A 231624-nucleotide genomic window follows, 5' to 3' on the forward strand; every position below is an offset into this window, starting at 1 on the left:
GGAAGTTGTCAGTCACTGACTGGACAGCCCACAGGACTGAAAATCCCAAAAAGAGCAGAAATTTAAATAATTAAAACACAAGTTATACTGATTTTTTTCTCGAAAAACTGTATCTCTATCTGGTCATCTCCCCCTGCTCTATAACTTTGTGCCTGCAGATTAGACGGCATTTTCAGGGAACCTGTCATATGAAGAGTGTTAGAAAGGTGTCTGACTGCAGTAATGAAAATGCGACTCCTGGGAAAAATGAACTATCAGTCATACAGTACACGCGTGCCCGGAGCATTTACAGCCACTCCTCATGCAGCTGTAAGCACGCCCCGGCACTGACTGACAGCTCACTCTGAACTGAGGCACTGCACAGCTGGCTGTCAGTCAGTGCATGGGTATGCTTACTGCTGCCGCTCTCAGTGCTGTGAGCAGAGACTGTAGCACTGCTAGCACACCTGTATGACTGAAAACTGGCAGCTCCTGGGAGGAATAAAGTTAATTTTCTCCCAGAAGCCACACTTTCAGTACAGCAGCTGGGCACCTTTCAATGCCAGCAACCTGAAGAATAACACTATATATGTGACGCGCTCCCTGGGCCGTGGGGTACTCGGTAGCCGGGCCGGTCGATGCTGGGGGATGTCACGGTGGCGGTGACCCGGTCCGTGACCCAGGGCGGTCAATTAAAGGGGAAATAAAGTAAAAGGGGAATGAAGTTTTTAGAGTTAATGTTTGTGACGCCACCTGTGGTATGCAGCTATATGGGGCCTCCGCTGTGGTGCAGATCCTCTGGAGCTGGTGGTGATGCAGCAGAGTTGGTTCAGCTCTCCACAGGCAGAGCTTAGCTCCAGGGCAGGAAATAGTGATGTTATGAGGTAGATGTTGCTGGTGCTGTGTAGTGCAGGGCTGGTGATGGCGCAGCAATAATTCTAGGACACAGTGGGGTGCAGTCTTCAAGGTTTTACTCACAGTTATTCAAGACTCCAGGTTACCAGCGCCAGTGTGTAACCTCCCACGTCATCCTGTGTTCACCAAGGAAGGGGTTCAGCAATCTCTCAAGTATCTCAGGAGTACTTAAACGGGAGCCCGTTCTATGTGCCTTCCTCAGTCGTCTCTCACCCCTCCTGCCCTGCACCTCACAATCAGTGTCCCAATCCAGTAGCCTCGGATCTTGTCGGGCGACTTGCAGTCCCCTGAATCCTATGCGGCCACCTTTTCGGCGATATAATTGTGGTTTTGGGCAGCTGCACCTTGAAAGTACAGTAGCCTCCGTTTTTCTAGCTGAGAATTGTAGTTCTCCACTAGTTAGGGGCCAGTCACCTCTGCCGCCTGATCCCTCCACGCCCATGTAGATTCGGGTGCATGGGTGGCTTCCTGCACTTCCTGTGCCCCTGGGATCCCTACTGTTCCTCTTGGAGCCTTCCCTCTGCTCCCGTCCTCTCTCAGTCTGTTCTCCTGGGTCTCCCTTACTAGGCCCCCTCTTTCCTCCTCTCCTCCTGAGCAGAGCTCCTAAAGAGCTCCAGCTCCCAACTCTCTCTCTCTTCTAACTCTCTCTTCAGACTGGACACTCTCTCTCAAGATGGCTCCCCTTTTTATACACCTACTGAAGTGCTCCCCTAAACTACATCCTCCACCCACACCCACTACCGGGTGCCACCCTCCAGCTACGGAACAGGGACTGTGCTCTCTCTTAGGAGCAATCTCGCCCTTCCCTCTGAAGTGGAGTGTAATGGATGCAAGTGTGTGGGTCCCGGGCAGTACTCCATCCTTAACTGAGAGTGAGATACCACACCTCTGGGTGAGATGCAGTACCTCTGTGGTGACTGAACCCGCAGGGGTACCACATACCCCCTGGTAAAACACAGCATGTCCGCGGGCTGGAACAAAGTAAAAACAAGATATTTTAGACATACAAAATTTTAGAATGCATTCACTTAAAAGAATAATACACAACTTTTTCTTCCCTTTATGGGAGGCTCTTTTCTTAAACGTTACAGGTTTCTTTATCAGCTTACAAAACATTATAAAACTTTTTCCAATTAAATTCTCTTCACATCAATAAAACATTTTCACATAAAACAATTTTCAACTCAATACAGTGGGATCCATAACCGGAAGTCCGTCTCACTGAAGAAGGTGCAATTTGAGGGACCCGTCCGAAAACCCTCAACGTAGGCCCTGGGCGTGGCTACAGGGCATAGTTGATCCACTTGTTGGACCACGTCTTCGGCCACGCCAAACGGGTTTTTGTTCTGCGGTCTGTATAAAACCAACAAGAAGCACCTTAAGAAGTGCAAACTATACACAGTTTAAAAGTTTTTGGCTGCTCACTGTCCTCAGCCTGACAGTTTTTATACCCTACCTGGGTACACACAAAACAGACTGCTAAAACAAACAAAACTTCTTAAACACACAGCATTTCTGCTTTACCCTTCCGGGTAACTATATACAGTTCAAATTCTCCTCCTATGGAAGTAGTCAGTAGTGGGGCTCCCTCCAGAGGAACATTGGCCCACCACTAGATGGCCCAGCTGGGTCATCTTCTTCAGATGGCAAGGGTACACCACCCTGTGAACATGGAGAGCGTACCAGCCCTGCTCTCCTCTGTGCCTGGTGTAGGTGACCGTGTCACCAGGGTATAGATCCCGAGCCGGATGTCCCTGCTGTAAATGGGACTCTACGTCCCGCCGTTTCACAAAGAGGTCCGTGCCAAGTTGGGGGTCCCGGAAAAAGCCCCATTCTCCATCTAGGTCGAACTTGACCACGATTCCTTCTACTCGTGGACTGGGGGTGGCCGGCTTTGCGGGCCCTGGTTTTCTCCTCCATATTGCGGGCCTCTATCCTCTCCCAGCATACCCGCCGGTTCCGCCACTCCGCCTCTAGCTGGAGGAGTTCCCGCCGGCAGTGTTCCTCTCTGCGCGTGGCCTCCTTTTGGGTCTGCCTTGGGAATCCCATCAAGTCACCCGCCGGGTTATCCCATCTATATTGCTCTCCTTCATCTCTATGGGCAACCAAGGGTGCGGGAGCGGGCAGCAAAGGGAGGCTTTAGTCCTCAATCTTCGCGGACCAGTCCCAGTCCCCACGTCCGTACACCCATTCAGGTGTGGGGGAAGGTGGCTCCTGCAGGAGGCCCAGGAGCAGGTCGGTGTTGGAAGCGCCCGGGGAAGGAGGTTCCTCTAGGGGGACCAAGGAGTAGATCAGCGCCACCGGCGCCCGGGACAGGGATGCTGCTCCTACCTGCTCCCGCGGTTGCTCCAGCACTATCCATCACCTCCTGGTCCAGGAGGGGCTCTGCCGGGGCTGGGGCGCAGCCGATGGAACTCGGCGCGGACTGCTGCCGGGTCACCAACTTCTCCAGCAACTTGCTTTTCCAGATCGCGACGGCAGCCTGCTGGGCCTCCTCCATCCGCTGGTCCAGCTCCTGTACCTCATCACGGAGGAATCCTGTGTCCTCCAGGGACAGTTTAGCTATGACTCCCTCCAGGTTGAGGGATACTGCTCCAGGTGACAGGCCACGGGCTGGAGTTTGAGGCTGGTCTCTCCCTCCATCGTGCCTGCCGAGTGCGGTCTGCGTGCACTGCTGGAGGCCCCGCCCTGTCTCCAAGGTCTCTCTTCTCCTCTCCCCTTTCAGGTGCGGTCCATGGCTGCTTGCTGTCGGCCACACCTGGGGGCGGCTTCCCCTGACTGATGGACAGGTCCAGGTATATGGCCACAGGCGCATGGGGCGGGTTTTTTTTTTTCGCCATTCTGGGACCCGGCCCATGATGGGAGGTTTCTTGTCGCACCATGCACATAATGGCGCCCGTTCTTCTGGGGTGGGCGTCACATTCAGTATACAACACAGTCTCTAGGCGCACAATACCCCGTTATAACGGGTTGGTTCATATCCTGTTTGTGACTCGCCCCCTGGGCCGTGGTGTTCTCGGTAGCTGGGCCGGTCGATGCTGGGGGATGTCACGGTGGCGGTGACCCGGTCCTTGACCCAGGGCAGTCAATTAAAGGGGAAATAAAGTAAAAGGAGAATGAAGTTTTTAGAGTTAATGTTCGTGACGCCACCTGTAGTATGAAACTATATGGGGCCGCCGCTGCGGTGCAGATCCTCTGGAGCTGGTGGTGACGCAGCAGAGTTGGTTCAGCTCTCCACAGGCAGAGCTTAGCTCCAGGGCAGGAAATAGTGATGTTATGAGGTAGATGTTGCTGGTGCTGTGTAGTGCAGGGCTGTTGATGGCGCAGCAATAATTCTAGGACACAGTGGGGTGCAGTCTTCAAGATTTTACTCACAGTTGTTCAAGACTCCAGGTTACCAGCGCCAGTGTGTAACCTCCCACGTCATCCTGTGTTCACCAAGGAAGGGGTTCATCAATCTCTCAAGTATCTCAGGAGTACTTAAACGGGACCTGGTTCTATGTGCCTTCCTCGGTCGTCTTCGTGCGCTGGCTCTCACCCCTCCTGCCCTGCGCCTCACAATCAGTGTCCCAATCCAGTAGCCTCGGATCTTGTCGGGCGACCTGCAGTCCCCTGAATCCTATATGGTCACCTTTTCGGCGATATAATTGTGGTTTTGGGCAGCTGCACCTTGAAAGTACAGTAGCCTCCGGTTTTCTAGCTGAGCCTTGTAGTTCTCCACTAGTTAGGGGCCGGTCCCCTCTGCGGCCTGATCACTCCACGTCCATGTAGATTCGGGTGCACTTCCTGTGCCCCTGGGTTCCCCTCTGTTCCTCTTGGAGCCTTCCCTCTGCTCCCATCCTCTCTCAGTCTGTTCTCCTGGGCCTCTCTTACTAGGCCCACTCTTTCCTCCTCTCCTCCTGAGCAGAGCTCTTATAGAGCTCCTGCTCCCAACTCTCTCTCTCCCTTCTGACTCTCTCCTCAGACTGAACACTCTCTCTCAAGATGGCTCCCCTTTTTATACACCTACTGAAGTGCTCCCCTAAGCTACTTCCTCCACCCACACCCACTACATGGTTCCACCCTCCAGCTAGGGTCCAGGGACTGTGCTCTCCCTTAGGAGCAATCCCGCCCTTCCCTCTGAAGTGGCGTGTAATCGATGCAAGTGTGGGGGTCCCGGGCAGTACTCCATCCTTACCTGAGAGTGAGATACCACAATTCTGGGTGAGATGCAGCACCTCTGTGGCGACTGAACCCGCAAGGGTGCCACATATGCAAGTTAATAGCATTAGTGGATGCGACAGGTTCCCTTTAAGTCGCTTAAGGGGGTCATATGATGTTGCTGTTTTATGTAGTGTCTTGAGTGCATTAGGATTAGGTTTTGGGTTGATAGGGTGTTGGACATGGCTTCAGCTGAGGAACGGAAAATGAAAGTAACCCATTACTAACCAAATGTTCTCTTCACATGATTGAAATGGTCTGTTGCGTGAAGATATAAATTAAATATTTCAAAATCAGAATTGCCGTAGCACTGTAAGCAGGAATTATTCTAATTTACTTAGTGGGATCCTTGCAGGTCTTCCTTTGGCACCTAATAACTGAAACATCATACAGAATGCCAAACATAAACCTATTGTACTTACATTACATCTACAGGAGTGGGTGAGTAATTTAGTAAATATATAACTTATTTTACACATCTTAAGAGTTACAATCTATAGTCTAAATCCGGGATTCATCAAAGTGTTTGTTTACGCCAGAGAACTGGAACAAAACATTTTGAAAAATTGCAAAATATTTGCACAATGTGAAGTTGCACCAAAATGTTGTGACGTTTGGCGTTTTCATGCCAATTACAGGCAGTTCCACCAAAATGGGTAGTACTGGGGAGGAGAGGAGTCTATGCCCGCCAGTCAAATTCATGAAAATTGGTGCCGTTTCATACGCCAGAAATATTAAACCAGTCTCTGACTGGAGTAACATTTCTGGTGAGGAGAATAGAGGTGCATCCTATTCCTGTGCACCCCTCATTAAGAACAGCGTTCGAAACTCCCCTCTTAATGAATTCACAATCCTGCAAACTTCAGAGCTGAAATCTCCCATCATTGTGGATTCCGTATATAGTTTACTCTGGGATCTGGATCCTGGAAAGTGTCTTATATTGTAAAGGAATTGCATTGTGATGAAAAAAAAACAATATTATTAAGGGACAAGGAAACAAAATCACAGCTTTTAAGCTACACATCTGGCATGAAATAAGCAATATGCCAAATTATTTTAGAATATGAAGAATAATCTAATCAAACTTTTTCGAGACATTTGCAAATGGCTTGAAATCTCCTTCTATCATAATCCTAAGAGACTGCTGGATGGAAAAGCCTTTAGCTGGCATAGAAAAGCTATTTGATTAAGTGCTCACAGCTTAATTAAATATTAAAAATGACTGCTTTAATGGCTGTAATAAAGATTATTTAGAAAAAAACAACTATATGTTCCTTGAAATATATTATTTAACCAGCTTATTCAAAGATCATATTAGGACATAGGGTTTCAACCCAAAAGTTACATTTTAATATCAAAGTAAATAATTAGCGTTTACAATGGACCCAAAATTCTAGGCTGCCTTTATACATGGGCACAACTGGCATGTCCATATTTATGGCCAAATCAGGTCCGCGTATCAATGTTTCCATCCAGTATGCATCTGCACCAATTTAGGAAACCATTACAAGCTCTAATATACCATTTTTTAAAAATATATAGGGTGCCTGATTGATATCACTAAAGCATGATGCCATGTCCAGCATGCATGGACCTCAATGGACATCTACAATCCACCGAGAGGGATTACATCCATCTATCTCAGATTAATAATTGGGACTTTCAGCAGTTACATTGCCATGATTAATTTATAACAGGATGAGAAATAATGGTGTTATCTACGACGATCCCTCAGGATCCTTGACACTATAGATGTCCCGGCTACCACATACACACGAATGCTCAGCTTGGATGAGTGTACAAGTGTTCTCTATGGCAATAGTGAGGTAATTTGTTGCCAGACGTCTCGGTCAGAGTCTCACCTTCCAGGAGAATAAGAGGATGGGGAGTTTCAATTCAAATTGCCCGATCCTTCTCTACCAGACATAATCAGTCTGGGGGCCCCATACCCACCAGCTGATCCTACCGACAAGGGTGGACTTGGCCCAATTTAATCTAATGCATATGAAGACTTTAAGGCTCTGTAAATTCTAAAGAATGATCCAATAGTAGGAGCTGAAGTAAGGTCATACCTGTCAATGATTTAGCTGGAATAGAAGATTTATCTTCCATTTGGTATAATTGAGACAACTTTATAAAAAGAGAAATCCCAATGAAAAATGGCCAAGTCAAGTAACCTTGAACAATTTTGACTTTCTGCATTTCTAAAAATCCATCAGTGTTATTGTAGACAATGGTAATTTTTCTCTAAAGAGACTTTCTGTTCAATGTTTTAAAGTTTAATTCAGCAGTAAGAAGAGACCGTCTAGACTCGAAACCAAATTTCTTCGCATTTATTGATGGGGAAGCTGTTACATTCCTTATCGCTATCTGTTGCAGTGGTAACAGCTGAAATATGAAGGGTAATATGCTGTTCTTATAAACCTTATCATGCTTCCTTTCAAATTCAGATGATATTTTCATCATCCAAAATTCACCAGAACTTTTCTGCCTCATTACCTATTACTTGCCAAGGAATATTAAAGAGATTTTCTGGGAGTATGGTATATTGACGGGCTATTCTTAGGATTGACCAATAATATATGATTGGTGAGGGTCTGACCTCGAGGTATCCCACCAGTCAGCAAAATGAAGAGAATGATGCACTTCAGTCCATATAGGCATAATAGTAAGCTAAGCTTCATTTCAAAGGGTTATCACCTTTCAAAAAAACTTTTTTTTAACCCTAGGCTCAGCTACCGGTAAAAAACAAAATGTGCTTTACTTATCGTCCCTGGATCTAGCGTTGTGTCTCCACCACTGTTCCGATCTATGTTGTTTGGATCCAGCGGTGGCACAATATCAATATCATTGCAGCCGAACCCTGAGTTCAGGAACACGGCTGATGTAGACAGTATAAGCAGCTGAGCATAGTGATTGGCTGCAGTGCCAAACAACAGGAACAGGGGCAGCAGCAGGGACACTGTGATGGACATAGGGAGAGTAAGTAAAGTTCAGTCTGTTTGTTTTTCTACAGGTAACTGAGCCTATAGGAAAACATTTTTTGAAAGAGGTCACCCCCTTAAGTAAACGGACCCATCCTGCAGTTCCAGTCCATGCTTGGACAAGCTGCTGTGCTTTAATCTGCTGATCTATATGGTCATAAGGGTCAAACCACTTCTGATCACACATTAATGATATATCCAGATCATAAGCAATCAATGCATACTCCCTGCATGTCCTTTCAATGCATACTCCCTGCATGTTTTCCTTTTTATCTTGCAGCATGGATTATACAATAATATGATGCGGAATCAGTCCACCAGGACACCCAAATGGATATCTATTCCACAAATTCTGCCAAGGAACTGGAATAATGATCAATCACAATACAAAGAACATCAATTATTTAACAATATTACACATTTTTTCAGAACAATGAAAATTGTATTTAATTTCCAACATTGTGTACTCATTTTTCCCATTCGTCATCATTCAGTACTGATGGGCTGCACAGTTCTGATCCCCGGAGTCACTCCACAGGCTTAAAATGGCAATAACACAGAAGAGGAGAGAGCTTCTGGATTATTTTAGTTTGTTAAGTCCTCTTCCCATGAGACAAGCAAATACTGTCATCACCATCTTTGGTTTTACTTCTACTAAGTCGTCAGGCAGGGCATATATTCTGGCTCCGATCTTCCTGGCTATGGAAATGGCATACCTTTAAACAAAAGAGAAACAATGTTACTTTTTTCCTTGTAGAGTTAAAAACATTTGTCATGACGAGCACAGAACGACCCAAGTAGTGTGGACATGCTTTATACTTTAATACTAAACTGGTGGCACAATGGATTTATTCTAATAAATAAGTTGTGACTAGTGTTGAGCATTCCGATACTGAAATATTGGGTATCGGCCGATATTCGCGGTATCGGAATTCCGATACTTAATTCCGATACTTTTGCAATATCGTATACCGGAATCGGAAGTTCCCATAATGCAATGAGCCATTTTCATTTTATTCAGCCAATGAGGATCCTAAGAAGTGTGGGCACATCCTGTTAGGCATGTAGGCATCTTAACTAATGGCATGGCTGTGATTGGCTGCTGAAATGATGTCATGATGCACTATAAAAGCCGCCGCCGCCCTTTTGAGCTCACTCTGCTGTGAATTCAGTTAGGGATAGGACGCTGTTGTTCTGAGGGACAGTTTTAGCTACCGATTTGGTCTATTCTGCTTTACCCAAGCTACTTTATAAATCGCTGTGCCTTGCAGAGCTAGTGCACAGTTCTCTGAGCTGTTCACCGCTGTCTGCAAGGTCTGGTGTGTGAGTGCAGCTCATGCTGTAGTGTGTGCTTCAGCCACGTCTGGTTGTAGTGCACTCAGTGTGTGTCACTGCCTCATACATTGTCCTTTTTTGCCAATTCATAATTTTTCCTGATATCTCCTATTAGTGTGGTGGTTCCATCCGTATTCAGCTAAATTGGTTCCAAACACACTATATAGGAGTAGATAGAGAAATTTTTTTGGACCTGCAGCGCTAGTGCACAGTGCTCTGCATCTGTACTGTTCACCGCTGTCTGCAAGGTCTGGTGTGTGAGTGCAGCTCACCCTGTAGTGTGTGCTTCAACCACGTCTGGTTGTAGTACACTCAGTGTGTGTCACTGCCTCATACATTGTCCTTTTTTGCCAATTCATAATTTTTCCTGATTTCTCCTATTAGTGTGGTGGTTCCATCCGCATTCAGCTAAATTGGTTCCAAACACACTATATAGGAGTAGTTAGAGGAGCCTTTCTGCAGCATTGGGCCCTGCAGCCCCAGCCAGATTAGTATTAGCCTATTTTTTGTAGCCTCATCTATTGCATTGTAGGTTACCTTCCTACATTGTAATAGCTACAAAAAGTTTGTGATACTATCGTTATTACATCTTTAGGCACATCCAGTGTCTTTTTGTGACAAAAAAACCTAAATAAAGTTCACCAAACACTCCACTTTACAGTTGTGTAGGCCACATTAGCTCATATTAAAGTCTAGTCCACACTTTATAAAATTAGTGTTTCTTATACCTGTTAGCAGCTGTTCAGGAATAAGCACACTAAGCCCTTAGTACTTTTCTGCCTATCTTTATCAGTCTACCAAGATGAAGAAGGCAGGGAGTAAGGCATGTGGTCGTGGGCGTGGGCGTGGGCGTGGAGTTTCTGCAGGGAGAGGACGTGAGGATTCTGTGCCTGCAGGGAGGGGACGTGGGGATTCTGTGCCTGCTGCGGGCACCAGTGACTCAGCATCCCCCAGTTTTACCAGGGAACAGTCCTTTATGCGCAGCTTTGTAGGAGCTAGCCGTACCCCACTGCTGCGGGAGGACCAAATTGAAGCCGTTGTCGGATGGATGGCAGCTAACGCATCGACTTCAATTAGTTCCAGATCCTCTCAGGTCCTGAGCACTGAAGAGCACCCATCTGTCTCTTCACCACCTGCCAAATTGCCCAGGCAGTCAGAGAGCCCTGGACAGGAGCCATCTCTACTTCTGTTCTCTGAATCTCTTGGCTTGGAAAGAGGGGGCCAGCCAAGCAGAATTCGAGAATTTGAAGAAGAGGTAGTATGCATTGATGCGCAACCATTTTGTCTCTCTGAATCTGAAGAGGCGGGTGGGCCAGTGCCTATGGTCAGCAGCACACCTCAGTACGCATCTGATGATGAGACTCAGGTGCCACTTTCTGGTGCGTACTGTGCTGTCGAGACTACCCAGGAGAAGCAGTTGTTTGAAGAGGGTGGTGTAGATGATGAGGTCCTTGACCCATCATGGCGTGAGGGACAAGAAGGTGGTGGGAGCAGCTCTGAGGAAGAGATTCCCCGAACAGCCCAAAAAGGAGGGAGAGGGAGGGAGCAGACTTGATTGCCTGTAGCCTCCACTTCGGCACCCATTAGGACCATGGCTCTTCCAAAATCCAAAGCGGGCGCTCCCAAGACTTGCAGTGCCTGGTCCTTTTTTGACACAGTTGCAGATGACATTTGCTTTGTCAAATGCAAGCTGTGTAATCAGAAGGTGAAAAGAGGGAAAAGTGTCAGCAACCTCAATACCACAAATATGTGGAAACATGTGCGGACCAAGCACGTGGTGGAGTTACAAAAACACACTGAAGACCTAGGCCAACCTACAACGCCGCCTACCACCTCTTCAGCTCGTGTTGTAGCCTCTTCCTCCAGCTCACACACAGCTGGTTCGGCTTCCTCACAGGATCGCCATGGAAGAACCTCTGGCACTGTTGTACAGAGACACAGTGTAATTCCACCCACAGCACCACTTTCCCAGTCATCCTCACACTCCCAGGCCAGTCTACAGCCATCGTTAGCACAGGCATGGGAGAAAAGGCGCCCATACTCGGCAAACCACCCCCGAGCACAGGCTCTGAATGCTGGCATTGCTAAACTACTGGCCCTTGAAATGCTATCATTCAGGCTGGTGGAGACTGACACATTCCGTAACTTTATGGCATTGGCAGTCCCACAATACAACGTGCCCAGCTGCTTTTATTTCAGCAGGCAAGCTGTCCCTGTCCTGCAACATCATGTGGAGGGAAAAATTAAACATGCGCTACAAAACGCCGTCAGTAGCAAGGTCCACCTGACCACCGATGCGTGGACCAGTAAGCATGGACAGGGACGATACCTTTCCCTCACTGCCCATTGGGTAAATGTTGTGGAGCCGGGTACAGATCTTGAGAGTGGCGCTGTACGTGTTCTGCCAACTCCAAGGATTGCAGGAATCCAGTCTGTACACATTGACTCCTCCTCATACTCCAGTTCCTCTGAATCAGCGCTGCAGGAGCCGTCACGGTCTACCTCCACATCGACCCGTGAACGGTTACCTGTTATGATGACTGATATGAGCACAGCCGTGGCCAAACGTCAACAGGCCGTATTAAAATTAATTTCTTTGGGGAATCGAAGCCACACAGCGCAGGAGCTCTGGAATGCCATCAAGCAGCAGAGCGACGTGTGGTTTGTGCCAGCAAATCTCCAGCCAGGCATGGTAGTGTGTGACAATGGCCGAAATCTGGTGGCAGCTCTGGGCCTAGGCAACCTCACTCACATCCCATGTCTGGCACATGTGCTCAACTTGGTCGTGCAGAGTTTTTTGAGGGACTATCCGGATCTTGATGCACTGCTTCACAAGGTCCGCATAGAGTGCGCTCACTTGCGGCGTTCCAGCAATGCAAGATCACGCATTGCAGCTCTGCAGCGCCGATTACGTCTTCCGGAACATCGCATCATATGTGACCTACCCACCAGGTGGAATTCATATGTTGGAGAGGTTGTGTGAGCAGCAGGCAGCAGTAATGGAGTACCAGCTGCAGCAGGTGCAAACAAGTCGCAGTGCGCGCCGTTCACACTTCACCACCACTGAGTGGGCCTCTATGAAGGACATTTGCCACGTTTTGCGTGACTTCGATTATTCCATGCAGATGGCGAGTGCAGATGATGCACTAGTCAGCATGACTATCCCCCTTATCTGCCTGCTTGAAAAAACACTGCAAGCACTAAGGGACGAGGTTTTGGAAGAGGTGGAGGATGAGGAGTCACAAATGCCATCTGCTTCTCTACAGTCTGCGCAACGTGGTTCCTCACAAAGGCCTAGGCAGGGGACACTTTGTGAGGAGGATGAGGAGGAGTCAATGGATGAGGAAGACATCTGTCCAGAGGAGGGAGGTACACAATGCTCTAGTAGTCAGTATCTAGAGCGAGGGTGGGGTGATGCAGAGCAGGCAGAAATCACGCCTCAAGCAGGGGACAGCGTTTCTTGGCCAGTTGGTAGTCTGCAGAACATGGTTGATTTCATGCTGCAGTGCCTGAGAAACGACCGCCGCATCGCCCACATTCTCAACACGGCTGATTATTGGGTGTCAACCCTCCTAGATCCTCGCTACCGGGACAACTTACAAAGCCTCATAACACCGTTGAACCGGGAGCGTAAAATGCGGGAGTACCAAGACGCACTGGTGCATTCCATCATGTTCTCCATTCCAACCGAGAGCAGTGCTGCTAGTGCTTTACAAAGCAGCTCAGTGCGTCGAGGCAGTGGAGGAAGCTCTGCACAAAGAGGGAGCAGAAGCAGCGCCTCAGCACAAGGCAAGACCAGTATGGCCGAAATGTGGCAAAGTTTTGTGTCCCCGCCGCCACAAATGTCTACACCATCACAGACGGCTCCAGTTAGCAGGATGCAACGTTTCCGTCAGATGGTGACAGACTACATGTCTTGCCCTCTTAGTGTACTCCCAGACAGCTCTTCTCCCTTCAAGTTTTGGGTCTGTAAGCTAGATACATGGCCAGAGCTAAGTCAGTATGCATTGGAGGTGCTAGCTTGCCCTGCTGCTAGTGTATTATCGGAACGCGTCTTTAGTGCCGCAGGTGGTGTACTAACAGACCGTCGCATGCGACTATCCTCCGATAACGTTGACCGGCTTACTTTTCTCAAAATGAACAAGGCCTGGATCTCTCATGAATTTGCCAGTCCTCTTCCAGAATAAATAATTGGTTGGCAACAGTATCCAGGTCTCCTGTTGTGTTCATGTTTCTACCACCTGAACTGTAATCCCTGAGCTCCAACACCGCCAGTTGGCGCTCGGAAGTGCCGTCTGCACAGTCAACACTTGCTGCTGTGTTATTGGGGTTCAGTAACGTCAGCTGTTCCCCTGCTGTGCGGACGGCAATTTCTCCTGCTCTGTCCACATTCTCACTACTACAGATTTTAAAGTTGCTCCAATTACACCTCTGGCTCCTCTGTTTTCAGTATTATCCCTGAGCTCCAACACCGCCAGTTGGCGCTCGGAAGTGCCGTCTGCACAGTCAACACTTGCTGCCGTGTTATTGGGGTTCAGTAACGTCAGCTGTTCCCCTGCTGTGCGGACGGCAATTTCTCCTGCTCTGTCCACATTCTCACTACTACAGATTTTAAAGTTGCTCCAATTACACCTCTGGCTCCTCTGTTTTCAGTATTATCCCTGAGCTCCAACACCGCCAGTTGGCGCTCGGAAGTGCCGTCTGCACAGTCAACACTTGCTGCCGTGTTATTGGGGTTCAGTAACGTCAGCTGTTCCCCTGCTCTGCGGACGGCAATTTCTCCTGCTCTGTCCACATTCTCACTACTACAGATTTTAAAGTTGCTCCAATTACACCTCTGGCTCCTCTGTTTTCAGTATTATCCCTGAGCTCCAACACCGCCAGTTGGCGCTTGGAAGTGCCGTCTGCACAGTCAACACTTGCTGCCGTGTTATTGGGGTTCAGTAACGTCAGCTGTTCCCCTGCTGTGCGGACGGCAATTTCTCCTGCTCTGTCCACATTCTCACTACTACAGATTTTAAAGTTGCTCCAATTACACCTCTGGCTCCTCTGTTTTCAGTATTATCCCTGAGCTCCAACATCGCCAGTTGGCGCTCGGAAGTGCCATCTGCACAGTCAACACTTGCTGCCGTGTTATTGGGGTTCAGTAACGTCAGCTGTTCCCCTGCTGTGCGGACGGCAATTTCTCCTGCTCTGTCCACATTCTCACTACTACAGATTTTAAAGTTGCTCCAATTACACCTCTGGCTCCTCTGTTTTCAATATTATCCCTGAGCTCCAACACCGTCAGTTGGCGCTCGGAAGTGCCGTCTGCACAGTCAACACTTGCTGCCGTGTTATTGGGGCTCAGTAACGTCAGCTGTTCCCCTGCTGTGCGGACGGCAATTTCTCCTGCTCTGTCCACATTCTCACTACTACAGATTTTAAAGTTGCTCCAATTACACCTCTGGCTCCTCTGTTTTCAGTATTATCCCTGAGCTCCAACACCGCCAGTTGGCGCTCGGAAGTGCCATCTGCACAGTCAACACTTGCTGCCGTGTTATTGGGGTTCAGTAACGTCAGCTGATCCCCAGCTGTGTGTCCGGCAAATTCTCCTGCTTTGTCCACATCCACTGTACTACTGATTTAAAACCTCCTCCAAATACACCTCTGGCTCCTCTGTTTTTAGTATTTACCCTGGGCTCCAATACCGCTAGTTGCTGCTCAGAAGTGCCGTCTGCACAGTCAACGCTTGCTCCAGTGTTATTGGGGTTCAGTAACGTCAGCTGATCCCCAGCTGTGTGTCCGGCAAATTCTCCTGCTTTGTCCACATCCACTGTACTACCGATTTAAAACCTCCTCCAAATACACCTCTGGCTCCTCTGTTTTTAGTATTTACCCTGGGCTCCAATACCGCTTGTTGCTGCTCAGAAGTGCCATCTGAACAGTCAACGCTTGCTCCAGTGTTATTGGGGTTCAGTAACGTCAGCTGATCCCCAGCTGTGTGTCCGGCAAATTCTCCTGCTTTGTCCACATCCACTGTACTACTGATTTAAAACCTCCTCCAAATACACCTCTGGCTCCACTTTGTTTTTAGTATGTACCCTGGGTTCCAGTACCGTCAGCTGGTTCTCGGCAGTGTCTTTGGCACGGGTACTCCCTCCTGCCCAGCCTGGTTCCAGAACGCCAGCTGTTTCCGGGTAGTGTCAACGTCACTTTGCCTCCAATGCGTTGTCCTGTCGTGTTGCGTTCGGGTTAGCCGACTCTATGGTGCCTGCAGTTTAGGTGACTCCTATGTGGGCTGCGGGATCTGGCAATGAAGGCTGGTTCCATAGTGCCAATAGGACAAGCACCCCCTGTAGGACTGTGGGTTTTGGTAACTGTGGCCGGCTCGCGGCCTTGAAACTTTTTTTTACATGGGTACCTTCTACTACCCATCCGGGTTCCAGTACCGTCAGCTGGTTCTCAGCAGTGCCTTTGGATTAGGTGCCTCCTTCTCGGTATCCAAGTTCCACCAACGTCTGCTGGTCCTTGGTAGTGCTTTCTGGCACAGGTACCTCCTGCTTAGTAACCGAGTTCCAGTACCGTCAGCTGGTCCTCGGCAGTTCCATTGGCTCTTGTACCTTCTGCTACCCATCCGGGTTCCAGTACCGTCAGCTGGTCCTCGGTAGTTCCATTTGCTCTTGTACCTTCTACTACCCATCCGGGTTCCAGTACCGTCAGCTGGTTCTCGGCAGTGTCTTTGGCACGGGTACTCCCTCCTGCCCAGCCTGGTTCCAGCACGCCAGCTGTTTCCGGGTAGTGTCAACGTCACTTTGCCTCCAATGCGTTGTCCTGTCGTGTTGCGGTCGGGTTAGCCGACTCTATGGTGCCTGCAGTTTAGGTGACTCCTATGTGGGCTGCGGGATCTGGCAATGAAGGCTGGTTCCATAGCGCCAATAGGACAAGCACCCCCATTAGGACTGTGGGTTTTGGTAACTGCGGCCGGCTCGCGGCCTTGAAACTTTTTTTTACATGGGTACCTTCTACTACCCATCCGGGTTCCAGTACCGTCAGCTGGTTCTCGGCAGTGCCTTTGGATTAGGTGCCTCCTTCTCGGTATCCAAGTTCCACCAACGTCTGCTGGTCCTTGGTAGTGCTTTCTGGCACAGGTACCTCCTGCTTAGTAACCGAGTTCCAGTACCGTCAGCTGGTCCTCGGCAGTTCCATTGGCTCTTGTACCTTCTGCTACCCATCCGGGTTCCAGTACCGTCAGCTGGTCCTCGGTATTTCCATTTGCTCTTGTACCTTCTACTACCCATCCGGGTTCCAGTACCGTCAGCTGGTTCTCGGCAGTGTCTTTGGCACGGGTACTCCCTCCTGCCCAGCCTGGTTCCAGCACGCCAGCTGTTTCCGGGTAGTGTCAACGTCACTTTGCCTCCAATGCGTTGTCCTGTCGTGTTGCGGTCGGGTTAGCCGACTCTATGGTGCCTGCAGTTTAGGTGACTCCTATGTGGGCTGTGGGATCTGGCAATGAAGGCTGGTTCCATAGTGCCAATAGGACAAGCACCCCCTGTAGGACTGTGGGTTTTGGTAACTGCGGCCGGCTCGCGGCCTTGAAACTTTTTTTTACATGGGTACCTTTTACTACCCATCCGGGTTCCAGTACCGTCAGCTGGTTCTCAGCAGTGCCTTTGGATTAGGTGCCTCCTTCTCGGTATCCAAGTTCCACCAACGTCTGCTGGTCCTTGGTAGTGCTTTCTGGCACAGGTACCTCCTGCTTAGTAACCGACTTCCAGTACCGTCAGCTGGTCCTCGGCAGTTCCATTGTCTCCTATACCTTCTGCTACCCATCCGGGTTCCAGTACCGTCAGCTGGTCCTCGGTAGTTCCTCAGCCTTCTTGTACCTTCTGCTACATTTCCAAGTTCAAGCTTTTTGAAATGGTTCTTGGTAATCACTCTGGATCTCCCTGATGAGGACCCTGAAGACCAACCCGAAGAAGACGAGGACCCCGAAGACGACGACCCTGAAGACGAGGACCCTGAAGACCACCCCGAAGAAGACGAGGACCCTGAAGACCACCCCGAAGAAGACGAGGACCCTGAAGACCACCCCGAAGAAGACGAGGACCCCGAAGACGAGGACCCAGAAGACCAACCCGAAGAAGACGAGGACCCCGAAGACGAGGACCCCCGAAGATGACGACCCTGAAGACCACCCCGAAGAAGACCAAGAAGATGACACTGAAGAAGTTGACCAAGAGGACAAAGAAGAGAAGACAAGCACCAAGATACAGAAGAACAAGAGACAGAAAACCAAGAAGCAGAAATACAAGAAGCTGCAGAACAAAAAGCAGAAGAACATTAAGCATAAGACTAAAAATCAGAGCAAAAGATAATATCTAAATTATAAGCAGAAGATGACTAAGCAGTGTATGGGGGTGAGTCCGTTCCTCCTCGTGGTGCCCCTGGAAAAGACCTGCTGCTGCAGGCCAAACTGAAAGCGGACAAATCCTGTTGTAAATCTTTTGTGACGGGCAGAAAGAAAGGTGTAATGTCCAACCTTTTATAGATAACAACTACAGGAATGCCTGTCACGAAGAAGAATATGAAGAAGATGAAGAAGTAGAATATGAAGAATGTAAAAAAAAAAGAATAATACGAAGAAGGTGAAGAAGAAGAAGATGAAGAAGGTGAAGAAGAAGTGGATGAAAAAGATGCTGAGGATGATGAAGGAGAAAGTGTGGGAGAAGTAAAAAAGAAGGTGAAGAGCATGGAAGTAGTGAAACATAAATATCTGACAAAATATAAAAATACTTAACATAGTCAATATTTCCGTAACTCAGAACGTCTTAAAAAAAATATTAATTCCTGCTATTCCATTTGATTGGGCTAAACCTCTATGCCTTTATTGTCTCCCCCACCTCCCCCAATACATTCTACATTATTCTTAATTGTTTTCCTTCATGTAGAATTAACCTACAAGGAAAGAAAGGGTTTATTTTCATTCCGATATTTCTGTCCCATTGACTAGCATTGGTTTCCGGTATCGGAATCGGCGATATCCGATACTTTTTCGGTATCGGTCCAATCCAATCCGATCCGATATTTCCCGATATCGGAAGGTATCGCTCAACACTAGTTGTGACATGACTAACTTGTAGATAATTGGTCCATATAGAAAACATGGTCAAGACTAGTGATGAGCGAGCACTAAAATGCTCGGGTGCTTGAAGCTCGGGTCGAGCACATTGGAATACTCGGGTGCTCGATCCGAGCAACGAGCCCAATGTAAGTCTATGGGAAACGCGAGCATTTTTCTGGCGGTCCCCCCCGGCGGTCTGCAGAAGGTCAAAAATTGCCCAAATCGATGGGAACAGTGCTCAATTAAACATCAGGCAGGCAGAATATATAGGCAGACAGGCAGGCAGGGTATATAGGAGGGTGCATGTGTGACACTCACAGCCCTCCCTGGGAGATGGGGAACTCGGAGCCGGGTCAGATGTTGGGGGGGCAGTCGTGGCCTGGACCCGCTCCGTGCCCAGGGCCGTCACATAAAAGTAATGGGCTTACAGGGTTGAGTGGTTCTTATCAACTACGCCACCTGTGGTACCTTGTGAAGGCCACCAGCGCTGCTGCAGTCCTCTGAGGCGGGATGTTGTGGCAGCCGACGTTGATACTACTCCCCACAGGCGGAGCAGGGCCTCAGGGCAGAGAAGAGGATGAAGGGGGTTGTAGTGTAGGAGGTCTGGTGCTGCGCGGTGCGGTGCCGAAATAAAGAGTCCAGAGGCCATAGGGGTCGACTTCCAGAGTTTTTACTCACGGTGTAGCATGCAGCTGCAAGGCTTCTCCCTTCTCCTCACGGAGTTCTGCGGTCACCAGTAACGGGGGTCCGACAACCTCCGAGTAATTCAAGTGCTTAATCAGGACCCCGCACCAGAGTGTTCCTAAACTTCAGACCGAGTCCTCTCCTGTCTGTGTGTGCAGATAGGCCGGGTCTCCGTCTGGACTACAATCAGAAAAAGGGTACGGGTGGCGACTCCGCTCCTTCGGTTACCCGGTGGGATCCTCTGGGCCTGCCGGGCTTCCCTGACTAGGACGTACAGTAGCAAAGTCAGGTGTCGGGTGCCGGTACCCCTCTTGCAGCCGGAATCCCTCTGACTAGGCCAAAATAGAGAGGACAGGTGGCGTATACCGCTCCGTCTGCATCCCCCTGGGATCCTTTTGTGATGGAGCTACACTCCTCAGCTTCAGGCCTTCTTGGGTATGGACCTTGACCGGGTTGAGACATACGTTAACTCCAACCTGCCCCTCGACTCAAGGCCAGAGTACGAGGGCCGTGTCTCCATCCAGGTTCACCCAGAAGCCACGTTCAGGGATGGAGATCACAATCAAAGGACCCAGTGCCCAAGATGGCTGTGTATTAAATATAAAATATTAAGTGCAAACTAAATGTGCGTCCTCCACCCTCACCCTCTACATGGTTCCCCCTATCTTTTGGTTCCCCAGTCTCCCATTTTCCCGGGAGGGGCAGCACGCTAGTGCCTATTAGCCCCCCTCTGGTGGGAGAAGTGTGGTGTTGGATGTGGAGGTGGGGTCCTGAACATTGCACCGTTCTTACCTCGAAGGAGGGATACCACACCCCATTGAAGAGGTGCAGCATCCCTGTGGCGGTCGAACCCTCAGGGGCGCCACACATGAAAAACATAGCAGGGCACTCAGAACACACTAGTGCCCTCCGATTTTCATGCACCCGTCTCTTTAAAAAAGCCGGCCGGCAATTCATCAGCGGCATACACCGGTACCGGACAATTTAGAACAGAAAGAATAGAGCATCACACATAGATTAGATAGATAGAAACATGTCAGTCACATATATAATAAGTACAGTGACAGTGTTGGTTACTGTACTTGTCATTCAGTGCTAAAATAAAGGATTTATTTAAAAAAAATTGGCGTGGGGTTCCCCGTAATTTTAGTCTCTAGCGGACGTTAAGCAGATGGCTGGGGCAGATGTTTGAAGACTGGGAAGGGGGTAATACCCACGGAGCTTCCCAGGCTACTAATATCAGCCCCCAGCTGAATACCTAGCCTTTACTAGCTATTAAAATGGATGACCCAAAAAAAAAATGACGTGGGGTCCCCCCTATTTTAATAGCTAGCAAAGGCTAGGCAGACAGCTGGGGGCTGATATTAATAGCCCAGGAAGGGTGCCATGAATATTGGCCCCCTCCCAGGCTAGAAACACCAGCCGTCAGCCACCCCAGAAATGGCGCATCCATAGGATGTGCCAATTCTGGCACTTAGCCTCGCTCTTCCCACTGCCCTGTAGCGGTGGCAGTGGGGTAATAGGGCTGGGGTTTGTCAGCTTATAATGCCAGCTGACGTCAAGCCCAGGTTAGTAATGGAGAGGCGTCTATAAGACACCCCCATTACTAACCCCATAGTGAAAGTTAAAAAAAACACCAACACCCAGAATAAAATCCTTTAATTGAAATAAAGACACAATACTTTAATGTTCTAAATTAAACTCTACTTACCGTATCGCCCATTCCAGCTGAAGCCAACGATCTCCTGCAATAAAAGTAAAATAATTAACCAACCTCATCCTTACCTTTCCATGGTTCCCAGGACAGCTTCAGCTCTGCTACATTGACATGACAGGCTGGATCGCAGCAGAACGCTGCCATCCAGCTTGCCATGCCGCAGACACTGAGAAGGTCCTCAGTGAAGCTCCTCAGTGTCTGGCTGTGACGGCATCCAGATGAGCCGAGTTCATGTCCAATGAACTCAGCTCATCTCATGCACGTTACTGACAGAGTGGGAGAATTCTCCTGCTCAAGCAATGCCGGCAAATGATGTCACCGCTTGAGCAGGAGAATTCTCCCACGCTGGGATGGCATTGAGATGGCAGGCTGGATGGTAGCAGAACGCTGCCATCCAGCTTGTCATCCTTCAGAGACATTGTCAGCGCTCCGCAGTGTCTCTGAAGGATGGCATGCTGGATGGCAGCATTCTGCTACCATCCAGCCTGCCATCTCAATGCCATCCCAGCGTGGGAGAATTCTCCTGCTCAAGCGGTGACATCATTTGCCGGCACCGCATGCGCAGAAGAATTCTCCCACGCTGTCAGTGACGTGCATGAGGTGAGCTGAGTTCATTGGACATGAACTCGGCTCATCTGGATGCCGTCACAGCCAGACACTGAGAAGCTTCACCGAGGAGCTTCTCAGTGTCTGCGGCATGGCAAGCTGGATGGCAGCGTTCTGCTGCGATCCAGCATGTCATGTCAATGTAGCAGTGCTGGAGCCGTCCTGGGAACCATGGAAAGGTAAGGATGAGGTTGGTTAATTATTTTACTTTTATTGCAGGAGATCGTTGGCTTCAGCTGGATGGGCGATACGGTAAGTAGAGATTAATTTAGAACATTAAAGAATTGAGTCTTTATTTCAATTAAAGGATTTTATTCTGAGTGTTAGTGTTTTTTTTATCTTTCACTATGGGGTTAGTAATGGGGGTGTCTTATAGACGCCTCTCCACTACTAATCTGGGCTTGATGTCAGCTGGCATTATAAGCTGACATCAACCCCAGCCCTATTACCCCACTGCCACCGCTACAGGGCAGTGGGAAGAGCGAGGCTAAGTGCCAGAATTGGCACATCCTATGGATGCGCCATTTCTGGGGTGGCTGACGGCTGGTGTTTCTAGCCTGGGAGGGGGCCAATATTCATGGCACCCTTCCTGGGCTATTAATATCAGCCCCCAGCTTTCTGCCTAGCCTTTGCTAGCTATTAAAATAGGGGGGACCCCACATCATTTTTTTTTTTTGGGTCCCCCATTTTAATAGCTAGTAAAGGCTAGGTATTCAGCTGGGGGCTGATATTAGTAGCCTGGGAAGCTCCGTGGGTATTACCCCCTTCCCAGGCTTCAAACATCTGCCTCAGCCGTCTGCTTAACCTCCGCTAGAGACTAAAATTACGGGGAACCCATCGCCAATTTTTTTTTTAATAAATCCTTTATTTTAACACTAAATGACAAGTACAGTAACCAACACTGTCACTGTACTTATTATATATGTGACTGACATGTTTCTATCTATCTAATCTATGTGTGATGCTCTATTCTTTCTGTTCTAAATTGTCGGGTACCGATGTATGCCGCTGATGAATTGCAGGCTTTTCATGTTTCATGTTTCCCTGTGAGCACTGTTCCCATCGATTTGGGCAATCACTGTAATGCCACAACCACCATGGCTGTGGCATTACAGTGAGTGGCAGACAATCCCTGCATGATTGGTGCTCTAAATCGCACCAAACATGCAGGACGGGGACCCGAGCTCCCGCCTGAGCATCGCACAAGTACTCGGCGAGCTCCGAGCATCTCGAGTACTGAGATGCTCAGGCGAGTACTGAGCAGTGGCGAGCATGCTCGCTCATCACTAGTCAAGACCTATTTCATGTAAAATCCCTGCAAAATACAATAAGGCACTGCTTCTGCATGGAGGAAGAAGGCTTCAATCTCCAGAGGAGACAAGACATCTTTACCATAGACACTATTAGGCCCCGTTCACACATTCAGTATTTGGTCAGTATTACATCAGTATTTGTAAGCCAAAACCAGGAGTGGGTGATAAATACAGAAGTGGTGACGTGTTTCTATTGTACTTTTCCTGTGATTGTTCCACTCCTGGTTTTGGTTTACAAATACTGATGTAATACTGACTGAATACTGAATGCGTGAACGTGGCGTTAATCTGTGTGTTACAATCAACCTTAGGAACTGGTCAGAGCGGGAACTGTCAGTGGCTTATATGCTTTCTATTCTGAAGAAAATAATGAATGCATAAGTACAGGTAAAACATTCTTGTTCTGAATGTGGATCCAGTCAATCGGGATCAGGAGGGAATAATTTGTTCTATTAAGGCACATTGGTTCATGATCACAGTGTGATTAGTATAATCGGACCGATTCTCTCAGATGCGAGAAAATATGGTGGTGTGACCCTAGCCTAACTATGATTTTATAGTAACCTGTAAAAAGCAGTTTTAACTGGAAAACCATACAGCTATTAACAGTCAATATTAATGGCTGTATGGTTTTGATAGTTAAACTGCTGTTAATGGGAATCGGTCACCAGGTTTTCCTGTCCCATCTGAGAGCAGCATAATGTAGGGACAGAGACCCTGAGTCCAGCAAAGATCTTTGAACAAATTATTAAACAACATGTATGTAAGTACATGGATAAGAATGAAGTGATTAACCAGAGTCAGCATGGGTTTGTAACTAACAAGTCATGTCAGACTAACTTAATTTCCTTCTATGACAGAATCACTGACTGGGTGGATCAGGGAAATGCTGTAGATATAGTATATCTTGACTTCAGCAAAGCATTTGACAAAGTATCTCACACCATCCTTATTGAAAAAATTACCAAGTATGCAATGGACCAGGCAACTGTTAGGTGGATTAATAACTGGCTTAGTGATCGGACTCAAAGGGTGGTTGTAAATGGCTTCACATCCAGCTGGATGAATGTCTCAAGTGGGGTACCACAGGGCTCCGTCCTGGGACCTGTATTGTTCAACATCTTTATCAATGATTTAGATGAAGGAATTGAGGGTAAACTGATTAAATTTGCTGATGACACAAAGCTAGGAGGGATAGCTAATACTAGAGAAGAGAGAGAGAGGATTCAAAAAGACCTAAATAAACTGGAGCAGTGGGCAGCAACCAACAGAATGGTTTTTAACAGGGAAAAATGCAAAGTACTACATCTGGGAAATAAAAATGAAAAAAGCATATACAGAATGGGAGGAATAGAGCTAAGCAACAGTACATGTGAAAAAGACTTAGGTATACTAATAGTCATAGACTGAACATGAGTCAACAGTGTGATGCAGCAGCAAAAAAGGCAAATACAATTCTGGGATGTATTAACAGAAGCATACAGTCTAGATCACGTGAAGTCATTATCGGTCTTTACTCCTCTTTGGTCAGACCTCATCTGGAATACTGTGTACAGTTTTGGGCACCACATTTTAAAAAAGACATAGACAAACTGGAGCAAGTTCAGAGAAGAGCGACCAGAATGGTGACTGGTCTGCAAACCATGTCCTATGAGGAACGGTTGCAGGATTTGGGAATGTTTAGCTTGCAAAAAAGAAGACTGAGAGGAGACTTAATAGCTGTCTACAAATATATCAAGGGCTGTCACATTGTAGAAGGATCATCTTTATTCTCATTTGCACAAGGAAAGACTAGAAGCAATGGGATGAAACTAAATGGGAGGAGACACAGATTAGATATTAGAAAAAACTTTTTGACAGTTAGGGTGATTAATGAGTGGAACAGGCTGCCACGAGAGGTGGTGAGTTCCCCTTCAATGGACGTCTTCAAACAGAGGCTGGACAGACATCTGTCTGAGATGATTTAGTGAATCCTGCTTTGAGCAGGGGGTTGGACCAGATGACCCAGGAGGTCCCTTCCAACTCTACCATTCTATGATTCTTTGATTCTATGAATTTGACACTTACTGGGCTGTTTGCTGTCATTTTCATACAATCGCTGTTTTATCTGCTGCAGATCTAGCAGTGCATTGAATGCTGAGCTCTTTATAATCCACCCACACCGCTGATTGGCAGCTTCCTGCCCATAATAATAATAATAATAATAATAATTATCTTTCTATTTATATAGCGCCAACATATTCTGCAGCGCTTTACAATTCAGACAATTTACAGACATTATCGGCACTGTCCCTATTGGGGCTCACAATCTACATTCCCTATCAGTATGTCTTTGGAGAACCCAGAGAAAACCCACGCAAACACGGGGAGAACATACAAACTCCTTGCAGATGTTGTCCTTGGTGGGATTTGAATCCGGGACCTCAGCGCTGCAAGGCTACAGTGCTAAGCACTAAACCGCTGGGCCGCCCATGTACAGTGTACACAGAAAGCCCGTGACCATGGTTTGCAGTCACATGTTGATATTAATTTTTACAGTGTCCTTACAATCAATTTTAAGTTAACTTCCATGGAATATTAAAAAATGTATTATGTATTTGATTTTTTTAGCTTGACATTCAGCCTCCTTTCAAGAATTGACCAAATTGGTCTAAAGCTGCTTAAATAAATTACATTTATATTACATTATATACACATTAGTGTCGCTGGATCTATTTGACAAACTTAAAGACTAACCATCGTTTTTTTCATAAATCAATAGTACACATGAAAATAATCTAATAATATATCTTATCAAATAAATCTGCTTTCTCCTCCTGATCTGATCTTTCATTATTAATTCACTGGTAAAATCGGTCTTCAGTGAATACAGACTTTCCCTTTACTAAGATAGAGGATGACAATTGGTGCTCATAAAGCTCTATGGAGAGAGTAGGGGGGGAGCTCTAGACAGACACAGATATTCTGCTGCAAGTTCTCCTGAAACGACAGGTACACTTTAAGGTCTGTACAAATTGGTGTCATTATCATGGCTTTTAGGTTTACAAGAACCATTATCGATAATTTAGAAAATGCGCATCTATTATGGTCCCGTTTGTTATGAACACTAGTGAATTTCATAAACTAAGGCGGTCCATCAGATTTCATATTTCTTCTGGATGGAATAATGCATTATGCTACTTTATTCTGGCTGCCAAAGAGTAATAGACTGAATTTCAAATTAAGTGTGAACAGAGCTGCATCAACTTATGCTCAGATACGGGAGATTCATTTGCCTTTATATCTGCACATGCATCGGTAAATTATATAAAGACTGCCCTCTTACATCATATTGCCACAAGGACTGCCACTCTTTGATATTTACATATCACATCCATGGGTAACAGACCGCCTTTAAGTGAAAATCTGGGGTAAGGACATTGATAGTTTTGTGTGATACAATTTATCAGTTAACAGTATTTTAAGAAATTTAAAGTACCCGTCGTTTTAATTTTTATTTCAGAAATCAATAGTACACATGAAAATAAGCAACTTTGTAATATATCTTATCAAATAAATGTTCTTCTTTCTCCTGCAGGACAGATCATTCATTTTCAAAATTCTCAATTCCAGGGAAAAATCTGTTTTCAATGAAGACAGATTATTACATTATTAAAATAGGTGCTGGCAGTTGCTACTGATAAGATTCCATGTAGGAGGGATGTGGAGGAGGGAGGAGCTCTGCCCTTAGCCCCTCCTCCTTTTCCCCCCTTTCCTCTCCATTGAATCAGTAGGGACTATCATCTCCTATTTCTATAATATAAAAATCTGTCTCTTCTGAAAACAGTTTTTTCCCGGGAATTGAGGATTTTGAAAATGACTGATCAGTCCTGGCGCTTTAATGGTTGCATTCTAAAAGGAGTTTTCACTGATGGCACAAAGCCTTTAAATTATTTTTAACTGTACACTTACTTTTCTAATCCCATGCTAGTTATGGTCTTTTTAGTTAGCCTGCCCTACGTATGCCGTCAGATCACATAATCTTAGCTGCCAAGAATGAAGCAAAGTCAGCACCCTATGAGGTCAGAGAGGACCAGAAGGAGGAGCACAATGGGAGCATTTCAGTTTATTTTAAGGTTTTAGTTGTGTTTAAACTAAAGGTGCATTTACATTGCACGATTATTGGGCAGTGTAAGTAAGCTGCCGATCACCCGGTGAACAAGTCCAAAAGATCAATGTTCTCGCAAGCACATCATCCTATGAAAGCAGCCTATGTATACTGGAAGATGTAATATTGATCATTCACTGTGTGTCTGAAGCGCAGTCTTTCTGTTTACACAGGATATTAAATGACTGCCGACCAGCAAACATGTTGCCGATTGGCGGTCTTTTAATGACACAGATCAGCAGTGAATGTTCAGATGGCAGTCAGTGTACGTCCTTACATTTTACACTTCCCTGGTGATCTCTTTTCAGAGTGTTACCCAACCAAGCCAAGGAGCAGCAAATAAAACATTACAACCACTCACTTTGCGTTGCTCATTTTGTCTGCATCTGAAAGATTTTCTCTTTTCACCATATTTGGATTGACAGCTTTAGGAGCGATGGCATCAATTAAGTCGAGCACAGGCAAGCTTGTACTAATGGACCGATCCTGAAAAGTTAACATGGCATTAACTATTAACATGTTTTATAGTCTTGTCAGGGCGGAAAGTGTCTTTAATGGATTTGTGGAAGTGTTACGTTACAGTTATTTACCTAACTCTGCAAAATCACTGCTCAGGATTTTCCATTTCAGTTCTTCAATTAATCAAACAATCAAATGCGTCATTGTTATGTAACAGCATGAAACCATACATGATGCAATGCAGGACAAGTCAGTGAGAGCTAAAGAGGAGTCATATGGTACAGTAACACAGAAGGGACATATGGACCAAATGCGACCATAGACCAACATATAAACTGAAGCTCAAAGGAGTAAAATGAAGCTCCTGAGCCCCAATAAAAAAATCTGTACTAATGCCCCCTAAATAACAACTACCAGCAGGGGGAAAGTGGGCATTGGAAGCCCTGAGGCATCAGGACCTGGGTGTGAATGCAACCTCTTTACCCCCTTCTGAAGCTCCTTTAACATAGACAATATAGATAAGAAGTCAACATTTTTAAGAATATTTCATTTTTGCTGTGCAGTGAAAATAAGTGTCGCTAACTGAAAAAGTCACAAAACTGCTGGTGATGGATTCATACTTATAAATTAATAATGATTAACTCACAAAATTATTGCAGAATGCTAAATAATACCTAAATATGCAATGCAAAGATTTTGTTAATCATACTAAATGAGATGGTCACATATTAATGTACATGAGTAATAATTAGTAAAAAGTGCACAAGAAATAATTAGGATAAAAGAAAAGCCATATTAAGCTCTTGACCAAATGGCTTAATGGTAAAGCTTCAGCCTCATAAAGTGCAGCTTCTGGGTTCAAATCCTAGGAGCTGAAGAAAATTTTCACTAAGAAAAGCCTGCAAGGGCAGGGTCCTCTTCCTTATGTACCAATCTATCATTGTTAGCTCATTTACTGTAAGTGATATCTCTATTTTGTATGTAACCCCTTCTTATGTACAGCACTATGGAATCAATGGTGCTATATAAATACATAATAATAATAAAAAATCTCTGTCAACAGCTGTTTGGTGGTTGAAAGTATAGAGAAAATTAAAGGTGGCCACACACAATAAAAAATGACACCAAAACCACACAGCTCAGCGAAGACTAGTGTACATGGGCATGTGGAGTCGGATGGAATAGCCGTCCAGACAATTATCTAAGATATGTGGAGCACCTAAAGGGCCCCATACACAATTGAGAGCCTTAGGCCGAAAAGTGGTTCTACCAATTGTTCAGTCGTCAGTTATCTCTCCTGACTCCTCCATACACATGAACGATCACTCTCCTGAATGCTCCTGTGTTCTCTATTAGAGAGTCTCTGCCATGCTCTAGCAGCGGTTTATCTCACCGAGAGCACTGGGATCGGCAGTCTGAAATTGATGAAAAACGGGGGAGAGTTATGAGACCCCATATACAATAGAATGTTGGCCCAAGGGGTTCGGCTGATGTTAGTCTAATATGTATGGACACCTTAAAGGGACTTTGTAAGCACATAATGACTGTTCAAACCAAGTACAAGCGCTCAGTGCATCATGGTGTGGCTAAACATTTAAGTGCTCCTTCCCACCTGCTTGTCTTCCCTCTATCTCCACCCTCCTCTTCTTTGATTGACAGCTCTGGCTTTATAGAGTCAGAGGAGGGAGGAGATAGATGGAAAACAAGCAAGTGGGAAGATGTATATAAATGATTGGCGCTGCCATGATGCACTGAGCACCAGTATTTGGTTTCAACAGTCATTCTGTGCGGACAGAGTCCCTTTAAAGCTATCTATATAACATAGGATATTTATCTGCAGACCATTTGCAGATTCAGAAAAATTTGTAGAGTTCTGCAAATATATACTCTGAAATCCAGCATGCCCATATCCGGTTTTCCTCCTTGACATCATTTGTCAGAGAAATGGAGTCCAGTGACCACTGTACACACCAGATAGTCGGCCGATTCAAATCAACTGGCTTGGAAAACATTTACCTGATACCTGAAACTTATTTAATCTGAAGATAACAATCAAATGGTGGACATACACCTAGATAAATATCATCTAAACACTCATTCAGCCAATAGCTATTCCTCTTATGTCCCCATACACTGTCAAGCTGAACATGTATGTGTTCACAATGGCACGTGGGGAACATGCATCTGCCACTGGGTGAGAGTAGGGACACCCTATACCAAAGTGATCAGGGTAGACTGGTTGCAGTGATCAGCACTGCCAACTCTTATCTACACTAGTTGTTGCACTATACAGGATATGGCAGGCCATCATGGATGAGGATTAGTTACACCACGGATGTGCGTTTTGGTTTTGTAGCAGTTTCAGTACAGTTTTCCCCAGTGACTTTAATTGAGAAAAATGGAATTACAGTTTTCCGTTAACATTTTCCTAAAGTTGCTTCTTTAATGGCTACAATATGTACAATACTGGGCACGTCCAATCTCTGCACCTTTCAGATCATCTGGAATACTATGCCTAGGACATGGCTCACACGGCACAAAGGTTAAAGTACCGCACAAGAGATTAATCGAAAGTTTGCACAGGTGGAATCTTTTACATTTCATGAACTACCCATCACCGGGAAACTAAGGGTTTCCTTTACTGAAATTAAAAACATTCATTACCTTGAAGCTGCTGATGAATGTGGTCTTGCCTGCTTCCTGCAGTGTTTCATTTACCCACTGTATAATAGTCCTGTCATTAATCTTCTCACCTTCTCCAAGATCGGACAGCACATTTAATGTATACCTAGTAGAGGGTTAGTGAAAGAAATTAGTACGGCAGGCTCATCATTCAGTTCTCTCATTGTGACAGTATACAAAAGAAAACTCAATGTGTTCAGTTTCTCCAATGAGACCGTTTACATTTGCATCAAGGTTTCCATTTCAGATGCTTAAAGGGGCTGTCCAGCAATTGGACAACCCACTGTGAATCTAAATGTTTGGCCCCAATTAAATAAAAAAACTCATACTCACCTCCTGTGCTGTTGCCGTTCCCGCAGTGTCGGCACTCGCTCTCCCCAGGGCTCTTGTGCTGTTGTTGTGACACGTGACCCCGGCGCCCAATCAGTTATGGAGTCACTGTCCTTGCCTTCAGACAAATGAAACAGGAAGAGGAAGTCCCGGCTGATCTCTGACTTCCTCTTCATTCAATTCGACAGGAGGCGGGGGCAGTGACGGCTCCTCTGATTGGGTGCCGAGCTCACATGTCACAACAACAGCACGAGAGCCCTGGGGAGAGTGAGCGCCGACACTGCGGGAATGACACCAGAGGAGAGTATAAGCTTTTTTCATTTTATCGAGTACAAGCGTGGGGGATGACAAGTAGTTGTCCAAGTAGTGGAGAACTTCTTTAATTTTACATTGGATTTTTTAGATTTCTGTGTTTTATTACTTAGTTGAATAGTTTAGCAGATTATGAAAGAAATGGAGGCATCAAATATCCCTATGAAGTCAACTGAGAGATGAACTGAACACACTCTTCATTTTTCTGTAGAGACAGCTCTGGAATAATTTAGAGAAATATTTTGTAGAAAGAAAGGAATATTTCCCTATGGCACATTAGCTGGATGATTCCTTTATATCTTATAGTCTTTTTCTAAATGCATCTACCAGGATACCAGGTAATGATCTACTTAGATTTTGTATTGCTCTATATGAAAAAAATGTTTAAAATTGAAGGTACTTATAACACAAATTGGCCAATTCATGAGATCCCACCAGCCCCAACAAGGTGTACCCCTTTGTATATCATTATTATTGAATTCACAGAATACCACATGTTTGGTGAGGATTAACTAATTAATCATGATCATCGCCCACCTGTTATCCCAGCCGGGACATGATATTTTATGGAGAGCACACTCCATAGTAAATATATAACCTACAAGCACCAATCGGAGTCGTACGCTTAATAAAATAACAATAGCTTTATTAGATATACATAAATACATTTATCACAAAGATGATTAAAAGAATAAATAGAGGTGTAATTGGAGAGACTCAGTATATAGTCTCTGCAAGGTGGAAAGTACCACACATAATGTAGCAGTCATCCAATTAAATTCATGTTCTCATGTATACAAACATGTTATCGATATAACCCCACATAGAATCAGTCCCTGCCATCAGCATAGGGTACAAGTGAAGAGCTATGTAACTGTGTGGTTATACAACTTTTTTCATGCTATGGATTGTATTGATGTGACTTACCCATTCTGCTTGTGGCAATCCCACCCAGAAGACACCCTTGTACGCACGTTTCGCGTTGGCTTTATCAGCAAGGAGGTACTCACACCACTATGCTGTGCTGCTTCTTATAGTGGAGTTCTCCTTATAACATAAATTGGCCAATTCATGAGATCCCACCAGCCCCAACAAGGTGTACCCCTTTGATTGGAACCTAAGCTAAAAAGCCTCTCCCAGCCTTCAGAGGGGTACGCTTTGTTGGGGCTGGGGGCTCTCATGAATTGGCCAATTTGGGCACTAAGTACCTTAATTTTAAACATATTTTCTATAGCAGTAATGCAGCTCCAATTTCATATATTCAATGTTTGCATATTATGGCATTTCAGAGTGCAGCTGTATTTTGGTTAGGTTTATAACCTTCAGAGGTTTGCTTATGAAATCAAAAGAACCTATAACTTAACAAGAATGCCCAACATGTGGGATGAAATTGGATAGATAGATAGATATGAGATACTGTAGATAGATAGAGTTTTTCGTTTTTACTCTACAGTTCCATGCTGCATACTCTTTATGCAACATTTTTCAGGCTACAATGCCCTTATGCCCCCTAGTGGTGTGTTCTGTTTGATTCATCTTTTTTTATTCTAATTTCGTCATTACAGACTGAAACTAAACATATGTAGTATAATGAGAGTTCATAGCCATGACATCTCTTTACAAATGTATATTTATTCTTGCTGCATATTTGCATATTTTCCCTATATTCTCCATTTCTCACCCAGTGTGTTACATGCTGATGGTTATTCTGTTTAGGATACACACCATGGAACTGTGGCGTTGGAACATATTCTATATTTTGGTTAATATATGTACGGTACTTGTTTTCTTCTACAAAATATCCACCTAAATGGCTAGTTTACCCTTTGTTAATATCTACAGCAGCTGCTTTTTGACAACATATATTCATAATTGGTCCAAATGGCAAAAAGTCAAGAATAAAATGTTTCTTACTCAATTTACTTTTCATTGAAAATACCACACATATTAATACATTTTACTTAAAGGAAACTTGTCATGTAAAAAAACACTATTAACCTGCAGATATTGGGTTAAACTGCAGATTAATAGTGTTCTGAAGCAGCCAGGCACCCTCACTGAGAGCCCTTAACTTTATTCCTCCAGGTAGCCTCAGGCTTTCAGTCATAGAGCTGCCAGTAGCGCGGCTCAGCCACCACTCAGTGCATAGTGAGTGGCAGCTGTAACCACATCCCAGAAATGACTGACAGCCGGCTTTAATATTGTGCCAGCTGTCAGTTACTGTCAGGGCGTGATTACAGCAATCGTTCACCATGCACTGCCAGCCGCACCCCTATGACTGAAAGCCCAAGGCTGTCGGTGGGAATAAAATTAATTTCCTCCCGACAGCGGGGCTCTCAGTGTGACGGCTGGACAGCTGTAGAATGTTATTAACCTGCAGATTAACCTCACATCTGCAGATTAATAGCGTTTTTTGTACATGACAGGTTCCCTTTAATAGTTAATTTAACAATGTTATACGTATGTTGTGAGTAAAATTGCATGACCTATAAGATAAGGTTCAAGTTAGAGTCAAGCAAAAAGATTCACAGGACCCTGGTCCATCAGGCAAGTATGTACATATGTAGTCTGTGACCTATCTGATGGCATCACCAATGCCTCTTTTGACTACTAGCTCCAGCGTGACATCGTCATTGTGGTTTCTTGCATGCATGACGTCACTCCTCTGCATGCTAATCAGAATAAGTGTTGGGTATGCCGCCAGGTAGGAGGAGGTGTGTAGAGCCCAACATACTAAGAACATGGATGCTGGTCCAGGGTCCTACAAATCCTTTTGCTCAATTCAAGCTGGTGCTGAATGTAGCTTCCATTCAAAAATTTTGGGTATATACTTACCTCCTCATTAGCTGCCAGACTAGGGCCAGTGTGAGTGTGCGGTTTCCTTCATGTAGGTCATTGCCACATATACCAACTAAAGAGAACTTTGCTTTGTGCTTTCCCAAGTCTACGGCATAGTTACAATTCTCAATCTAGAAAAATGAATACATACATAAGTAGTTGGGAATGAAACGAAAATAATCTAAACATTTTGGGAGGTGTAAACTTACTATTTTATAAACAAGACAATAGTAAAACTTGGAACTTCTGGACCCCAATGAAAAATCTGTAACATGGCCTCTTTACCTTTCAAGTGCCACTTATAATAATATGTTTTCATAAGTGGCAGAGGCCCTAAGTCATCAAGGACCTCTGTCCCCCCTATAGCTATGCCCCTGGTATTACACTGTACTTGAAAGTACAGAAATGTTTTCTGCTTACACAGAGCACAAAAGTGTCAACCAATCTTTCCCAAAAATTTACTGTAGACAATAATATACTTGTAACAGGAAGTTCCTGCAATATTATAATATTAAACCACGTTACAGGAGTCCTAATAACACATAACTATTTTGTTGTCTAAATGGTGCAATCAATTATCTACCTAAGAGATAGCTTGCTACATATACGCCCCGACACAATAGCACTCTAGTAGCAACGCACCAGAGTAGAGATGAGACATATCAAACACTTCCCTCCCACCCCGACATCTAAAAAGAAAATAAGTTGCACTTCTAAAGGCCGGCCATGTACGCCAGACAGCGATCACCAAACTATTACACAATAACAAAAAATGAGACATCCACACACCTTCTTCATATGTCCACCAAGAGCTGAAAATGGCCGTTTATTTACAAGACGCCATTCGACCGGGACTCGTATTCGTTCATATAGCTGGAAGATCACCAGAGCATCACTGAAATCACTAAAATAAAGGAAAAAGAAAGTCTGGACAAGTTCACTTACATTAAGGATAGACCTATAACCACTCCACTGTCAAGACGTGAAATAACAAAGACACTATAATACTCGCCCAGGTAAAAGAAAAGCATTCATTACCTGTACATATGGTTTACATAAGGGCTCACACCAAGTGAATTCATCCAGTTTCGGAATGTCCTTTCTTCATTGGTTTCCCCTGTGTTCATGAATGATAAATAACAATGTATAACATATTATTAGGAATTCATAAGCCCTACCACCATGCACTCCAATCGGGCAGAGTGTCACCAGTGTTTCTACACAGCTTCTATTACATATAGCTTGGAATTATTAAGGGGGCTATACAGGACTATTTTAGTTTTTCCTAATACACCTAAGAACTGACAGGCAGGTAATTGTTAACTACCTACCTGTTCTGCCCGGCACCGGCTCAGAGCCATCTTGGACCACTCCTGCTGGCGGTTCTGCGGCTTCATATGACCTAACGACAACAGAGAAGCTCTTCCTTTTCCAGGCTTCTCTGTTGACAGGGCGTGACTGCCAACTATTATCCTATATTATATAGGAGCCGATTTATAAAGTGGTTACGCCAGAATTCTGACCTAAAACCCCTTAATAAGTTACAATATTTTTGCATAACTCGGAAGTTGCGTAAAAATATTGTAACATTTGATGTTTAGACGCCTGTCTCGGCTAGCTAGGCCAATATGGGTGCAGTATGGGCAGCACAAGGTGTGGCTATGCTGATCATCAAATTCATGAAAAGTTACTAGTGTGTGCAATGCTAGTCTTATTAGCCCCCAAAACTTAGGGCTTTCCAGCACACATCAGCTCTGCAGCCAATTGCTGAGCTCAGTGTCTCCAGCCATCTACATTGGCAGAACCAATTAGTGTGAGGTAGAAGCAGCGGTGGGAAGCCTGTGCTGGACCTGGGAATGGTGAGTACTATCTGATTTTGTTATTTTACAGGAGCTCTATCGTTTGGGGAACAGTTTTTTAAAAGTAAAAAAAGAACATTTAAAATTTACACAACTTGTAAACATTAGAGCTTATACCCTATGTAACATTAAAGTGGGAGTTTTAGAAGGATACGGTCTAGATTCTTTTAAGCACAGATTTTATTTTGCGTAATATTTAGATTTGTAAAATGTTGATCCTCAGGCACTCAATCGTCATGCTTTAGGCACATATAATAAGTGTGATGTCATCGCAGGAGGCCAAACTACAGACACCAGCAGGGTGCTCGAGAAGCATAGGAGCAGCAGAGATTAGTAAGGTGATTAAAGAAGCACACTCATCATAGTTTTTATCCTCTTAATATATTGTAGTCATCATATTATATAGCACTGTGTACTTACAATTGCTCATTTTGCCCTTCAACCCAGTTAATTCTTCTCTTTTCAATTAGGTCTATGACATCACATGATTAAAACCAGACTAGCTGAATAATTCTATGTAGAAACAGGATGTCTCTTCCATGAGTCATCATTAGAGTTACAATTCTACATCACTGCAAAGTCTCTAGGTACAAGGGCAAAATGAGCTTTTGTAAGTACACATTGCTATATAATATGATGACTGCAATGTATTATGAGGCTAAAACCTCGGATGGGAGGAGTGCTTCTTTAATACTCAGTTTGTTGTTTAATTCATCTCTAAACTTTCAGTAAAAAATTGAAAGATCTTGGCAAGCCCCTTTTATGTTGTGGAATGATTTTTCTCATTTATGCCTAATGCTAGTCAGCAGACAACAAATAAGCAAGCACCTTACGTGAAGCTCAGAAAAGGCATGCAGAGTATAGGTCTAAAGTCAACAAAAGCCAATAACAATAACCAATTCACAAACAATAGCACATAAAGCTGGCCATACACATGCAATAGCTGATAGATAAATGCTTATTCAGGTGACAGACGTCTGGGGGGTACAGATGACTTTAATTCTAATGTGTAGGCCTTAAGAGTTCAAAGTGATGCCCAACTCTGCTGCGTCTGATGAACTTGTAAGCAAATATATAAAAAACTCTCCTAGGAATAGTGAAAACACCGAAATAAGGTATAAGCACATCCCACTGTGAAAGCTAGCTTCTCTTGTGCACTCATATTTTTGGTTTTCTGGACCAGATCAGTTGTACGATGAACACCAATGGTGCCAGGTAGACCCCATTGACCACAATGAAGTTCTTCAGATTTCCTCATGGTGTCCATAATTTTATGGGAAAAAAAGTGCTGTATGCGGAACAGTTTCTCCAGCTTATTTGATAATTTTATGATAGAGGCTCTGAGATTTTGCAAAGCAAGTCTTTGATGAAGATATGACCTTAGCCTAACAATGGAATTATCTTGTGAACAAAATATTATAAATAATATTAAACAGGAAAATGTATGTATTTTCTAACAATAATTACCGTATATACTCGAGTATAAGCCGACTTTTTCAGCACACTTTTTATGCTAAAAAAGCCCCCCTCGGCTTATACTCTGGTATATACTTTATATATGCTTATATATGCAGTATATACTGGTGGGGAGGGGTGTTGCAGCGGCAGAGGAGCAGGCACAGTCATGTGGCCACTGCTAAAGAAAATTAATATTCACTCTTCTCCACGCCCATGGGAGTGGAGACGGGTTAATATTAATTTTGTTTAATAGCGCAGTGTGAGTCGCAGCCGCCGCTTCCTGATGCGACTCAGCGATCCTCTGTGCCCACTATTAGAGAGGAAGGAAGTGTGGCTGCGACTCACACTGCGCTAGTAAGGAGAATGACTTTTCACTCCTCTCCACACCCATAGTCCCGGCGTAGAGAGGAGTGAATATCCCAGCACCTCACCTCGGCGTCTGAGGGCGCATGGCAGTGACGTCATGCGCTGCTCAGATACGGAGATGAGATGCTAGCAGAACAGGACGCAGCGCTGGAGCAGTGGTGAGGAAGGTGAGTAGAAGGGTCTATTTTTTTTCATGTGTGCAGTGATGGGGGGCCATGTATACAAGTATTGGGGATGAGGGGGCCATGTATACCAGGATTGGGGATGATGGGCCATGCATACCAGGATTGGGATGAGGAGTGCCATGCATACCAGGATTGAGGATGAGGGGGCCATGCATACCAGGATTGGGGATGAGGGGGCCATGCATACCAGGATTGGGGTGAGGGGACATGCATACCAGGATTGGGGATGAGGGGGCCATGCATACCAGGATTAGGGATGAGGGGTGCCATGCATACCAGGATTGGGATGAGGGGGCCATGCATACCAGGATTATGGATGAGGGGGCCATTTATACCAGGATTGGGATGAGGGGACAATACATACCAGAATTGGGGATGAGGTGGGCCATGCATACCAGGATTAGGGATGAGGGGTGCCATGCATACCAGGATTGGGATGAGGAGTGCCATGCATTCCAGGATTGGGATGAAGGGTGCCATGCATACCAGGATTGGGATGAGGGGGCCATGCATACCAGGATTGGGAATAAGGGGGCCATGCATACCAGGATTGGAGATGAGAGGTGCCATGCATACCAGGATTGGGGATGAGGGGGCTATTCTTACCAGGATGGGGCAATTTACCAGTAGCTGCTGCATTTCCTACTACTTATACTTGAGTCAATGAGTTTTACCAGTTTTTGTGGTAAAATTAGGTGCCTTGGCTTATATTCGGGTCGGCTTATACTCGAGTATATACAGTACGGTATGTTCCAAATAAAAACAAAGGCTCAGAAACAATATCAACCTGTCTAATATCCCAGAAGCTGTATAGTACAACCACTGAATGTGCCTCTATACAGGAAAGGATGTATAAGTCACATATCTAATTTCAACATTGTGACTGATATCGTGAAGTGATCTAAATAGTTGATCAGCTATAAACATTAAAATCTATCTCCACTTACATATTCCCACTATATGGACCCTGACAGGAACACAAATTTCAGATTCCTAGGCCCTTGTGAGTATAATCTGAAGTGGGAACTGGGAAATTGGGATGTGCTCCGGTTTAAAGAAGCACTCGCATCAAATTTGTTATCCTCTTAATATATTGCAGTCATCATATTATATAGCACTGTGTACTTACAATTGCTCATTTTGCCCTTCTACCCAGCTAATTCTTCTCTTTCCCATTAGATCCATCACATGATTAAAAACTGAATAGCTGAATCCTTCTAAGCTCTATGTAGAAACAGGAGATCAATTTTCCCAGTACCAGTCATGAGTCGCTGCAAAAGTCCCTGGCAGGGGGGAGGAGGGAGCAGCTGGGTCAGGAGTTGAAGAGGGGGATGACTCATGCAGGGTCAAGAGACTTCCTGTTTCTACATAGAGCAGAGAAAAGAGAAGAATTAACTGGGTAGAAGGACAAAATGAGCAATAGTAAGTACACAGTGCTATATAATATGATGATTGCAATATATTAAGTGGATACAAACTCTTATCGGAGTGCTTTTTTAATGTGAAATTATATGTTTAGGTGGAGTTAAGTTTTATTCTTCAAACCAAATCTTTCATGCAAAGGGTACAAGTTACAGCAACGTCACTCTACGTCACTGACTGAAATCTGAATATACCGTACCTATTACATATGTAAGCGTGAAATCTAGGGTTCACGGATTAAATGGAAGAACATTAGAATGATTAAAGACACTTAAAAATGCTGTACATCCTCAGTCTTAAACCAAAATAATCCTGTCAATGTAAGGTGTCATAATTTGGAACAAATCCTGAATATTGGACCTATTAAAATCTGTTGTGGCAGGCTCCATCACATGCTGTATTACAGGGGTATTCTTCCTTTTTGCTTGCTTATAATTGCTTATATAGCACTAACATTTTCCGCAGCGCATTATATATATTGTCATCATTCTTGGTCCCCATTGGATTTCACAATATACAGTAAATTCCCTATCAATATGTTTGTTTGGAGACATAAAGACTCCTTGCAGATGTTGTTCTTGGTGGGTATTGAATCCAGGACCCCAGCCCTGCAATGCAACAGTGCTAACCACTTTGCCATGATGCTGCCCAGAATCATTTCTTAGAAGCAGTACTAGATGGAGGTACAACACACCAATATGAGTGCTTAAGAGCCTATAGAATAGCTACACGTATAAGTGTCCATTTTGACCCTTTTGTAGTGCAAGTGTATATCTCACACATCAAAATTAGGATGTCTGTCTGATGAGCAGGCTTCACAATTTTATTATTTACTAGAGTAGATGTCACCAGGGGTCAGATTTTGCTCTTATTTTATTCCCATTGCTCCCAAGTATGCCATTTTTTTTCTTTAAATCCACTATATAATTTCAGAGATATTAGACTTTTTATTTTGTGCTATTTTTTATGGTCTTTACCAAGGGGGCAGAGCTCAGTTATGAAGACCAGCCCAAAGACACGCCTCAGAGAATCCTGTGAGCCACTCTCCTGTGGAAAAGACCATAACAATTAGCACTAAATATAAAGACCCATGCCTCTGGTACTGTACGGCAGATTTAAAAAAAAATTAAAAAGGGGATGTGACGACACAGCATTTAATTTTAATTAACCAGACGTCTATTTTCAGCAGGCCAGGAGACATAGGCTATTGTCTGAATGTTGACTATTGAATTTATGTGTCCCATGGATACGTTCGGGGAAGCGAAAATTGGGACCCAACAGTTGCCTGGTTCCATGGACACGTTTGGAGAAGCCAGGTTGGGACCATCCGGTCACCTGGCCATGCACCTCAATAGACTGTCAGCTTCCTAAGTTTGTCGTTATCTCCTCTCTGTGGGTGCCCATCAAAAGCGAGGTGCCACTGGTGGGGGAAGTCGGGCATGGAAGCCCAAAAGTTGCAGCTGGTCTAATCCCGGCGAGTCAGCAGAAGAGTGAAACTCTGTAACTTGCACCATCTTGGGTATTTGTTGGGACTGTTCTATATATTATTGTCTGTTGGTGGTTCAATAAAGTATTGCCACACGGTTTTACCCTCACCCTGGGTTGTCTGAGTAGTGTTATGCCCACAGGAATGGAGAGCGGGGGTTCAGTGGGACGAGGCCTGATCCATGAGGTCTCGGGCCAGCGGACGAGAGCACCCACTGACCTCAGGGGAGCAGCGGGAATCAGATAAGAGCAAAAACTGGTCACTTCTGACCTAATAACAGTCCTCCTTTAAGATACCGTATACCACATTAAGTCTAATGATTCTATCAATTAACAATGCAATCTTTAGAGCAGCTCAAAAGCCATGACAAGGCCTACTATTGTGTCAGCTAATGGCAGAACTGGCATATGGTCTATAAATGGCACATCAGGCTAAATATATTTGCCACTATGTGTACACCAATAATTTGTACAAGAAAAAAAATCTGCTACATTTTATCACTTCTTCTAGTCACCCTCTTATTAAAAAAAAGCCAATAAAGAGGCAAAAAGTGTCAAAATCCCATAACAAATTTGGGATATACTATGTGCTCCATTTTTTATGCTAAACTGTAATTATGGTGCTTTTTTGCTTCGTAAATATAATTGTTTATTGTTTTTCACTGTTTCCCCAACTTCTCCATTGTACAAGCCTGACCCTTCCCAGATTATAGCCCCTAGCTCTAAATAGTGATGCAATATAACATACAACCCCAGAGCTTGTATAATAATACTGCTATGAGTTTGTGTCATTTATCTTACCTTCTATCTGATTCAGGAAATCAAAGCCTTCGACTTTGTTCAGAGCTGGGTACATGTTAAACAGATTTGCAACAAACGCCAAGTTCAGTTTAGGGTTTCCAGAAACGACATCTGATGGTGACACAAACTGTTTGCAGCCCAGCTTGTCTGCTTGGTTAAGCATGTAATTAGCCCTTTTCAGATCATTAGGCTCCTACCAAAGCAAGACAAATTTTATCATGTCCCATAGAGTATCCACATACCAGGCGGAATGAAAAGTGCCTGCTGCACTTCTGCTGATTGCAATGTTCTAGACATCCAGCAAACCTGCTCATGAGTTTGTATACGATTGTTCTGTACCACACAACCAGGGAAACACCATTATCAAGGGAATTTTATATATATTATTTTGTATACAGTCGCTCGCGAAAGTATTCACGCGCCTTGGAATTTTTCATGTTCTGCTACCTCACAGCCTGGAATGTCACTGTTGTTTTGAAGGTTTGCATCAGTTCATGTAAAGAACATGCCTACAACTGTGAACATTTGGTTTTCTTTTTATTGTGAAGCAAACAACAAATAGGACAAAATAACTGAAAATGTCAGTGTGCATAACTATTCACCCCCCTAAAGTCAGTACTTTGTAGAGCCTCCTTTTTGCGGCAATTATAGTGACGCGCCCCTGGGCCTGTGTCGCGCTGCGCTGCGCATGCGGGAGCTTACCCGGAGCCGGATCTGTGGAGGGTTGTAGTCTCGTGGCGGTGACCCGGTCCGTGCCCAGGGAGTCAAACTAGACGGCAGTCCATTAGTAGTAAATGGTTGATGACTACGCCACCCGTTGAGTGCAGCCAGGGGGCTGCTGCTGCAGGGCAGACCGCTGAGGCCGATGGTGGGATTGTGCAGCGTGATAGTATAACCCCCAACGGGAGGGGTATGGCCTCAGGGCAGCCGACGTGGATGATGGGGGTAGCAGGAACCACTCAGAGACGGTACGGTGTAGTTCAGGGTCTTTACTGGTAACAACAAAAGACCCTACCGGAGTACTTGCTAGCGGATGGGGCCTGGTCAGTCCTTGAGCAGATGGGATCTCCCCTGGCCAGGCGTAGTTGTAGGCCTCCCAAAATGACTGTACTCTTCTGGCTACCTTGCTAGGAGCTGATGTAAGTAGCCCACGTCCCTGAGTGTACCGTGTGGTGCTCACCCGTATGGCCGGTGACTCGGGGCCTTCTAATGGCTTCCGCTCCACGATGGCGGTGCTGGTCCCACGCGTGTGACCGTGCCTTCGGGCTTCTGGGCCAGAGGACCTGAAATCCCCTGCCTGACGGATTCTGCTGCTGGGCAGGAATTAGTCCCCACAGCCTCGGACTCCGGGTCCGGTAAAAAGTCTTCTTAGTCAGGGCGAACTCTGCAGCTGCCAGCCCCTGACTCCTTGTAACTGCTGTTTCTTCCTATGCTGTCTCTACTTCTTCTCTTCTTCTACTCACTCACCCTGCCTCAGCCCCAGGTTTATATAGGGGAAGTTCTTCCCCTCCCAAGACTGGGCAGGAGGTGTGGCATGCACAGGATCCCTGACTAAAGGACCTCCCACCTGCTCTCAGACATAACATTACGTTACTGTGGCAACCAGACCCCTGGGGTGTCACATTCCCCCCTAGTAAAATTTAGTACTCCGGGACTAAACACATTTAGAAAACATAACAAGGCAAAACATTAATAATACAATAAGAAAACACATAAAGATGGTTACGGCGTGTCCGCAACCGGGTGCAGTCTCTGAAGAAAGCAAGGTGTCCATTTCACCAACACAGGGAGACGTAACCAGGTAGGGGTCTGTTCTACCCCGAGTCCTTGACAGTCTTTAGTCCATCCTGGGTTACGATCCAACTATATACAAGGATTCCCGGTAAATCCACCAAGGATTCCTAAAAACAACTAGAAATACAAAATTACACACAAGCAACTATAGACAGGTAAACATTATAAAGTAGCTTAAACATTTAGATCCTCCAACGTGCGGGTAACTGGCCTCTAGTGGCCCTAGTGGACCTACGGAGCTGACTGTCTGGCCCTGAACTACAGGGTGTAGGAGCTGTCAAGGGTAAACTGGGCAGCTGTCTACCGGCTCTTTGTCTCACTAGGGGTACGGCAGGCTCACTATAAGCAGAGGGTTGATTCTCCTGTTCTACTTGTGTGGAGTCTTCTGCCTCCTGGACCGGCTGTTCTTCCAGCTCTACCCGTTGCTCCGTAGGTTCTTGGGATGATGGTTGGAGGAAGGTGAGTACGGGTACCACAACTGCACCATTGACTTGAGTCCAAGACCGAGGGAAGTCCCCGAGCACGGTACTAACCATATCTTCCCTTTCTCCCACGGGTCGATGGTCTTCTTGTTCCTCTTCAGGGTTCCTCAGTTGTTCGGGACACTTCTTCAGGTGGTCCCGGGATACAATGGCTGTGGTTTCCCCTCCGTCTTTACTGATGGTACAGACCTTCGGGTTCTCGTGGCTTGAGGGCAGTACGGTGTACGGGTCCTTCTCCCACTGGTCATCCAACTTGTGGAGCCGTCTTTTCCTCTTCAAGACCTGCTCTCCGGGTACCAGGGGAACAGCGGGAGCATACTGGTTGTAAGTCTTCTCTTGTCTTTCCCTAGCCTGACAGAGACTTCGCTCCACGCTCTCCTGTACTCTCCGGTACTGCTGCTGCCTCTCTGTGTCCCAGTCTGTTTCTGGTGAAGTGTCCTCAGGTGTCAGGACTCCCATTTCCAGGTCAACAGGTAACTTACCAGGTCTCGCCCTCATTAGGTAAGCCGGGGTACAGTTGGTGGAACCTACCGGGATGTGGTTGTATAGGTCCACCAGATCGGGCAACTTCTCAGGCCACAGACTGCGTTCTTCCAGGGGCAATGTTTTTAGAAGATCCATTACCACCTGGTTCATTTTTTCACAAAGTCCATTAGTTTGCGGATGGTAGGGTGTCGTCCTTATCTTCCGGCAGCCATACAGATTGCAGAATTCCTGGAAGACCTCCGCTTCAAAGGCAGGTCCCTGGTCCGTCAGCACTTGGTCCGGGTACCCGTGTGGACGGCAGAAGTGCTGCTGGAAGGCCCTAGCTGCTGTTTGAGCCGTTAAGTCCTTGACGGGGACGACAACCAAGAACCGGGAGTAATGATCCACGATGGTTAACGCGTAGACGTAGCCACTTCTGCTTGGGGTCAGTTTTACATGATCCAAGGCTACCAGTTCCAACGGTTGCCGGGTGACGATGGACTGCAGGGGAGTCTTCTGGCTGGCCCGGTCCTTCCTTCTCAGATTGCACGGGCCACAGTCTCTGCACCACTTCTCGATGGTTCCCCTCATGCCTACCCAGTGGAACCGCTCGCGCAGCAGGAACTCCAGCTTTTTCCACCCGAAGTGTCCAGCTCCGTCGTGGTATGCCTCCATCACCATGGCTGCGTCTCTTCGGGGCACCACTACTTGCCAGAGTAGTTCATGCGTCCGGGAGTTGACCATTCTGCGGCACAACTTCCCCTTGTAAAGGAATAGTCGACTCTTCTCCGCCCATAGTTGTTTGGCTTCCTCCGGAGCGTCTGGTTCAAGGCGAGCCTCCGGCCGAGTCAGCATCTCCTTCACCAGTCGGACGGCAGGGTCGCTGTCTTGCGTTTCCGCCCAGTTGTAGTGGGGTAAGGGGTTCAACGTAGCAGCCTGCTTACCCCTTACCCGGTGGGAATACTGGATAGTCCCATGACGGTGGAACGCAGGGAGTTCAACTTCTTCCAGTCCCTCCGGATCTTCTCCTTCGTCCGGCAGGTTGGGCATCCTGGACAGGGCGTCCGCGTTAGTATTGGAGCGTCCTGCCCGGTATTTGATTGTGAACTCGTAGTTGGACAGACGGGCCATCCACCTCTGCTCCAGGGCACCGAGTCTTGCCGTGTCCAGGTGTGTCAACGGGTTGTTATCCGTGTATACGGTGAACCGGGAAGAAGCGAGGTAATGCCTAAAGCGCTCGGTGACTGCCCATACCACGGCCAGGAACTCTAGCTTAAATGAGCTGTAATTTTCGGGGTTCCTTTCGGTGGGTCGCAGTTTTCGGCTGGCATAGGAGATTACTCGTTCTCTCCCCTGCTGAATCTGGGACAGTACGGCTCCTAGCCCGATGTTACTGGCGTCGGTGTAGAGGATGAAGGGCTGGCTATAGTCCGGGTACGCCAAGATTTCATCCCCCGTGAGGGCCATCTTCAGCTGGCGGAAGGACTCTTCTTCTAGCTTTTCCCATTTGAAGGGCGGCTTCTGGTTCTTGGCCTTCCGGGACTGGCCTATCAGGAGGTCCTGCATAGGTGCTGCCTTTTTGGTGAAACCGGGAATAAACCTTCGGTAGTAGCCTACCAACCCTAGGAACTGCCGCACTTCTTTTACGCTGGAGGGGCTTGGCCATCCCTTAATTGCGGTGATCTTATCGGGGTCGGGAGCCACTCCATCAGCGCTCACCACGTGTCCCAGGTATTGCACCTTTGGTTTCAGGAGGTGACACTTGGAGGGTTTCACCTTTAGGCCGTAACTCGCCAGAGCTTCGAACACCTCCGCCAGGTGTTTCAGGTGGTCCTCATAAGTTTTGGAGTATACGATGACATCGTCCAGGTACAACAGGACCGTCTCGAAGTTTCTGTGGCCCAGACAGCACTCCATTAATCGTTGGAAGGTTCCTGGGGCGTTGCAGAGTCCGAACGGCATGCAGGTGAACTCGCTAAGTCCCATCGGGGTGGTGAATGCGGTCTTCTCCCGGTCCGCCTCTGCTACAGGAACCTGCCAGTACCCGCTAGTGAGATCCAAGGTAGAGAAGAAGTTAGCAGATCTTAAAGCAGCCAATGACTCCTCTATCCTTGGTAAGGGGTACGCATCCTTGTGTGTGATACGGTTGATTTTCCGGTAATCTACACACATCCTCATGGTGTTGTCTTTCTTTTTGACTAAAACTAGTGGGGCTGCCCAGGGGCTACAGCTATCCCGGATTACCCCAGCCTCCTTCATGTCTCTAAGCATCCCCTTGGCGTGTTGGTAATGTGCAGGGGGTACGGGTCGATACCTCTCTTTTATGGGAGGATGATCTCCCGTGGGGATGCGGTGTTCTACCCCCTTGACTCGCCCGAAGTCTAACGGGTGTTTACTAAACACTCTCTCATACTCTTGAACCACCCGATAGACTCCTTGTTTCTGATGTGAGGGAGTGGAATCAGTACCCAGATGTAGTTGCTGACACCAGTCCTCCATGTCTTTCTTAGAGCCGTTACCTTCCTCCGGGTGAGATGGAGGCAAGGGTTCCACAGATTGTATAGAATTTTGATTAGTGGTATATAATTTGGCTAGCGTGGCATACCGGGGCAGGTACACTTCCCTCTCCCCGATATTTATTATGCGAACGGGCACCCTCCCATGGCGTACATTGACCACCCCCCGTGCTGTCAAAATGGTGGGCCTACTGTCTGAGTAAACTGGTTCTACCATTGCCTGGTAATCTCTACCTCTCAGACCAATAGCTGCCCGGCACCAAATCATCATTTCACTTTTTGGGGGCATGGCAATAGGAAAAGGGTCACACATTCTTACGCTACCAATCTCACCGCCGGAGAGTTCCACTTGTTGCCGTTGCATCAGTGCCCGGATCTCTTTCTGGAGCACCCGCTGCTCGCCGGAGCTGGCGTTCTTGGCAACCTGCTGTAAAAGGAAAATCACCTCTGCAAGACAATTTTCAATTACGTTAGTTCCTAGAGTTATTTTTGGGTGACTCTCATGTTTATCAATATCTACAATGATCAGTCCCTGTGCGGCCAGTTCGACTCTACCGATTTTGAGGGTCACCTCTTTAAATCCGATCTGTGGCACGGGCTGGCCATTGCTGGCGATGATACTCAAGTCGTCGTCAGGGTAGCGGGTAATATCCGAGTCATTCCAGTACTGCTTGAAGAGCACGTACGGGATGGTGGTGACCTGTGACCCGGTATCCAGTAGGGCACTCATGGGAATGCCATCCAGTACCACAGGCAAGACTGGACGTCCTCCCACATATCTGTCGCGCCAGTTCGATGGGCCTGGTGATCTTTTTCCTGGGGGTTGGCCCTCTACCCCAGGTTGTGCCCGTTTAAAGAACAGTACCTTTCCATATGTCCGGGTTGATTGCAGCGGCGGCAGATGGGTCGTCCGTCCTCGCTGTATCGGTCACTGGGTCTTCCTCTGGCCGGTGGGGTCCTCCTTGGTCGACGCCACGGGATGTCCTCCGGTCCGGATGCCAGCTGGATCTTCCCTGGGGTGGAAACCTGTAAAGACTGCACAGTTCGGGTTAGCGCAGCAACGCTCTTAACTAGCTCTTGGACCTGATGGTGTAGGTCTGGAGCCGGGTCATTGTCCAAAGCCTGCGCATGAGCTCCCACAGGCCCTGTCGACAAGGGCGCCGCCTCCTGGTGGTAAGTGATAGCTGGGCGCCTGTGGGTCACAACGCCACCCGGTGCTGGTTCTCGGAGCACCCGGATAGCTCTATCCTTGAACTGTGCAAAGTCCAGATAGGGATCCTGTAAGGCCATTGCCCGCAACTGGGTTCGGTGGGCATTGCAATATAAACCCTCTATAAATTGTTCAGTCAACAGCCTGTCCTCGTTTCCCACCCCATCAGGGTCGGTCTGCTTTATGGCCCTCAGGGCCTCTTGTAGGTTTAGTGCATAGTCCCTTATACTCTCATGCGCTCGCTGCTTGCACCCGTAGAATCTAAGCTTGATCTCGGCTGAGGTGCGGGTATCGAAGGTGTCCCTCAGCCGGGTTAGTATCTCTGCGACAGTCCTCCTCCCAGGTGGCCAAGATTTTACTTCTCTTTTGGCTGCCCCGGTTAGTTGGGCCACCAGGATGCTCACTTTTTGCTCTTCTGTGAGGGGGTACACCTGGAAGAGGCTATCCAGCTTTTCTCTAAAGTCATGCAGGGTATGTGACTCCCCTGAGTACTGGGGTAGCCAAGCTGCTCCCGGGATATAGGGCATGGTGAAGGGCATAACTGCAGCAGCGGTAGCGCTGGCGGGGGTTGAGGCAGTGAAGCTCTCCTCCGTATCCGACATCTTCCTCCCCCCTAGTGGACCGTGGCCTACCTTGCGATGATCCTCTTCCGTAGGCCGCGGCTCCGCAGTGGATCGTCAGGGTTGAGGACCTTCCGTCGCGCTCCTGTGACGTCGGCGTCTGCTGGGCTCCTTCCAGGACCTTACGCAACGTCCGGACGTGAGGCGGGGCTTCAGTTCTCGCGCGCTTTCGGAGTCCACGCCCCTCTTCTTCCCGCGCGGCGTCCTCAAGATGGCGTCCAATGGCGGGAAAACTCCACGGATGGCGGGAAGAAGGTCGAAGATGGCGCCGGATGGCGGGAAAACTTCGCGGATGGCGGGAAGAAGGTAGAAGATGGCGCCGGATGGCGGGAAACCTCCACGGATAGCGGGAATCTTCACCACTGGTAAGTTTGAACAGTCTTTGCTTTTCAGGCACGCAGTACCCGGTGGTTGCGGGCACGAAATCCTGCCGACTACGCCAAGGTTGACGCGCCCCTGGGCCTGTGTCGCGCTGCGCTGCGCATGCGGGAGCTTACCCGGAGCCGGATCTGTGGAGGGTTGTAGTCTCGTGGCGGTGACCCGGTCCGTGCCCAGGGAGTCAAACTAGACGGCAGTCCATTAGTAGTAAATGGTTGATGACTACGCCACCCGTTGAGTGCAGCCAGGGGGCTGCTGCTGCAGGGCAGACCGCTGAGGCCGATGGTGGGATTGTGCAGCGTGATAGTATAACCCCCAACGGGAGGGGTATGGCCTCAGGGCAGCCGACGTGGATGATGGGGGTAGCAGGAACCACTCAGAGACGGTACGGTGTAGTTCAGGGTCTTTACTGGTAACAACAAAAGACCCTCCCGGAGTACTTGCTAGCGGATGGGGCCTGGTCAGTCCTTGAGCAGATGGGATCTCCCCTGGCCAGGCGTAGTTGTAGGCCTCCCAAACTGACTGTACTCTTCTGGCTACCTTGCTAGGAGCTGATGTAAGTAGCCCACGTCCTTGAGTGTACCGTGTGGTGCTCACCCGTATGGCCGGTGACTCGGGGCCTTCTAATGGCTTCCGCTCCACGATGGCGGTGCTGGTCCCACGCGTGTGACCGTGCCTTCGGGCTTCTGGGCCAGAGGACCTGAAATCCCCTGCCTGACGGATTCAACTGCTGGGCAGGAATTAGTCCCCACAGCCTCGGACTCCGGGTCCGGTAAAAAGTCTTCTTAGTCAGGGCGAACTCTGCAGCTGCCAGCCCCTGACTCCTTGTAACTGCTGTTTCTTCCTATGCTGTCTCTACTTCTTCTCTTCTTCTACTCACTCACCCTGCCTCAGCCCCAGGTTTATATAGGGGAAGTTCTTCCCCTCCCAAGACTGGGCAGGAGGTGTGGCATGCACAGGATCCCTGACTAAAGGACCTCCCACCTGCTCTCAGACATAACATTACGTTACTGTGGCAACCAGACCCCTGGGGTGTCACAATAGCTGCAAATTGCTTTGGATAAGTCTCTATGAGCTTTCCACATCTTGCCATTGGGGTTTTTGCCCATTCCTCAAGGCAAAACTGCTCCAACTCCTTTAAGTTAGATGGTTTCCTCTGGTGAATAGCAATCTTCAAGTCTGACCACAGATTCTCAATCCGATTAAGGTCTGGGCTTACATGTTTCCCCTTAATAGATTTCCTAAAGGAGAAAAAATGTGGCGCTATCTAAGATCAGTAAGATTTGATCAATTAAAAGGGTGAGTATCTATAAGAAATTGCTCACCTGATGCTGCCGACCTAGTGAGATGGGATTGAATCCTGAGACAGAAGTATCCCACAATGAGAAAAAGGACTATAAAGGAAGGGTCAAATAAATTTTTTCCATACACCTAAAGAACGCTGCAAACTGCCGAAACGCGCTGTGTATATAGGTTTTATTGTTTTATATTAGTGTGAATAATAAAACATTTTTTCTTTTTTTACTTACGCGCAACCTGAAGTTCCTGCACCTTGATCTCACTTGGTGGCAAAGACAGTGCCATCACCTGATGTTTCCCCTTAAACCACTCGAGTGTTGCTTTAGTAGTTGGAAAGTAAACCTCAGTCCCAGTCTCAAATCACTGACAGACTGAAACAGGTCTTGCCCAAGAATATCCCTGTATTTCGCACCATCCATCTTTCCCTCTACTTGGACCATTTTCCCTGTCCCTGCTGCCAAAAAACATCCCCACAGTATGATGATGCCACCACCATGTTTCACTGTAGTGATGGTGTTCTTGAGGTGATGAGCTGTGTTGGTTTGGCACCAGACATAGCGTTTACCTTGGTGGCCAAAAAGTTACATTTTGGTCTCATCTGATCACAACATACATTTGGGAAGTCTCCCACATGTCTTTTGGCAAACTCAAAACAAGCCTTACAATTTTTGTGTGTACGTAAAGGTTTTTTTTCTGCCCACTCTTCCACAAAGGCCACCTATTTGGAGTGTACGGCTTATTGTGGTCGTATGGACAGATACTCCAGTCTCTGCCTGGGAACTCTGCAGCTCCTTCAGGGTTACCTTTGGTCTCTGTGCTGCATCTCTGATTAACGCCCTCCTTGCCAAGGCTGAGAGTTTTGGTGGGTGACCCTCTCTTGACAGGTTTGTTGTGGTACCATGTTCTTTACATTTGATGATAATGGATCTAATGGTGCTCCAAGGGATCATCAGAGATTGGAATATTTTTTTTTAGAACCCAACCCTGACTTCACAACAACTGTGTCCCTGACTTGTTTGGAGATCTCCTTGGTCTTCATGGTGTGGTTTGGTTAGTGGTGCGTCTTGCTTAATGGTGTTGCAGCCTTTGTGGCTCTTCAGAAAAGGTGTGTATATACTGATAGACCATGTATATACTGATAGACCATGTGACACTTAGGCTGTGTGCCCACGATGCGTTTTTTTAAACGTTTCCACAGTGGCAAAAACGCAGAAACGCTTAAAAAACGCATGGTAGAAGGCCTGCCATGTTCCCCAATGATAATCCGCATGTGCTGTGCACATGCTGCGGAAATTTCCGCTGCGGATTATCATTGCGGAAAAAAACGCAGCACTACCAATTATTTTGCGGAAGCGCTGCGTTTTCGCCGCCATTGACTTTCATTGGAACGCATGGAATCCGCATCACTGGATCTGTACATGCAAAATCCAAATGTTTCAATGTGCGGATGGTACCCGGGTATAGACAGGAGACTCTCCTCCGGACCCGGGTACCATAGAACCTGTAAAAAAAAGAATAACATAAAAAAGAAATATTATATTTACCTTCTGATGGTCCCCGGTCTCCTTGTCTTCACTTGCCGGCAGATCACGGTGGACTGAAAGACCTGCGCTGACGTCATAGTCATGTGACGGCAGGTCCTTCAGTGTAGTTACCGCGAGCTGCCGGAAAGCCAGGACGGAGCGAAGCAAGACTGCGGGGGCCATCAGAAGGTAAGTATAGATTTATTTATTTTTATTTTTTACCATTCTTTTACGGTCACACTATATAAATCTATGCCGTTTGCATGGATTTATATAGTGTGACCTAGTTGTCAAGCACTTTCCAAGTGATGCTAAAATCGCTTGGAAAGCGCTTGTCAATCCGCATGCGGAAATGCATGTGAAGAACGCTTCACATCTGCTAGTCCCTGGCAGGAAAACACATGTACAATCCGCATGCACAATCCGCATGTGTTTTTTCTGCCAGGGAGATGCAGAAACGCTCAGGAAAATATCCGGAGCATTTCTGCATCGTGGGCACATAACCTTAGATTGCACATACAGTACAGACCAAAAGTTTGGACACACCTTCTCATTTAAAGATTTTTCTGTATTTTCATGACTATGAAAATTGTACATTCACACTGAAGGCATCAAAACTATGAAATAACATATGTGGAATTATATACGTAACAAAAAAGTGTGAAACAACTGAAAATATGTCTTATATTCTAGGTTCTTCAAAGTAGCCACCTTTTGCTTTGATGACCGCTTTGCACACTCTTGGCATTCTCTTGATGAGCTTCAAGAGGTAGTCACCGGAAATGGTCTTCCAACAATCTTGAAGGAATTCCCAGAGATGCTTAGCACTTGTTGGCCCTTTTGCCTTCACTCTGCGGTTCAGCTCACCCCAAACCATCTCGATTGGGTTCAGGTCTGGTGACTGTGGAGGCCAGGTCATCTGGCGTAGCACCCCATCACTCTCCTTCTTGGTCAAATAGCCCTTACACAGCCTGGAGGTGGTCCAACTAAACGCAAACCGGATGGAATAGCATGCCGCTGCAAGATGCTGTGGTAGTCATGCTGGTTCAGTATGCCTTCAATTTTGAATAAATCCCCAACAGTGTCACCAGCAAAGCACCCCCACACCACCACACCTCCTCCTCCATGCTTCACGGTGGGAACCAGGCATGTAGAGTCCATCCGTTCACCTTTTCTGCGTCGCACAAAGACACGGTGGTTGGAAACAAAGATCTCAAATTTGGACTCATCAGACCAAAGCACAGATTTCCACTGGTCTAATATCCATTCCTTGTGTTCTTTAGCCCAAACAAGTCTCTTCTGCTTGTTGCCTGTCCTTAGCAGTGGTTTCCTAGCAGCTATTTTACCATGAAGGCCTGCTGCACAAAGTCTCCTCTTAACAGTTGTTGAAGAGATGTGTCTGCTGCTAGAACTCTGTGTGGCATTGACCTGGTCTCTAATCTGAGCTGCTGTTAACCTGCGATTTCTGAGGCTGGTGACTCGGATAAACTTATCCTCAGAAGCAGAGGTGACTCTTGGTCTTCCTTTCCTGGGACGGTCCTCATGTGAGCCAGTTTCTTTGTAGCGCTTGATGGTTTTTGCAACTGCACTTGGGGACACTTTCAAAGTTTGACCAATTTTTTGCACTGACTGACCTTCATTTCTTAAAGTAATGATGGCCACTCGTTTTTCTTTACTTAGCTGCTTTTTTCTTGCCATAATACAAATTCTAACAGTCTATTCAGTAGGACTATCAGCTGTGTATCCACCAGACTTCTGCACAACACAACTGATGGTCCCAACCCCATTTATAAGGCAAGAAATCCCACTTATTAAACCTGACAGGGCACACCTGTGAAGTGAAAACCATTTCCGGTGACTACCTCTTGAAGCTCATCAAGAGAATGCCAAGAGTGTGCAAAGCAGTCATCAAAGCAAAAGATGGCTACTTTGAAGAACCTAGAATATAAGACATATTTTCAGTTGTTTCACACTTTTTTGTTAAGTATATAATTCCACATGTGTTAATTCATAGTTTTGATGCCTTCAGTGTGAATGTACAATTTTCATAGTCATGAAAATACAGAAAAATCTATAAATGAGAAGGTGTGTCCAAACTTTTGGTCTGTACTGTAGGTGGACTTCCTTTCACTGAGCATGTGACCAGAATTTTATAGTGGCTTCATAGCAAAAGGGGTGAATACATATGCACAAGCCAATTTTTAGTTATTTGATCCCATAAATGTATGTCTATATTTTTCTTGCTTCACTTCACCAACTTAGACTATTCAGTGCTGATGCATCACACACAAATCGGATTAGAAAAATATTTAAACACAGGTTGTAATGTAACAAAATAGGTAAAAAGTCAAGGGGGTGATTACTATCACAAGGCACTGTATATATAAATGTATGTTTTATATAGAATTCCCTCATTATATATAATATTCCTTCAATACATACATTCATATACAGTAAAATACTGATGCCACATTTGGCCTTCTGGCTGTTGCAGTCTGGCCCACGAACCGAGACAGGCAAAGCACTGAAAATACTGGCCCAGGGGCCGCACCGTCCGATTTGGCCGCTATGTGCATCCTCAGAAGTGTGTGTGACTGAGACAGCAAACACAATGACGATACTATATCGTGTCTGCTGTGCAGAGCGTCAGAGCACACAGCAAGAACCAGAGCAGAACCCCAAGGAACAGGAGCAAAGTGTTTTGTTTTTTTTAATATGTGTGAATGTGTATGGGCTCTTACTGTATATATGGGGCAGAGACTTGTGTGTAGGCTCATATTGTATATAAGGAGGCTATGTGGGGACTCATGCTGTATATAGGGGCCTGTAAGTGTGTTCATATTGTATATGGGGACTTATGTTGTATCTAGGGAGCTCATACTGTATATAAGAGGCTGTGTGTGTTCTCATAATGTATATATGGGCTGTTTTTGGTATCCTACTGTATATAGGGGGCTGTGAGTGTGGGATCATATTGCATATACAGTACAGTAGGGGGCTCATATAGGCTGTGTAACTCATACTGTATATAAGGTGTGATGTGTGTGGACTCATACTGTATATAAGGGCACTATGTGTGGGGGCTCATACTATATATTGGGGGGGTGAGACCTCATATGGTATATAGGGGATGTCAGCATACTTAATTCTACTCAATATTAAGTGATACAAATAGTATTAATATCAAATAATATTGATAATTAATGCTAAAATCATATTAATATATTATGTGACAAAGTCACTGGCAGAGTAATGGAGGGAAGGTATGTTTCACTGATTCTATTAGTTTCAGTGATGTGAAACCTGATAGTCTTCTCCTGCCTGGTATGTGCAGAGAGGGTTTATCAGTCATATTTAAAAGGGCTTAGTTTTTGTGAATGGCGATAGTGCGGGTGGGAGGCCATTCTCCATATCTCCACCCCACTGTTGTTCAGTGTATGGAGAAGCTAGCTCCTGAGAGAGAGGAGCTTGTGTTTTTGTGCTAACCTGGACCGTGTGCTATTGTTAACCCTGAGTGGCCGGACCCCGGCCGATATACGGACTGTGCTGTATCTTTTATTTTGCTTTTCCATTATGCCGAATGGGCTGTGTTTACTTTATGAACTCTAGGTTGGTTTATAACATTTTTAATAAACCAATCCAAACCTTAAAGAGACAGTGTTTGGTGTCTACCTCCGTGTACAGCTGAGCAAGCCGCTCTACCACAATTAATAATAAAAATATATTATATACAAAAACCTACAGTACCTACAGTACAGACCAAAAGTTTGGACACACCTTCTCATTTAAAGATTTTTCAGTATTTTCATGACTTTGAAAATTGTACATTCACACTGAAGGCATCAAAACTATGAATTAACACATGTGGAATTATATACTTAACAAAAAAGTGTGAAACAACTGAAAATATGTCTTATATTCCAGGTTCTTCAAAGTAGCCACCTTTTGCTTTGATGACTGCTTTGCACACTCTTGGCATTCTCTTGATGAGCTTCAAGAGGTAGTCACCGGAAATGGTTTTCACTTCACAGGTGTGCCCTGTCAGGTTTAATAAGTGGGATTTCTTGCCTTATAAATAGGGTTGGGACCATCAGTTGTGTTGTGCAGAAGTCAGGTGGATACACAGATGGTAGTCCTACAGAATAGACTGTTAGAATTTGTATTACGGCAAGAAAAAAGCAGCTAAGTAAAGAAAAACGAGTGGCCATCATTACTTTAAGAAATGAAGGTCAGTCAGTCCGAAAAATTGGGCAAACTTTGAAAGTGTCCCCAAGTGCAGTTGCAAAAACCATCAAGCGCTACAAAGAAACTGACTTACATGAGGACCGCTCCAGGAAAGGAAGACCAAGAGTCACCTCTGCTTCTAAGGATAAGTTTATCCGAGTCACCAGCCTCAGAAATCGCAGGTTAACAGCAGCTCAGATTAGAGACCAGGTCAATGCCACACAGAGGTCTAGCAGCAGACACATCTCTACAACAACTGTTAAGAGGAGACTTTGTGCAGCAGGCCTTCATGGTAAAATAGCTGCTAGAAAACCACTGCTAAGGACAGGCAACAAGCAGAAAAGACTTGTTTGGGCTAAAGAACACAAGGAATGGACATTAGACCAGTGGAAATCTGTGCTTTGGTCTGATAAGTCCAAATTTGAGATCTTTGGTTCCAACCACCGTGTCTTTGTGAGATGCAGAAAAGGTGAACGGATGGACTCTACATGTCTGGTTCCCACCATGAAGCATGGAGGAGGAGGTGTGATGGTGTGGGGGTGCTTTGCTGGTGACACTGTTGGGGATTTATTCAAAATTGAAGGCATACTGAACCAGCATGGCTACCACAGCATGTTGCAGCGGCATGCTATTCCATCCGGTTTGCGTTTAGTTGGACCATAATTTATTTTTCAACAGGACAATGACCCCAAACACGCCTCCAGGCTGTGTAAGGGCTATTTGACCAAGAAGGAGAGTGATGGGGTGCTACGCCAGATGACCTGGCCTCCACAGTCACCAGACCTGAACCCAATCGAGATGGTTTGGGGTGAGCTGGACCGCAGAGTGAAGGCAAAAGGGCTAACAAGTGCTAAGCATCTCTGGGAACTCCTTCAAGATTGTTGGAAGACCATTTCCGTGACTACCTCTTGAAGCTCATCAAGAGAATGCCAAGAGTGTGCAAAGCAGTCATCAAAGCAAAAGGTGGCTACTTTGAAGAACCTAGAATATAAGACATATTTTCAGTTGTTTCACGCATTTTTGTTAAGTATATAATTCCACATGTGTTAATTCATAGTTTTGATGCCTTCAGTGTGAATGTACAATTTCCATAGTCATGAAAATACAGAAAAATCTTTAAATAAGAAGGTGTGTCCAAACTTTTGGTCTGTACTGTACATATAATAATAAAAACAATACAGCCAAATTCATGCAATTAATGTTTAACTAAAAAAAAAGTCTGAACTTACATTGAAACCAGAAAAGTCTATGAAAACATCATCCTTGGGGGCAATTTCCCTTATGAGGATGTAATACGCTTTGGAATCCTGGATTACAGAATACAAAAACAAAACGAACATATTAATGTCATTGTTGTATAATGCACAAGTCTTGGAAAGAGCAAATAAATGCAGACATACAGCTATCATCATCCTCAGCGCTTTCTGCCCCTTCAGCTCCTACCAATCATTCACAGCTTCACTTGGGATAGACCATAGTGGCCTTACAGAGTCTTACTCAAGTGAAGCCAAGATAGGTTTCGCATATGGACCCCTGTAGATTCTCAGTCTTTAGATCTATCTATGCAAAAAGGGGTTGTCTTATCAAGACCACCCTAACTCTAAACACAAATTAGATCATCAGTGATTGGCTGTTAACCTCAGGGGAATTTATGTCAGCCCCACATTCTGGTAGGGCTACTATAGGATAATGAAGTATTTATATAGAGTTTATTGAGATGGACAATATAATATGAGAGTGGGATGAGTCAACCTACTTATTGGCACTGGGCTGGCAGCGGAGCAGAGGAAACCATCACATGACACATGTATGTCTGTAGGGTAAGTCCAGACAAGGGAGATTTACATTACCCAGCTATCTAGTGGAGCTGTCAGTCCCAGACCTCTGCCAGACATAACATCTGCTAAGTGGTTTGCCTTGTATTTCTGTGCTTTGTTTATTGATCTTTTGCTGCCTGACCTTGGACCTCGTTCTGACCATCCGTTTGCCTAGCCCCTTTGCTCTGATCCGCTATCTTCCTGGTATTCTGAACTCGGACTCTGACCTGTGTGACAATGCTACTCACTTGGGTGCGGGATGAGTTATCACAGGAACCGTTTCTATTTAAAAGTCCAGCTGGTTTATTTCACTCCACATAAACCGCATCACAGGAAAACTTAAACACAGCCCTTTCTCCGGCACAAAGTGAAACATAAAGTAAAAAGTTCATATAGTAGTGCGGGTTCGTACCCCTTGGGTTAGAGTCCAGCTTTTTATTCCTCTAGCGCAGACAAACAATACTGGAGCTCTGCACACAGACATGTGCAAAACAAACAGGCCCCATTGTACAATGTGAACTACACCCAGGGGTGGGGTATGTGGGCACCCAGACCCGCCCATCTCTCCGTCTGCCCGTAAACCTGGACCAGATGTCCTAACAAGCCTCTTAGTACTACGTGTAAGAGAGTATTACTCCAGGTTTACAGAGGACAAACACCTCCGTGATACATACCTCCCATTAACTATGTCTTAGACTACCATCTTACACCTGACTTCGCCTTTTCTTTTCCCTTTAGTTTACTACATGCTCTCTTGATATCTGACCACGGAACGTTTGACTACCCTTCCTCACATGCGTGAGTAATAACTAGCGTGACAATCTGCAAGGAGTTTGTATGTTCTCCCTGTGTTTGCGTGGGTTTCCTCAGGGTTCTCCGGTTTCCTCCCATGCTCCAGAGACATACTGGTAGGAAATTTAGATAGCAGGCCCCAGTGGTGACAGTGATGATAATGTCTGGAAAGTGCTGTGGAACTAATAGTGTTATATAAGCAAGCATAATAAATAAACACAGTACAAATGGATGTGGGTGGTTTTCACCACATCCTAACATAGTGGAAAAACTGCAGGAAAATCAGAGCAGGCTGCATCAAAGTAACTTTTTCTAATGCTCATTCTTGTGCAAATATGCAGCAGACATCGCTCTCTGCAATTTATAGGGTGAACTCAACAGCAAATCTATGAAAAAATGCAACACAGATTTAACTGCAGAATTAATGCAAGTTTCACGTAGGTTCATAGCAAAATCCACAACAGAATTTACATAGTACATATGGATGACGGTTGCCTTGATGACCAATTCCCTTAAAGGGAATGTGTAATCAGAAACTGACCTATTGTATTAACTACTAGGTTTTATTATAAGGAGGCACTCCGCTTTCATAAAAGTAGGACCCAAACTGTGCTAAATACCTAAAATAACAAAACACAGCAGGTACTGCAGAGGTGACGTCACATGAACAGAGCATGTCACCGCTCTAGCCAGTCACTGTGCTCAGTGTATGACTTTGGTAGGTATTTTAGGTATTTTGCACAGTTTGGAGAACACTTTTCTTAAAGTGGACAACCCCTTTAAATATTTTTGCTATTTTTTTTGGCAATGTGTTTTTTTCATTCCATCATTTCCATTTGTATTAAAACTTTGATAACTAGGCACATAACTTCTACATTAAGGCTATGTGCCCACGATGCAGAAATGCTCAGGATTTTTTCCTGAGCGTTTCTGCATCTCCCTGGCAGAAAAAAATGCATGCGGATTGTACATGCGGATTGTACATGCGTTTTTCCTGCCAGGGACATGTGGAAATGGAGCGAATTCACTGACATTTCCGCATGCGGATTGTACATGCGGATTGTACATGCGGATTGTACATGCGGATTGTACATGCGTTTTTCCTGCCAGGGACATGTGGAAATGGAGCGAATTCACTGACATTTCCGCATGCGGATTGTACATGCGGATTGTGCATGCGGATTGTACATGCGTTTTCCTGCCAGGGACATGTGGAAATGGAGCGAATTCACTGACATTTCCGCATGCGGATTGACAAGCACTTTCCAAGCGATTAGCATCACTTGGAAAGTGCTTGTGACAACTAGGTCACACTTTATAAATCCATGCAAACGGCATGGATTTATATAGTGTGACCCAAGAGAGTGGTTAAAAATAAAAAAATAAACTAATACTTACCTTCCGATGGCCCCCGAGATTTGCAGCGCTCCTGTGCTGGCAGCGGTCAGATCGCGGTACTGAAAAGACCTGCCGTCACATGACTGTGACGTCACCGCAGGTCCTTCAGTCCTGCGCGATCTGTCAGCAAGCGAAGAGAAGGAGTCCGGGGGCCGTCGGAAGGTGAATATAATCTTTATTTTTTTTTTATTTTTTTTTTTATGGTACCTGGGTGTGGAGGAGACTCTCCTCTCCTCTACACCCGGGTACCATCCGCACATTACAACGCGCCAATTACGCAAGTACAGATGCAGTCTTGCGGAATTGGCGCGTTCTAATGCAAGTCAATGGCGGCGAAAACGCAGCACTTCCGCAAAATTAATGGACATGCTGCGGATTTTTGAGCGCAGCGTAAACGCTGCGGAAAAATCCGCAGCATGGGCATTGAAAGTGCGGAATTGCATTGGAGACCATGGGGGAAGGTTTACCAAGCGTTTCACAAGCATTTACGCTGCAGAAATTCCGCAGCTTAAACGCTTGAAAAACGCATAGTGGGCACATAGCCTAATACTTCCGGTTCTTTCAGGAAACTCAAATATACAGTTAGGTCCATATATATTTGGACAGAGACAACATTTTTCTAATTTTGGTTCCAGACATTACCACAATGAATTTTAAACAAAACAATTCAGATGCAGTTGAAGTTCAGACTTTCAGCTTTCATTTGAGGGTATCCACATTAAAATTGGATGAAGGGTTTAGGAGTTTCAGCTCCTTAACATGTGCCACCCTGTTTTTAAAGGGACCAAAAGTAATTGGACAATTGACTCCAAGGCTATTTCATGGACAGGTGTGGGCAATCCCTTCGTTATGTCATTCTCAATTAAGCAGATAAAAGGCCTGGAGTTGATTTGAGGTGTGATGCTTGCATTTGGAAGATTTTGCTGTGAAGTAAACATGCAGTCAAAGGAGCTCTCCATGCAGGTGAAACAAGCCATCCTTAAGCTGCAAAAACAGAAAAAATCCATCCGAGAAATTGCAACAATATTAAGAGTGGCAAAATCTACAGTTTGGTACATCCTGAGAAAGAAAGAAAGCACTGGTGAACTCATCAATGCAAGAAGACCTGGGCGTCCACGGAAGACAACAGTGGTGGATGATCGCAGAATAATCTCCATGGTGAAGAGAAACCCCTTCACAACAGCCAACCAAGTGAACAACTCTCCAGGAGGTAGCCGTATCAATATCCAAATCTTCCATAAAGAGAAGACTGCATGAAAGTAAATACAGAGGGTTCACTGCACGGTGCAAGCCACTCATAAGCATCAAGAATAAAAAGGCTAGACTGGACTTTGCTAAAAAACATCTAAAAAAGCCAGCACAGTTCTGGAAGAACATTCTTTCGACAGATGAAACCAAGATCAACCTCTACCAGAATGATGGAAAGAGAAAAGTATGGCGAAGGCGTGGTACAGCTCATGATCCAAAGCATACCACATCATCTGTAAAACACGGCGGAGGCAGTGTGATGGCTTGGGCATGCATGGCTGCCAGTGGCACTGGGTCACTAGTGTTTATTGATGATGTGACACAGGACAGAAGCAGCCGAATGAATTCTGATGTATTCAGGGCCATACTGTGTGCTCAGATCCAGCCAAATGCAGCCAAACTGATTGGTCGTCGTTTCATACTACAGATGGACAATGACCCAAAACATAAAGCCAAAGCAACCCAGGAGTTTATTAAAGCAAAGAAGTGGAATTTCTTGAATGGCCAAGTCAGTCACCTGATCTCAACCCAATTGAACATGCATTTCACTTGTTAAAGACTAAACTTCAGACAGAAAGGCCCACAAACAAACAGCAACTGAAAACCACCGCAGTGAAGGCCTGGCAGAGCATCAAAAAGGAGGAAACACAGCGTCTGGTGATGTCCATGAGTTCAAGACTTCAGGCAGTCATTGCCAACAAAGGGTTTTCAACCAAGTACTAGAAATGAACATTTTATTTACAATTATTTAATTTGTACAATTACTTTTGGTCCCTTTAAAAACAGGGTGGCACATGTTAAGGAGCAGAAACTCCTAAACCCTTCATCCAATTTTAATGTGGATACCCTCAAATGAAAGCTGAAAGTCTGAACTTCAACTGTATCTGAATTGTTTTGTTTAAAATTCATTGTGGCAATGTCTAGAACCAAAATTAGAAAAATGTTGTCTCTGTCCAAATATATATGGACCTAACTGTATATTAGCAGCAACAGTCTGACTCTGACCCTATTTTTTTATTTAAGCATCTAATCAGCCTGTGCAAAGCTCATTGTGAAAAGATGGGAAGCAGGGTCAGCTGTGACATCGCCTATTGTGAATGGTGGCTCCTGTGTTATCAGCTGTGTATAGAGATGTTTCCTGTCATTGTAATCCTGCCTGGGATTATGGGCTAACTGCTGTAAACTTTTACTAAAATTACAAGAAGTATGAGTCTAAAAGAGCCCAAGTGGCCACTGTGAAAATTGAAAGACTTCTAATTTTGTTTCTCAATTCAAATTGTTAAAAAAATAAAAAAACAATACTGCCAAAAATATTTAAAAAAAATACATTTAACACAAAACTCAGATTTTAAAGTAGATCATTTTTTGATGATATATTACTTTTAAATAAAGTTCCTAAAAAGGTTAAAAATGACTGCCAGTATCTGTAATAATTGCATACGTGGCTACATCTCAGACTGTACCTTAATATCTCTGCTGAAGTTACTAATGTTTGGCCACTGGGCATTACTCAGGTGGTAATTCACCCAGCGGAGCAGGAGCTCTTCAGGGGATAGTTTCATTAAATCTTCCAGCGTCTCTCCATCTTTCAGCAATGCAATCAATGCTAGATAAAAAGAAAAATTCAAAGTTCATGATAATTGCAATCATAAAGCAAAGTTAACATGTGGACCTGTGATATATGACACTCCTTAACGTGACAGAGTTATTTCTGAGTGCAATGCTATAACACATAAATAATGTGTCCTATTCATACAGCACAAAACTTGAATTCCCGTCTTTCCTGGATCAATAATGTTGATAGAACCCTCCATATTGATAGAAACCATTTGGATTATGTGATTTCTACCATCTCAATCTATTAAGACTTTGCCCATTAAAAAAAAAAATCCTGTTCATTCCAATTATGTTCATATATAATCTAACATGCTATTTTATCAGGGACATAAAGGGGTTGTCCAAGCTTGGAACAAAAATCTGCTGTCATGATTTCCCAGTATTGCAGGTGCGAGCGGGTGGTCACATTACAACATGTATGCAATTTGCATACTTCCGGTCATGTGACGAATAGTCTCAACCAGCGTCACTCAATTCACTTCTACTGAGAAAAACGTCTAGTCAACATGTGACCGCATGTATGCAAATCACATACATAAGGTCACATGACTGCCTGCACTACAGACTGTTTTCCCAAGCCTGGACTACCCCTTTAAAGCCTCTGAGACCAATGCAAATTCTGTAATATTTGTCCAATTACCATGTGCTATTGATAGTGTTGATGTCCTCTTTGACAGAAGGGTGCCCAGTTGTGATCAGAGACTGTGCACATCCAATAGCCCTATCTCCCCATAATCACAAGGACTGCAGTATGATGTTTTAACCTGTTCAAATGTACAGAGGACAATATTTTTTGTGTTACCCTCATTCTTGGAGATCTCAATGTCAGCAAACAGTCCAGCTTTAATAATCTGCCATAACAGGCCCAGGACCAAGTGTGGCTTTCCTTCTTGTAAATCTTGCACACCGATGTTTACGACTGTACAACCAATGGCAGAGGCTGAATTCAGAGCTAAGTTAACGTTTTCCTAAAATATTGGAAAAAAAATGTACTATGTAAGCATAGATGGTAGTTGTACTTATCAGAAGAAAGTAATCCACACTGCGATCAGGTGTGATACATCTCAGATATCTCTCTGCCTCTCCCTATAACACTGGAACACTCGGAAGAACGAGATGGGCCACTAACAGACACAAGGGGCTTATATCCCGCAGGAACAAAAAGATCTAGAGGTAAAATTCATCATGCGTGATCTTTCTCTACCTGGCATCACCTGTCGGCCGAGAGTCGAGAGCCCTCCGAACACGTTAGATAGTTGGCTGGGTTTAATGTGTAAGGGGGTCCCCCTACACATCCTCTATACCCATACGCCTACACAGCGCATAAGAAAGAGGTTGTCTGAACCAGACAATCCATTAAAAGTTAACAGCTTGAAAAAGGCCAATATGATATATGTGTTACGGGTGTGTCAGAAGTGAGAGACAGTCGTCCTGCAGTTGTTTGCCGGAGATCTCTACGTTTGGCATTACAGACATCTTCTTAGAGGCTGTCTCTAGGACCCAACGGCTACCTTCCTCTGGCTAATTAACACCCTGCCTGGGTGTATAAATACCAGCTGTGTTTCAGAGGGAGGTGCCGGCGATATTCATTACTACTGGTGAAGGCTTTAGCAAGATAAGTACTGTGTCCTCTCTGGAGCTTGAGGACTTGTGTACATTTGTCTGGATTCATCTAAAGCTAAGCAATTTTCCCCCTGTTTGTGTACCCTTGTTGTCTCTAGTGTTTAGTGGCGATCGACTAGTGCTCATCTCCTCCCTTCCCTAGCCATAGCCATACGCCAGAGAAAGACAGGCTGAGGCACATGTGCGGCGATTGGTGAAGAGCCAATACAGGGACGTTAGGGGAGACAGGGTGACGCTAGATCAACCTAGGATGTCTCCACTTCCCCCCTTTCCCTAGAGTCTGGGCTTCCTCTCCCTCTTCCCTTTGTTTTGCACTAAGTCTTTCCCACACCTTGCGTGACAATATGAAAATAAAGTCAGACGGACATTTATCATCACCCGCTGAACAGTGCGGAAAATTGCAGCTTTTTGATCTTTTACCTAATTTAACACACAGATTATGTGAAGGATCATAAATAGATCATGGACTTACTGAAATGGTGAATGGGGTTAGCTTTGTTGTGTTGATTGCTCTTTCATCAATTGTATCTGGCTGGGACAAGTTTATCATTTTGCTAAATAAAGGGAAAGAAAACAGTCAACAGTGCATACATCATTTAATACTCCTATTACATCCATAGATGGTAAAAATAGAGATACAAAAGTATCATCAGCCTGGGTGTGAAATAAGACATTCATATTTAAGATCTATCAACAGTCACAAAAACAATCTACATTTCTTAATTTTTTTTTTCTTTATACAACATGTACAGTACTCTGGATTCCTTAGGAAGCACGTTGTACACATTAGATGAAAGTTGAATGAAATTGTAAATTTCCACCATAATGAATGATTGCCTGCTGCTAGGTGATATGATCAATTGTTTATTTCGAGCAACGACCAGACCACAAACATTTGTATTCATTCAAAACTCAAGTCGGGCATGTTGGATTTTTTTTTGGCAATGATCAGCACTGTCTGCATTCAGCTAAAAAAGTGTAATATTGGCCAGTGTAGTGTGCGATGTAATTTGGGCCATCAATGAATACATTTGTCAATTTTTTCGCTTCAATGTATATGTAGGGTTCAGCCCTTTTGGCATGGAGAAAAACGTGTGCAGAAATACGTTAGTTCCAAAAACAAAAGCTGCTACGTAGAAACAGTCCAGGCACTAGAGCTGGGGTAGGGAACCTTTTTTTCTGCCATTGGCGATTTGGATATTTACAATCACCGATTCCATGATTGATCCATTCTGTACTGCAAATGAAATAGGATGTCACATATCAAGACTAAGTCGCCAAACAGTGTCTAACCATCAGAAGGTGTTTGCATAACATTGGGCTAGAAGCCAGACATCCAACGAAAGGTTTTCCATTGAGCTCACGCCACTGCTCTCAACAGCTATCATGGTGCAGAGCAAGAGGGCAATGGAGGCTGAAATCGATTTCTATCCTCTTCAGCCTTGAGTCCAATTCTTGTCTTGTACACAGTTGTAGCTACAGATTGGTCTGGATACCATGTGGTCAACATCATAAAGAGGCGTTCACAAGGTAACATCACACTGGTCTTACTCCCAAGATTATGGAGATGGGTGGCATAATTTACTGTACCCTGACCTTTTGAATCTTCATTCCAGGTACGCTAACGGCTCGCCATTACATTGATTTGGTTATGGAACCAGTAGTTCTGCCATTTCTCTAAAGTGTCCCAGGAGCCATTTTCAACATGACAATGCCAACTCACATGTTGCTCATGCTACTGTGAGCAGCCTGAGTGGCCTAAACATGATACCATGGCCTGAGAGTATCCGGACTTGTCACCATGAAGTACATCTGGAACATCATTGGTCAGCAATCGCAAAGGAAGCTGTCAGCAGCAGATCTTCATGATTTGTCCCATACTTATGCACCTGTCAAATTTTGTTTGAATGCAGATTGCACATTTTCTGTTAGTACAATAAACCTCATTTCAAGGCAGAAGCATTACTGTGTCCAACAGTTATTACATATATCAAACTGAAATAGCTGTTGCAAAAACACCAATTTTTATAAAACATTAAGCTTAAGATTAATAGGGGTGCCCAAACTTTTTCATATAACTGTATATCTTCAAAAAATGGGGCAGCACTCCAAAGTCAGATGTTGAGAAAACAGATTCCAGTGCGACATCTCAGCTCAAAATAGCAGAGCATTTCTCAACCGTGAGAAAGGCTCTGCCATTTTGAGCTGAAATGTCACACAAGCTGATTAAATCTTTTTTACCACCATCTGACTATGGAGTGCTGAGCTCCCATTTTTTAGATTGGTATAGTGGACAACCCCTTTAATACAAAATAGACTTGGCCAATTTACAAATGTAGCCTCCCTTAATCCTCTGCTAAAAAACAACAGAAGGTCACTAAATCATATTTTATATATTTTGCTGCTGGTTAACCGCTTAAATGTCACTTAATTTCTGACAGCAACATTTAAGTAGCGTGAACTGGTGTTGGCCTGCATCCAGTGCTGCCATCTTCATACAGGGCTTCATAGGAGATTAGTAATCTCACTATATTCTGCAATACTGAAATATTGCAGTATGTAGAACAAGCAATCAACAGATCCCAGGTTCAGGTTAATTTACCAATAAGTTTCAAAATGCCATAATCATATTGAACGGAAGAATCATGTTGCCAAGTTATTTTTATCACTGTAAAAAGTAAACCCAGAAAACAAAAAGTCAGAGTAGCGGATTTTTTTTCACCGTTTCATACCACTTGGAATTTTTTCATATTTTCAGTACATTATATGGAAAAGTAAATGGCAACATTGAGAACTACAACTCGTCCAGCAACAAACAAATACTCATGCACTCTTATGGCTAAGTTGATGGAAAAATAAAAAGGAAAGATTCTTGGAAGGAAAAAACTAAAGTGCAAATAAAGAAAATTTTCCAGGTCAGTAAGGGAGTAATAAAAAACACAGCAAAACAGAGTGGACGGAAGAAAAATTATGGCTTTCCATATTCAAATCCACGTTCACCACTCATTTTGTGCACACAATTGCTACAATGAACTGCTGGAATAACCTTAAAGGAACTTGTCACCTGACTCACACTACCCAAACCATGCATGCATCAGTTTCTTTTTAAAGGTTTCCATGGTAGGCGAGAGTCTGATATGTTGGGATAGAGAGTTCCAGAGTAGGGGGGATGCACGGGAGAAATCTTGTATGCGATTGTGAGAATAAGAGGGGAGTAGAGTAGAAGATCTTGCGGGGATCAGAGGTTGCGTGCAGGTAAGTATCGGGAGACTAGGTCAGAGTTATATGGAGGAGACAGGTTGTAGATGGCTTTCTATGCCATGGTTAGGGTTTTGAACTGGAGTCTCTGGGCAATGGGGAGCCAGTGAAGGGATTGACAGAGAGGAGAGGCCGGAGAATAGAGGGGGATTAGTCGGGCAGCAGAGTTTAGGCTAGGTTTGAGGGGAGCGAGAGTGTTAGAAGGGAGGCCACAAAGCAGGAAGTTGCAGTAGTCGAGGCGAGAGATGATGAAGGCGTACTCTAAGGTTTTTGCAAATTCATGGCTGAGGAATGTGCGGATCCGGGAAATATTTTTTGAGCTGGAGTTGGCAAAAAGTGGAAAAGGCTTGGCTATGAGGTTTGAAGAAGAGATCAGAGTCAAGGGTTACCCCGAGGCAGCGAGCTTGCGGGACTGGGGAGAGTGGTCAGCCATTGACTTTGATAGATAGGTCAGATGGGGGGGTTGAGCGAGATGGTGGAAAGATGATGAATTCAGTTTTATCCATATTAAGTTTTAGGAATCTAGCAGAGAAGAAAGATGAAATAGCGGACAGGCAGTGTGGGATTCTGGTTAGTAAGGAGGTGATATCAGGTCCAGAGAGGTGATACTGAAAGGAGTGAGACTCTATGAGCTGTCCCAGGCTGAAGGTGTAGATGGAGAAGAGAAGGGGTCCTAGAACTGAGCCTTGGGGAACGCCGACAGATAGGGGGCGAGATGAGGAGGTGGTGTGTGAGTGGGAGACGCTGAATGTCCAGTCTGTTAGGTATGAGGAGATCCAAGATAGGGCCAAGTCTGTGATGCCGAGAGATGAGAAAGTCAGTAGTAAGAGGGAATGGTCTACTGTGTCAAAGGCAGATGACAGGTCCAGAAGGAGAAGGACAGAGTAGTGTCGCTTGGATTTGGCAGTCAGTAGGTCGTTGGTGACTTTACTTTAGTCAGGGCAGTGTCAGTAGAATGGTGCGGTTGGAAGCCAGATTGGAGGCTGTCAAAGAGAGAACAGGAGGAGAGGTGGGAGGACACCTCAAGATGCACGTGTTGTTCCAGTAGTTTTGAGGCATAGGGGAAAAGTGATACGGGGCGATAGCTAGACAGAGAGGATGGGTCAAGGGATGGCTTTTTGAGGATGGGTGTGATCGAGGCATGTTTGAAGCTTGAGGGGAAGACACCAGTTGTTAGTGACAGTTTGAAGAGATGGGTTAAGGTTGGGATGAAGACTGCGGTAAGGTTTGGGATGAGGTGGGACAGGATTGGGTCAAGTTCACAGCTGGTGAGATGTGACTTGGAGAGTAAAAGAGTAAAGAGTACAGTTGATCTTCCGTGATGGTGGAGAAGCTGGTTTTGGAGGAGGATAGTTGAGTAGATATGAGGAGGGACTGTGGGAACTTATGGTAAAAGCTTTGTCTAATGGTGTCAATCTTCTGCTTGAAGAATGAAGCAAAGTCTTCAGCTGAGATGAGTGGAGAGGGAGGAGGTGCTGGGGGACGGAGGAGGGAGTTGAAAGTACTGAATAGCTGTTTAGGGTTGTGAGACAGGGAGGATATGCAATGGCATTTTAGAGAACACATACCTAGAAAATCTGGGCAGGGACTATTTGTCTCCGCTGGTTAGTCCAAGGACTGTCCCCAGTGGCTTCTCTCCACCATTGTTCCCTAAACTGACAATTTGCCTGCAATGTATATTCATAGGGAGAGCTGTGTGTTTAAGGGACCGGGCCAAATAGAAGCCGCCCGGGACACATAGTCCCCAGCTGAATTTCAAAGTCTGCTTTCTTTGAAATGCGGTTCAGAGTAAAACATACGACTGCAATAACACAGACAGACTTTGATTCTTGTTGCTCGTGGTCCCGGGAGCATGAATCAGATGACACACAGGTTCCTTTTAATATTAACGATTAAGCATTTTGCACACAATGAACCATTGCAGTAAATGTTTCTTCAACCATATTAAACTCTCTGCATACACTAAACCAGGGGTTTAGCATGCACTAAACCTGAGGCTGCTTAATGCGGCCCGCATGCACTTTTCAGTTGACTGTTCTACAAGTTAGGGACCAGAATGGGTCATTACTACAAGATGGGGACCAGGATGGGCACATTACTACAAGATGGGGACCAGGAAGGGGCACAGTACTACAAGATGGGGACAAGGATGGGCACATTACTACAAGATGGGGACCAGGATGGGTACATTACTACAATATGTGGACCAGGATGGGCACATTACTACAAGATGGGGACCAGGATGGGCACATTACTACAAGATGGGGACCAGGATGGGCACATTACTACAAGATGGAGACCAGGATGGGCACATTACTACAAGATGGGGACCAGGATGGGCAAATTACTACAAGATAGGGACCAGGATGGGCACATTACTACAAGATGGGGACCAGGATGGGCACATTACTACAAGATGGGGACGAGGATGGGCACATTACTACAAGATGGGGACCAGGATGGGCACATTACTACAAGATGGGGACGAGGATGGGTACATTACTACAAGATGGGGACCAGGATGGGCACATTACTACATGATGGGGACCAGGATGGGTACATTACTACAAGATGGGGACTAGGGTGGGTATATGACTACAAGATGGGGACCAGGATGAGCACAGTACTACAGATGGGATGGGGACCAGGATGGGTACATTACTATAAGATGAGGACCAGGATGGGCACATTACTACAAGATGGGGACCAGGATGGGTACATTACTACAAGATGGAGACCAGGATGGGCACATTACTACAAGATGGGGACCAGGATGGGCACATTACTACAAGATGGGGACCAGGATGGGCACATTACTACAAGATGGGGACCAGGATGGGCACATTACTACAAAATGGGGACCAGGATGAGCACATTACTACAAGATGAGGACCAGGATGGGCTCATTACTACAAGATGGGGACCAGGATGGGCACATTACTACAGGATGGGGACCAGGATGGGCACATTACTACAAGATGGGGACCAGGATGGGCACATTACTACAAGATGGAGACCAGGATGGGCACATTACTACAAGATGGGGACCAGGATGGGCACATTACTACAAGATGGGGACCAGGATGGGTACATTACTACAAGATGGGGACAAGGATGGGCACATTACTACAAGATGGGGACAAGGATGGGCACATTACTACAAGATGGGGACCAGGATGGGTACATTACTACAAGATGGGGACCAGGATGGGTACATTACTACAAGATGGGGACCAGGATGAGTACATTACTACAAGATGGAGACCAGTATGGGCACATTACTACAAAATGGGGACCAGGATGGGCACATTACTACAAGATGGGGACCAGGATGGGCACATTACTACAAGATGGGGACCAGGATGGGCATATTACTACAAGATGGGGACCAGGATGGGCACATTACTACAAGATGGGGACCAGGATGGGCATATTACTACAAGATGGGGACCAGGATGGGCACATTACTACAAGATGGGGACCAGGATGGGCACATTACTACAAGATGGGGACCAGGATGGGCACATTACTACAAGATGGGGACCAGGAGGGGCATATTACTACAAGATGGGGACCAGGATGGGCACATTACTACAATATGGGGAGCAGGATGGGCACATTACTATAAGAAGTTGGTAAGAATTACTATATGGTGCTAATTGTAAGGAAAAAAATCACGGTATGTGGCCAATTAGGGGACACAAAAAGGAAATAAAAATTGTAAAAACTGTAAAACTGTACCATAGCCCATAAAATGAATGCCATTTAAAAGAAAAAAGCCAAAAATGTTCCAAAAGGAGTATACAAAAAACAATATGGTATCATTAAACATTTCATATCATCCTGCAAGGAATGTGGCCCTTCAAATTCACATTTTTTCTATGTGCGGCCCATATACTTAGCCAAGTTTGAGACCGCTGCACTAAACCAATAATACGACTATAAATAAATGAAGATTTTATTAATCGTGGTAGAGACATTCTGCAGCACTCACCATAGTAAAATCCCATCCCTTAGTGATGTGAAGAGGCTGTTGTTGGAAGGGTCCATAGGCAGGAGATGCGCAACGTGAGGGTCATCTTTTAAAGCTTTATTAATCCAATTAACAAACGCCACCTTCTCTTCATCTGAAAGAAGCCGTACAGGTATTCAATATGGAGCAGCGACCCATTGTAGGATATCCCAGTCTCACAGGAGCATGACAAGGTATCGCTTTCTAGAACATTCAGTAAGGGGCAGAAGCAGCGTCGGTGTTGTACTCTTACCAGAGTAGGAATGTTGTGTCCCCTGGCTGGAGATTGAAGACGTCCCACCTAATGCCGTTATGCCCATTCTTTTATTGATTGATTTTCGGAAGGTCCGGCAGACATCTTTACTTTTCAGGTCTTGGACTAACTATTACAGCAGGAGACAATGTGATATATTAGTACATGGTTGAGAATAATGTTTTCTAATAAAAAATCTTGGGCACCAATACACAACTATAGAATGTGTCTTCCTTCTGGCCTTTTACTCCCATGACTTATATAACTTGTTTACTGCTGCAAATATCTAGGCGTGTTCATGCACATCACACCAACACGGAATCATCCTGGGGCATACATTAAAGCGGTACATAGGCCCCTGTTCCCTGGACAGACATAAATAGAGTGTCTCTTCTCAACAGCTAAACTGGCCATAAAATAGAAAAAAAAAACAAATATCCGCTCTGACAAAATCAGAGGTGCAGCGCCAGTCCGGGAGGTAAGCATATGCTATTTCCGTTTTAATATGGGCCCTTTAGTTGTTAAGGAGTTGTCCAGCCCCTTTAAATATATAGAAAATAATTTAAATGAATAGGCATTCACTAACAGATCAAAGTAGGCCAGCCTGCTGATTATGCTTTATCATCGTTTATCTTATGCATCTAAAGCTGCATTTACATTGCACGATTATGTTCAAGCATTACTAGGAACACTCATATCACAATATACAGGTTAAACAGGCTGTCGATCGTTCGACAAATAAGAAAAATACTGATTCGCTGTTTTGCCCAAAAGATCATCCTTCTTGGTAGTGCATCATGAATAGGACATGCGCCTATCTGTACAAAACAATCTATTACACACTGTTCAGTGTACATCTGAACGACCGTCTACTTGTGTAAACAGGCTACAAGCGCAGATCAGCAAACAAGTAGTTAATCTTAGATTGTTTAGTCCAGCTGGTTAACTGGTGTAGAAAGACCTTAAGGAAGCGCATATACAGTGGTGTGAAAAGTGTTTGCCTTCTTCTTGATTTCTTATTCTTTTGCATGTTTGTCACACTTAAATGTTTCAGATCACAAAACAAATTTAAATATTAAACACGAAATGCAGTTTTTTAATGAAGGTCTTTATTATTAAGGGAAAAAGAAATCCAAACCTACAGGGACCTTTGTGAAAAAGTGATTACCCCCTAAACCTAATAACTGGTTGGGCCACCCTTAGCACCAACAACAGCAATCAAGTTGTGTTACTTCTCCCCCAGATGTAATGGGACATACACTTTCCAAAAAGTTCAACTTTTGTCTTGTCAGTCCACAGAGTATTCTCCCAAAAGTGTTAGCGATCATCAAGATGTTTTCTGGCAAAACTGAGATGAGCCTTTATGTTCTTTTTGCTCAGCAGTGGTTTTTGTCTTGGAACTCTGCCATGCATGCCACTTTTGCCCAGTCTCTTTCTTATGGTGGAGTCATGAATACTGACCTTAACTGAGGCAAGTGAGGGCTGCAGTTCTTTGGATGTTGTTGTGGGGTGTTTTGTGACCTTTGGATGAGTCGTCGCTGTGCTCTTGGGGTAATTTTGGTCGGCCATCCACTCCTGGGAAGGTTCACTTCTGTTCCATGTTTTCGCCATTTGTGGGTAATGGCTCTCACTGTGGTTTTCTGCAGTCCCAAAGCTTTAGAAATGGCTTTATAACCTTTTCCAGACTGATATATCTCAATTACTTTGTTTCTCATTTGTTCCTGAATTTCTTTGGATCGCAGCATGATGTCTAGCTTTTGAAGATATTTTGGTCTAGTTCACGTCGTCAGGCAGGTCCTATTTAAGTGATTTCTTGATTGAGAACAGGTGTGGCATTAATCAGGTCTGTGTGTGGCTAGGAAAATTTAACTCAGCTTCCCAAAAATGTGATAAACCACAGTTAATTTATGTTATAAGGGGGAGAGGAGTAATCACTTTTTCACATAGGGCCCTGAAAGTTTGGATTTCTTTCTTCATTAATAATAAAGACCTTCATTTAAAAACTGCATTTTGTGCTTACTTGTGTTATCTTTGTCTAATATTTAAATTTAAGTGTGACAAACATGCAAAAAAATAAGAAATCAGTAAGGGGGCAAACGCTTTTTCACACCACTGTATATTAGGTTAAAGTTGAAGAAAATCAGTGATTTCAACTGTAATGTTTGATACTTTGCTGTTTTGGCAAAAAACAAATCATCATTAGTTTCAATCAACGACCAATCAATGAAAGTTTGAAATTGTTAAAAAAAAATCCAGTATTGGCTCATGTAGTCTGTGATGCATTTTGAGCCACCTGATTGGTCCATTTTCATCTAATGTGCACGGGAACCCTTAGTAAAAATGGCAACTGCCATATTACGTCAGACCATATATATGTGAAGTTTACACTGTAAAATTCCTATTCCTGGAAGTCTGAGAGACTCTAAAGTTCAGAAATGATAAACTTGATACTTTTCTCCTATCTAATGGTAATTTTGCTAAAAGGCACATAAACAATAAATACCTTACATGAACATTAAAGCACTCTGAAATCTCTTATATCTGTGCCGAAGGCATGCTGCGGACGTAAGACAAGTGTGAATTCACAGATACACCACCCAATCACAGGACAAGAGGGTCTGGACTTTTATTACCCCTCCGTCCTATCCCTTGTGGGACAGAAGGACTGTCAACATTGCTTAAGTTGCGATGAAAAGTGTGAAGCCTGAGCAACCATTACACTTGGGGTGAGGTCAGTAGTCTACCTGCACCCAATAATAGCTGCACGGGACATATATGTGACCTTTCAACTATGATTGTTCTGTATATACATTTTTGTATTTCTTTAATATTAAAGCACAAGTTTTTTTTGCAGAGGTACATCGCTATGAATACAGTATGAGTAATGTACCCTTTAAATGCAAACCAATTAAAAATTACCTGCATATTCATCTAACTGTATGTTTTTGTAATTCCTTCTACCCTACAGTAACTGTGCACTATATATTGGGTCAGATCTTATTTGTAATTATTTAAAGATTCATTATCAGCCTGTGACCTTCTCTAGTGTTTTTCTTAAATTTTTTGATGAAACAAGATTATATTCCAATTTTTATATTTTTTCAAAGCAATCATTAAATAAAAACAATCTGAACGAAATCAAGTAGCTGAAGGAATTGTAAGGATTCACGCTTTCAGGTAGGCAGCAGGTAATGTTCACACAGGCACTGGATTCTTGGGTCAAAACAATGTGACGTTTATTTCCACAGGTTGCACGGCACCAAAACAAAACCATAAACATAAACCCCTAGCCTTGTTCAGTCACTAACTATACAATAAAAGACTCTGGCAGCTCACACACCGCTGAGCTAGTCCCAGTTCGGTCAAACAAAATGGCTATTGTTCATAGTAACCAGTGATATTTACAGTTTGGTGCACACGGCCTGTGCAGTTTCTTCTTGTAGAGATTCTGGCTTGTCTCTCTGTCCAGCTTCAATACAATCCACTCTGGTCAGCTTCCCCCAGCTGACTGACTAAGCTGAACACCTAGCCTGGCTATATGCAGAGCTAGTCAGGTTCACCTACAAAGAGCCTGTAGAGCTCGGATTTAACCCTAGCCTACCTGGCTTTGCTACATACCCCATTGCTTCACAAAGCCAGGGGCTGGGCACCATCTGCCAACAAACAGAGACTAGAGCTTTAAAATGACCCGAACATGAGGCTCATGCTTGGTGACACGAGGGTGATCTAGTACCTCCAACAACCTGCCCCTATTTTTGGGTACCGATTTTCGATTGTGCTGATTTTTGGAAGGCGGTAAAGTTCCTGTCACTTGACACCCGTAATGTTGGCTTATGACAGGGCCAACAAGCAAGGGGTTTCGAGCAGGTCCCTACCCTTCTAGGGTTTTAACCGAAAAAAATTAACTGAAGTATAACTTGGTGTGCATGCAAAATATAGGAGCATGTCCACACTGGCCATCAAACAGACTACACCTAAGATAGAAACAAAATTAAATACCCTGCTGTAAGTAAATAAGTAAAAGCAATAGTGCATATAAATAACATAAGGTACTTAGTAAACACCGTTTTTGATTAAAAAATAGCATAAAAGCCATCCCACCAGCGTCAAGGTGTACCCAAATCGGGATGGTCCTAACCTCTAGTATTAAAACCTTACTATGTGTCAAAGTGACGTCAATGTGTATAAGGGCTGAGCAAGAGAGGGTCTCGAATATGGATACCCACTAATGGGAAGCTATATAAACCTATTGTATAGCTCAAAGAAAGGAAGACCACACCCTTACCTGCACTAAGTGCAGAAACCTGAAACTAAACAAAAAATATTAACTGGAGTATAAGTTGGTGTGCATGCAAAATAGGAGCATGTTCACACTGGCCATCAAACAGACAAAAATAGGTTGTCATAATATACGGGAAAGGCCTTCTTCTTCTCTGGTCGGTACACTTTATAGTTGACCTCCCCCACCTTTTCCACCACCCTATATGGTCCCTTCCATTGGGTAAAGAACAATCCCCAGGCTCTCTCTCTCAGATCAGCATGATTCGCCTGACAGGTTCCTTTCAAGCATCTTTGTTGGCTTACTTTTAGACTAATATTTGGGGGCTGAAATGTTGGAGCATGTTGGTAAATCTTAATCCACAATCTCTTTGTAGCTAAGCCGCGCTCCTTTCTAAGCCACACAACCTTGTCAAACACAGCACAAAAAGTATCTAAAACATTTCATAAAAGAAAAATATGACAAGTGCGCCGAAATTTTGGCTCAACTTTAATAGTAAATCTGCTCAATATATTTCGTATATGAAATCTTCAGTTCTTTACAATTTAGGTTTTTAATATTTTTCATGCAGGTTAAATCCGATCCAGCAAGTCATGAAAACCATTGAAATTAATTGGAAACCTAAGAGGTTGAGTTTGCATGTTACTTCCCGGCGATTACATTTGTTCATCATCATCACATGATTTGGACTCATATGTCTAGGAGTACTTATCCTGTGAGAGCTAAGTCAAGCAGATTTATCAGACACAGGGGATTATGTACACAGAAGTGTCACCTATAGGCAAAAATGAGCGGCAAAATAAAGAGTAATGGCTTATACTTACTCATGTAGGTTACTGGTTAACCAATGACAATTCTCCATAAATGTTATGGAACGATCATGAAATAATTCTGGGGTGGGAAATTCATTTTCCCGAAGTGAGAGACTGTGGGTGTTGTGTTGGACTGAATCCATAGGCTGATTTTAATTCTTCTCAATATTATTTTTTTTATCTTACTATTATTTATTATATTAATACAAATTTTATTGCTTAATACTGAGCAGAATTACAGTAAGTATGGTGACTCGCTGCTGCCAATACATGTTATGATAGGGCTTATTGGAACATGTATTCTTACCAGTATCAGCTAATCAAAACCATATAATTTATTATAAGTTTATAAATCATATGCTCCTGTTATTCAGCCCTAAGTATAATAAACGTAGACATACTTTGATCGGCTTTGATCCTTACTACGATCTCTCCCATGGTCTCTAGCCTTGTCATGATCTTTGTCTCTATGTTTGTTTCTATCACAATCCAGCTCTCTTTCATTTTCCTTGTTTTCTTCTCCTGCTCTTTGCCTTGTTCCTATTTTCGCTCACAATTCCTTCTACCTTACCCTTCGTTCTCTAATTTCACGTGCACGCCTTACCTGTGTCTAAGGGTCAGGTCTACACAGGTCAGGTGCACACTACAATGCTGCCAGAACTGCACTGCTGGGTTGTGGTTCATTTTAAGCCCTTTGGCTTTTCCAGTCCAAGGGCGGACAGACCAGCCAAAGGGTCAAATGAAGCCCTCAGGCCGGGCGCAGTTTGCCCAGGTCTGACATAATGTATCATTCATTTATTGTGCTTTTGCTTTAAATTATGAAATGCCGGCTACTCACCAAAACAAACTCCTCAAAATCTATCTTCCCATCCTTATTACGGTCGGCTGCTGCAAATACTTTCTCTATAATTTCCCGCACCCGGTAGCCAGGCAGGGGGAGGTTGGCTTCTTTGAATAAATCTTGTAGTTCATAGTCATTAATAGATCCACTGTTGTCAGCATCTGCAGGAAGAAAAGGTACTGTTGTATTAGTGATAAGGACATTAAATAAAACCGTCTTAAAAACACAAAACAGCACAGTAAAGTTAAAAGAGTTAACTAAAAATGATAGGCACAAAAGGTAGAAAGGGTGAATAGAATGAGGGCCAAATCAAGGAAAAGGGTCTGATAAAATATTGCCTTTTATTTTCAACTAAATAGTTACTGAGACTCCTGAAAAGCTAAAAATATCTATTTTATTACACATTTTCCATTCTGAGCTTATACTACGATTATAAAACAAACTCTTTGCAATTTCCCTTGTAACCTTTGTCCCTGGAGCCATGAACTCAATTAACTGCAGGAGGTTGCCAGGCAGAATGATACAATTTGGTTAACAGAATGTAAAAGATAATAAGCCTGTAAAATAAATAAAATACACAATATATGTACATATATATATATATATATATATATATATATATATATATATATAGTGCATTGTGAAAATAGTTGGCCCCCTCTAACTTTTCTACCTTTTACCACATATCTGGCTTCAAACATAAAGATATCAAATTCTAATTTTTTTTGAAGAATCAACAACAAGTGGGACAAAATCGTGAAGTGGAACAAAATTTATTGGATATTTTAAATTTTTTTAACAAATTACAAACTGAAAAGTGGGGCGTGCAATATTATTCGGCCCCCTTGAGTTAATACTTTGTAGCGCCACCTTTTGCTGTGATTACAGCTGCAAGTCGCTTGGGGTATGTCTCTATCAGTTTTGCACATCGAGAGGCTGAAATTCTTGCCCATTCTTCCTTGCAAAACAGCTCGAGCTCATTGAGGTTGGATGGAGGGCGTTTGTGAACAGCAGTTTTCAGCTCTTTCCACAGATTCTCGATTGAATTCACGTCTGGACTTTGACTTGGCTATTCTAACACCTGGATACGTTTCTTTTTGAACCATTCCATTGTAGATTTTGCTTTATGTTTGGGATCATTGTCTTGTTGGAAGATAAATCTCTGTCCCAGTCTCAGGTCTTTTGCAGACTCCAACAGGTTTTCTTCCAGAATGGTCCTGTATTTGGCTCCGTCCATCTTCCCATCAATTTTAACCATCTTTCCTGTCCCTGCTGAAGAAAAGCAGGCCCAAACCATGATGCTGCCACCACCATGTTTGACAGTGGGGATGGTGTTTTGAGGGTGATGAGCTGTGTTGCTTTTACACCAAACATATCGTTTTGCATTGTGGCCAAAAAGTTTGATTTTGGTTTCATCTGACCAGAGCACCTTATTCCACATGTTTGGTGTGTCTCCCAGGTGGCTTGTGAGACTTTTTATGGATATCTTTGAGAAATGGCTTTCTTCTTGCCACTCTTCCATAAAGGCCAGATTTGTGCAGTGTACGATTGATTGTTGTCCTATGGACAGACTCTGCCACCTCAGCTGTAGATCTCTGCAGTTCATCCAGAGTGATCATGGGCCTTTTGGCTGCATCTCTGATCAGTCTTCTCATTGTTCGAGATGAAAGTTTACAGGGACGGCTGGGTCTTGGTAGATTTGCAATGGTCTGATACTCCTTCCATTTCAATATGATCACTTGCACAGTGCTCCTTGAGATGTTTAAAACTTGGGAAATCTTTTTGTATCCAAATCCGGCTTTAAACTTCGCCACAACAGTATCTCGGACCAGCCTGGTGTGTTCCTTGGTCTTCATGATGCTCTCTGCGCTTGAAACAGAACCCTGAGACTATCACAGAGCAGGTGCATTTATACGGAGACTTGATTACACACAGGTGGATTCTATTTATCATTACCAGTCATTTAGGACAACATTGGATCATTCAGAGATCCTCACAGAACTTCTGGAGTGAGTTTGCTGCACTGAAAGTAAAGGGGCCGAATAATATTGCACGCCCCACTTTTCAGTTTTTAATTTGTTAAAAAAGTTTAAAATATCCAATAAATTTCGTTCCACTTCACGATTGTGTCCCACTTGTTGTTGATTCTTCCCCCCAAAATTTGAATTTTATATCTTTATGTTTGAAGCCAGAAATGTGGTAAAAGGTAGAAAAGTTCGAGGGGGCCAAATACTTTCACAATGCACTGTATATATACACTGCTCAAAAAAATAAAGGGAACACTCAAATAACACATCCTTGATCTGAATGAATGAAATATTCTCATTGAATACTTTATTCTGTACAAAGTTGAATGTGCTGACAATAAAATCACACAAAAATCATCAATGGAAATCAAATTTATTAACCAATGGAGGCCTGGATTTGGAGTCACCCCCAAAATTAAAGTGGAAAAACACACTACAGGCTGATCCAACTTTGATGTAATGTCCTTAAAGCAAATCAAAATGAGGCTCAGTATTGTGTGTGGCCTCCACGTGCCTGTATGACCTCCCTACAAAGGGCATGCTCCTGATGAGGTTGCGGATGGTCTCCTGTGGGATCTCCTCCCAGACCTGGACTAAAGCATCCGTCAACTCCTGGACAGTCTGTGGTGCAACGTGACGTTGGTGGATGGAGCGAGACATGATGTCCCAGATGTGCTCAATCGGATTCAGGTCTGGGGAACGGGCAGGCCAGTTCATAGATTCAATGCCTTCATCTTGCAGGAACTGCTTACACACTCTAGCCACATGAGGTCTGGCATTGTCCTGCATTAGGAGGAACCCAGGGCCAACCGCACCAGCATATGGTCTCACAAGGGGTCTGAGGATCTCATCTCATTACTTAATGGCAGTCAGGCTACCTCTGGCGAGCACATGGAGGGCTGTGCGGGCCTCCAAAGAAATGCCACCCCACACCATTACTGAACCACTGCCAAACCAGTCATGCTGAAGGATGTTGCAGGCAGCAGATCGCTCTCCACGGCGTCTCCAGACTCTGTCACGTCTGTCACATGTGCTCAATGCGAACCTGTTTTCATCTGTGAAGAGCACAGGGCGCCAGTGGCACCCTCATGGAGTTGGTTTGTAACCGTTTGTGCAGACACATGCACATTTGTGGCCTGCTGGAGGTCATTTTGCAGGGCTCTGGCAGTGCTCCTCCTGTTCCTCCTTGCACAAAGGCGGAGGTAGCGGTCCTGCTGCTGGGTGGTTGCCCTCCTATGGCTCCCTCCACATCTCCTGGTATCGCCTCCATGCTCTGGACACTGTACTGACAGACACAGCTACCCTTCTTGCGACAGCTCGCACTGATGTGCCATCCTGGATGAACTGCACTACCTGAGCAACTTCTGTGGGTTGTACTGTAGACACCGCCTCATGCTACTGTACCTCTAGGGGTGAGAGCAATGGCAAAATGAAAAAGTGACCAAAACAACAGCCAAAAAGGATGAGAACAGAGAAATGGTCTGTAGTCACCACCTGCAGAACCCTCCTTTATAGGGGGTGTGTTGCTAACTGCCTATCATTTCTACCAGTTGTCTGTTCCATTTGCACAACAGCAGGAGAAATTGATTCATAATCAGTGTTGCTTCATAAGTGGACAGTTTGATTTCACAGAAGTGTTATTGACTTGGAGTTACATTGTGTTGTTTAAGTGTTCCCTTTATTTTTTTGAGCAGTATATATATATATATATATATATATATTTATATTTATATTTATTAGTTATTATTATTATTATTATAAAGCTGCCACTGCCATGCTTCACTGTAGGCAGGGTGTTCTTTTCAATATATGCTTCATTCTTCCTCCTACAGACATAATGATGATCCATAGGCGTAAAAAAGACCACTTTTGTGTCATAGCTCCAGAAAATAGAATCCCCAAACCTCTGTGGCTTACATATATGGTTTTCAGCATTTTTGACTCAACTTTTCTGGTGCCTCTGGGTCAGTAGAGATATACATCTTTGAGTTCAGGCATCGAGACCTTCAGTGTTTAGTATGCGCCCTACTGTGAGAACTGACAACTCACTGCCCCTCTTTCACCTAAACTCTTGTGCATTCACTTTAGGGTTTTTGTTCACCTGCCCCTAAGGAATTTAGAGGAGTTCCTCTGCCACTTCCAGGTAGTGTAATTAGTGTTCCTAGAACTTTGAACTTGTGGACTCTGCTTCCAGCTATATCTCTAGGAACATTCAATCTCTTTGCAATGTTTTTGTATCCTTTTCCTTGAGAGTGCAAGGAAATGATCACTTCATTTTTGGATCCCTCACTTGACAACCCAAGAATTTTAATGAACTGGAGACCATTGCTCATGAGGAATAGCCATGATTCCTCAGGAGTGCTGCCTGTAGTTGGTGTCTGGCTATGCATCACATTTGCAGCAAGCCATAACAGCCAAAGGTGCTCTACGAAGTATTAAAGATGCTTGTCATGAAGATGATTAAGGCCACATGCACATGTTGAATATTTGGTCAGTATTTTACCTCAGTATTTGTAAGCCAAATCCAGGAGTGGGTGAAAAATGAAGAAGTGGTGATGTGTTTCTATTATGCTTTTCCTCTGACTGTTCCACTCCTGATTTTGACTTACAAATACTGAGGTAAAAAACTCACCAAATTCTCAATGTATGCACGTGGCCTAAGGCTACGTTCCTACAATGAGCTTTTGGTGAGTTTTTAATGTTGCAGATTTTCTGCACCATTTCTGCATCCATTAAGTAAAATAGGTTATTTGCATTTTTAAAACAAAAATAAGCAGCATCAAAAACTCACCAAAAGCTCATTGTGGGAATGTTGACCAAAGAAAAGTCTGTTTGGTTAGATTCTTAGGTTACGTTTCCACTATAAGCTTTTGTTGAGTTTTTGGTGTTGCAGAATTTCTGCCCAATTTCTGCCTCTATTATTTAAATTAGGTTAATCTGAGCTTTTTTATTGTGTTTTTGTGTGCGTTTTTTTAACATGTGTTTTTATCATGTTTTTGTTGGTGCTTCATGCTTTAACCCCTTAGTGACGGAGCCAATTATGTCCTTAATGACCAAGCCAAATTTTACAATTCTGACCACTGTCACTTTATGAGGTAATAACTTTGGAACGCTTCAACGGATCCCCCTGATTCTGAGATTGTTTTTTCGTGACATATTTTACTTCATTATTGTGGTAAAATGTATTTGATATGTCTTGTGTTTATTTGTGAAAAATGGAAATTTGTGAAAAATGTTTAAATTTTGCAATTTTCAAACTTTTAATTTTTATGCCCTTAAATCAGAGAGATATGTCACACAAAATAGTTAATAAATAACATTTCCCACATGTCTACTTTACATCAGAACAATTTTTGCAACAATTTTTTTTTGTGTTAGGAAGTTATAAGGGTTAAAAGTTGACCAGCGATTTCTCATTTTTCCAAGGAAATTGACAAAACCAATTTTTTAGGGACCACATCACATTTGAAGTGACTTTGAGGGGTCTATATGACAGAAAATACTCAAAAGTGACACCATTCTAAAAATTGCACCCCTCATGGTGCTCAAAACCACATTCAAGAAGTTTATTAACCCTTCAGGTGCTTCACAGGAACTGAAGCAACGTGGAAGGAAAAAATTAACATTTAACTTTTTTCACACAAATTTTACTTCAGGCCCCAAACTTTTTATTTTCACAAGGGTAACAAGAGAAAATGGGCCACAAAATTTGTTGTGCAATTTCTCCTAAATACGCCGATACTCCATATGTGTCAGAAAACCATTGTTTGGGCGCACGGCAGGGCTCGGAAGGGAAGGAGCGCCATTTGACTTTTTGAAAGTAAAATTTGCTTGAATAATTAGTGGGCGCCATGTAGCATTTGTGGAGCCCCTGATTTGCCTAAACAGTGGAAACCCCCACAAGTGACACCATTTTGGAAACTAGACCCATCAGGGAACTTATCTAAATGTGTGGTGAGCACCTTGAACCCCCAGACAGGTGCTCCACAAAAGTTTATAACATTGAGCTGTAAAAATACAATTTTCACATTTTACCCAAAAAAATGCTTTTCAGCCTCCAATTTTGTGTTTTCATAAGGGTAACGGGAGAAATTGCACCATACCATTTGTTGTGCAATTTCTCCTGAGTAAGTCGATACCCCATATGTGGGGAAAACCACTGTTTGGGTGCATGGCATGGTTCAGAAGGGAAAGAGCACTGTGTGACTTTTTAAACGCAAAATTGTCTGGAGAAGAGAGTGGGCGCCATGTCGTGTTTTGAGAGCCCCTGATGTGCCTAAACAATGGAAACCCCCCACAAGTGACACCATTTTGGAAACTACACCCCTCAAGGATTTTATCAAAGGTGTATAGTGAACATTTTGAACCCAGAGGTACGACACAGAATCTTGTCATTAGTCTTGAGCGCAAGTGCTCGCTATTTGAGTTTGCATCGGGTACTCTGGTATGCACCAATTATCGTGAATGCTCGAGTCACATGCTCGAGTCCCCATCCCGCATGTTTCACGGTTGTTAGACACCCAAAAAAAACATGTGAGGATTGCTCGTATATGGCAGGCAATCCCCGCGTGGTTTTTTGGGCTATATAACAGCTGCGAAACATGCGGGGCGAGGATTCGAGCATGTCACTCGAGCACCCACGATACTCGGTGCATACCCGAGTACCCGATGTAAACTCAAGTAGTGAGCACTTGCGCTCAACACTAGTCGCCATATCATCATCATTTTTTTTTCTTTACTTTTAAAAAAATCTCAACCCCAACACAACCCTAACCCCAACCCTAATACAACCCTAACACAACCTTAACCCTAATCCTAACCCCAACACAACCCTAATCCTAACCGTAACACTAACACAACCCTAACCCAATCCTAACCCTAATCCTAACCCCAACACAACCCTAACCCTAACACAACTCTAACTCTAATCCTAACCCTAACCTTAACACAACCCTAACCCTAATCATAACACAACCCTAATCCTAACCATAACCCAACACAACCTTAACTCTAAGACAACCCTAATCCTAACCCTAACACAACCCTAACCCTAAGTACAAAGAATGGGAAAAAATATTTTTTTATTTTATAATTTTTATCTAACTTAGGGGGGGACAAAGGGGGATTTAATTTATTATTATTTTTTCTTTTGATCACTGTGATATGGTTTAGTTTATCACAGTGATCAAAAGGAACCCATAGGGAAAATTCCTTATTATTGGGGGGCACCAGCTAGCAGATCTCGGTGAGCACACTGTGCATGCACACACCATTTTTTTTTACAGAGAGATAACGGAGGGCCGGGGGATGGATCAGGAGATCCGGGGGGACGGCGGAGGTACTGGGAGGGCTCGGGGGGCTTCATTTCTCTATCGTGTATATCATGTCAGAGGAGAGAGAAATGATTGTAACCGCGTGCACACTTTTTTTTCGTGATCATCGCTATTCACTTAATAGCAGCGATCACATGATCGGGGCCTGGAAAAACTGGCCCTGATCATATTCTCCAGGGTCTCAGCTACCCCCAGTAGCTGAGATCCCGGAGAATTTCTGACTCTGGGGGGCGCTACAGCCTTATTCCTCAGCGAGGCAATTTCACGGCGCTGAGGAATAAGTACCCTTAACGTGAAAATGTGTTACGGCAGTCGTTAAGGGGTTTGTTTTTGATACTTCCTGGTACTTAGCTTTGACAAAACTTGATTGACATACTTGATTGACGTACTAAAAATGCATGTGCATTTTTTACCTGTGAATTTTACGCATCTAATGCAAGCCTATGGGGAAATTCCACACAGAAAATTTAGCGTTGTCTAGCAATAGTAAAAAATATCATTAAACCATGCTCATCCAATGATTTTGCCTGGTATTGAAGCTCCAGTATTAAAGTGAACGATACAGAGCTACAGGAGATGGCTCAGCCACTAGACAAGATTGGTGCATTCTGGGAAATACAAATCCTTTCCTAATCTTCAGCAACTCTTAATTACCATAGTAACATATTAATTAAAAGATCACATTTCAGACAAAAATGTGATTATTTCCTATGTGCATATCACAGTGTTACAGATTGACGTAATGATGGCAAGCTAATGATCAATGATTGTATTGCAACCTTCTGCGCCAGTAAATAAATGTATAGGTCATCTTCTCCCGCAGAAGAAAATCTGAAATCTTCTACAGTTTTTAAGCAGATTGTGTTGTGGATTTCTTTCATCTTTTTAATAGAAATGGATCTTTTGATGAATGAATCTTTTCGTCATAGTTCTTCCTTAAATGACTACACAATTATACAGTAATTTGCTCTATTGAAAAATAAAATCACGGCACCAGTGTGAACAGTTTGGGTACAGAAAAAAATGGGTTTGTTTTTTTTGTGTTTTTTTTTCAGAAAAATTGTCAATGTCTGGTATGACATCCCATCTCTGTTCAATTGACAAGGAATAAAGCAGTAGTGGATAGTAACTTTGGCACACAAAAATTTGGAAATATGCAGTTTATTATATAAGTGACAACTATCTTAGAAAATGATGTATCATTTCATTTACACTTCACAAATACTTGCTACTTTGTTTTGATATATCGCATAAAATCCAAATAAAATAAATTTACTGTAAGTTTGTGGATGTAACGTGAAAAAAAATGTGCAAAAGTTCACACTGTATGAATATTTTTTCAAGGCACTGTACGTTTTGTAAAACAATGTATAATTAGATTTCCTTATAATCTATCATTATTAGATAGAATAGAGAAGACCCCTATGTTATTCTGCCCGTTAGGGGCCAGGAAAACCTGCAGAAGTGAACATGACACCAGCGAAAATTGAAGATTAGTGGTGCCCTTGTGTCAGCTGGACACATCAGATGGGTTTTGAACAATCTTTGTCTCTATAGGAGGAGGTGAATTCAATATTTTTATATTTTATTTTCAGCTTCTCGAGCAGTTACATAACACAGATGTCAGGAAAGTGAAGTCTAATTATAGGGCTTGTCCTATGTACTTTACTGAACTATATCTGTTCAAAGTACAATGTATCCCTGACATTTCTTCCATAAAAGGAAATGTTTCTTCAGATTAAAAACTCCTGCCCTTCAAATATCACTAAAGAATTTCTTCAAACTCAGACTTGATGGAATATTACTAGGATATGCCATTACTTGTGACTGGTGCAGGTCTGCTCTATGGGACCCTCACTTTTTGAGAATGAAGGGGTCTCGCTGCTAAACACTGCAGTCCCTTTATTTTCAGGATCGGTGGGGAGTCCAATCTCTGGGCCCCTAGTGTTATGCTATTACTTTAAAAGTTAAAAATTAAAAAATTTTGTTAAAAGAGGAATACATCATAAACAAGCACAATGCAGACCAAATTTTGACAAGAGAAAATTCTGAAAATTCAGTATCTTTCCTGCATGTTAAAGAGTAAATGTCAGCCAATTCATGCTCCCCAAACACCGGCAGCATGAATGAGTCGCCGGCTGTCTTACTGCAGCCATGCTTATTTTAATTTGAAATATTGCGGTGGTTCAGAGAAAACATACTTTAGAAGTTTCCACAATGAGTGTTTGATGACTTTTTGATGTTGCAGATTTTTTGCAGCATTTCTGCACCTATTGGGTAAATTAGGTTACTTGCATTTTTTGTACATGCGTTTTTGACACTGCGGTCTTTGTCTATTTTTGGTATGTCAGGTTTGAAATAAAGCTGCTTTGTTTTTGATACTTCCTAGTATTTGGTATTTAACAAAACCTTATTAATGCAATCAGCTGTGGAATACATGCTGTGAAGATCTGAGCTTGTGGGTTATAATAATCACCTAGGCAGGTTAACGATGCAACAATATTTTATTTTTTACATCCAGCATTTTTCAACCACTCCATGTAAATGGCCAAAATACATTGCCCCCAATCCACAAGATTCCCTCCCCAGGGTGGTAGTTCCACTGCCTTTGTACCAGGCGATACTCACTGTCTCACAACTTTTGGTTGGCTCACAGATTTTGTATCCCCAGCCACTATAGCCTGTATTCACATTCCACGCTCCTCCAGACAACAGATAAAACGATACCAGCACAGGTATCCAGTAGCAATAGTTCTTAAGAAAATTCATCAAATGCAGACGACAGATCCCCCAACTGTAGCACGTGTGTCCAGCCCACTCCATAAGATAGGCCATCCATTCAAGGCTCCAGGATCTCAACCTAGATCCTATCCCTTTGACGTCATTCCTCTCCTCCCTTCTTGGGATCAGCCCCCTGAATGGGCAGAAGTGTTCACACCATCCCCTTAAGCATTTGCTTTTAGCTGAAAGAATGGAGAATATTCCAGGAGCCATTCACCTGGGACTGCATTTGAGACCCCCTGTGGTGATGGATCCAGTGGGTCTACCCTCCTATTCTATCCACACAATGGGACTAGTAGCTTTTAGAACAGTGGCTTGAGGCCCCCTGCGATAATAACGAGATTAATAGAATGGTTGCTTTCCTTGATTACTAATCTTGGGTCTGGCCTTATGTATGCTTACTGTAACTGAATGGAAACATTGATTCCTGAGGCTAAACTGATGAGCAAACAAATCACCAATAAAACACAGCAAGCAAATCTCTAATAAAACATAACAGGTAAACCACTAATAAAACACAACAATAAGATTGACGTAACCGGTGCTCTGCGCTGGAAAAGTTGCATCCCTTAGAGCTGTGGACTCCGCTCTACTTGCATTGGTCCAGTAGTCTATAACAGAGGTCCCCAACCGCCGGTCCGCGGACCAGGACCGGGCCGTTGGGGTTTTTCAGCCGGTCCGCGGCGCCGCTGACAGTTGTAGAGGATCAGCAGGGAGAAAGCCAGCATGTGATCAGTGGCCTATAAGAAAAGAGGAGGAGGGACTGGCAGTGAATAGATAATTAGCCATGCGGCCCTACTCTCAGAATGTGCTCAGGCAGGAGCAGGGACAAGCACGTCATGTGTGTCCAGCGCTCCTTCCCCTCCTGCTTGCTGCGAGTTGGAGGGGGAGGGGCTCTGGATGCTAATGGGCAGCTAGATATGACGTCAGGTGTCCCACCCTTATGACTCCTGTAGCTGTGTTCTGGTGTCGTGCGGCCCAGCAGCAGATTTTCTGGTTAAAGTGAAAAAAGCAAATAACAGTGAAAATTCATAGCAGCAGTGGCTGTGTCCAGTAGCAGCAGTAGTGGTCTTCATCATCAGATGGGACCTAGATGGGACTGTCTTGTTGCAGGAAAACAAGCCCAGTGCTCCCACTGATCCAGGGAAACAAGCCTGGTGCTCCCACTCATTCTGAACCTATGGTAAGTTGAATCACATTCTCATTATAAATGTCATAATTATATGATAAGTATGCACTAAGCTCCACCCCTCCATAACCCCACCCACATATGACCAAAGCCCCGCCCCCACCGGGCCATTGAAAACTGGTCTTGCTTAAAGCCGGTCCCTGGTGCAAAAAAGTTTGCCGACCACTGGTCTATAATATACTTACCTTGTAATGTCTTCACATTCTGTTCCATCCAGATGTGTCCGGATCCCAGAATTCCAAGCGGCGGAAGTTCGTCAACTGCCATATTGGGACACCCAAGTGATGGGTGTCTCAATATGGAAACCACAGGTGGTACCAGCCTCTTGTGTGGTACCACCAGCGGAACACCGTCGCGAACACGCTGTATACGCCACCGCCGGGATCAGCCGAATGATTCACTGACTGCCGCCATCTTTGTACAGGAGGAACGCATGCGCAGTTTTAATGTGACCGCTGCTTTCGGCTGAACAAAGATGGCGGCGGTCTGATTTACTGCGCAGGGAGACCGCTCAAACGAGAGAACACATGAGGCAAGAAGACAGCACAGGGGTGGAGAGAGAGCAGACAAGGGGGAGAGCACATGGGTTACACAGATCAAAGAAGAGATCACATGAGAGGAGAAGACAGCAGATGGGGGAGAGAGAAAGCGCACAGGGGGGAGACAGCTCAAACGGGACAGCACATGAGGGGAGAACACAGCACAGGAAGGAGAGAGACAGAAGACAAGGGGGGTAGCACATGGGGTAGACAGGTTAAAGAAGAAAGCACAGACGGGAGAAGTCAGCACATGGGGGAAAGAGAGTTGATAGGTGGGTGAGCACATGGGGGGAGAGATTCTCAACACTGCAAAGCCTACCCCCATTGTGATATTACCGCCCTCCCGATGTGATAGCATCGGGCCTCCATCTAGTATTTGATATGTGGCAAGCTCCTCACACATGCATTTTTAGTGCATTTCCACAACGGAAAATAAGATTTGAGGGAAAAAATTATGGAATCACTCAATTGAGGAAAAAATTATGGAATCACTCAATTGAGGAAAAAATTATGGAATCACCCTGTAAATTTTCATTTCCAAAACTAACACCTGCATCAAATTAGATCTGCTCGTTAGTCTGCATCTAAAAAGGAGTGATCACACCTTGGAGAGCTGTTGCACCAAGTGGACTGATATGAATCATGGCCCCAACACGAGAGATGTCAATTGAAACAAAGGAGAGGATTATCAAACTCTTAAAAGAAGGTAAATCATCACGCAATGTTGCAAAATATGTTGGTTGTTCACAGTCAGCTGTGTCTAAAATCTGGACCAAATACAAACAACATGGGAAGGTTGTTAAAGGCAAACATACTGGTAGACCAAGGAAGACATCAAAACGTCAAGACCAGAAACTTAAAGCAATATGTCTCCAAAACAGGAAATGCACAACAAAACAAATGAGGAATGAATGGGAGGAAACTGGAGTCAATGTCTGTGACCGAACTGTAAGAAACCGCCTAAAGGAAATGGCTAAAAAAAGCTAAACAGACGCCATCATTAACACCTAAACAGAAAAAAACAAGGTTACAATGGGCTAAGGAAAAGCAATCATGGACTGTGGATGACTGGATGAAAGTCATATTCAGTGATGAATCGCGAATCTGCATTGGGCAAGGTGATGATGCTGGAACTTTTGTTTGGTGCCGTTCCAATGAGATTTATAAAGATGACTGCATGAACAGAACATGCAAATTTCCACAGTCATTGATGATATGGGGCTGCATGTCAGGTAAAGGCACTGGGGAGATGGCTGTCATTACATCTTCAATAAATGCCCAAATTTACATTGATATTTTGGACAGTTTTCTTATCCCATCAATTGAAAGGATGTTTGGGGATGATGACATAATTTTTCAAGATGATAATGCATCCTGCCATAGAGCAAAAACTGTGAAAACATTCCTAGAAAGAAGACACATAAGGTCAATGTCATGGCCTGCAAATAGTCCGGATCTCAATCCAATTGAAAATCTTTGGTGGAAGTTGAACAAAATGGTCCATGACAAGGCTCCAACCTGCAAAGCTGATCTGGCAACAGCAATCAGAGAAAGTTGGAGCCAGATTGATGAAGAGTACTGTTTGTCACTCATTAAGTCCATGCCTCAGAGACTGCAAGCTGTTATTAAAGCCAGAGGTGGTGCAACAAAATACTAGTGATGTATTGGAGTGTTCTTTTGTGTGTTTGTTTTTCATGATTCCAGAATTTTTTCCTCAGAATTGAGTGATTCCATAAAACTTGCCCTTACTGAGTACCACATTTTTTATCTTGATTTCTATTCGTGTTTCTTAAAGCCCTAAAGTTGCCATTTGAAATGACTTTAGTTTTGGGCCATGTCTGTGATCTTAAACAACTGAATGAACATCCTCCGAGCCCGGTGATTCCATCATTTTTGCCAGGGGTTGTACTACCCATTTAACAGTAAAAACCAGCCAGCGTTCAGATGACATGTGGATGGCTTTGGAGTGTTATCTGGGTTTTTTTGCTGAACAATTCACTTTAATAGTCAGGTTTAATTGTAATCATATTTTGGGGGGGGGGATCAGTCTGTTTTGTGGAAAGAATAAACACATGAAACACATAAAACATCTGAATGGTGCCTAAGGCTGCGTGCAAAATTTTGTAATATACAATTCAATAAGCAGTTTCGCCATGAGGGCATCTTTCCCACAATTGGAAGTACCTTGCACTCCTATCACCATAGCCACAACAGTAGGACAAAAAGAAGTACCTTACCTGGCCACATCACAGAAATATAACAACATAAGACAGGCAAACATAAAAAACAAAACAACCAATAACCAGGTGCTGTCCTACTAAAGGGGTTGTCCACGCTTATGACTATAGACTGCTGAGCCGTGACGGGGTTCAGTGAGCGCGCTGTCACGATTCGATAATAATCCAGGTGCAAGAAGTCGGTCACATAATCACATTTAAGTTATTTGTATATTTGCGGTCATGTGCCGATATAACGCTTTTGGCTTCTCTCTAAAGAAGTGACCTGAGAAAAGCCGGATGAGACTCGTCGGCACATGACCTAACGCATGGAAACCGTGACTCGCCCAGGGGGATATATGGGGAAGACTCGGTACCGGGGCCTTTACCTTCTTTGTAGGATATCACGGCAGTCAGCTCCCGGGCCCGTCCTCTGGGTCACTCTTTAAAAGGGGTTTTGTTAACAGTTTGTCTCGTGACGCCACCCGTGGTTTCTGGTAATAGTTACCAGCACTGCTGCAGACCTCCGGGGGATGATGGGATGGCAGCTGGGATGTTTCTGTTCGCCACAGGCGGAGCGGACCCCCGGGGCAGGGTTGATGGAAGGAATGCAGGGCATTGCAACGTAGGAGGGATGATGGCGCAGGGCAATAACTGACAGAGACAGTGGAGTGCAGTCGTCCGATTTTACTCACAGTTCTTTTTAGATTCCTCAGGTACACTGTACAGGTTACCGCTTCCCGCGTTGCGCTGCGTTCACCAAGCAGGGGTTCAGAAGTCCCTCCGGCAATTCGAGAGTACTTATCGAGACCCCCTTTCTATATGTTCCTTTCCACAGCCGACTTTCCACGCTGGCTCTCTCCCTCCTGCCCTGCACCTCACAAACTGAGTCCCCAAGATGGTGTCCTCGGATCCCTCAGGGTCACCTGGAGTTCCCTTTCTTGGCTACTCAGATGCGAGTATGGCAACTGCACCATAAAAATCAGAAGCCTCCGGTTTCCTAGCCGACACGACTAGCCCAAGGACCGGTTCCCTTCTTGCGGCCTGGTCCCTCTGACACTTGACAGATTAGGCGTACGGGTGGCTTCCTGCTCCTTCCGTACCCCTGGGACCCATTCAGTTACCAGAGCCTTCCTCCTTTGCTCCCCTACTCTTCTCTCCTCTGCTGGGCCTCATTCACTAGGCCCGCTCTGGAGCAGAGCTCCTGAAGAGCACCTGCTCCTCTTACTAGACACAGACACCTCTCTCTCAGACTCACTACTTTTCACTCTCTCTAACTAAGATGGATCCCCTATTTATACTCCTAACAAATGCTCCCCTAAACTCCTTCCTCCACCCACACCCACTACTTGGTTCCCCCTCACTCTGGTTCCCCCCACTCCAGCCAGGGACAGGGCTCAGCAGAACACAGTGCATCTTGCCCTTCCAGCCGGCCTGGAGCAGTGTAGTGTTGGATGTAGGTGTTGGGGTCCCGGGCTGCACCCTTTCCTTACCAGAGAGTGAGGCACCACGGATGCAGGACCTCTGTGGCGACTGAACCCGCAGGGGCGCCACAACCGCATACATGTGGCCACATGAAGTCCTACTTGAACCAGGAATACAGGGGGATTGTGACAGCGTACAATTTGGCGGTGTGCATAGAATGACTGTAGACTTTTGTCCCGAGGCAGGACGACCACTTTAAGCTACATCTGTTCACATACATTTCACAAGAACACAAGAAAATAGATAAAGAACCACAAGGGATAGGACCTGCTGTGGTTGTGACGTGTAATACGCTGTATTGCTGCGGGGGAAGAGGGGGGACATGTTTTTTCCCGATAATGTAACATCTGCTTGATGTATTATTACACATTGGCAAAAAATACATGTGAACATTGTCTATAATATTTGGCAGGGGTGCATATAGCTATGTGACTCAATCATTATCATTAACATCCATTACACATTATTGATAAGGCTGGGCTTACTCGGCGACTCAGGTGTGAGATCTCTCTATACCGCTGCCACATCGGAACGTAATGGGGTCACATTGCAACACACAGTGCACTGCGACTAGGAAGTTGCAAAAGTTCAGTACCAGTTGGATTTATTGTTGCTTGTTGCAGTTGTGGTACCTGTGGCTCATGATATAACCCTCTTCACCGGCATTAGGGGCATAGAGGGACCTTTGGTCGGGTCACTTGTGTTATGGCCAAAGTCGCCATGTAGTCCTAGCCTAAATCCGCCACAAAGTCCCTGTTGGTAAACTAGAAAGGATGAGGCAAACATGATTTATAAACTACGGGGAAATTCATATTTTAAAATGTATAGAGCCTCCTGAATGCAAGATAAACTTTTTCTGTTAAATTTCCATCAAACTGTCAGTTTCCAGAAGATGTTCTGGGCGGAGGTGCTATAAATTAGTTTATTATGTGTTGCATTTATCCACCTTGGATACGAGTCCTGCCTTTATTTGGACACAAGCTTATTAGGAGGTTGCACCTAAAACATTGATGTGATGTCAACAGTTCCAAGGATCCACCCAGCCAGGTCTGGAATGTGAATTGTGGGATCCATTTATTACAGCGCGGTGCAATAACCTTCCATGGTATAGCATTTACTAGGATAAAGCTCTGAGGTCCGCAGTACATTTACTGTGCTCCATATGCAAGATACTCTACTGAGATCACACGTACAGCTCTGCACAAACTATAGATGTAAATCAGTCTTGTCAAAGTACGCCCTCTTTGAATTCTATAGTTTTACAAATCAGGAAATAATAAAAAAAAAAAAAAACACAGAACACCAGCAGATAACAGCTACACATGACAAAGTACATCGTGTTATCATTTATTTTACAAAAACTAGACCAAAAAGCAGAAGCAGCGTGTAAAAAATTAAGTACACCCTTATTGCTTCCATAGAAATTAAGTGGGTAAATAGCAGCCAGGTTCTGCTAATTAAATGCCCATGATTAATTGTACATCATCAATAGTGACCACCTCTGTAAAAGCAGAAGTTTCCTCAGGTTGCTGGTCTGCAGAACTCAAGAGTATGTTAACACAACGCCAAAGAGGAAAGACATCAGCCATGATCTTTCAGAAGTAATCATTGCTGACCATTCATCAGGGAAGGGTTATAGGCCATTTCCTGGACTTACACTGTATATAGTGGTGGTGCTCCTCCAAAATAATGCGTATTATTATTCTCTTGGTTAATTCTTAGCTACAGACTGAAAATGACACCATACAAAATATTTGCACATGGCGTTTATCCCCTAAACGACTAGAGTTTCCAAATTTTACACTTTTGTGAAGAGGGTGCTTTCACAATACATTCTTACAGCTGAAACTGTATGGTGGCACTTCACGTACCTGGTATCCAGCATAGGTATCAATCACTGCTTAGTGATGCTTTCATTTTTTGACTTGTCTGTTATGTTTTTACTATAGAGAGACTAACTATGTCATTTCCAAGGATGGTCCTAGTGGAATCATCATCTCTGTCGCTGAAGTCAGATCCGGCTTATGAACCATTCATATATCGCAGAGAGCAAAGTGGAAAACAAGGCCATAGAAATGGAACAGAGGATGGAATTTATTTAGGCTTTTGCACCAATTTTCTGTAGTCAAAATGTCCAAAATTTGTCTCAATGCACAAAAACATTCAGCTTTTTGCATTTTTACACTGCACGTGCCATTTATTAAAGGGAATTTGTCACCAGGTTTTTACCACCTAATCTGAGAGCAGCATGATGTAGAGACAGAGACCCTGTTTCCAGCGATGTGTCACTTACTGGACTGCTTTATATAGTTTTGATAAAATCACTGTTTTATCAGCAGAAGATTACAACTAGAAGACTAGTAAACCTGCTGGCAGGTAGTCCTCCATATTCATGAGCTCTGTATAACTAGCCCACACCACTGATTGGCAGATTTCTGCCCATGTATAGTGTACACAGTAAGCTGCCAATCAGTGGTGGGGGCGGGGTCATACAGAGTTCAGCATTTAGAGAACTGCTAGATTGCGGCAGATAAAACAGGGATTTTATCAAAACGACAGAAAGCAGCCCAGTAAGTGACATATTGCTGGAATCAGAGTCTTTGCCCCTACATTATACTTAAGAAGGGGTAGCAAAACCTGGTGACAGATTCCCTTTAAAGGTGTGTAGGAAAGTTGGTGTGGCTAGCAATGTAAATGGCTTTAAGGCCACGGCCCCCCTGTCTGTATTTATTCAGTATTCAGTCAGTATTTTTCTCAGGAGTGGGAGCCAAAACCAGATGAGGAACAGTCAGAGAAAAGGTATAATAGAAACAAGTCACCAATTCTGCATTTATCACCCAGTCCTGGTTTTGGCTCCCACTCCTGAAAAAAAATACTGACCAAATACTGATAGTGGGGCCGAGGCCTAAGCCAAATTTATGAACTTTGACTTTTTAAAAGTTGCAATTGTCTGAGTATTTTCCCTGTAGAGTTATTATGGCCTGCAATGGAATTTATTAAAAAACAACTCTAAATTCCTACATATGACAATAGAAAAAAGGAGAGGTGCAGTTTGGACTTTACAATTATTTAGATGCCCTAATATGAATCTCTACAACATAGTCCATATTATGGGTATGTGAACGACCTCTACAGCACAGTGGAAGCATCCAGTTTTTACCCTGAGGTGCCCTTAAAATACATAACGAAAGGACCTTTATTAGAAGTAGATCTACATTTGTCAAAACTCTGCAGTTTTGGTGCATTTATCGATGCCTTTTTTTTTTTTTTTTTTTTTTACTAAAACCAGGATTTGTTACAAAACAGTTTAGGATCCACTCTTACTTTTGGTAAGAATATAAAAGTAACAAATTCACCAGCCCTAGAGCTATTTTTTAGTTGTAATGCCCTCACAATCACACAGATGCAATTTCCCCAGAAATTGTTTTATTTCGTCTATCTATAAAGTCCTACTATTTGCATTTGTATAATGTAAACTATATGTTACTACAAAGCCATATAGCCAGAACCAGAAACTCAATTTGCAGACACTGTGTTTCGGAGTACTGCTCCTCGTCAGTGCAGTGTGTGAGTTCTGGTTTGGCTGGATGAGAGGCGTCAGACCGGTATCTAAGGGGTAACATTTCTCCTTGCGGAGAGCGACATGTTAAGCATGTCACGGTGAGGAGACTTTTAAAGTCGCAATGCTCCTCTGGGAAATATGCAAATTGTCATGCTTAACATGTCGCTCTCCGCAAGGAGAAATGTTACCCCTTACATACCGGTCTGACGCCTCTCACCCAGCCAAACCAGAACTCACACACTGCACTGACGAGGGTCAGTACCCTGAAACACAGTGTCTGCAAACTGAGTTTCTGGTTCCGACTTATATCCTAAGTCATGTGATAAGGCTCGTTAAAGGGTCACTATTGACTTTTAGGATTGCTACTTCCTATAGATGGCACGAGTGTTCTGGTCCTCTTTCTCTCTGAAAAGACAATTTTCATATTTCCCAGAGGAGCATTGTGGCTTTAAAAGTCTCCTCACCACGACGTACTTAACATGTCAATCGCCCAAGGAGAAATGTTACCCCTTGGATACCGGTCTGACTCCCCTCATCCAGCCAAACCAGAACTCACACTTTGCACTGACAAGGGGCAGTACCCCAAAACACAGTGTCTGCAAATTGAGTTTCTGGTCTTGGCTTTTATCCTAAGTCATGTGACAAGGCTCGTTAAAGGGTCACTATTGACTTTTAGGATTGCTACTTCCTGTAGGTGGCACTAAAGTTCTGGTCCTCTTCCTCTCTGAAGAGACAATTTGCAAAATGATGAAAACATACAATTTATATATGATTATTCAGTAAAAATTGTACCAACATACAACCCCAGCTGAGAATTCATGGTATACTTTGGATTTCTACCTTGTTAACAAAGACATATTGGACTTACCAACTTTTTCAAATGCTTCCTTGAGTTCTTCAAGTTCCTCTCTGGATATGGTGATTGTATTGTTAGCCATGTCCTATGTCAGTTGGATTGGGAGATCAATAGGTGATTTTGGGGACCTAACAATGGAGAATGGAGAAATAAGACTAACTAGACATCTTTACACCAGTGACTATCGATACTACACAATAACTATGGATGACCAGTTATGTAAAGAATGCTTAGTCCGGCTTTTAAACAATGACTGGGCAAGTAGGAAACAAAGCTTATACCCTATGACTGATAATAGGATCACATCAATCCACCATTAGTCTAAAGTACAAAGGCTAAAAAATGGAACCTTATAAAAAGTGCAACTAATAGCGTTCACATATATCTGTATGCGGAGATATCTAGCAAAGTAGTATGGTCATGGGGAAGGTATTTTTCTGGACTCGCTATCAGTAAATTCAAACACGGAAGTGCCCAGCGAATAAAGACAAAGCAGACTTAATATTTAGTATACTGATATTGTTAAAACTGCAATAAAATAAATGTATTCTACATCTTTTGAGATGTATATATACATTATAATAATGTAATAATGTACCATTGCAAACTTATAGTCATTAAAAACATTAGTTTAAACTTAATTTACTCCAAACCTACAGATGCGGATGCAGTTACTCTCAGTATCCCAGTAGTCACACCTAGGGGATGTGCACACATTGAGAATTTGCAGCAAATTTTTCTTCTGCAAAAACCAAAGTGATGGCAGGAAAAACACTGCTTAAAGGGGTTGTCCAGCCTTAAGCTACACGTACGCAGTCACCTTGTCTGACTGCAGACTTGTGAATCCTCACAGTGCGTGCACTGAAAGCTGTGAGGATGCTCTGATGCCGGGGCCATGAGCGGCGGGCACGTGAATGCAAGTATGTGATTGGCATACATGCGGTCACATGCAGACTAGACGAGTGCAGCTTCACTCAATGTAAGTGTAATGAGTGACGCCGGACACGTCTAGTCAGTATGTGGCCAGAAGTATGCAAATCACATACTTGTGGTCACATGACTGCCCGCTCCCGATGCCGGCAAATCTTCAAAGCGTGTGTGCTGTGAGGATTCACAAATCTGCAGTCACATAGAGTGACTGTAGTCTTGTACCTCAAGGCCAGACAACCCTTTTAAAAAATATGCGTTTTTTGCCATTCATTTAAATGGGTGAAAAATGCTACAAAAATGCTGAAAGAATTGACATTCTGTAAATTTTAAAAAACACTTTGATAGTTCAAATCAGAAAGGAAAGAAAAAGCAGCATGTGCATGACATGCACTTTTTTCTTACTAGGCATTTTTTAAAACCTGAAGCAGAAAAAAACTTCCTCTAAAACTCAGTGTGCATATACCCTTACTGATCCCCATACCAGCATGTCACATGGAGGTACTCTACACCCTATACCTAGCTGGTGACGATAGTGGTGACAACAGAGCCACAAGATAGAGTGTTCTGCCATAGTAGGCAAAAGATAAACTAAACCCACACGTAAAATGTAAAGATGCCACCAAACAATTCTAAGAGGTTACGTTGTTGGATTCCTCAAATGGTGACATTCCAGTGACGGTATCGGTCTGGCGATTGTCATCCTGTGCAAACTGTTAACTCAGCTCGAGGAATCCATTGACTGCTAGATATTTTGGACATTTCAGTGCATAAACGGAGGTATTTAAATAGGGGGACAACACCTTGGACTCTAATTTAACGCTATATCTTCTTCACAGGAATGAGGCTGTGCAGCAAACTGCAACTCGGCCACAATCAAGGGAATAGAGTCGGCTGTATTTCAAATAGCACTGAGTCCCCTGCAATATCACGATCAGAATTTGGACCCCACAGATCACAAGGTGAGAGCTAGTGTTGAGCATTCCGATACTGAAATATCGGGTATCGGCCGATATTCGCGGTATCGGAATTCCGATACTTAATTCCGATACTTTTGCAATATCGTATACCGGAATCGGAAGTTCCCATAATGCAATGAGCCATTTTCATTTTATTCAGCCAATGAGGATCCTAAGAAGTGTGGGCACATCCTGTTAAGCATGTAGGCATCTTAACTAATGGCATGGCTGTGATTGGCTGCTGAAATGATGTCATGATGCACTACAAAAGCCGCCGCCGCCATTTTGAGCTCACTCTGCTGTGAATTCAGTTAGGGATAGGATGCTGTTGTTCTGAGGGACAGTTTTAGCTACCTATTTGGTCTATTCTGCTTTACCCAAGCTACTTTATAAATCGCTGTGTCTTGCAGTGCTAGTGCACAGTTCTCTGTGCTGTTCACCGCTTTCTGCAAGGTCTGGTGTGTGAGTGCAGCTCACCCTGTAGTGTGTGCTTCAGCCACGTCTGGTTATAGTGCACTCAGTGTGTGTCACTGCCTCATACATTGTCCTTTTTTGCCAATTCATAATTTTTCCTGATATCTCCTATTAGTGTGGTGGTTCCATCCGTATGCAGCTAAATTTGTTCGAAACACACTACATAGGAGTAGATAGAGAAATTTTTTTGGTCTTGCAGCGCTAGTGCACAGTGCTCTGCATCTGTACTGTTCACCGCTGTCTGCAAGGTCTGGTGTGTGAGTGCAGCTCACCCTGTAGTGTGTGCTTCAACCACGTCTGGTTGTAGTGCACTCAGTGTGTGTCACTGCCTCATACATTGTCCTTTTTTGCCAATTCATAATTTTTCCTGATTTCTCCTATTAGTGTAGTGGTTCCATCCGTATTCAGCTAAATTGGTTCCAAACACACTATATAGGAGTAGATAGAGAAATTTTTTTGGTCTTGCAGCGCTAGTGCACAGTGCTCTGCATCTGTACTGTTCACCGCTGTCTGCAAGGTCTGGTGTGTGAGTGCAGCTCCTGCTGTAGTGTGTGCTTCAGCCACGTCTGGTTGTAGTGCACTCAGTGTGTGTCACTGCCTCATACATTGTCCTTTTTTGCCAATTCATAATTTTTCCTGATTTCTCCTATTAGTGTGGTGGTTCCATCCGTATTCAGCTAAATTGGTTCCAAACACACTATATAGGAGTAGATAGAGAAATTTTTTTGGTCTTGCAGATCTAGTGCACAGTGCTCTGCATCTGTACTGTTCACCGCTGTCTGCAAGGTCTGGTGTGTGAGTGCAGCTCACCCTGTAGTGTGTGCTTCAACCACGTCTGGTTGTAGTGCACTTAGTGTGTGTCACTGCCTCATACATTGTCCTTTTTTGCCAATTCATAATTTTCCTGATTTCTCCTATTAGTGTGGTGGTTCCATCCATATTGAGCTAAATTGGTTCCAAACACACTATATAGGAGTAGTTAGAGGAGCCTTTCTGCAGCATTGGGCCCTGCAGCCCCAGCCAGATTAGTATTAGCCTATTTTTTGCAGCCTCATCTATTGCATTGTAGGTTACCTTCCTACATTGTAATAGCTACAAAAAGTTTGTGATACTATCGTTATTACATCTTTAGGCACATCCAGTGTCTTTTTGTGACAAAAAAACCTAAATAAAGTTCACCAAACACTCCACTTTACAGTTGTGTAGGCCACATTAGCTCATATTAAAGTCTAGTCCACACTTTATAAAATTAGTGTTTCTTATACCTGTTAGCAGCTGTTCAGGAATAAGCACACTAAGCCCTTAGTACTTTTCTGCCTATCTTTATCAGTCTACCAAGATGAAGAAGGCAGGGAGTAAGGCATGTGGTCGTGGGCGTGGGCGTGGAGTTTCTGCAGGGAGAGGACGTGAGGATTCTGTGCCTGCAGGGAGAGGACGTGGGGATTCTGTGCCTGCTGCGGGCACCAGTGACTCAGCATCCCCCAGTTTTACCAGAGAACAGTCCTTTATGCGCAGCTTTGTAGGAGCTAGCCGTACCCCACTGCTGCGGGAGGACCAAATTGAAGCCGTTGTCGGATGGATGGCAGCTAACGCATCGACTTCAATTAGTTCCAGATCCTCTCAGGTCCTGAGCACTGAAGAGCACCCATCTGTCTCTTCACCACCTGCCAAATTGCCCAGGCAGTCAGAGAGCCCTGGACAGGAGCCATCTCTACTTCTGTTCTCTGAATCTCTTGGTTTGGAAAGAGGGGGCCAGCCAAGCAGAATTCGAGAATTTGAAGAAGAGGTAGTATGCAGTGATGCGCAACCGTTTTGTCTCTCTGAATCTGAAGAGGCGGGTGGGCCAGTGCCTATGGTCAGCAGCACACCTCAGTACGCATCTGATGATGAGACTCAGGTGCCACTTTCTGGTGCGTACTGTGCTGTCAAGACTACCCAGGAGAAGCAGTTGTTTGAAGAGGGTGGTGTAGATGATGAGGTCCTTGACCCATCATGGCGTGAGGGACAGGAAGGTGGTGGGAGCAGCTCTGAGGAAGAGATTCCCCGAACAGCCCAAACAGGAGGGAGAGGGAGGGGGCAGACTTGGTTGCCTGTAGCCTCCACTTCGGCACCCATTAGGAGCATGGCTCTTCCAAAATCCAAAGCGGGCGCTCCCAAGACTTGCAGTGCCTGGTCCTTTTTTGACACAGTTGCAGATGACATTTGCTTTGTCAAATGCAAGCTGTGTAATCAGAAGGTGAAAAGAGGGAAAAGTGTCAGCAACCTCAATACCACAAATATGTGGAAACATGTGCGGACCAAGCACGTGGTGGAGTTACAAAAACACACTAAAGACCTAGGCCAACCTACAGCGCCACCTACCACCTCTTCAGCTCGTGTTGTAGCCTCTTCCTCCAGCTCACACACAGCTGGTTCGGCTTCCTCACAGGATCGCCATGGAAGAATCTCTGGCACTGTTGTACAGAGACACAGTGTAATTCCACCCACAGCACCACTTTCCCAGTCATCCTCACACTCCCAGGCCAGTCTACAGCCATCGTTAGCACAGGCATGGGAGAAAAGGCGCCCATACTCGGCAAACCACCCCCGAGCACAGGCTCTGAATGCTGGCATTGCTAAACTACTGGCCCTTGAAATGCTATCATTCAGGCTGGTGGAGACTGACACATTCCGTAACTTTATGGCATTGGCAGTCCCACAATACAACGTGCCCAGCCGATTTTATTTCAGCAGGCAAGCTGTCCCTGTCCTGCAACATCATGTGGAGGGAAAAATTAAACATGCGCTACAAAACGCCGTCAGTAGCAAGGTCCACCTGACCACCGATGCGTGGACCAGTAAGCATGGACAGGGACGATACCTTTCCCTCACTGCCCATTGGGTAAATGTTGTGGAGCCGGGTACAGATCTTGAGAGTGGCGCTGTACATGTTCTGCCAACTCCAAGGATTGCAGGAATCCAGTCTGTACACATTGACTCCTCCTCATACTCCAGTTCCTCTGAATCAGCGCTGCAGGAGCCGTCACGGTCTACCTCCACATCGACCCGTGAACGGTTACCTGTTATGGTGACCAATATGAGCACAGCCGTGGCCAAACGTCAACAGGCCGTATTAAAATTAATTTCTTTGGGGAATCGAAGCCACACAGCGCAGGAGCTCTGGAATGCCATCAAGCAGCAGAGCGACGTGTGGTTTGTGCCAGCGAATCTCCAGCCAGGCATGGTAGTGTGTGACAATGGCCGAAATCTGGTGGCAGCTCTGGGCCTAGGCAACCTCACTCACATCCCATGTCTGGCACATGTGCTCAACTTGGTCGTGCAGAGTTTTTTGAGGGACTATCCGGATCTTGATGCACTGCTTCACAAGGTCCGCATAGAGTGCGCTCACTTGCGGCGTTCCAGCAATGCAAGATCACGCATTGCAGCTCTGCAGCGCCGATTACGTCTTCCGGAACATCGCATCATATGTGACCTACCCACCAGGTGGAATTCAACGTTACATATGTTGGAGAGGTTGTGTGAGCAGCAGGCAGCAGTAATGGAGTACCAGCTGCAGCAGGCGCAAACAAGTCGCAGTGCACGCCGTTCACACTTCACCACCACTGAGTGGGCCTCTATGAAGGACATTTGCCACGTTTTGCGTGCCTTCGATTATTCCACGCGGATGGCGAGTGCAGATGATGCACTAGTCAGCATGACTATCCCCCTTATCTGCCTGCTTGAAAAAACACTGCAAGCACTAAGGGACGAGGTTTTGGAAGAGGTGGAGGATGAGGAGTCACAAATGACATCTGCTTCTCTACAGTCTGCGCAACGTGGTTCCTCACAAAGGCCTAGGCAGGGGACACTTTGTGAGGAGGATGAGGAGGAGTCAATGGATGAGGAAGACATCTGTCCAGAGGAGGGAGGTACACAATGCTCTAGTAGTCAGTATCTAGAGCGAGGGTGGGGTGATGCAGAGCGGGCAGAGATCACGCCTCAAGCAGGGGACAGCGTTTCTTGGCCAGTTGGCAGTCTGCAGCACATGGTTGATTTCATGCTGCAGTGCCTGAGAAACGACCGCCGCATCGCCCACATTCTCAACACGGCTGATTATTGGGTGTCCACCCTCCTAGATCCTCGCTACCGGGACAACTTACAAAGCCTCATAACACCGTTGAACCGGGAGCGAAAATGCGGGAGTACCAAGACGCACTGGTGCATTCCATCATGTTCTCCATTCCAACCGAGAGCAGTGCTGCTAGTGCTTTACAAAGCAGCTCAGTGCGTCGAGGCAGTGGAGGAAGCTCTGCACAAAGAGGGAGCAGAAGCAGCGCCTCAGCACAAGGCAAGACCAGTATGGCCGAAATGTGGCAAAGTTTTGTGTCCCCGCCACCACAAATGTCTACACCATCACAGACGGCTCCAGTCAGCAGGAGGCAATGTTTCCGTCAGATGGTGACAGACTACATGTCTTGCCCTCTTAGTGTACTCCCAGACGGCTCTTCTCCCTTCAAGTTTTGGGTCTGTAAGCTAGATACATGGCCAGAGCTAAGTCAGTATGCATTGGAGGTGCTAGCTTGCCCTGCTGCTAGTGTATTATCGGAACGCGTCTTTAGTGCCGCAGGTGGTGTACTAACAGACCGTCGCATGCGACTATCCTCCAATAACGTTGACCGGCTTACTTTTCTCAAAATGAACAAGGCCTGGATCTCTCATGAATTTGCCAGTCCTCTTCCAGAATAAATAATTGTTGGCAAAAGTATCCAGGTCTCCTGTTGTGTTCATGTTTCTACCACCTGAACTGTAATCCCTGAGCTCCAACACCGCCAGTTGGCGCTGGAAAGTGCCGTCTGCACAGTCAACACTTGCTGCCGTGTCATTGGGGTTCAGTAACGTCAGCTGTTCCCCGGCTGTGCGGACGGCAATTTCTCCTGCTCTGTCCACATTCTCACTACTACAGATTTTAAAGTTGCTCCAATTACACCTCTGGCTCCTCTGTTTTCAGTATTATCCCTGAGCTCCAACACCGCCAGTTGACGCTCGGAAGTGCCGTCTGCACAGTCAACACTTGCTGCCGTGTTATTGGGTTTCAGTAACGTCAGCTGTTCCCCTGCTGTGCGGACGGCAATTTCTCCTGCTCTGTCCACATTCTCACTACTACTGATTTTAAAGTTGCTCCAATTACACCTCTGGCTCCTCTGTTTTCAGCATTATCCCTGAGCTCCAACACCGCCAGTTGGCGCTCGGAAGTGCCGTCTGCACAGTCAACACTTGCTGCCGTGTTATTGGGGTTCAGTAACGTCAGCTGTTCCCCTGCTGTGCGGACGACACTTTCTCCTGCTCTGTCCACATCCACTGTACTACTGATTTAAAACCTCCTCCAAATACACCTCTGGCTCCTCTGTTTTCAGTATTATCCCTGAGCTCCAACACCGCCAGTTGGCGCTCGGAAGTGCCGTCTGCACAGTCAACACTTGCTGCCATGTTATTGGGGTTCAGTAACGTCAGCTGTTCCCCTGCTGTGCGGACGGCAATTTCTCCTGCTCTGTCCACATTCTCACTACTACAGATTTTAAAGTTGCTCCAATTACACCTCTGGCTCCTCTGTTTTCAGTATTATCCCTGAGCTCCAACACCGCCAGTTGGCGCTCAGAAGTGCCGTCTGCACAGTCAACACTTGCTGCCGTGTCATTGGGGTTCAGTAACGTCAGCTGTTCCCCTGCTGTGCGGACGGCAATTTCTCCTGCTCTGTCCACATTCTCACTACTACAGATTTTAGAGTTGCTCCAATTACACCTCTGGCTCCTCTGTTTTCAGTATTATCCCTGAGCTCCAACACCGCCAGTTGGCGCTCGGAAGTGCCGTCTGCACAGTCAACACTTGCTGCCATGTCATTGGGGTTCAGTAACGTCAGCTGTTCCCCTGCTGTGCGGACGGCAATTTCTCCTGCTCTATCCACATTCTCACTACTACAGATTTTAAAGTTGCTCTAATTACACCTCTGGCTCCTCTGTTTTCAGTATTATCCCTGAGCTCCAACACCGCCAGTTGGCGCTCGGAAGTGCCATCTGCACAGTCAACACTTGCTGCCGTGTCATTGGGGTTCAGTAACGTCAGCTGTTCCCCTGCTGTGCGGACGGCAATTTCTCCTGCTCTGTCCACATCCACTGTACTACTGATTTAAAACCTCCTCCAAATACACCTCTGGCTCCTCTGTTTTTAGTATTTACCCTGGGCTCCAATACCGCTAGTTGCTGCTCAGAAGTGCCGTCTGCACAGTCAACGCTTGCTCCAGTGTTATTGGGGTTCAGTAACGTCAGCTGTTCCCCTGCTGTGTGTGAGGCAAATTCTCCTGCTTTGTCCACATCCACTGTACTACTGATTTAAAACTTGCTCCAATTACACCTCTGGCTCCACTCTGTTTTTAGTATTTTCCCTGGGTTCCAGCACCGCCAGCTGGTTCTCGGTAGTTCCATTTGCTCTTGTACCTTCTACTACCCATCCGGGTTCCAGTACCGTCAGCTGGTTCTCGGCAGTGGCTTTGGATTAGGTGCCTCCTTCTCGGTATCCAAGTTCCACCAACGTCTGCTGGTTCTTGGTAGTGCTTTCTGGCACAGGTACCTCCTGCTTAGTAACCGAGTTCCAGTACCGTCAGCTGGTCTTCGGCAGTTCCATTGGCTCTTGTACCTTCTGCTACCCATCCGGGTTCCAGTACCGTCAGCTGGTCCTCGGTAGTTCAATTTGCTCTTGTACCTTCTACTACCCATCCGGGTTCCAGTACCGTCAGCTGATTCTCGGCAGTGACTTTGGCACGGGTACTCCCTCCTGCCCAGCCTGGTTCCAGCACGCCAGCTGTTTCCGGGTAGTGTCAACGTCACTTTGCCTCCAATGCGTTGTCCTGTCGTGTTGCGGTCGGGTTAGCCGACTCTATGGTGCCTGCAATTTAGGTGACTCCTATGTGGGCTGCGGGATCTGGCAATGAAGGCTGGTTCCATAGTGCCAATAGGACAAGCACCCCCTGTAGGACTGTGGGTTTTGGTAACTGCGGCCGGCTCGCGGCCTTGAACTTTTTTTTACATGGGTACCTTCTGCTACCCATCCGGGTTCCAGTACCGTCAGCTGGTTCTCGGCAGTGCCTTTGGATTAGGTGCCTCCTTCTCGGTATCCAAGTTCCACCAACGTCTGCTGGTCCTTGGTAGTGCTTTCTGGCACAGGTACCTCCTGCTTAGTAACCGAGTTCCAGTACCGTCAGCTGGTCTTCGTCAGTTCCATTGGCTCTTGTACCTTCTACTACCCATTCGGGTTCCAGTACCGTCAGCTGGTTCTCGGCAGTGTCTTTGGCACGGGTACTCCCTCCTGCCCAGCCTGGTTCCAGCACGCCAGCTGTTTCCGGGTAGTGTCAACGTCACTTTGCCTCCAATGCGTTGTCCTGTCGTGTTGCGGTCGGGTTAGCCGACTCTATGGTACCTGCAGTTTAGGTGACTCCTATGTGGGCTGCGGGATCAGGCAATGAAGGCTGGTTCCATAGTGCCAATAGGACAAGCACCCCCTGTAGGACTGTGGGTTTTGGTAACTGCGGCCGGCTCGCGGCCTTGAACTTTTTTTTACATGGGTACCTTCGGCTACCCATCCGGGTTCCAGTACCGTCAGCTGGTTCTCGGCAGTGCCTTTGGATTAGGTGCCTCCTTCTCGGTATCCAAGTTCCACCAACGTCTGCTGGTCCTTGGTAGTGCTTTCTGGCACAGGTACCTCCTGCTTAGTAACCGAGTTCCAGTACCGTCAGCTGGTCTTCGGCAGTTCCATTGGCTCTTGTACCTTCTGCTACCCATCCGGGTTCCAGTACCGTCAGCTGGTTCTCGGTAGTTCCTCAGCTTTCTTGTACCTTCTGCTACATTTCCAAGTTCAAGCTTTTTGAAATGGTTCTTGGTAATCACTCTGGATCTCCCTGACGAGGACCCTGAAGACGAGGACCCTGAAGACCAACCCTAAGAAGACGAGGACCCCGAAGACAACGACCCTGAAGATGAGAACCCTGAAGACCACCCCGAAGAAGACGAGGACCCTGAAGACCACCCCGAAGAAAACGAGGACCCTGAAGACCACCCCGAAGAAGACGAGGACCCTGAAGACCACCCCGAAGAAGACGAGGACCCCGAAGACGAGGACCCAGAAGACCAACCCGAAGAAGACGAGGACCCCGAAGACGACGACCCCCGAAGACGACGACCCTGAAGACCACCCCGAAGAAGACCAAGAAGATGACCCTGAAGAAGTTGACCAAGAGGACAAAGAAGAGAAGACAAGCACCAAGATACAGAAGAACAAGAGACAGAAAACCAAGAAGCAGAAATACAAGAAGCTGCAGAACAAAAAGCGGAAGAACATTAAGCATAAGACTAAAAATCAGAGCAAAAGATAATATCTAAATTATAAGCAGAAGATGACTAAGCAGTGTATGGGGGTGAGTCCGTTCCTCCTCGTGGTGCCCCTGGAAAAGACCTGCTGCTGCAGGCCAAACTGAACGCGGACAAATCCTGTTGTAAATCTTTTGTGACGGGCAGAACGAAAGGTGTAATGTCCAACCTTTTATAGATAACAACTACAGGAATGCCTGTCACAAATAAGAATATGATGAAGAAGAAGAATATGAAGAAGATGAAGAAGTAGAATATGAAGAATGTAAAAAAAAAGAATAATACGAAGAAGGTGAAGAAGAAGAAGATGAAGAAGGTGAAGAAGAAGAGGATGAAAAAGATGCTGAGGATGATGAAGGAGAAAGTGTGGGAGAAGTAAAAAAGAAGGTGAAGAGCATGGAAGTAGTGAAACATAAATATCTGACAAAATATAAAAATACTTAACATAGTCAATATTTCCGTAACTCAGAACGTCTTAAAAAAAATATTAATTCCTGCTCTTCCATTTGATTGGGCTAAACCTCTATGCCTTTATTGTCTCCCCCACCTCCCCCAATACATTCTACATTATTCTTAGTTGTTTTCCTTCATGTAGACTTAACCTACAAGGAAAGAAAGGGTTTATTTTCATTCCGATATTTCTGTCCCATTGACTTGCATTGGTTTCCGGTATCGGAATCGGCGATATCCGATACTTTTTCGGTATCGGTCCGATCCAATCCGATCCGATATTTCCCGATATCGGAAGGTATCGCTCAACACTAGTGACAGCATATTCCAGATATATCAAGAAAAATACAAATGCAGTGGGTACCACCTATATATGGATGGAGTGCTTGCCCAACTACATATAAAACATACACACTCAAAAAAGGTTAAAAGTCATGTACAAAAGATCGGTTGCACTTCCAAAATGTTAACAATCTGAAACTTCATTGCATGGAAAACACAAAGGCCTAGACAACACAAATAAAAACAATGACCCCTGAGGAAGCCACATCCAGAGGTGGTATGGGTGGGGCCCTCATTCCCATATGATGCTATTTCTGTGGTTTGATTCACCTGGGTAACTACGCACATGGCACTTTATTGCACAGTGCCACTGCTTACTACTTATATTACTAATATTGGATTATGTCTTATTATCTGTACATGTGCATTGCACCTCTCTTTATTATTGAACATTACTTGATATCACTTTAACCCCTTCAGGACCCAGCCTATTTTGACCCTAAAGACCTTGGCATTTTTGTCAATTCTGACCAGTGTCACTTTACGAAGTAAAAACTCTGGAACACTTCAATGGATCCTAGCGATTCTGAGATTGTTTTTTCGTGACATATTGGGCTTCATGTTAGTATTAAATTTAGGTCGATAATATTTGCGTTTATTTGTGAAAAAATCAAAAATATGGGAAAAAAATTGAAAATTTTGCAATTTTCAAATTTTGAATTTTTATTCTACTAAACCAGAGAGTGATGTGACACAAAATAGTTAATAAATAACATTTCCCACATGTCCACTTTACATCAGCACAATTTTGAAAAAAAAAAAAATTTTGGTAGGAAGTTTGAAGGGTTCAAAGTTCATCAGCAATTTATCTTTTTTCCAGCAAAATTTACAAAACCATTTTTTTAGTGACCACATCACATTTGAAGTCCCTTTGAGGGGTCTTTATGACAGAATACACCCAAAAGTGACACCATTCCAAAAACTGCACCCCTCAAGCTACTCAAAACTACATTCAAGAAGATTATTAACCCTTCAGGTTCATCACAGGAACTAAAGCCACATGGCAGAAAAAAATGAACATTTTTATTTTTCTAACAAAAATTTTCTTTTAGCCTAAATTTTTTAATTTTCACATGGGTAACAGGATAAAATGCATCCTAAAATTTGTTGGTCAATTTCTCCTGAGTACACTGATACCTCATATGTGGTCATAAACCACTGTTTGGGCACACGGCAGGGCTCAGAAGGGAAGGAGCGCCATTTTACTTTTTGAATGGAAAATTAGCTCCAAAAGTCAAATTGCGCTCCTTCTCTTCTGAACCCTGCCATGCGCCCAAACAGTGGTTTATGACCACATATGAGGTATCAGTGTACTCAGGAGAAATTGACCAACACATTTTAGGATGCATTTTATCCTGTTACCCATGTGAAAATTAAAAAATTTAGGCTAAAAGAAAATTTTTGTGAAAAAAAAAGTACTTTTTTGTTTTCACAGATCATTTTGTGAAGCACCTGGGGGTTCAAAGTGCTCACTATGCATCTAGATAGGTGCCTTGGGGGGTCTAGTTTCCAAAATGGGGTCACTTGTGGGGGAGCTCCACTTTTTAGGCACATTAGGGGCTCTCCAAACGCAACATGGTGTCCGCTAACAATTTGAGCCGATTTTCCATTCAATTTGTTTGCGGACACCATGTCGCGTTTGGAGAGCCGCTGTGTGCCCAAATATTGGAGCTCACCTACAAGTGACCCCATTTTGGAAACTAGACCCCCCAAGGCACCTATCTAGATGCATAGTGAGCACTTGGAACCCCAAGATCCTTCACAAATTAATCCGTAAAAATCAAAAAAGTGTTTTTTTTTCCACTTTTTCATTTTTATGAATCAATTTGTGAAGCACCTGGGGGTTCCAAGTGCTCACTATGCATCTAGATAGGTGCCTTGGGGACTCTAGTTTCCAAAATGGGGTCACTTGTGGGGGAGCTCCAATGTTTGGGCACACAGCGGCTCTCCAAAAGCAACATGGTGTCCGCTACAAATTGTCGACTCAAATTGTTAGAAGACACCATGTTGTGTTTGGAGAGCCGCTGTGTGCCCAAACATTGGAGCTCCCCCACAAGTGACCCCATTTTGGAAACTAGACCCCCCAAGGCACCTACCTAGATGCATAGTGAGCACTTGGAACCCCCAGGTCCTTCACAAATTAATCTGTAAAAATAAAAAAGTGTTTTTTTTTCCACTTTTTCATTTTTATGAATCAATTTGTGAAGCACCTGGGGGTTCCAAGTGCTCACTATGCATCTAGATAGGTGCCTTGGGGGGTCTAGTTTCCAAAATGGGGTCACTTGTGGGGGAGCTCCAATGTTTGGGCACACAGTGGCTCTCCAAATGCAACATGGTGTCCGCTAACAAATTGTCGGCTCAAATTGTTAGAAGACACCATGTTGCGTTTGGAGAGCCGCTGTGTGCCCAAACATTGGAGCTCCCCCACAAGTGACCCCATTTTGGAAACTAGACCCCCCAAGGCACCTATCTAGATGCATAGTGAGCACTTGGGACCCCCAGGTCCTTAGCAAATTAATCCGTAAAAATAAAAAAGTGTTTTTTTTTTCACTTTTTCATTTTTATAAATCAATTTGTGAAGCACCTGGGGGTTCCAAATGCTCACTATGCATCTATATAGGTGCCTTGGGGGGTCTAGTTTCCAAAATGGGGTCACTTGTTGGGGAGCTCCAATGTTTGGGCACACAGGGACTCTCCAAACGCAACATGGTTCCAATTTGTTAGCGGACACCATTGTGTAGTGCATGTCAGGTTGGTGTGCGGTGTGGTATATTGTAGTGCATACACCACACACACACACAATCTCATACACTACAACACACACACACCAACCTGACATAGCCTCCTCAGCTGAGTACGTCCTAGACTGGGATGAACGGGACGGGCGGGACATTTTGTGTGCTTTGTGCGTGTGTAAAAAAAAAAAAAAAAATCAAAACTTTATTATAGTGTGAGTGTACGTGTGTGTGCTTGGTGTAACCTTCTGCAGTCACGTGTGGGGGCGGTCAGGCGTAGGGGCCGGTCAGGCGTAGGGGGCAGTCAGGCGTAGGGGCAGTCAGGCGTAGGGGGCAGTCAGGCGTAAGGGGCGGTCAGGCGTAGGGGCCGGTCAGGCGTAGGGGGCGGTCAGGCGTAGGGGGCGGTCAGGAGTAGGGGGCGGTCAGGAGTAGGGGGCGGTCAGACGTATGGGGCGGTCAGACGTAGGAGAGAGCTGAGGAGATGGAGCAGCCAGCAGCAGCAGCAAGGGGGGTGATCACTGGGGCAGGAGCCGGCAGCAGCAAGGGGGGGTAGGAGGTCGGCAGCATCGGGGGGTGATTACTGGGGCAGACAGGGGAGCAGGAGCCGGCAGGAGCAGGGGGGTGATTACTGGGTTTGCGGGGGGGGTGATTATTGGGAGGTGGGGGGTGATATCACTGGGACTGGGGGATGGTGGGCTTGATCACAGGAGCAGGGCATTTACACTGAGCCTGCTGCTGCTGTGATCACAGTCCACCGGCTGTCAGAAGGAGAGCAGCAGCCGGTGGATGAAGACGCGGGAGAGGGAGCAGAGGGAGCGGAGGTCGGGGTGCAGGTATGAAAGTGGAGGGGGGGTGGAGAGGGGGGCGGGGTGGGTCGCGGGGGGGGGTGGAGTGGGAATACTACCTGCTGATCAGCGGCGGCGGCGGCAGACGCGATCCACAGGGTCCACAGCAGGGGGTCTGCAGCAGGGGGTCCGCAGCAGGGGGTCCGCAGCAGGGGGTCCGCAGCAGGGGGTCCGCAGCAGACGATCCAGGGTTGGGAATTCTGGGAGGTTTCAGCCATCCCTCCATATCTGATTGGGGCTAGTATCCATGTGACGCAAGCCCCCCAATCAGATCTGGGGGGAGGGGGGGGCAGAGGTGACACTCCCCCCAGCCAATGGCTGATGCTGTAAGCATCAGGCAATGCCCAGATTTAAATATTACACCAATTTTCATTGGTGAAATATTTAATTCATACCGATTGGCAGTTTCACTAAAAGTGAAAATGAAACAGCCAATCGGAGGGGTCCCAGGCACGGGGGGGTTAATCCACCCCCCGGGGGGTCGACTTCAGGATGTCCAGTTGCAGTAGCAACTGTGACACCTGAGCGACCCCGCTCGCAGGCGCTGCAGGGGCTCTTTCCCTCCATGTCACAGACGGTGTGACACAGGTCGGGAAGGAACTGTTTTCCATGTCACAAACGGTGTGACACGGGTCGGGAAGGGGTTAAGGTAGTGTCTTTTTATATCTATTTCAGATATCCATTAAACTTACATGGCGCTATTGGATACCATACTGGTCATATGGGTTGCATCCAAGTGTCAAATTTTGTGCTAGGAAACAGACCCTGGTGGAATGTACGCATTTATAAACTTTTTTTGTTTGTTTTGTCTATGCTTTTTCGTTTGTTAAAATATAGAAAGTGCATCTAATTTTTGAACTTGTCTTTCCTCCTTTTTGAATTATAACCCAGTTAAATGCCACCACTTTACAACATGGGAATGCCACCTTAAGGCAGAGATTATTGGTGGTTTATAGCCTTCTTTAATTAGGGCTGCTTTGTGTAGTAATAACTACATTATATAAAAATCTATGGCCTCATTCAGACAATCCAATTAAGTCAAACTTTTTACTCTGGTTTATGTAAAGCCATTGCAAAAAACAGGATTTAAAAATAAAATGTGAAAAAATCCTTCCATGTTTGCTTTGCAGGATGGTTTTAACATCTGCCAGATACAGAACTTGTATACCAGGGTTTAATATCCGTATGAAACACCTTATTTTCAATAACTAAACGATACCCCTTAGGAATCACAGTTACGCTCAGGCTTGCGCCATCAACTAGAACTTTTTGTTATTACTAAAACATTGATCAACCCTTCTTGATCACCTCTTCATACTACCAAGGAGTTCCATGTAGTTTTCAACACATAAAGCATTGATCAAGCCACAGTGATAGAGTATACAGGAATGGTGCATGCCAGATAGCAACATGATTGATAAGGGACGTGCAGAAATATATTTATGAAAAAAGATGAACAGAATGTAATTTACTCAGCCTTGAGACAAGGCAAATATGTAGGGCATATGATGAAGATATATACACTATCTAAATTGGCCCATAGATGAAAACACAGTGTAAAGGTCCGTGTACACTAACCAACTGGAGGCACTAAGTGACCGCTGATCAGCTACTTGTTTCCTGATTTTTAGTTGTTTAATAGCCTGCTTACACAGGCAGACAGTGCTTCAGATGCATACTGAATGATCTGTAAAAGATCGTTAAGTGCACACAGGCTGCCATTGTTCTTGGCATCACAGGTGCTGTTTAAACAGGTCAATGCGCTGCCAAGGACAATGATCTTTTAGGCAAATCAAAATTTTGCTAAATTCTAGAGACTAAATCCCTTCCAAAGTTACGTATATGTACATGATTGCAGAGTTGACTATGTGTGGAGTAGGCTCATGAGCTGATCTCCCTCCACACATGGTTGATGCCAGCTGCTACATAGCTGTCATCTGTGATCAATAGCAGTGATCAGAGCTGAGTTCTGATTGCTGCTGTTAACCATTTAAATAGTGTGATTGGCGATACTCGCATGCACCAGATCCATACGACACTGATTGCTGCCTTCCTTGTGCTCTGTAGAAGCTCAGTCACTGTGGAACTGTGGTATAGCAGTATATCATATAAGCAATCGAACAATTGTAGGTTCAAGTTCCAGAAAGGGCCTAAATATTTTTTAAAAATAACAAGGAAATTAAATAAATAAAATAAAAATTCAAATCACCCCTCTTTAACCCCCATTAAAAATAATAATAATAAAAAACAAAACAAAAAAAACCAACAATGTATTTTGTATTGCTGCGTCCATAAAAGTCCGGTTGTAAAGAGAAAAAACTCAAAACACCAGAATTACAATTTTTGTTCACAACACGTAATTAAATAAAAAGTGATCAAAACGTAAATGTTCCGGTTTAGTTTGTCTAGACTGAGACTGCAGGTAAAGCAAAAGTCTTTCCCTCATTGCCAGACTGAGAAAATACCAAAAACCCATACCTTTTCCAAAACTTTTAAGTAAGAAAATGACTTTATGAAAGTCATACCAGTATAGGCGTTGCAAGTACTGAAGTCAGTTTTCTGCAGTCATGTAAACCACTAGTTAGATATTTTGATATCACAATAGTTTGCATGAAATGAAACATTCGGCTCATCTGTACAATCTTGACAAAATAGTTCCAACTTTTAACAAAAATACTATCTGATCCGGATTCTGTCCTCAGTTACAGGTATCATTAGCTATTTTAGAACTGCAGACGATTTGCCCTATGTCAATTTTCCTGATAGTAAAAACGATGACTACATTTTCCAAATCCTGTTGCAAGTGTAAATAATGTCATTTCCCTGCAGGAACAGTTTATTACATAAGGGTCGCTCATATCTGCACAACAAATAAATGCATGGATAAGCATGTTGTATGTGTTCAAAGTCTGAATTCCGGGTAGCAACACTGTCAAATTATCAACTTTATTTCTTATCACATTGCAGTCTCTGTTGGTTGATACATGGAGCCGTATACTGCCTTGTATTCTCCACTAAAAGCAGCAAACCAGAGCTTTAGTAGAGGGTATATTGTGCATTATCTGGCATCCCAAACAGCTTGATGTCATTTTTTACGTAGACTTGGCATAAAAATGCCAAACCATACACTCACAAGGTTTAACGCAAATACGATCCAAGCTTCGAAAAGTCATTAACTGCCAAATCCTCCACTGTAAGTGTGTTCATGTAAGGCCACTTTCACACGTTCAGTATTTGGTCAGTATTTTACATCAGTATTTGTAGCCAAAACCAGGGGTGGAACAATCAGAGGAAAAGTATAATAGAAACACGTCACCACTTCTGTATTTATCACCCACTCCTGGTTTTGACTTACAAACACTGATGTAAAATACTGACCAAATACTGAATATGTGAACATGGACTAACTCAAAGTAAGGGAACAAAGCTTTCCATAAGGGTAAATATAAAACGCAGTGGTGGGACATAAATGGCAGAACTGTCCTAATGGCTATAATAATCATGAGGTGTAGTTTATTAACCCTAGAACGCATGACCATAAAAATCTACATTTTCACATACCTGGGGCCTTTTAGGCCCGTATGCAAATAACATGGAATAACTCAAACAAAAATGACAAACAACTATATACCTGAGGAATACCTAGAGTTTCAAAATTCTAACTAAAGTAATCTTGCAGAAAATAGAAAACAATTAACAGGGCAGGCCTGCGAGGCCACAGGTATGCGTTCTAGGGTTAATGATTATAAAACAGCATTCAAATGTATTAATAATTTAGAACAGTCAGTAATCAGAAAAGTTTTCTTTCTTTTTGCGTTTTGTTTCCAGATGTCTATAACTATGTGGATGTTCTAAAAAGCAGCACGGTAAACAGGCAAAGATACACTGACTAATTACATATTCTTGAAATAAAGCTTTAAAGGGGTATTCCCAGCTCCAAGATCCTATCCCAATATGTAGTATGGGTAATAATAATAATATTAGCAAAGACCTCCAATTAGAAATTTAGTATAGTTTTTCTGATTTGCTATGTCTCTTTCCTCATGTGCAGGTATTGCAGGACCTTAGATATCTATGGTTACGACCACTGATATAGTGACAGCTAGGTGCTAGTGGTCGTAACCCTGGATACCTAAGGTCCTGCAATGCCTGCACATGAGGAAAGAGACATAGCGAATCTGAAAAACTATACTACATTTCTAATTGGAGGCATTTACTAATATTATTATTACATCTACTACATATTGGTATAGGATCTTGGAGATTGTAATACCCCTTTAAGTTCTTTCTTTTTTTGGAAAAAAAAGGCTAATTTACATAAAGTAGAATGCATTTTTAAAACAGATGTGTGTATGGATCAATGAGATTCTCTAGGTCCGTGTGATGTCTTTTTAAAACACATATAGCATACAGATGTGTACAACAGATGTAAAAATGAAAAAAAAAGAGTCACAATCCCTGCAGTCATGCAGCTAAAGGACAGCTCCAGTGTTAAAGGGAATGTTCAGCAATATTCTATGGGACTGATTCATTAAACAGTTTTTACCAGAATTCCGGCGGAAAACTACATGAAAAGTCGTATTGTTGCTGCAAAACACCATTCTGAAGTGCACAACTCCTGCAAGCGCTGCATACACAGAGCAGTGTACAGGTTCAATAGCAAGTCTATGGGTCTGTACGTTCACTCACAGAGCGGTGTATGGTCCCATAGACTTAGTATTGAGTCCATACACTGCTCTGGGCACACTTCTCATGCAGCAACTGCAGACTTCGGAGCGATGTTTTGATTGACCGGTGGGGGTCTCAGGATCGGGGCCCCCACTGATCAGCAACGCTATGCATCACCTTTAATGTACAAAAACTTTTATAAAATGACAGTTACATTTTAAATGTACAAAAATGTATCAACCAGTACCCGAGGCTCTCAACGGAGCTGGAAGGGACCGGATCCAGAAGCCAAAATTATTTCTTCCCAAAATTATAAAACATAAGATATCTCACGCTCTACATTGTCATGTGAAACTCTTCTGAAGTGTCCCTGTACAATACAAATTTTTCTTTTCTTTACCTCGAGAAAATTCATCTAGACAGATGCAGATCAATGCCTTCCTCTGCTTACACGCACTTGTTTGATTTAAACAGTCTTCACGCCGCACCACTTCCTTTCAGGATTTTCCTGGTATTTCTGTGAAAACCTCAGTTGTTCAATGATATACTGCTGTATATAGTGCAAAACCTTTACAAGATCTTTATTCTAGCAAGGATTATTTAGTATACTCACAAGATTAAAATCCAAATTCAGTGCACCGCTGTGTTTAATATATACTAATATAATCTGGTGAGTATGCTGAATAATCTTTGCTGGAGAACGGATCTTGTAATGGTTGTGCACTATGTACAGATTTACCTCTTAAGAATAACTGAGGTTTGCAAAGAAATCCAATGAAAATCCTGAAGGGAAGTGAAGTGGTGTAATAAAAGCCAATTTCATCACACAAAAGCCTGTTAGCAAAGGAGAGTTATAATATCTGTGTAAAAACAATTTCTCCAGGTGAAAAAAAGAAAAATTCTTCTGGAGAATACCATTTGGCAATGCAGAACAGTGAAGAGCTTTATGTTTTTACAGTTAAAGGGAATATGTCATAATAAAATAATCTATTGTTTAAAGGGAACCTGTCATGGTTTGGGCAGCATGAACCAGTCGGGCTGCACTATTGCTTCCAGGTATATTTTCTGTAAAACGCTCTGGTGTTTGAAGAGCTGACGAGGGACCATAGGGAGAGATGAGACTAGACCGGCACCACCCTCAACAGCTTTTTCTCAGCACCGCTCCAGGTTATTGAAAGGTCTCTCCATAGGAGACCAAATTACTGTCTCCGTCTCCTCCACACATGTGCACTGACACTCGGCTGATGCCTGCAGCAAAGTTTGAGGGTCATTTGCATATAGCATCCAATTCTCTCGCATGAGAGAATCATCGGATGCTATACGCCAGTCTGAACGAGTTTTTATAGTGAACCTGACAGTAGATACATGCTGCCTGATCCACATTAGCTGTATGATCGCAGCCAGGTATGATTAATTCTAAAACGCTGCTACGTTACAGAGGAAAACATACTTTTAAAGCAGCCATGGACAAGCCACATGGGAGATTAGTCAAAAAGGCGAGTACAAAGAAGATGACTGGTTTACCCCAATACACACATGCAGGGAAAGAACAGTCACTCAAGGGGAGCGGGCGGGGAGAAGCTGCAGGGGAACAGCCTTTTCCAGTAGTTGCTTGTGCGGTCTAGTCCCTGGCGGCATTTAAAACATGATTTTCTCCTAAACTGCGCAGTATTTCTAAGTTAAACCTGGCTGAAATCAAGCAGTCAGTGACTTTGAGATTATAAAATGTCTAAAATATGATACTTTGTGTATCTGGAGCAGAGATGGCTATTCTTTTTTCCAAGAACAGATATTGAAAGTATAGATACTCCCAGTCAGTTTCCTGGTTCAGCACGGTGTCACTATCACTGCTCAAATCGGGACTTATTTATGGAGCTCTTTATGAATTGCTAGATGTGCTATATAGTCACCTTTACTTCTACTATGGATGCACTTTGTGGCTTGAAAATATCCTTGTTATCAATGGAATTTTAATGGCCCTTTGAGCTGAAGCTCAATGCAATCTTGATATAATTATCTCCATTGTGGTAATAGGCTTAGGAAAATTTTTGATGGCTGAAGATGGTTTTTATTGTTGAAAGGGAAAAAAGTTGACAGCACTCACTATCCAAATTAATGTAGGTAATTGAAGAAAAGCATTTAAAAAGGTGGTCCTATGAGCTGGTCCTAAGAGTATAACCCCTGTCCATGCGGTATGTCCCATGTTCTTCAACTCAAAAGAGCTCCCAAAGACAGACTTAGTTCAAGTCGCTCCATTTAGTAGTTCCCAAGGTCCCTCTGATATTAACCCTTACATCCCTATACAGGAATCTGACCCTCGCTGGGCATCAAGAATGAGACACTGGGTTGGGTTATTGCAGTCATGTATGTTTTACTTTGGAAAGCTGCGGAGTTTCTGCAAAAAAAACATACTTTAAAAAGCCAGCTGGGAACTGTGTCTTGGATGACTAGTCCAAGGCGGGTCCCTTGTGGCTTCTCACCACCTTGTTCCCGTGACAGCTTTCTTCCTATACACAGTGAAATAGAATTGCCATTCATGGGGAGCCAGAGACCTGACTCAGACTAGTCATCCAAGATGCATAGTAGGGAGGCAAGCCAGCAGTTCAGGCTTGATGTCACCACCACCTCCTCCGCTCTTCAGAATCTGACAGTGGAGGCATCCAGAGCAGGAGGTAAGTATGTATCACCCTACTGTAGCATGTGTGGCGCCCCTGAGGGTTCAGTCGCCACAGGGGTACTTGCACCTCAGAACGAGGTGTGGTATCTCCTCTCCAAGGTAAGGATGGAGTACCTCACAGGACCCCAACCACACACTCAACACTACACCACTCCAGTTCTGAAGGGGGCCTAAAACACCATAGTGCCGCTAAGGGGCCTGAATGGAGGAATTGGGGGGAACCAAAGTTAAGGGGAACCACGTAGTGAGTGAGGGTGGAGGAAGCACTTTACTTAGGCACTTATTAGAATAATATATAACTAGAGGCTAACTTTATAACCAGGTCTTTGATCGTGGGTCTCTGGAACGTCTAGTCAGCACAAAGCTGCAGCCGGCTCAGGGACCACAGTTCCCGGTCTCAGGCCTCGGGACGGGGGGTCGAGGCAGAGTTATAACCGGCTCTGTCCCCGGTCAGGGTCCAACCAAGAAGGCCCAGGAGGGGAGCAGAGGAGTTAGGCTCCACAGGCGAAAGGATCTCAGGGGGTGCGGACGGAGCGGAGTCGCCACCTGCATACCTTATTCTGGCCCTGCCAGAGAGACCCTGCCGCAAGAGGGGGTACCGGTCCCCGATTATCTAACTTTGCACTTCACGTCTCTGTCGGAAAAGTCCGGAGGCTTATGTGGATCCCAGGGGGATACGAGCGGAGCGGAGTCGCCACCTGTATGCCCTAATCTGAGTTTATCCAGAGGGACCCGGCCTTACGCCACATTCTCACCACTAGTCACCAAAAAGGACACCCAGTCGGTCTGGGAGCTACACGTTACCCACAAGGGACATCGCAGTACCCCTACGGGACTCAGTGGGGGACACAAGGCGGGAGAAGTTCAACCAGAGAGGAACACACTAGATCGGGGGTCCTGTCAAGCGCTCCTGAACTACCTGGAGTGTGCTGAACCCCACCCTGGCGGCCACAGCTCGCCGTGTGACAGCAGAGAGAAGCTCTGGGCTGAGAAAACGCTACCGTGAGTAAAGACTCGGATGACTTCAACTACTGCCTCTGTCTGTTCTTTCCTCCGTGGCTCTGCACCCTCCAACGCTCTATTCTACATCCCTCTCTAAACTGCCCTGAGGCCCCGCTCCACCTGTGGGGAGCCGCACCAACTAAGCTACCCGAACACCGGCCTCAGAGGACTGTTGCAGCTCTGGTGATCCTCACCAGACACCACGGGTGGCATCACGAACATTCCCCTATCCCATCTAATTTTCCCCCTTCTTTTAAGAGTGACCCCAGGGTACGGGCCTGGGACCCGGCCACCGCGACATCCCCCGAGATCAGGCTACAACAAGGCCCGGGCGCCGAGTCGTTGTCCCCATCCCCTGGGCGTGGTCACATGCAGATATAATCTCCAGAGCAGACAGAAGAGGGCTCATGCTCTGATGGACCCAATATGTCTGCTTGGATGATGAGAATTGCAGTTCTCCATTTGGAAATACTCAAATCCTCGGCTCCCTGTCTGGCATCAGGAGGCAAGGTATTATTATACTGATGACTACAGTTTAAACGTTAATCTTAAGAAGGCCAATCTAGCATACCAGATTAATTTTAAATTAAAATAGTTGTAGTTACTAATAGTTTATAATTTCTTAAAAAGTGACTTAGCTTTGAACATTTTTTTTATATTTGGTAATTAGTTTAATTGCCTGCAGACTGGTGGAGGTCTGGGTGCTGAAACCCCAACCAATCACTCAATAGACCCCCGAATAGTGCACCGCTCAGCAGGCAGGAGCACACAGGTCCTGTCTGAGTGCGCACACACAGGGGGGTACGGACTCACTAGAAAGCATAGGCTAGGAAGACTCTGTGTGCACACTCAGACACAACTGTGTGCTCCTGTCTGCTGAGCTGTGCACTATTCGGGGGTCTTTGAGTCATCAGTGAGGGTCTGAGAACATGCAGCTATTATTACTACATGTAATCAAAAAGATTGAAATCACATAAATTGTAAAAATAAGTGTGAAAATAAGATCTTGTCCTAGCAACATTTTACAAATAGTCAGCATATAAAATTACTGAATATGTACACTGATCAGCCATATCATTAAAACCACTGAGAGATGACGTGAATAATATTAATTATCTTGATACACTGACACCTGTTAAGAAGTGTTATATATTAAGCAGCAAGTCAACAGTCAGTTCTTGATGCTGATGTGTCGGAAGCAGGAGATAAGGGCAGAGGTAAAGATCTAAGCAGTTTTGACAAGTGTCAAATTGTGATGACTAGACAACTACAATTTGCAAGTCTTGTAGGGTGTTGCCATTATGGAGTAGTTAGAACCCACCAAATGTAGACCAAGGAAGGACAACCAGTACGTCAGAGGTGAAGTCATGGGCACTGAAGGCACACTGATTCATATAGGGAAACCAGTATCCAACAGAAGAGCTACTACAGCACAAACTGCTGAAAACGCTTAATATTGGGAATTATACAAAGTTGTTGGAAAAAAGTCCATGTATCTGCAAGTGTTCAAAGTGTCTACAATTTGAAAATGAGCATCAGTGCCGGATCATGGAACAATGAAAGTGACATGGTCTGAAGAATGATGCTATGTATTTCATCATATGAATGGCAGGGTGTCATTGTGTCACTTAACTACGATGAGATGACAGAAGGATGCACTATGGGGTAAAGGGTAATTCAGCAGAGGTAGTGTGACGTTCTAGGCAATATACTGTTGGTAAACCTTGAGTCCTTGGTATTCATGTGGATGTTACAGTGACATATTCCTACAGTGCTGAACAAAAGTTTGAACACACCTGATCATACAATGGCTTTCCTTGTTCTTATTTGAATGTGCACATGATAGATTCAGACTGAAGGCAGCAAAATCACAAAGGCACACATATGGAATCAAGGAGAAAAGAGACATGTGTGAAGCAAACCAGAATATGTGTTACATTATAGATTCCTGAAAGTCCCCACCCCTTTTATTCTGATGATGGCTTTACACACACTTGGCATTCTCTCATGCAGCTTCATTAGGTTGTCAACTGGAATGGCCTCTAATGAACAAGTATGCCTTATCAAAAGTTCATTTGCGGAATCATCGGTCTTCAGAAAGTGTTTGCGACCATTAAGAGTTTTTTTGCAGAGTCCATGTTGGTACAGTTTCATACAGTGCTGAGCCCTATTCCACAGCTGTTTTATGCCAGAATATAGCAAAAAAAACTCAAATAAATAATGATAAATGACAGTCCATTACTATTTGAAGACGTTCAAGTAAGTCAACCCGGAAAATTGCTAGAACCTTAAAGGTATCCTTAAGTGCAGTCATGAAAGCCATCAATCCCTGTGATACAACTGGCTCTCAACTGGCTCTCATAAGTACCATAGGGAAGGAAGACCAAGAATTACCTCTACTGCAGAGGATATGGCCTATACCTCAGATTACAGCACTCATAAATGATGAACAGATATCATGTAACAGATACATCTCAACATCAACTGTCCAGAGGAGACTGCGAGAAGCAGGTCTTTATGGTCAAATTGCTGCAGAGAGGCCACTACTGAGGACCACAAACAAGATGAGACTTTTTTGGCTAAGTAAAAGAAGGATTAGACATTAGATCATTCGAAATCTATACGGTGGTCTGACTAATCAAAATGCAAGATTTTTGGTACCAATCGCTATGTCTTTGTGAGACGCAGAAAAGGCGAGCAGATGGTTTCTAAATGTGTGGCTACTTTACTAGTGACACTGTTGGTGATTTATTCCAAATTCAACGCACGCTTACCCAACATGGGTAGCACAGCATTCTGCAACAACATGCCATCTTATCTGGTTTGCACTTAGTGGGACTATCATTTGTGTAGCAACAGGACAATGACACAAATCACTTCTCCATGCTATGTAAAGACTATGTGACCCAGAAGGAAATGGATGGAGTGCAGCATCAGATGACATGGCCTCCACAATCACCCGACTTCAACCCAATTGAGATGGTTTGGGATGAGTTGGACCTCAGAGTGAAGGCAAAACAGTCAACAAGTGCTCAGCACCTCTGGTAACTCCATAAAGACTGTTGGAAAGCCATTCCAGCTGACTACTTGATAAAGCTGCTTGAGAGAATGTAAAGGGGATGTAAATCTGTTATCAGAGTATAAGGGGGGCACTTTGAGGAATCTGATGGTTTAACATATATTCTAGTTTGTTTCACATGTGTTTCCTTATGCCTCGTTTCCATATGTGTACCTTCGTGCTTTTGCTGCCTTCAGTCTGAATCTACAATTTGCCCATTCCAAGAAGAATAAGGGAAGGGAAACCATTGCATGAACTGGTGCAGTACAGACCAAAAGTTTGGACACACCTTCTCATTTAAAGATTTTTCTGTACTTTCATGACTTTGAAAATTGTACATTCACACTGAAGGCATCAAAACTATGGATTAACACATGTGGAGTTATATACTTAACAAAAAAGTGTGAAACAACTGAAAATATGTCTTATATTCTAGGTTCTTCAAAGTAGCCACCTTTTGCTTTGATAACTGCTTTGCACACTCTTGGCATTCTCTTGATGAGCTTCAAGAGCTAGTCCCCTGAAATGGTCTTCTAACAATCTTGAAGGAGTTCCCAGAGATGCTTAGCACTTGTTGGCCCTTTTGCCTTCACTCTGCGGTCCAGCTCACCCCAAACCATCTCGATTGGGTTCAGGTCTGGTGACTGTGGAGGCCAGGTCATCTGGCGTAGCACCCCATCACTCTCCGTCTTGGTCAAATAGCCCTTACACAGCCTGGAGGTGTGTTTGGGTTCATTGTCCTGTTGAAAAATAAATGATGGTCCAACTAAACGCAAACCGGATGGAATAGCATGTCGCTGCAAGATGCTGTGGTAGCCATGCTGGTTCAATACGCCTTCAATTTTGAATAAATCCCCAACAATGTCACCAGCAAAGCACCCCCACACCATCACACCTCCTCCTCCATGCTTCACGGTGGGAACGAGGCATGTAGAGTCCATCCGTTCACGTTTTCTGCATCGCACAAAGACACGGTGGTTGGAACCAAAGATCTCAAATTTGGACTCATCAGACCAAAGCACAGATTTCCACTGGTCTAATGTCCATTCCTTGTGTTCTTTAGCCCAAACAAGTCTCTTCTGCTTGTTGCCTGTCCTTAGCAGTGGTTTCCTAGCAGCTATTTTACCATGAAGTCCTGCTGCACAAAGTCTCCTCTTAACAGTTGTTGTATAGATGTGTCTGCTGCTAGAACTCTGTGTGGCATTGACCTGGTCTCTAATCTGAGCTGCTGTTAACTTGCGATTTCTGAGGCTGGTGACTCAGATAAACTTATCCTCAGAAGCAGAGGTGACTCTTGGTCTTCCTTTCCTGGGGCAGTCCTCATGTGAGCCAGTTTCTTTGTAGCGCTTGATGGTTTTTGCAACTGCACTTGGGGACACATTCAAAGTTTGCCCAATTTTTCGGACTGACTGACCTTCATTTCTTAAAGTAATGATGGCCACTCGTTTTTCTTTACTTAGCTGCTTTTTTCTTGCCATAATACAAATTCTATCAGTCTATTCAGTAGGACTATCAGCTGTGTATCCACCTGACTTCTGCACAACACAACTGATGGTCCCAACCCCATTTATAAGGCAAGAAATCCCACTTATTAAACCTGACAGGGCACACCTGTGAAGTGAAAACCATTTCCGGTGACTACCTCTTGAAGCTCATCAAGAGAATGCCAAGAGTGTGCAAAGCAGTCATCAAAGCAAAAGGTGGCTACTTTGAAGAACCTAGAATATAAGACATATTTTAAGTTGTTTCACACTTTTTTGTTAAGTATATAATTCCACATGTGTTAATTCATAGTTTTGATGCCTTCAGTGTGAATGTACAATTTTCAAAGACATGAAAATACAGAAAAATCTTTAAATGAGAAGGTGTGTCCAAACTTTTGGTCTGTACTGTATGTCCAAACTTTTGACCGGTACTGTATGCAATGTTGTATACCAAGTACACCTTTCATGGTAATGTATTCCCTTACATATTCCATTACAGCAACAAAATACGCCATGACACACTGTTGGTTGTGCTTGGAAAACAATTCAGATTCATGGATGCCTCACCTCCCAACTTTCAAAACTTATTGGATCTTCTGAAACAACATGGTACAAAATTAAAAAAAGAAAAGTCAGTTTTCTGCCAAGAACAAAACCACATATGTCAAGGAGTTGTGTCTGTTATTGTAGCTTGGCTCTTTTGCAATGAATAAGAATGCACTGTATTACCACATACAACCTGATGACAGGTGTAGCGCTGTCTTCGTAAGAAAACTTACATGTTAATTTACCCCAGGGGTAACCACTTTAAATGTTCTCATATGCCACATTCACATATCTGTGTGTTGCCGTCAGAGTACGGACCCCCAATGCAGACTGTCCGCAGGTCACCTGACCTGAACTTGATAGTCTCATAGACATATATGATCTGTACTCGGATGGTGACACACGGATGTGTGAATGCAGCATTTTGTTTATTTTGGTAAACAGTGTCCTGAAGTTAGTGGTGCTATGATGTAGCAATAAATGTGTATGTTTATATATATATGTGTGTGTGTGTTTTAACAGACGCAGGATCTGGCGTATCTATGGTATTGGTGATACGAGTTCATTGAAATTTTATATCACTTTTTCTTACACTTACCTACACTTTTTCTTATGGTACTTTTTCTTACAGTAATTATAGTAAATTTTCACCTTTGAAAACTATTTACTTCAAGTCAAATATTATTATTTCATAATATATATTAATAGTGGTTGCAGCTCACTAGTTCTTCCATATATCTCTGAATCTCCTACTTAGTTTCATACAGTGATTTAAAGGAGTTGTCCCTTTTGAAACATTTGCGTGACTGCAGCTTCATTAAATCAGTGAACATGGGACCCCCAATCTCATGATGAGTGGAAGTCCCTTCAATGGAAACCCAAGCAACCAAACACTTATTATTTACCCTATGGGACAACCTATCTAAATTTTAAAACTCTCGCTGCCTACATCTGCCACTAGGGGGAGCTTACTGTATAAGGATTTATAAAAGTCCACTGTATTCTTTGGGAGATGTATATGTGGCACCCCAGGGGTCTGGTTTCCACAGTAACAGCAGTGTTATGTCTGAGAGCAGGTGGGAGGTCTCTTGGTCAGGAATCCTATGCATGCCACACCTCCTGCCCGGTCCTGGGAGGGGAAGGACTTCCCCTATATAAACCTGGGGCTGAGGCAGGGTTAGAGAAGAAGAATAGAGAGAAGAAGAGAAGCAGTGATAGGAAAGAAAGATCAGGAGCTCTGTGGGAGTCGTGCTAAGAGGAGATCAGGGCTGGAAGCTGTAGAGCTCGCCCTGATTGAAGATTTCTTACCGGACCCGGAGTCCGAGGCTGTGGGGACTAACTCCTACCCAGCAGCAGAAACCGACCGGCAGGGGATTTCAGGTCCTCTGGCCCAGAAACCCGAAGGCTCGGTCACACGTGTGGGACCAGCACCGCCGTCGTGGAGCGGAAGCTACTAGAAGGCCCCGAGTCACCGGCCATACGGGTGAGCACCACACGGTACACTCAGGGACGTGGGCTACCTTTACCCGCCTCTAGCAAGGTAGCCAGAAGAGTACAATTAGTTGGGGAGGCCTACAACTCCGCCTGGCCAAGGGGGATCCAATCTGCTCAAGGACTGACCAGGCCCCGACCGCTAGCCAGTACTCCGGGAGGGTCTATCTTTGTCACCAGTAAAGACCCTGAACTACACCGTATCGTCTCTGAGTGATTCCTGCTACCCCCATCATCCACGTCGGCTGCCCTGAGGCCATACCCCTCCCGTTGGGGGTTATACCATCCACGCTGCACCATCCTCCCACCGGCCTCAGCGGTTTGCCCTGCAGCGGCAGCTCCATAGCTGCATTCAACGGGTGGCGTAGTCGTTCTACATCTACTGCTAATATACCGCCACTTAGTCTGACTCCCTGGGCACGGACCGGGTCACCGCCACGAGACTACTACCCCTATCAGATCCGGCTCCGGGTAGTCCCTGCGTGCGCAACGCTGCATCACATAGGCCCAGGGCGCGTCAACTTTTGGCGTAGTCGGCAGGATCTCGTGCCCGCAACCACCGGGTACTGCGTGCCTGAAAAAGACTGTTCAAACTTACCAGTGGTGAAGATTCCCGCCATCCGGCGCCATCTTCTACCTTCTTCCCGCCATCCGCGAAGTTTTCCCGCCATCCGGCGCCATCTTCTGCCTTCTTCCCGCCATCCGTGGAGTTTTCCCGCCGTTGGGCGCCATCTTGAAGACGCCGCGCGGGAAAAAGAGGGGCGTGGACTCCGGAAGCGCGCGAGAACTGAAGCCCCGCCTCACGTCCGGACGTTGCGTAAGGTCCTGGAAGGAGCCCAGCAGACGCCGACGTCACAGGAGCGCGACGGAAGGTCCTCAACCCTGACGATCCACTGCGGAGCCGCGGCCTACGGAAGAGGATCATCGCAAGGTAGGCCACGGTCCACTAGGGGGGAGGAAGATGTCGGATACGGAGGAGAGCTTCACTGCCTCAACCCCCGCCAGCGCCACCGCTGCTGCAGTCAAGCCTTTCACCATGCCCTATATCCCGGGAGCGGCCTTGCTACCCCAGTACTCAGGGGAGTCACATACTCTGCATGACTTTAGAGAAAAGCTGGATAGCCTCTTCCAGGTGTACCCCCTCACAGAAGAGCAAAAAGTGAGCATCCTGGTGGCCCAATTAACTGGGGCAGCCCAAAGGGAGGTAAAGTCCTGGCCACCTGGGGGAAGGACTGTCGCAGGGATACTAACCCGGCTGAAGGATACCTTTGATACCCGCACCTCAGCCGAGATCAAGCTTAGATTCTACGGGTGCAAGCAGCGAGCACAAGAGAGTATAAGGGACTATGCACTAAACCTACAAGAGGCCCTGAGAGCCATTAAGCAGACCGACCCTGACGGCGTGGGAGACGAGGACCGGCTGTTGACTGAACAATTTATAGAGGGTTTATATTGCAATGCCCACCGAACCCAGTTGCGGGCAATGGCCTTACAGGACCCTCATCTGGGATTTGCACAGTTCAAGGACAGAGCCATCCGGGTGCTCCGAGAACCGGCACCAGGTGGCGTTGTGACCCACAGACGCCCCACTACCACTTACCACCAAGAGGCGGCGCCCTTGTCGGCAGGGCCTGTGGGAGCTGATGCGCAGGCTTTGAACAATGACCCGGCTCCCGACCTGCACCATCAGGTCCAAGAGCTAGCTAAAAGCGTTGCTGCGCTAACCCGAACTGTGCAGTCTTTACAGGTTTCTACTCCAGGGAAGATCCAGCTGGCATCCGGACCGGAGGACATCCCGTGGCGCCGACCAAGGAGGACCCCACCGGCCAGAGGAAGACCCAGCGACCGATACAACGAGGACAGACAACCTATCTGCCGCCGCTGCAATCAACCCGGACATATGGCAAGGTACTGTCCTTTAAACTGGCACAACCTAGGGTAGAGGGCCAACCCCTAGGAAAAAGATCATCAGGCCCATCAAACTGGCGTGACAAATATGTGGGAGGACGTCCAGTCTTGCCTGTGGTACTGGATGGCATTCCTATGAGTGCCCTACTTGACACTGGGTCACAGGTCACCACCATCCCGTACGTGCTCTTCAAGCAGTACTGGAATGACTCGGATATAACCCGCTACCCTGACGACGACTTGAGTATCATTGCCAGCAATGGTCAGCCCGTGCCACAGATCGGATTTAAAGAGGTGACCATTAAAATCGGTAGAGTCGAGCTGGCAGCCCAGGGACTGATCATTGTGGACATTGATAAGCGCGAGAGTCACCCTAAGATAACTCTAGGAACTAATGTAATTGAAAATTGTCTTGCAGAGGTGATTTTTATTTTACAGCAGGTTGCCAAGAACGCCAGCTCCGGCCAGCAGCGAGTGCTCCAAAAAGAGATCCGGGCACTGATGCGACGGCAACAGGTGGAACTCTCCGGCGGTGAGATTGGTAGCGTGAGAATGTGTGACCCTTTCCCTATTGCCATGCCCCCATAAAGTGAAATGATGATTTGGTGCCGGGCGGCTATTGGTCTGAGAGGTAGAGATTACCAGGCAATGGTAGAACCAGTTTACTCAGACAGTAGGCCCACCATTTTGACAGCACGGGGGGTGGTCAATGTACGCCATGGGAGGGTGCCCGTTCGCATAATAAATATCGGGAAGAGGGAAGTGTACCTGCCCCGGTATGCCACGCTAGCCAAATTTTATACCATCAATCAGAATTCTATACAGTCCGTAGAACCCTTGCCTCCATCTTCTCCGGAGGAAGGTAACGGCTCTAAATAACAAATGGAGGATTGGTGTCAGCAACTACATTTGGGTACTGACTCCACTCCCTCCCACCAGAAACAGGGAGTCTACCGGGTGGTTCAAGAGTACGAGAGAGTGTTTAGTAAACACCCGTTAGACTTCGGGCGAGTCAAGGGGGTAGAACATCACATCCCCACGGGAGACCATCCTCCCATAAAAGAGAGGTATCGACCCGTACCCCCTGCACACTACCAACACGCCAAGGGGATGCTTAGAGACATGAAGGAGGCTGGGGTAATCAGGGAAAGCTGTAGCCCCTGGGCAGCTCCACTAGTCTTGGTCAAAAAGAAAGACAACACCATGAGAATGTGTGTAGATTACCGGAAAATAAACCGTATCACACACAAAGATGCGTACCCCTTACCAAGAATAGAGGAGTCTTTGGCTGCTTTAAAATCTGCTAACTTCTTCTCCACCTTGGATCTCACTAGCGGGTACTGGCAGGTTCCTGTAGCAGAGGCGGATCGGGAAAAGACCGCATTCACCACCCCGATGGGACTTAGTGAGTTTACCTGCATGCCGTTTGGACTCTGCAACGCACCAGGAACCTTCCAGCGATTGATGGAGTGCTGTCTGGGACACCGGAACTTTGAGACGGTCCTGTTATACCTGGACGATGTCATCGTCTACTCCAAAACCTACGAGGACCACCTGAAGCACCTGGCGGAAGTGTTTGAAGCTCTGGCAAGTTACGGCCTAAAGGTGAAACCCTCCAAGTGTCACCTCCTGAAGCCAAAGGTGCAGTACCTGGGACACGTGTTGAGTGCTGACGGAGTGGCTCCCGACCCTGATAAGATCACCGCAATTAAGGAATGGCCAAGCCCCTCCAGTGTAAAGGAAGTGAGGCAGTTCCTCGGGTTGGTAGGCTACTACCGAAGGTTCATACCCGGTTTCACCAAAAAGGCAGCTCCTATGCAGGACCTCCTGATAGGCCAGTCCAGGAAGGCCAAGAACCAGAAGCCGCCCTTCAGATGGGAGAAGTTGGAAGAAGAGTCCTTCCGCCAGCTGAAGATGGCCCTCACGGGGGATGAAATCCTGGCGTACCCTGATTACAGCCAGCCCTTTATCCTCTACACCGACGCAAGTAACATCGGGCTAGGAGCCGTACTATCCCAGATCCAGCAGGGGAAAGAACGGGTAATTGCTTACGCCAGCCGAAAACTGCGACCCACCGAAAGAAATCCTGAGAATTACAGCTCATTTAAGCTAGAGTTCCTGGCAGTGGTGTGGGCAGTCACCGAACGCTTTAAGCACTACCTCGCTTCTTCCCGGTTCACCGTGTACACGGATAACAACTAGTGTTGAGCCACCCCCGTAGTGTTCGAGTTCGGTTCGGTTCGTCGAACACCCGTGTGTTCGCCGAACTGTTCGTCGAACTGTTCGTCGAACACCTTCGAACACCGTTAAAACCAATGGCAGGCAAACAAAAACACATAGAAACACATAGAAAACACCTTCAAAGGTGTCCAAAAGCTGACAAACTGCTCAGAAGACATAACTAACACATGGAAAAGTGACAAGTACATATAGTCATGCGAAAATAAAAGAGGTGGAGGAGTAAAAGGAGGGGGAGACACAGATATAGGCATGTCATGCCCTTCTAAAATCCAAAAAGTGAGAAGCCGACACGGCCAGTCCGCTCCTGCCCGTGCCACCTCCGTGTCGCCGGGTTTGTGCCAGAGCTGCGGTGAACCCTGACGGCCAGCCCCCCTCTCCCAATACTGGTGCCTGTCCGCTGGTGGGTCGAGCGAGCCCCCCTGTGGTGGAGGCAGCTCTAAGCTTTTTAATTTAAATTGTCTCTCTAATTTGAATGAATACACTTTAAATCCATTTACAAGGATCTATTGGAGGGCAAGTCTCATGCCAGCAGCCGCGGTAATTCCAGCTCCAGTAGCGTCCACTAAAGCTGCTGCAGTTAAAAAGCTTTTATAAGGATCGAGCTCGGCTGTCCACCGCAAGGCATCCTACTGCCAGTCCCAGCCCCTATGCCTTGGGGTGCCTCCTGATGCTCTTCACTAAGTATCCCATGGTCCCGAAGCATTTCCTTTGAAAAAATTAAGTGTCTAAACTACAGGTGGTGCAGCTTGCTTAACAGCCGGGATAATCCGCTCACTAGCAGACACTGCTACTAGGCACAAAGTATTTCCTGGGCTAGATGCAGTTAAAAATTTGTAATTAGATACTCTCGTTGGATGCTGAGAAAGCATTCCATAGAGTCTCCTGGCACGCCATATATGATTCTCTTAAAAAGCTTGGGGTAGGGGTCTAGGGGACCCTTTTATAGCCAAAATCACGGCCCTGTATCGCAATACGTCACCTAGGCTGAAGATAAATGGAACTGTAGCACCTTGAGGGCTCGGTTGCTACAGACGTATTGCACCTCACCCAGAGGTGTGATATCTCACTCTCAGGTAAGGATGGAGTGTGGATCAGGACCCGACACCTGCATGCATTACACCACATTGCCGTGGGGCAGGGCGACCAATATGCCCCTGAGATGGGCACGACAGTCCCTGTCCCTGGCTGGAGTGGGGGGAGGGAACACTGAGGAAGGGGAACCCTGTAGTGCAGGAGCAGGGAGGAAGCAGTTCCTGGGTGCATTGAGAAGGGAGTATAAAAGGTGGGCACCATCTTAGTTCAGTGCAGAGAAGTCTGAGCAGAAGTGGCAGGGAGCAGGGGTTCTGCATGAGCTCTGCTCCGGAGGCGGGCCTAGTAACAGAGGCCCAGGCCTGGAAGAGGGAGAAGGAAGGAAGAGGAGCGGAGAAGGCTCCAGGAACGAGGAATGAAGGGATCCCAGGGGTGCGGACGGGCGAGTCGCCACCGCACGCCCGAATCCACCTGCGTGGAGGGGTCAGGCCAAAGGGGGAGACCGGTCCCCGAACTAGTGGAGGCAGGAAACGACCCTCAGCTAGAAACCGGAGGCTCTGACATTTTATGTGGCGCAGCCCCTCGCTACACCCGCTAGGAAGGCACCACACAGGGTCAGGGAAACTGGCGCCAAGTTTACCAAGAGGAGGCCCGAGGCAGCCGGACAGAAGTGTTGGTAAGAAAGGCCAGACAAAGGACACACAAACGGGGTCCTGTGAAGTGCTCCAAAGTTATCTGGGAGTTGTCTGAGCCCCTCACCTGGTGAGCACAGTACGACGTGGGCAGCCGTTACCTGCAGACGTGGTCTGGATAATAAGAACTGTGAGTAAAGGCCCTGAACTGCATCACTGACTCCGTGTCGTTACTGCTGCTGCCCTGCACCATCACCCCCATCCTCCGCATACACTGCCCTGAGGCTATACTCCTCCCGTGGGGAGTTATGCTACGCTCTGCTGCACCCACAACACCAGCCTCAGTGGTCTGCCCTGTAGCGGCGGTTCACTCTGACCGCAATCCACGGGTGGCGTAGTCGGACATTTAAACATGAAAACCACATAAATAGTTCCGCCACTGGTTTGACCGCCCTGAGCCACGGAACTGGGTCGCCGCCACGAAGACTACAACCACCAGCATCCACCAAAAAGGGTCCGGCTCCGGGTGTCCCAAGGCCCAGGGGGTGCGTCAGAACATTTTCATCACCTTTCACAATCACCAATGGGACAAGGCAGTGATGTCCTCTGTCCCCTCTCTTATACATCCTAGTGACGGAGCACCTGCTCTCATCAATTCGCCATAACCCCAATATTAGGTGGATTGAGGTGGGAGGCACCGAGTACAAGTGCTCTCTATTTGCTGATGATGTCCTAGTATATATCACTCAATCACATATATCCATCCCTGCTGTTATGGCTGAAATAGATCACTTTGTTACATGGTAAAATTTTAAAATCAATGCAGCGAAGTCTGAGGCCCTCGATGTCTCCCTCCCTAAATCCATATAGGATTCCATCCAGTCCAACTTTCCCTTTGCCTGGCCCTCACAGGGTATCAAATACTTAGGAATTCCTATTCATAGAGACCTCTCCCATCTATGTTATCTTAATTTTGGGCCCTTTATTGAACAACTCCATACAGACCATGGTTGGCAAGTTAGAACTGTAAGATTCACTACGTGAACCACTGGTGTTTTGTGGAAAAGCACATGTACACTGCGTTCCAAATTATTATACAAAAAGTGTTTAGGAGTGATAAGGGAAGAATTTGTTTGTTTGTCAGTTAAACTCATTGATGGTGATGTGTGTCAGGGCTCTTTATATCACTGTAAGCAATTGCAGACACCTGTGCTAATTAGTTTGGCAGGTGTGTCCAATGAAAGGCAAGACTACTTAAGAAGGCTCTCTCACATTATTAAGCAGCCTACATTTTCTGCCAAAATGGGAAAGAAAAAGGATGTGTCGGCTGCTGAGAAGCAACAAATTGTGGAGTGTTTAGGTCAAGGCATGACTACAATCAACATTGTGCGATGATCAGGATGAAGTGTCTTGGCAATCAAGAAGTATGTAGCTGATTCACAGTACACACGTGTGCGTGCTGATAAGGGCAAATTGAGGACTCTTTCCTACAGGCAATTACGTCAGGTTGAAAGAGCAGCGGCAAAAAAGCCTTGTCATAGCAGCAGACAAGTTTTTGAAGCTGCTGGTGCCTCCAACGTCCCCCGAACAACAAGATGCAGGGTCCTTCAGAGGTTTGCAGCTGTGCATGCGCCATCCTGTCGACCTCCTCTATCCACTTCACACAAGCAGAAACGGCTCCAGTGGGCCAAACATTACATGAAGACTGATTTCAAAACTGTTTTGTTCACGGATGAGTGCCGTGCAGCGCTCGATGGTCCAGATGGATGGAGTGGAGGATGGCTGGTTGATGGACACCCCACGCAAACACGGCTACAGCGCCAACAAGGAGGAGGTGGAGTAATGTTTTGGGCTGGAATCATGGGGAGAGAGATTGTCGGCCCCTTTAGGATCCCTGAAGGCGCTAAAGATGAACTCCATAATGTATGTGGATTTTCTCAAACAGCACTTCCTGCCATGGTTCAAGAAGAAGAACCGTGTATTTCACAGCAAGATCATTTTTTTGCATGATAATGCACCATCTCATGCTGCACATAAAACATCTGCATCTCTGGCTGATATGGGCATAAAAGGGGACAAACTTATGGTGTGACCCCCATGCTCCCCTGACCTCTACCCCATTCAGAACCTTTGGAGCATCATTAAAAGGAGTGTCTATGATGGCGGGAGGCAGTTCACATCTAAGCAACAGCTCTGGGAGGGTATTCTGTCCTCATGCAAAACAATTGAAGCAGAAACCATCCAAAACCTGACAAATTCAATGGACGAGAGAGTTCAGAAGCTCCTTTCGAACAAGGGGTCCTATGTGAAAATGTAACATCACCTAGAATAAAGTTTTGAGTTGAAAACTGTTTGATTTCAGTTTCTAACAACCTGCTAATGCTAATAATTTCAAAAATGACCATTTTTTTGGTCTTTATTAAAATGAAAAGGTTGATCGAAAAGTTTGGGGGATCTAAGAGTGTGGCAACCCAGTAGTCATGATTACTTCGAATTCTGACAATATGAGGGTCATGCTGCAGGTAGTGCAGCAAGAAGGCACTTATGTGCCTTGCGCATCTCGGAGCCCCAAAATTATTTTCCGGGCTAGATGCAGCTAAAAATTATTTTTAATTTTAAATCTGGTGAAGCTTTAGTATAGATGGCCTAATAGGATCAGTGCTGCACACTGCTACAAAGCCCAAATTATTTTCCAGTCAAGATACAGATAAACATGATTAGTAATTTGAAAGCTTAAAACGGTTGGTAGGGTGATTTTAACCAATCATCAAGCTTTTACTCTCCCCAGGATGACACAGGGGTAGAAAAGTCGTTTCGGATCCATGATTTGTTCATCTTTATGAACGTGAGTCTGTCTACATTATCAGTGGAGAGCCGCGTGCGCTTATCTGTCAGCACACCACCAGCAGCGCTGAACACACGTTCAGACAGAACGCTGGCTGCGGGGCATGACAAGATCTCCAAGGCGTAAGTGGCTAGCTCCGGCCATTTATCCAGATTGGAAGCCCAAAAAGAGCAAGGGTCCAGTGACACAGTCGTGGCTTCAATGTTTACTTGGAGATACTCCTGTACCATCGTCTCTAGGCGTTGACTATGTGTCAGACTTCTTGTCTCCTGTGGCCTTGCAAAGGATGGGCTAAAAAAGTGGTGAAATGATTCCGCAAAATTGATGTTACCAGCAGATACTGTGGTTCTGTTACGGTTTGAGTGCTGAACACTTGACGGTCCCACGGTTGGCAAGTTGGAACTGTGAGATTCACTACGTGCACCACTGGTATTTTGTGGAAAAGCACATGTAAGATTCTGCAACAGTCTCTGCTGATACTCCTGCATGCGTGCATCCCTTTCTATGGCAGGAATAATTTCTGCAAATTTACTTTTGTACCGGGGATCTAACAGTGTGGCAACCCAGTAGTCAGGATTATTTCTAATTCTCACAATTCGAGGGTCATGTTGCAGGTAGTGCAGCAAGAAGGCACTCATGTGTGTTGCGCATCCAGGAGCACCAAGTCCCTGTTGTGTTGGTGGCGAGGTAACAATCATGCTTCCTTCCTCTGTCCTCTCCCCCCAACCTCGCACAACAGAAATGTGATCAAGGTCTCCCTCATCTGATGAGTCTTCCATCAGTTCGTCCTCCACTTCTTCCTGGGCTCCTGCACCTTCCTCACTAGTTTGGCTGCTACCATGCGCCCTGGTAAAACCATCTCCCCCACCCTCACATGCCTGCCGCCTTGGTGCTGCCGACCGTCTGGACCTTGCAGATGTTAGCCCTTCCGCATACAACTCCTCCTCCTCTACTTCCTCCACCTCCTCTTGTGCCACCACCTGACTCCGAATTCTGTTTAACATGTGCTCCAGCATGTAAATCACCGGAATAGTCATGCTGATAATGGCATCGTCAGCACTAAACATCTTCGTCGCCATTTCAAAACTGTGCAGAAGGGTGCATAGGTCCCTGATCTGAGACCACTCCTCCAGCGTGATTTGCCCCACCTCTGAATCTCGTTGGCCCAGGCTATACGTCAGAACGTATTGCACCAGGGCTTGTCGGTGCTGCCACAGTCGCTGCAACATGTGCAGAGTTGAATTCCACCGGGTAGGCACATCGCATTTTAGCCGGTGAAGTGGCAGGCCCAACGACTTCTGTAGAGATGTAAGTCGCTGAGCTGCGGGATGCGAACGGCGGAAGTGAGCACACAGCGACCGTGCCCTCTGCAGAAGGCCATCTAGTCTGGGATAGTGGGCTAAAAATTGCTGGACAACCAGGTTCAACACGTGAGCCATACAAGGCACGTGTGTGACATTGCCCCGGCGAAGGGCCGCACCCAGGTTTGCAGCATTGTCGCACACGGCCTTCCCTGGTTTCAGGTCCAGTGGAGACAACCATTCATGAAATTGGTTCTCCAGAGCTGACCACAACTCCTCAGCTGTGTGACTCACATTTCCCAGACATTTCAATGTAAAAACCGCCTGATGACGTTGAGCCCTATTGCCAGCATAGTAAGGAGGTGTGCAGGATCCCTTCTGCGCAGTTAGAAAGCTTGTGGCATGACCAGACAGGCTTTGGGTGCAGGTGGAAGACCGAGAGGAGGTTGAGGAGGCAGAAGCAGTGGAGGAACTTTGACATAAAGAGGATTGACGCACAACTCGTGGGGACGGCAAGACTTGGACAGCAGCCCCTTGTCCTGCTGTCACCATAGTTACCCAGGGCCCAGTCAGCGACATGTAACGCCCCTGTCCATGCCTACTCGTCCAAGTGTCTGTGGTGAAATGCACCCTGTCACACACAGAGTTTCTCAAAGAAGCGGTGATGTTGTGTGCGACATGCTGGTGGAGCGCAGGCACACCTTTCTTTGAGAAGTAGTGCCGACTGGGCATCTGGTACTGGGGCACTGCGACGGACATAAGGTCTCGAAAATCCTCTGTGTCCACCAGGCGGAAAGGCAGCATTTCTGTAGCCAAGAGCTTGCAGATGGTGAAATTCAACCTCTTAGCTTTCTCATGGCTAGGAGGAAATGGTCTTTTACTTGTCCACATCTGAGGGACCGAGGGCTGGCTATTGTGCTTAGACGGGGTTGATAAGGGTGTCCCCGGCAAACTGCCGGTCTGTGAGGAAGATGCAGGCGGACATGTTAGGTTGCCTTGATCCAAAGGTGGTGCTATCGATGTCGGACAGCGCTCAACACCAGCTGGTGTTACCACCTCCAAAGAAAATGATGACCTGCCAATCACGCTGGCTGTTGCGGGTAAAGAGGTGGCAGGTCTGCGCCCCAAAACAGGTGTGACTGCTGTCCCCCCAGTCACAGAGGATGAAGAGGCCGCGGATGCACAAGATATGGCAGACGGTGATTGGCCCGGCCGGCTAGGCCGCATTGTAGCACACTGAGCTTCCCACTGCAACTTATGCTTCATGTCCATGTGCCGGTTCATGCATGAAGTACTCAAACTATGTATTTTTTGGCCTCTACTTAGCTTTTGCTGACAAATGTTACAGATAACACGAGTTGGGTCATCTTTATCGATCTGAAAAAATGCCCAGACTATGCAAGGCTTAGCACCCATGCGACCTGAAGAGCCACCACGACTTGTGGTGAGAGGCAGAGTTGTGTTTGAGGATGCAGTTGTTGACGTGCTTCCAGTACTACGTCTCTGTCCAGGAAGGCGCAACCTGACCTCGTCGTCACTAGCATCTTCCTCCACCTCCTCTGCTGACCTCATCTCTTGGCTGACTGTGGGTTGACAGTAAGTGGGATCTCCGACCTCATCATCATCACCCTGTGCGTTATCACACCCGTCGTCCTCAGAGCCAACCTGTTCCTGCCCTGACAAAAAACTAAAGTTGTCGCTCCAATCAGGTATTTGAGTCTTATCATCGTCTTCCTCATTGTCTCCACCAACAGGAGTTACAGTTTGGGAATGAGGGTCTACATTATGGTCAGAACCTTCTGCGTCTGGTCCTGGATCCGACTCATAAAGATTCTGGGCATCAGTGCAGATCATTTCCTCGTCTGGATTCACAGAAGCGCTGGAGTCGACCTCTGATTCCCAGGCTATAGTATGAGTAAACAGCTCTGCAGACTCAACCATCTGTTCTACCTCATACTCAGACGGGCAGCTGGAGATTTGGGAGCTGTGAGGAAGCAAGTGCGATTTGGGTGACACCTTTGAGGACTGGAGTATTTGTGATGTTGAAGTTGATGTGGAGGAGAGCCCACTTAAAGGAGCACTTGATATCCGTTGAAGCACCTGCTGTTTTTGTGCCTCATCTGGAATTTGTAGCGATTGGCGTGGCCGTAAGAAAGGGATCTTATCACATTGTCCGCTAAAAGAAGTAGACATTTTAGTTTGGCTGGAAGATGGTCTTTCTTCTGCAGATGTTACTGTTGCTTTAACACCTACCCCATGGACACAACCTTTTTTCCCCTTCCCAACACGCCTATTCCCCTTTCCACCAGCAGCAGGCCTTTTTCCACTCATTTTGGTGGTTAACTAATTCACAACTCTGGAGTTGTTTGCACAAAAAAACAATGTATGGTAACCGAGCAGAGCTGAGTGGCCAAACTGTGGTATTAGGCCAAAACTATTGGCTGGGTTAGATGCAGAAAAAAATTATTTTGAATTTGCAACCTGATGGAGGTCAGTATAGATGGACTAATACAAATAGTCCCACACACTGCTAGAAGCCCAAATATTTTTTCAGAGGTACTGTAGATGCAGATAAAAATTATTTTTAATTTGCAACCTGATGGAGGTCAGTATAGATGGACTAATAGACCAAGTCCCACACACTGCTAGAAGCCCAAATATTTTTTCAGAGCTAGATGCAGAAAAAAATTATTTTTAATTTGCAACCTGATGGAGGTCAGTATAGATGGACTAATAGACCAAGTCCCACACACCGCTAGAAGCCCAACTATTTTTTCAGAGCTAGATGCAGAAAAAAATTATATTCAATTTGCAACCTGCTGGAGGTCAGTATAGAAGGACTAATAGAACAAGTCCCACACACTGCTAGAAGCCCAAATATTTTTTCAGAGCTAAATGAAGAAAAAAATTATTTTTAATTTGCAACCTGATGGAGGTCAGTATAGATGGACTAATAGACCAAGTCCCACACACTGCTAGAAGCCCAAATATTTTTTCAGAGCTAGATGCAGAAAAAAATTATTTTTAATTTGCAACCTGATGGAGGTCAGTATAGATGGACTAATAGACCAAGTCCCACACACCGCTAGAAGCCCAAATATTTTTTCAGAGCTAGATGCAGAAAAAAATTATTTTTAATTTGCAACCTGATGGAGGTCAGTATAGATGGACTAATAGACCAAGTCCCACACACCGCTAGAAGCCCAACTATTTTTTCAGAGCTAGATGCAGAAAAAAATTATATTCAATTTGCAACCTGCTGGAGGTCAGTATAGAAGGACTAATAGAACAAGTCCCACACACTGCTAGAAGCCCAAATATTTTTTCAGAGCTAAATGAAGAAAAAAATTATTTTTAATTTGCAACCTGATGGAGGTCAGTATAGATGGACTAATAGACCAAGTCCCACACACTGCTAGAAGCCCAAATATTTTTTCAGAGCTAGATGCAGAAAAAAATTATTTTTAATTTGCAACCTGATGGAGGTCAGTATAGATGGACTAATAGACCAAGTCCCACACACCGCTAGAAGCCCAAATATTTTTTCAGAGCTAGATGCAGAAAAAAATTATTTTTAATTTGCAACCTGATGGAGGTCAGTATAGATGGACTAATAGACCAAGTCCCACACACTGCTAGAAGCCCAAATATTTTTTCAGAGCTAGATGCAGAAAAAAATTATTTTTAATTTGCAACCTGATGGAGGTCAGTATAGATGGACTAATAGACCAAGTCCCACACACTGCTAGAAGCCCAAATATTTTTTCAGAGCTAGATGCAGAAAAAAATTATTTTTAATTTGCAACCTGATGGAGGTCAGTATAGATGGACTAATAGACCAAGTCCCACACACTGCTAGAAGCCCAAATATTTTTTCAGAGCTAGATGCAGAAAAAAATTATTTTTAATTTGCAACCTGATGGAGGTCAGTATAGATGGACTAATAGACCAAGTCCCACACACCGCTAGAAGCCCAACTATTTTTTCAGAGCTAGATGCAGAAAAAAATTATATTCAGTTTGCAACCTGATGGAGGTCAGTATAGATGGACTAATAGAATGATGCTATGCCCAAAAGATTTTACTTCACTAGGTGCAGTAAAAAAATTGGTATTCTATACACAGGTGTTATATCTTGCAACACAGATAGGCTACTCCACTGACTAGCACACTCTGCAATAGGCCAAAAAGGATTAGCTTTGCTAGATTCAGCCAAATGCTGTGAAAAAAACTTGCACAGCACTGGCACAGACCTGCCTGGCAAAAACTGATAGGAACTCATGTAACCTAGTCCTGAAAAGGACTCCAATTACAATTAGTCTTTACTCCCACAACCTATCTATTTAAGAGCACAGACCTCCCTGATAAAAGTCGTAGGAAATGCTGTAACCTAGTCCTTAAAAGGACTGCAATCACAACTATTCCCTACTCCCAAGCTATCTGTATATTTGTGCGAAAATTGGCTTGAAATTAACAAGGTATAGCGCACACAGCAACAGCGGTGCCGTCTAACACGCAGCTGCAGCAGTGAGAAAATGGTGGCGACGGGGAAAATGGCTTGGTCTTATAGGGCAAGGACATGTGACATACACTGCCAATGACACATGCCCTTGCTTGTGTGAAAAAAAGCACTTCGCTCCGTGTGTGCGCTGCTGATAGGCTGACAGATTGCACCTCCCCACTGCAAATGCGGGAAAGAGAAAAAAAAATGGAGATCTTCATTGTTCCTGCAGAGATCCATCCCCTGCCCCTCCCCCCACCCCGCTGTACACTCAAACTGCGTATTAACATTAATTTTCATCATTACTGAGAAAAAATCCAGTTATGATTTTGGTGCACGAACAGTTATCGAACATAACCTCGAACAGCCGAATTTTTCTCAAATTGTTCGTGTTCGCCGAACGGCTCGAACACCGCCCAAAACAGCTCGAATTTGAGATTGGCGAACAGTTCGAGTAGAACAACGCTCATCTCTAATAACAACCCGTTGACACACCTGGACACTGCAAGACTCGGTGCCCTAGAGCAGAGATGGATGGCCCGCTTGTCCAACTATGAGTTTACAATCAAATACCGGGCAGGACGCTCCAATACCAACGCGGACGCCCTGTCCAGGATGCCAAACCTACCGGACGAGGGTGAGGATTCAGAAGATTTGGAAGAGGTCGAACTCCCTGCGTTCCACCGTCATGGGACTATCCAGTATTCCCACCGTGTAAGGGGTAAGCAAGCCGCTACGTTCAACCCCTTACCTCACTACAACTGGGCGGAAACGCAAGACAGTGACCCTGCCGTCCGGCTGGTGAAGGAGATGCTGACTCAGCCAGAAGCTCGCCTTGACCCAGACGCTCCGGAGGAGGCCAAGCAACTGTGGGCAGAGAAGAGTCGACTGTTCCTTTACAAGGGGAAGTTGTGCCGCAGAATGGTTAACTCCCGGATGCATGAACTGATCTGGCAAGTAGTGGTGCCAAGAAGGGACGCAGCTATAGTGATGGAGGCATACCACGACGGGGCTGGGCACTTCGGATGGAAGAAGCTGGAGTTCCTGCTGCGCGGGCGGTTCCATTGGGTAGGCATGAGAGGAACCATCGAGAGGTGGTGCAGAGACTGTGGCCCATGCAACCTAAGAAGGAAGGACCGTGCCAGCCAGAAGACCCCCCTTCAGTCCATCGTCACCCGGCAGCCGTTGGAACTGGTAGCCTTGGATCATGTAAAACTGACCCCAAGCAGAAGTGGCTACGTCTACGCATTAACCATCGTGGATCACTACTCCCGGTTCTTGGTTGTCGTCCCCGTCAAGGACTTAATGGCTCAAACAGCAGCTAGAGCCTTCCAGCAGCACTTCTGCCGTCCACACGGCTACCCAGAGCAGGTGCTGACGGACCAGGGACCTGCCTTTGAAGCGGAGGTCTTCCAAGAGTTCTGTACTCTGTATGGCTGCCGGAAGATCAGGACGACACCCTATCATCCGCAAACTAATGGACTTTGTGAGAAAATGAACCAGGTGGTGATAGATCTTCTAAAAACATTGCCCCTGGAAGAACGCAGTCTGTGGCCTGAGAAGCTGCCCGACCTGGTGGACCTATACAACTACATCCCTGTAGGTTCCACCAACTGTACCCCGGCTTACCTAATGAGGGCAAGACCCGGTAAGCTACCTGTTGACCTGGAGATGGGAGTCCTGACACCCGAGGACACTTCACCGGAAGCAGACTGGGACACAGAGAGGCAGCAGCAGTACCGGAAAGTACAGGAGAGCGTGGAGCGAAGTCTCTGTCTAGCTAGGGAAAGACAAGAGAAAACTTACAACCAGTATGCTCCCGCTGTTCCCTTGGTACCCGGAGAGCAGGTCTTGAAGAGGAAAAGACGGCTCCACAAGTTGGACGACCAGTGGGAGAAGGACCCGTACATCGTACTGCCCTCAAGCCACGACAACCCGAAGGTCTGTACCATCAGTAAAGACGGAGGGGAAACCACAACCATTGTATCCCGGGATCACCTGAAGAAGTGTCCCGAACAGCTACGGAATCCTGAAGAGGAACAAGAAGACCCTTGACCCGTAGAGGAAAGGGAAGATGTGGTTAGTACTGTGATCGGAGACTTCCCTCGGTCCTGGACTCAAGTCAATGGTGCAGTTGTGGTACCCGTCCTCACGTTCCTCCAACCAGCATCCCAAGTACTCACGGAGCAACCGGTAGAGCTGGAAGAACAGCCGGTCCAGGAGGCAGAAGACTCCACACAAGCAGATCAGGAGGATCAACCCTCTGCTTATAGTGAGCCTGCCATACCCCTAGTGAGCCAAAGAGCCTGTAGACAGCTGCCCAGTTTACCCTTGACAGCTCCTACACCCTGTAGTTCAGGGCCAGACAGTCAGCTCCGTAGGTCCACTAGGGCCACTAAAGGCCAGCTACCCGCACGTTGGAGAATTTGAAGTGTTTAAATTGTTTTATTTGTGGTCACCTGTCTGTTACTTGTAAATAATTATGTGTTTCTAGTTATTTTTAGGAGTCCTTGGTGGATTTACCGGGAATCCTTGTACAATTGGTTGGAGCGTAACTTAGGAATGGACTAAAGACTGTTAAGGACTCGGGGCAGGACAGACCCCTACCTGGTTACGTCTCCCTGTTTTGGTGAAATGGACACCTTGCTTTTCTTCAAAAACTGCACCCGGTTGCGGACATGCCGTGACCATTCTAATATGTTTTTTTTTCTATTGTACCATTTCTGTTTGTATTGGTTATGTTTTTCTAAAATATGTTTAGTCCCGGAGTACTAAATTTCACTAGGGGGGAATGTGGCACCCCAGGGGTCTGGTTTCCACAGTAACAGCAGTGTTATGTCTGAGAGCAGGTGGGAGGTCTCTTGGTCAGGAATCCTATGCATGCCACACCTCCTGCCCGGTCCTGGGAGGGGAAGGACTTCCCCTATATAAACCTGGGGCTGAGGCAGGGTTAGAGAAGAAGAATAGAGAGAAGAAGAGAAGCAGTGATAGTAAAGAAAGATCAGGAGCTCTGTGGGAGTCGTGCTAAGAGGAGATCAGGGCTGGAAGCTGTAGAGCTCGCCCTGATTGAAGATTTCTTACCGGACCCGGAGTCCGAGGCTGTGGGGACTAACTCCTACCCAGCAGCAGAAACCGACCGGCAGGGGATTTCAGGTCCTCTGGCCCAGAAACCCGAAGGCTCGGTCACACGTGTGGGACCAGCACCGCCGTCGTGGAGCGGAAGCTACTAGAAGGCCCCGAGTCACCGGCCATACGGGTGAGCACCACACGGTACACTCAGGGACGTGGGCTACCTTTACCCGCCTCTAGCAAGGTAGCCAGAAGAGTACAATTAGTTGGGGAGGCCTACAACTCCGCCTGGCCAAGGGGGATCCCATCTGCTCAAGGACTGACCAGGCCCCGACCGCTAGCCAGTACTCCGGGAGGGTCTATCTTTGTCACCAGTAAAGACCCTGAACTACACCGTATCGTCTCTGAGTGATTCCTGCTACCCCCATCATCCACGTCGGCTGCCCTGAGGCCATACCCCTCCCGTTGGGGGTTATACCATCCACGCTGCACCATCCTCCCACCGGCCTCAGCGGTTTGCCCTGCAGCGGCAGCTCCATAGCTGCATTCAACGGGTGGCGTAGTCGTTCTACATCTACTGCTAATATACCGCCACTTAGTCTGACTCCCTGGGCACGGACCGGGTCACCGCCACGAGACTACTACCCCTATCAGATCCGGGTCCGGGTAGTCCCTGCGTGCGCAACGCTGCATCTCATAGGCCCAGGGCGCGTCATATACATCTGTGTATAATGACCTCCCTCTAGAGGCAGCTGCAGGTAAATATAATTATAACATTGGTCACATAGGACAGATTTGCCAGAGGCAGGCATGGCATGGGATTTTTTTTAATCTGTAGAGGAAATTATATCAAACAGTTGATTTTTTTTGTTTTTACGTGAGCATGTGAATGAGAAATAAAACGGCAAAATGTCAGCGAATTCTGGCATAACTTAAATTAAAAATTAGAGGTTAAAAATTTAAATTAAGATGTTTAAAATGGAGAAACCCCCTCTTCTTCCTAAAAAAAAAAAACATCCCACGCAAAATACATAAGCAAAGCTACCTGACAAAATATAATGGACAGGACAGAGGTTGTGGAACGTATGATCTGTTTGCTGTGTATGACATCAGTTTCAATGAAGAAGAGGAAAAGTAAGAACAATGGTAAGTGCCTCTTAAATGTAAATTCTACAGAAATACACCTACGTTCCAGTCCTTACGCTGATTATCTTTGTAAAAGCAAAGACACAAGCAGAAGTATCTTCCAATAGAAGTGGACTAACAAAGCAAGCCCCTATTGTGAGAGATATGTAAGCATCCTGCTGGCTGCGTCACTCTTTATTCATCCAGATGAGTGTTCCCGAACTGCAATCCTCAGATACCACCAAGAGGTCATGTTCTTAAGATTTCTTAAGTATGATTATTTTCAATGCACCAGGCATTACTGGAGATGTCCTTTCCTATGGGAGATCTCCACAGCAGGACCTGGTGACGGTGATTGAGGATGGACACTGAGAGACAATGGTCTACATTACAACTACTGCATATAACAATGCAGCATGCAAACATGATAGCACTAATGTCACTATGCTTCAAGTCAGCATTAAACATAATAAATGGCAACAAGCAGCAGCACAAGAACAATAGATTGGCAGCAGAGCAGCATACCTTGATGGATGGCTGGTGTGGAATGGAAAAAATGTAGTCGTACATTTAAGTCATGCACTGAGCTGTCAAAAGACGACCTATCTTCTGGCTTGAACTTGGGAGGAAGGTGCAGCTAAGGGTTGTGTATTAATTATATTACATGGGAACTTTGTCCTGTGGACCAACCTAAGCAGGGCGTGATCGTCTGATCTATTATTGCCTTACAGTATCTGCAGGGAAATATGAAATTGAAACAAAGATTTCATTTTATTCTGGTACTAAGCTGGCACCAGATTTGCATCTCCACTGACTGACAAGCCATACTTATACCATGGAAGGAAGGGTAAAACAATTTGTCCACATTGACATTACTGCATGTGGGTTGCAACCAGGGAAGATCAGAAGTAAAGCACAATAAAATGCCCGGAGCATACCTTTTTAACAATATATATTATATTGTATTTGGTATATTTTATTTACAATTACAATTCCAAAAAAGGTTGGGACTGTAGTGTCGGCGTCTCTGCCTTCTGCCTGACAGAGACACTGATCTACTCACTGCCGCGGTTCCGGTCCGGCGTCCCCTGCTCCTCCCGCTGTCCTCTTCGCGGCGTCTGACCGGGGTGTGCGCACTGCGCGTGGATCCCCAGCCTCTGTTCTTAGGGCACGCGCTCCCTTCCGCTTAAAGGGGACGCGCGTGCCGTCCTAAAAGTCCCCAGCCAATGGCTGGAGGGCTGCCCCAACTTTAGGCACCTCCTCCATAATGGAGGTGCCTGTGCAAAGTTGTTGTTTGTGTGTTAACACTCTCTTCAGCCCTCAGGTTCCCGTGCCCGCCAGCCTGTCTATCAGCCATGCCCGCCAGCCTCTCTATCAGCCGTGCCCACCAGCCTGTCTATCTGCCATATCCGCCTGCCTGCCTACCCGCATCACCTGCCTGTCTGCCAGCCGTGCTCACCAGCTGTGACTGTCGGCTTCGGCCATCAGTCCCGTGGGAGTCGCCTGCTCTCACACGAGGTTGGTCCTAGAGTGGCACCTGGTTCACCTTCATGGTCCCTCCTTGGTTCACGGAGTCGACTAAGCCGCCGTGTGGCCAGGGTCGGTCCGGGTAGACAGTTACGCCCCTCTGGTCCCTCCTTGTATCACAGCACAGTGGTTCCACCACCCAGATCCATAACAGTTTGCACAGGCCATGGAATCCAGTGGCTCCCAGGCTCCTTCACTCTCAGAACTGTACCAAGAGGTCTCTCGGCAGAGATCCCAACAGGATACTATCCTGTCCTATTTGCAGACAGTCAACTTCCGCCTGGATGCGCTGTCCACCCCGACTGTGTATGCCTCTAACCAAGCGGCACCCGTTCCGGTGGCACCTCAACCCTGTGGCGCTGTGGCACCCGGCTTAGGACCCCGGCTATCTGCTCCTCCACGTTTTGGTGGTGATCCTGCCCAATGTTGGGGCTTCATTAATCAGTGCACGCTGCACTTTGAGCTCCTGGAGCACCAGTTCGCCTCCGACCGGGCCAAGGTGGCATTCATCATGTCTCATCTCACCAGAGAGGCGTTGGCATGGCTTAACCCTCTGTGGGAGAGAGGGGATCCTCTGGTGTCAAACCTCCAGTCTTTCCTCGTGGCTTTCCGGGAGGTGTTCGATGAGCCCGGACGATAATTTTCGACTGCCTCCTCTCTTCTCCAACTCCGCCAAGGGAGTCTCTCCGTGGGTCAGTATGCCATGCGTTTCCGCACCCTCGCATCTGAACTTGCCTGGAACAATGAGGCTCTGGTGTCCATCTTTTGGGAGGGCCTTTCCAGACGGATCAAGGATTAGCTAGCCAGTCGTGACATACCTCCCTCTCTGGACGACCTGGCTACACGGATCGACATCCGTTTTCAGGAGCGTTCAAAGGAGGCGACCTGTGAGAGAAGATCCCTGCGCCTTGCACCAACCTTACAAAGGCCGGTCTCACAATCAACATTCCCCCTGGTTTCTTCTCCAGAGGCTATGCAAATAGATCAAGTTAAGATGGTCAAGTCTCGCCTCGCTGAGGGGAGTTGCTTCTACTGTCGCAGTATAGAGCATCTTATCCGCTCCTGTCCGGTGAGACTGGGAAACTCCAGTGTCTAGGACCGCTTGGAGAGGTCGTCCTAGGCAAAAGTTCTTCCTCTCCGCCCTTGACTCTGTCCGTGTCGGTTGGTTACCAGTGATAAGACCCGCTTCTTCGAGACTGCCTATCTGGATTCTGGAGCCGCTGGGAACCTCATTCAGCAGGCTGTTGTGGAGCAATATCAGATTCCTACCATATGTCTGGCTGTTCCTTTAGCGGTTTCCTACGTGGATAGAAAGCTTCTCTCTGAGACCATCTTGTTTGTCGCTGTAACTCTTCAGGTGGGAATGCTACATTCGGAGAAGATCTCCTTCTACGTGCTGTCCGGTCTCTCTCATCCCCTCTTGCTTGGCCTACCTTGGTTACAGAGACACGAGCTCATCCTGAATTGGAACTCGGGTGAGGTGCTCCGCTGGGGTCAGGAATATCATAAGTCCTGTCTGGTTCCTGTTCGTCCTGCTTGACCTCCGTCTACTCTAGCTAACCTACCTGGCCTGCCGGCACCCTACTGGTCATATGCGGACATGATTGCCCCATCAACCTAATACCTGGTGCTTCACCTCCTCGCGCGCAAATCTACCCATTGTCGCTGGCCGAGACCAGTGCTATGTCTGAGTACATAGAAGAGAATCTTGCTAGGGGATTTATCCAGAAATCCATCTCTCCCGCTGGAGCAGGATTCTTCTTCGTCAAAAAGAAAGATGGCTCTCTTTGTCCATGTATCGACAATAGGGGCCTAAACCAGATTATCATCAAAAATAAGTACCCCCTGCCTCTCATCTCGGAACTGTTTGACCGCCTAAAAGGCACGAAGATCTTTACTAAGCTCGACCTTCGTGGGGCGTACAATCTGGTCCGGATTCGTCAGAGAGACGAGTGGAAGACGGCATTCAACACTTGGGATGGTCACTATGAGTAGAATCATAGAATCATAGAATGGTAGAGTTGGAAGGGACCTCCTGGGTCATCTGGTCCAACCCCCTGCTCAAAGCAGGATTCACTAGATCATCTCAGACAGATGTCTGTCCAGCCTCTGTTTGAAGACGTCCATTGAAGGGGAACTCACCACCTCTCGTGGCAGCCTGTTCCACTCATTAATCACCCTAACTGTCAAAAAGTTTTTTCTAATATCTAATCTGTGTCTCCTCCCATTTAGTTTCAGCCCATTGCTTCTAGTCTTTCCTTGTGCAAATGAGAATAAAGATGATCCTTCTACAATGTGACAGCCCTTGACATATTTGTAGACAGCTATTAAGTCTCCTCTCAGTCTTCTTTTTTGCAAGCTAAACATTCCCAAATCCTGCAACCGTTCCTCATAGGACATGGTTTGCAGACCAGTCACCATTCTGGTCGCTCTTCTCTGAACTTGCTCCAGTTTGTCTATGTCTTTTTTAAAATGTGGTGCCCAAAACTGTACACAGTATTCCAGATGAGGTCTGACCAAAGAGGAGTAAAGACCGATAATGACTTCACGTGATCTAGACTGTATGCTTCTGTTAATACATCCCAGAATTGTATTTGCCTTTTTTGCTGCTGCATCACACTGTTGACTCATGTTCAGTCTATGATCTATTAGTATACCTAAGTCTTTTTCACATGTACTGTTGCTTAGCTCTATTCCTCCCATTCTGTATATGCTTTTTTCATTTTTATTGCCCAGATGTAGTACTTTGCATTTTTCCCTCTTAAAAACCATTCTGTTGGTTGCTGCCCACTGCTCCAGTTTATTTAGGTCTTTTTGAATCCTCTCTCTCTCTTCTCTAGTATTAGCTATCCCTCCTAGCTTTGTGTCATCTGCAAATTTAATCAGCTTACCCTCAATTCCTTCATCTAAATCATTGATAAAGATGTTGAACAATACAGGTCCCAGGACGGAGCCCTGAGGTACCCCACTTGAGACATTCATCCAGCTGGATGTGAAGCCATTTACAACCACCCTTTGAGTCCGATCACTAAGCCAGTTATGAATCCACCTAACAGTTGCCTGGTCCATTGCATACTTGCCCTTCGGTCTCTGTAATGCTCCAGCCATCTTCCAGGAGTTAGTGAACGACATCTTCCGAGATCTCCTGTATTCCTGCGTGGTGGTGTATCTGGACGATATCTTGGTGTTCTCTCCTGATCTGCCCTCTCATCGGAGGGATGTTCATCAGGTACTGCTGAGGCTCCGCAAGAATCGCCTGTATGCTAAGTACGAGAAATGCGTCTTTGAGCAGGCCTCCCTACCATTTTTGGGGTATATCATCTCTGAGACCGGACTGCGGATGGATCCTGAGAAGGTGTCTGCCGTCTGAAAGTGGCCCCGACCTGAGGGGTTGAAGGCTATTCAGCGGTTTCTGGGATTCGCTAACTATTACCACCTTTTCATTCCTCATTTCTCCTCCTGGACTGCTCCCATCTCTGCTCTCACCCGTAAAGGGGCAAATCCAAGGGAATGGACCTCCAAGGTGGAAAGTGCCTTTGTCTCTCTTAAGCAAGCCTTCTCCTCCGCTCCAGTGCTACATTGTTCAGATTGCAATAAACAGTTCTTCTTGGAGGTTGATGCCTCTTCCCCCGGGGCCGGAGCAGTGCTCACCCAGAAATCCTCGTCCGGGCGAATAGTGTCCTGCGGCTCCTTCTCCAAACTCTTTTCTCCGTCCGAGCACAATTACTCCATAGGGGATCGAGAACTACTGGCCATCAAATTAGAGCTGGAGGAGTGGCACTACCTGCTTGAAGGGGACCTCCATTTGGTGGTCATCTACACTGACCATAAAAACCTCGCTTACTTGCAGACCGCCCAAAGACTAAATCCGCGTCAGGCCAGATGGTCTCTGTTCTTTGCCCGTTTCAGCTTTACGCTCCATTACCACCCGGCAGACAAGAATATTAAAGCTGATGCCCTATCCCGCTCTTTCCTGTCTACCGACCAAGAGGAGGAGCCTCTACACATCATTGATCCCTCCAGAGTAATGTCAGTTGCTCCGTTTGACCAGTCTCATCTCCCTCCTGGTAAAACCTTTGTGGCAGCTCAGGATCGGAAGAGGGTCTTACTCTGGGGTCATTCGTCTAAACTGGCTGGTCATGCCGGTCAAAGTAAGACGTTTCTGCTTATTGCCCGACATTATTGGTGGCCCGACCTGCGCAAGGATGTTGTGGAGTTTGTTGCGGCTTGTTCCTCCTGTGCCCGTAACAAGATACCTAGGCACCTTCCAGCTGGTCGTCTTCTTCCTTTTCCTGTGCCTTCTGCTCCTTGGCAACACATTGCTATGGACTTCATCACTGATCTTCCGGTATCTGCTGGTTCTACTATCATATGGGTGGTCGCTGACCGCTTCTCCAAGATGGCTCACTTCATTCCTTTGCCTGGTCTTCCGTCCGCACCTGTGCTGGCTAAGGACTTCATCTGTCACATCTTTCGTCTCCATGGCTTACCCCTCCATATTGTCTCGGATAGAGGAGTTCAGTTCACTTCTCACTTCTGGAGAGCCATGTGCAAGTTGCTGGATATCACTTTGTACTTTTCTTCAGCCTATCATTGTAACGGGTCTGGGAGGTGGAACCTCTGAGCAACGATACAAAGGGGCAGTCCTTGTAAGGAAGCGGGTGGCTCCCAGGGTAGGCGGGCAGGTAGTCACGGCAAGTGACGGGGACAGTCTCTGGGTAGAAGGGCAGGAGGTCACGGCAAGTGACGGGGACAGTCTCTGGGTAGAAGGGCAGGTGGTCACAGCAGGTGACGGCAGAGCCTCCAGGTAGGCTAGCAGGCAGGTAGCAGGCGGATGCTCCCAGGTGAGCGGGTAAGAGTCTCTGGTCAGGCAGGTGGTCACAGCACGTGACGGCAGAGCCTCCAGGTAGGCTAGCAGGCAGGTAGCAGGCGGACGCTCCCAGGTGAGCGGGTAAGAGTCTCTGGACAGGCAGGTGGTCACAGCACGTGACGGCAGAGCGTCCAGGTAGGCTAGCAGGCAGGTAGCAGATGAGCGCTCCCAGGTGAGCGGGCAATCAGATCCATAGACAGACTGGCAGGGCTGGTAGGCAGACTGTCGGACCGCAGGATTGCAAGTATATAGACAAGTAACAGGCAGGTATCAAGCAGGATTCTGGCAGGTAACTGGCAGGTATCTGGTAACGGGACCTGAGGGCTGAAGCAGAGTGATAGGCTATGCAACAACATTGCTCGGGCACCTCCATTTTGGAGGAGGTGCCTTATATATGGTGAGGTCCTCCGTCCATTGGCCGGGGACTCCTTAGGACGGCGCGCGCGGCCCCTTTAAGAGAGGGGGAGCGCGCGCGCCCTAAGCACAGTGGCCGGGAAGCAGCGCGCGCTGCCAGCAGAGCGGGAGGAAGACGCCGGGCACGGAGCGGAGAGGTGAGGGGAACAGCGTCCCTGCCTAGCAGGAGGCAGGGACGCCGACGCTACAGTCATCCTCAGTCCAATGGTCAGGTGGAACGTTTTAAGCAGATCCTCACCAGTTTTCTTTGGCACTCTGTCAACTCTCACCATAGTGATTGGGTAGAACTTTTGCCTTGGCCGAGTTTTCTTATAACAACCATGTGAGTGAGTCCTCTGCTAAGCCTCCGTTTTTTGTGGTTTATGGTCAACACCCCCGAATTCCGTTTCCCGTCTCTTCTTCAGTGGACAATCCTGCCACAGAGTCTTTTCAGTGATTTGGGAATACCAATCTGCGCTTCTACAGTCCTCTGAGCGGATGAAGAGACACGTTGATAATAGACGTCTGGATCCGCCTCTTTTCCGTCCGGGAGACAAGGTCTGGTTTTCCCCTAATCATGTTCGCCTCAAGATGCCTTCTTACAAGTTGGGTCCTCGATTCATTGGTCCGTTCGAGATTCTGAGCAAAATTAATCCGGTGGCGTACAAGTTGAAACTACCTGCCTCATTACGGATCCCCAACTCCTTCCATGTATCACTCCTCAAGCCTGTTGTCTTCAATCCTTTCTTTGATGATCTGGGTTCCGCTCCAGTTCCAGTCAGCGCTGAGGACGTTTTTGAGGTAGAGAACATTCTGGCTACCAAGAGGGTAAGAGGAAAAATCTTTTTTCTTGTAGATTGGAAGGGATTTGGCCCTGAGGAGAGGTCATTGAAGCCTAGGGAGAACATACATGCTCCTCTTCTTCTTGATAAGTTTCTTGTGGGCTTGAAGAGAAGGGGGCATAAAGGGGGGGGGGGTACTGTAGCGTCGGCGTCTCAGCCTCCTGTCCAACAGAGAGGCCGATCTACTCACCGCCGCGACTCTGGTCCGGCGTCCCCTGCTCCTCCCCCTGTCCTCTTCGTGGCGTCTGACCAGGGTGCGCACACTGCGCGTGGATCCTCAGCCTCTGTTCTTAGGGCACGCGCGCGCTCCCTTCCTCTTAAAGGGGACGCGCGCGCAGTCCTAAAAGTCCCCAGCCAATGGCTGGAGGGCTGCCCCTACTGTGCAAAGTTGTTGTTTGTGTGTTAACACTCTCTTCAGCCCTCAGGTTCCCGTGCCCGCCAGCCTGTCTATCTGCCATGTCCGCCTGCCTGTTTACCCGCATCACCTGCCTGTCTGCCAGCCGTGCTCACCAGCTGTGCCTGTCGGCTTCGGCCATCAGTCCCGTGGGAGTTGCCAGCTCTCACACGAGGTCGGTCCCAGAGTGGCACCTGGTTCACCTTCCCGGTCCCTCCTTGGTTCACGGAGTCGACTAAGCCGCCGTGTGGCCAGGGTGTCGGTCCGGGTAGGCACTTAGTTACGCCCCTCTAGTCCCTCCTTGTATCACAATACAGAGGTTCCCCCACCCGGATCCGTAACAGAGACACTGTGTAAAATGTAAAAAAAACAAGAATGCAGTGATCTGGAAATCTCTTATTGAAATATTTTATCCACAACAGAACATAAAGCACAGTTCAAAAGGTGAATGTTGCACATTTTTCCATTTCATTTGAAAAAAATTAACTCATTTAGAAATTGATGGCAACAACACATCTCGGAAAAGTCGCAACAGGGCCCTGTGTACCATTGTGTAGTATCCCCTCTTCTTTTTACAACAGTCGGTAATATCTGGAAAGTGAGGAGACCAATTGCTGGAGTTTGGGAGAGGAATATTGTCCCATTCTTGTCTGATGTAGGATTCTAGCTGCTCCTGCTTCTTCATTGCAGCATTTTTCATTTCGTAATGCGCCAAATGTTTTCTGTTGGTGAGAGTTTTGAACTGTAAGCGGCCAGTTCATCACCTGAACTCTTCTTCTGTGAAGCCATGATGTTGTGATGGATGCATTATGTAGTTTAGCATTGTTCTGCTGAAATATGCGAGGCCTTTCGTAAAATAGATGTTGTCTGGATGCAGCATAAGTGACTTAGTTGAAAATTGACCCTCCAAATGTTTTTCATTAGAAACACTTACTTTTCCAGCCTTCTGTTAACTGTCTCAACTTTTCTGAGATGTGTTTCTGCCATAAATTTATAAATAAGTAAATTTTTTCAAATAAAATGGAAAAATGACTAACTTTCAGCTTCTGATCTGTGTCCTAAAATATGGCTAAAAGAAATTTCAAATCATTGCATTCTTGTTTTCTTTACATTTTACACAAAAATGCACACATTTAACATCGTTGACCATATATCATTTCACATGAATGGAATCTATGACAATAATATTGTGAGCCTTGTAAAAGTAGAGAAATTGATGTCAACAGCAAAAGTACATTATTCACAAATTTCACAATGCAAAATGTTGTTTTTTTTAAGCTAAAAGAGGAAAACCTCACTTCTGGACAACCTCTTAAATTCTGTATTCCCCAGTGTGAAATAAAAGTAACAACTCCCACACCTGGTCTTCCAGCGGTAGCATGATACTGTCATGGCAAGAGAGCACTTGTTAACATGTACAACTGAAACTCACTCAGCTTTTATGCACACACACTGATTACAAGTAAACAGGTCACAGGTGAGGATGTTACCTTTAGTAGCCATTGAGGCTATGTGCCCACGATGCAGAAATGAAGCAGAAAATTTCTGCAGCATTTCTGCATCTCCCTGGCAGAAAAAAACGCATGCAGATTGTGCATGCGTTTTTCCTGCAGAATACATGCGGATCCACATGCGGGTTCACATGCGTTTCCGCATGCAGATTGACAAGCACTTTCCAGGCGATAGCATCACTTGGAAAGTGCTTGACAACTAGGTCACACTGTATAAATCCATGCAAACAGCATGGATTTATACAGTGTGACCGTAAAAATTAAAACAAATAAAGCTATACTCACCCCCGAGGCCCGGCTTGGCTGCAGCGCTCGTTCCTGTCTGGTTCCCGGCTGCCGGCATATCGCAAGACAGAGCGGTGACGGGCCTGCGGTCACATGACTGTGACGTCACCGCAGGTCCTCAAGCGATGCCGGCATTCAGAGAGAAGCCGCCGGACAGGTGAATATAAACTTTATTTGTTATTTTATTCTTTTTTTACAGGTACAATGGTACCCAGGTCTGGATGAGAGTCTCCTCTCCTCCAGAACTGGGTACCATCCGCACATAGAGACGCATAGAAGCCGCTTGTACAAATGTACAGTCGCGGTTTCTGTGCGTCTCAATGCAAGTCAATGGCGGGAGTTCCGCTGCACTTCCGCAAAATTAAATGACATGCTGCGGATTTTTGTACGCAGCATAAACGCTGCGGAAAAATCCGCAGCATGTGCATAGAACATACGGAATCCCCTTGGGGACCATGGGGTGCGGATTACCTAGCGTTTTACAAGCGTTTCCGCTGCAGAAATTCCGCAGCATAAACACTTGAAAAACGCTACGTGGGCACACAGCCTCAAACTCATTTGTGTCAAATTCTGTGCATGTTATCAGGCCAAAATCACCAGGGTATGTGAACTTTTGATCAGGGTCATTTGGATGTTTTTGGTTGTCATTAAGATTTAAAAAGAGAAAACACAGTAGTTTGACAATAAATGGCTTCACCCAACCAATAACCATGAGTGGAGAAAAAGTTTTTTTGTTATCATTCATATTGTCTGAAACAAGGCCAAGAAAGGAAAAATTCTGGGTATATAAACTTTTGAGCAAAACTGTATTATATAATATATATCCCTCTTGATTATGGCTGGCCGTTTACATATAGGCTGTGTGCCCACGATGCGGTTTTTAAGCGTTTCCGCAGCAGCAATTCCGCTGCAGAAACGCTTAAAAAACACTTGGTAGAAGGCCTGCCATGTTCCCCAATGATAATCCGCATGTGCTGTGCACATGCTGCGGAAATTTCCGCTGCGGATTATCATTGCGGAAAAAAACGCAGCACTACCAATTATTTTGCGAAAGCGCTGTGTTTTCGCCGCCACTGATTGCATTGGAACGCATGTCGTCCGCATCACTGCATCTGTACATGCGGAATCCAAGCGTTTCAATGTGCGGATGGTACCCGGGTATAGACAGGAGACTCTCCTCCAGACCCGGGTACCATAGAACCTGTAAAAAAAAAAGAATAAAATAAAAAATAAAGATTATATTTACCTTCTGATGGCCCCCGGTGTGCTTGTCTTCGCTTGCCGGCAGATCGCGGTGGACTGAAGGACCTGCGCTGACGTCATTTAGTCATGTGACGGCTCACGCGACTGCTGACGTCGGCAGGTCCTTCAGTGTAAAGTGATCTGCCGGCAAGCCAGGACGGATGGAATAAAGACTCCGGGGGCCATCAGAAGGTAAGTATAGATTTATTTTTTTATTTTTTAACCATTCTTTGGGGTCACACTATATAAATCCATGCCGTTTACATGGATTTATATAGTGTGACCAAGTTGTCAAGCACTTTCCAAGTGATGCTAAACTCGCTTGGAAAGCGCTTGTCAACCCGCATGCGGAAATGCATGTGAAGAACGCTTCACATCCGCATGTCCCTGGCAGGAAAACGCATGTACAATCCACATGTACAATCCGCATGCGTTTTTTCTGCACTAGTGTTGAGCGAGCATGCTCGACACTGCTCAGTACTCGCCCGAGCATCTCACTACTCGGGATGTTCGGCGAGCACCGAGTATTTCCGGGTTACTCGGGCGGGAGCTCGGGTCTCCGCCCTGCATGTTTGGCGCTTTTTACAGAGCCAATGAACATGCAGGGATTGCCAGCCAGTCACTGTAATGCCGCAGCCATGTTGGTTGTGGGCATTACAGTGATTGGCTGGCCGCACAGCGTCACCTCGAGTGTTTAAAACCAGGCGCTGCCATCTTGGACACAGTCGCTCCAGATCAGACAGTGTAGGGAGAGTGCTGCTGAGCTAGGGAGAGATTTATACTGCGAAATAGGTAGTGTAGGGTCTCTAAAGCCTGCAAAATCAAACAAACAGTCCTTCTTAGGACTAATATTCATCCCAGATATCAGGCAGGCAGGCTGTATAGGAGACGCAGTGGTTATACCAACAAACACTGCATTACAGCCCTGTGTGCTGCTGCTGCTCAATTGCCCCAGGTCTCAGGGGCCAGGAAAAATCCTTTTTTTTTTCATCTAAATCCTCTTTCCTCTTTTTTTTTTTTTCCCCCAGTCAGACTGTACAAATACCCATCTTATTAACCTTTTGGTATCCCCCCCCCCCCAAAAAAAAAAAAAAAAATTGAGTGTGTCTGTGAGTGTTCAGACACAAATGTATCTGTTTAAAAGAGTCTGGTTTCGGCCAGATAACTAGAACTGCGGTTCAGATCTCTGTATTATCCACTTTTTTGTTTTTTTTCCATAAAAAAAACCAGTTTGAGTGTCTCGCTGACTGTTCAGACACAAATATATCTGTTTAAAAGATTCTGGTGTAGGCCAGAGAAATAGAACTGTGGTTTTCCTCTTCCATGGTTCGAATCTGTGTGTAATCCACCTTTTTGCCTTTTTTACATAAAAAAAAACGTTTCAGTGTCTTGCTGACTGTTCAGACACAAATATATCTGTTTAAAAGATTCTGGTGTAGGCCAGAGAACTAAACTGCGGTTTTCCTCTTCCACGGTTCAAATCTGGGTGTAATCCACCTTTTTGCATAAAAAAAAACGTTTCAGTGTCTCGTTGACTGTTCAGACACAAATAGATCTGTTTAAAAGAGTCTGGTGTAGGCCGGATAACTAGAACTGTGGTTTTCCTCTTCTACGGTTCAAATCTGGGTGTAATCCACCTTTTTGCCTTTTTTACATAAAAAAAACCTTTTTAGTGTCTCGCTGACTGTTCAGACACAAATATATCTGTTTAAAAGATTCTGGTGTAGGCCAGTGAACTAAAATTGTGGTTTTCCTCTTCCACGGTTCAAATCTGGGTGTAATCCACCTTTTTGCATTAAAAAAAAAAACGTTTCAGTGTCTCGCTGACTGTTCAGACACAAATATATCTGTTTAAAAGATTCTGGTGTAGGCCAGAGAAATAGTACTGTGGTTTTCCTCTTCCATGGTTCAAATCTGGGAGTAATACACCTTTTTGTCTTTTTTACATAAAAAAAAAACATTTCACTGTCTCGCTGACTGTTCAGACACAAATATATCTGTTTAAAAGATTCTGGTGTAGGCCAAAGAAATAGAACTGTGATTTTCCTCTTCCACGGTTCAAATCTGGGTGTAATCCATCTTTTTGCCTTTTTTACATAAAAAAAAAAAACATTTCACTGTCTCGCTGACTGTTCAGACACAAATATATCTGTTTAAAAGATTCTGGTGTAGGCCAGAGAAATAGAACTGTGGTTTTCCTCTTCCATGGTTCAAATCTGGGTGTAATCCACCTTTTTCCATAAAAAAAACAGTTTGAGTGTCTCGCTGACTGTTCAGACACAAATATATCTGTTTAAAAGATTCTGGTGTAGGCCAAAGAAATAGAACTGTGATTTTCCTCTTCCACGGTTCAAATCTGGGTGTAATCCACCTTTTTGCATAAAAAAAAAACAGTTTGAATATCTCGCTGACTGTTCAGACACAAATATATATCTGTTTAAAAGATTCCGGTGTAGGCCAGAGAAACAGAACTGTGGTTTTCCTCTTCCACGGTTCTAATCTCCTTTTTATTACCCTTTTGCCATTGATAGTGAGAGTGTAAGCTATTTTACTTCATTTACAATGGGCAAGGCGGGTGGCAAGGGACGTGGAACTGGACGTTCAGGTGATGGTGCGTGCAGAGGATGGGGCCGTGGCCAAGGTGAAAATGTGCCACAACCAACAGCCACATCTTCTCGCTCTCAGTTCTTGACCGAATTACTAGGGAAGCACACAACACCACTATTGCGAACTGATCAGTGTGAACAGGTTATTAATTGGATAGCAGATAATACTTCCAGTCACCTGGGCACCACCACCTCCGGTCTGTCTTCCACATGGTCAAGTGTTAGTAGCCGTGAGTCTCGACTGCATACTCCTCACCCTGATGCTCCTTCCTCCCACCATGCCGAGTGTCGTCAGACAGCAGCTGATCCCACAGTTGGACACTCTGAAGAGCTGTTCACTGGTCCATTTCCATATTTGGGCCCCTCGCCTGCTCCGCTTGAAGTGGTGGAAGAGGCGATCCCATGTAGCGATGGCCAAATATTTGAACAGCCACGGCCACAGGAAGGCGACGCTGGCAATTTGTCACAAAAGGTGGACGATGACGAGACACAATTGCCATGAAGTAAGGAGGAGGACCATGGTGCGGAAGTGGAAGAGGAGGAGGTCGTGGATGATCTAGTAACTGACCCAACGTGGCAGGAGGACACGCAGAGAGAGGCCAGCAGCACACAGGGGGAGGGAGGCAGAGTACCCCAACAGGCAGGAAGAAGCAGTGTGGTGTCCGCAGACAGAAGGCGGGCAACCGTTCCCCGTAACACCAACACGAGGGACGTTGCCAGTACAACCGGTAGGTCTTCCAGAGTCTGGAATTTTTTTAAAGACTCTGCTGATAACCCCAAAATGGCCATTTGTACCACCTGCCAGGCCAGCATTTTGGGGTGACAAAACTACCAGCCTGACCACCACCAGCATGATCAGGCACATGTCAGCAAAGTACCCGACATTGTGGGGCGAACCCCAGGGTCCACGACCAGTGTCGATCGGTGTCACCACTGTTTCTTCCGCTGTTGTGTGTGTAAGAGAATCCCCTGTTGTGCGTGCAAGGCAATCCCCTGTCCATACTGCATGCAAAGATGCCCCCTACTCTCAGTCTTCACTTATGGCAGTTTCTCAAGAAACAGCATCAACGTCCACGTCCACGTCCCACCGCAGCGTTCAATTGTCTATATCCCAGACCTCTGAACGAAAGCGCAAATTCGCAGCCAACGCCCCACAGGCCACAGTCCTAAATTCGCACATTTCACGACTGCTTGCGTTGGAAATGCTGCCTTTTAGGCTGGTGGAGACGGAATCCTTCCGCAACCTTATGGCGGAGGCCGTCCCTCGGTACTCAGTCCCCAGCCGACACTATTTTGCCCAGTGTGCCATCCCCGCACTACACAAGCACGTGTCCCAAAACATCTGCCGTGCCCTCAACAACGCAGTTACTGGGAGAGTCCACCTGACGACAGACACGTGGCCAGGGACGGTACATCTCCCTGACGGCACACTGGGTAAACATAGTGGAAGCCGGGACCCAGTCGGACCTTGGGACGGAACACTTCCTCCCCACACCGAGGATTGGGGGCTCTATGTCAGTCAGAGTTGCCTCCACAGTGTACAGCTCCTGCGCATCATCCTCCTCATGTTCAGCCTCCATCTCAGATATCACCACATCAGTTACAAGCTGGAAGCACTGCAGTACCGCCTCAGCCAAGCAGCAACAGGCTGTGATGAAACTCATAAGCTTAGGTGATAAACCTCACACTGCTTGTGAGTTGTGGACAGCTGTGAAAGAGCAGGCAGATCTGTGGCTGAGACCGCTGAACCTACATCCAGGCATGGTCGTGTGAGACAATGGCCGTAACCTGGTGGCGGCTCTGAGACGAGGCGAGATCACACACGTACCATGCCTGGCTCATGTGCTTAACCTCGTGGTTCAGCGGTTTCTTAAATCGTACCCCGAGTTGCCAGATCTGCTTGTCAAAGTACGCCGCCTGACAGCTCATTTTCGGAAGTCGGCTACACCTTCCGGCGCCCTTGCTGTGTTGCAGCAGCGTTTGCAGCTTCCGGCACACCGACTGGTGTGTGATGTCCCCACACGTTGGAACTCTACCCTCCACATGTTGCAAAGGATTTGTGAGCAGAAGAGAGCAGTTGTGGAGTACCAGCTGCAACAAGGCCGTCGATATTCAGATCAGACTCCACACGTAAGACCTCAGGAGTGGACCTGGATGTCTGACATATGTACCATCCTGACAAAATCTGAGGAGTCCACCGAGATGGTGAGTGGCGATGACATCCCACTTGTCTGTCTTTTGCAACGCTCTCTGCAGAGAATTAAAGAGGAGGCATTGCAGCCAGAGTATGATGAGATGGATCAAGAAGCCGTAGCGGGCGATTGCACACAGCCCAGCCTCATCTCATCCCAACGTGAATTGGGGGACAATGAGGGAGAGGAGGAGGAGGAGGAAGAACAGGAGCTGGTATCATGCGCTGTAGACAGTAGTACCTGTACAACTGTCATAAAGTCGGTTCAGCGTGGGTGGCCTGAGGACAGGGGGGAGGAGGAGGAGGAGGAGGAGAGCATGGTCAGTCGTCCTCTTGGTGAGGACACGGAAGTCTTGCCCGTTACCAGTCTGGTACGCATGGCTGACTTTATGTTACGCTGCCTTAACCGTGACCCTCGCGTTGTCAAAATGTTGGGTGACAGTCATTACTGGTTGGTGACACTTTTAGACCCCCGCTACAAGGAGAACTTTCACTCTCTTATTCCTGAGGTGGAGAGGTCTACAAAAATGGGGCAGTACCAGAAGGCCCTTGCTGCAGAACTGTTAAAAAATTCCCATCTGAACACGCTAGCAGCAGAGGTCACAGTTTGTTGCCCAACCAAGGCATACAGGTGAGAGAGATGCAACTCCAATCCAGCAGAAGCAGGAGAGCACTGTCAACATTCTGGAACAGTTTTCTGAGACCCGCCCAGCTTACAGGCCCTGAGGCGCGGGGTACTCTCACAAGGAGTGGAAAGTTTCAAAAGATAGTGAGAGAGTACCTTGTCGACCATACCAGCGTCCTCCGTGATTCCTCTGTGCCTTTTAATTATTGGGTATCCAAGCTGGACACTATGAATGAACTCGCTCTGTACGCCTTGGAGGTCCTGGCCTGCCCTGCCGCTAGCGTGTTATCGGAGCGTGTTTTTAGTGCCGCTGGGGGAATAACTGATAAGTGCACTCGCCTATCAACTGACAATGCTGACAAGCTGACCCTTATCAAAATGAACAAGGGCTGGATTGGGCCAGACTTCTCATCACCACCAAATGACAGCAGAGTAACATAAAGTCAAATCCACTGTGTTATTTCGGGAGGTGTATTCCCATGCACCGCTTCACACCCACACATGGGTATACGCTTCCTCATTTCGGCTATTTTTTGCTATTCTCCTTATCCTCAGCCTCTACCACCACTATACCACCAGGGTGACCATGGTCCATGTTGCCAGCATTGCAAGTTCCTCCGTCCTAATTTTTGGCAGCTTTTGCTTGGAAGGCATAGGCAAAGACTATGGGAGACCCACTCCCCAATAATGGGAATGTTTTTAATATGCTGTACTGCATGGCTCTTGTAAGGGGCATTGCAAGTTCCTCCGCCCTAATTTTTTTTTTTTATCCTCAGCCTCCACCACCACTATACCACCAGGGTGACCGTGGTCCATGTTGCCAGCATTGCAAGTTCCTCCGCCCTAATTTTTGGCAGCTATTGCTTGGAAGGCATAGTCAAAGACTATGGGAGACCCACTCCCCAATAAAGGAATAATGTTTTTAATATGCTGTACTGCATGGCTCTTGTAAGGGGCATTAAAATCGTCTTGTTAAGCTACTGTGACCTCCACGTCTCTTCCAAGGGTCATTGATATTGTCTTTTTATTCCACTGGGACCTCCACGTCTCTTCCAAGGGGCATTGATATTGTCTTTTTATTCCACTGTGACCTCCACGTCTCTTCCAAGGGGCATTGATATTGTCTTTTTATTCCACTGGGACCTCCACCACTCTTCCAAGGGGCATTGATATTGTCTTTTTATTCGACTGTAACCTCCACCACTCTTCCAAGGGGCATTGATATTGTCTTTTTATTCCACTGGGAGCTCCAAGTCTCTTCCAAGGGGCATTAAAACCGTCTTGTTAAACCACTCTGAACTCCACGTCTCTTACAAGGGGCATTAAAATCGTCTTGTTAAACCACTCTGAACTCCACAGCTCTTCCAAGGGGCATTGAAATGTTGTTTTTAAATACCTCTAACCTCCACGACTCTTCCAATGGGCATTGCATTTCCTCCTAATTTTAGTCAGCTTTTGCTTTTCAATGCATAAGCGAACACTAAGAGAGACCCACTCCCCAATAATGGGTAGAAGGTTTTAAGTACGCTGTAATCCACATCTGTTTCAAGGGGCATTGCAGTTCCTCATAATTTTTGGAAAGCCTTCCATTCACTGCTTAGGCCAACAGTGTACAGGAGACCCAGTTGTTATAAATGGAAAAACGGTTTAGTTAAGGCCCTCTTACCTCCATGTCACTTTCAAGAGGCATTGGAGTGCCTCGAAATTTTTGGTAGGCATTGCACTCACTGTATGCCCTATAACTGTGTAGCCGAACCGCTCCTTTTGGTACAGAAACATATCCTATAAGACATGTGTGGTTGACTGGCCTGATATTGATGTGAATGGTCCCTGTTCCTCCTGCTCTTTCTCCTTTGCCACCACCTCATTCATCTTTCATCACCTGAAGCTTTGTTTTAACGGGAGTCATAGAACTGGGATAGTAGCAGGAAAACATCCAGCAATCCTCGGAGGAGGTAGGCTATACCCCAAAACGCTGACCACCTCAGGCCTAGCCGCTACTACATACATGCACTTGCATTCCAAGGAACAGAAAGCTAAGGAGATGGATGGCCTCATGATCATGAATAATTTACTCGTTGTGTAGGAGGCCGACCACTGCTGCTGTCTACCTTCTGAACTTTGTGTTGAAGCCTGATTGACCCAGGACCCGCAATCCTTTATGTCTGGAGGATGTGTTGCATCCCAGTGTCCAACTGTGTCCCGGCTTCCACAATATTAACCCAGTGTGAAGGCGTCAGTGAGATGGACCATCCCTGGCCACATTCACTTGTCCATGTGTTTGTGGTTAGGCTGTCCTTCCCACTAAATGCACTGGGGAGGGCACAGGTAATGTTTTGGTATGCGCACTTGTGTATAAGGTGCACCGGGACAATTAGGGGCGGCTGGGGACCGTTTATGGACACCCGGCCGCCCCCAGGCGGCTGGGGATCGTGTTTGGGCACCCGGCCGCGGGGCCGCTGGGGACCGAGTATGGACACCCGGCCGCCCCCTGGTGGCTGGGGACCCAGCGTGGACTCCCGGCCGCCGGGCGGCTGGGGACTGAGTATGGATACCAGGCCGCCGACGCAGCCATGACGTGGTGGCCAGATTCCGCCTCCACATGCCTAAAAGGCCCAATTTCAAGTGCAAGCAAGCAAGCAGTATGGTATTGCAGCCTGGGGGTGGGTGGGTGGCAGGCTGCATACTTGCGCTTGCATTGCAAGGAATGGGGGAGGTACAATTGAACACTGCCCTGGGAAAAGTACTTGCACGGGGATAGTTGCAAGTCTGCATCTTCTGATGCGACAAGAATCACTTCTGATGGGCACACTTTTAGGCAGTGACCTGGGTGTCAGAGATGCTTCCAGGGCTCTTCCCCATGCTGTTCCCATGTCTTTTCAGCACTATATGCATGTGTCACACAGCACATGGCCAGATAAGGTTGTAAAATGTTAAAATGACATTTCCCAGTGAATGCATTTGTCACGGTTGAAAGCAATACAAAAGTGCAAAAACGCATAAAAAATGCTACTTGTGATCATAGCCCAAGGTGTGGAGGAGTATTTTTGTTTTTGGTTATTTATTTTACCTTATACACAAGTCTTTACCCTGGAAAGGAAGTTCCTTAACATATTTCACAGGAAACCAGTTTCAGTTTCATTTTTGAATGTTTTATTGTGAGCCCGTAAAAGTGGCTTAATACCTCCGACCAAGTTGTTGACAGCAGTGACCTGGGGGCAGAAATGCTTCCTGGGGCGATCCCCATGCTGTCCCCATGTCATTTAAGCGCTGTCACTATCGTTTTGGGCACTTTTTAGGCTTTGTACAGACTGCCGGGGGTGCCGCCGCAAAAATACTCGGGTCTCCCTTAGACTAACATTGGGCTCGTTGCTTGGGTCGAGCACCCGAGTATCACGGTGAGCTCGGCCCGAGCTTCGAGCACCCGAGCATTTTAGTGCTCGCTCAACACTACTCAGCACCTGGCTCTCATTCCCCGCTGGACATCAGTGTTGTAACGCTCGTGCTCTGGCTAAGTAGCCTTGTTTAGTTCTTCTTGCTTTGGACTATTGTTATCCTGGGACTTCTTGTTCCACCAGTTTTGTTTCCTTTAATTTTCATTTCTGCAACTAACTTTTCTGTTAGGAGGTCTCCTGCTTTTGCTCCCAGTCCTTAGATCTTTTAGGGACCCCTTTCCCCTTCCTACAGGTCTTCGTTTGAGTTCAGTGCAGGAGCTTCGGTGGGGCTATTCATAAGGAATAGGGCACCAACCCCAGCATAGGGTAAAGCTGAGTGTCAGTGCAGGGACAGCTTTTCCCTCCTATTCCTTAGTTCTAAGTTGCAGAACATAACACATACAATGTGTTTGAAAGTCTCTTCATTCCCCACTGCCGGTAGATAGTAGAGGGAAAGATACAGCCCTGCTCATGGTTATTGGGACCCATGAAGTTTAAGTACATAATGTGGAATATCTCCTGAAAAAAATGAATCAAGTGAAACAGTTTTTTTGTATAGAGCGCTCGTGTTAAATACAAAAGAGCAAATGATAAACAATAATTTAAAACAAAAAAAAAACAATGGGAGGGAAAAATAGAAAAGCTTAAAGCTTGCTGTGTCATTTGTATTGGCACCCTTTATATTAATTTAATATGGAAACACATTTTGACTCGCCTGTGGTAAATCACAAAGGAAAATTGACAAGAGATGTTTTCGAAGGTTAGTGAAAAAAACACAACATCACACATTCAGAGACCTAAAGGCCAACATGGAACAGTCTGGGGTCATGGTTTCAACAAGTACCATATGCCGCACACTAAACCAAGCAGAGCTTTATGGGTGAAGGAAGAAACCAATGCTGAAGAAAAGACATAAAAAGGAACGACTGATCTTTGCCAAAAAGTACCTTGACAATCCACAATCCTTCTGAGAAAATGCTCTGTGGGCAGATGGAACAAAAATAGAGCTTTTTGGCAATGCAAAAGCAACAGTTTGTTTACAGATGGCGCAATGAAACTTTAAGGAAAAGAACACCTTGCCAACAGTTAAACATGATGGAGGATCCATAATGCTGTGGAGTTACTTTGCTGCGTCTGGTACTTGAGGCCTTGATCGTATCACAGAAATCATAAAATCAGAGAATTATCAAGAGATTTTAGAGCGAAATCTAAATCTGAGTCGAAATCTGAGTCGAAGATCATGGGTCCTCCAGCAAGACAATGACCCAAAGCACACATCCAAAAGTATACAGGAATGGTTGAAAAAGAAAAAAATGGACTGTTTTAAAATGGCCAGTAATAAGTCCTGACCTCAATCCCATTGAAAATCTTTGGGTTGAGCTGAAATCTGCCATTGGGAAAAAGAACCTTGCAAACATTCAAGAGCTTGAACAAACTGCAAAGGAAGAGTAGGAGAAAATTCCAGCTGAGACGTGCAAGAAGCTTATAGAATTAGCGCTGTAGTTATGAATCTTCATGTGCAAAAAGTAAAAATGCCTTCATGATTTCTGTGCTGTTAAGTAATAAGAATAATACAGGAAAGGTTAGTAAAGTCTATGCAGTCTGCAGACACAAGCGATGTGTAAGCTCTGTAAGATGGCCGCCGGACAGGTTGATTCCATGGTGTTGTATATGAGAAGGGGTTACATACCAAATACAGATATCACTTACAGTAAACAAACTAACAATGATAGACCGGTACAGAGGGAAGAGGACCCTGCCCTTGTGGGCTTACATTCTACAGGGTGCGCAAGAAGAAGGGGAACAATGCCCGAGTGACCAGGTGATTCCTAGCCCTTCAGGATTTCAGCTTCCATGTAGAGCATAAGCCCTGGAAACTGCATGGCAATGCTGACACAACGTCAAGGGTACACTGTTTGCCAATGGAATGTGCCAAGCCCCCCGGCTTTGGGCAGGGGGGGGTATGTAAGATGGCCGCCGGACAGATCCTTAATAGGAGATAGGTATCACCAAGGTTGGTGGCTTGAGTGATGTGAAACCGGAAAAGTATGTTCCAGCACGTATAGTGCTGAGAAGGTTAATAGGGTGTATCATCAGGGCTGGTTTTCACGAGCAGTCATAAGAGATGGATTGGAGTGGCTGGTCACATATCCCCACCCAGGGGCGTGGTTTGTTGTAAATAAAATGGAGGCCAAGTATCTCATTTGGTGTCTGTGTCTGGAGACGTGTGGATCTTCAGTGTGTCGGTCTGTGCTAAGGCCTTGAGAACTGGACACTGACCTGTAGCGGGCGAACCCACAACATTGCATGGACATTTTGCTTTGTGTTTTCCCTTTGTGCCGGAAAAGGCTGTCTTTTTGTCTGCCTATGCTAAGCGGTTTATGAAGTCCGAATAAACCTGCCTGAACATTTTTATGAAAATGTTTCCTGTTCCGACCTGAACCGTGGCTGAGTAAGTAGCAAACCCCTACAGTGCTAATTCATTGAGACAATTGTGAGTCACAGTCATTTGCACCTTATTTCTCCCTACTAGACTAATACTAACACTAGATAGTACACTTACATACACATGAAAAGATATTTGTATTGCAAATGATTGTATGATTGATAAAAAAAAAAAATGTTATCCTTTAAGCAATTTAGATCTCCAGTGTTGTGTGGGTGGTCCTAAGCCATACATTAGTTTATACCAATAAACCTTTCCAATGCCTCCGTTCTTGTATTGATTACCATTTGTACTAGAGTTGGCGCATGGGAAGTATTTTACTGCTGAGGGCATCGGCCCGAGTGACAAACTGTAAAACCCCATGCTGATATTCATTTAGGATAAATCTGATGACAGGTTTCTTTTTAATATAGGCCAACCAGCCATTACATTAACGTCTCCTACCCAGAAACATCAACACACACGGAGCACATCAATGTGTTACAAAAAATAAAAATGCCATATACACTCCTTCCTTCATGCTATGGGTGATTGAGAAAGGAAAGGAAATGTGTCTCCTGATGAACCCTAAGGGGAAACGCATAGACCCTTAGACTTTGGCTATGGAAACATTGAGTTTCTCTGATGGGGATATTGTTTTCCAAGTCAAGAATATGGAAATTCTTGGAAGTATAAGATACCATTAAGAGCTTAGGATGTTTATATTTGCTTAATAATAGGGCAAGACTTAGGGACATATTAGGGACAGTCATTGTTGAGTGGGGGTGGCATTATCACTAACCTATCAGGGCAAGGTACAGGAAAAATATATCTTTGTACCGTGTTACGTATTAGATAGAAAAATATTAAAATTTGAGAGTCCTCAGTAGTTGATACCTTTTAATGGCTAACTGAAAAGATGGTAATAAATAGCGAGCTTTCGAGACTACTCAGGTCTCTTCATCGGGCATAGTACTATGCCTGATTTAGGGTAAGGTAGGGAGCAGTTTTTTGAAGGGCCTATTTAGGGTTTTGATACCTTGTTTGACTGGGTCTCCCATAACCTACTGCTTTACCCCAATTCCTTATAGCTGTATCATGCCTCTATTTTTCTGGGGAAAATATAGTTCTTACGAAAATCTCTATAATTATTTATCTTGATTGGATTAAATGTATTACTTGCCTATTTGGATCAATATTATCACATTATAATTGTTTTTTTTTCTATATACGGGTTTATTTTAATATTTACTAATAAAGGTTTAGCATTTTAATATAAATGGGTGGTTGTTTCCTGGACACACACCAATATTATACACCAGCGGTCTGTAAGTCATTTTCTTTTTTTTATAAAATAAAAATCAAGCAGAAAGCACAATATGACAGTATGTATTGTGGGATTTCTACTCACTTGGGTGCGTCGGGAGGCAAAACAGGAAGCGTTTCCGTTTAAATGTCCAAGTCGGTTTATTGCTCCATAACACGTCCACAAGGAAAAGGAAAATAAACAGCCTTCAGTGCAGGCAAAACAGAGAAACCAGTTCTTTAGACAGTCTCTGGTTAGCCAGTCCTGTAGTCACACAGGCTGGGTAGCATCCAGTACACTGGCTCAGTTTGGATATCATACAGGAGGCCTTTTCCCTCCACACACACAGACCATGTGTCAAACAATGGACTCCATTTTAATCTCTTAACCACACCCAGAGGTGAAGTATGTGGGCAGCCAGACCCGCTCGTCTCAGGCTGCCCGTAAAACCTGGGCCAGGCTGCACCAAACAATCCTCTTAGTGCTATGTGCACTAGAGCAACACTCCAGGATTACATCACAGATGACAACCATCTCTGTGACACATACCTCTTATCAACTATATGTCCGGTAGCTGCCGTACTTTATGTTGAAGTTGGGTGATAGGATATAGCAGCTCAGGTGCTCACCTGATTTGGGAAATACATGTATAGAAAAAAGGTTCAACCTCTCAGGCAGAGTACTTTCTTAGGTCTGTAAGTCAATAAGTAAGAAGACCTAGTAATAAAATTAAAAAAGACTATCTAAGGCTATGTGCCCACGATGCAGAAATGCTCCGGATTTTTCCTGAGCGTTTCTACATCTCCCTTGCAGAAAAAACGCATGCGGATGTTACATGTGTTTTTTCAGCCAGGGACAAGCGTTTGTCACGCGTTTTGCATATGTGATCTTGCATGCGGGTTGTCAAGCGCTTTTGAAGAGATTTTAGCATCACTTAGAAAGTGCTTGACAACTTGGTCACACTATATAAATCCATGCAACTGGAATGGATTTTATATAGTGTGACCAAGTTAGTTAAAAAAAAGAATAAAAATGGTAAAAAATAAAAAAAAAACATTATACTTACCTTCCGATGGCCCCCGGTCTCCTTATCCAATATGTCCGGTCTCCCTGGTGTCTCGCGGCAGTCTAAAAGGACCTTCCATGACGTCATTTAATCATGTGACAGGTCACGCGATCGCGGACATCAGCAGTCGCGTTACTCGTCATATGACTAAATGACGTCATGGAAGGGCCTTTTAGACCATCGCAAGCCGCCGGGAAGCCAGGACGCATCACTAAGGAGACCGGGGGCCATCAGAAGGTAAGTGTAATGTATTTTTTTATTTTAAATTCTTTTTTTTTTTTACAGGTACTATGGTACCCAGGTCTGGATGAGAGTCTCCTCTTCTCCAGACCCGGGTACCATCCACACATTGAATCGCTTAATATCCGCATGTGCACATGCGATTCAATGCAAGTCAATGGCGGCGAAAACGCCGCAATTACGCAAAATAATTGCCAGCGCTGCGGATTTTTCCGCAATGATAATCCACAGTGGAAATTTCAGCAGCATGTGCACAGCACAAGCGGATTATCATGAGGAAACATGGCAGACCTTCTACCAAGCGTTTTTTAAACGTTTCTGCGGCAGAATTGCCGCTGCGGAAAAGCTTAAAAAACGCATAGTGGGCACACAGCCTAAACAGCCTCACGCCAAAAAATACAGGAATTATTATTCAGCCGTAGATGTCATAAAAGCAGCTCTATTACATCAATATGGACGCGTTTTGGGATATGAATCCCTTTTCTTAAACAAGTAGATCATGCTCTATTTGTTTGAGAAAGGGGATCACACCCTGAAACACGTCCATAGTGATCTACTCCTGAACAATAATTCCCTTATATTTTAGAGTACAACCCATTAGAACATTTTCATATTTTTAATTCATTGACTTTTTTTTCCTTTTTTCAAAAATACCCTTCCCACAATCTAAATATTAAAACAATGAGTCACTTCCTCTGCAACATTGCAGGTTTACACATAACAATCCTATACAGTAAGAACATATATAGCTCCTATTATACTGTACATAAATAGCTGTATGTATATTTGCCTAAGGAGGCGTCAGTAACACAAGACTAACAGACTGGCCGTCTCCTTGTAAAGCTACCAGCTTTACGGGTGTGGCATTAGATTATTTTACGATATCATTGTGTTTTTTTATATATATTTATGGGCTTACATTATTAATAGAAATAGAAATTGTCAGTTTAATGGTTAAATAAAGAGTTAACAAAAGAGAGGCCTTAGTTAACCAATAACTATATTGTTTTAGGCAATCAAAAGGTGGAGGCCGGGCACCACATACAGCACCATATGAAAAATGATTTGAGACACGTAGTTGGAAAAATACTATATCTTCTTTGAACCATAAACTAAAATATGTCACTTTGTTTCTGCCTTAGGAGACAAAGGAATGTGTATTATCTACAGAGGCCATCCAATGTCTATGGCAGCAAGGAAAATGTCAGGTAGTAAAAGGTTATTCCATCCCATACATTTTATTACTCATCTTACCAGTTTTGTAGGATTTGTGTCAATGTTTCCCTGGTTCTCCACCAGTCTTGTTCTTAGTGTTCTGGCAATGTTGTGTCGACACATCACCTTTGAGGGCACCACTATAGTCAATGATCAACCACAACAATGCTGGTAAGCAGACAGCGGTAAGGGACGAGGGATGCGTCCCCCCACCATAATGTCTTCTACGACCTTTGGGGGGGATTTAAACACATTAATACATTTGTTTTATTGCTGATTTCCCCTGTAAGTGGGGCTGGTATATTAGCCCCAGTTACAGGAAAAAATCAGAGCTGACTGGGCTTCCTAGGCCCAGCAGATCATATTCTCTTCCCACACCCAGAAATCACATAATCACTGGGTCATGAAGAGGAAATGCCGCCAGTGCTTCCTAGTCTGTATATGGGTTATTCCATGTCAAGTGAACCAATGAATATTACCACTATATTTTTCATTCTTTTGAGAATATTCTCTTTGGTAATACTGTGTTAGAGGATGCAAAATGTGAAGAAAAAAAAAATTCTATATATTTTAGTTTTCTTTTAAATTAATTTTCAAGGTTGTGAAAAAATGCGAATTTCTGTGTTGCATGCCTTTACGTTTCTTCGCATCACTCAGACAAGAAACAAGATAGAGCAATGGGAAAAACACTATTCAATTCAGAATAGTACAGGCTTTTAACAGATATGTCACAAGAGTATCTTTGTTAATATTTTATCAATGCAGAATCAAACGCAAAATTTGAAAATGCATTTACGAAAAATCAATATGATATTAAATTTGCAAAAAATTCACATGTGCCTCCTATGCGCCTAGCTACATCTGTACCAAAATTCAAGTTGGGCTCTCAATGGGATCATACTTAAAAAAAAGAACAAAAAAACCCTATATACAGTTAGGTCCATATATATTTGGACAGAGACAACATTTTTCTAATTTTGTTTCTAGACATTACCACAATGAATTTTAAACAAAACAATTTAAATGCAGTTGAAGTTCAGACTTTCAGCTTTCATTTGAGGGTATCCACATTAAAATTGGATGAAGGGTTCAGGAGTGTCAGCTCCTTAACATGTGCCACCCTGTTTTTAAAGGGACCAAAAGTAATTGGACAGATTAAATAATTGTAAATAAAATGTTCATTTCTAGTACTTGGCTGAAAACCCTTTGTTGGCAATGACTGCCTGAAAGTCTTGAACTCATGGACATCACCAGACGCTGTGTTTCCTCCTTTTTGATGCTCTGCCAGGCCTTCACTGCGGTGGTTTTCAGTTGCTGTTTGTTTGTGGGCCTTTCTGTCTGAAGTTTAGTCTTTAACAAGTGAAATGCATGCTCAATTGGGTTGAGATCAGGTGACTGACTTGGCCATTCAAGAATATTCCACTTCTTTGCTTTAATAAACTCCTGGGTTGCTTTGGCTTTATGTTTTGGGTCATTGTCCATCTGTAGTATGAAACGACGACCAATCAGTTTGGCTGCATTTGGCTGGATCTGAGCACACAGTATGGCTCTGAATACATCAGAATTCATTCGGCTGCTTCTGTCCTGTGTCACATCATCAATAAACACTAGTGACCCAGTGCCACTGGCAGCCATGCATGCCCAAGCCATCACACTGCCTCCGCCGTGTTTTACAGATGATGTGGTATGCTTTGGATCATGAGCTGTACCATGCCTTCGCCATACTTTTCTCTTTTCATCATTCTGGTAGAGGTTGATCTTGGTTTCATCTGTCCAAAGAATGTTCTTCCAGAACTGTGCTGGCTTTTTTAGATGTTTTTTAGCAAAGTCCAGTCTAGCCTTTTTATTCTTGATGCTTATGAGTGGCTTGCACCGTGCAGTGAACCCTCTGTATTTACTTTCATGCAGTCTTCTCTTTATGGTAGATTTGGATATTGTTACGCCTACCTCGTGGAGAGTGTTGTTCACTTGGTTGGCTGTTGTGAAGGGGTTTCTCTTCACCATGGAGATTATTCTGCGATCATCCACCACTGTTGTCTTCCGTGGGCGCCCAGGTCTTTTTCCATTGATGAGTTCATCAGTGCTTTCTTTCTTTCTCATGATGTACCAAACTGTAGATTTTGCCACTCCTAATATTGTAGCCATTTCTCGGATGTTTTTTTTTCTGTTTTTGCAGCTTAAGGATGGCTTGTTTCACCTGAATGGAGAGCTCCTTTGACCGCATGTTTACTTCACACCAAAACCTTCCAAATGCAAGCTCCACACCTCAAATCAACTCCAGGCCTTTTATCTGCTTAATTGAGAATGACATAACGAAGGGATTGCCCACACCTGTCCATGAAATAGCCTTGGAGTCAATTGTCCAATTACTTTTGGTCCCTTTAAAAACAGGGTGGCACATGTTAAGGAGCTGAAACTCCTAAACCCTTCATCCAATTTTAATGTGGATACCCTCAAATGAAAGCTGAAAGTCTGATCTTCAACTGCATCTGAATTGTTTTGTTTAAAATTCATTGTGGTAATGTCTAGAACCAAAATTAGAAAAATGTTGTCTCTGTCCAAATATATATGGACCTAACTGTAAACAGTGAAAATGTTCCACATTTGGAAAGAAACGTTGCCACTGCCACCATGACTACCACAGAATTTCTACTGAAAAATTGTGCTGCCTTTATCTTCAATGACTATATAAACAGTGTTAAATCTAAAATATTGAATTCAGATCTGTTCAGCCTGTGGTCTAAAGGTGTAGGGTCTATGTTTTCCACATTAAAAAGTCATTTTTTTTAGATATTGGGAGGAGGGGAGGGATGCTTCAGCTGCTTCTTCACACAACGAACAACTGGCTGGACCGTGAGATGAGCTTAATAAATGCTCAAATCCTCCCGCTCAGACTGCTCTCCACTAATCCAGTCACATCTCCCAGATCTACCCAGTAACGGAGACAACCTGAGCAGATTCTAGGAAGGTGAGTACCTCAAGCACACCCCAGAAGGGGTGTGGACTATAGTTATAATTACAATCAAAAAGGAACAAATTAATAAATACCTGAAGGGGAAAATTAAGGGGTTAATACTGTGTCCTCTTGCTGAGTTAACCCCTTTACAACCCAAGGTGGTTTGCAGGTTAATGACCAGGCCAATTTTTACAATTCTGACCACTGTCACTTTATTAGCTAATTACTCTGGAATGCTTCAACGGATCCCCCTGATTCTGAGATTGTTTTTTTGTGACGTATTGTACTTCATGATTGTGGTAAAATTTCTTCGATATCACTTGCGTTTATTTGTGAAAAAAATGGAAATTTGGCAAAAATTTTGAAAATTTTTATGCCCTTAAATCAGAGAGATATGTCACACAAAATAGTTAATAAATAACATTTCCCACATGTCTACTTTACATCAGCACAATTTTGGAACCAACATTTTTTTTATTAGGGAGCTATAAAGGTTAAAAGTTGACCAGCGATTTCTCATTTTTCCAACAAAATTTACAAAACCATTTTTTTTAGGGACCACATCACATTTGAAGTCACTTTGAGGGGTCTTTATGACATAAAATACCCAAAAGTGACACCATTCTAAAAACTGCACCCCTCAAGGTGCTCAAAACCACATTCAAGAACTTTATTAACCCTTCAGGTGCTTCACAGGAATTTTTGGAATGTGGAAGAAAAAAATGAACATTTAACTTTTTTTCACAAAAATGTTACTTTAGACCCAATTTTTTTTATTTTTGCAGGGCTAACAGGAAAAAATAGACCCCAAAATTTATTGTGCAATTTCCCCTGAGCATACAGATACCCCATATGTGGGGAAAAAACACTGTTTGGGCGCACGGAAAGGTTCGGAAGGGAAGGAGCTCCATTTGACTTTTTCAATGTAAAATTTGCTTGAATAATTAGCGGACGCCATGTTGCATTTGAAGAGCCCTGATGTGCCTAAACAGTGGAAACCACCCACAAGTGACACCATTTTGGAAACTAGACCCCTCAGGGAACTAATATAGATGTGTGGTGAGCACCTTGAACCCCTAGGTGCTTCACAGAAGTTTATAACATTGAGCCGTAAAAATAACATTTTCACATTTTTCCCACAAAAATGTTTTTCAGCCCCCACTATTGCATTTTCATAAGGGTAACAGGAGAAATTGCACCATGCAGATTGTTGTGCAATTTCTCCTGAGTAAGCAGATACCCCATATGTGGGGGAAAACCACTGCTTGGGCACACGGCAGGGTTCGGAAGGGAAGGAGCACCATTTAACTTTTTGATTGTAAAATTTGCTTGAATAATTAGCTGGCGCCATGTTGCGTTTGGAGAGCCCCTGATGTGCCTAAACAGTGGAAACCCCCTACAAGTGACACCATTTTGGAAACTAGACCCCTCAGGGAACTTATCTAGATGTGTGGTGAGCACCCTGAACCCCCAAGTCCTTTACAGAAGTTTATGACATGGAGCCGTGAAAATTAAAAAAATCAATCTTTTTCCATAAAAATGATGCTTTAGCCCCAATTTTTTTATTTTCACAAGGGTAAGAGGAGAAGATGGACCCCAAAAACTTTTGTGCAATTTCTCCTGAGTACGCCAATACCCAATATGTGGGGAAAATACAGTGTTTGGGCGCACGGCAGAGTTCAGAAGGGAAAGAGCACTGTGTGACTTTTTAACGTGAAATTGGCTGGAATCAAGAGCGGACGCCATGTCGCGTTTGGAGAGCCCCTGATGTGCCTAAAGAGTGGAAAGCCCCCAAAGTGACGTCATTTTGGAAAACTACACCCCTCAAGGATTTTATCAAGGGGTATAGTAAATATTTTGAACCCAGAGGTATGACACAGAATTTGATAACATTAGGTCATCATATTGAATAAGTTGTCATTAGTCTTGAGCGCAAGTGCTCGCTACTTGAGTTTGCATCGGGTACTCAGGTATGCACCATGTATCACGGGTGCCTGAGTGACATACTTGAGTCCCTGTCCACATGTTTCACTGTTATTAGACACCCAAAAAAAACCATGCGGGGATCGCTCGTGCATGGCAGGCAATCCCCGCAAGGTTTTTTTGGCCGCGAAGCATATGGGGTGGAGACTCGAGCACCCGCGATACTCAATGCATACCCGAGCACCCGATGCAAACTCAAGTAGCGAGCACTTGCGCTCAACACTAGTTGCCATATCGTCGACTTTTTTTTTACTTTTGAAAAAAATCCCAACCCTAACCCTAGCCCGACCCTAACCCTAGCCCAACCCTAACCCTAGCACAACCCTAACCCCAACCCAAGAGTTTATTTTTTATGCCGTTCCTTGTGCGGTATAAGTGATTAGACAACTTTATTCTTCGGGTCGGTGCAACTACAGAGATACCAGAATCATATCTTTTTTTTATGATTGACAGCTGTCACACACTAAAAGACGCATTTTTTTGTAAAATCTAGTTTTTGCATCGCCATATTTTGAGAGCTATAATTTTTCCATATTTTGGCCGACAGAGTCATGTGACGGCTTGTTTTTTGCGGGATGAGTTGACGTTTTTATTGGTACCATTTTCAGGCACGTGACATTTTTGATCGCTTTCTATTCCGATTTTTGGGAGGCAGAATAAACAAAAAACAACAATTCAGGAATTGTTGTTTTTTTTACATTTTTTATTCTGTGGTAAAATTGATAAGGTAGCTTTATTCTTTGGGTCAGTACGTTTACAGCGGTACCACATTTATATTGTTTTTCTATGTTTTGGTGCTTTTACATAATAAAATCAATTTTATAGAAAAAATTATTTTTTTGCATCGCTTTATTCTGAGAGCTATAAATTTTTGATTTTTCGGATGATAGAGCTGTATGGCAGCTTGTTTTTTGTGGGACAAGATGACATTTTCAGCTGTACCATTTTTATTTATATTTGTCTTTTTGATCGCGTGTTATTCCATTATTTGTTTGGCGGTATGATGATAAAGCATTGTTTTTTACTTCGTTTTTTTTATTTTTTTTTATCGTGTTCACTGAAGGGGTTAACTAATTTTGTAGGTCAGGTCGTTCCAGACGCGGCGATACCAAATATGTGTACTTTTATTGGTTTTTTTTTCATAATAATATTTATTGATGGGTACATTATATTTTTATTTTGGGTGGATTATTTTTTTTATTTAATATTTTTTCAATTTATTTTTTTTTTTTTCACTTTCTGACATTTTTTTAACTTTTTTACTTTGTCCCACTATGGGACTTTCACTTTTTTTATTCTGATCGCCTGCATAGCACAGGAATGGAGCACCATCCCTGAACTATGCAGGCTGTCAGCGTTGCACAGGGAGAAGATAGTTTGGTCATGCACTGCGCATGACCAAACTATCTTCCTGCTGTCCGGTGACCCAGATGTTGTCATGACGACATCGGGTCGTCATGGCAACATCCGGGAAGCCGCGGCAGACAGCGCTGGAGGCCGGAAGAGGAGGTGAGTATTGCGATCACCTCCCCATGCCATCGCAATGCTGCGATCGACTTCGATCGCAGCACTGCGGGGGTTAATGTTCCGGGAGCTGTGCGGGACCGCTCCATGCACATAGCACCGGGTGTCAGCTGTGACAATCAGCTGACACCCGGCGGCAATCGCGCCCGCGCAACCTGTGTGCGGGCGCGATCGCAAAGACGTACTAATACGTATCAGGCTCTTAAAGCCCCGGGCGCAGATACGTATTAATACGTTTTGGGCTTTAAAGGGGTTAAACAAACAGTAGTTTCTACACAGGCATCAAGTGAGTCAGTGTACTACAATCGGGGTTGGTGTGGTAAGTTTCAGTGCATTTGTATTAATAGTTTAATGTTTTTCTTTTAGTATTAATACTGACGTTAGTTAAAACTGTAACTGTTACTAAACAGTGTACAGTACTGAAAATCTCCATTTTTATTACTGTGTTACCAGTGTCGGACTAGGGTGTCTGGGGCCCACAGGAGGAATTGATCCTCGGGGCCCACCCTACAGCTATATGCAAATAACTGATAGCCGATATCCCAGTTATAGTGGAGCTTCTGCTGTAAATCACAGGCGGCTCCAGCACATCTACTGTGCGCCACTATAACTGGGATGTACAATTAGGGTAAATTGCAGCAAAGGAGTTCTTTGGTTAAAACAAGTTATCACCGATCGGAAGAATGGGGAAGTTTTATCCCTGTTAGGACACTTATCCCCATTTTAAAATGCAGCGGCAGGTGGGATGTCTGACCGCAGCTCCATTCATTCTCTTTGGGGTTTCCAGAAAAAAAACAAGAACAGCCACTGAGGGAATGAATGGATCAGTGGTCAAGTCGCACAAGAGCTCCAGTCTAATGGGGATAAAAGCTCCACATTCTACCAATCGGTGCGGGTCCCAGCAGTCAGACCCCCACTAATCAATAACTTTTCACTTATCCTGTGGAGAGGTGATTACTTGTTTTCCACGGAGAACCCCTGTAAGTGCATCTTGTTCCAAGTATATAATCACTAATGGAAATAAAGAATCTTCTCCTAATTAATATCAGAGAGAACAAGTGACCGCCATACACAACACAATCCACTGTACCAACACAAATAGTACCACATACAAGGAAGAAATACTGCCACACCATGACTGGACTACATATTACCACCACATAGTGACTGAATAATACTACATACAAGGGAAAAATACCACCACACCATGACTAGACCACATATTACCACCACATAGGGACCGAATAATACTACATACAAGGGAGAAATACCACCACACCTTGACCAGACCAGATATTACCACCCCATAGTGACCGAAGAATACTACATACAAGGGAGAAATACCACCACGCCATGACCAGACCAGACATTAACAGCATATAGCGTCCAAATAATTCCCCATCATTTCTCTCCCCCACCTCCATAATTGTTCTCCCCCATCCCCATCATTGCTCTCCCCCCACCTCCTCCATCATTGCTCCCTCCCATCCCAATCATTGCTCTCCCCCACCTTCTCCAACATTGTCATATCTCCCCCACCTTCTCCATCATTGCCATATCTCCCCCACCACCTCCATCATCATTGCCGTATCTCCCCCCCACCTGCTCCGTTATCATTGCCATATCTCCACCCACCTGCTCTGTCATCATTGCCATATCTCCCCCCACCTGCTCCGTCATCATTGTCATATCTCTCCCTACCTGCTCCGTCATCATTGCCATATCTCCCCCCACCTGCTCCGTCATCATTGCCATATCTCCCCCCACCTACTCCATCATCATTGCCATATCTCCCCCACCTGCTCCATCATCATTGCCATATCTCCCCCACCTCCTCTATCACTAATGCCATGTCATATCTTCCCCTACCTCCTCCATCACCATGCCATGCATATCTCCCCCCACCTCCTCCATTGCCAAGCCATATATCCCCCACCATGTCATATCTCCCCCACCTCCCCCATTGCCATGCCATATCTTCCCCCACCATGTCATATCTCCCCCCACCTCACCCATTGCCATGCCATATCTCCCCCCACCTCCTCCATCACCATGCCATGCATATCTCCCCCTACCTCCTCCATTGTCATGCCATATCTTCCCCCACCATGTCATATCTCCCCCCACCTCCCCCATTGCCATGCCATATATCCCCCACCATGTCATATCTCCCCACATCTCCCCCATTGCCATATCTTCCCCCACCATGTCATATCTCCCCCCACCTCCCCCATTGCCATGCCATATCTTCCCCCACCTCCCCCATTGCCATGCCATATCTTCCCCCACCATGTCATATCTTCCCCCACCTCCTTAATCATCATTGCTCTCCCTCAAAAAAAAACAAAAAAATCTTACCTCTCAGTGCGCTCCCCTGCAGCACCATCCTCTGCTTCCTGCCTGGCATCTTTCTCCCTGACACAGGCCTGCGCTGCATAATGACGTCATCAAGCAGCGCGAGCCTGTGTGAGGGAGGAAGCGCCGGGAAGGAAGCAGAGGTGAGGAAGGATCCCTGCAGCTCCGCTGCCACTTTCCTCCTGTCGGCAGCGGAGCGGGAGGGATCGCTCCACAGGATGAGGGCAATCTAGCCATGGGCCCCCCGGAGCCTTGGGGTCCGAGAAGCAGGCCAGATTGCCCTCATCAGCCGCGGAGCACCGGCGGTCATGTTAACCAGGGGCCCCCGTGCGTCCTGCTCGGGGGCCCGCTGAGGACCTGGGCCCACCGGAGAATTCTCCGGTGTCCCAGTACGACCCTGTGTGTTACTATAGAGCTTGAAAGCCAAATCCAGTTCTGAGTGAGGCTTGCGAGCCACATCCAGTTCTCGCCACTTTCACAGTAGTGACACCCAGAGCCCCCATTACCGGTATGACAGCCAAAGCTTTCCCACAGAAATCACACCGAGGCAGCATACCAAGATCCAGGGTTTCCTACCTTACTCCCTTTCAGAGCTGCACTTCTAAGAGGGTCTACTCACAAAAGTCACCATCTGGAGACCTACTCTTCATAGCTGTTTGCTAGACCTGGTGCTAATGCACTAAGCTGGTAGACAGCAGCGAGCCACACATCATGGGCCTGTAAGCCCAGGTTGGGGATCTCTGCTATAGAGCGTACAGTACTGAAAATCTCCATTTTTAGTACCTAACATTAACTATTTGGTTTCTTTCTCACACAGCAATGGCTGTTACTTCTAAAATCGAAATGGCTTTTAGTATATACTGTTATCTAAGAAGTAACGTTTCTCGTTGAGGACAGCGACATGTTAAGCACATCAAGGTGAGGAGCCTTTTCAAGTCGCAATGCTCCTCTGGGAAATATTCATATTGTTTGACGCCTCTCAACCAGCCAAACCATAACTCACACTTTACACTGACGAGGGGCAGTACCCCGAAACACAGTGTCTGCAAATTGAGTTTCCGGTCTTGGCTTTTATCCTAAGTCATGTGACACGGCTCGTTAAAGGGTCAATATTGAATTTTAGGATTGGTACTTCCAATAGGTGACACTAGAGTTCTAGTTCTCTTCCTCTCTGATGAGACAATTTGCAGTATATACTGTTGCATTCCTTTTGAAAAAAATAAATACAAAACAATAAGAAATGTTAGGCCAGTACAAGATTAGATGTTTGATGCAAATCCATCAATCAAAGTAGGCATGTAAATATGTGACCGTTGTAGAAAGCAGCTTGCAAAAGAGAAAAATACTATACAGGCAGAAAATTTGCAAGAACCTGGAACTTCAAACATGGATGAGGAGTTTATAAATCCTGTGTTAACAATAGAGTATTTGAATAAACACTTTCTAACATCGAAGAATCACCTATTGCAAAAAAATGAATGCATTTTTCAGGTTATTGCAAAAGAAAAGTATAAAATGCAGCAAAAAACTGACCCAAGAACTGGTAGGTGAAACAGTAGAAGATAAAGGAAAAAACTACACTGACCCAGAGATCATTCTGCAGCTTAAAGAAAAATTTAAATTCACTCTCAGCAGAAGTGAACAGTTCAATGATACTAACTACATTACATTACCAAAGGTTTGGACATGCAAAAGAATAGAAAATGAATTTAAAGGGGTTGTCCACTACATTTACATTGATGCCCTATCCGTGTAACGCGGCACCCCCGCCGATCAGCTGTTATCGGTGCCGGCGGCTGGAAGTGCTCACCTGCGGGGCTCCGCCGTCAAGTGCTAGTGGCCGCAGCGGTGTACTGTAGATCCGCCTCCCATTCAATTGAATAGGAGGCGGATGTGCAGTACACCGCGGCGTGTCACTACCACTTGAAGGCGGAGCCACGCAGGTGAGCATTTCCGGCTGGCGGCCGCCGCCGCCACTGATAACGGCTGATCGGTGGGGGTGCAGCGTGCAGGACCCCGGTCGATCATACGTTGATGCCCTATCCTAGGAATAGGGTATCAATGTAAAAGTAGTGGACAACTTCTTTAACATTAGCAGTAGAATGGCTAGAAAAACTAAATCTCTAGTTACTGAAAAAGGTTTCATGTCTTGTCCTGATCCTAATCCAGCCTGAGTCACAGTCATATCATTGGAACAATAAACAAGCAACTGTCCATCCTTTTACAGTCTATTACAACGAGAATGGAGAATTAAAATACAATGTCATTATGATGTCTGAGTGCTTACTTCATGATTCAATGGCTGTTCATTTGTTCCAAAAAAAATAGATTTTAATGACAAAAACTGACATCCTACCAAGTTTGAGCAAGGTCTACTACATCTCGGATGGCACTTCGGCACAGTATAAAAACAGGAAAAACTTTATAAATGTATGCCATCACAAGAAAGATTTTGGAGTGGAAGCAGGATGGCACTTTTTTTGCCACAGGTCATGGCAAAGGTGTGATAGTTTAGGAGGCACCGTGAAACGCCTTGCAGTTCGGGCTAGCCTCCAAAGACCAAATCTTAACACCCATGCAATTTTTTAACTGGAGTGAGAAAAATATTCCTAACATCCAGCTCATGTACTGTACAAACCAGGACTACGAAGAAGAGGAGAGTTTGTTAAAACATCAGTTAAAGGAAGCAGAACCCATTAAAGGGACTCGGCAATACCAAACTTTCATTCCATTGAGTGAAACAGAAATAAAAACAAGGATTTTTTCATTCAGCAACGACAGTGAAGTCCATGAAGTGATTGAAGATGGCACAAAATTGGCAATGGATGACATAACTGGTTATGTGACCTGTGAATATGATCGGCACTGGCTGCTGGTTAATGGGCTCTCCAAAGATTATGCTAATGAAACAGTAGAAGTGACTTTTTTGCACCTTCTGGTCCATTCCCGATCCTTTGCGTATTCAAGAAAAACAGATATATTAAAAGTAAACAAAAATCAGATATAACTCAGGTGGAGCCAAACCCCATAACAGTCGGACATACTGACACAAAAGGAAATGGCCATTGTTAGTAAGAGATTGTGGACAAGATTAAATCTTGCCCAGTAGAAGGGACAAATTAATGATAAAAGCTCAGTGTAAAGACTTACTATTAATTGTTCAAACTAGTTCATTTTGTTTTATTTTAAAGCTTGATGATTTAACTCCTAAACTCTGTTTAAGAACTTGAAAAAGGACATGTCTAGTGTCGTAATAATAAAAAAAAATAATTGATACACGTATATTTAAATATTTAATATTGCTTCTTTTACTTTAGTATTAAAGGGAACCTGTCAGCAGGATTTTGCCAAGTAAACTACAGACATTGTCATGTTGGGGCAGTTGCACTGATTAAAATGATACTGGAGGTGAAGAAATCCGTCCTGGGGGTTCTTGTGTAATCAATGTTTGCAGTTTTGAGTTAAGGCCCTGTCACACTTAGCGACGCTGCAACGATCCCGACAACGATACGACCTGTCAGGGATCGTTGCTGCGTCGCTATGTGGTCGCTGGTGAGCTGTCAAACAGGCAGGCTCACCAACGATCAGGGGAGCAGCGACATCGTGTAAAGAATCTTTCCACGATGTCCTGCTCCTGGTTACGAGCCTGCTGAAGCAGGAGCAGGCTGGTAACTATGGTAAACATCGGGTTACTAGAGGCACACGCGCACCTACTAACCCATTGTTTATAATGGTTACCACTCTGCTACAGTGAGCGGGAGGTTACCGCTCACTTTAGCAGGCTCGTAACCATGATAAACAACGGGTTACTAGGTGCGTGTGTGCCCCTAGTAACCCGATGTTTATCATGGTTACCAGCCTGATCGCTGCTCCCGCTGGTCACACACAGCGATGTGTGCTGACCAGCGGGAGAGCAACGACCAAAAAATGGTCCAGGACACTTTGCAGCGATCAGCGACCTCACAGCAGGGGCCTGATCGTTGCAAAGTGTCACACATAGCGACATCGCTGGTGAGGTCGCTGTTGCGTCACCAAAACCGTGACACAGCAGCGATCTCGCTAGCGATCTCGCTGAGACGGGGGCTTTAATGATATGTTCATGCTTCGGGGCGGGACTGTAGGCAGGGTCTTATCCTGGTGCTCTAGGTCAGATCAACAAGATGAGACCTGCCCGCAGGCCACCCCCGAAGCACAAGTATATTCCTCATCATAGGAACAGCCAGACACATAGACTGTCTCTCTCTTATACATCAACCACTCATATGTACACAGCCCCCTCTAGAGACGCTGCCACAGTAGCACAGAGTATGTCAGCGACTCCACCACAGTAGCACAGAGTATGTCAGCGACTCCACCACAGCAGCACAGAGTATGTCAGCGAGCCTGTCACAGCTTGTCTGTCTGTCTCTCTCTGTATATCTCTTTGTCTGTTTCTCTCTCTTCCTTACACAATCTGTGAGGATAACACTGAATCAGATGCCTCTGAAAGCTCATTTAATAATGTGAACTCTGGAAATAGGGCTACTGCACATCCTGATAAAATAAGGAATGGGGAACAATTAGATCATTATTTGGCATATGATATGAATGACATTTCACAGCAGCAGTCTCTTTCACAAAATAGTGAAATCAGGTATGAGGAGATGAGCTCCAATGATTTTATAAATATGGAGACTGAGAATACACAGAAATTAGGAAATGACATTGCAATTTTGACACACAATGAATCTGTATATAATAGTATTTGCTTAGATTCCCACTGCATCAACGAAACTTCTGGTCAAAAGTATCAGAATGGGGATAACATGTCACCTAATGAAGAGGAGATACAGACTCAAAAGCATTCTGATATGATGGAGGTAAAAGCTATACAAAATTCATTAAAACAAATGCATGACAACTATATTCAGGATATCTCTTCCCAAAATACTGCATATTCTGTCCCTTATGATTACTGGAGTGGGAATAGCAAAAGAATTAACTACATTGAGAAATTACACGCTACTGATGCATCTGTTACTAATTGTATTGTAAAGAAACTTTGCAATATTCAACTTTCCTTTGGTCACCCCTCTGCTGGAGTTCAAAATGAGGAGGTGGAGGGTCTCACTGCTGACTCAGACAAAGTCGACTCTGTTAAAAGCGAAAATAACTCTGAGAAAGATACAGCTAATGAAACTGTCCTTGAAAAGGACCCCATAGAAAAACTAAAATAATTTTGAGAACTTTATAGCCAATGGAACAGTAACGGAAGAGTTTTTATAAAAATATTCTAAAAGAAACCTTGTTATCATTTCAAGAGACCTTTGTGGCCTGTATTTCTGCCATTAATACAGAGATTTCAAAATCAAATAAAACAATTGAGCAAAATGAGAATTTCTCAAAAGGGATACACCAAAATCAAACCGAAATAATAAACTCCCTTAACCCCTTTACCCCCGAGGGTGGTTTGCACGTTAATGACCGGGCCAATTTTTACAATTCTGACCACTGTCACTTTATGAGGTAATTACTCTGGAACGCTTCAACGGATCCCACTGACTCTTAGACCGTTTTTTCGTGACCTATTGTACTTCATGATAGTGGTAAAATTTCTTCGATATCACTTGCGTTTATTTGTGAAAAAATCGGAAATTTGGAGAAAATCTCGTAATTTTCAAAATTTGAAGTTTCATGTCTTTAAATCAGAGAGATATGTCACACAAAATAGTTAATAAATAACATTTCTCACATCTCTACTTTACATCAGCACAATTTTGGAAGGGTTATAAGGGTTAAAAGTTGACCCTATAGTTTTTAATTTTTCCAACAAAATTTACAAAACCATTTTTTTAGGGACCACAACACATTTGAAGTGACTTTGAGGGGCCTTTATGACAGAAAATACCCAAAAGTGACACCATTCTAAAAACTGCACCCCTCAAGGTGCTCAAAACCACATTCAAGAAGTTTATTAACCCTTCAGAGGCTTTACAGGAATTTGTGGAATGTGGAAGAAAAAAATTAACATTTAACTTTTTTCGCAAAAATGTTACTTTAGACCCAAGGGTAACAGGAAAAAATGGACCCCAAAATTTATTGTGCAATTTCTCATGAGCATGTCAGGGTTCGGAAGGGAAGGATCGCCATTTGACTTTTTGAATGTAAAATTTGCTTGAATAATTAGAGGACGCCATGTTGCGTTTGGGGAGCCCCTGATGTGCCTAAATAGTGGAAATCCCCCACAAGTGACACCATTTTGGAAACTAGACCCCTCAGGGAACTTATCTAGATGTGTGGTGAGCACCCTGAACCCCCAGGTGCTTCACAGAAGTTTATAACGGAGAGCCATGAAAATAAAAAAATCAAACTGTTTCCACAAAAATGATATTTTAGCTCCAAAGTTTTTATTTTCACAAGGGTAAGAGGAGAAAATGGACCCCAAAAACTGTTGTGCAATTTCTCCTGAGTACGCCGGTACCCCATGTGTGGGCAAAATACACTGTTTGGGCGCATGGCAAGGTTCAGAAGGGAAGGAGCACTGTGTGACTTTTTGAACGCAAAATTGGCTGGAATAGAGAGCGGGTGCTATGTCACATTTGAGGAGCCCCTGATATGCCTAAACAGTGAAACCCCCCCCCCCCCACACACACAAATGACCCCATTTTGGAAACTACACCCCTCAAGGATTTTATGAAGGGGTATAGTGAACATTTTGAACGCAGAGGTACGACACAGAATTTGATAACATTAGGTCATCATGTTGAATATGTTGTCATTAGTCTTGAGCGCAAGTGCTCGCTACTTGAGTTTGCATCGGGTACTCGGTATGCACCATGTATCACGGGTGCTCTAGTGACATGCTTGAGCCCCTGCCCCGCATGTTTCACGGTTAAGATACCCAAAAAAACATGTGGGGATCGCTCGTGCATGGCAGGCAATCCCCGCATGTTTTTCTTTATGTATAACAGACGCGAAGCTTATGGGGCGGAGACTTGAGCATGTCATTCAATCACCCGATGCAAACTCAAGTAGCGAGCACTTGCGCTCAACACTAGTCGCCATATCGTCATCATTTTTTTTCTTTACTTTTGAAAAAATCCCAACCCCAACACAACCCTAACCCCAGCCCAACCGTAACCCTAGCACAACCTTAACCCTAGAGTTTATTTTTTACGCCGTTCCTCGTATAAGTGATTAGACGACTTTATTCTTCGGTGCAATTACAGAGATACCAGATTCATATCGGGTTTTTATGACTGACAGCTGTCACACACTAAAAAAAAACTTTTTTTGCAAAGACTACTTTTTGCATCGTCATATTGTGAGAGCTATAATTTTTCCGTATTTCAGCCGACAAGGTCATGTGATGGCTTGTATTTTGCGGGATGAGTTGATGTTTTTATTGGTACCATTTTCAGGCACGTGATATTTTTTGATTGCTTTCTATTCCGATATTTGGGAGGCAGAATAGACAAAAAACAACAATTCAAGAATATTTATTTTTTTTATGCCGTTCCGTGTGTAGTAAAATTGATAAGGTAGCTTTATTCTTCCGGTCAGTACGTTTACAGTTGTACCACATTTATATCATTTTGTTATCTTTTGGCGCTTTTACACAATAAAAACTATTTTATAGAAAAAATAATTTTTTTGTATCGCTTTATTCTGAGAGCTATAACTTTTTTATTTTTCGGCTGATGGAGCTGTATGGCGGCTTGTTTTTGCAGGACAAGATGATGTTTTCAGCGGTAGCATTTTTATTTACATTCGTCTTTTTGATCACATTTTATTCCATTTTTAGTTTGGCGGTATGATGATAAAGCATAGTTTACTGCTAAGTTTTTTATTTTTATTTTTTACCGTGTTCACTAAAGGGGTTAACTAGTGGAACAGTCTTACAGGTCGTGTTGTTCCGGACGCGGTGATACCAAATATATGTACTTTTAATGTTTTTTTTTCTTCATAATAATATTTATTTATGGGTACAGTATATTTTTATTTTTTTGGGATTATTTTTTATTTTTATTTTTTAAATATTTTTTTATTTTTTTCCCCCCACTTTCTGACACGTTTTTTTCACTTTCACTTTGTCCCACTATGTGACTTTCACTTTTTGCAGGCTGATCGCTTGTATAACATAGAGATGCAGCAGCTTGTGGACAGGCACAATGGCATTGTGCGTAATAGTATGTACCTGGTCCAATAGGCCCAGTGCACAGGGACGTACTATTACTGACAATGTCAGAAAGGGGTTAAATCCTTACAGAAAGAAATTACCTCTTTAAAGGCCCTGATGGCAAATGTTGGTGATAACACCAGAAGAAGTAACTTGAAAATAAGTGGAGTACCTGTATCCATTTCACCTCCTAATCTCAACAGCTGTATCTCAAAAATGTCATCTCACTTAATCCCAAACCAATAAATGGATTATAACTAGGAATATTAATAATCTATCGGATTATAACAGACTGTAAAAATAGGATTATTTACTCTCTGGATTACAAATTTCTGAATTTTTATATAATTACAGGGGTTTATCTGGATCTCAACAACAGATTAAAACATGGATTAGAACGTGTTGATTATAAATAGATTACAAATAACATTTTATATCGGATTACAATAACTGCACTGTTGACTGGATAAATAACTCTGGTTTACAACCTGGTTTAAAAATGTTTACTCTTGGCACATTATAAGGGTATGTGCACACGATGCAGAAATGAAGCAGAAAATTTGTGCATCATTTCTGCATCTCCCTGGCAGAAAAAACGCATGCAGATTGTGCATGCGTTTTTCCTGTAGAATACATGCGGATCCACATGCGGGTTCACATGCGTTTCCGCATGCGGATTGACAAGCGCTTTCCAGGCGATTTTAGCATCACCTGGAAAGTGCTTGACAACTAGGTCACACTATATAAATCCATGCAAACAGCATGGATTTATATAGTGTGACCCGAGAGAGTGTATATACTTACCTCCGATGGCCCGCGCTGTCCTGCTTTACACTCCGTTCTCCCGGCAACTTTGAATTGAAAGACCTGCCGACGTCAGCGTCACGTGACCCGTCACATGACTCTGACGTCAGCGCAGGTCCTTCAACTCACTGCAAGTGCTGGGAACCAAGCAGGAGCGCTGCGCGGGCCGACAGATGGTAAGTATATATATATTTTTTATTTTATTCTTGTTCTTTAATGGTACCTGGGTGTGGAGGAGACTCTCCTCTTCTCCACACCCGGGTACCATCCGCACATTAGAACGCGCCAATAACGCAAGTACAGATGCAGTCTTGCGGAATTGGCGTGTTCTAATGCAAGTCAATGGCGGCGAAAACGCTGCGTTTACGCAAAATTAATTGACATGCTGCGGATTTTTGAGCGCAGCATTTACGCTGCGGAAAAATCCGCATCATGGGCACAGAACATGCGGATTTCAATTGGGGAACATTGCTGCCCTTCTACCATGCGTTTTTCATGCGTTTCCGCGGCGTTTACGCAACTGCAAAAACGCCGCGGAAACGCATTAAATACGCATCGTGTGAACTCAGCCTTACAATTCTATCAAGGTCTGACGAATTCTCTTTGTCACTTAAACTGGACTTCTACAACAACTTTATTCTGGCGAAAGGAAAATAGAACCGAACTTTCCCCCAAAGGTGCGATCTGGTACATTTCGACCACGAAAACTGTATATATAAATGTAAAAGCTACGTTTTATTGTACCATTTTACTATTAACTTTCTTTTTATAGGTCAAATTATTAATAAGGACTAAAACAGTATTTACAAGTGTATTGTAAAGCATAATAGTATATAATAAGCATCAACAACCTGCTACCCTGAAGGGTGTTATACACAAAGAACTTTAATATACCAATATGTATTTAACTAATATCTGTCTTGTTTTCAGCATATAACCTACATTAAGAAGCAAACAACAATATTAGTAATTGTAAGTTTCACAAAATACTAGAAACATCATATGTACACTTGTCTGCCCCTCTTTTTATATGGTTTTATTTTTATTTTCTTCCTCACTTCCTTCCTTTCCCCATCTTTACCTCCTCTTTACTAAAAATTTCTGTTTCCTTCCCTCCATTTAAGTCCCTCCCTGCTCCCTCCTAATGATTGTTCTGTGTATAATGTTCATATAATGTTTGTTTTTTTCCCAAAAATGTTAAAAATCAATAAAAAATATTGAAACACTAGGCAAAAGTGATAACCAAGTGTCTTGGTGAACAAAACATTTTGGGTCCATGGCCAGGGAACGCCCCAGATCTCAATCACATTCAAAACCTGTGGTCAATCCTCAAAAAGCAGGTGGACAAAAAAAAAACAAAACACAGAAATTGTGACAAACTCCAAGCACAGATTAGATACGAATGGGTTGTCATCAGTCAGGATTTGTTCCAGAAGCTGCTATCAAGCTGTCAGGGAGAAGGGCAGAAGTCGTGAAAAATAAAGGTCAACAATGTAACTAATTAGTCCTCCAGGCGATGCTTGGCTTGGTTTGTGTGGGTATGTTTGGGGAAACTCTTTAAGCAGTCAAGGAACACTGATATTTTCTACAGGTTCCCAGGAGTTATCTTCAGGGCCGTACCCTTGCCACTTTATTAAGTACTGCAACTTGTTTCTGAATATTCTCTAATCCAGGATGTAACGGGTCCAGGAGGTGGAACCTCTGAGCTGCAATACAAAGGGGAAGTCCTTTGTAAGGAAGCGGGTGACTCCCAGGGAAGGCAAGCAGGTAGTCACAGCAAGTGACGGGGACAGTCTCTGGGTAAACAGGCAGGTGGTCACGGCAAGTGACAGGGACAGTCTCTGGGTAGACAGGCAGGTGGTCACGGCAAGTGACGGGGACAGTCTCTGGGTAAGCAGGCAGGCGGTCACGGCAAGTACTGGCAGGTGCTTCCGGGTAAGCAGGTGGATAACCGCGGCAGGTGCTGGCGGGCGCTTCCGGATAAGCAGGTAGATAAACTCAGCAGGAGCTGGCCGGTGCTTCCAGGTAAGCAGGAAGATAGACTCAGCGGGTGCTGGCAGGTGCTTCCAGGTAGCAGACAGGTGACAGGCAGGAATCAGGCTGGACTAGTCAGGCTAGCAGAGGGACCTGAGGGCTGAAGCAGAGGTGAAGACACAGTGTGACAACTGTTGCTTGGGCACCTCCATTTTGGAGGAGGTGCCTTAAATGTGGAAAGTCCTCTGGCCATTGGCCGGGGACTTTTTAGGAAGACGCGCACCGTCCCTTTAAGAGGGGGGGGGAGTGCGCACGCTCCCTAAGCACTCTGCTGGAGGAAGAACACGCGCCGGCCACAGCAGGGAACGGAGCGCAGGGAGAAGCCGCGCCAGGAGCCGGGGGGCGAGAGAGACGGTGTCCCTGTCTGACATGGGGCAGAGACGCCGCTGCGCCGACAGAGACAGGAGCGCTGGAGGGACCCACGTGAGGAGCGCGGAGGTGAGAGGGACGGCGTCCCTGCCTAGCAGAGGGCAGGAACGCCGATGCTACACAGGACCTTTTCAACTGTGTAAAGTTCTTGCCCATACACTTCAATAGGATCAGGTGGAGGCAGACGACGCCCTGGAAAAGGATTTTAAACAAATGGCTTTAGTAAGGAGACATGGAACACTGGATGTATCTCCATTGTTCTGGGAAGTTGAAGGCGAAAAGCTACTGACCTAATTTGCCCAATTATTTTAAATGGAGCAATACATTTTTGACCCAGTTTTGGTGAGGGAATATGGAGTTTCAAATTCTTGGTGGAAAGCCATATTTCATCACCCACTTGGAAGCTTGGAGAAGGTCTGCGAGATTTATCTGTTGCTTCCTTATATTTCTCCTTGGTGCAATTCTTAAAGTGTCTTTTAGTATTTCCAGATTCTGTTGCAGGGATTGTATTCTGTCGGTGACAGAAGGGATAGGCGTTTCTCTGGGAAAATTAGGAAGGATATTTGGATAGTACTCAGAGTTTGCGAAGAATGGTGTCTGTTTGGTCGAAGCATTTTGAGAATTGTTGTATGAAAATTTCGCCATAGGAAGCAATTCAACCCAGTCATCCAAAATGTAGTATCTGAGATATTGCTCTAAGGCTTGGTTTGTGCATTTAGTCGGACCATTAGATTGGGGATGGAATGCAGAAGATAAACCGACATCAATGTCCAATGCTGCACAAAAATTCTTCCAGAACCTAGATGTAAATTGTGTTCCACGATCAGAGACAACTTCGTTTAGGACCCCGTGAAGACGAAACACATTTTGAATTATAAGATCAGCAGTCTCTTTAGCAGATGGTAAACCAGTGCAGGGGACAAAATATGCTGCTTTGGTGAGTCGGTCCACCACTACTAGGATTGAACTCTTTCCCTATTAAACTGGTAGTTTCACAATAAAGTCCATAGATATAGAGCCCCAAGGATGAGATGGAATTTTTAGAGCCTGCAATAATCCCATTGGTGATGTGCGGGGAGTTTTATATACAGCACAGGTGTTACAGGAAGATACATATTGTTTAACATCTTTTTGGCAATTGGGCCACCAAAAGAAACGAGACAGAAATTGTTGTGTTTTTTTAAATTCCTTTGTGTCCTTCTAACTTGGAGTCAATGATTAGCTTTAATACTTTAAGTCTCACAGTTTCTGGAACATAAATGCAATGATTAGGAGTCCATACTATATTTTGAAAAGTAAAAGATATATCATCTGGTGGATGCAGAAGAATTGGGTCTGTTTCGTATGCATCCCGTATATCTTTCTAGCAAGTCTTTGTTATGGATCACCCCCAGGAAATTGGACTCAGGCAGAATAGTTGGTGGTGCTGCTGAAGAAGGATCTTTGGAGAAGATTCTAGATAAAACACCAGCCTTACCGTTATGGGAGCCAGGCCTGTAAGAGGTAAAGTTGAATTGGTTCAGAAAGAGGCTCCAGTCGTGGGGACAAACATTTGGCAGACCTGATAAATTCAAGGTTATGATGGACAGTTAGAACAACAAGTTGCTGAGCTGTTCCTTCTAGATGATGTCTCCATTCCTTGAAAGCAGCAATGATAGCTAAGAGCTCTTTGTTCCCCACATAATAATTCTTCTCTGACACGGTCAAACTTCTTGAGAAATAGGCACAAGGATGTAGCAAATCTTTTGTTTTTGTTCTTTGTGATAGAATAGCCCCTACTGCATCGTCTGAAGCATCCACTTCTATAATAAAGGCAAGTTCAGGATTGAGATGAATTAGTATAGAAGCTGTGGTGAACTTCGTCTTCAGGTAAGGAAAAGCATCTTGTGCTTGAGGAGACCAAACAAACGATATGCCTTTCTTTGTTAATTCGGTGATTGGTGCAATTAAACCTAAAAAATTGTTAATGAAACGTCTGTAAAAATTGGCAAATCCCACAATTCGTTGGACTTCTTCAACGTTTTTTTCACGTTGGCCACTGAGTGATAGCTTGAATCTTGCTAGAGTCCATTTGCAATCCTTGAGTAGAAATTATATAGCCCAAGAACTGGATCTCTGTTTGATGAAACTCACATTTCTCCAGCTTAATATAAAGATGGTGGGATTTTAGATGCTCTAGTACGGTTTTCACATGATTCTGATGCTCTTCTACAGAATTAGAAAAGAATAGTATATCATCCAGATAAATGACTACAAATGTATCAAGCAAGTCTCTGAAAATGTCATTACCGAAATGGTGAAACATTGCAGGAGAACTGCACAGTCCAATCGACATGACTAAGTACTCAAAGTGTCCATAACGTGATCTGAATGCCGTTTTCCATTCATCACCTGGTCTAACCTAGTTGTATGCCCCTCAAAGATCCAGTTTTGTGAACAACTTTGCATGACGAACTCTGTCCAGCAATTTAGGGATCAAAGGCAGAGGGTAATGATTCTTTACAGTAATTTTACTCAATTCTCTGTAATCAACGCAAGGCCTTAAGGAACCATCTTTCTTTTTGACAAAAAATATAGGCGCATCTGCTGGTGATGAAGATGGACGAAAAAACCCTTTAGCTACATTTTCATCGATGTATTCCATGAGTGTTTTTAATTCCTGCTCTGTCAGTGGGTAAACGCTTCCAAAGGGTATTGCTGCTCCAGGCAATAGATCAATTGGACAATCATACGGCCGATGAGGGAGTTGGTCTGCATTTTTTTTATCACCTACATCAGCAAATTTCATATACACAAATGGTGAAAACTGTTGGTACCCCTCGTTTAATGAAAGAAAAACCCACAATGGTCACAGAAATAACTTGAATCTGACACAAGTAATAATAAATTAAAAATCTATGAAAATTAACAAATGAAAGTCAGACATTGCTTTTCAACCCTGCTTCCACAGAATTTAAAAAAAAATAAACTCATGAAATAGGCCTGGACAGAAATGATGGTACTCTTAACTTACTATTTTGTTGAACAACCTTTTGACTTCTGCACCTCTCGACGGGTATTTTAGCCCACTCTTCATTAGCAAACTGCTCCAGTTGTCTTGTGTTTGAAGGTTGCCTTTTTCAGACGGCATGTTTCAGCTCTTTCTAAAGATGCTCAATAGGATTTAAGTCAGGGCTCATAGAAGGCCACTTCAGAATAGTCCTGTTTTTAGCTGTGTGTTTTGGGTAATTATCCTATTGCAAGACCCATGACCTGCGACTGAGACCAAGATTTCTGACACTGGGTAGCACATTTCTCTCTAGAATCCCTTGATCGTCTTGAGATTTCATTGTACCCTGCACAGATTCAAGACACCCTGTGCCAGATGCAGCAAAGCAGCGCCAGAACATAACAGAGTCTTTTCTTGATATGCTCCATTGTTCCGTCTGTGAACATAGAGCTGATGTACCTTGCCAAAAACTTTCATTTTTGTCTCATCTGTCCATAGGCCATTCTCTCAGAAGCTTTGGGTCTTGTCAACATGTACACTGTGTTCCAAATTATTATGCAAATAATATTTTCTCAGATTTTCCCAAATTACCTATATGAATTGCAGTCATTGTAATTTTCCAGTCAAATAACTATTAGAGTACAATTGAAAGGTTTTTGTACAAACTGCCTATGATAACAGTATATTTTTAAAAAATAAAACACTCAAACTGCACTCAAAATGCATGTTCCAATTTATTATGCACAGCAGAGTTTTCAACCTTTTCATTTTAATAAATAACAAAAAAATGGTCATTTTTGAAATTATAAGCATTAGCAGGTTATTACAAACTGAAATCAAACTGTTTTCAACTCAAAACTTTATTCTAGGTGATGTAACATTTGCACATAGGACCCCTTGTTTGAAAGGAGCTTCTGAACTCTCTCATTCATTGAATTTGTCAGGTTTTGGATGGTTTCTGCTTCAATTGTTTTGCATGAGGACAGAATACCCTCCCAGAGCTGTTGCTTAGATGTGAACTGCCTCCCGCCATCATAGACACTCCTTTTGATGATGCTCCAGAGGTTCTGAATGGGGTTGAGGTCAGGGGAGCATGGGTGCCACATCATAAGTTTGTCCCCTTTTATGCCCATAGCAGCCAGAGATGCAGATGTGTTATGTGCAGCATGAGACGGGGCATTATCATGCATGAATACTGATCTTGCTGCGGAATGCACGGTTCTTCTTCTTGAACCATGGCAGTAAGTGCTGTTTGAGAAACTCAACATACATTATGGAGTTCATCTTTACCCCTTCAGGGATCCTAAAAGGGCCGACAATCTCTCTCCCCATGATTCCAGCCCAAAACATTACTCCACCTCCTCCTTGTTGGCGCCGTAGCCGTGTTTGCATGGGGTGTCCATCAACCAGCCATCCTCCACTCCATCCATCTGGACCATCGAGATCATTTCATGCATGATAATGCCCCGTCTCATGCTGCACATAACACATCTGCATCTCTGGCTGCTGTGGGCATAAAAGGGGACAAACTTATGGTGTGGCCCCCACGCTCCCCTGACCTCAACCCCATTGAGAACCTCTGGAGCATCATCAAAAGGAGTGTCTATGATGGCGGGAGGCAGTTCACATCTAAGCAACAGCTCTGGGAGGGTATTCTGTCCTCATGCAAAACAATTGAAGCAGAAACCATCCAAAACCTGACAAATTCAATGAATGAGAGAGTTCAGAAGCTCCTTTCGAACAAGGGGTCCTATGTGCAAATGTAACATCACCTAGAATAAAGTTTTGAGTTGAAAACAGTTTGATTTCAGTTTGTAATAACCTGCTAATGCTTATAATTTCAAAAATGACCATTTTTTTGCTCTTTATTAAAATGAAAAGGTTGAAAACTCTGCTGTGCATAATAATTTGGAACATGCATTTTGAGTGCAGTTTGAGTGTTTTATTTTTTTAAAAATATACTGTTATCATAGGCAGTTTGTACAAAAACCTTTCAATTGTACTCTAATAGTTATTTGACTGGAAAATTACAATGACTGCAATTTATATAGGTAATTTGGGAAAATCTGAGAAAATATTATTTGCATAATAATTTGGAACACAGTGTAGTTTGGCAAATTCCAGTCTGGCTTTTTTATGATTTTTTTTCAACAATGGTGTTCTCCTTGGTCGTCTCCCATGAAGTCCACTTTGGATCAAACAACGACAGATGGTGCAATCTGACACTGATGTTCCTTGAGCTTGAAGTTCACCTTTAATCTCTTTAGAAGTTATCCTGAGCTCTTTTGTTACCATTCGCATTATCCATCTTTTTGATTTGTCATCAATTTTCCTCCTGCGGCCACGTCCAGGGAGGCTGGCTACAGTCCCATGGATCTTAAATTTCTGAATAATACGTGAACTGTAGTCACAGGAACATCAAGCTGCTTGGAGATGGTTTTATAACCTTTACCTTTAACATGCTTGTCTATAATTTTCTTTCTAATCTCCTGAGACAACTCTTTCCTTTTCTTCCTCTGGTCCATGTTGAGTGTGGTTCACACCATGGCACCAAACAGCACAGTGAGTATCTGTAGCCCTATACACAGGCCTACTGACTGATTACAAGATTGTAGACACCTGTGATGCTAATTAGTGGACACAACTTGATTAAACATGTCCCTTTGGTCACATTATTTTCAGGAGTACCATCATTTCTGTCCAGGCCTATTTCATGAGTTTAATTTTTTTTAAAATTCCATGGAAGCCTGGTTGAACTTGATTCAACTTCAGATATGTGAGGACAATTTATCTCAAAGTCTCTGGGACTGGTGATTGAAGCAGGTGGATAACGATTATTGTTGTGGGACCAGTTTGAATCCCACTTTTCCAATCTTCTCTCTGATAATCGATTGTCTATACGAATACAAAGGTGAATGAAGTCATCAAAATTTGTGGGAGCATCGGCTCGGGCTAGTTCATCGAGTCCGCTGGAGAGTCCGTTCTTAAAAAAAGATAATTTTGCAATATTATTTCATTCGGTATCAATCTCTCACCGTCTGAATTTTGTGGCGTACTTCGCAACAGAGCGTTTACCCTGACGTAGCGCCAGTGTAGCTAAAGCTGTTGCACAACGATTAGGGTCATCAAACACCTGGCTCATGGCTGCTAGGAAAGCCTCCAGATCATTGAGTCGATCATCATGAGTTTCAATAAGGGGGCTGGCCCAAGACAAAGCTTTATGTGTCAGTAGCATAATGATACACAATACTTTTGATCTGTCATTATGGAAGTGAGCAGGGTGTGCACCAAAGTACAATCTGCACTGGTTGATGAATCCACAAAATTTGTCATCGTCTCCACCAAACCTGAAAGTGTAAGGGTGGGTGCAGGGGCAGGAGCAATATGTTAATTTTGTAGCTCAAGGATCTGTTCAGACTGCATCTTATTGCTTAGATCTTGCACAATATTCTGTGGATCCTTTGTAGCTTGTCCAAAAATGTGAACGTTATGAGTAGTCTGATTTTCAAATGCCGTGTACAGTATTTTGTTTTTAGTGTTTGCATATCTGCATAGATTTTCATTAGCAAACAGTTCATCTTAGTTACACGTGTCGCGCCCCCGGGGGCCTTACTGTTTGGGGACAGTATATATATCACGGTGGCTGGCCCAGGGCGGACAGTGCACAAAAGGGGTAGCGATTACTAATAAAGTTCAGAGAAATTTGTGACGCCACCTGTGGTGTCTGGTGATGGTCACCAGTGCTGCAGCAGTCCTCTGAGGCAGGTGACAAGGCAGCTAAAGATGGTACAGCTCCCCACAGGTGGAGCGGGCCTCAGGGCAGTGTAGATAGATAGATGGTGGGTGCGCTGGGCGTTGTTGTGCAGGTAGAGAACGCAGGAGTAACGGACAGAGACAGGGGGTTTTGCTTTGTTACCTTTACTGGTACAGCTGGTAGATACGGTCCAGGGTACTCTAGGTGGGGGGCGCACTTTTGGACTTCTCCCCAGGAAGCGGGTATAAGGCCTCCTGATCCGTGTCTGCCTCTGTGTAAGCTCCTGGCCAGCCTGCAACTGTGCCTAGCTTATGTGTCTTGCTTTTTCTACTCCACCTGTTGCTCTCAAGTAGGACCTCTGGTTGGTAACCACTTTCCCTGGACGTCGGGGCCTTCATGGTTCCTGGTCCTGTATGTGTCTAGCTTCAGGTTTGCCAGGGACCTGTAGTCCTCCTGTGATTCCGGTTATCTCTACTGGGTGTAAAGGGTCCCTGTAGGCTCGGACCCGGTGTCCGGTATATATACTGGGGTGAGCCTGGTATGCTCCTCTGCTCCCTTTTTGTCACTCTTTCCTTCCTCTCGCCTTCGGCCACGCTCGGGGCCCTCACTAGGCTTCAATGCTGCTGGAGGCCTAGCTTGCCTCACACAGCAGCCTGCGTGCTCCTCTCTGAACACTAACTGGAACTGATCTCTAGACTAAACTAACTGAAGACTGAGCTGCCTGGCTCCACCTCCCCTATATATGTCCCTAGTGGGCTCCCTCTGCTGGTATGAGGTGGAAGGTGGAGGTGTTTGCATATAGTGAGGGCCTCTTGTGGAGAAATCCGTCCATGCACCCTTCTGGGTTCTGTGGCACCATGCGCAGCAGGGCGCCACACACGCATCTCCAATTTTCCTCCCTTGGTGGCATCCATGATGAAGGCCTGAGTATCCTGTTACGATACTGGTGTAGTACTGCTGGAAACCAGTGGCCAAAGGAGCAAAAGCAGGAACAGCAAGTGGTAGTAGAAGTTCTTGAAGTTAGTAAGGAGTTGTAGGAAACAATCCATAGATGAATTAGAACAGTCTGGATAAGAATTTTCAGGAGATGAAGACTGTAGGTAAGCTAACAGCTAGACACAATACTCAAGCAATGAGTGAGGGATCCATGCGGTTTTAAGTAGGCCCAAACAGGAAACAAGATGGATTCCGTAGATTCAGAATCCGCCATCTTGGAAAAGGGCAATTGTAGAACACAACAGCAGCCTCCAGTGGTAAGGAGTGAAACCTCAGCACAATTATTAAAGTGAACAATAGCGGCCACTAGTGGTCAAACTGTAGAAGGCAATAGAATTCCTGACAATAGATGTTTAAAAACTTATGAAATGCTTATAATTGTACGTCAGTAACCATAAAAAAAAACACTGCATCTGCCAGCACACAAAGAAAAAGGAGACAAAAACACAACTTAACCCCTTTCCAACCCTTGCCGTATTAGTACGCACATTTGCGTACCCCCGGTTCAGTGAGGGCTGCTGCGCTGAGCCCTCACTGAACCGAGCACATGTCAGCTGATTCTTACAGTTGACATGTGCCCGCAACAGCCGTGGGTGGAATCGCGATCCACCCGCGGCTGTTAACATGTTAAATGCAGCTGTCAATCTCCGACAGCGGCATTTAACGCGCACTTCCGGGTTGCGCGTCATAAGCCCCACCCATCGGCGACCCCGTCACGTGATCGCGGGTCACCGATGGGTGAGCATGACAACCCAGGGTCCGCAGCAGACGCCTGTGGTTGTCATGATCTCGTCGCTATGAGCGCCACCTAGTGGTCGGCGCTCATAGCACAGGACCATTTCTGCTATATGCAGGGGATCTGCTGATCCCCTGTATGTAGCAGAGACGATCAGACAACTGCTGCTTCTAGTCTTCTATGGAGACTATTGAAGCATGCAGTAAGTGAAAAAAAAATGTTTTTAAAAATATAAAAAAAATAAAAAAAATCTAAAAGTTTAAATCACCCCCCTTTCGCCCCATTCAAAATAAAATATATATATAAAAAAAAACCCACATACACATATTTGGTATCGCCGCGTTCAGAATCGCCCCATCTATCAATATAAAAAAAGAATTAATCCGATCGGTAAACGGTGTAACGAGAAAAAATTCTAAACGCCAGAATTACGTTTTTTGGTCGCCGCAAAATTGCAATAAAATGCAATAACGGGCGATCAAAACATCAGATCTACCCCAAAATGTTATCAATAAAAACGTCAGCCTGGCACGCAAAAAATAAGCCCTCACTCAGCCCCGGATCACGAAAAATGGAGACGCTACAGGTCTCGGAAAATGGCGCTATTCTTTTACCAAATTTTGGAATTTTTTTTCACCACTTAAATATAAAATAACCTATACATGTTTGGTGTCTACGAACTCGTAATGACCTGGAGAATAAGAATGGCAGGACAGTTTTAGCATTCAGTGAACGTGGTAAAAAAATAAATAAAAAACAACTGTGGTATTGCACTTTTTTTGCAATTTTACCGCACTTGGAATTTTTTTCCCGTTTTCCCGTACACGATATGGTAAAACTAGTAATGGCGTTGAAAAGTACAACTTGTCCCGCAAAAAATAAGCCCTCACATGGCCATATTGACCAAAAATTAAAGACGCTATGGCTCTGGGAACAAGGGGAGCAAAAAACGAAAAAGCAAAAACAACAAAACCCAAGGTAGCGAAAGGGTTAAAAAAAGGCAAATGTTGCATTTATGTCATAGTTTATGAAGGGAGCACTCCCTGGACTTTAAGCGCATGTGAACTCAAAATTTTTTTCCAGGCTGGAGAAACTGACAATGTTTTCTTGAGCAAATCAATTCAGTAAACATCCACATTTTTTTTCCTAAAGTGTCTTTTTGCACGTTTTTCAGGCGTTTAATGAAGTGATTTGTAAACATTTTTATTGGCATTTTGGTAAGTTTTTTGGGACGCCTTTGAATTTTTTTTAGCGTTTTTTATGGCGATTTGTGGGCGGATTTTTACTTCCTAAGCAATAAGTAAAAAGCAAGCTATTTTTTTAAGGTGAAAATTCTCAGGTGTCTTCCAGGTGTTTTTTTTTTTTTTAACTTCCTATTGATCTCTGTTGTAAAGTCCTCCAGCGGGAAAAACCTGAAGAATGTTCAGCTCACTTCTTTTAACTGCTTAGTATTTTAGGAAACCTTAAGCAATTAAAAGACGCTCAAATGTCTGAACATGTGAACAGCAAGTCTTTTTCTACATAGAAATGAGTAGAAAGATCCTTTTGAGCATTTTCTGTACGCTTTTTCAGGCGGCTTTTTGGAGCAGGACCCACTCTACACATGCTTGAAAAAAAAAACGTGTGAACATAATCCTGGAGCAATGATGATTTTCACACACAGCAAATACAAAGGGCGGCCAAATCAAAAAGTGGGGGAGCCTTACCTCATGAATACACTGGACTCATAAATAAGTGTACACTTTATTCTTTGATCAACACGAGATTCTAAACTTGTCATTTTAGCTAATAGAAGAGGAAACAGTCCCCATATTACACATCTATTACATAGGACGGTATAGCCTGATGGCAGATCTGATTTACTACAAAATAACAAGCAGTGTCTAATAAAAGCAAAATGACTACGAATGCAAGTATTAGGCCACGTTCACACGCTCAGTATTTGGTCAGGTATATCCAACCTGTTCCTGCACGGTCAGACACAGCCATTACACAGTACACAGCAGGGGCACATTTATAAGATTATCTCAGCACAGGAACATTTTTTTAAACATATCCAATTGTGGAAGTCATTATTATTCCAAGATCTGTTGATTAAAATATACTTTTGTTTGTGGCACAACCCCTCTAAGGCCAGTCTCACACATCTGGGTTTCACAGTCCGAGTTACACAGCCTGCACCTAATGTATATGAGGCTGTAAGGCGACCAGTGGACGGTCTGTGCAACGCTCACCATACTGGATCTGCGAAATAAGGATGTGTGAAATCGGCCTAAAGCAGAGATGTATCTAACATGTGAAATGTAACTGCACAATAAATGCTTTTCACTGCCTGCAGATTTATTTATCTGTAACATGGGAGAAGAATTCATACTCAGAAAATCAGTCCCTTTAAGAGAGACATACAATGGTCAGTGAGTATGGGAGTATGACTATACCTTCAGGGGTTTGTTTTACACCTGAAAATCAAATGATAAAAATCACTGGAGACATAATAATATTCCTACACCTGGGATCATGTTTTCTAGTTCTAATATGAACAGCAGCTCCACTTTAATGAGTGTCAGAGGTAGTGAAAGAAATCAGTGTAAGTACAACTTGTCCCCCACATAAAGAGAACGTTCTGGAAAGTCCAGATGCAACAAAATGTTTCACCACCAACCGGCAGCAAAATTTGCATTTATTACAGGTGAATTTTACTGCACATTGTGCTGTGGATTTCACCACTACACAGTGATGAGATCAAATCCCTAGTGAAAATCCACTCATTTTCCATCACAGAATGAGCACATTAAGCAATTTAGCAAACACTTGTGCTACTGTACACATGGGTTACAAAACCCCATCCACATATTGTATTTGTTTTACAGTGGGTATGGAAAGTATTCAGACCCCTTTAAATTGTTTACTCTTTGTTTCATTGCAGCTGTAGTATCGGCGTCTCTGCCCCCTGACAGGCAGAGACGCCATCCCTCTTACCGCTGCGCTCCCCGCCCGGCGTCCTCCGGCGCTCCTGCTTCTGCCGGCGCGCAGCCTCCCGGGCACTGTGCTTAGGGCGCGTGCGCTCCCTCCCTCTTAAAGAGGCAGCGCGCGCCGTCCTACGGAGTCCCCGGCCAATGGCCGGAGGACCTCTCATATAAAAGGCACCTCCTCCAAAATGGAGGTGCCCGTGCAAGGTTGTAGCTTTGTGTGTGATACTCTGCTTCAGCCCTCAGGTCCCGCTGCTAGCCTGACTACCAGTCCAGCCCGCCAGCCTGACTACAAGTCCAGTCGGCCAGCTTGTCTACTCTCCAGCCCGACAGTCTGTCTACAGTCCAGTCCGCCAGTCTGTCTATGGGCCCTGCCCGCCTGCTTACCTGGAAGCACCTGCCCGTTACCTGCCGTGCCTGTCAGCCCGCTTACCTGGAAGCACCTGCCCATTACCTGCTGTGCCTGCCAGCCCGCTTACCTGGAAACACCTGCCTGTTACCTGCCAGCCCGCTTACCTGGAAGCACCTGCCTGTTACCTGCCAGCCCGCTTACCTAGAAGCACCTGCCTGTTACCTGCCGTGCCTACCAGCCAGTCTACCTGGAGGCTCCTGCCCGTTACCTGCCGTGCCTGCCAGCCAGCTTACCTAGAAGCACCTGCCTGTTACCTGCCGTGCCTACCAGCCAGTCTACCTGGTGGCTCCTGCTTGTTACCTGCCGTGTCTGCCAGTCCGTCTGCCCGGATCACCCGTCAGCCTGCCAGCCGTGCTCATCTGCTGTACCGGTCAGTCCCTGCCTTCTGACCCGTGGGAGTCACCTGCTCTCATACAAGGTCGGTCCCAGAGTAGCACCTGGTCCCTCTGCTCGGTCCTTCCCTGGTCACGGAGTCGATTGAGCCGCTGTGTGACCTTGGTCGGTCGGAGTTGATACCTAGTTACGCCCCTCTGGTCCCTCCTTGAACCGCAGCACAGAGGTTCCACCACCCGATTCCGTAACAGCAGCCATTTGGTAAATTCTAAAAAGTTCTTTTTTTTCTCATTAAAGTACACTCTGCACCCCATCTTGATTGAAAAAAAACAAGAAATGTAGAACTTTTTGCAAATTTATTATAAAAGAAAAACTGAAATATCACATGGTCATAAGTATTCAGACCCTTTGCTCAGACACTCATATTTAAGTCACATGCTGTCCATTTCCTTGTGATCCTCCTTGAGATGGTTCTATTCCTTCATTGGAGTCCAGCTGTGTTTAATTAAACTGATAGGACTTGATTTGGAAAGGTACACACCTGTCTATATAAGACCTCACAGCTCACAGTGCATGTCAGACCAAATGAGAATCATGAGCTCAAAGGAACTGCCCAAGGAGCTCAGAGACAGAATTGTGGCAAGGCACAGATCTGGCCAAGGTTACAAAATTCTGCTGCATTTTCATGACATGGGAATATCCTCTTAAGGGAATTTTCACATGCTGAGTGTTTTCTACAGGTTTTGTTGTAGAAAATTCTGCAAGTGTCCCATGTCCCTGAAACATTCCCATTCAGATGACAGAATCGATTTTAAGAAATTTCTGCAATGAAATCTGCATGGTGGGAATTTGTCCTAAGGTTAAGTTCCCATGATGGGTTTTTGACAATGCGGATTTTCGCTGTGCAAAAAAAGCAGCGGAAATCTGCAACATGTCAATCACTCTTGCGGGTACGCTGAGAATAATGTGTAGAATTTTCCCATAGACTTGCATTAGATGCACATATGCATTTTTAGTGCATTTCCATAGCGGAAACGCACTAAAAACACAAGTAATCCTCACATGACTGTATCAATAAAGTTTTGTCAAAGCCAAATACCAGAAAGTATCAAAAACAAAGCAGCTTTATTTATAACATGACACCAACAAGAGAAACAAAAACGGCAGCATCAAATACGTGATATAGACACATGTAAAATAAAGTAAGTAACCTAATCTACCCAATAGGTGAGAAATGCTGCAAAAAATTTGCAACATCTAAAACTCACCAAATATTCATCGTGTGAACGTAGCCTAAAAGGTATGTTCACGCTCAGTTTTTTCACAATTTTTTTTACCAGAAGCTCTCCAAAAAAACATTTAAAGTTAACCCCTTCAGCACCGGGCCATTTTCCATTTTTGCGTTTTAGTTTTTTGCTCCTCTTGTTCTCAGAGCCATAACTTTTTTAACTTTCCATCAATATGGCCGTGTGAGGGCTTGTTTTTTTGCGGGACGAGTTGTACTTTTGAACGACACCATTGGTTTTACCATATCGTGTACTGGAAAATGGGAAAAAATTCCAAGTGAGGTGAAATTGCAAGAAGAGTGAAATTCCACACTTGGTTTTTAGTTTTTTTTTTTTTTTTATGTTCACTAAATGCTAAAACTGACCTGCCATTATGATTCTCCAGGTCATTACGAGTTCACAGATACCAAATATGTATAGGTTCCTTTTTATTGAAGTGGTGAAAAAAAATCCAAAGTTTGTTAGAAAAAAAAAAGAGGCATAATTTTCCGAGACCCGTAGTCTCCATTTTTCGGGATCTGGGGCCGGGTGAGGGCTTACTTTTTGTGTGCCAAGCCGATGTTTTTATTCAAACAATTTTGGTGTACATATGATGTTTTAATCGCCCGTTATTGCATTTTATTGCAATGTAGCAGTGTCCAAAAACAATTAATTTTGTTGTTTTGATTTTTTTTTTCATTACGCCGTTCACAGAGTGGATTAATTCTTTTTTTTATATTGATAGTTGGGCGATTCCAATGTATATTTGATTTTTTTATTGTTTTATTTTGAATGGGGCGAAAGGGGGGTGATTTATACTTTTATATTTTTTAAAAACATTTTTTTACTTTTTGCATGCTTCAATAGTCTCCATGTGAGACTTGAAGCTGCAATTATCTGATTTCCTGTGCTGCACACACGCAATCATTAGAACGCCTGTGTATTGCAGAAATGCTGACTTGCTATGAGCGCCAACCGCTGGGTGGTACTCATAGCAATCTGGCAATGACAACCGCAGGAGTCTCCTGCAGACCCCGGGTCATGCCAACCCATTGGCGACCCACGATCATGGGACTGGGTCACCGATGGGCTGGGCCAATGATGCGCATCCGGTTTGCGTGGGTTAAATGCCGCTGTCAGAGATTGACAGAGGCATTTAACTAATTAATAGCTGCAGGTGGATCGCATTCCACCCGCGGCTGTTAGGGGCACATGGTAGCTGCATAGATCAGCTGTCATGTGCCTGGGAAGGTGCAGGCTCAGCGGCAGAGCCCGCACCAAAGGGAGGGAGCCGACGTGTGTTGTACTATTACGACAGACATCGGAAAGGAGTTAAAAAATACGAGTTTTGATTGGAGAGTTGAGCTATGTGCACACGTAGGAGGATATGAACAGTTTCTGCTCCAAAAACATCTTACAAAAAAAACTCCGCATGAACATTGCCCAATGGTTGTCGTCAGAGTGTCCCATACTCTTCCTTGCTTGGCCCCAGTTACCCCACTGGTAGGCTGTGTGTCCACTATGCGTTTTTTAAGCGTTTCCGCAGCGGCAATTCCGCCGCAGAAACGCTTAAAAAACGCTTGGTAGAAGGCCTGCCATGTTCCCCAATGATAATCCGCATGTGCTGTGCACATGCTGCGGAAATTTCCGCTGCAGGTTATCATTGCGGAAAAATACGCAGCACTACGAATTATTTTGCGGAAGCGCTGCGTTTTCGCTGCCATTGACTTGCATTGGAACACATGGAATCCACATCACTGCATCTGTACATGTGGAATCCATGCGTTTCAATGTGCGGATGGTACCCGGGTTTGGAGAAGAGGAGACTCTCCTCCGGACCCGGGTACCATAGAACCTGTAAAAAAACGAATAAAATAACAAAATAAATATTATACTTACCTTCTGATAGCCCCCGGTGTCCTTGTCTCGGCTTGCCGGCAGCTCGCGGTAGATTAAAGGACCTGCGCTAACGTCATTTAGTCATGTGACGGGTCACACGACCGTTGACGTCGGCAGGTCCTTAAATCTACTGGGAGCTGCCAGCAAGCAGAGACAAGGACACCGGGGCTCATCAGAAGGTAAGTATTTATTTATTTATTAACATTCTTTACGGTCACACTATATAAATCCATGCCGGTTGCATGGATTTATATAGTGTGACCAAGTTGACAAGCACTTTCCAAGTGATGCTAAAATCGCTTGGAAAGCGCATGACAACCCGCATGTGGAAATACATGTGAAGAACGCTTCACATCCGCATGTCCCTGGCAGGAAAAATGCATGTACAATCCGCATGTACAATCCGCATGTACAATCCACATGTACAATCCGCATGTACAATCCACATGCGTTTTTTCTGCCAGAGAGATGCAGAAACGCTCAGGAAAAAATCCAGAGCATTTCTGCATCATGGGCACATAGCCGTATAGTCAGCTATGCAGCAGGGAGCCGGCTGTTAATCAGCATGACATTGGCAGTCACTGCACGTTGACAGAACACAGTAGAAGAGAACACACTGTTCTGTGGATGTGACTTCAGCAGAAGACACATAATTGCCAGCAGGATCGGTCTGAGCTAGCAGAGATCGGCGCCGGGCACAACAGGCAGGCAACTAACTGCCTGTAAGTTCTTAGGCCTATAAGAAAAAAAATAAAATAGTTCCAAATAACCATTTTAATATTTTAGCAGCCTTTTCTTGGCACAAACAGTAAAGTATAAACGTTAGCAATTTTGCTTGTGGTTTATTTTTTTGCCATTTTTTAGTTATGTTTTTATTTTTACAAGTCAGTGAATGCATAGTTCATGTGATTCCATAACTCTTTCAAGAATCACAATGTGCAATATCAAACAAAAAGACAAATAATCACGTAGGTTTTTAAAAGGAGGGAAAAAAAGAAAACAATAAAGGGTTTATGGAATAAAAATTGCAAACTTAATGAAAAAATGCAGTGTATATATTGCACTATATTTTCTTACTGTGGCTGCAGCAAAAAACTGACACTTTAAAGTGAATAGAGGTTCCTGCAATATCCAGAATAAAGTCCCCCATCCCCTCTCCTTGCTGGTGCTTCTAGCCTCCTCTGTCCTCACTATCTACTTCCCCAATCTTAGCACAATGCAGGATGCTCTGATCCTGTACAATAAATTATTAACGTTATACAGCTATTTGCATACAGGGCTGTCGATTACCAGTGTAGAACAAAACAAATATGGCCACAAAAAGTTTTTTAGACTTACTTGAATCCTTGCAAATCCTTCATGGGATAAAGTTTATTAGGGATGCTGATCAGCGTCAGACTGGCAGCTCCTGTGCCTTGTGTGCCTACACCTGCACTCGGCTGGTAACCTGCCACCTGAGGGGCATTCCCCGGGCCCAATCATACTGCAGCGACGAGACAGACGGGCAGGGCTGGTCAAGCCCCAGTTCACATGATTGGCAGTCGCCAAGGATCAGGTTGCAGTGACGTGCCTTTAAATGTCCTAGTCGCTATGGTGATCTGTAGACGCTGGTTCTACCTCGCTCTGCAAGCTGTGCTGCAGCGGACGAGGCGAGGAGGATCCAGACCATACAGTAGCCTAGAAACAGAAGTGCAATGATGCGAGTGCAAGATGGGGAAGCATCGTTAGCTGTCAGCTCACTGTACTGAATGAAATCATGTTATACAGTAAAAAATCCACAACTACATGCTCCCTCCTAATTTACTTACAACTCCTGTGTTACTGAGTAACAGCGTAGCAGGGAGAGACGTAAGACATATAGGATTCAGACTGCTCCAGGGCCAAGGTCGTGGCTGGAATCATGCAATACCTTTACGTGGTGCGAATCGATCTGCAGGATCCGGCCCATCGGCCATGTCAGTGATCTGTGCCCACTGAACAGCAGCCGTGAGAGCCATCTCTTACCGGCGACCTCCGCGGCTCTTCTTTGGATTAGCCTGGAGTGATTTCATCCGTGCGGTGTGATGTCCGTGTGACATTGCGACAGATCAAGGTAGGATATGGCTCTCAGGGCTCCCATCTAGCGGCTACAGGTTTCTGATAATGGACTGGGCCTGTAAATCAACTCCTACCAACGCTAAAGAGTCACATGGCAGTATCACAAATCGGTCTCATTCTCATCCAGAAAAGTGGGACACGTGTGCAATTATTTTATTGCATGCAATCCGTTTTTTTTTTCACCAGTGTTTGGTTTTATTAATTCCATATTAAATTAGGGTCTGTTTGGTCCTAACCATATAAAAACACACCCACTAAGGTCAGAGGTTTGGACCACATCCATTTTAGTGGGATATCCAAAACTACCTCATCCTTGTTGCTGTATTGTATGGGGCCATCTCATGGCGTACCCAGGATCAAAACTGGGGGGGGCAAGCCATGGTCACAGATACCGAAGAGAAATATATATATATATAGTACAATGCAAAGATTTCACCTCTTACATTACATGAGTGATATCTATTGTAAATTCTACAATAGCTCAAAAACCGGCGAGTCGCTCCACACAGTATACTGGCCCCCATATAAGGCCCCATACAGGATACTGGTCCCCATATAACGCTCCATACAGGATACTGGTCCCCATATAACGCTCCACACAGTATACTGGCCCCCATAAAATGCTCCATACAGGATACTGGTCCCCATATAACACTCCATACAGAATACTGGCCCCCATAAAATGCTCCATACAGGATACTGGCCCCCATAAAATGCTCCATACAGAATACTGGCACCCATATAACGCTCCATACAGAATACTGGCCCCCATAAAATGCCCCCTACAGAATACTGGCCCCCATATAACGCTCCATACAGAATACTGGCCCCCATATAATGCTTCATACAGAATACTGGCACCCATATAACACTCCATACAGAATACTGGCCCCCATAAAATGCCCCCTACAGAATACTGGCTCACATATAACGCTCCATACAGGATACTGGCCCCCATATAACGCTCCATACAGAATACTGGCCCCCATATAACGCTCCATGCAGGATACTGGCAACCATATAACGCTCCATGCAGGATACTGGCCCCCATATAACGCTCCATACAGAATACTGGCCCCCATATAACGCTCCATACAGAATACTGGCTCCCATATAACGCTCCATACAGGATACTGGCTCCCATATAACGCTCCATACAGGATACTGGCCCCCATATAATGCTCCATACAGAATACTGGCCCCCATATAATGCTCCATACAGAATACTGGCCCCCATATAATGCTCCATACAGAATACTGGCCCCCATATAACTCTCCATACAGGATACTGGCCCCCATATAATGCTCCATACAGAATACTGGCCCCCATATAACGCTCCATATGGAATACTGGCCCCCATATAACACTCCATACAGGATACTGGTCCCCATATAACGCTCCATACAGGATACTGGCCCCCATATAACGCTCCATACAGAATACTGGCCCCCATATAACGCTCCATGCAGGATACTGGCAACCATATAACGCTCCATGCAGGATACTGGCCCCCATATAACGCTCCATACAGAATACTGGCCCCCATATAACGCTCCATACAGAATACTGGCTCCCATATAACGCTCCATACAGGATACTGGCCCCCATATAATGCTCCATACAGAATACTGGCCCCCATATAATGCTCCATACAGAATACTGGCCCCCATATAATGCTCCATACAGAATACTGGCCCCCATATAACTCTCCATACAGGATACTGGCCCCCATATAATGCTCCATACAGAATACTGGCCCCCATATAACGCTCCATATGGAATACTGGCCCCCATATAACACTCCATACAGGATACTGGTCCCCATATAACGCACCATACAGGATATTGGTCCCCATATAACGCTCCACACAGTATACTGGCCCCCATAAAATGCTCCATACAGGATACTGGTCCCCATATAACACTCCATACAGAATACTGGCCCCCATAAAATGCTCCATACAGGATACTGGCCCCCATAAAATGCTCCATACAGAATACTGGCACCCATATAACGCTCCATACAGAATACTGGCCCCCATAAAATGCCCCCTACAGAATACTGGCCCCCATATAACGCTCCATACAGAATACTGGCCCCCATATAATGCTTCATACAGAATACTGGCACCCATATAACACTCCATACAGAATACTGGCCCCCATAAAATGCCCCCTACAGAATACTGGCTCACATATAACGCTCCATACAGGATACTGGCCCCCATATAACGCTCCATACAGAATACTGGCCCCCATATAACGCTCCATGCAGGATACTGGCAACCATATAACGCTCCATGCAGGATACTGGCCCCCATATAACGCTCCATACAGAATACTGGCCCCCATATAACGCTCCATACAGAATACTGGCTCCCATATAACGCTCCATACAGGATACTGGCTCCCATATAACGCTCCATACAGTATACTGGCCACCATATAATGCTCCATACAGAATACTGGCCCCCATATAATGCTCCATACAGAATACTGGCCCCCATATAACTCTCCATACAGGATACTGGCCCCCATATAATGCTCCATATGGAATACTGGCCCCCATATAACGCTCCATATGGAATACTGGCCCCCATATAACACTCCATACAGGATACTGGCCCCCATATAACGCTCCATATGGAATACTGGCCCCCATATAACGCTCCATACAGAATACTGGCTCCCATATAACGCTCCATACAGGATACTGGCTCCCATATAACGCTCCATACAGGATACTGGCCTCCATATAATGCTCCATACAGAATACTGGCCCTCATATAACGCTCCATACAGAATACTGGCCCCCATATAACTCTCCATACAGGATACTGGCCCCCATATAATGCTCCATACAGAATACTGGCCCCCATAAAATGCTCCATACAGAATACTTGCCCCCATATAACGCTACATATGGAATACTGGCCCCATATATCACTCCATACAGGATACTGGCCCCCATATAACGCTCCATACGGAATACTGGCCCCCATATAACGCTCCATACGGAATACTGGCCCCCATATAACGCTCCATACAGGATACTGGCCCCCATATAACGCCCCATGCAGGCTGTTCCCCACACATAATGCCTCATGCAGGCTGTCCCCCCCCCACATAATGCCCCACGCAGGCTGTTCCCCCCACATAATGCCCCACGCAGGCCATTCCCCCCACATAATGCCCCATGCAGGCTGTCCCTCCCCCCTTATAATGCCCCATGCAGGATGACACACATCCCCCTTCCTTATAATGCCCCATGCAGGATGTCACCCCCCCTCCCTTATAATGCCCCATGCAGGATGTCACACACCGCCCTCCCTTATAATGCCCCATGCAGGATGTCACACACACCCCCTCCCTTATAATGCCCCATGCAGGATGTCACACACCCCTCCTCCCTTATAATGCCCCATGCAGGATGTCACACACACCCCCTCCCTTATAATGCCCCATGCAGGATGTCACACACCCCTCCTCCCTTATAATGCCCCATGCAGGATGTCACACCCCCCCTCCCTTATAATGCCCCATGCAGGATGTCACACACTGCCCTCCCTTATAATGCCCCATGCAGGATGTCACACACACCCCCCTCCCTTATAATGCCCCTTGCATGATGTCACACACCCCTCCTCCCTTATAATGCCCCATGTAGGATGTCACCCCCCCTCCCTTATAATGCCCCATGCATGATGTCATCCCCCTTATAATGCCCCATGCTGTATGTCACCCCCCCTTATAATGCCCCATGCAGGATGTCACCCCCCCTCCTTATAATTCCCCATGCAGGATGTCACCCCCCTCCCTTATAATGCCCCATGCAGGATGTCACCCCCCCTCCTCCCTTATAATGCCCCATGCAGGATGTCACCCCCCCTCCCTTATAATGCCCCATGCAGGATGTCACCCCCCCCCTTATGCCCCATGCTGGATGTCGCCAACCCTTATAATGCCCCATGCAGGATGTCACCCCCCCTCCTTATAATGCCCCATGCAGGATGTCACACACACCCCCTCCCTTATAATGCCCCATGCAGGATGTCACCCCCCCTTATAATGCCCCATGCAGGATGTCACCCCCCCCTTATACTGCCCCATGCAGGATGTCACACGCCCCCCCTTATAATGCCCCATGCAGGATGTCACACACCCCTACCTCACCACCCTCCCTTATACTGCCACAGGCCTCCATACAATAAAAAAAAAAAAAAAAATCAAATACTCACCTCACTCCTCACCTGCTGCCACTGCTCCGTACTCCTCAGCGTCGCCGGCCTCATCGCGCTCTACGCTGTGACTGCTCAGGAGAGAGCGCGATGTAAAGATGTCACCGCGCCCTCTGACCTGAGACGTCACAGTGCAGCAGCCGCGGAGGATGCAGGAGCTGCTGCGGAGGCACGGGGAGGGGTAAGTATTGTGCCGGGGCCCTGAGCAAGCGGGGGGGGGGGAGCGGGCGCTGACGGTGAGGGGCCTCCCCGCCTGCTCAGGGCCGCGGCATTTGCTCGGGTGCTGACGCCGGCCCTGGTGTGCGGCGTGCGTCCCTGCTTCTAGGGGGGGGCAGCTGCCCCCTCCTGCCCCACGGTGGGTACGCCCATGGGCCATCTTCTAATACGAGATTAGAATGTATGTCCTCTCATTTGTCTCCTTGATGAGAATGGGACCAATTTTTTATACGCTAATGTGAGCGAACCCTTAGGCCATGTCCTGACTATCAGTATTCGGTCAGTATTTTTCCCAGGAGTGGGAACCAAAACCAAGAGTGGGTGATAAATGTAGAATTGCTGCATTTGTCTCTATTATACCTTTTCTCTGATTGTTCCTCACCTGGTTTTGGCTCCCACTCCTGAGAAAAAATACTGACCGAATACTGATAGTGGGGCCGTGGCCTTCAGCTAAGTTACTGACAAGCTTGCATGGGTCTATTAGCACAATATTCCACTAAGTAAACCAACTGGTGTTGCGAACAAACAGCTTTTCTAGACCGCTTAAATGGAGCCAGTATGGTGTGCCTTCATGCAATGTTGTTGAGGTGGTGCTGGCTGAGCTGCTCCAGGGGTGGACTGTTGTAGAATGGATTTGAACAGATGCCACTGCTACATTTCAAACATCTCCTGGGGGTCATTTGGGGGTATGGCAGCATCAATCAGAATATGTAGAGCTGCCCTGGTCTGCGGCCAAATGGGACGTGGGATTTTCCAAAAATATCTTGTGAGGCTGCATCAGAAGGCCTCCTCTCCATCATCATTCACAGTGCATGCTAGATAGTCAAGCACCAGACTATCTATCTGGCGTGCTGTGTTGGTGGTGGTGGGGTCCCTTCTCCTTGCGGGCTCTTATTGTGACAGGGGCAGCTTGTGGGGAGGTGTCCATAGGGACTGCTGCTACACGGTGGCTCCTCCTGGTGAGGGTATTCAGCGGGCGCAGCGGACGCTCCAGCCTCCACCTCACACTGAAGCTGGCTCCAACTCCCATATGTTGGATTTCAAGCTGAAATGTAAAAACTAAAATAAAAGTACAAAACACATGTGCCCAACTCTTTAATAAATAACATTCAAAAGGCTGGACTTAGAGACACAGCTCCATAATGAGAGCCAGAAAACGTAGCCTTTTTGGGGGGCCGCTTCTCCACTCCTGGGTCTCCCTCCAGTATTAGTCCCTGCAGCTTCACCAGCATCTTATTACATCCACCTGCAGCTGTTAAGCGGCAGATGATGGCTGAATTATTTAACCATCATCTGCCAGGAAAGATGAGGTGTAAAATACACACATTTTTGACGCATTTATTGCATGTCTTTTTGATGCATTTTTTTCCATTCATTTGAATGGGCTAAAAATGCTGAAAAATTGCTGGAAGAATTGACTTTGATTATTTAAATCTGCAAGGAAAAATTAAGCAGAAAAGTAATTGAGATTTCAGAAATCTCATTTACTTTGCTGGTACAGTAAAACGCCGCGTGTGAACTAAAAAAATGGGTGAACTCTCGCGCTGCAGAATTTGTTGTAGAAAATTTCAGTCACTGAAATTCAGTCCCATTCCTCCGAATAGAGGTTTCAGATAAATGGGACAATTACAGAACTTTCCTAAACAAAATCTACATCAAATCCTCTACATATGCAGGAACCATTATGCTGTTTTCATATAGCAAAAATGCTGTGGATTTTTCACTACGTATTAGCTTAGTGGTATATCCATTGTGCTTTACAGTGCCAGCATAGTGCATGGGATGTGAAGAGGTTGTGGGTTTCATATCTGCATCAAGCCAATTGACGCTGCTGGTGTCAGTCCCAAGTCCACCTTTTGCAATGTACAGGGTAAAATGTGCAGCGGCCCGGCACTGATATCTGAAGCGGTTAGTACCGCTGTGGCTATACCTAGGGGTGCTCCACTGTGGGAGGTCTGCGGTAAGTACGTGCTGTGGGACTGTAGGGTTCACATACTGGGTGTGAGTATTTCCACATCGTATCTGCAGTTGAATCTGGATTTTGCTACGGTTTTTGTTGCAAGTTTGACTCTTTCCATTGCAAAAGGTGAAATCACTGATTCTACACAAAGAATTAACCTGCTGTGCATTTATGAAAATGCTACAAAAACCCAATTTCCCCCAGATTCCATGCAAAAAAATAAAAAGCAGCGTGTGAATGATCATGTGTCAGCCTGATACTGGGTGCCCGATACCCTGCAGTGCTGAGAGAGTGGCCGGTGCCCTGCAGTGCTGAGAGAGTGGCCGGTGCCCTGCAGTGCTGGGAGAGTGGCCGGTGCCCTGCAGTGCTGGGAGAGTGGCCGGTGCCCTGCAGTGCTGGGAGAGTGGCCGGTGCCCCGCAGTACTGAGAAAGTGACCGGTGCCCCGCAGTGCTGAGAGAGTGGCCGGTGCCCCGCAGTGCGGAGAGAGTGGCCGGTGCCCCGCAGTGCGGAGAGAGTGGCCGGTGCCCCGCAGTGCGGAGAGAGTGGCCGGTGCCCCGCAGTGCGGAGAGAGTGGCCGGTGCCTCGCAGTGCTGAGAGAGTGGCAGTTCCCCCGCAGTGCTGAGAGAGTGGAAGGTGCCCCGCAGTGCTGAGAGAGTGACCGGAGTCCCGCAGTGCTGAGAGTGACCGGAGCCCCGCAGTGCTGAGAGAGTGACCGGAGCCCCGCAGTGCTGAGAGAGTGACCGGAGCCCCGCAGTGCTGAGAGAGTGACCGGAGCCCCGCAGTGCTGAGAGAGTGACCGGAGCCCCGCAGTGCTGAGAGAGTGACCGGAGCCCCGCAGTGCTGAGAGAGTGACCGGAGCCCCGCAGTGCTGAGAGAGTGACCGGAGCCCCGCAGTGCTGAGAGAGTGACCGGAGCCCCGCAGTGCTGAGAGAGTGACCGGTGCCCCGCAGTGCTGAGAGAGTGGCCGGTGCCCCGCAGTGCTGAGAGAGTGGCCGGTGCCCCGCAGTGCTGAGAGAGTGGCCGGTGCCCCGCAGTGCTGAGAGAGTGGCCGCTGCCCCGCAGTGCTGATAGAGTGGTCGGTGCCCCGCAGTGCTAAGAGAGTGGTCGGTGCCCTGCAGTGCTGAGAGAGTGGTCGGTGCGTGGCCGGTGCCCTGCAGTGCTGAGAGAGTGGCCGGTGCCCTGCAGTGCTGAGAGAGTGGCCGGTGCCCTGCAGTGCTGAGAGAGTGGCCGGTGCCCTGCAGTGCTGAGAGTGGCCGGTGCCCTGCAGTGCTGAGAGAGTGGCCGGTGCCCTGCAGTGCTGAGAGTGGTCGGTGCCCTGCAGTGCTGGGAGAGTGGTCGGTGCCCTGCAGTGCTGAGAGAGTGGCCGGTGCCCTGCAGTGCTTAGTGGCCGGTGCTCCGCAGTGCTGAGAGAGTGGCCGGTGCCCCACAGTGCTCAGAGAGTGGCCGGTGCCCCGCAGTGCTCAGAGAGTGGCCGGTGCCCCGCAGTGCTCAGAGAGTGGCCGGTGCCCCGCAGTGCTCAGAGAGTGGCCGGTGCCCCGCAGTGCTCAGAGAGTGGCCGGTGCCCCGCAGTGCTCAGAGAGTGGTCGGTGCCCCGCAGTGCTCAGAGAGTGGTCGGTGCCCCGCAGTGCTCAGAGAGTGGTCGGTGCCCCGCAGTGCTCAGAGAGTGGTCGGTGCCCTGCAGTGCTGAGAGAGTGGCCGGTGCCCTGCAGTGCTGAGAGAGTGGCCGGTGCCCTGCAGTGCTGAGAGAGTGGCCGGTGCCCTGCAGTGCTGAGAGAGTGGCCGGTGCCCTGCAGTGCTGAGAGAGTGGCCGGTGCCCTGCAGTGCTGAGAGAGTGGCCGGTGCCCTGCAGTGCTGAGAGAGTGGTCGGTGCCCTGCAGTGCTGGGAGAGTGGTCGGTGCCCTGCATTACTGAGTGGCCGATTCCCTGCAGTGCTGAGAGAGTGGCCGATTCCCTGCAGTGCTGAGAGAGTGGCCGGTGCCCTGCAGTGCTGAGAGAGTGGCCGGTGCCCTGCAGTGCTGAGAGAGTGGCCGGTGCCCTGCAGTGCTGAGAGAGTGGCCGGTGCCCTGCAGTGCTGAGAGAGTGGCCGGTGCCCTGCAGTGCTGAGAGAGTGGCCGGTGCCCTGCAGTGCTGAGAGAGTGGTCGGTGCCCTGCAGTGCTGGGAGAGTGGTCGGTGCCCTGCATTACTGAGTGGCCGATTCCCTGCAGTGCTGAGAGAGTGGCCGATTCCCTGCAGTGCTGAGAGAGTGGCCGGTGCCCTGCAGTGCTGAGAGAGTGGCCGGTGCCCTGCAGTGCTGAGAGAGTGGCCGGTGCCCTGCAGTGCTGAGAGAGTGGCCGGTGCCCTGCAGTGCTGAGAGAGTGGCCGGTGCCCTGCAGTGCTGAGAGAGTGGTCGGTGCCCTGCAGTGCTGGGAGAGTGGTCGGTGCCCTGCATTACTGAGTGGCCGATGCCCTGCAGTGCTGAGTGGTCGGTGCCCTGCAGTGCTGAGAGAGTGGTCGGTGCCCTGCAGTGATGAGAGAGTGGCCGGTGCCCTGCAGTGCTGAGAGAGTGGTCGGTGCCCTGCAGTGCTGGGAGAGTGGTCGGTGCCCTGCATTGCTGAGTGACCGATTCCCTGCAGTGCTGAGAGAGTGGCCGATGCCCTGCACTGCTGAGAGAGTGGCCGGTGCCCTGCAGTGCTGAGAGAGTGGCCGGTGCCCTGCAGTGCTGAGAGAGTGGTCGGTGCCCTGCAGTGCTGAGAGAGTGGTCGGTGCCCTGCAGTGCTGGGAGAGTGGTCGGTGCCCTGCATTACTGAGTGGCCGGTGCCCTGCAGTGCTGAGTGACCGATTCCCTGCAGTGCTGAGAGAGTGGTCGGTGCCCTGCAGTGCTGAGAGAGTGGTCGGTGCCCTGCAGTGCTGGGAGAGTGGTCGGTGCCCTGCATTACTGAGTGGCCGATTCCCTGCAGTGCTGAGAGAGTGGCCGATTCCCTGCAGTGCTGAGAGAGTGGCCGGTGCCCTGCAGTGCTGAGAGAGTGGCCGGTGCCCTGCAGTGCTGAGAGAGTGGCCGGTGCCCTGCAGTGCTGAGAGAGTGGTCGGTGCCCTGCAGTGCTGGGAGAGTGGTCGGTGCCCTGCATTACTGAGTGGCCGATTCCCTGCAGTGCTGAGAGAGTGGCCGATTCCCTGCAGTGCTGAGAGAGTGGCCGGTGCCCTGCAGTGCTGAGAGAGTGGCCGGTGCCCTGCAGTGCTGAGAGAGTGGCCTGTGCCCTGCAGTGCTGAGAGAGTGGCCGGTGCCCTGCAGTGCTGAGAGAGTGGCCGGTGCCCTGCAGTGCTGAGAGAGTGGTCGGTGCCCTGCAGTGCTGGGAGAGTGGTCGGTGCCCTGCATTACTGAGTGGCCGATGCCCTGCAGTGCTGAGTGACCGATGCCCTGCAGTGCTGAGAGAGTGGTCGGTGCCCTGCAGTGATGAGAGAGTGGCCGGTGCCCTGCAGTGCTGAGAGAGTGGTCGGTGCCCTGCAGTGCTGGGAGAGTGGTCGGTGCCCTGCAGTGCTGAGTGACCGATTCCCTGCAGTGCTGAGAGAGTGGCCGGTGCCCTGCAGTGCTGAGAGAGTGGCCGGTGCCCTGCAGTGCTGAGAGAGTGGCCGGTGCCCTGCAGTGCTGAGAGAGTGGTCGGTGCCCTGCAGTGCTGAGAGAGTGGTCGGTGCCCTGCAGTGCTGGGAGAGTGGTCGGTGCCCTGCATTACTGAGTGGCCGGTGCCCTGCAGTGCTGAGTGACCGATTCCCTGCAGTGCTGAGAGAGTGGTCGGTGCCCTGCAGTGCTGAGAGAGTGGTCGGTGCCCTGCAGTGCTGAGAGAGTGGTCGGTGCCCTGCAGTGCTGGGAGAGTGGTCGGTGCCCTCCATTACTGAGTGGCCGATGCCCTGCAGTGCTGAGTGACCGATGCCCTGCAGTGCTGAGAGAGTGGTCGGTGCCCTGCGGTGCTGAGAGAGTGGTCGGTGCCCTGCGGTGCTGGGAGAGTGGCCGGTGCCCCGCAGTGCTGGGAGAGTGGCCGGTGCCCCGCAGTGCTGGGAGAGTGGCTGGTGCCCTGCATTACTGAGTGGTCGGTGCCCTGCAGTGCTGAGAGAGTGACTGATGCCCCGCAGTGCTGAGAGAGTGGTCGGTGCCCCGCAGTGCTGAGAGAGTGGTCGGTGCCCTGCAGTGCTGGGAGAGTGGTCGGTGCCCTGCAGTGCTGGGAAAGTGGTCGGTGCCCTGCAGTGCTGGGAGAGTGGTCGGTGCCCTGCAGTGCTGAGAGAGTGGTCGGTGCCCTGCAGTGCTGGGAGAGTGGTCGGTGCCCTGCAGTGCTGAGTGGTCGGTGCCCTGCAGTGCTGGGAGAGTGGCCGGTGCCCTACATTACTGAGTGGTCGGTGCCCTGCAGTGCTGGGAGAGTGGCCGGTGCCCCGCAGTGCTGAGAGTGGCCGGTGCCCTGCATTACTGAGTGGTCGGTGCCCTGCAGTGCTGAGAGAGTGGCCGGTGCCCCGCAGTGCTGGGAGAGTGGCTGGTGCCCTGCAGTGCTGAGAGAGTGGCCGGTGCCCCGCAGTGCTGAGAGTGGCCGGTGCCCTGCATTACTGAGTGGTCGGTGCCCTGCAGTGCTGAGAGAGTGGCCGGTGCCCCGCAGTGCTGGGAGAGTGGCTGGTGCCCTGCATTACTGAGTGGCCGGTGCCCCGCAGTGCTGAGAGAGTGGCCGGTGCCCCGCAGTGCTGAGAGTGGCCGGTGCCCTGCATTACTGAGTGGTCGGTGCCCCGCAGTGCTGAGAGAGTGGCCGGTGCCCCGCAGTGCTGAGAGAGTGGCCGGTGCCCTGCAGTGCTGAGTGGCCGATGCCCTGCAGTGCTGAGTGACCGATGCCCTGCAGTGCTGAGAGAGTGGTCGGTGCCCTGCAGTGCTGAGAGAGTGGTCGGTGCCCTGCAGTGCTGGGAGAGTGGCCGGTGCCCTGCAGTGCTGGGAGAGTGACCGGTGCCCTGCAGTGCTGAGAGAGTGGTCGGTGCCCTGCGGTGCTGAGAGAGTGGTCGGTGCCCTGCGGTGCTGGGAGAGTGGCTGGTGCCCTGCATTACTGAGTGGTCGGTGCCCTGCAGTGCTGAGAGAGTGACTGATGCCCCGCAGTGCTGAGAGAGTGGTCGGTGCCCCGCAGTGCTGAGAGAGTGGTCGGTGCCCCGCAGTGCTGAGAGTGGAAGGTGCCCTGCAGTGCTGGGAGAGTGGTCGGTGCCCTGCATTACTGAGTGGCCGATGCCCTGCAGTGCTGAGTGACCGATGCCCTGCAGTGCTGAGAGAGTGGTCGGTGCCCTGCAGTGCTGAGAGAGTGGCCGGTGCCCTGCAGTGCTGAGAGAGTGGCCGGTGCCCTGCAGTGCTGAGAGAGTGGTCGGTGCCCTGCAGTGCTGGGAGAGTGGTCGGTGCCCTGCATTGCTGAGTGACCGATTCCCTGCAGTGCTGAGAGAGTGGCCGGTGCCCTGCAGTGCTGAGAGAGTGGCCGGTGCCCTGCAGTGCTGAGAGAGTGGCCGGTGCCCTGCAGTGCTGAGAGAGTGGTCGGTGCCCTGCAGTGCTGAGAGAGTGGTCGGTGCCCTGCAGTGCTGGGAGAGTGGTCGGTGCCCTGCACTACTGAGTGGCCGGTGCCCTGCAGTGCTGAGTGACCGATTCCCTGCAGTGCTGAGAGAGTGGTCGGTGCCCTGCAGTGCTGAGAGAGTGGTCGGTGCCCTGCAGTGCTGGGAGAGTGGTCGGTGCCCTGCATTACTGAGTGGCCGATTCCCTGCAGTGCTGAGAGAGTGGCCGATTCCCTGCAGTGCTGAGAGAGTGGCCGGTGCCCTGCAGTGCTGAGAGAGTGGCCGGTGCCCTGCAGTGCTGAGAGAGTGGCCGGTGCCCTGCAGTGCTGAGAGAGTGGTCGGTGCCCTGCAGTGCTGGGAGAGTGGTCGGTGCCCTGCATTACTGAGTGGCCGATTCCCTGCAGTGCTGAGAGAGTGGCCGATTCCCTGCAGTGCTGAGAGAGTGTCCGGTGCCCTGCAGTGCTGAGAGAGTGGCCGGTGCCCTGCAGTGCTGAGAGAGTGGCCGGTGCCCTGCAGTGCTGAGAGAGTGGCCGGTGCCCTGCAGTGCTGAGAGAGTGGCCGGTGCCCTGCAGTGCTGAGAGAGTGGTCGGTGCCCTGCAGTGCTGGGAGAGTGGTCGGTGCCCTGCATTACTGAGTGGCCGATGCCCTGCAGTGCTGAGTGACCGATGCCCTGCAGTGCTGAGAGAGTGGTCGGTGCCCTGCAGTGATGAGAGAGTGGCCGGTGCCCTGCAGTGCTGAGAGAGTGGTCGGTGCCCTGCAGTGCTGGGAGAGTGGTCGGTGCCCTGCATTGCTGAGTGACCGATTCCCTGCAGTGCTGAGAGAGTGGCCGGTGCCCTGCAGTGCTGAGAGAGTGGCCGGTGCCCTGCAGTGCTGAGAGAGTGGCCGGTGCCCTGCAGTGCTGAGAGAGTGGCCGGTGCCCTGCAGTGCTGAGAGAGTGGTCGGTGCCCTGCAGTGCTGAGAGAGTGGTCGGTGCCCTGCAGTGCTGGGAGAGTGGTCGGTGCCCTGCATTACTGAGTGGCCGGTGCCCTGCAGTGCTGAGTGACCGATTCCCTGCAGTGCTGAGAGAGTGGTCGGTGCCCTGCAGTGCTGAGAGAGTGGTCGGTGCCCTGCAGTGCTGAGAGAGTGGTCGGTGCCCTGCAGTGCTGGGAGAGTGGTCGGTGCCCTCCATTACTGAGTGTCCGATGCCCTGCAGTGCTGAGTGACCGATGCCCTGCAGTGCTGAGAGAGTGGTCGGTGCCCTGCAGTGCTGAGAGAGTGGTCGGTGCCCTGCAGTGCTGGGAGAGTGGCCGGTGCCCTGCAGTGCTGGGAGAGTGGCCGGTGCCCTGCAGTGCTGGGAGAGTGACCGCTGTCCTGCAGTGCTGAGAGAGTGGTCGGTGCCCTGCGGTGCTGAGAGAGTGGTCGGTGCCCTGCGGTGCTGGGAGAGTGGCCGGTGCCCCGCAGTGCTGGGAGAGTGGCCGGTGCCCCGCAGTGCTGGGAGATTGGCTGGTGCCCTGCATTACTGAGTGGTCGGTGCCCTGCAGTGCTGAGAGAGTGACTGATGCCCCGCAGTGCTGAGAGAGTGGTCGGTGCCCCGCAGTGCTGAGAGAGTGGTCGGTGCCCTGCAGTGCTGGGAGAGTGGTCGGTGCCCTGCAGTGCTGGGAAAGTGGTCGGTGCCCTGCAGTGCTGGGAGAGTGGTCGGTGCCCTGCAGTGCTGAGAAAGTGGTCGGTGCCCTGCAGTGCTGGGAGAGTGGTCGGTGCCCTGCAGTGCTGAGTGGTCGGTGCCCTGCAGTGCTGGGAGAGTGGCCGGTGCCCTACATTACTGAGTGGTCGGTGCCCTGCAGTGCTGGGAGAGTGGCCGGTGCCCCGCAGTGCTGAGAGTGGCCGGTGCCCCGCAGTGCTGAGAGTGGCCGGTGCCCTGCATTACTGAGTGAGTGGCCGGTGCCCCGCAGTGCTTGGAGAGTGGCTGGTGCCCTGCAGTGCTGAGAGAGTGGCCGGTGCCCCGCAGTGCTGAGAGTGGCCGATGCCCTGCATTACTGAGTGGTCGGTGCCCTGCAGTGCTGAGAGAGTGGCCGGTGCCCCGCAGTGCTGGGAGAGTGGCTGGTGCCCTGCATTACTGAGTGGCCGGTGCCCCGCAGTGCTGAGAGAGTGGCCGGTGTCCCGCAGTGCTGAGAGAGTGGCCGGTGCCCTGCATTACTGAGTGGTCGGTGCCCCGCAGTGCTGAGAGTGTGGCCGGTGCCCCGCAGTGCTGAGAGAGTGGCCGGTGCCCTGCAGTGCTGAGTGGCCGATGCCCTGCAGTGCTGAGTGACCGATGCCCTGCAGTGCTGAGAGAGTGGTCGGTGCCCTGCAGTGCTGAGAGAGTGGTCGGTGCCCTGCAGTGCTGAGAGAGTGGTCGGTGCCCTGCAGTGCTGGGAGAGTGGCCGGTGCCCTGCAGTGCTGGGAGAGTGACCGGTGCCCTGCAGTGCTGAGAGAGTGGTCGGTGCCCTGCGGTGCTGAGAGAGTGGTCGGTGCCCTGCGGTGCTGGGAGAGTGGCTGGTGCCCTGCATTACTGAGTGGTCGGTGCCCTGCAGTGCTGAGAGAGTGACTGATGCCCCGCAGTGCTGAGAGAGTGGTCGGTGCCCCGCAGTGCTGAGAGAGTGGTCGGTGCCCCGCAGTGCTGAGAGAGTGGAAGGTGCCCCGCAGTGCTGAGAGAGTGGTCGGTGCCCCGCAGTGCTGAGAGAGTGGTCGGTGCCCCGCAGTGCTGGGAGAGTGGTCGGTGCCCTGCAGTGCTGGGAGAGTGGTCGGTGCCCTGCAGTGCTGGGAGAGTGGTCGGTGCCCTGCAGTGCTGAGAGAGTGGTCGGTGCCCTGCAGTGCTGGGAGAGTGGTCGGTGCCCTGCATTACTGAGTGGCCGATGCCCTGCAGTGCTGAGTGACCGATGCCCTGCAGTGCTGAGATAGTGGTCGGTGCCCTGCAGTGCTGGGAGAGTGGTCGGTGCCCTGCAGTGCTGGGAGAGTGACCGGTGCCCTGCAGTGCTTAGTGGCCGGTGCCCCGCAGTGCTCAGAGAGTGGCCGGTGCCCCGCAGTGCTCAGAGAGTGGCCGGTGCCCCGCAGTGCTCAGAGAGTGGCCGGTGCCCCGCAGTGCTCAGAGAGTGGCCGGTGCCCTGCAGTGCTCAGAGAGTGGCCGGTGCCCTGCATTACTGAGTGGCCGGTGCCCCGCAGTGCTGGGAGAGTGGCTGGTGCCCTGCAGTGCTGAGAGAGTGGCCGGTGCCCCGCAGTGCTGAGAGTGGCCGGTGCCCTGCATTACTGAGTGGTCGGTGCCCTGCAGTGCTGAGAGAGTGGCCGGTGCCCCGCAGTGCTGGGAGAGTGGCTGGTGCCCTGCATTACTGAGTGGCCGGTGCCCCGCAGTGCTAAGAGAGTGGCCGGTGCCCCGCAGTGCTGAGAGTGGCCGGTGCCCTGCATTACTGAGTGGTCGGTGCCCCGCAGTGCTGAGAGAGTGGCCGGTGCCCCGCAGTGCTGAGAGAGTGGCCGGTGCCCTGCAGTGCTGAGTGGCCGATGCCCTGCAGTGCTGAGTGACCGATGCCCTGCAGTGCTGAGAGAGTGGTCGGTGCCATGCAGTGCTGAGAGAGTGGTCGGTGCCCTGCAGTGCTGGGAGAGTGGCCGGTGCCCTGCAGTGCTGGGAGAGTGACCGGTGCCCTGCAGTGCTGGGAGAGTGGTCGGTGCCCTGCAGTGCTGAGAGAGTGGTCGGTGCCCTGCGGTGCTGGGAGAGTGGCTGGTGCCCTGCATTACTGAGTGGTCGGTGCCCTGCAGTGCTGAGAGAGTGACTGATGCCCCGCAGTGCTGAGAGAATGGTCGGTGCCCCGCAGTGCTGAGAGAGTGGTCGGTGCCCCGCAGTGCTGAGAGAGTGGTCGGTGCCCCGCAGTGCTGAGAGAGTGGAAGGTGCCCCGCAGTGCTGAGAGAGTGGTCGGTGCCCCGCAGTGCTGAGAGAGTGGTCGGTGCCCCGCAGTGCTGGGAGAGTGGTCGGTGCCCCGCAGTGCTGGGAGAGTGGTCGGTGCCCTGCAGTGCTGGGAGAGTGGTCGGTGCCCTGCAGTGCTGGGAGAGTGGTCGGTGCCCTGCAGTGCTGGGAGAGTGGTCGGTGCCCTGCAGTGCTGAGAGAGTGGTCGGTGCCCTGCAGTGCTGCGAGAGTGGTCGGTGCCCTGCATTACTGAGTGGCCGATGCCCTGCAGTGCTGAGTGACCGATGCCCTGCAGTGCTGAGAGAGTGGTCGGTGCCCTGCAGTGCTGGGAGAGTGGTCGGTGCCCTGCAGTGCTGGGAGAGTGGTCGGTGCCCTGCAGTGCTGGGAGAGTGACCGGTGCCCTGCAGTGCTTAGTGGCCGGTGCCCCGCAGTGCTCAGAGAGTGGCCGGTGCCCCGCAGTGCTCAGAGAGTGGCCGGTGCCCCGCAGTGCTCAGAGAGTGGCCGGTGCCCTGCAGTGCTGAGAGAGTGGCCGGTGCCCTGCAGTGCTGAGAGAGTGGCCGGTGCCCTGCAGTGCTGAGAGAGTGGCCGGTGCCCTGCAGTGCTGAGAGAGTGGTCGGTGCCCTGCAGTGCTGGGAGAGTGGTCGGTGCCCTGCATTGCTGAGTGACCGATTCCCTGCAGTGCTGAGAGAGTGGCCGGTGCCCTGCAGTGCTGAGAGAGTGGCCGGTGCCCTGCAGTGCTGAGAGAGTGGCCGGTGCCCTGCAGTGCTGAGAGAGTGGCCGGTGCCCTGCAGTGCTGAGAGAGTGGTCGGTGCCCTGCAGTGCTGAGAGAGTGGTCGGTGCCCTGCAGTGCTGAGAGAGTGGTCGGTGCCCTGCAGTGCTGAGTGGCCGGTGCCCTGCAGTGCTGAGTGGCCGGTGCCCTGCAGTGCTGAGTGACCGATTCCCTGCAGTGCTGAGAGAGTGGTCGGTGCCCTGCAGTGCTGAGAGAGTGGTCGGTGCCCTGCAGTGCTGAGAGAGTGGTCGGTGCCCTGCAGTGCTGGGAGAGTGGTCGGTGCCCTGCATTACTGAGTGGCCGATGCCCTGCAGTGCTGAGTGACCGATGCCCTGCAGTGCTGAGAGAGTGGTCGGTGCCCTGCAGTGCTGAGAGAGTGGTCGGAGCCCTGCAGTGCTGGGAGAGTGGCCGGTGCCCTGCAGTGCTGGGAGAGTGACCGCTGTCCTGCAGTGCTGAGAGAGTGGTCGGTGCCCTGCGGTGCTGAGAGAGTGGTCGGTGCCCTGCGGTGCTGGGAGAGTGGCCGGTGCCCCGCAGTGCTGAGAGAGTGACTGATGCCCCGCAGTGCTGAGAGAGTGGTCGGTGCCCCGCAGTGCTGAGAGAGTGGTCGGTGCCCCGCAGTGCTGAGAGAGTGGAAGGTGCCCCGCAGTGCTGAGAGAGTGGTCGGTGCCCCGCAGTGCTGGGAGAGTGGTCGGTGCCCTGCAGTGCTGGGAGAGTGGTCGGTGCCCTGCAGTGCTGGGAGAGTGGTCGGTGCCCTGCAGTGCTGAGAGAGTGGTCGGTGCCCTGCAGTGCTGGGAGAGTGGTCGGTGCCCTGCATTACTGAGTGGCCGATGCCCTGCAGTGCTGAGTGACCGATGCCCTGCAGTGCTGAGAGAGTGGTCGGTGCCCTGCAGTGCTGGGAGAGTGGTCGGTGCCCTGCAGTGCTGGGAGAGTGACCGGTGCCCTGCAGTGCTTAGTGGCCGGTGCCCCGCAGTGCTCAGAGAGTGGCCGGTGCCCCGCAGTGCTCAGAGAGTGGCCGGTGCCCCGCAGTGCTCAGAGAGTGGCCGGTGCCCCGCAGTGCTCAGAGAGTGGCCGGTGCCCTGCAGTGCTCAGAGAGTGGCCGGTGCCCTGCATTACTGAGTGGTCGGTACCCTGCAGTGCTGAGAGAGTGGCCGGTGCCCCGCAGTGCTGGGAGAGTGGCTGGTGCCCTGCAGTGCTGAGAGAGTGGCCGGTGCCCCGCAGTGCTGAGAGTGGCCGGTGCCCTGCATTACTGAGTGGTCGGTGCCCTGCAGTGCTGAGAGAGTGGCCGGTGCCCCGCAGTGCTGGGAGAGTGGCTGGTGCCCTGCATTACTGAGTGGCCGGTGCCCCGCAGTGCTAAGAGAGTGGCCGGTGCCCCGCAGTGCTGAGAGAGTGGCCGGTGCCCCGCAGTGCTGAGAGTGGCCGGTGCCCTGCATTACTGAGTGGTCGGTGCCCCGCAGTGCTGAGAGAGTGGCCGGTGCCCCGCAGTGCTGAGAGAGTGGCCGGTGCCCTGCAGTGCTGAGTGGCCGATGCCCTGCAGTGCTGAGTGACCGATGCCCCGCAGTGCTCAGAGAGTGGCCGGTGCCCCGCAGTGCTCAGAGAGTGGCCGGTGCCCCGCAGTGCTGAGAGAGTGGCCGGTGCCCTGCAGTGCTGAGAGAGTGGCCGGTGCCCTGCAGTGCTGAGAGAGTGGCCGGTGCCCTGCAGTGCTGAGAGTGTGGCCGGTGCCCTGCAGTGCTGAGAGAGTGGTCGGTGCCCTGCAGTGCTGGGAGAGTGGTCGGTGCCCTGCAGTGCTGGGAGAGTGGTCGGTGCCCTGCATTGCTGAGTGACCGATTCCCTGCAGTGCTGAGAGAGTGGCCGGTGCCCTGCAGTGCTGAGAGAGTGGCCGGTGCCCTGCAGTGCTGAGAGAGTGGCCGGTGCCCTGCAGTGCTGAGAGAGTGGTCGGTGCCCTGCAGTGCTGAGAGAGTGGTCGGTGCCCTGCAGTGCTGAGAGAGTGGTCGGTGCCCTGCAGTGCTGAGTGGCCGGTGCCCTGCAGTGCTGAGTGACCGATTCCCTGCAGTGCTGAGAGTGGTCGGTGCCCTGCAGTGCTGAGAGAGTGGTCGGTGCCCTGCAGTGCTGAGAGAGTGGTCGGTGCCCTGCAGTGCTGGGAGAGTGGTCGGTGCCCTGCATTACTGAGTGGCCGATGCCCTGCAGTGCTGAGTGACCAATGCCCTGCAGTGCTGAGAGAGTGGTCGGTGCCCTGCAGTGCTGAGAGAGTGGTCGGAGCCCTGCAGTGCTGGGAGAGTGGCCGGTGCCCTGCAGTGCTGGGAGAGTGACCGCTGTCCTGCAGTGCTGAGAGAGTGGTCGGTGCCCTGCGGTGCTGAGAGAGTGGTCGGTGCCCCGCGGTGCTGGGAGAGTGGCCGGTGCCCCGCAGTGCTGGGAGAGTGGCCGGTGCCCCGCAGTGCTGGGAGAGTGGCCGGTGCCCCGCAGTGCTGGGAGAGTGGCCGGTGCCCCGCAGTGCTGGGAGAGTGGCCGGTGCCCCGCAGTGCTGAGAGAGTGGTCGGTGCCCTGCAGTGCTGGGAGAGTGGTCGGTGCCCTGCAGTGCTGGGAGAGTGGTCAGTGCCCTGCAGTGCTGGGAGAGTGGTCGGTGCCCTGCATTGCTGAGTGACCGATTCCCTGCAGTGCTGAGAGTGGCCGGTGCCCTGCAGTGCTGAGAGAGTGGCCGGTGCCCTGCAGTGCTGAGAGAGTGGCCGGTGCCCTGCAGTGCTGAGAGAGTGGTCGGTGCCCTGCAGTGCTGAGAGAGTGGTCGGTGCCCTGCAGTGCTGAGAGTGGTCGGTGCCCTGCAGTGCTGAGAGAGTGGTCGGTGCCCTGCAGTGCTGAGTGGCCGGTGCCCTGCAGTGCTGAGTGACCGATTCCCTGCAGTGCTGAGAGACCGATTCCCTGCAGTGCTGAGAGAGTGGTCGGTGCCCTGCAGTGCTGAGAGAGTGGTCGGTGCCCTGCAGTGCTGGGAGAGTGGTCGGTGCCCTGCAGTGCTGGGAGAGTGGTCGGTGCCCTGCATTACTGAGTGGCCGATGCCCTGCAGTGCTGAGTGACCGATGCCCTGCAGTGCTGAGAGAGTGGTCGGTGCCCTGCTGTGCTGAGAGAGTGGTCGGTGCCCTGCAGTGCTGGGAGAGTGGCCGGTGCCCTGCAGTGCTGGGAGAGTGACCGCTGTCCTGCAGTGCTGAGAGAGTGGTCGGTGCTCTGCGGTGCTGAGAGAGTGGTCGGTGCCCTGCGGTGCTGGGAGAGTGGCCGGTGCCCCGCAGTGCTGGGAGAGTGGCCGGTGCCCCGCAGTGCTGGGAGAGTGGCCGGTGCCCCGCAGTGCTGGGAGAGTGGCCGGTGCCCTGCATTACTGAGTGGTCGGTGCCCTGCAGTGCTGAGAGAGTGACTGATGCCCCGCAGTGCTGAGAGAGTGGTCGGTGCCCCGCAGTGCTGAGAGAGTGGTCGGTGCCCTGCAGTGCTGGGAAAGTGGTCGGTGCCCTGCAGTGCTGGGAGAGTGGTCGGTGCCCTGCAGTGCTGGGAGAGTGCTCGGTGCCCTGCAGTGCTGGGAGAGTGGTCGGTGCCCTGCAGTGCTGGGAGAGTGGCCGGTGCCCTACATTACTGAGTGGTCGGTGCCCTGCAGTGCTGGGAGAGTGGCCGGTGCCCCGCAGTGCTGAGAGTGGCCGGTGCCCTGCATTACTGAGTGGTCGGTGCCCTGCAGTGCTGAGAGAGTGGCCGGTGCCCCGCAGTGCTGGGAGAGTGGCTGGTGCCCTGCAGTGCTGAGAGAGTGGCCGGTGCCCCGCAGTGCTGAGAGTGGCCGGTGCCCTGCATTACTGAGTGGTCGGTGCCCTGCAGTGCTGAGAGAGTGGCCGGTGCCCCGCAGTGCTGGGAGAGTGGCTGGTGCCCTGCATTACTGAGTGGTCGGTGCCCCGCAGTGCTGAGAGAGTGGCCGGTGCCCCGCAGTGCTGAGAGAGTGGCCGGTGCCCCGCAGTGCTGAGAGTGGCCGGTGCCCTGCATTACTGAGTGGTCGGTGCCCCGCAGTGCTGAGAGAGTGGCCGGTGCCCTGCAGTGCTGAGTGGCCGATGCCCTGCAGTGCTGAGTGACCGATGCCCTGCAGTGCTGAGAGAGTGGTCGGTGCCCTGCAGTGCTGAGAGAGTGGTCGGTGCCCTGCAGTGCTGGGAGAGTGGCCGGTGCCCTGCAGTGCTGGGAGAGTGGCCGGTGCCCTGCGGTGCTGAGAGAGTGGTCGGTGCCCTGCGGTGCTGAGAGAGTGGTCGGTGCCCTGCGATGCTGAGAGAGTGGTCGGTGCCCCGCAGTGCTGGGAGAGTGGTCGGTGCCCCGCAGTGCTGGGAGAGTGGTCGGTGCCCTGCAGTGCTGGGAGAGTGGTCGGTGCCCTGCAGTGCTGGGAGAGTGGTCGGTGCCTGCGGTGCTGGGAGAGTGGCTGGTGCCCTGCATTACTGAGTGGTCGGTGCCCTGCAGTGCTGAGAGAGTGACTGATGCCCCGCAGTGCTGAGAGAGTGGTCGGTGCCCTGCAGTGCTGAGAGAGTGGTCGGTGCCCCGCAGTGCTGAGAGAGTGGTCGGTGCCCCGCAGTGCTGAGAGAGTGGTCGGTGCCCCGCAGTGCTGGGAGAGTGGTCGGTGCCCCGCAGTGCTGGGAGAGTGGTCGGTGCCCTGCAGTGCTGGGAGAGTGGTCGGTGCCCTGCACTGCTGGGAGAGTGGTCGGTGCCCTGCAGTGCTGGGAGAGTGGTCGGTGCCCTGCAGTGCTGAGAGAGTGGTCGGTGCCCTGCAGTGCTGGGAGAGTGGTCGGTGCCCTGCATTACTGAGTGGCCGATGCCCTGCAGTGCTGAGTGACCGATGCCCTGCAGTGCTGAGAGAGTGGTC

General features: G+C 46.4%; 1 protein-coding gene across 3 annotated transcripts; it reads right to left on the bottom strand.

The window, feature by feature from the left end:
* Positions 1-7412: 7412 nt before the first annotated feature.
* Positions 7413-209524, bottom strand: PLS1 (plastin 1). Of its 3 annotated transcripts, none has more exons than XM_073674681.1 (16): positions 209380-209524; positions 97642-97757; positions 77639-77802; positions 71710-71839; positions 71439-71571; positions 64659-64740; positions 63366-63531; positions 62410-62552; positions 56921-56998; positions 41181-41373; positions 34643-34721; positions 34394-34508; positions 33602-33735; positions 30107-30230; positions 27345-27469; positions 7413-8794 (listed from the first exon to the last, which is right to left on the bottom strand). In XM_073674681.1, exons 2-16 carry the CDS (start codon positions 97709-97711, stop codon positions 8659-8661), a joined length of 1872 nt encoding a protein of 623 aa, XP_073530782.1. In that variant the 5' UTR covers positions 97712-97757; positions 209380-209524; the 3' UTR covers positions 7413-8658. The 3 variants fall into 3 exon arrangements, with proteins under 3 accessions (XP_073530782.1, XP_073530781.1, XP_073530783.1); XM_073674680.1 differs by lacking the exon at positions 209380-209524 and adding an exon at positions 146859-147007; XM_073674682.1 differs by lacking the exons at positions 97642-97757; positions 209380-209524 and adding an exon at positions 146859-146990.
* Between the last annotated feature and the right edge of the window lie 22100 nt (positions 209525-231624).

This window comes from Phyllobates terribilis, unplaced genomic scaffold (genome assembly GCF_046119375.1).
Source record: "Phyllobates terribilis strain yellow unplaced genomic scaffold, ASM4611937v1 Scaffold_3__8_contigs__length_932513732, whole genome shotgun sequence".
NCBI lineage: Eukaryota > Metazoa > Chordata > Amphibia > Anura > Dendrobatidae > Phyllobates > Phyllobates terribilis.

Coding starts and splice junctions, on each gene's coding strand:
- PLS1 (XM_073674681.1), bottom strand. CDS start 97,711: ATGGCTAACAATACAATCACCATATCCAGAGAGGAACTTGAAGAACTC. Junction 63,532..64,658: donor TAACCCCATTCACCATTTCA/GTAAGTCCATGA, acceptor CCAATATTTTAG/GAAAACGTTAACTTAGCTCT. Junction 8,795..27,344: donor GACAAAATGAGCAACGCAAA/GTGAGTGGTTGT, acceptor TTTTGTTTAAAG/GTATGCCATTTCCATAGCCA.